At 47.3% G+C, this 288,358-nt stretch overlaps 1 protein-coding gene and 1 long non-coding RNA gene across 2 annotated transcripts; both read right to left on the bottom strand.

Moving 5' to 3' along the window:
• Nucleotides 1-49,826: 49,826 nt before the first annotated feature.
• Nucleotides 49,827-273,873, bottom strand: LOC137423628 (uncharacterized). The gene is made up of 13 exons (XM_078773965.1): nt 273,762-273,873; nt 250,337-250,412; nt 233,362-233,486; nt 215,835-215,960; nt 144,747-144,832; nt 132,466-132,676; nt 88,631-88,773; nt 69,821-69,953; nt 69,115-69,185; nt 68,118-68,196; nt 55,038-55,165; nt 51,993-52,117; nt 49,827-51,288 (listed from the first exon to the last, which is right to left on the bottom strand). The coding sequence occupies exons 2-12, from the start codon at nt 250,390-250,392 to the stop codon at nt 52,019-52,021; spliced, it is 1,257 nt and encodes a 418-aa protein (XP_078630091.1). The 5' UTR covers nt 250,393-250,412; nt 273,762-273,873; the 3' UTR covers nt 49,827-51,288; nt 51,993-52,018.
• Nucleotides 198,538-200,952, bottom strand: LOC144891297 (uncharacterized). The gene is made up of 2 exons (XR_013622812.1): nt 199,528-200,952; nt 198,538-199,432 (listed from the first exon to the last, which is right to left on the bottom strand). It is a non-coding gene; the product is annotated as an uncharacterized LOC144891297 (long non-coding RNA).
• Nucleotides 273,874-288,358: the final 14,485 nt, after the last annotated feature.

Here is a 288,358-nt window from a genome sequence, read left to right as displayed (position 1 = left end):
TTATATTAGGAAACAAAACGATAAACGTATAATGATAGAAGGCTTAATTGTGAGTGCTTTGGGAAGGTAAATAAACAGACAAAACACTTGTTTAAGCAGCTGATTCAACCACACATGAGCCAATGAACCCATACATGACCCACATCACAGGCTACTTCATGGCGAGGCCTGGAAATCAAAGGAAAAGGGTAAATAAAAGTGTGCACGATTCAGTTTTACAAATTCACGATTTATCTCTTCTCGGCTGTTCTAATATGCTCAACCTCCACAAAAATCAAATCGTGTTTAATAATGTCCGCTGGGAGTTCAAATTCAGTGGTAGGCCCATCATTTGTAACAAATTTGACTTCAATAGTCTTATACTCCCAAAGCACCCACACTAAACATTTTAAAATAAATCTGCAAGGACAGGTTGATCTGTGTGTCCATTCATCGATCCCCACCTGCACATCCCTCTTCTCAACAAGCCTTGCATTGCGTACCTGCAATACCTGTTATCTCGACATGAAGCAATAGCACGAACCTGCAATACCTGTTATGTCGACATGAAGCAACAGCACGAACCTGCAATACCTGTTATGTCGACATGAAGCAATAGCACGAACCTGCAATACCTGTTATGTCGACATGAAGCAATAGCACGAACCTGCAATACCTGTTATGTCGACATGAAGCAATAGCACGAACATGCCACACCTGTTATGTCGACATGAAGCAATAGCACGAACCTGCAATAGCACGAACCTGCAATACCTGTTATGTCGACATGAAGCAATAGCACGAACCTGCAATACCTGTTATGTCGACATAAAGCAATAGCACGAACCTGCAATACCTGTTATCTCGACATGAAGCAATAGCACGAACCTGCAATACCTGTTATCTCGACATGAAGCAATAGCACGAACCTGCAATACCTGTTATGTCGACATGAATCAATAGCACGAACATGCCACACCTGTTATGTCGACATGAATCAATAGCACGGTAGCTGTGTTTGTTATTCAGCAGAGTTTGTTATTCAGAGAGTACCGAGTCTCCTGTGGACTCACCATCAATTTGCAGGGAATTATTTATTTATCTGCTCGCATTTATGAAGCCAATACGGTAAATATTTTAGAAACACGTGACGTACGTGCTTCAGACTACATTGTGAATCGAATTAGGGATCTTACAGACTCGATGTTCAAATTTTTGAAATTTAAAATCAAACAGATTATGCATTAACAACAACAAAAAAAAACCATCTGAAAAACCTTCAAATATTGAGAAATGCTATTATTTGATGCCAAGAGTGTATGGAAACCAGGTTAATAACTTCAGGTGAAATAACAGAATCAAATGTAAATCAATCATGGTGTAGGTGACGATCTTCAATGAAGGAGGCTGGCTCTCTGCAGGGAAAAAAGAAAGGTACAAAGAGCAGTGTGTCAAATGGGTCCAACCTTCAAGTGAGTTTGAAGTTATTTATTTAAAAACCATAATAAATTGGTAGAAATGCAAAAGAGTTAAGATGGTCAAACACAGGTGAACCAATTGTTCATGAAACACACCCAACTCTTAAACAAGGTATATAATAAAGCGGAGTTAGTGGTGAGCAGAGGTTCAGCCTCACCCCCCTGACTTCGTCACTCAGTTCAGACCACTCCAAGATTCGATCGATGGCCCTCAGGAGGCGCATGAGATCCTTGCAAGACAGTGGAGTCACCTCACGAATGATAACCTGGAGCATCTCCGGAACCTGTTTGGAGGAGGTAGGTGGGGGAACATGGGGTAAGGAGTGGATGAAAATCTGGGATTTACAAGCAAAGTCTCGATATTCTCTATATTCTAATGATTAATGGCAGAAAAAAATCATTAATTTACAAATTTTGAAATTAGGACAAAAAATTGCGATGTCGAAAAAAGGCGAAATTTTCCACTGAGTCTTGAGGTAAAAATGGACAAATCAAGAAAAACACATGAGAAGTACATTACTGAGGGAGCGTGTGAGCGAAAATGCAATCAAGAAAAAGGTGAAACAAGTACAGATACATTCAAGGTACACCGCCCTTCTGCCAAATAAATAAATAACATCCTCCAGTACGTGGCACAGCCGGGGCACCTCAGGATCCCAGCGATACCGCCATGCAGCATGAGACGGTATTGGGAGGGAGAGATGTACAATAATTGATTGATTAATTGTGCAATTAAAATCAATAAATAATGATCATAAATAATTAAATTATAAATCAATTGGCTACGAGAATACCTAAACGACCACCGTTTCATCCTAATCTGTAACTTTAATTTTTTTAAATGAAGTAATTAAAGAAATAATGAAATAATTACTCGATTATTTGATTAATCAATAAACCAAAAATACCATTTACAGCCAAATCACTTGGTCATTGTCATGTCCAAATATCAGCTTCCTTGCTCAAAAGGTGCCTGAGATATCGCCGGGACAAACAAATAGGAATACGTCATGCATAGCAAGATACTTGCAAAATCTACCCCCCCCCCCCCCCCCAAAAAAGATTGCCAATAATCCAGCAAATTGTCCATTTCATCAATATTAAAATTGACGATCTTGAAAATTGTGACCTGCAGGTGACTGACATACAGACCGACAAACAAACAGACCGATAAACAGACAGAACAAGCATTCTGAGTATTGCGCTGCAATCCATGTCCCCTACCGGCAGTCTGTCGTCCGGAAAACTGTTGGGGAAATTACCAAAGTTCAAAGTGCCATAACTTTGGCAAAAATGATCGAAACGTCGTGAAGTTTGAACTTGATCTGTAACTTATCATGAGGAAACCATGTACCAAGTTTTAAATCATTAGCCTTCAGAGTTTAGAAAAAAAGTCCGGAAAACTGTTCTTTGCGTGACGGACGGACAGACGGACGGAGGGACAGACGGAGGGACGGAGTGCAAATCTATAGTCCCCTCCGGTGTACACCGGTAGGGGACTAATAACGCACAACACCAACCAACCAATATACTTGAAAAATGTTCGATTTTGCAAGTAACAAGAAAGCAAGAAAACAAACAACAGGAGTGAAAACCGAGTACTCCCTTTCAGTGGGTGTCATGCAGCGCCTGGAAATGGAATAGGAAAGGAGCGGTGTATAATATTCGGAGCACGTCACGTGTTTCTAAGGTGGAAGAGAGTCCTCTGGGTTGGTTTATTGTGTTACAAGAGCAACCATGTCTGGACTGATAAAACAGTTTATTTTCCCTGTCAAACATCTTACTCTTTATAAAAACTCTCGTTTTTTGCTGAATCATCCGCATTGTTTGCGTTGAATAATTGCTGATCCTTGAATAATTGCTGATCTAAAACATTCATCGTGTTCCATTTCCATGCATTTTTAACAGGAAGCCATTTCTCTGAAATGAAAATGTTGACGATTTGGCTCTTTCTGCATGCAATGGAATTTATCTACCTTTGGCCTTTAAGCTTGTTAAGCAATGTCACCATCGTAAAAACCAAATTAAACCTTTTAATGATAAGTTACGTAAGTAGGAAATCTGGTGTAAAATCGTATTTTACACCAGTTTACTGAGAGCCCCCATCGAGACCCCTTGAGCTAATACCAGTTCATAAATGTGAAGCAATTTCTGGAAGAGCTTTCCATCAAACTCAGCAAAGTGATGTGCATAGTGTTACGTGCTCCTCCCCAAACCCCGGTCACGGTGTACCTCCGAGCCCCGAAAGGAGTCACGGCAGAAAGATGTGTTATTCTGTGTGTCAAAGACCAATGGTGAAACCACACCAATTGTTACCAACAAACAAGTATTGTATTAAGGTCACACAAGAGAATAACAGCACAAGAACAATATTAATCAATAATTGTACAACAAATGTTATACCATTCCTATGATGGTACCATCAGTTCCTTACAATAGAACTCACTGTGCTCCAAGTGAGCGAAAATAACATTCCCAAAGTCTCTCCCGGCATCAAGCCAAAGTCGATCCACGCTCCAGTGATCGTAAGAACGATGTCGTTTCGAGACCAGAATCCAGTTCAGCTGACAGTCATGCTGCCAAAGAGGCACAAAGGTGCCCTCAAAAGGCAACTGGGAAGTCACACCTTTGGGTATGAACGTTCAACGGCTCCCAAACGGCGAACCGCAAATTCCCACTCGAAATCCACGTTACACACACAAACCAGGTTAACGACTGGGTGCGGTGAAATGGCTGGAGCGAGGTGAAATTGGCGAGAGCGAGGCAAAATGGCCGACGGGCCCGTACTGAAGGCGTACCTGCACTCCAACAACGATTCTCTTCGGAATCAACCGCAAAACCTGTCACACAGGTTTGTATGTCACAGTGATAACCACTCTGTCACAGAAATCCCTTTCCCAGGAAACCCAAAGTTCGCTCGTGACCCCCCATTCGCCAGTGTCTCCTCGAGACCTCAAAGCCGCTCTGACCTCTCTTGCTCCACTTTTTCGCTTCCTCCTCTTCTTCGTCCGGTTCCCGATCCGGTTTCCGGTTTCTTTTAAAACACTAATTTTTTCATCTTTTGAAAACAGTTATCGCCATTTCACTTAAACGATAACAATAATAGTACATGGAACCAAAAATGTTTACAGTGGATGAAAACCACAACGACTGAAGTGACGAATCCGTAACAATAGTAACCCAGACCGTTGCTGTGGAACCAATCTGCGAATTCTGATGGCCCCCACTTCAAGACTCCTGGCAGAGGGAAGAGGAAGATTCACAAGTTGAATACAATCAGTTTATTCCATTTCTCGTCTCCCTATATGCACCGAGTTAATACTTTGTTAAATTTAAAATGTTTGATTCAAAGCACGTTTACAACAAATATTGCAGCACAGAGGAATGATCAAGTAAAATTGAAGTGTGGGTTATAAAGTTATTTCCGCAACCTCTAAAAAATATTGCATTATTGATTTTCGGTTATCTATAGCTCTTGGTTTCAAATGGTTACAAATGTGAAAAACAAAGAAAAAATTACTTTAAAAATTCCCACAGCCTTGCTACCCAACAATATGTGTACTGCAATCATCAAGTTAGATTATTTGAAATTTTAGAAGAGTACATAACAAATGCACATGCTCAAAAAGGGTGTGCTTTCCCAATGGTATTTGTACTTCATGGAAGCGATGTACTAAGGCCGACAGACTTTCATATCATCCGATGCCAATGAGCTCAGCCTTACCACCAAGGCCAACATTCGAGTGTGCACAAGTACCAATCACAAGTATAAATATTCATCGATATTATGTGTAATGCATTTGAATCACATTTTCATGGAAAGATAATTCTCAAAAAGGTCATCCATGAAAATGTTTTTATGCTTTGATGTCCAAACCATCTCAGACCTCAGTAAACAGGCCACCAACAATGTAATAAATTCAGCCTGTCATATACTAAGAGTAGACGTATCACATAAGTTTTATTTTGACCTCTTCCTCAGCTCTTCTAGCTGAAAGCCTGGTGTTGGCTTAGCGGTTAGGGTGCCGGCTTGGTATCGTAGGATCCTGGGTTCGGAATCCTGATTGATCGCTGAATTAACGCCGGGGGGGGGGGGGGGGGGGGGGGTTGATTCAGCCTGTCATTCTTCCGAGGTCGGCAAATTGAGTACCAGTTCACTAGTAATTCCCTGTGTGTCGCAATAGGTGACTAACAGGGTTGGCGGCAGGAAGGGCATCCGGCCATAAAACATTGCTTCAAAAAGGGGACCACTGTGCCCAAAAAAGGCCAACCCCTCCTCTGCGGGGAAAATGGCCCCTAAAGGTGGTTCATCAGCTCCTCTAGATCTGACCATGTCTTCCTGAAAGTATCTGTTTTGCTGGCTGTATTCAGAGCATCACCAAGGTACAACCATGTCTAGCAGTTCAGCCAGGAAGATTGGTCTGACTTGCAATCCGCAATCCTCCGAAGAGATGTTGGTGTTGTTACGTGGTCCCCCCGGTGACTACCTGGTCTCGGTGACCCCCGGACCGTGAGAGGAACTTCGCCAGAAAGATATATTATGTATGCGCTTTCGTAACGCAATCCATATGAATTCCACCCAAGAGAAAAATGATAGTCAATGATATATTTCAATGGTAATGATACCATACAATTTCAATGATACAATCAAGGATATATTCCCCGAGCAATCAACCCTCAACAATTCACCCTCAACAATCAATCCCCTAGATGATTAAGATGGCCATCTTACATACGTGTGTCCCCTTTTGTACTCACGACCCCCTTTGGTCTCTGACCCTCACAATGTCTCTGGGCCCCTCCTGACCAAGATGATGGTCGGCTTCGCCGCACTCGGGCGGTTGAACGAACCCCGGGCGGACGTTTTCCCACCGGGCCTGTATCGTACCGAGAACCACGGTTGCAGCACCCCTCCTGGCCAAGCGAAGCGGGTACTGTAAAGCAGGCAAACGCCACACGCCGCTGGCAACGCGTGTTAGGCCCCAACGTGCGACCCGTACGCGTCTTTGTAGACGGTGCCACGAACGGTACCAGACGCTGGGTCGGTGCACGGCCCCACGGCAGCTTGACGTGTCAACCGGGTAGGTACACGTCCCGGTAACTCCTCTCGCCAGACGGGCTTGGGAACGCAGCTTTTCCACGCAGCTCAATCTCGATCCCACCTCTCGTCGGAGCGCGGCGAGGAAGAAGAATCCTCCTTGCTTCTCTGGACCTCGTGTCTTTTTCCTTCCGTTTCCGGTCTCTTTATCCCAGAAGGGCTCCTGACCCTCCAACCACAACAACCCTTAATCGACTACACGTTGATAAGCAAAGACCTGAATAGTAATTCACCTACATTCACATAAATATGTAACACTCCCCCCCTTCAAGAAAGAAAGTTTGAACCCAGCGAAAACTTTCTTTGCCGGCTAACTTGGATAAACAAACCAGATAACTCACCCCCCCCCTCAACTCATCAGTTCCCCCCGGGCACAGTCATCACTTAAAAATAAAGCAACAAAATTTCACACAATCCCCTCGATTAATTCCCTCTGGACCAAGCGTCAACCACTTCTAGTTCCTCTTGACTGACGGTTAAGAGGTGGTGACCAAAGCCCCCCAAATTTAAACCTCTCTATAGCACTTTTCCTGGAGGCCCAGCGGAGTATTCCCTACATGGACGCCTTAAGGAATGTGGAGTTCACGGTTAGTCCGGGGAGGAAAGTTCAATACATGGACGCCTTTAAGAACGTGGAGTTCACGGTTAGTCCGTGCAGGAAAGTTCACTACCTGGACGCCTTTAAGAACGTGGCATTCACGGTTAGTCCGTGTAGGAGCCTCGGCTCGGCGGCTCCCCGTATATAGTGCTTCAACTTCTCCAGACTCCTAACAGTTACGGTGGGACCCCTTGTCCCAGCCGTTACCTGACTGGCGGTCTCCTTCTCGGCCAGTGCTCTGACCTTCATTCTTTCGGGAGGTGCCGTAACTCTGGGAGCCTCCATAGTAATATCGGCTGCTGCCAACCCCAAAACTCCTGCCAAGTGGTCCTCTTCTGTAGGCCTCTCGACGCCTACGAAATGCCTTCCCTACTGTTATGGTCCGACCCTCCAAATCCTTACCATTCCAATTCTTCTCTGCCTCCCTGGCGTCTCTTGTGCTTGCAAACGTGACAAAGCCGAACCCTCTTGACCGTTGCGTTTCCCTGTCTTTTACCACCCGCACTTCCACCAGCGGCCCATATCTGTTGAAGACAGAGGTCAGAACTTCTTCCTCTGTGTTGAAGTTCAGTCCCCCTACAAATAACTTGGAACTTTTTTCGCCATCCCGAGCTGGTGGGGTGTTATGTTCCCTGCTGTGCTCTTTACCAACCCTCGGGTTACCATAAATTTGCCCCCCGGCCAAATCATTTCCAATAATCACAGATACTCCCTCTACAGGAAGCGTGGCTTGTAAACCGACGGTGACCGGTCCTGACACCAAATCGGATTCCAAATGGATGACATGAAGTGGGGCACTAACACAGCCACCGATCCCTTGTAACCGAACACTATCATCCGTTGCGGTACTCTTTGACAATGGCAAAATGCCTTCCAGCATTAAGGATTGATGGGCTCCTGTGTCCCTCAAAACCCTAACCGGTCTTGGATTAGTCAAGTCTCCCTTGAGTGAGACCAACCCCTCATACATAAATGGTTGGTAACTCTTCTGTGGGCGATTTCTTACGTTTGCCATCGCATTCGGAGTTGTACTAGTCGGACTCCGCTCTGGGTCTTCCCTTTTCATGAAGTAACAACTGGACATCAAGTGTCCAGGTTTCTTGCAAAAAGCGCAAGTAGGCCTGGAGGAAAAACTCGTGGTCTGCCTCGGTCCCCCTGAAAAATAAGTTTGTCTTGGCCCCGCAGCCCTTTGATTTTGAACAGGTGGGGTATCCGCGTTGTCCCCATAATCCTCTCGAGGCTGCCACCATGTACTGTCGTTCTCCGCACCTGCTGTTCCCCACCTCCCCTGCGGAGATCTAGGCGAGGAGTTAGGTTCGTGGACCCCTATCCGGTGGGTTAAGGCATAATCATCTGCCATGGTGGCTGCGTCCCACAACTTTGGTACTTTCTTTTCCTACAGGTACACTTTGATGTCCTCGTGGACACACTGCTGAAATTCCTCCACCAGGATCAAGTCCCGCAATGTTTCGAAGTCTTTCCCGACTCCTTTTGACTCACACCACCGATCAAACATGTTTTCTTTCACTCTGGCAAACTCCACATGGGTCTCACTCTCCCTCTTCCTGGCATTCCTGAATTTTTGCCTGTAAGCTTCCGGAACCAACTCATAGGCTTTGAGGATGTGCTTCTTCAGTACCTTATAATCTGCACATTGGTCCATTGGTAGCGCCGAATAAATCTCTTGAGCTTTTCCCACCAGCACACTTTGCACTAGTATGGTCCAGGCCTCCTCCGGCCAGTTTAATTGTCGAGCCACTTTCTCAAAGTGTGGAAAAAATTTCGCGACTTCCTTTTCACTGAAGGGTGGAACCAGCCTCACATGTCTGCCCACATCCCAGGTGTTCTGGCGAGGTGTCGACCCCGTCAGCAAGGGTGGTACCTCTCCCCGTTCTCTCATTAACTCCAGCTCCTTGAATTTGATTTCCTGCTGAAGCTCCATGTCACGTTCCTTTAATTCCCTTTCTGCTTTTCTCTCCTCTGCTTTTCTCCCTTCTAACCTTTCCTGGAGTTCTCGTTCCACTCTCCTTTCCTCTGCTTGTTTCTCTTCTCTCCTCTCTTCTGCTTTCCTTTCTTCTTCTGCTAACCTTTCCTGGAGTTCTCGTTCCACTCTCCTTTCCTCTGCTTGTTTCCCTTCTCTCCTCTCTTCTGCTTTCCTTTCTTCTTCTGCTCTTTCCTTTTCTGCTTTCCTTTCTTCTTCTTTTAACCTTTCCTGGAGTTCTCGTTCCACTCTCCTTTCCTCTGCTTGTTTCCCTTCTCTCCTCTCTTCTGCTTTCCTTTCTTCTTCTGCTCTTTCCTTTTCTGCTTTCCTTTCTTCTTCTTTTAACCATTCCTGGAGTTCTCGTTCCACTCTCCTTTCCTCTGCTTGTTTCCCTTCTCTCCTCTCTTCTGCTTTCCTTTCTTCTTCTGCTCTTTCCTTTTCTGCTTTCCTTTCTTCTTCTTTTATCCGTTCCTGGCTCCGTAATTGCAACTCCAGTTTCCGGAGCTCAACGTCTTCTGGTTCTTCGGGTAGCCACTCCCAGGCTAACTCGTCCCATGTTCCTAATCCCACCATAGATTGTATCACCGTGGTCTGCAACTCTGCCTTCCTCAAATTAGTTCGGATCTCCAAGTTAAAATGTTTGGCCAATTTCAAGAGGTCCGCCTTTAGTAACGCTCGGAACTGTGCCTCACTCGGTGTTACCGCAAAGTTCTGTGCCACAAACGCCATGGTGACTATCGTTAACACCTGTTAACCTTCACCCAAGACTTTACCCCAATTTCCCCAAAATTTCCCAATTAATAATTAATTAATTAATTTTTATTACTAAAACTATTATTTTATTATGTTATACAATTTTAAATCCCGGACGAGCCCCCAATTCTGTTACGTGGTCCCCCGGTGACTACCTGGTCTCGGTGACCCCCGGACCGTGAGAGGAACTTCGCCAGAAAGATATATTATGAATGCGCTTTCGTAACGCAATCCATATGAATTCCACCCAAGAGAAAAATGATAGTCAATGATATATTTCAATGGTAATGATACCATACAATTTCAATGATACAATCAAGGATATATTCCCCGAGCAATCAACCCTCAACAATTCACCCTCAACAATCAATCCCCTAGATGATTAAGATGGCCATCTTACATACGTGTGTCCCCTTTTGTACTCACGACCCCCTTTGGTCTCTGACCCTCACAATGTCTCTGGGCCCCTCCTGACCAAGATGATGGTCGGCTTCGCCGCACTCGGGCGGTTGAACGAACCCCGGGCGGACGTTTTCCCACCGGGCCTGTATCGTACCGAGAACCACGGTTGCAGCACCCCTCCTGGCCAAGCGAAGCGGGTACTGTAAAGCAGGCAAACGCCACACGCCGCTGGCAACGCGTGTTAGGCCCCAACGTGCGACCCGTATGCGTCTTTGTAGACGGTGCCGCGAACGGTACCAGACGCTGGGTCGGTGCACGGCCCCACGGCAGCTTGACGTGTCAACCGGGTAGGTACACGTCCCGGTAACTCCTCTCGCCAGACGGGCTTGGGAACGCAGCTTTTCCACGCGGCTCAATCTCGATCCCACCTCTCGTCGGAGCGGGGCGAGGAAGAAGAATCCTCCTTGCTTCTCTGGACCTCGTGTCTTTTTCCTTCCGTTTCCGGTCTCTTTTTCCCAGAAGGGCTCCTGACCCTCCAACCACAACAACCCTTAATCGACTACACGTTGATAAGCAAAGACCTGAATAGTAATTCACCTACATTCACATAAATATGTAACAGTGTGTATATCATCTTCTCAGCTTCAAATTCGACAGTGACTGGAAATCCTTCCTCAAACTGCTTTCTCTCATTCAGTACTTCATTTATTGATGCCTCTAGTTGCCCTGTCCTGTTCAATATCCGCAGGTGAGTACCCTAACCCTGGTATATGACTTCCAATGCCAGGAAAGTATCATAATCTCACGCTGTGCCTCCATAAAGTCTGGCTAGTGAATTTATCAGTCTACTTCTGTGGGCAAAAGCTTGAGATAATTGCAGTCTCTCGAGCTCCGAGGCCTCACAATTGACCATAACATGTTGTTTTGGGCAGAGCATATCTCAAAGTTGGCTTACATGGCTGATCAATAACTTGGTATTCTCTTTAGAACCAAGTCCATTATGAAGTGTCCACAACTCATTTCAGTGCACAAAACTTTCATCTGAAGTGCCATTGTGTATGGATCCAACTCTGTACTCGTGCAACTGCTTCCCATCTTGTTGCAACAAGGGCAGTTGAATCAAGAGCTCCGCCTTATTGCCAACTTTCAGCTCAAGGTTGAGTCCCATGGTCTGCTGCCAGCTCTCCACAGGTACTATTGGTGGCCTTTCATTTCTCTACTACTTCTCTTCTGGTCTCGCTTCACCCGCTCTCCCTGTCTTCCATCCCATCATCCCCATGAGCCCACCAATGTCTCAATTAACCTAATTTTCAAGTTCCCACTTTCATCCCCATGATCACATTTTGAGTTCTTCCAGAAGGCCAAACTATTTACTTACTCCAAGTCCAAAAGTTTGATGTTCACCTCCATTCCTTTATCCAACTTTTTTCTCATTGAAGCAACTGAGTCCCTTGCATCTTTTTTCTCATGCTCCACCATCCAGTTCTTCAAGAGCATTGCCACCTCATGATTTCTCGAATAATCACTCGTGAGCCTTCATACACGAGCTAACCCCAATATTTTCTTCCATGGCACTCTCTGTAATGTACTGTGGCGTGTCTGCTTTAAAAAAAATTGGCTCCATATTCCTTCCATCACTCTGTTGGCTTGATAAATGGATGGAATTAACAAAATGTTAGCACATACCTCAATGAACGTTCTGTTGATTTTATCCATTGTTTTACTCGTCAGCTGACACAGATTTGACATAAGCCTTCACCAGCAAGACCAGTTCTTCATTTACTGTCAGTTTGATAACCACGACCTTCTGTTATTTAGCTTTTCAACAAACATTGACTTCTGTAGAGATAAATAGAAAAAAACAAGAACACGTTGTGTAATGAGTAGCACATCCAGAGGAATTTGCATCTCAAGATGCATATGACTGCTGAAGCAGTTTCTTGGCTATTGGACACAATCCTGGACAGGTCACCACTCCGACACAGGATACTTCAATGGCTCATCCATCACAGTAAGCTGGTACTCGTTTCGCCAACGTTGGAAAGTGACAGGCTGAGTCGATCCACCTGGTATTAATTACAATGACATAACAGGGGCTTGAACCCAAGACCTTGTGATCTTAAGCCAGCCACCTTAACCTTTAAGTCAACACCAAGCTCAAAGGTACAGTATTTAATGAGGTACAAATGTGATTTTCACACTTTCTGATATTAAAAATATTATATCAAGTGTCATGTTAACAATGAGAAAATTCAAAGTTGCAATTGTTTCCAAAGACTGTTGCAATGCAACATTTAATATACAAAACCATATGGCATGTTATTGCAAAATGAGTGAAATGTTAAAAAAAAAATTGAACTTGTGTGCACATGCGAAAAATAAACATAATAATAATAATGAGAGCAATAACAGAACAATTATATTGTTGCGGTTTTGAGAACCCTCCACTTTGTAAATATTTGTAATAATCCCTTATAAATAATCCCCTGTAAATATCCCCATTTTTCTAATGTTAAAAGATCGCACCCATAGTTAGGCCATGTACAAACACGTAGGACACCATAGGACCTTCTCTATAGTTATTTCAGCAGTATGTGTTTCAGATAAGGCTGTGTTCCCAATAGTTTGAATCTACGTTGCATTAATCAAATAAGAATAGGCCCCAATCTCTTCGACTTCAGTGGGGGGGGGGGGGGGGGGGGGGTTCTATCCTCAAGACGCCATTACGCATGCGGTCAGAGCGGAGGAAAGGGGGGAGGAGTCGGCCGGGTGCCAGGAACGAGGCGTGGCCCCATCAAACGCTTCATCAAGGGGCGGATCGGAGAGCTCTGACAGCCAACCAGGGCCGAGGCGTTTTCGCAAGCGCCCTATATAAGCGCAAGCGCGGTGCCCTTACACAGTTGCGTGAGTAGTTGCGTGAGCAGGAGGGAGTTGAGAGGTCGTTGGAGAGAGAGAGAGGTGGCAGTTGCACATAATACGTATGCAGCAGTCCCACCCTCGCGTATGTAATGGTCCGGTCATGCGCCAACGCCCCGCGAAGCTGCCGACATTGTTGCCGCGGTGCGAGTCAACACCCGGAGTGTGGACCGGGGCTCGAGTGGACCTGGAGCGGACCTCAACACCTGAACCATCTGCCCTGGACCTTCCTCCCCAACCATCTGCCTGGACCTTCTCCTCCTACCACTACCCTCCCATGTAAGTCTGTTCGTATTGTCCTGGGAGTGTTAAATAAGAGTGTATAAGCTTGCCCTGTGTCTTTTCTTTCCTCTTCTGTACATTCTTAACCCTTTCGTTTCCTCTTTCATTATTGGTTGTAATAAATATTTGTTCTTCCTTCACTTGGTTTCTTCTCTCCATCCGATCGCTTTCGTGTTTTCTCAATTGATATACGTGGCACGATAGGCACCGCTTTGAATCGGGTTAGTCTCGTGCTAACGGCTCGGGTTGCGGATTGCTGAACCGCTCGGCAATTACCATCATATCCGTGGCCCGGGCGGGACTTATCTCTCTGCTTTGCGGAGAGATTGGCAAAGGTATTTGGGAGCCCATCTTGACCAATCACCCTGGCCAATCTCAACCCCACAAAGGAGCGTGATAGTTCCAGGATCGGAGACGGCCAGCTTAACAGGACAAGGGGATTAACCCCCCCTTGGTAACGGGAGTGCCGTACTCCGAATCCGCAACAATTGGTGTCCGGGAGTGGGATTTGAGGCCCGAACCAAATTTTTTTCATCCATCTTTAAAGATTTGGTCAAAATTACGAGCGGCCAAAATCTAGTATTAACATCCAAATTGAGTCGTGCTATGGATGATCAAGGCGGTTGGATGCCGGTGGGGGTAGATGAAGAGGGGTTAGAGGCAACCCAAGACCCCAGGGAACAATTGGGAGAGACGGAGGAGGAAAATAATGAAGGTGCGGTAGAGGGGGTTGCAGGCGCACAAAATGGAGGCACCTTGCATGTGGCGGCGAGAGCCGCGCCCTTGGTACCAACGGTTGTAGACATGCAAGCCTTCATGGCGCAAATGATAGCGGAAATGGAAAAAATGTTTGAGAGAACCACAAGAAAAAGGGAACAAATGATGGAAAAGAACCTTGGGGAATGGAAAAATGATATGGAAAAATTGGGGAGGGACATAGACCGCATGTCGAGCGGGAAAGGCACATGGGTACGCGACGAGATATCGTGACTTGAGGAGCGTGGGTTGAGGGAGGTGGAGCAAGGCAAGGCCGGGTGGACTGGGAAAGAAATCGCGACTCGGGGTATGGGAAAGCCGGCGGCCGCCGAAGTAGAAAAAATTGTAAGCGCTCCAGCGGTCGTCGAGAAAAAAGAATTAATTCAAACCGAATCAATAGAGGAAATAGTGGAAATTGGGGCGGAAGAGACGGACATAGGAATTAAATCGAGGGAGGAAGAAATGGAAACTGCACAAAGTCTAAGCTCACACCTTGATGCCGTGCTTAACCCTAATGAAAGTTTGCAGGTGTTGGAGCAAAGAGGAAGAAGCGCCCAGGTGAGTCGGGCTGTGTTTGGTGCGAAAAGGGTTGGTGCAAAAGTGTTTGCCGTGAAAGGATTTTTCGCGCGCTTGGGATCCCGCAGCACCTGGGCGGTTGTGGTAGGTCCGTGGTGAGAGGTGTGAACAGGAATGGCGCGCGTGTGCGAATGGCGCCGGAGCGCGAGTGTGTTGTCGAGAGTGAGGGAGAACGCACAACAGAGTGTGAAAGTGATATTGAATGCGACACAGAGAGTGAGAGTGATGCAGAGTGTATGTGTGATGAATGTGGTACAGAGAGGGAGTTGGTTGTGGCGAGTGAGAAAGAATGCACACCTGGAATGGATGAGGAGTGGGTGCGAGACTGCACCCCCATGAGTGGTACGGAGTACGTACCGGGTAAGTGTGCGCTGAGCGGGTGTGCGAGAGAGCGCACACCCGTGAGTGGTACGGAGTACGTACTGAGGGAGAGTGCGCAAGACGGTGCGTGAGAGAGGTGTGTTATTTAGTGTGCGAACAGCGAGTGTGTGGTAACAGAGTGTGCAAGGAGGATGAGTGCGCAAGAATGTGCGTGAGCGTGTGTAATAAGGGAGTGTATGGGTTGTATGGAAGGCGCTGGAGCGCCGCGTTTTGTGAATGGAATAAGGAACGAGTGGTGTGAGCATCGACGTGGACCGGGACAGCATTTAGACCAACGTTTAGCCGACGCGAGCTCTCGGTGCGCGGTGCTCTTTGTGTGTTGCGGGGACCGGCCGGGACCGTCGTCGCGTCGCTCCTGCCCAGAGCGTCATGCACGATTCGGGCCGGGCTCCGCCCTATATGGTCGGGGCCGCGTCGTAGCGGCGAGCGGCACGATTTCGGGGGAGAAGGCACAAAACGAACTTGATCGAAATTCAAGCACTTTGGGGAGCTTTAAACCTTAAATGATGACCTATTTATAGGTTGAGGGGGAGGATGCCATGAACAACTTGAGTTCTGCCACACCATGGGTCATTTTAGCCAAATGTAGTTACAATCCCATCAGCAGTTAAAAAAAAGACCAGCAGGGACCCGTGGAACAGAGTTCCAGGGGAAACCTTCCCTTTGTTTGGGCAGTGTATAGGTAATTATTATAGTATTAACAAGTCATTGCTGAACGATTTATTATCTTCAATGATGAATGTCCTTCTTGGTCATGGGAAACAACATTGTGGGTTCTGAAAAAATAGGGCAATACCCCTGATGCTCACCTGGTAGAATAAACAGTATACGACACTTTAAACCAATTTCAGTGGTTGCTAGAAGACAGGGTAGCATGTAGAATCATACCAACATAGTCATAAGACTTTGTTTAAACAAAAAAATACCCATTTTGGGGGGCAACCCAACCCCACTCCCCCACCCCCACCCCGTATACCTCTTCAGACCCCAATTTTTGTAATGCGTTGAACAAACTTTGGTACATCATGGGTGATTAAGGTTGTGGTGAAGATTTATTGAAATCATGTTTATAGTTTCAGAGAAAAGAGCAAATACCTACTATGGGGGGGGGGGCAACATGCCCTCCCCCCCGCAGCCCCCCCCCGCCCCATTGACCACCTTAGATCCTGACTTTTTAAATACCAGCAACAAATACCAGCAACAAACGTTGATGAACGGAACGTTGTGGTCAAGTTTCATAGGAATTGTTTGTGCAGTTTCTTGGAGGGCAACCCCTCCCGCCCCCCCCTCCTCCCCCACCCCGCACCTCCCCTTAGGGCCCGATTTTATTTTTAATGCCGTGAACAAACTTTGATACATCATGGGGTTGTGGTCAAGTTTCATCGAAATTGTGTGTGTATTTTCTGAGAAGAAAGCAAATACCTTTTTGGAGGATGTGGGGGGGAAAACCCCATAGAACCCCTTAGGGCCCGATTTTTTTTAATGCCGTGAACAATCTTTGGTACATCACGGGTGGTGATGGTTGTGGTCAAGTTTCATCGAATTCGTGTGTGTAGTTTCAGAGAAGAAAGCAAATATCTATTTTGGGGGGTTAAACCTGGACCCACTTTGACCCCCCATACACACCCTAGACTTCGATTTTCTTAGTGCAGTGAACAAACTTCGGTACATCACGGGTGATGAAGGTTGTGGTCAAGTTTCATCAAAATAGTGTTTGTAGTTTCAGAGGAAAAAGCAAATTCCTCTTTTGTGGGGTCAAACGTGGATCCAATTTGACCCCCGGTAGACCCCCTTAAACCTCGAATTTTTTTAATGCCGTGAACAAACTTTAGCCACAACACAACAAATATCATTTGTGCCAAGTTTGGTCACAATCCCATCAGCGGTTTCAGGGAAGAAGTTGCAAGTGTTGATGTGGAAGAATTCACCGGAATCTCAAGACAACTGTGTCCCATTTAACAAGCGTCTAGACGTCGGAATTTACGAGATTGTTGACAAAGCTTATTCGACCTTGCGCGGTCTCTCTGCCGACAAAGCAGGAAACAAAGGACATGTTTTTGATTCCATGTGTATTATAAAGGTCTCTTTGTTCTCTGAAAATGTATAAAAGTGAATGAAAATTAAAATTCAGGGTCGTCATTCGTGTTCGGCTGAATGGAGCTGAACCCCGATGCGAACCATGGTACATTGTAGATCGTCTTGTATCTGAATAAATGTCTTGTGTATCTTGGTCCGACTCAAGAAGGGGCTCATTCCGACCCAGGGGAAAATGGGGCAAAAGGGGAGAGCCTCGACAATTGGCGACGAGGATGGGATTTGCCCGGGGGGGGGGGGGGGGGGAGCGAGAGACGGGGTAATTGCTCTCCAATGCTCCATTATGGCGAGTTTGTCTTGGTGCCGACTAGATGAGAGTATTCTCTGTAAATTATAATGTCGCTCGCCACGATCGAGTAAAAGAGTCTGTGTTGACGTTTGCCTCCGGCGCAGATTCAAACGGAACGGACAAGATGCAAGAGGTTTGTTGAGATATAAGATTGTGGATAAGTGACTTTAGGCCTGAAGCACTTGGAAGTGTTTTGCCAGGAGGAGAGCAACCTGGACACTCGGATGCGTTGCGGGAGTGCTCAAAAGTGGTAAACTTGATAGAAAGTTTGGGCACCGGATGCGTTGTGGGAGTGCTTCAAAGCGGTAAACTTCAAAGAAAGTTTGGGCACCAGATGCGTTGCGGGAGTGCTTCAAAGTGGTAAACTTGATAGAAAGTTTGGGCACCGGATGCATTGCAGGAGTGCTTCAAAGTGGTAAACTTCAAAGAAAGTTTAGGCACCGGATGCGTTGTGGGAGTGCTTCAAAGTGGTAAACTTGAAAGAAAGTTTGGCCACCGGATGCGTTGTGGAAGTGCCTCAAAGTGACAAACTTAAAAGAAAGTTTGGGCACTCGGATGCGTTGCGGGAGTGCTTCAAAGTAGCAAACTTGAAAGAAAGATTGGGCACTGGATGCGTTGCGGGAGTGCTTCAAAGTGGTAAACCTCAAAGAAAGTTTGGGCGTTGGTGTCCGGGAGTACATTGCGGGAGTGCTTCAAAGTGGCAAACTTGATAGAAAGTTTGGGCACCGGATGCGTTGCGGGAATGCTTCAAAGTGGTAAACCTGAAAGAAAGTTTGGGCACCGGATGCGTTGCAGGAGTGCTTCAAAGTGGTAAACTTGAAAGAAAGTTTGGGCACCGGATGTGTTGTGGGAGTGCTTCAAAGTGGTAAACCTGATAGAAAGTTTGGGCACCGGATGCATTGCAGGAGTGCTTCAAAGTGGTAAACTTCAAAGAAAGTTTAGGCACCGGATGCGTTGTGGGAGTGCTTCAAAGTGGTAAACTTGAAAGAAAGTTTGGCCACCGGATGCGTTGTGGAAGTGCCTCAAAGTGACAAACTTAAAAGAAAGTTTGGGCACTCGGATGCGTTGCGGGAGTGCTTCAAAGTGGCAAACTTGAAAGAAAGATTGGGCACTGGATGCGTTGCGGGAGTGCTTCAAAGTGGTAAACCTCAAAGAAAGTTTGGGCATTGGTGTCCGGGAGTACATTGCGGGAGTGCTTCAAAGTGGCAAACTTGATAGAAAGTTTGGGCACCGGATGCGTTGCGGGAATGCTTCAAAGTGGTAAACTTGAAAGAAAGTTTGGGCACCGGATGCGTTGCGGGAGTGCTTCAAAGTGGTAAACTTGAAAGAAAGTTTGGGCACCGGATGTGTTGTGGGAGTGCTTCAAAGTGGTAAACCTGATAGAAAGTTTGGGCACCGGATGCGTTGCGGGAGTGCTTCAAAGTGGTAAACTTGATAGAAAGTTTGGGCACCGGATGCGTTGCGGGAGTGCTTCAAAGTGGTAAACTTCAAAGAAAGTTTAGGCACCGGATGCGTTGTGGGAGTGCTTCAAAGTGGTAAACTTGGAAGAAAGTTTGGCAACCGGATGCGTTGTGGAAGTGCTTCAAAGTGACAAACTTGAAAGAAAGTTTGGGCACTCGGATGCGTTGCGGGAGTGCTTCAAAGTGGCAAACTTGAAAGAAAGATTGGGCACCGGATGCGTTGTGGGAGTGCTTCAAAGTGGTAAACCTGATAGAAAGTTTAGGCACTCGGACGCGTTGCCGGAGTGCGTCAAAGTGGTAAACTTGAAAGAAAGTTTGGGCATCGGATGTGTTGTGGAAGTGCTTCAAAGTGGCAAACTTGATAGAAGGTTTGGGCACCGGATGCGTTGCGGGAGTGCTTCAAAGTGGCAAACTTGAAAGAAAGATTGGGCACTGGATGCGTTGCGGGAGTGCTTCAAAGTGGTAAACTTCAAAGAAAGTTTGGGCACCGGATGCATTGCGGGAGTGCTTCAAAGTGGCAAACTTGAAAGAAAGTTTGGGCACCGGATGTGTTGCGGAAGTGCTTCAACGTGGCAAACGCGAAAGAAAGTTTGGGCACCGGATGCGTTGCGGGAGTGCTTCAAAGTGGCAAACTTGATAGAAAGTTTGGGCATCGGATGCGTTGTGGAAGTGCTTCAATGTGGTAGACTTGATAGAAAGTTTGGGCACCGGATGCATTGCGGGAATGCTTCAAAGTGGTAAACCTGAAAGAAAGTTTGGGCACCGGATGCGTTGCGGGAGTGCTTCAAAGTGGTAAACTTGAAAGAAAGTTTGGGCACCGGATGTGTTGTGGGAGTGCTTCAAAGTGGTAAACCTGATAGAAAGTTGGGGTACCGGATGCGTTGCGGGAGTGCTTCAAAGTGGTAAACTTGATATAAAGTTTGGGCACCGGATGCGTTGCGGGAGTGCTTCAAAGTGGTAAACTTCAAAGAAAGTTTAGGCACCGGATGCGTTGTGGGAGTGCTTCAAAGTGGTAAACTTGGAAGAAAGTTTGGCAACCGGATGCGTTGTGGAAGTGCTTCAAAGTGACAAACTTGAAAGAAAGTTTGGGCACTCGGATGCGTTGCGGGAGTGCTTCAAAGTGGCAAACTTGAAAGAAAGATTGGGCACTGGATGCATTGCGGGAGTGCTTCAAAGTGGTAAACTTCAAAGAATGTTTGGGCACCGGATGCATTGCGGGAGTGCTTCAAAGTGGCAAACTTGAAAGAAAGTTTGGGCACCGGATGCGTTGTGGGAGTGCTTCAAAGTGGTAAACCTGATAGAAAGTTTAGGCACTCGGATGCGTTGCCGGAGTGCGTCAAAGTGGTAAACTTGAAAGAAAGTTTGGGCACCGGATGCGTTGTGGGAGTGCTTCAAAGTGGTAAACTTGAAAGAAAGTTTGGACACCGGATGCGTTGTGGGAGTGCTTCAAAAGTGGCAAACTTGAAAGAAAGTTTGGACACCGGATGCGTTGTGGGAGTGCTTCAAAGTGGCAAACCTGATAGAAAGTTTGGGCACCGGATGCGTTGCGGGAGTGCTTCAAAGTGGCAAACTTGATAGAAAGTTTGGGCACCGGATGCGATGCGGGAGTGCTTCAAAGTGGTAAACTTGATAGAACATTTGGGCACCGGATGCATTGCGGAGTGCTTCAAATTGGCAAACCTGAAAGTTTGGGCACCAGATGCGTTGCGGGAGTGCTTCAAAGTGGCCACCTTGATAGAAAGTTTGGGCACCGGCATGCTTGGAGGTCAGGCAGGAGGGGTGTGGTGGAATGCACCATGAGTGTCTCTTACATAGGGACAGGTAAAAGCCTGTGCACCAGGATGCGCTGCACTCGGCCTGACCCGAACGGCGGCAACATTCTAAGAATATTGTCGTGTATCCGTCAGCGGAGGTAGCTGAATGAAGGGGTGTCTCCTGGAGCTAACGGTTGCGGAGAAGGGAAGCAAGATGGAGAACATTGCGGCGTGAATGAATTGGGAATTGCGCGAAGTATTGCGCCGGAAATACAGTGATCATTACCACAGGAGAGAAAATGCTGCCAGCATCACAATGTGTAGTAACAGCAGCGGGGTTCAGTCAGATTGAGCACTCAAATTAAATGAGAGGCAGGTGTTGTGTATTTTGAAAACTTTATGATCTGTGTCCAAAGTTCTAAGATGGTTGGGATCCTGGTGCTTGGTGCCTGGTGCTTGGTGCCTGGTGCTTGCTGTTCCTGAGAGACGAGATTCAGGAAGCAGCGACTGGAGGCGAACAAGCAACATGGACAAAAGCGGGCTGTGCGAAGCAGACAGACCAAAGAAGGGATGGTGAGTACAGAATGTCGGACATGGGATGCCCAAGGATGTACGGTGGTGGCGGAGCGGCTCTGCCGCAGCCGCAGGTGCAGGATGTGCCAGGTGCGGGATGTGCTCCTGTTGTACGATTAAAATCCTGTTCGTACTTGGAGTGTTGGCGAATTCTGTTAATTAGCGTAATTGGCTCCGCCAATTGGCTCCGCCATAATTGGCAGAAGGATAGACATCTTTGACAAGTTTGGTGTGTTTTGGGTATTTGGTGATAAAAGTCTGAGGGGTCACGGCAGTCCAAACGCAAGTTAGAGGTGTTTCAGACGCTCGTATAAAAGGTCACGGAGCCGTTAGTAGTTCAAGCAATCCATGTTTCGCGTCCGGCACTCCCGGCCCGGAGGTAACTCCGGAAGTACATGTGCACAGTACACTGGGCGGTGTTATCAACACAAGCTAACACCTGTAACATCTCCCTTTTTTAACTTTACTAATATCATGTGATGCAATCTATTCTACCAAAATTTTGAAAAGAGATGTAAACTGGTAACACAACATAACAATATTCTCGCTAAATTATAACAGGATTATGCCAGGAGCTGAACATTTCAACCAATCAATGACATCAAATCAATAACTAAATGTCCTTGCTGTTACTTGTCACAGTTCACAGATCAAGTCTGTTTGGGGGTTTTGACAGTCTTCCACTGTGGGAGAAAACAGGGCTCCTGTGTGAGAGAGGCTCTTTGACCATGGCCGGTGTTGAGGGTGTGCTGCAGGTCCTCCCTGCTGGTGTGCTCACTCTCACCAAATTCTTCTTAGCATTGCAGCCCTCAGGCTCAATGGCAGTTTTGTCTTCACTTTGCACATCCGGTCTTGTGATGCTCCGGTTGTGCCTTTCCTCCGCTAGCACATCCGAGGGCTGTCCATAACAGGGAGGTGGTGCTGACTCAGCTACTCTCAGGTCCACGCGATTGCGGCAATATAGGGCACCTTCCACATCCACGAGATAGGAGTGTGGGGCAACCTGTTGCATGCAGGTTCCTATTTTCCAGCGACCAGTTCGGTCTCCAGGCAGTGGTTTCATACGGATGTACTCACCAACAATTTAGTTCAGGTAAGTCTCTGGCTGACCTGTCATAGCTGAGCTTGGATATCTGCTTTTTTTGACGCAGTTTCTCCAAAACACCTGGCACAACACAAGGCTCGAGCAACTTGTTGGTCACAGGTAAAGGTGTTTTCAGCCTTCTTGACATCAAGCGCTGCACTGGGCTGCTATCCATGCCCTCCGTTGGTGTGTTCCTCCACTGGAGTATGGCCTTCCAGGCGTCATTGCCATCACATGTAGCTTTCTTGCACAGGTTCTTTACGATTTTGATGGCAGATTCAGCTTTGCCATTGGCTTTTGGGTGTCGTGGAGAGGATGTGAGATGCTCGATAGAGATCGATAGATCCAAAGTTTTGGAACCAAGCACTGCGAAGATCTCACTACCTCATGCCAACACTTGAAGATGTCTTATACAAATTACCAAAGGCACGGGTATTCACACTCATATATGCACGTGATGCCTTTTTACAATGCAAGCTAGACGAGAAGAGCAGTTACATGACAACATTTTGGACTCCCTGGGGCAGGAAACGGTGGCTCAAACTGCCTTTTGGAGTCTCCGTAGCACCAGAGGTGTACCAACGCAAGCAACATGAGCTATTGGCTGGGCTAGATGGAGTAGAGCCCATTGCAGATGACATCCTCATTGTTGGCTGCGGGGATACAGATGACGAGGCAGATAGTGACCACGATGCGAAGTTACTGGCGCTGATGGACCGCTGCAGGCACGTTAAACTAAGACTTGGCCTGAAGAAGCTGCATTTCAAGGTAGCAAAGGTCCGTTTACATGGACATGTACACTGTCTTCAAATGGCCTGACGGCTGATCCTGAAAAGGTGAGAGCCATTCTGGAAATGTCAAACCCAACTGTTGCAGGTGTTAGCTTGGTAAGAGTCGCGCTTTCGGTGCGAGATTCATCTTGTCTTTACGGCTCATTACGTTGCACGTTGCCCCAGAGTCAAGCTGGCATTGCTGTAACTTGTTATGCAGTTGTAGTGTGATGAACAATTTTTTTCCTCTCGACCTCAGAGCACCGATGCACTCGCTTGTGTAAATGAAATTGCCACTGTTATCATCTTCCTCTTCAGATTCAGTATTTTCCACCTTGTGCAGCTGCCCTGCTGCGGGCCTTCTCGTGCTCTTAAAGCATACTTTGGCAAAGTGATTAGCCGTGCCACATAACCTGCATGCCTTACCATAGGCTGGAGTGTTCTCGTCCTCATCTGTGTGCATTGCCACAGTATTTACAGGTGGCCCGGTCGTCTGTCGACATGCTGGGAGGGTGGTCGTTTTGCCTTGTTGCTTTTGGAGGGCCGGTCCTGCTGCACTGTTGCCTCGCTGTGACATTGACACTGTCGATCAGTGGCTTTTCCTGCTCCATTGTTTTCATCCACATGTCCATGAGCTCCGCTGCCCAGCATGTCTCGATGGCTGTGTTTAGGGTTAAATCCCGTTCCCTCAGGAGGCGACGGCGTGTACTCTCATTAGCGATGCCGAGAACGATTTTGTCTCTATTCAGCTCGTCCTTCAATAAGCCAAATTCACAAGATGCCGCTTTCTCTCTGAGACGCGTAACAAAATTGTCAATCGATTCTCCCTCTTCTTGCTTACAGCTGCCGAACACGTATCGTTCAAAAATCGCGTTTCTTGCCGGCTTGAAGTACGTCTCCAACGCAATTAGTATGGCCGACACGTCTTTCTCCTGCTCGGCTGTGAGATTCAAGTTGTGCTTATAAACATGACGACATTCGCTGCCCATCACCCTTCTCAGAGTTGCCGCTTGCACTTCCTCTAGCTTCTCATTCAGACCGGTTGCGAGTAGATAATCCTCAAATTCAGCTCTCAAATTATCCCAATTACTGGTCCAGTCACTACTCATTTTCATCGTGTCCGGGGGTGGAATGTTGGCAGCCATGTTGATCAAGGCCTGTGCCCGAGGCGTTTCAGCACAGCACGTTGCGGCGGGAGATCACAGTTATTCACTCACTTTTGTACACGCGGTGGTGCTTGAAGGAGTCCGTTATGGGGTAACTTGCATCAAGCCACTTCTGACACCATGTTTCAGACGCTCGTATAAAAGGACAGGGAGCCGTTAGTAGTTCGAGCAATCCATGTTCCACGTCCGGCACTCGCGGCCCGGAGGTAACTCCGGAAGTACATGTGCACAGTACACAGGGCGGTGTTATCAACACAAGCTAACACCTGTAACAAGAGGGTGTGGAATTTATTTGAATAAGAAGAAGAAGAAGACGGTTTGATCGCATTATAAACATACATGACGACCTACGTTCGTACGGCGACGATACACGTCTGCTCTGTTGTAAGAGGATCGGTTGTCTGCATTGACACGGGTACGACGAGATCACGATCCGGGTACGACGAGATCATGACCCGGGTACGACGAGATCACGACCTGGGTACGACGAGATCACGACCCGGGTACGACGAGATCACGACCCGGGTACGACGAGATCACGACCTGGGTACGACGAGATCACGACCCGGGTACGACGAGATCACGACCCGGGTACGACGAGATCACGTCCCGGGTACGACGAGATCACGACCCGGGTACGACGAGATCATGACCCGGGTACGACGAGATCACGACCCGGGTACGACGAGATCACGACCTGGGTACGATGAGATCACGACCTGGGTACGACGAGATCACGACCCGGGTACGACGAGATCACGACCTGGGTACGACGAGATCACGACCCGGATACGACGGGATCACGACCTGGGTACGACGAGATCACGACCTGGGTACGACGAGATCACGACCTGGGTACGACGAGATCACGACCCGGGTACGACGAGATCATGACCCGGGCAGATGCGAGCGGATCTAGCAGGGACCGCAAGGTGAGACCACGTGGGTCTCTTCCAGTAATGAAGTGGAGGAAGAGGTGGAATTTGTAGCAGTTCTGAATTCTGGGAGCGGACACTGGAATTAGGGAATATGGAAATGTTATTTGTCACGTGTTTGCTTACAGATGAGTTTAAAAATGCAACTTCATTCCGTTTAAAAGTTCTAATGATATTCTATCTTGCGGCATCGGATAAATGGAGATAGATTTGAATAGATCCTCGAATCTGGGAAAGAGATCTCGACTTAATTTTACACCAGGAACCCCGTGGGATCTTTAACGTCCATCCGAGGGATGAAACATACATTGTGGTTGAATCATCCTGCGTGAAACATCGGGATAATGGGCAGCTGTGAGACTTTCCTGCTGTGAGACCTTCCTGCTGTGAGACCTTCCTGCTGTGAGACCTTCCTGCTGTGAGACCTTCCTGCTGTGAGACCTTCCTGCTGTGAGACATTCCTGCTGTGAGACCTTTCTGCTGTGAGACCTTTCTGCTGTGAGACCTTCCTGCTGTGAGACCTTCCTGTCAGTACATTGGGGGTTGCCCCTGTCTGTCTGTGTTCGTCTGTCGGGTCACCTGTTGGGACACAGCAGATGGGAGGTGGACGAGCCACCTGTTGTGGTCCCTTGCTGGGAATGGTTGTGGTGTGTTGTGTGAGTATTGCGTTCAGGAACCAGGATGATGGAGGTAACCAGAAGAGGAGGGAAGATGGGACGACGGGATGAGGACGAGTCTGAAAGAAGATCGGGTCGTGAGTATTGGATGGAATTTAACCTTAAATGGTGGAAGTCTCTGTTTGGGGATGCCAGTGGCAGGTCGGGGTGCGTGCCCTGAGGAAGCTGTGGGTTCACCTGTTTCACGCGGGGAGATCCATGCCAGGTGACGTCATTGCTTGGGACACTGCATCGGTCGCTGGGAGGGAGCGGAGTGCAGGTCGTTTTGGGTTGTTTGGTGCAGAATCAGACGGTTGGTTTCAGCTTGCGAGTGATGGAGGATTATTGAGTGGACGTTGTGGGTTCAGCCCTGTCTGCGTGTTTGTTTGTCTGGGTGGGACATCTCAGGAGGTTGTGAATGGAGTCGTATTTGAGGTTGGCAGGTTGGGGGTGTGACAGGGATGGATTCATTTGAATTGTATGATGTGTCTGAACGGTCGGGACGGATTTAGATGGGACTTGGTGGCCTCAAACATTTTAGTTTTCAGTTTCAGTTTCATTCAGTCTGATTCAACACTCCAGGGGTTTAGGCTTGGTTACTGGTTGGCTGCAGTTGTGGAGTTTTAAATTTTTGGAGTCTAAATGGAGTTCTTTAGAAGATTCAGTTTGGAGGATTTATGTTAATCATGGGGCGGCTTCGTGATGGAATGTTTTGTTAACATTCATGTTGAGTTTAAACTTCATGTTGATATTGTTATGAATTTGGTAGAGCAATATCTAGAGCTAGGTAGATCTGAATAGGTAGGTATTCGGCTGTCGTGACAGGGACTCTACATGTAATAAGTACTCGATGTTTAGGCGTTTGTCGGGGTAAGATGTATGATTGTGGAACTACCTGGAGGTCCGAGTGTTAAATAGTGAGGGATTAAAGGTAACGCCCCTGTGAGTCTCACCTGGTAGTCAAACCTTTGTCCATTATGGCACTGCAAACCACATAAACATTAGTTAGGTCCTTAGCGCAACATTAAATAATTCCCTTTCCCTGACATGGACTTCGTAATAAATAGACAGGAAACCAGGCCAAAAACACCGCCACGGTTGGCCGCCGCCGTTCGCACCTCAAAAGGCCTACCAACCTCGCCTGGCACGTGTTGCACAGGACCGGGGGGGTCGCGGACGGGAGATGTTAGGAGTCGCATGCCGTAGAGGGCGTGACCGGCGAGTTGGGACCATATGATTGGCGGAGGGGTGCGCCAATGTGACGTCATCGGCCACCAATATAGGCGACGGTCGGACGCCATTTCGGGGCTTGCTTTTTGAGATACGGAGACAGAAGCAGGAGTTGAGTCTCTCTGAGCAGACGCGGGCAGTACACACGCAGTTGAGTTCCTGGCAGTCGCTCTGGTTACACACGCAAGTTGGGTTGTTGGCACTGAACAGACCAGTTGGACACACACGGCAAGAGAGAGTTGGCACAAGAACCATTGGTGCACGGGCCTGGTGGAGATCGTCCTCGTGTGAAGCTGCTGGCCACGCGTCGGACTCGTGGAGCTTGGAGCGAAGGACCTGGTGGCGGCTGAGCGCGGCCGTGTCACAAAAAGACGACGAAAGACAGATAAGCCGCATCCGCGTACATTTGAACGACGTGACGTATTATTTTCGTATTCATAATCTCCCTCGTATCGTGTTTGCTGTCAGTCGTGTGGGGACGTCCCGATTTAGAGGTATTAGATTTACCGGCGCGGCTTTTTCACTGTCTTTGCTTTGATTTAATAAATCCTTATATTATTTTCTGTATATATATCTGAACGCAGTTTTCCTGGGTGTTTGATTTTAATAGGTAAGGCTGCGGAGCCTTCGCTGTGTCCCGCCATTCCGCGCGTTTGTGTTGAACTTGAGTCCGCCATTGAGTGTTCGCCTCGGGAGTTAAAGTCTCGCAAATCGGCCATCCGTAACTGTGGTGTTAATCACAGTTGCGTAACAATATGTTTTGGGAGAATTGACCAGTTTTTGGCAATATGAACCCAAGGTTCTATGTTATCTGTTTTATGTAAACTGTGTCTGTTTGGTATGTTTTGTTAACATTCATGTTGGGTTTAAACTTCATGTTGATATGTTTTGGGAGAATTGACCAGTTTTTGGCAACATGAACCCAAGGTTCTATGTTATCTGTTTTATGTAAACTGTGTCTGTTTGGTATGTATTGTTAACATTCATGTTGAGATTAAACTTCATGTTGATATGTTTTGGGAGAATTGACCAGTTTTTGGCAACATGAACCCAAGGTTCTCGGTTATCTGTTTTATGTAAACTGTGTCTGTTTGGTATGTTTTGTTAACATTAATGTTGGGTTTAAACTTCATGTTGATATGTTTTGGGAGAATTGACCAGTTTTTGGCAATATGAACCCAATGTTCTATGTTATCTGTTTTATGTAAACTGTGTCTGTTTGGTATGTTTTGTTAACATTCATGTTGAGTTTAAACTTCATTGTTGATATGTTTTGGGAGAATTGACCAGTTTTTGGCAACATGGACCCAAGGTTCTCGGTTATCTGTTTTATGTAAACTGTGTCTGTTTGGTATGTTTTGTTAACATTCATGTTGAGTTTAAACTTCATTGTTGATATGTTTGGGGAGAATTGACCAGTTTTTGGCAATATGAACCCAAGGTTCTATGTTATCTGTTTTATGTAAACTGTGTCTGTTTGGTATGTTTTGTTAACATTCATGTTGGGTTTAAACTTCATGTTGATATGTTTTGGGAGAATTGACCAGTTTTTGGCAACATGAACCCAAGGTTCTATGTTATCTGTTTTATGTAAACTGTGTCTGTTTGGTATGTATTGTTAACATTCATGTTGAGATTAAACTTCATGTTGATATGTTTTGGGAGAATTGACCAGTTTTTGGCAACATGAACCCAAGGTTCTATGTTATCTCTTTTATGTAAACTGTGTCTGTTTGGTATGTTTTGTTAACATTTACAGTCACGTGAAAAAGTAAGTAACTATGTAAAGTTTTGACTTTTTCAACATATTTCAACATACAGCTATTTGATCTTCATTTCAACAATATTGATAGATAAAGGTGATATAATATAACAAATATCATGAAAAATTTACATTTTGTAGTCCATTGCATAATTTAAATAAACATAAATGCAAATTTCGCATGTGGAAAAAGTAAGTACACCGTTACATTTATCACTACTTCAAATACCTAAAATTAGAATCAGGTGCACCAGCTCAGGTGCAAATGATTAGAACATCGTAAGAGAGGATTTTGGAGGAACCTGTCTTATTTAAACCTCAGACATTTAGCTTGGTTTGCTCTTTGTTGTTGAAGTGTGCGGCGTCACCATGCCTAGTTCAAAAGAGCTCACTGAGGCCTTCAGAAAGAAGGTTATAGATGCCTACGAGTCTGGGAAGGGATTTAAAAAGATCTCCAAACAATTTGAAATCAATCATTCGACTGTCCGGAAGATCATCTACAAGTGGAGAAGATTCCAAACAACTGCCAACTTGTTCAGGCCAGGCCGCCCCAGCAAGTTCAGCCTGAGAGCAGACCGCAAGATGCTGAAAGAAGTCTCAAAGAACCCCAGAATGTCATCACGGGACCTCCAGGTAGCTCTTGCCACAGTTGATGTCAAAGTGCACGAGTCTACCATTAGAAAGAGGCTGTACAAATTTGATCTACATGGGAGGTGTGCCAGGAGGAAACCTTTGCTGTCCAGAAAGAACATCAGGGCAAGACTAAAGTTTGCCAATGAACACTTCGGCAAAGACCAGCACTTCTGGAACAATGTGCTCTCAACAGATGGGTCAAATGTAGAGCTATTTGGCCACAGTACCAGAAGACATGTTTGGCGAAAACCAAAGACAGCATTTGACCACAAGAACCTGATACCAACTGTAAAGCATGGTGGTGTAAATATTATGGTTTGGGGCAGCTTTGCTGCATCAGGGCCTGGGCAGCTCACCATCATATAATCCATTTTGAATTCTTCATTGTAACAGAGGGTGCTTGAGGATAATGTGGGGCCATCTGTTGGAGAGTTGAAGCTCAACCGAAGGCGGACCTTGCAACATGACAATGACCCTAACCATACCAGTAAATCCACCAAGGAATGGCTGAAAAGAAAGAAATGGAGGGTTCTGGAATGGCCAAGTCAAAGCCCGGATCTAAATCCCATCGAGATGTTGTGGGGGGATTTGAAACGAGCTGTACATGGAAGAAACCTCTCAAACATCGCACAGCTGAAAGAATTCTGCATGGAGGAGTGGGCAAAAATTTCTCCTCGTCGATGTCAGAGACTGGTAGACAGTCACAAGAAACGCTTACTTAAGGTTGTTTCTGCCAAAGGGGGCAATACCACCTATTTGAACCAAGGGTGTACTTGTTTTTTCCACACGCGAAATTTGCATTGATGTTTATTTAAATTATACAATGGACTACAAAATGTAAATGTTTCATGATATTTTTTATATTATATTACCTTTATCTATCAATATTATTGAAATGAACATCAAATATCTGTATGTTGAAATATGTTGAAAAAGTCAAAACTTTACATGGGGTGTACTTACTTTTTCACGTGACTGTATGTTGGGTTTAAACTTCATGTTGATATGTTTTGGGAGAATTGACCAGTTTTTGGCAATATGAACCCAAGGTTCTATGTTATCTGTTTTATGTAAACTGGTCTGTTTGGTATGTTTTGTTAACATTCATGTTGGGTTTAAACTTCATGTTGATATGTTTGGGGAGAATTGACCAGTTTTTGGCAATATGAACCCAAGGTTCTATGTTATCTGTTTTATGTAAACTGGTCTGTTTTGTTAACATTCATGTTGGGTTTAAACTTCATGTTGATATGTTTGGGGAGAATTGACCAGTTTTTGGCAATATGATCCCAAGGTTCTATGTTATCTGTTTTATGTAAACTGTGTCTGTTTGGTATGTTTTGTTAACATTCATGTTGGGTTTATACTTCATGTTGATATTGTTGCGGATCTCAGATTACGGCGCTCCCCTTACCGAGGGGGGTTTAATCCCCTCGTCTATTAAGCTGGCCGTCCGAGTCCTAGAAGATATCGCGCTCCTTTGCGGGGTTGAGATTGACCAGGGTGACTGGTCAATGGAGTCCCAGATACCTTCACCAACCTCGCCGCAAAGCAGGGCGCTATTTCTGCCCGAGCCACGGACAAGATGGAATTTTGCCGAGCGGTTTAGCAATCCGAAGCTCGAGCCGTTAGCGGCAGTCTAAACCCGATTATAGCGGTTCCTATATCGTGCCACCGATATTCAATTGGGGACAGGACGCAAGCGATCGGATGAGAGGAACCAAAGAATAAGAAGGGTGAAGGAAGAACAAATATGATTTATTAACTACACTAAAAGAGGAAACGAAAGGCAAGAATATACAAAAGAAGGAAATAAAAGGACATAGGGCAACCTTATACACTCTTATATAACACGCCCAGGACAATACAAACACATTTACACGATTGGGGTGATGGTGGTGGGAATGAGGAGAAGGGTCCAAGCAGATGGATCCAGGCTCCGGGTCTGCCGCAAAGAATGGCAGGCAGCTGGTGTCGTTGGCGCGCAACCGGACCTTACATATGCGAGGGGCAGGGATGTGTCGTGAGTATAGCGTGCCGAACGCTCTCAAACCAAACGGCAGTTCGTATCAAACGATGGTTCCAAGCGATCCTCTGCACAGTGTTCTTATCATCCGCCGTCTCTGCGCTGTTCTCTCAATCGCCACGGTCCCCTGCGCAGTTCTTCATCAAAGGGCTTCCCTCGCGCAGTTCTCTTGGTTTGACTCCTTCTCTCTCCCTGGCGCATCTCTCCTGAGGGCTTGGCGCTTGCGCTTTTATAACCGGCTTAGAAATCAAGCCGCGCTTCATCGAGCCATGCCTATTAACGAGCTCACCTCAGCCCTGGTTGGTCAGCGAGGGCTCACTGGCTCCACCCTCGACGGCTCGTGGGCGAGGCCACACCTCCTCCCATGGCTCCGCCCCTTCTTTCCTCGAGCCGACCGCATGTTCAATGGAGTTTGGAGCGAGCGCTAAGGCAGTGTTGGAGAATTATTAACAATTACTGGTGTTATGTTAGTAAAACTTCAAGAGACTCGGTTTAGCAAAATCAATGGTTTATTCACTTTAGAGAATTTGTTGTATACTAAGCCGAGATCTTTAATGAGTCTGTTCCAGAGTTTGTTGAAGCTTGTTTGGTCGGTCTTTTGAAGCTCGTTCAGTAGGTCTTTCTGAAGCTCGTTCAGTTGTTGACAATCTCCAGTTGGTTGATCAGTTCAACTGGTCTTCAGTTTTCACTCCTCTTCAGTTCATTCTCCCAGTCCACTCTTCTCTGCTCTCCTCGCAACTTTCTCCTGGTTTTAAAGCCCCAAACTCCTTTGATGTTGCAGAGCATGCAGGGTGTTCCTTATCCAAAAACCCTTATATGGCTTTCTTGGCCAGCAAATACTTATTTCTGTTCAAGAGGTCAAATACTCTGACCTGTTGGAAGAAGAATTTGCAGCGTGTGCGCAGTGCCCTGAACAGAGGCTATTAATGATCGACAGGTGGCGGTCCAAGAGCGTTACACATTCTTGTCTGAAATTAACTCTCCTGACCACATGTTAATGCTAGCTCTATGCTCTTTTGCTCATTCGTAAAGTAAAACATAATTCCACTTTAAACAAGATTACATTGATATATATTCTAGCAATATTGTCAATATGAATATTTAATCCCCAACAATCCCCAGTTTTTCTTTTATGTTTATATTAACCATTAATCTAAACATTACCACATTAAATATTCAAACCACTAATCTTGTAATTCAATTTCCTAAGGCATACACCGTCATTCTGGAAGAATTTTGATCACAATACATTTCCTTGTTCATTGACTCTTTCTATGTTGATAATTCAATTCAACTCATTTGCATAAAGATCACAAAACATTTCACCTTCACCAAAACGCAATAATTTCAGTTCATCAAAATAATAAAGCATCTGCAACATTTGGCAAAATATTTGCCTTTAATCAAATATTGACTTTCTTTGTTTGAAAAAAGGGGCGGATCACTTGTGTTTGGAATTTCAGCATAAAACATTTTTCTCCTGTTGTCTTCATCACACCTTCACTATTTGCATAGGATTTTCTGCTGTTGTGATAGCTGGGCAGAGTCAAAGACTGACCCTGCTCTCCATGCAGCATCCTTGCCACTCTTGCTGTGAGCCATAGTAGATTTGAACAAGGCCTCCATCCAGTTGTAGTCGACTTGCCTCCTCACTAATTGTGAGCATGGAGCAAGTATTGATGTGATGTTGATTTGTCAACAAGATGTGGAGCAGGGATGCCGGATGCATCCGCAATGATGATGTTGGGACCATGGTACTCAGTTGTCCATGGTCCATACCAGGAGCACACAGCAGAATCGTGCACAGCTGTTGTGAAGGAAAAGGCAGTCGTTCGCTTGCAGCTCCATGCTGGCTCCCCAGAAGTTGGTGAAGTAATGACACACGTCACCGTATCCCGTAAACGTTGCAGATGCTGATGCTGCTGATGATGCTGATGCTGATGCTGATGCTGATGTGATGACTGTTCGAGGTATTTGAACACAAGTAAGTGATCGCCCTTTTCCATATGTTGCAGTGTGACCCAGACAAATGGTCACATAATTTTCCCTTGGTGAAGGTAAACATCCATCTTCCAAAGGAGCATTTCTTCATCATTCTTTGAGAAAGAGGGTGTATGCCAAGATTAACTTCATTTTCACAAATTTTCTTTTTCCAAACTTCTTCCCAGATGTCGTTATCACTCCATTTGGGATGTGGTCTTGTCTTTCCTTTACTTAGCCACATTTATATCTGCTCTCCGCACAGATTGAATCAGATGGGGTACATTGTAACATGAAATCACTATATTTTAGAACAACTTCACACGAATAATATTCAACTCAGACATGTGTTTTACACTACTAAAACTAAGAATAGCATCCACAATTGCTTTCAGGTTCATATAATTCAAAAAATTAAACTCATGCAGGTATTGTGACTCAACTCAAAGAAAATAAATGCATTAATAATGATTATATGATTTAAATCACAAACAGGAATATCTAATTCCCAACAATTCTTGCAAACAAACAAACTATGCCTAATGTGTTATTAGCATAGTCCTCCCCGCTTTTTTTTTTTTCTTTAACAGTGTTACTTGTGGTGATATGAGTTCATCGATCGTGTAAAACGGACATAGTGCACAACAAGTTGTTATGCCCTCATTTATGTCAATGACATTCAACATTATATACCAAACTAACAAACTTCTTAAAATGTGACTAAAGAAAAATCCCTTAATATGTAACATAAATCTGATTATTTGCCTTATCCAGATGCCCCTATCTCCCGGGGTCCATAATTATTTCTATTGTTACCAACTTCCTATGATCTGTGAATTCGTTCCAAGATACCACAACTATAGGTTTTAACAAAGCTCTACCAAACTATTTCCAATGTGAACTCAAAATACTAGTAAAACAATCAATTTCAAAGAATTAACTTCAAAGGGTCAGCAAATTCATTGTATAACCAGATCTAATTTTCCCATCCAATAGTTTGCCTTGACACATGTCATATTATAACATTTTAATAAACCTTCAGAAATGTTGCCCATCGCAACAACTTCCCTTTTACAAATAGCCATGTGTAAATTACGTATTGAACGACAATTTTTTTCTCTCAATGTGTTTGGCCTAAATGGCCGCAAAAGTGGCTGCCAACATGCAGTACCTTTTTTATCTACCAAGTAAGTGCGCGTCGACATAAGACCTCTACCAAATGTTGTTTGTAAAAACAAATCTGGGATTTCTAATTACATGGATGCACACTCTCAGGACATTGCAGGCTGCTGTTATCAATCCATTACGATAAAATAATTTCTTTACCCACAATCAAATAAGTAACACAAATTGAGGATATTATCCCTATCACATTCATTTATAAATTCATTTGGTTCGAATTCTCTCTTCTCCCACTGCTATAAGGAAGAGCAGTAGCTCTTATAAGTCTTTGTAATATCTCATTAAATTTACCCAGCATTGAAGAATTTATTTACTATCCATTTCCCTTCTGTTTACCAGTAACTTTGTTTAAACTGCATAACTTAATTTGATAAATCCCATGTGTACAGCTACCACTCATTGAAACCCCTACTTTTGTAGAAAATATCCAAATACGTGGTTGTATACTCCCTTAAAAGTTGTGCCTCCATTTTTTCTATGCAACTTAGTAAAGACTACTGACACCAGTATGCCAATATAGGTGTGGCAGATTAACAAAATATGTTGCAGGTACACGTAACATCGTGTTCTGAGTGTAAAAAAACATAACAAACAAAAAACATCTGAGTGTAAAAAACATAACAGCGCGTTCACGTCTGCCCCTTGGTTTTAAGATTCACAATGCATTTCGTTGTAAAACTCACAATAGTTCAATTCAACAAATTGTCTTTACTATCTGCCCATATCATCTATGCCTAAGAAACATCCATACATACAGCACAATTTATATGCTGATAAAAGTCAAGTTTATATTTGTCAAAAATCTGTGAGCAGAGTACTCTGGGAAGTCAGTGTATGACCTCTTCCAAATTTGACTAATTTTGTACTCCCTCATTTTTTATGAAGCTCATATCCATAAATAGCTGTTATTTTCATATGAATTCTATCAAAAATGGAATCCCAAGATTACTCACAATTTTACTATTAATTAATGGCTCCTCATAACCCAGCACATCAAATCCGTATATTCCATCGCCCTTGACAAAAGAGATAATGTTCATAATCAAATTATATTCCTATTTTATTTTACGAATTTTCTGACTATTCTTATAAGATTGACACACAAAACAAAAAACATTGACACACAAACATACACAAACCCAAGCATTATGTATATTTGCTTGCATTTGAACCATCATTAACAGATCAAGATGGGTGTCAATTGCATTTCAATTTTGTAAAATTTATCCTTTAATTTTAGAAACGCTAATACACAAATAGACAAAAAGTTTATTTTTTTTTAGAAAACCCCTATAATGTCACATTGAAAGTACCCTTTTCGGTCCCACAATAATTTATCCAAATTTTACAACACCAACAAATTACCAACAAATTTTTTGTTTTACCAACAAATTGTACAACACCTCTATTGACATGGCAGTCGACCACTGACCTATCAGCATGCAAAAAAATAGTCCAAAATGCCCACTTGCTGATCATGTGATGCTCGTCACTTGGTTTCCAAAAAATTTTGCAAAGCAATGTTCCACACTTTGGTAATTGTTTTGTTGTAAAAAATTGTTTTGCCCAAAATACTCCCTAAAACCACATTTATAATTGGCAAATATGAGGCTCCCAGAATGAACTCTAATTCTGGATCTTTTAATTCGTGTTCCAAAAAAATCCAATTTTGGCATTTAATCAATTAATTATTAATCCGCTAATAAGCAAAAGTAAAATTCATTCTTGCTCCGAAAAAAATTTTGAGACAAGAAGCAGGAACAATTATTCATGTTGGGACTATTCAGCACTATTCATGTTTTAATTTGGCTGCCTGAAGATGTCAAAAAACCTCTCTGTTTCCAGAGAGCACCATAATCATGAACAACCCCATGTGCGTACCTGGAGTCTGTATAAATGATGACTCTCTGGCTTTCTGCTAAACAACAGGCTCTAGTTAATGCATAAAGTTCTGCCTGTTGAGCTGAGTAGGTGTTTGGTAATTTTCCGCTCTCCCATGTCTCAACATCCGTGCATACTGCATATCCCGTCAATAGTGAACCATCCAATGCTCTTGATGATGATCCATCAACATACAGTACCAGATCTGCATCTGGGATGGGAATGTCCTTCAAATCAATGCGAGGCACTAGTGCATGTGCCAATACCTCCGCACAATCATGGGGCTCACCATCATCCTCTGTTGGTAACATAGATGCTGGGTTCAGCGTTGGACAACGCTGAATGGTAAGGTTTGATGGCGTTAATAACCCTAGTTCATATGTTGTAGCCCTTGATGCTGAAAGGTGCTGTGTTCCTGCCTTCAGCAAAACCATCGCCACCGCATGCTCAACAAGAAGAATTAAGGGGCACCCCAGGACTATTGTAGCTGTGGCTTCTACTGCATATGACGCTGCTGCCACTGCTCGCAAGCACAGTGGAAACCCTCGTGCTACTGAATCCAATCTAGTGCTGTGATATGCTACGGGGCGCAGTTTTCCCCCATGTTTTTTGAGCCAACACCGATTGGGCATATCCTCCTTTCTCATGTGAATAGAGAAAGAAATTTTTGTCATAATCTGGCAGTCCTAAAGCAGGAGCCGATGCTAAGGCATCTTTCAATGTCGTAAAGGCTTGTTCAGCTTCCGGGGTCCATTTCAAAGGATTTGGACTGTTTGGTAAGCTGATGTCCAACAGGGGGCGAGTCAGTACTGCGTAATCAGCAATCCATTGATGGCAAAACCCCGTTGTCCCCAGAAAAGATTTCATCTGCTTGACAGTTTTAGGTTTTGGAAGTGTCCTGATCACTTTTACACGTTCAGGGCACAATCGTCTCGTGTCGCCTTACAAAATATGTCCTAAATATTTCACCTCTTCCTTACAGAACTGCAACTTATCTCTCGAGGCCTTGTGGCCTTTGTCTGCCAACGCTGTCAGTAACACAACAGTGTCCTGCTCACATGCTTCCTTTGAAGTCGAGCATATGAGAAGGTCATCAACATATTGTACCATCACTGAACCCCCAGGAAATTCAACATCGCTGAGGTCTTCATGTAGAGCACGTGAAAACAAAGTTGGGCTCTCCGTGTACCCTTGTGGTAACACAGTCCAGGTAAACTGTAAATTTTCGTACGTGAATGCGAAAAGATAACGCGAATCCTCATGAATGGGTACACTAAAGAACGCTGAACATAAGTCCACCACAGAATAAAACTTCGTGTTGCATGGAATACTTGACAGTACAGTGATCGGGTTAGGGACCACTGGATAGGCTGGGATGACACAATCATTAATTGCTCGAAGATCTTGAACAAATCTCCAAGTAGTCTTGCCTGGCTTCTTCACAGGTAAAATAGGAGTGTTGCACATGCTCACAGTGCGAACTATAACTCCCTGTTCCACCAATGATCGAATCACTGGTGCAATACCAGCTTTTGCCTCTGGTCTCAATGGATATTGACGCTTTCTAGGCAATGGCTTAGAATCATCTACTGTGATCCTTACAGGTGCAATACTCTTGATTCGTCCCACATCATTTGGATGCGTTGTCCACAAGCATATTGGTATTTGATCGAGTGGGTCCTGGTCACCGTCAGCGTCAGAGCTGAGTAGGTATACCCCAATATCGTCAGTATCATTCGATTCAACAATCATGTTGAAGGTTGTAGAAAGCACCTGCTGTCCGAGCTGCCAACAAAATCCATCTCCATCTAAGTCATAGAGTGGGGCGCTTTGAATTTCTCCCATGTATCCCCTGTTGTTACACTCTTTCAGAGTTGCAATCATTATTCCAACATCTTTTGCTTCGTACCCTTGTGCCACCGCTAAGGTGACGTGTGGGGTTGTTGTTTCGGGTTGATTCCACAGGAGTTGTTGGTCTGGCGTCAAAGACACTGACATCCCAACTCCCTGTCGTCCCACCCACAATGACGTCAGATGTATATCATACTTGGTGTGCAGGTATTTAAAAACCCGCTCTGCATAGGACCCCTCTTCTCCTGTAGCATCATAACATGTTGTACAGTGAAGATCAGTTTGCCATGTCAGAAAGTCCATCAAAAAATTATCTAACCATTCCTGTACTTCGGGCATTTCATCCTTCAGTGTCATAAAACTAACACACAAAAGTTCCGCCATGATTGTATCATCGATATCCCATCGATGTGTTGTTGGTCTTGTCAGGCCATCTAGTACCTTAGAAATAAAGTCGTGGGAGTGTTCTGGCATTTCTAGATACACTCCGTTTTCATTACAGATGACGGTGCAATTCAATTTACACAATAAATCTCTTCCCATCAAATTTACTGGAACGCCAGATGCCACAAGAAAGGCATGTTGTGCAGTCAATGGACCAAATTGGACACGCAATTCTTCCGTGACTGGCGTGTGTATGGGAACTCCTGACACTCCAACCACCTTCGTATAGTATTTTGACAATGGTATATCGGGAAAATCTGCTTGTCGTAACGTGGAACGCGTAGCTCCCGTATCGACGAGAAAGGGTGCCTTGCGTCCACCTACTGTCAAATTAACACTTGGTTCCTGTGCAGCCGACCCTGAGATTAAAGGAAGCGCTGCCACTTGGTCATTTTGGTCTAGTCAACAGGGTGTGGCAGACCATTTAGTCTGCTGAGGTCCTCCCTGAATTGGGGCATTCCTCAATAGAACCCTATTTGTTGATGGAGGCGGTGGTAACTGGTAGTATCCCTGTTCTTGGTTGTTCTTCCGAAATTGTCTTTGATATGGGCATCGCCTTATCCAATGTCCCATTTCTCCACAATTGAAACATCGGCGTCTATCATTGGCTGGTCTGTCCACCTGTGCACTTGTATTTCTGGGCTGCATCTCCAGATCCCTGAGTTGCCACTGCAATCTCTGGTTCTCTCCTGAAACACGAAAAAATTCTCTGTACCGTCCTTTTTGGGGAGACAAATGGGAATCAGATGGGACAACTGTCACTTTTATTCCTATGTTCGAGGGCAGTTGTGCATTTATGTCCTCCAATGTATCCTGCATCGTTTTTATTTTAAGTTCTAGGTCCAATATACGTCCTTGCTGTGCCCTATTCCTGGATTCCATATCCCAATAATGGAATGCAAGCCAGTCTACTGTTAAATTATGTCGCTTCCTGGCTTTCAATTCTTGTCCTAATCTCTCCAATCGACTTCGCTCAAATGTACCATCTCTTGGAAACTCCTTATCATGTCTCTTTGTCCACAAATACCAATTTTCAACCTCACTAATAGCCTCTTCACCATATCGGTCGTACATATAATATGCACAAGTACCTTTTTTTGGAATATCTGGTTGTCCTTGTGTATTCTTACAAGCTGCATTCCCCATTCTGCCTGTATATGAATAACACTCAGTATTTACTCAATGTAACAGATAACTACCAAGACTACACCTCGGACTACACCTGTACCCACTAACAACTGTGTGTACTGCAAAAATCTCAGAAGTTTGTTCCACCTTATACAAAGTAGCGTTGAATGCGTTGTTGTCTAGCTTATTCCTATAAGCTCCACTCTGTGGTTTTCCAGGAAGTATCTCTCCACCTGTCCACTTGATGACTGCAGGTGATTTCCAGAGAGTCCCCCTGCCCTGTGGCTTTTCCCACACCCCAATCTCACCGATCAGTGTTGCAGATGAGTCTGGATCAGTAAGTCCTGTTAAGGGGGGGTCAAACAAAATAACCACATAATATAACAAATAACCACTAGACTCACCACCTCGCTCATCATTCCAGGTTGTCTGCACATTGATGTTTTGCAAATGTCTCAAAGCTTCTTTCCTGAGACCGCACTTTTTATTCATCCATCAATTGACTTGTTTAAATTAAATTTAAATAAAATCAGATCAGATTAAATTAATCAGATCAATCGGATCAGAATCAGAATCAATTCAAATATGCAATTTCAATCAATTCACCAACATTAATCAATAAAATCCTAATAATAATACATAATAAAATATCATAAATGATAATATCAAAATTCAAATATCAAATCATCATTGAACTTATCATTGAAAATATCAAAATATCAAATATCAAACTAGCAAAATTCACATTTATCAGTCTGATAACTCTATATCTATGCCTGTTCCCAACGTAGGCAAAACAGTTCCGTCCGCTGGCGGAGGTATTTGATCATGGACGTCACTTTCGACCCATACCTTCCGTCAATTGACAAATAACCGTTCTGCCTCTGGATCATATCTGACATATTTGTTCAATCCTGTGTGGTCATTATATCACAAATTAAAGCTGAACAACCACTGAAGGCAACTCAACCCTTCATTTGTGAGACAATCAGCGAAAATTGATCCAACAGATATGAGCCAGTCCATTGGGCAATGTCGCACATGTCACGTGCCACATGTCACACGTGTCACATGTGATGTGTCACCCACCATGTCGCACTTTGAAAGAGACTCAAAGTTCTTGACAATTAAAATGGTGTAATATTCCTGAAATGTGTACCAATGAATGGCAATCAATTTATAATATTTATCAATGGAATCCAATCATACCGAAATTTCGACACTCCAATAAACTTTGTAACTTGTAATACATCATTAATCCTGCAGGGCTATAAAGCTATCCTTAAAGTCCATGCAATCGATTTACATCAAAACCCAATGATGACATGCCTGATAATCATAGCAATTTTCATGATTGTAAAATCATGACCATTGTAAATCATTGTAATTATAAATTGTAAATATAAATTTACCATAATTGTACAAAATTTGAGAATGAACATCAATAATACTCAACAATATGACAATCATGATGACAATGATGAATCTCATCAACAATGAGAGAAAACAATGAGAATGAGAAACAATGAGAGAAATGAGAAAACAATGAGAACTATGAAAGGTGAAAACAGGTAAAAGAAGAAGCAAAAGAGGAGGAAAGGAGAAGGAAAGGGGGGAGGAAAAGGGTGGGGAAGGGAGGAGGAGAAGTGGCAGAATGCCAAGGGAGGAATGAGGAATTAATACTATGCGAAATACGACACTCATTGTATTTTAACCTAAAGATAGCTGTGTATCATTGGCCGCACTCATGGCTCCCTTACAAGGCTGTGAGATTATATGGTAAATACTGTCTCCCTCTCGAACTTCTGTGCGAGCCATTACACTCATCTGTGTATTATTTAACCATTTAAACTGTGTCGTACCATTTCACAAATTATTGTAGCAGTATTGGGGCCATGGTTGGAGGAGGGGGGGGGGGAGAGAGGGGTGCAAAAACACATGCATACCCACACATACATACCCACACCCATACACACAAAAACACAGCAAGCCACATAATGAGGTGATATGCTAAAATCAACATGGGATCCAATGGGATATGGGATCAACAATCCTATAGAATGAAGTTAGGGTTAAGATTGGGTTGGGGTCAACAAATTCATGTACATGTAAATTCATTCATGTATAAACAGATCACAATATATTTCATCATTGGTTTCCCTCCATTTAATTGCCTTGGCAAATGTCATAGGATCTTATATCAATAAATTCCCTTTTTAAAATCTTAAAAGACAGATGAAATATAAAGTGATCAAAGGTACATTGGATGGTTCTATTTTTTAGAGATTACGGATCACAGCAGCATGGGATTGGCTCTCATTAAATTTCATCTTGATTGAAGGATTTTTAGCTGTGGTCCAAGATGGCCGCCGCCATAAAAAATCCTAAAAATATATATATTTTTTTTCTAATCAGGATGTAAATATACAGATAAAAGTAAGTTTGGAGAGAAAAACAGGAAGGGGGAAAAGGTAAAAGGGTAAAGGTAAAAGGTAAATGGGGGGGGTTTAGAGATGGGGTAAGGGTAAGGAGTTAGGATGGAGGGGGGGGGGAACGGAAGGAGGGAGGGGGAAAGGGCGAGGGAAGGTTGGGGGGTGTAGGGCAAGAAAAGTGAAAAAGGTTACATTTAAAAAATCGCTTCTCATCCTATATGTAGAAGTTTGGGCTAGGGCCAACAACACCAAACGGTTGCCATGGGCAACCTGCCTGCACGCATTCCACTGGCAGGATACAATTACCGGCATCAGTGTGTGCCAATCTTACTTGGAGATGACACGGAAAACTTCTTTTTTTTTTTAAATTACATTGCATTGCAAACAGTACATTACATTACATTACAGTAGAAATTAAAAATTACATTACTGTCCTACATGGGAAAAATGAATTGATGGTGCACTTCATCAAGTCATCCCTGTCAGAACATCATAATTCATAAGATTACAATTTCTTGTGTTCGTAAGAGCACATTTGGCCAATCACACACATAAATGTGCATAAAATGCAGACGTGCGTCCAAACCGCTTCGAATTAACTCTTATGAAGGTACAAAAACCCATATTTGTGCCACAATGAAATTTTTTTTTTATGACTTAAAATCGAGCCAGTCGATTTTACCATTATTTGGCTTACTGTACAGACGCTGTATAAAATCGCTTTTTACAAAACCCGCTAATATGATTATAAATCAAATAGTGTCCATTCTGCAATCTGCTCGTGTGTGTGGTCACAACCAAGCAGGATCTCAACCATTATTTTAACGGGAAAATCGACACACTTATAAGTCGTTTGATCACGAAAACGAGCAGATATTTAATGCAGACTATTAAACTGGAAATCATTTTGAAGATATTTACAAAATTGACGTTCTATTTCATGAATTCATGACGTTCCTGAAATGAACAAGAAATATACAAAATCCATATTTCAGTTGTACATGACAAGACGAATGCAGCACCTGTTGGCTAACGCCCGGGGTTCGTTAGTGGTTCTTTGCAATCGTCTCATTAAACTCGTAAAATGTACCGAAAAAAAATTCAAATTACAGAAAAAACAAAAAAATAATTGATTATTAATTTTTAAAAAAAATTTTTATCGTCATGACTTCTGAAATTTTAAAACAAATCCTTCATGAAAGCACAGCACCTTTTCTAAAGACACCAAGCTTTAGTGGATATTTGTGACAGTTCATGGCACCATCCCTCAAAAATGCGTATACATAAATTTTGGAAGAAAAAAAATTGGCATGATTTCTGAAACCTGTTAAAGGCCTCGTGTTTTTTCCTTCCACACATCAACAAACGTACACAAAACTCAAACACTGAACTATTTTCACAGATTAACATCAGACTACACAGATAACAAACAAAAGCTTACCTGGGCAGTTGAGTCCCTACGGGCCACCACTTGTTGGAGAATTATTAACAATTACTGGTGTTATGTTAGTAAAACTTCAAGAGACTCGGTTTAGCAAAATCAATGGTTTATTCACTTTAGAGAATTTGTTGTATACTAAGCCGAGATCTTTAATGAGTCTGTTCCAGAGTTTGTTGAAGCTTGTTTGGTCGGTCTTTTGAAGCTCGTTCAGTAGGTCTTTCTGAAGCTCGTTCAGTTGTTGACAATCTCCAGTTGGTTGATCAGTTCAACTGGTCTTCAGTTTTCACTCCTCTTCAGTTCATTCTCCCAGTCCACTCTTCTCTGCTCTCCTCGCAACTTTCTCCTGGTTTTAAAGCCCCAAACTCCTTTGATGTTGCAGAGCATGCAGGGTGTTCCTTATCCAAAAACCCTTATATGGCTTTCTTGGCCAGCAAATACTTATTTCTGTTCAAGAGGTCAAATACTCTGACCTGTTGGAAGAAGAATTTGCAGCGTGTGCGCAGTGCCCTGAACAGAGGCTATTAATGATCGACAGGTGGCGGTCCAAGAGCGTTACACATTCTTGTCTGAAATTAACTCTCCTGACCACATGTTAATGCTAGCTCTATGCTCTTTTGCTCATTCGTAAAGTAAAACATAATTCCACTTTAAACAAGATTACATTGATATATATTCTAGCAATATTGTCAATATGAATATTTAATCCCCAACAGCAGCGACGACGGCAATAAGATTATGTGGCAGCATTGGGAAGGACAAGCCCCGCTTGTAGGTGCTACTGGCACTAGAGAGAGAGAGAGAGAGAGAGAGAAAGAGAGAGAGAGAGAAAGAGAGAAAGAGAGAAAGAGAGAGAGAGAGAAAGAGAGAAAGAGAGAAAGAGAGAAAGAGAGAAAGAGAGAGAGATTGAGGATAATTGAAGGGGCCTAGGTTATTTGATTAATACAACGCAGATTCAACTATTGGAAACAGATCCTTACCTGAAACACATACTAATGAAATACCTAAAGAAGAAGCCTATGGTGTGCTACGTGTTGCTCGTGGCCTAACTAGGGTGCGACCTTTGACCTTTACACCACAAATGGGAATATTTACAGGGGATTATTTATAAGGGAATATTACAGATATTTACAAAGTGGAGGGTTCTAAAAACCACAACAATATGTTTGGGGAGAATTGACAAGTTTTTGGCAATATGAACCCAAGGTTCTATGTTATCTGTTTTATGTAAACTGTGTCTGTTTGGTATGTTTTGTTAACATTCATGTTGGGTTTAAACTTCATGTTGATATGTTTGGGGAGAATTGACCAGTTTTTGGCAATATGAACCCAAGGTTTTATGTTATCTGTTTCACGTAAACTGTGTCTGTTTGTTTTGACCAAAGAACGAGTTATATTAAAGTTGGGTCGGGAAAGTGTAAAGATTGGCAGAGTAAGTGCAAAGATGAGAGGAGAAATTCGAATATGAATGAAGCATTTTGCAGTAGCGAGTGAGGGGCAAGATTTGCCTTCAAGAATGAGGATGCGAGGGTTTGAAGTGGATGGAAGAGGGATGGTAACAAGGAAAAGGGATTATAGTTTGTGGTTTTGAAATAATGAGAGTGGTCAGTGACACGTTGCCCCAAAAGGGGGTTTGCCGTAACTTGCATGTTTGGGTTTACGGGCAAACGGGGTAGACAGTTCTTCAGACATCGTATGCGCCGGGCATGGGGAGGAATGACCCGTTTATTTCGAGATCCTGGGATATAAACAAATTATTCACGCCACATTATGGAGTCTGAAATAAGAACTCTAATTCTAAATCAGATGTCAGAGAACTCTGAACCAAGTAGATTGAGGCTGGGAGGTAATATTTCAAAAGGATGGACCAATTACAAAATTGAGTGGGGAGGGGGGAGGGGGGGGAGGTGGACACTGTCTATCGGGATTCAAGGAGGAACTTTGCAAGTTTCAAAGGAGCGAACAGGCATTTTAAGGCCATTTTTTTTTTTGTATACTGAATCGAGGCTCGTGAAAGAGCTAACATTTATTTCACAAACAAATCAACCAGACAAACAAAACACACAAAAAGAGGGAGCGGAAGACAAGATGGGGAGAGAAGGGGAAGCACACAACCACAACATTTGAGAGCAGGGAGAAGTGTGGGAGGGAGAGGGCTTGGGAGCAGGAGGCGTGGGAGGGGGAGGGCGGGGGGGAGAGGTATAAAACACAAGGGGACCAAAATTAGCGGGGGTAGAAAATATCAAGGTTTTGGATGGGGGAGGATTAGAGATGGTGGTGAACAGCTGTTTTAAAGACCTGGAGGGTGCAGTGGGATTGAAGAGAGTGAGGGAGTTTGTTCCAGAGGCGGGAGAAAAGAGGAATGAAGGAGTGAAGGTGAGCAGAAAGTCTTGATTTTGGCAGTTTAACCATAAGAGGGTTGCAGGCAGATCTTGTGCGACCTGTAGGAATATTTGGGGGACAGAGCCCAGAGAGGGCTGGGGGGGCAAGGCCAGAGAGGAGTCGGTAGAAGACGGAAAGACCACCAACCTGCCTGCGGTGAGTGAGTGAAAGGCCCTTGGAGTTAGCTTCATCGCGGGAGATTCCAATGATTCTGAACGCTTTGGTTTCAACAGCGTGAAGACGAGCTAGGTGTGAGGCAGGAGCACCAGACCAGAGGGGAGAGCAGTATTCCATAGAGCTGCAGATGAAAGCCTTGCATGTGGTGAGGAGCTCAGGTGTGCCAAGGAAGGACTTCGCACGACGGAGGATGCCCAGTCGGCGACTGGCTTTGGAGGCCAGATTTGAAATGTGGTTTTCCCAGGAAAGATCATGGCAAATAGTGAGACCCAAAAGCTTGAGTGACAGAACTTCTTGGAGAGGATTATTGAGAAAGTGGATGGGAGGGTTTTCCAGTCGGTCTTTTCGGAGAGACATCGTAAGAGTGTGAGATTTATCAGGATTGAAAGACAAGTTCCATTTGTTTGCCCAGTCTGTGATTTTGTCCAGGTCTGCAGAGAGTGAGGAGGCTGCAGACTGCCGAACTGAGGGATGAGGAATGGAGCGACAGAGTCGTCAGCAAAGAGATAGAGAGGATTTTCAAGAGAGTCAGAGAGATCATTGATGAAGACCAGAAAAAGCACAGGGCCCAGAACACTACCTTGGGGAACTCCAGCCTGAACAGGAAGAGGAGATGAGAGAAACCCATTCAGGGCCACACGTTGACTACGACCAGAGAGGAAGTCCGCCAGACATGCGTGGAGATTTCCATGGATACCAAAGGAGGAGAGTTTGGTGAGCAGAGCAGGGTGCCAGACCGTATCGAAGGCACGTGAAATGTCAAGGGAGACAGCTCTAATTTCCTGTTTGGTGTTGAGGACCTCCATCCATTGTTGAGAAAGCAGAAGCAGCATGTCCAGAGTAGAGTGACCAGGTCTGAAACCAAATTGATGATCAGAGATCAAGCCATTGGAGAAGAGGAAAGATTTCATATCTGAAGCAATGATGGATTCCATGACTTTGCTGATAATTGGGAGAAGGCTGATTGGTCTGTAGTTGCTGGGATCTGTTTTTGCACCTTTTTTGTGCAAAGCGGTGATGTTGGTTGATTTCCAAGCAGATGGCAGATGACCTTGAGCAAAAGAGAGGGTGAAGAGAACAGAAAGAGGGAGTGAAAGAGCAGAAGAACATGATTTTAGGACCCGTGGGCTGATGCCGTCAGGACCAGTTGCAGAATCAGAGTCGAGGGTTGACAGAAACTTTTCCACCTTGTCAGGAGGAAAGGACACAGAGTCCAGGAGCAGCTGGGTATGACTGGGTACGGTGGGTACAGAGAGGGATGGGTTTGGGACACAAGATTTAGAGGCAAACACAGAGTTGAGGCATTCAGCTTTTTCACGTGCGGAGTCAGCCGTTAAGCCGTTGAGGTGAGGGAGGGGATGGAGGGGGAACAAACACCAGAAACAGATTTGAACAGACGCCACCAGGATTTGGAAGAGGGAGACAGATAAGAGAGTTCGGTCTTGAGAACGGTGAGATATTGTTTCCTGGCTCTCCTGAGGGTGGACACACACTTGTTTCGGGCTTTGTGAAAGGAAATGAGATTTCCTTCCGTTGGATTTGCTTTCCAGGAGACGAAAGCAAGTTGTTTCAGGGCAACAGCCTCACCACAAGATTCCGTATACCATGGACGGGAGGAAGGGTATGACAACTGAAGACGAGATGGGATAAATCTGTGCATGAGAGAGAGCAATTTACTTTGAAAGAATTCCCAGGATGAGTTGATGTCAGAGGCGGTAGAGATGGGAGACCAGTCCAGATGATTGATGGCTGCTTGAAGACCGTGCCAGTTGGCCTGAGTGAAATGCCAGACTCGTCGACGCTGAGGAGGCTCTCTGAGAATGGTCAGAGAGATGTCCACTTTGACAAGCACATGATCAGATGAGCCGATTGGAGCAGAAGAAGAGCAGCAGACATTTTCAGGGAAGTTTGTCATAACCAAATCCAGAAGAGAAGATGCTCCGTTGACTGAGATCCGGGTCGGGAAATTGACAGATTGTGTCAGTCCCAGTGAGTCGCAGAAGTCCTTTGCTGAAGAGCCATGGCTGGTGAGAGAGGTACCCACACCCAGCCAACTGGCATGGTGACAATTGAAATCACCACATATGAGGAAGAGAGAGTTGGGATGGGTAGATAGAAGTTGGTCCATATTATCAGACAGTGAGATGTAGATGGAGTCATCGCTGTTTGGTGGACGGTACAACACACATATGAACAAAAGGTGGGAGCGAAGGGGAAGCCGTAGCCAAAGGTATTCCTGGGGGTGAGGTGGAGAGAGGGCAGTGGAGGGCGAGTGAGGAAGAGAGTTTTTTATAAAGATAGCAACCCCACCTCCAGGATGAGGCTCAGGTCTATCATACCGGAAGAGGGAGTAACCTGGGAGAGATACCAAGGCATCAGAGACATCATGAAGGAGGAAAGTTTCTGTTAAGCAGATCACATCTGGTTTGTCAGAAGCAACCTGTATGGAGAGGTCAGTCAAGTTTGAGCGAAGGCCCCGGATGTTTGAGGTCCATACCGTTAATGAAGAGGAAGGGGGAGCATCGGGTCCAGAACAGGGGGGGGGGAGGGTAGGGTAAGATGTGGAAGAGGAGGAAGAGGTAGGGAGAGCTGTTGAAGGTGTGTCAGAGATTACAGAGATTTCAGAATAGCTTGGACAAAGGGAAGAATGGGGTGGACAAAAGGTTTGATGGAGATTGGGTGAGGCACAGTGAGGTGTTATTTGAGAAGGGGGAAGAGTGAGGCAGAAGGTTGGGGGAGATGAAGGTGAAAGTTGGAAGGGGGAAGAAGCAGGGAGGATGCTTTGAGGAGGAGGGGTGAGAGGGGAGAGAGGGGAGTCTAGGAGGGGAGGAGCGAGGGAGAGTCTCGGAGGGGAGGGGTGTGGGGGGAGTTTAGGAGGGAGGGGAGGGAAGGGGCAAGGGGGGAGATTTGAAAGGGATTTGGAGTTTGCAGGACAGGAAGCCTCAAGCTAACAGCTTTTTGGGTGAATTCAGAACGTTTTCTAACTTTTCCTTGTGCCGAGACACGCTCTTTTTTCAGCTGGAATGTTTCCAACTTTGCTCACTTGTAGTTTTCCAAGTATTTTCAGCTTATTTTAGGAGCTTTGCGAACCATTTTAGCGAACAATCCTCATCTCGCCACGTGATATACATTCAGCTGCCCTGATGACCCCCGTTGCTTAGGGTTTCTGCTCATGTGTGCTGAGCATTCTGGGGCTGATTACGCTGAGCATTCTGGGGCTGATTACGTCATTTCAAAAGTTGCGTATTGACTTCATCACACCCATCATTCTCATTCAAAGACACTCAAATTCAGCAATATTCAGATTTTAATCTTTATTGAATAATTGAAAAAAGTAATAATAAAACCATGTTTACTTAAGCAAATAATCATTGGAATTATGGGTTAAATTGAAGTAAAATGTCTTTTATTATTTCAGGAAAGATAAGAAAGCATTGCCGGCTCTAACAGGAAGCACATGCAAGAATAATAAGTGCAAACGACTATTCTACGTTATAAACGAGTCCGTGTTTTGAGGCAGAACCAAAACACCGACATGAAGTGTGTGTTTAAGCAACAGCTCTAACAACACATCACTCAAGGAGTCACACATCACATGACCCACATCACAGGTTGGTTCATGGCAAGGCACGTGGACCAAACGGAAGGGAGATTGTGTAAAAGATCTCACCTGGTTCAGTTAAAATAATTATTTAATCTCATTCTAGGTTGTTCTGCTGATTGTGCTGAATCTTCACTGAAACCAAACCTCGTAACGAATCCTCCTGGACGAGTTCAAATTCAACAACAAACACAGAAAAATAACTGTTTTCAACATCTTCTTCTCCCCCATGTGAACAAGGACCAAGGACAAAAAAGTTTTCCTGCATTTTCAATTTTACTCGTTTCCATCTGTCCCTTCAACTGTGTACACACATCAACCTTCCTAAAGCTGTGCCCTCCCACACCTGCATTTTTACTCCAATAGATCATCCTAATCATCAAAAGTTATGTATTTGTGAGAATGACAAACTGAGCCGTGGAAATCTTCCCACAAATATGATCTGAATGTGTGAACAGTGGGGTTTGTACCCTGAGAAACACATCCAGAGATGGGATTTCACTGTGGATGGGAATTTGGGATTTTACAACCTGGATGTCATGGAGAGTTCAAAGGTGATGTGTGATCAATCATTTTCCTTAAAAATTAAACTCAATGCAAAATAAACCACCGTAAAAGCCTCGCAATATTGATACCTGTGATTATGTAATCAAATAATGAATAAAAATCAATGAATATGTTGAACAATTTTTAAAACTGAATTAAATGTAATCAATCAATTATTGTTTTTGTGATTATAGTAAATCCCACTCCAAGTACATGTTGTTCTCCCAGCTTGTGTATTGTGCGTGAACGTGGGTGGAGTCATAAATGTGGGCGTGAAAAATGTAATGGGGGTGTGGTCAGAACAATGTGGGTGGAGTGTAAATAATGGGCGTGGCATTGTGTGTGAATGACGAGACGTGGGCGTGGCATTGTGTGTGAATGCCGAGCACGTGGGCGTGGCATTGTGTGTGAATGATGAGGATGTGGGTGTGGCATTGTGTAGGAATGACGAGGACGTGGGCGTGGCATTGTGTGTGAATGACGAAAACGTGGGCGTGGCATTGTGTGTGAATGACGAGGACAGCAGTGCATGCAGCTCGAACGGAAGGATGAGATGCAGGGAGGGTTTCAATGAGGATGAGGTTGGTTCAAGAGATGAGAGAGAGTCTGGTTTTCTGCAAGATACAAAGAGAAAGGAGAAAAGTAAATTAAAATGGGTACAAACTGAAAACGAGTGTGAATAGTAATAAAAGAGTAAACAAATAAATATTAATAAAGAACAGCTTTACGAAGGTGTTACGTCACCTTCAAGAGTATGCAAATCAAACAGAAAAACATGGCTGGTCAATCACCTCCAATTTTTGCATCTCACTTTCAAGTCAATCGGATGAAAATTGAGGATTTTTAGAAATCTGGCCTATGTTGAGCTCAAAAATAGTTGTGGGTTGAATTCAGTGACCAGATATGCAAATCCTCTTAAAATTTCAAGTCAATCAAATGAAAATTGAGGATTTTAGAAATTTGACAAAGTTGGTGACCTTTGGCCTCTGTTGACCTGTTGACCTTTTGACCCCAAAACAATAGGCTTCTTGCTTATGACCAACTTTACCATTTGGTGAAGTTTTGTGAAGATTGGTTGAAAATTGTGACCTGTAGGCAACTGACATACAGACAAATAGACAGAATAACGCACAAGACGAACCAATATACTTGAAAAATCTTCGATTTTCGCAAGTAACAAACAAACAGAAAGACAGACGTGAAAAAAATAACCTCCATCCACCTTCGGTGGCGGAGGTAACAACATCCGATTATAAAGGAATTTAAGTGAAATAAACAGAAGATAGAGAACCCATGGGAGGCAGAGGCCAAGCCTCACTTCATATCTTCCTCACCAGGTTCAGCTCATTCCAGGAGACGATCAACGGCCCTCAAGAGACGCATGAGATCCTGACAAGTCAGTGGAGCCACTTCTCTGATCACCACTTGGAACATTTCTGGAGCCTGTTTGGGAAATGAAGAAGAAAGGAGGAGAGGAGTGAGGAGGTGGATGAGATTCTGAGACTAAGAGGGATGAAGTGAAAAGCAAAGCCAGGACCCCAATCCAAAACCATGATCTTTTCTGCCTATGGTAACCCCCGCCCCAGGGCCTACGACTTCCAAATTTCTAGCTTTTCCTTCCTGAAAGTTGCCTTCTGTAACCATCCTGTCCACACCAGGCATCTTCTCCTGCACCTCCCCCGTTCTGCCCCACACCTATTGTTTGGCCAAATCTCCCTCTATTTTATCCTTCAACTCTGCTGTTGGTGCTTCCCCCATCTATTTGCTGTTCATTTTGCATCCTGTTAGGTTCAGATCCGTTTGGTGTTCTAACTCTTCCACAAACCTCGACTCTGTATACAAACTAAAATGGCACTCCACAACGTCGCGACATCACCCAATATGCCTCCGCTCACATTATTACATCATGATAATACTCGTACCAAGTTTCATTTAAATCTCTTCAGCTGTTCTCAAGTATCACATTTTTACTTGACATGACCTCTGACCTATGACCTTGATGACAAAATCTAATCACTTCATATTTTCATCATAATATATACTTATACCAAATTTGGTCAAAATCCCATCACTGGTTAACAAGTTAGCGCAGTAACATAATTTTTGACGAATGAGACCTCTGACCTTTGACCCCATAATTTAATCCTTTTATCTTTACATTATTATACACTAGGGCATGCCCGTACTATATATATGCCCGTACTATATATCTATCTAAAATTATATCCCCCCCCCCTCTATTTACATGAAATGGTTTGGTTCATTCGCAACGCCAAAGCGAACGGCGAACGGCTTGCGAGTACAGTGACAATCCCCCCCCTCTATTTACATGAATGGTTTGGTCCATTCGCAACGACCACAGAACCCCCCCCTCATGCAATGGTTTGGTCCAAAGCGAACGGCTTCCGGAGTTTGGTAAAGCAATCGCCATCGCGTGCACAAACGCGCAGGAAAGCGAATGAATCGCAAATTCGTTTTTATTAGTGATACGAATTGAATTGGGAGAAATTGGGAGATGAATGAATTGGGAGAAATAATGCGCATAAGAAATCGAATTACGTACCGTAATGGCGGTCAGCTCGTAACGCGCTCAGCTCCGCTCGTCTCACATCGGCCACGCCTACGCAACAAAGCGTTCTGTGATTGGATGCCGGAAAGCGTGCTGCCGGACAGTCGTCACTGTCCGGAAGTTCGCAAATCGCAGTTAGGATGAATCGTTTTAATTTAATCGCAGTTTGAATTCGTTTTAAAACATAGTTTAGCGGCAACATAGTTTTCCAACGTGAAATAAATGAATACGCTGTCAAATGTGCCGTCCGAGGCAGAGTCTGATCGCCACGTTCGGCACACGTGATAGCTCGCTGCTCTCTGATTGGTTGAAGCGTTTTTTGGACATATCTCGGTAAGTAATTGTCCGATTAATATGAAACCTTGAAAAGGCACATCCTCGGGTCCCCAGCAATATACCTGGCAAGTTTCAAGTATATCGGACCCGTGGTTGTCGAGAAACAGCGGTCACAGACACACAGACACACAGACACACAGACACACAGACACACAGACACACAGACACACAGACACACAGACAGACACACAGAGATTGCTGGAATTATAGATAGATACTTGTGCCAAGTTTGACGTAGTTCCCTTCATCTGTCATGAAGTTATCGTGGGAAAAAACATTTTACAGACTCTGACCTTTGACCTCTTTATGCCGAAATCTAATCTGTTCATCTTTGCATCATACAACACAACACAACATGCATTTTAAGGCCATTTTCCCTGCTAGAGCGGGGGTTAGCCTTGCGGTCCCCACGACAATCCCCTCCATCCTGCCCCACCCTCTTGGCCCCCCCCACCAACCCCCCCACATTCACCTCCATCACGCCCCCCAACCAGCCATCCCCATCCCTCCCCAACACACGACCAAACCACCTCAACCTGCCCCTCCCCACAACACCAATCACAGGCTCCATTCCCATCATTCCTTGCAACTCACCATCCGTCTTCCTCCCTCCCAACGACACTCTGCACATCCATCCTTTGCATCATGATATATACTTATGCCAAGTTTGGTCAAAATTCCATCACTGGTTCACAAGTTATTGCAGTAACTTCCAATTTTAAAAAATCTTTAAAATCATTGTTTTATTTAAATTGAATTATATACCTGAACACTGTGTGGGGTGTTGTATTCTATGAATTCTCTAGTTGCCCTCGCCTGAGAGGGTATTGCATTTGAGTCTGTTTGTCTGTCTGCACAGAATAAATATGATTTTCTCTGCAACCGTTGGTCCGATTGACAGAAATTTTCACCATCAGTGCAACTCCACCTGTATATATTTTTTAATGATAAGTATGACGTCATAGGTCACGTGGTTCGGCCGCATCTTGGAAAAACCGAAAAACTTTGCATGTCCATATCTCCGAAAGCACTGAATAGAAAAAATTTAGACATGGCTCATTGTAAATAACTCTCCATGTGGAATAACATCTGTTAATGATGATGTCAAAGGTGCCTCCATCATGACATCATAATTTGACAAGTACAAAACTTCATCGATCAAGATGAAATTTCTTCAGCATAATCTCGGAATAAATTGGTGGACAAAAATAAATAAATGATGACGTCATCGGTCACGTGGTTCGGCCGCCATATTTGTTTTGACACAAGATCCTTAAAAACCACTGAAGGCACATCGTGGCAAGGGTTTGCAATCTATGATTGCTTTTTCTTGTTTGTTTTGTTGAACATCGCATTCCCTATAAAATCCCGTTTTGGGCTTCATATTCAGCATCAGGTTCTTCAATAAGTTTGATGTGTTTTACTTATGGATACTGAGAGCCCCCATCAAGCCAATACCAGTTCATAGATGTGAAGAAGTTTCTGGAACAGTTTTCCATCAAACTCAGCAAAATGACGTGCATACTGATCCAGACGGTTGTTCTGGAGCCACTCGGCCACTTCTGGCGGCCCCCACTTCCGAACTCCTGGGGGGGAAATAAAAAATAAAGTGGGAGGGTTCGTGGAGGGGGTGGGTTGGGGTTAGAAATTAAGGTTTATGGAAGCACCTGCTATTTTATTTCATTTTCTGTCAACTCAGGTGAGAGCAAAACATTTTGAGAAACAATTAATGAAATTACAAATTGAAAACTCGTCTTAATTGTGAAGGCTAGTTTCATTCTCTGTACGTGTTCAGGTTGATCACAGGAATGAATTTACAAAATGTTGATTTAAATGTTTTACTAATATAATATAATGTTGTGATCAAGGAGATTGGACGTGCCACCACTGTCCATTGCAAACCTCCAGATTCACACAGACACTTCCAATCTCCCATTATCCCACCCTCCCATGTCAATGATGCTGACGAGGAACTGGAAGATATTGAACCGTTAAAATAGCGGAGGATCTCAGGTTCAGTAAAGTTCAAATTAAGAACATCTTGAAGAGAAAAAGTGAAATTTTGAGTGACGTCTGAAAAAATGTCTCCGGTGACTGGAGCAGAGCAGACAGATTCAGGACAAGTGCTTTCAAGACGTACTGACCAGACAATTAAATGTTATAGGAGAACTGCTGAGGGATAAGACATTGATGTGCTGCCGATTTAAACTTCACAATGTTCAAGGTTTTGAATGGATGGTTTAGTCTAGTAGGAAGACTAGGTCCCCCTGCACCCCCCGGAGATATACTTCTAATCAGTGTTTCTAGATTGGAAAAAATGTGTAGAAAATGACTAGCTATGGCCCCAAGCTGAAAAAATGTCCCACATACCATTTTTATGCAAATTACTGCTGCCATTATCAAAAAAAGACTAGGTCCCCCTGCACCCCCCCCGGAGATATACTTCTAATCAGTGTTTCTAGATTGGAAAAAATGTGTAGAAAATGACTAGCTATGGCCCCAAGCTGAAAAAATGTCCCACATACCATTTTTATGCAAATTACTGCTGCCATTATCAAAAAAACGATTTTTGACATATCTCAGCCAATATTGCAGATAATTGAAAAATGAAGGTGTCTAGACCCATGTTTTGAAGGGCATAGATCATGATAGAACTATTCATAACATGATTACATGTGTCTATGGTATACTAGTATGCTAATTAGTGCTTTATTTACAAAATAATCACAGTTTTACGAAATAATAGACTCATATTAAGGTCCGTCTACACAGACGTTAACACAAAGTTTTATTTTTCTAAATACCCTGTGAAATTCACCGAATGCCCTGTGAAACCTGGGATTCTTCTCCAGCTTTTTCAAGGGCCCGACTTTTCCCTTCCCTTTGAAGGCACTGGTGCAGTCTTCTCCGCTGAACACATAGTACCCCAGGAGAGTGGCACAGTAGTCCTCTCCCAGGGATTCTGCCAGCTCAGAGACGTTGACAAGTTGGCGATGCTTCCCTGACCCTGTATCCAGGTACACCGTCAGCTTGATGTTGTGGGCATGGTGGAGCAGGATCAGGAGGATGTCTGTGTCCGGTGTTCTGACTACAGCGTTCTTGTATCCGATGGTAGCAGCATGATGGAGGTACAGAACCACCCTGGTATCAGTCTCTTCCTGGTTGCTGTAGATCGTGGGGAGTTCACGTACCTCGACCTGAAACACAAAAAGGCACCGCATTTCAATCACCAGTCACTGCCAGTTTCAGTATATCTCCGGGGGGTGCAGGGGGACCTAGTCTTTTTTTGATAATGGCAGCAGTAATTTGCATAAAAATGGTATGTGGGACATTTTTTCAGCTTGGGGCCATAGCTAGTCATTTTCTACACATTTTTTCCAATCTAGAAACACTGATTAGAAGTATATCTCCGGGGGGTGCAGGGGGACCTAGTCTTTTTTTGATAATGGCAGCAGTAATTTGCATAAAAATGGTATGTGGGACATTTTTTCAGCTTGGGGCCATAGCTAGTCATTTTCTACACATTTTTTCCAATCTAGAAACACTGATTAGAAGTATATCTCCGGGGGGTGCAGGGGGACCTAGTCTTTTTTTGATAATGGCAGCAGTAATTTGCATAAAAATGGTATGTGGGACATTTTTTCAGCTTGGGGCCATAGCTAGTCATTTTCTACACATTTTTTCCAATCTAGAAACACTGATTAGAAGTATATCTCCGGGGGGTGCAGGGGGACCTAGTCTTTTTTTGATAATGGCAGCAGTAATTTGCATAAAAATGGTATGTGGGACATTTTTTCAGCTTGGGGCCATAGCTAGTCATTTTCTACACATTTTTTCCAATCTAGAAACACTGATTAGAAGTATATCTCCGGGGGGTGCAGGGGGACCTAGTCTTCCTACTAGACTAGTTGGAGTCATGTTTGAGAAAGCACAACATAGTATTCAGAAAAAGGAGTGATGAGAGAGGGGAACGTCAAGGACAAACACGGCTTGGGATACTTTGTATTTTGTCTCGAGTGGAGAAGTCTCAGCTTGCTTGGAATAAGAGTTCCTCCATCTCTTGGCAGGATTAAGAGAACACCTCTCTTCAAACACCCCATTTTGTGGGGTACGTTCCCGTCTTGGCAGGATTAAGAGACCACCTCTGTTCAAAGACCCCATTTTGTGGGGTACGTTCCCAGCTTGGCAGGATTAAGAGAACACCTCTCTTCAAACACCCCATTTTGTGGGGTACGTTCCCGGCTTGGCAGGATGAAGAGACCACCTCTGTTCAAAGACCCCATTTTGTGGGGTACGTTCCCGGCTTGGCAGGATTAGGAGACCACCTCCGTTCAAAGACCCCATTTTGTGGAGTATGTTCCCAGCTTGGCAGGATTAAGAGACCACCTCTGTTCAAAGACCCCATTTTGTGGGGTACGTTCCCGGATTGGCAGGATTAAGAGAAACTGCTCTACTGGATTAGTTTTGCACCATCTCTCTGGCTCCGACCTCACCCTCTCTGACCACTTAGCCATCACTATGACCATCAACATCCCCACCCCAGCACCAAGGCATTATCGCACTATCAACTTCCGTAAGCTAAACGCTCTTTCACCTACCTCATTCTCATCCACCCTCTCTGAAAAAATGTCCACTTCTCCCTTTGTTGACCTCCACACACCTTCTGACCTCACTGACTACTACAACCACACTCTCTCCTCCTGCCTTGACCAGCTTGCGCCTATAAAAACCAAAACAGTTTCTTTCACCCATTCTGCTCCCTGGTTTAACCCTGAACTCCGCCTGATGAAAACTCGTGCTCGCCAACTTGAAAGACTCCGCAATAAAACAGGTCTCACAATTCACTCCCAAGCCTACAAGGACCACCTACAACACTACAAAGATGCCCTCTCCCGCACCCGCTCAGCCTACTACTCTCAAATTATCCACTCTGGCTCTGGAAACCCAAAAGCACTCTTCTCTACAATAAACAAACTCCTCAGCCCCCTGAACACCACCACCCAGTCATTCACAGTAGACAACTGCATCTCCTTCCTTTCATTCTTCCAATGCAAAATTGACAACATCTACAACAGCTTAACCACCACCGCACCCACTCCCCCTCAAACCACCTGCCCCCCCTTATCCTGTCAACCCGTCTCAGTTCTCCCCAGTCTCCCCTACTGACCTCTCTGAACTCCTCATAGGAATGAAAACTGCCACCTGCACTCTTGACCCCATCCCCTCCAGCTTTGTCAAGGCCTCCCTTCCTGCTCTCTCTCCACTTATCACTGCAACAATAAACTCCTCCCTGTCTACAGGCATCGTCCCACCATCCCTCAAAATTGCTGCTGTTACCCCCATTCTGAAAAAACCTGGACTCAACCCTGACACCCTAAATAACTTCAGACCCATCTCCAACCTACCCTTTCTGTCAAAAGTTTTGGAACGCGCTGTAGCCACTCAACTCAAACATCACCTCTCTGCCAATAACCTGTATGAAACATTCCAATCCGGATTCCGCTCCAACCATAGTACTGAAACTGCTCTCCTCAAAATCACCAACAACCTTCTCCTCTCCTCTGACGCCGGCAACCTCAACATTCTCATCCTCCTCGACCTCAGCGCCGCCTTTGACACCATCAATCACACCATCCTCCTCACCCGACTTGAAACCACCTTTAGCATTACCGGCACTGCCCTCTCTTGGATCAAATCATACCTCTCTGACAGACGCCAGTTCATCTCCATCAATAACTGCAAATCCCCCACTGCTCCGCTCCCCCAAGGTGTTCCCCAAGGTTCAGTTCTTGGCCCTCTCCTCTTCATCCTGTACCTGTCCCCCCTTGGTCACTTAATCTGCCGTCATGGTCTCCAATTCCACTGCTTCGCCGATGACATCCAGCTTTTCATCTCCACCAAATCCATCTCCACCGCCACCCACTCTATCCTGACAAACTGCATCACTGAAATAAAATCCTGGCTTCATATCAACTTCCTCAAACTTAACTGATAAATCTGAAATAATCATCATTGGCCCAAAAACGCTCACCAAATCCACCCATAACTTTGCCCTCAACATTGACGGTTTCCCAGTATCCACCTCCCCTCACATCCGGAATCTTGGCATCATCTTTGACGAAACCCTCTCCTTCGACAAATACACTAAACAGATCACAAACACACCCTTCTTTCACCTGAAAAACATCGCCCGTCTCCGTCCATCCCTCTCCTCCACGCCTTCATCACCTCCCGTCTGGACTACTGCAACAGCCTCCTCTATGGTTCACCCTCAATAATCACCAATAAACTCCAATACATTCAGAACTCCACTGCCCATCTACTCACCCATTCCCGGACCCGTGACCACATCACCCCCGTCCTTTACAAGCTTCACTGGCTCCCCATCCCCCAGAGAATCCAGTACAAAATCCTCCTCTTGACCTACAAAGCCCTCCATAACCTGGCCCCATCCTACCTGACTGACCTCTCCAGACACACACCCACCCACAACCTCCGCTCTGCTGGTACCAACCTCCTGACCCCCCCATCCGGACCAAATTCAGATCCTGGGAGGACAGGGCCTGCTCCATCGCTGCTCCCACCCTCTGGAACTCACTACCTCACACCATCAGAGACTCCTCCTCACTCACCACATTCAAAACATCACTCAAGACCCACCTGTTCAACACTGCATTCAACATTTAACCCTCAGCATGTAACCCCTGACTATCTCTTCTCCTTCTCCTTCCTTTTGCTTTGATTATTTACCTCTTGATTTTTGTCTTTTTGCACTTGTTTTTTGTACTCTGTCAAAGCGCCTTTGGGCTTCTTGAAAAGCACTATCTAAAATAAATGTATTATTATTATAAACCTCTGTTCAAAGACCCCATTTGTGGGGTACGTTCCCGGCTTGGCAGGATTAAGAGACCACCTCTGTTCAAAGACCCCATTTTGTGGGGCACGTTCCTGGCTTGGCAGGATTAAGAGACCACCTCTGTTCAAAGACCCCATTTTGTGGGGTACGTTCCCGGCTTGGCAGGATTAATAGACGACGTCTCTTCAAAGACCCCATTTTGTGGGGTACGTTCCCGGCTTGGCAGGATTAAGAGACCATCTCTGTTCAAAGACCCCATTTTGTGCGGTTCCCTTGACTGGTCGATTAAACCAGGTTTGACAGTAACATTCCTTCAAATATTGCATCATATTCACATTTTAAATATTTAATGAACATCTGTGAATGGTTGATTTAATGTTTAATGTATCTGTGAAATGGTTGATGATCGCAAAACTCACAGGGATGACAATGGTATCAGTGATCAAAAACACTTTTAGTTTTAATAATTGAATCATCATTTTACGATATAAAACTAGAAAGCATGTCAAAATGTAAATGCCATCCGCATCTGCTGTATACTGAAACGAAAGAACAACGGGAGTTTTGACACACACACACACACACACACACACACACACACACACACACACACACACACACACACACACACACACACTAACGTACATCGACACACATGCACACACATACACACACACACATATATATATACACATACACAGACATATATATACACATACACACACACACAGACATATATATATATTGTTACGGACACGGTTTTTGGATGGTATGGTGGGCCGAGCGGGATGGCCGCCGTATCCGTACAAGTTACCCCGATTGTACCCGGGGTTGACTAATCGCGCTATGCTAGACCAATGAAGGAAAAGACACACGGCTGGGATTAATATGACACGACACCAGGGATACGGTTCTCAAAGTTTGTTATTATAATAATGCGGAAGGTTTAGCTTACAGGGACAAGAGGGAAACATAGGAAGGTGGGCACTTAAACACTCTTATATTAATAGCCCCAACAGACGACAGATAAACGGGACAAGGCTGACTCACACGGGGTTTGATGGCAAGGAAAGCGGGTAGCGATCGCTCCAGGTGCACCTGGGCTCAGGGCAGGATCACGTACGGTCCAGTTCAAGAGATGCGGTGGAGGTATTGCAGCGCTCGAGGGGTGGCAACTTCTCTCTCCAGGCTGGGGGCGCATCTCACGTCACATCCGGCGCGGGGCCGCGTATATCCGGCGGGGAGTGACACGCCCTCGGCTCGTTAGCGCCGCCCCATATGGCATCGGCCCATGGCTTCTCATTGGGTGCGGGAGGGGGGTTACCGGGCTCCGCCCACTGACGAGGGACTGACGGCCAGCCCCTCCGTGGTAACCCCGTGGAGCGCGTGGTCAATGGCGCTAATCGAGCCGGTGTGAGGATGCATCCTCCCCCGCGCCGCCGCCATCTCCTCTGTTGTTGTTGTAATTGTTGGGGAAGAAGATGGAAGGAGGTATGGGAAAGGTCCTAAACTCACTACTGATGCCATATAATCACATTCTGGTGCAACGAAGAGTCATAATTAATGGAAACGAGGCCTTAACTGACATAGATTAAGAATAACTAGCAAGATGTCCTATAGTTGTCTACGTGTGGTGCGGTGGACCTGGGCACGACATTTAATGGGGGGATGAAGGGGAAGATCGGCTCTAATGGGTGTTGTTTACAGACAATGGGACTAAGGAATGGGGTAAGGGAGAGTTGGGGAGTATTGGAGAAAATAGGGGAATATTTACAAGCGGATATGGAGGCCAAATTCCATATCCGCAACAATATACACATACACACAGACATATATATATATATATATACACATACACACACACACACACAGGCACGCACACACACACACACATACACACACACACACAGGCACACACACACAGGCACACACACACACACGCACACACACACACACAGAGGCACACACGCACACGCACACACACAGAGGCACACACACACACACACACACACACACACACACACACACACACACACGGCAATTCTCTGCATGTAAGTATGCAAATCAAACAGAAAAACATGTCAATCACCTCCACTTTTTGCATATGTGCTCCCCTCTCTTCCGTCCCTCCCTCTACCACCTCCGTCTCCCCCCCCCCCCCCCACCCACTTCGAGGGGTTGATACCCTCTGTGAGCAGGTCCCCATGGTGAGAAGCAGCAGGTGTTTCCAGGTTTATTAAAATAAAGGAATTCTCTGAACGTTTGATTCGTATTCAATCGAAAACGGCTGGGCCGATCTGGGGAGATGATTATCAAATAGTCTGAACACGTGGAAAGGTGCAGGTGATTGAACCTCTGATACCTGCCTGAGGGAGAGGGTATCGACACCATACTTCACTCCCGGAGGGAGCAGGTATGACTCGTCATAGAAAACACATCATTACATGTCAACCAATGTCTGTCCATAATTACAGAACCTCAATCAAAATAAGATATAATTGGTTGTTTTTTAATATACAAAGTCGAGGCTCATGGAGGAGGAGGATTAATCTTTTCAAGTGAAGACAACTTGTGCAGCAATATCCATCATTCACAATCAGTCATTGATTACTGCGTCACAATGATAAACGAGATGAATGTGAACACAAAACATCAGAAGAGACAAATAGACACAAAACAGGTACAAACTTCCGTTTGGACTTCCGTTTCCGGTCTTGCTGGCGAGGGTTCGTTTATTCTCAGCTCTCCACGCTATCCATCGAAATCGAAGTTAAGTAATTGTTCCCATTTGTATTTTCGTTACAAATATTTATTTTATGGTGTATATATTGTCTCCCGACGAAGATTTTCGGTGCAAATCTTTCATACCTGTATTGAAAATCGTGTTAATTCGGGTCGTGTTTTGAGGCCTTGTAGTTGTACAGTGAACACTGTACAACCTTGAGGCTTTGTTTTTTCTCTCAGCGGTCCGTGCTTTTGTGATCCAATAACTTTCGTTCTCTGTTTTCCCAATCTTTTCACCCCATAGCCCTCTTCCTTGTGTAAATCACAACTCAAAAAAATCCAAAAAAAAAAACATTTCCTTCTCTGTTCACATTCGTTTATTCATTCTTATTCGTTCGTTCGTTCGTTCTTCGACCTCGTGTTTCTCCCCCATTTCCCCAGATAGTGTCAAATTTCAACTCGTTATTTTATTGTCCATGCGTTATTGTTTTGATTATAGTTACTTTTGGTTTGAATTTCCTGTAACTTGTAATTATTTAATCATGTTCTGCTCCTCGTGTGCGGCCTTGTAGTTGTACCCCCGTCGGTGTTTGTTATCTTGATCGTGTTTTGCTTGGCTCTTAGTTTTTTTTCCCTTCTACCCCGAACATAATACTCTGTCTAACGTTCTAAATCCCCACCTCCCCCCCCCCCCCACCCCCAAAAACCAAACAAACAAAAAAAAAACCAAAAACATATATTTTCCTTTCTCCACGTGTACTGTCGACTCGTCCTGTATTTTCTGTCCAGGTGTGCTGTTCGCCCCGCCCCCATTAACTCCTTGCCATCCACCGTTTGCCCTTCACGTGACTCGTGGTGGTCCCTCTCGGCTCTCCCCCCGTTGGTATTTTTGTGCACATAAGATTGTTCACGGTTCTGTTTAAATATTATTTAATTATGTATAACCTTTCCCCTTCAGTGTTTTACTCAGTGGTATTTTACAACACGCTGTTTTTCTTCCTATTTAAAAGGCTTTTCTCAATTTCCTCTCCAACTCATTCCACCTCAAAAAAAAGAAATTCAATATCTTATACGTCTCCCTCACTACATGGTCTAAATTCACATTCATTCCATCCCTCCTCCATCATTCTGAACCGGATTGCTAACTTGAAAATCACAACAAACCCAATTTGTTTTCAATGTTCGTCTTTCATTAATCATCCACTTTCTAAACTCCCCTCTTGCCCCTCCCATCCAAATCCCTCCCCTTGCACCTACACTCCTAAACTCCCCCCTTGCCCCGCCACTCTTAAACTCCCCCCCTGCCCCTCCACTCCAGAACTCCCCCCTTGCCCTTCCACTCCTGAACTCCCCCCTTGCCCTTGCCTTCCTAAACTCCCCCCTCACTCCTCCCCTTCAAAACTCCCCCCCAACCCCTCCCATTCAAATCTCCCCCCATACCATTCCTCTCCAATTCTCCCTCCTCCCCCCTCCTCCTCAAAGCTGCCTCCTCCCCACTTCGTCTCCCTTCTTTCTCATACCTCCACCCCCCCCAACCTTCTTCTTTCCTCTGCCCCCTCTCAAACAACCCCTCACTGTGCCTCATCCCTTCACCTTCAAACCTTTCATCCTCCTCATCCTTCCCTTTCTTGGAACTCTAATGCAATCGCTGACACACTAACAACTGCTCTCCCTACCTCCCCCTCTCATCCTTCATCTTACCCTACTCCTCCCCTCCCCTGTCCTGTACCCGATGCTCCCCCTCTCTCTTCATTAACGGTATGGACCTCAAACATCCGGGGCCTTCGCTCAAACCTGACTGATCTCTCCATACAGGTTGCTTCTGACAATCCAGACTTGATCTGCTTAACAGAGACTTTCCTCCTTCAAGATGTCTCTGATTCCTTAATATCTCTTCCTGGTTACTCCCTCCTCCGGTATGATAGACCTGAGCCTCGGCCTGGTGGTGGGGTGGCTATCCTTATCAAAAACTCTCTTCCTCACTCTCCTTGCACTGCCCTCTCTCCTCCTCACCCCCAGGAGTACCTCTGGCTACGGCTTCCTCTCCGCTCCCACCTTTTGTTCATATGTGTTCTGTACCGTCCCCCAAACAGTGATGACTCCATCTACATTTCACTGTCTGACAACATGGACCAACTTCTATCCACTCATCCCAACTCTCTCTTCCTCATATGTGGTGACTTCAATTGTCATCATGCCACCTGGTTGGGTGTGGGTTCCTCTCTCACCAGTCATGGCACCTCAGCAAAGGACTTCTGTGACTCACTGGGCTTGACACAATCTGTCAATTTCCCGACCCGGATCTCAGCCAATGGAGTATCTTCACTTCTAGACTTGGTTATGACTAACTTCCCTGCTAATGTCTGCTGCTCTTCTTCTGCTCCAATCGGTTCTTCTGATCATGTGCTTGTCAAAGTGGACATCTCTCTGGCCATTCTCAGAGAGCCTCCTCAGCGTCGACGAGTCTGGCATTTCACTCAGGCCGACTGGGACGGTCTTCAAGCAGCCATCAATCGTCTGGATTGGTCTCCCATCTCCACTGCCTCTGACATCAATTCTTCCTGGGAATTCTTCCAAAGCAAACTGATCTCTCTCATGCACAGATTTATCCCATCTCGCCTTCAGTTGTCTTACCCTTCCTCCCGTCCATGGTACACTGAATCTTGTGGTGAGGCAGTTGCCCTGAAACAACTTGCCTTTGCCTCTTGGAAGGCTAATCCAACTGAAGGAAATCTCAGTTCCTTCCACCAAGCTCGGAACAAGTGTGTGTCTACCCTCAGGAGTGCCAGGAAGCACTATCTCTCCTCTCTCAAGAATGAACTCTCAAACCTGTCTCCTTCCTCCAAATCCTGGTGGCGTCTGGTCAAATCCGTTTCTGGTGTTTGTTCCCCCTCCATCCCCTCCCTTACCTCAAATGGCCACACAGTTGACATCACACGAGACAAAGCCGAATGCCTCAACTCTGTGTTTGCCTCAAAATCCTTAGTCCCAAACCCATCTCTCTCTGTTCCCACCTTTCCCAGTCGAACCAAACTGCTCCTGGACTCTGTGACCTTCTCTCCTGACAAGGTAGAGGAGTTTTTGTCAAACCTCGACTCTGATTCTGCAACTGGACCAGATGGCATCAGCCCACGGGTCCTAAAATCCTGCTCTGCCGCTCTATCTCACCCTCTCTCTGTTCTTTTCACCCTATCTTTTGCTCAAAGTCATCTGCCAGCATCCTGGAAATCAGCAAACATTACCGCTTTACACAAAAAAGGTGCAAAAACAGATCCTTGTAACTACAGACCAATCAGCCTGCTCCCAATTATCAGCAAAGTCATGGAATCCATCATTGCTTCGGATATGAAATCTTTCCTCTTCTCCAATGGCTTGATCTCTGACCATCAATTTGGTTTCAGACCAGGTCACTCTACTCTGGACATGCTGCTTCTGCTGTCTCAACAATGGATGGAGGTCCTCAATGCCAAACAGGAAATCAGAGCGGTCTCCCTTGACATATCACGGGCCTTTGATACGGTCTGGCACCAAGCTCTGCTCACCAAACTCTCCTCCTATGGTATCCATGGAAATCTCCATGCATGGCTTGCGGACTTCCTCTCTGGTCGTAGTCAACATGTGGCCCTGAATGGATTTCTCTCATCTCCCCTTCCTGTTCAGGCAGGAGTTCCCCAAGGAAGTGTGCTGGGCCCTGTGCTTTTTCTGGTCTTTATCAATGATCTCTCCGACTCTCTGGAAAATCCTCTCTATCTCTTTGCTGATGACTCCACTCTCTGCCGCTCCATTCCTCTTCCCTCAGATCGGCAGTCTGCAGCCTCCTCACTCTCTGAAGACCTGGACAAAATCACAGACTGGTCAAACAAGTGGAACATGTCTTTCAATCCTGACAAATCTCACTCTCTTACTATGTCTCTCCGAAAAGATCGACTGGACAACCCTCCCATCTACTTTCTCAACAATCCTCTCCAAGAAGTTCTGTCGCTCAAGCTTTTGGGTCTCACTATCTGCCATGATCTTTTTTGGGAAAACCACATTTCCAAGCTGGCCTCCAAAGCCAGTCGCCGACTGGGCATCCTCCGTCGTGCGAAGTCCTTCCTCGGCACACCTGAGCTCCTCACCACATACAAGGCTTTCATCCGCAGCTCAATGGAATACTGTTCTCCCCTCTGGGCTGGTGCTCCTGCCTCACACCTGGCTCGGCTTCACGCTGTTGAATCCAAAGCTTTCAAAATCATTGGAATCTCCCGCGATGAAGCTATCTCTGAGGGCCTTTCACTCACTCACCGCAGGCAGGTAGGGGGTCTTTCTGTCTTCTACCGACTCCTCTCCGGCCTTGCTCCCCCAGCTCTCTCTGTGCTCTGTCCCCCAAATATTCCTACAGGTCGCACAAGATCTGCCAGCAACCCTCTGATGGTTAAACTGCCGAAATCTCGGCTCTCTGCTCACCTTCACTCTTTCATTCCTCTTTTCTCTCGCCTCTGGAACAAACTCCCACACTCCCTTCAATCCCTCTCCTCCCTCCAGGTCTTTAAAACAGCTGTTCACCACCATCTCTTATCTTCCCCCATCCAAAACCTTGATCTTTTCTACCCCCACTAATTCACCCCAGATCCACCTTGTTTGAAATTCCAACTTCTTTCCTGGAAATCCTGGCAGTGTCCATATGTTTATACCTCTCCCACCCCCCCCCCCCCTTCACATGCCTCCCCCCCAAAGCCCTCTCCCTCCCACAGATCTCTCGATGTCTCCATGTCTCTCGGTCCCTGCTCTCAAATGTTGTGTTTGTGTCCTTCCCCCTCTCTCCCCATCTTGTCTACCGCTCCCGATGTTATTTGTTTTATGTGTCTGTTTGTCTTTCTGTGTGATTCATGTTCGCTCTTTCACGAGCCTCGATCTTGTATACAAAAAAAAACAAAAAAAAACACTTGCAGTCAATGGTATTGTGGGTAATTTCATACCTGGATCATTGGAAGGAACCTCCTTGCCCTGGCTTGAGCCACAGGCCCCGAACAGGCCCCACACGGCCTTCACAAAAGTCTGCCCCAAAAGGAAGACATGTGGAGGTGCCAGGGTTAAAGTGTGGAATGTGTCCAAACACCGAACCTTGTCTGCACACAAGTGATTTGTACTCTGAGTATCTCTCGTCTTTGTTTGGGTGTTCTGATCATAACTGGTTGTCTCTCTCCGCAGGGTGCTGTATATATTTAACCAACCAAGTACCTTTAGACCTAGACAGGTAGATGTCATCACAAACTTCACAGCAGAATTGTGTCGAGGTTGATGCAGCACCCTGACAGTAACTTTGCTCGTCTGTTTGTGAGTTTGTGTAAAGGTGAGTCGTTTTATACCTGTCCCTTTCCCTCACAATCTCCACATGGCCTTGCTGCTGCTACTCATCACGCGACTGTCACATGTTCTAGTCTTCCTCATGAAAATAGCTTTACAACCATCTGGGTACTTAAAGTGTGCATTACATTTCGACATTAGAAACACGATTTAAAGAGAGAATCATCATAATATTTCAGACTAGTGACTTCAACAGGTATTACAGGTGTGGTGCAATGATTGTCGAAACAGCTTTCCTGGATCTTCAATGCTGAACTACATTACATATTGGGTTCTTTAACCATCAGAAGATTATATAATTATGTTGATTCATCATTGTTACAATACCTTTTTTACCTTAACTTTATACCTGAAGCAGTTACCTGGCAGGTGATCTCATTGAAACGTTTCAGAGCGATGTCCAAGATCTCTGAGCATCAACAGAGCAATGTTGACCGTTTGATTTCACGATTCATCATTATGGACAAAACGAAGTTGATCTACAATAACTCAGGTCGAATAACAAACAAATCCTTTTTCAAATCACTCTCAGGTGAGTGAATCACTCTCAGGTGAGTGAATCACTCTCAGGTGAGTGAATCCTCAATCCTGAGTGAACCCCAGACTGACCTTGAAACCACACTGGGTGGTTTGGGACGACCTCTCCTTTTCATAGTTAAAAGCTCCATATTTCAGGCCCACTGGGAAAAGGGTAAAAGTGCAAAGAGAGGAATAAATTGATGAAGCTTCAAATTGTATTATTATTGATTTAAAATGATAATTTGATATCTCTGCTGAACCATCACGACACTCATTCTATCACACGGCCTACATTCCTGGATTTAAACTTGTTTATTTATTGGAACCCAAAGTATGTCGGAATCATAGAGCATGACCGAGCAGTAAAAAATGGAGAATAAGAGATTTAAATAAAGAACCCAAATGTTGGTGATTTGAGAATCTGAATTAAAGTGTAAAAATTGATTATGGGATTTGTGTTGATGAAACGAAAATAAATCACCAGGGTTGCACTAATTGGTTATGATAGTGGTTTGGTAGGAGGAAGAAACACATTTTAGCACACGTGACTTCCCGTCATGATAAAAAATGTGGAAAAGAAAGAAAGAGGAAGAGAAGGAGCAGAAAGGTTCAGCAGGGAAATTAATCTGAAATAAAGGGACAAAGATTAATTCACAAGAATAGAAAACAACAATATATCTAAAAGATAGAAACTCTGATTTGTAGCCAAGAGAATGTGATGGAGGAGGTGTTGGGAATCTGATGTAGGAAACTCAGGATGACTGCTCGGGTTCTGTTCCTGCTCTTCACCACTTACTCTCTCTAAGCTGGGGACGGATCTCGGGATCCTGGACGAGGCGGTGTAGAGTGTTCACTGCGTGATGTTTCTCTGCATAACGTCCATCTTTTACAGCCTGGATCAGGATCGGTACCGAACCGGCTTCTACAATCTTGGGGGGAGGAAATGGAGAGAACTTGAGTATGTATTACAGATACTTATCAACTCTCCCAAACGTTTGTATGTATTACAGATATTTATCAACTCTCAGAAACGTGAATATGTATTCCAGATACTTATCAACTCTCCCAATCGTGAGTATGTATTACAGATACTTATCAACTCTCCCAATCGTGAGTATGTATTACAGATATTTATCAACTCTCAGAAACGTGAATATGTATTCCAGATAATTATCAACTCTCCCAAACGTGAGTATGTATTCCAGATACTTATCAACTCTCCGAAACGTGAATATGTACTACAGATACTTATCAACTCTCCCAAACGTGAGTATGTATTCCAGATACTTATCAACTCTCCCAAACGTGAACATGTATAACAGATATTTATCAACTCTCCCAAACGTGAGTATGTATTACAGATACTTATCAACTCTCCCAAACGTGAGTATGTATAACAGATACTTATCAACTCTCCCAAACGTGAGTATGTATTACAGATACTTATCAACTCTCCCAAACGTGAGTATGTATTGCAGATACTTATCAACTCTCCCACACGTGAGTATGTATTGCAGATACTTATCAACTCTCCCAAACGTGAGTATGTATTCCAGATACTTGTCAACTCTCCCAAACGTGAGTATGTATTACAGATACTTATCAACTCTCCCAAACGTGAGTATGTATTACAGATACTGTTACGTGCTCCTCTCCAAACCCCGGTCACGGTGTACCTCCGAGCCCCGAAAGGAGTCACGGCAGAAGGATGTGTTATTCTGTGTGTCAAAGATCAATGGTGAAAGCACACCAATTGTTACCAACAAACAAGTATTGTATTGAGGTCACAGAAGAATAACAGCACAAGAACAATATTAATCAATCGTACAACCAATATATCATTCCTATGATGGTACCATCAGTTTCGTACAATATAACTCACTGTGCTCCAAGTGAGCGAAAATAACATTCCCCACGTCTCTGTCCCGGCATCAAGCCAAAGTCGATCCACGCTCCGGTAATCGTAAGAACGATGTCGAATCGAGACCAGAATCCCATTCGCCTGATATTCACACTGCCAAAGATGGGCAAAGGTGCCCTCAAGAGGCGACTGGGAAATCACACCTTCGGGTATGAATGTTCAACGGCTCCCAAACGGCGAACCACAAATTCCCACTCAAAATCCACGTGTCACACGCAAACCAGGCGAACGGCTGGATGCGATGGGAGCGTGGTGAAAAGACAGGTGCGATGCGAAATCGGGCGCAAGGCAAAATGGCCGACGGGCCTGTACTGAATGCATACCTGCACCTCAACAACGATTCTCTTCGGGAATCAACCGCAAAACCTGTCACACAGGTTTATCTGTCACAGCGATAACCACTCTGTCCCAGCGATAACCTCTCTGTCACAGGAATCCCTTTCCCAGGAAACCCAAAGTTCGCTCGTGACCCCCGTTCGCCAGCGTTTGCTCAAGACCTCAAAGCAGCTCGGCTTTTTCTCGACCTCACTTGCTCCGCCTCTTTTTCCGCTTCTTCTTTGTCCGGATCCCGATCCGGTTTCCGGTTTCTTTCAAAACACTAACTTTTTCACCTTTTGAAAACAGTTATCTCCATTTCACTTAAACGATAACAATAATAGTACCTGGAACCAAAAATGTTTACAGTGGATGAAAACCACAACAACGGAAGTGACGAATCCGTAACACTTCACATCCTCAAGAAAGAAAGTTTCAACATAGTGAAAACTTTCTTTTCATGCAAAAACCCTTTTAACAAACAAAAGTAAAACTCACACCCAAATGATCAATTCACGTGAGCAACAACAATTAATATTTCCCAGAATAAAGCAACAAAACTTCCAAACAACCTGCAGGAATTTTCAAAGTTAGGTCACTCGAGATAAAGCATCAGCAACGACATTGTCCCTGCCCTTTTCATGCTCAATTTCCAAGTTGAACTCCTGCAAAGCCAAACTCCATCTCATCAACATCTGATTTTTATTTTTCATTTTTTGAATGAAGGTTAAGGGGTTGTGATCAGTGAAGACTTTTATAGGAAAGGTAGTAGTTCCCAGATACACCTCATAATGCTGAAGCGCTAGCAGGAGAGCAAGGGTCTCTTTTTCCACAGTGGCATAATTTGCCTGATGTTTGTTAAACTTTTTGGAATAGTAGCACACCGGGTGATCCACGCCATCACCATCTTCCTGAAATAGAACTGCCCCACCCCCCACATCACTTTCATCAATGGCCAACTTGAATGGTTCTTGAAAATACCGGGCTGCTAGGACAGGAGAGCTCATTAATATCGCTTTGACGTGGGCAAAGGCAGCTTGACATTTGTCATCCCAAACAAACTTGGTCTCTTTCCTCAGCAAATTCGTTAAAGGGGCTACCACATCAGAAAAATTCCTGCAGAACTGCCGGTACCAACCAGCCATACCCAAGAATCTCATAAGCTCCTTCTTCCCTTTTTGAACTTGGAAGCGATCAATGGCTTCTATCTTGGCTGTCACCGGTTGCACTTGACCCTGACCTACTACATGGCCTAGGAACACCACCTGTGCTTTTACAAACTCACTCTTAGATAAGTTGATGGTCAACCCTGCCTCGGTCAATTTCTTGAAAAATGCATGAATTTGTTTAAGATGATCTTCCATGGTCATGGTGTGGATGATGACATCATCCAGATAAGCCTCCACCCCCTCAGGAAGAACCTTGTACTGATACAACCCATTTTATGTGACTAAAGCCGAGATTTCATTGGCTCTATCAGTAAGAGGCATCTGCCAATACCCTTTCAGCAAGTCAAATTTAGTTTCAAATTTAGCTGGGCTTATTCTATCAATACAGTCATCAATCCTCGGGATGGGATATGAGTCAGTCTTGGTCACTGCATTAACCCGTTTTAAATCCGTACAACAGGGAAAACTGCCATCGGGTTTTGGAACCAACACACATGGTGAGCTCCATTCACTGCCGCTTGGTTCGATGATGTTATTCTCCAACATATACTGAACCTCCTTCCGAAGATACTCCATCTTCACAGGGTTCATCCGATAGGGGTGTTGCTTCACAGGAGTGGCTTCCCCCACCTCAATATCATGATATACCAGGTCAGTACGTCCAGGTACATCTGTGAACAAATAAATGTGCAAACTCAAAAATTAGGATGGATAGTTGTCCTTGTTGTTCCCTCGTCAAATGACCTAATTTCTCATCTAAATGACTCAACACTTCCGTGTTCGTCAATCTGGGACAAGCCTGGTCATCAATGTTATCAAACTTCACACCGGCCTCAACCTCTGGATTATCTTGCACCCCGACTACAGGCACGACAGGTGAGACAGGAACCATTTTTTCCACAGGCATCCTCTCATAATATTTCTTCAGTCGGTTGACATGACACCGCTGCCGCTTTTTCTGTTGGTCGGGAGTTGTCACCACATAATCTGTTTCATTAACCCTCCTTTCGATTGCATAGGGACCAAAATACCGAGCCTGTAGTGGCTGACCTAAACAGGAAGCAACACTAACACACGGTCCTCAGGACTGAAATTTCGTATCTGAGATTTCTTGTCATGTCTCACTTTCATTTTATCCTGTGTCACTTTCAAGTTTCTTCTCGCAACTTCACAAGCCTTTGCCAATCTGTGCCTAACCGTTGACACATACTCTACCACTGTTGACTGTGACTCCTCCTGTAGCCACTGTTCTTTCACCGATTTCAATGGTCCTCGAACTGCGTGTCCAAACACAAGTTCAAAAGGACTGAATCCCAATGACTCCTGAACAGATTCCCTCGTAGCAAACAACAATAAGGGTATTCCTTCATCCCAATCCTTGTCACATTCAAAACAATACGTTCTGATCATCTTCTTCAATGTCTGGTGAAACCTTTCCAAGGCCCCTTGGCTCTCGGGATGGTAAGTACTTGATCTTACTTGCTCCACTCCCAACAGGTGTACCACTTGCTGAAAAAGTGATGACATGAAATTGGAACCCTGATCAGACTGGATGACCTTAGGTAGGCCAACCAAATGAAAAATTTAATCAAGGCCTTCGCAATAACTGCCGCAGTAATTTTTCTAAGAGGCACTGCCCCTGGGAACCTCGTGGAAGCACACATGATGGTCAGCAAGTACTGATGTCCAGCCTTAGTTTTAGGTAAAGGACCTACACAGCCAATAATGACTCGGCTGAATGGCTCTTCAAAAGCTGGAATTGGTTTTAAAGGTGCGGATGGGACTTTCTGATTGGGTTTTCTCACCAGCTGGCAAGAATGGCAAGATTTACAGAACTACGCCACATCACGTCGCAATCCTGACCAGAAAAAATGTACCAAAATTCAGTCACATGTCTTGTTCACTCCAAGGTGCCCAGCCAAAGGTGTCTCACGTGCCAAACTCAATATCTCCTTCCGATACGGCGGTGGCACCACAATTTGTTAATGAACTTTCCACTCATCATTTGCTGGCACCTCCGGTGGTCTCCATTTTCTCCTGAGTATTTCCCCTTTCATGAAGTAACCAACAGGTATCTTCATAGCCTCTTCCTCTGTAACGGCTTTATCAATCAATCTCCGGAGCTCCGAATCTCTGTGTTGTTCTTCAACAAGTCTCTTTCGGACAAGCACAGTTTGTTCAACCTCGTTCCCAGAAGTCTCAGACGGACACTCCATTTCCTCCTTTGGTCCAGATGCCACCTTTTCCTTCGGTTCCTTGACGTCCCTCCCTTTCCTATTATCTCTTCCAGACTTTTCCTCCAATACCTCTAAGGAACCCAAATCCACATCACCTTCCTTCTCCTTCTCTTCAGAGCGCTTCCTACCCACAGCACGATTCACTGCACAGGATGGAAGGATACCCAGAATCTCCTGCTCTAACTGTGCTGTGTTATTTTCCATACTGGGCTTTTCAACCAACATCGGATTACCAGAAACTCGACCACCGGCCAAATCATTCCCGATAATAAAAGAGATTCCCTCGACAGGAAGGGTGGCTTGTAACCCCACAGTGACCGGTCCTGACACCAAATCAGACTTTAAATGGATGACATGAAGAGGAGCTTTAACATAGCCACCAACCCCGTGTAAAAGAACACTAACACCAGTTGCCGTCTTCTCTGACAATGGCAAAATGCCCTCAAGCATCAAAGATTGATGTGCTCCTGTGTCCCTCAATACCCTAACAGGTCTCTGGTTCGTTAAGTCCCCATCCAGTGACACAAACCCCTCGGAAATAAAAGGTTTGTAACCCTTTTGGACAAGGTCGTTCTGTGATGCCGTAACTTTGGCACGGGAACCTTCACAAGGCACTGTCCTCCAAGGACGATTTCTCACATTGGCCAAAGCATTCGGAGTTGCATTAGTTTGACTCTGCTCCTGATTTTTCCTTTTCAGGGCGTAACATTGGGACATCAAATGTCCAGGTTTCTTGCAAAAAGCGCAAGTAGGCCCGGAAGAAAAACTCGTGGTGTGCCTCGGGTCCCCCGGAAGATAGGTATGTCTTGGAACTGCAGTCTTCTGATCCCTAAAAGTCGCGGTATCAGATTTGTCCCCATAGTCATCTCTTGGCCACCTCCATGAAAATTTGTTCTCCGAACCTGATTTGCCGTAACTCCCCTGGCTAACTCTAGGCGGGAAGTTAGGTTTGTGTAACCCCTTCCTGTGTGTCAAGGCATAGTCATCTGCCACTGTTGCTGCCTCATACAACTCCGGTACTTTTTTTCATCCAGATGTACTTTAATGTCCACGTGGACACACTGTGTGAATTCCTCCACCAAGATCAATTGTCGTAACAGGTTGAAGTCTTTCCCAATCTCCTTCTAGTCACACCACCTATCAAACATAGTTTCCTTCATTCTGGCAAACTCCACATGGGTCTCACTCTCCCTCTTCCTGGCATTCCTGATTTTTTGTCGGTAAGCTTCAGGGACCAATTCATAGGCTTTGAGAATGGCTTTCTTCACTATCTCATAATCTGCACATTGGTCAATCGGTAAAGCCGAATAGATATCTTGAGCTTTACCCACCAGAACACTTTGCACTAACATAGTCCAGGACCCCACAGGCCATTTTAGCATTTGAGCCACCTTCTCAAAATGTAAAAAGAACTTGGCTACCTCCTTTTCATTGAAGGGTGGATCCAGCCTCACATGCCTACCAACATCCCAAGAGTTCTGACTAGTTGTCGAACTAGCCGGCATGGATACTACTTCTCTCCGTTCTCCCAGTAATTCCAGCTCCTTCGGTTTAAGTTCCTTCTGATACTCCATGTCCCGTTCCTTTAACTCCCTTTCGGCTCTCCTTTCCTCTGCTCTTCTTTCTTCTTCAGCTCTCCTTTCCTCTGCCCTTCTCTCCCAGTAATTCCAGCTCCTTCGGTTTAAGTTCCTTCTGATACTCCATGTCCCGTTCCTTTAACTCCCTTTCGGCTCTCCTTTCCTCTGCTCTTCTTTCTTCTTCAGCTCTCCTTTCCTCTGCTCTTCTCTCCTCGAGTTCCTTTTCAGCTCTCCTTTCCTCTGCTCTTTCCTCTGCTCTTCTTTCTTCTTCAGCTCTCCTTTCCTCGGCTCTTCTCTGCTCGAGTTCTCGTTCCCGTTCTGCTCTTTTCTTTTCCGCTTTCCATTCCAACTCTTTTAAACTTTCCTGGTTCTGCAGTGGCATATCCATTTTCCAGAGCTCCACATTTCCTTTTTCCTCTGGTAACCAATCCAAGGCTACCTCTTCCCATGTTCCTTGTCCCACTAGAAATTCTACCACCAAGGTCTGAATCTCTGCTTTCTTCATCCTAACTCGGACCTCCAAGTTACAATATTTGGCCAATATCATGAGTTCCGATCTATTTAACGCTTGGAACTGTGCCTCATTAGGGGACGCCGTAAACTTTTCTGCGTCAACCACCATGGTGACTATCAGTTAGCACCTGTTAACCTTCACACAAAAAAATTTTTATGAAAAATTTGGGAATGTTAGAAAATTCCAAATTTGGGAATTTTGGGAATGTTAGGGAATTCTATCCCGGCCGAGGCCCCCAATTTCTGTTACGTGCTCCTCCCCAGACCCCGGTCACGGTGTACCTCTTTACAGATACTTATCAACTCTCCCAAACGTGAGTATGTATTACAGATACTTATCAACTCTCCCAAACGTGAGTATGTATTGTTACGGATTTGTCACTTCCGTTGTGGTTTTCACCCACTAGACATATTTCTGATATTATGTACTATTATTATCTTCAAAAGGTTTAGTATTCATGAACATTTTTCAAAAGTTAAAAAGGTTAACTTTAAATGATACAGGAAACCTAACCAGAAGACGATGGTGGTGAAGAAGAGGAAGGCGTGACGAGAAAAGTGGGACATGACGCGTGTCTTGAAGCTCCGTAGCGAGCGTGATCGAACGAAAGTCGCCAGTAACCTTTGAGTCTCCTTGAAAGGAATTTCCTGCGATAGGTGTTATCGTTGGAGGACTGAGAAACCTGCCTAGTCAGGTATAGGCGTTGAGGTTCCGGAGAATCCTCGCCGGGTCACTTTGACTCAAGTAAGAGCCATCGGCCATTTCGAACCTCGCGCTTCGTTCACCGAAAAAGGTTTTGCTACGCGTCAGCTTTTCTCACCATCCGGTCGTCTGCCGGGGATGTGTGTGCGCAAAAGCGGCGTTTGAAGATTACGCTGCGGTTCGCTCATTGAACTGTGAACGTGCATGTCTGGTTCGCGCCTTTGGGATTTCACTTTTCGCCGCCAGTTTGCTGTGGGTTTGGACCACATGACTGTCCACGCTTTGCATACGCCTCATTACTCGCCTCATCGCCTCTTTGCCTCATCGCCTCATCACTACTCGCAGGAGGGGATTATCTTTGAGTGATAGAGACATTGAGGAGTGTTCTTTTTCATTCACTGGGAGCGCAGTGAGTTATCTTACTTTAGCTGATGGTACCATCTTAAGATAGAATGAGTGCACTTTGATTGCTATTGGTTGTACCGTTATTCTTGTGTGTGAATTTTTATTACAACATTTATTCGTTTATAATCATTGGTGTGGTTTCACTATTGATTACTGACACAGAATAACATATTTTTCTGCCGTGGCTCCTCTCGGGGTTCGGAGGTATACCGAGACCAGGAGGTCGGGGAGGAACACGTAACAGAAATTGGGGGCTCGTCCAATTGACTCGTGGGCTCGAAATTGGGTCTTCGTCCGGGATAAAAATTCCCTAATAACATTCGTTCGGGATTGACCCAGATTGAAATTGGGGGCTCGTACTGTGGAGAAATTGGGGGCTCGGCTTTGCTGATTAAATTCCCTAAATCTCGTACTGTGGATTAAATTCCCTAAATTTCGTCCGGGAAAGAATTCCCTAACATTCCCAGAATTCCCTAACATTCCCAGAATTCCCAAATTTGGAATTTTTCCAACATTCCCAAATTTTTCACAATAATTGTAAAGAAAATTTGTGTGAAGGTTAACAGGTGTTAACGGATAGTCACCATGGTATTTGACGCAGGAGAGTTTGCAGCGTCCCGTAGTGAGGCACAGTTCCAAGCATTAAAAAAAATCGGAACTTTTGGTATTGGGCAGACATTTTAGCTTGGAGGTCCGAGCGAATATGAAGAAAGCAGAGATGCAGAGATTGGTGATAGAATCTCTGGTGGGACAAGGAACATGGGAAGAGGTAGCCTTGGATTGGTTACCTGAGGAACAAGAAAATGTGGAGCTCCGGAAAATGGAGATGCAAACTGCAGAGCCAGGAAAGGTTAAAAGAGTTGGAATGGAAAGCGGAAAAGGAAAGAGCAGAATGAGAACGAGAACTCGAGGAGAGAAGAGCCGATGAAAGAGCAGAGGAAAGGAAAGCAGAAGAGAGAAGAGAAGAGAAACAAGCAGAGGAAAGGAGAGTGGAACGAGAACTCCAGGAAAGATTAAAAGCAGAGGAAAGGAAAGCAGAAGAGAGAAGGGAAGAGAAACAAGCAGAAGAAAGGAGAGTGGAACGAGAACTCCAGGAAAGATTAAAAGCAGAGGAAAGGAAAGCAGAAGAGAGAAGAGAAGAGAAACAAGCAGAGGAAAGGAGAGTTGAAAGAGAACTCCAGGAAAGGTTAGAGGAGAAAAAAACAGAGGAGAGAAAAGCCGAAAGGGAGTTTAGGGATCGTGAAATGGCGCTTCAACAGGAAATTCGACTCAAGGAGCTGGATGTAATGAGAGAATGGGGAGAGGTACCATCCATGCCGACTGGTTTGACACCTAGTCAAAACACCTGGGATGTTGGCAGACATGTGAGGCTGGTTCCACCCTTCAATGAAAAGGAGGTAGCCAAGTTTTTCCCACACTTTGAGAAAGTGGCTCGACTGTTAAACTGGCCTGAGGAGTACTGGCCCATACTAGTGCAAAGTGTTCTGGTGGGTAAAGCTCAAGATATTTATTCGGCTTTGCCGATAGACCAATGTGCAGATTATGAGGTATTGAAGAAACACATTCTCAAAGCCTATGAATTGGTCCCGGAAGCTTACCGACAAAAATTCCGGAATGTCAGGAGGAGGGAGAGTGAGACCCATGTGGAGTTTGCCAGATTGAAAGAAACCATGTTTGATAGGTGGTGTGATTCAAAAGGAGTTGGGAAAGACTTCGAACTATTGTGACAATTGATCCTGGTGGAGGAATTCCAACAGTGTGTCCACGAGGACATTAAAGTTCATCTGGAGGGAAAGAAAGTACCAAAGCTGTATGAGGCAGCAACCATGGCAGATGACTATGCCTTAACACACAGGATGGGGTTCCACAAACCGAACTTCTCGCCCAGACCTAGCCAGGGGAGCTATGGTACATCAGATTGCCTCAAAAAAGATTCCGCTTCCGGTCCGCTCGAGCGACGGGGCTTGCTTCGATCTCTCCACGGCATCAAAGTTTGAGTGTTTTCCCGTTCGTTTCTTTGTCAAATTTCCGCTGCGTATTTTGTTGTGTATGTGTTATTGTGTGTTTCTATTTGGTTTTGGTTTTGTAGTTGTTGAAAATTTGTGTGTAATTAGTCGTTTCTTTGTTCACGTCTCGTGCGGCCTGGTGTCTCGTGCGGCCTCCTCGTCTCGACTTGTGCCCCGCCCCCTATATCTCGTTTGTTCTTCCACCTCTGCTCCTGCTTTCTCAAATCCACGTTCTCACTTAGAGACTTTTCCCAGATTGTTTTGCATGGCTTTGTTTAAATATTTATTTAAATATGTTTAAACTGCAGCCGTGATGCTGACGCCGCCCCCCCCCCCCCCCCACACCCCAGAATTTCCATGTTTTAAACGTTTCCCAGTGTGTACCCTGGATAAGAATAGGTACGCCATATCCCTGCGTGTCGTAAGAGGCGACTAAGAGGTTTGGCGTCAGGAAGGGCATCCGGCCATAAAACATTGCCTCAAAAAAGAGAACCATGACAATTACAACTACATGTGGGCAGGGTACAGCCCGAAGTGGAGATCGGTTTCTGAGGTTTGGGACATGGAATGTAGGGACAATGACAGGGAGATCAGGAGAAGTGGTGGAAGTATTGGTCAGAAGAAGAGTGGACATATGTTGTGTGCAAGAGACGAGATGGAAGGGAAGTGGTGAGAGAATGGTGAAGGGTAGGCAGGGACAGAAATACAGGTTTGTGTGGCAAGGGTGCCCGGAGGGCGTGAATGGTGTTGGTGTCCTGTTTTCTGAGGAGTTTGTAGACAGTGTGGTGAGTGTGACTAGAGTGAGTGATAGGTTGATGATGGTGAAAATGATGATTGGAAAGCTCTTGGTGAACGTCATCTCGGGATATGCTCCGCAGGTTGGTCGAAGCGATGAAGAGAAGGACAAGTTCTGGTGTGCGATAGAGAAGCTGATGGAAAACGTGAAGGATGAGGAAGTTGTTGTGGTAGGAGGAGACCTAAATGGACATGTGGGAAGGAGTATGGATGGTTTTGACGGAGTTCATGGGGGTTACGGATATGGTGTGAGAAATGGAGAAGGTGAAAGGATTTTGGAGTTTGCTGATGGAGCTGATTTGTTGATTTGTAATACTCAGTTCCAGAAAGAGGATAATAAGCTTGTTACATACACGTCAGGTGGGTCGACGACAACCGTTGACTACCTGATGGTGCGTAGGCGAGATAGGGGGCACCTCCGGGACACAAAGGTGATCCCGGGGGAGGAGGCTGTTTCACAGCACCACTTGGTTGTCTGCGACATAAGGGTGAAAGGTGCGAGGAGAGCTCGGTGGGTAAAGTACCAACCGAGAATGAAGGTGTGGAGGTTGAAAGAGGTGACAGTAAGGGAGGCATTAAAAGAGAGGCTGAGTAGGGTCGAGGATGATGTGGTTGAGCTTGAAAGTGGTTGGATGTCAATGAAAGCTAGTCTGTTGGGAGCCGTTGGTGAGGTATGTGGATGGATAAAAGGACCACCGAGGCACTCGGAAACATGGTGGTGGGATGATGAAGTTGGAAAGAGGATTAACGAGAAGAGGAAGAAGTTCAAGGAGTGGCAGAAGGCGAAGGGTACGGGAGCAGAAACAGCAGAGCATGAAAGTTATAAGGCAGCCAGGAAGGCTGCAAAGAAAGAGGTAGCAAAGGCGCAGGAGGCATGTCGGAAAATGTTCGGAGAACGCTTGGATTTGGAAGAGGGTCAGAAAGCAGTATTCAGGATTGCAAAGCAGATAGCGAAAGAGAGGTGTGATGTGATGGGGGTGAGTTGCTTGAAGGATGAAGTGGGACAAATCGTTGTCGACCCAGATGGATTTAAAGGAAGATGGAAAAGATATATGGAAATGCTGTTGAATACAGAGAATAAATGGGATGGCAACATAGAGAGTAACCCAGTTTTAGGACCGGCAGAGAAGATAACTGAGAAGGAAGTTGAGGAAGCGATAAAAGCAATGAAGAGTAGAAAAGCGGGAGGGCCGACGGGAGTTGTGGGAGATATGTTGAAGGCAGCAGGAAGTTGGGGTGTGAAGAGAATGACAGAGATCTGTAATCTGGTGGTGAAAGAAGGCCGCATTCCAGTGGATTGGGAACTGAGAACCCTCGTCCCTCTATACAAGGGGAAAGGTGACCCTCTGGAGTGTGGCTCGTACCGAGCGATAAAGTTGTTGGAGCATGGAATGAAGGTATTGGAAAGGGTGTTGGAGAGGAGGATAAGGAAGAAAGTGAAGATCGACGAAATGCAGTTTGGATTCATGCCAGGAAGAGGAACGACAGACGCGCTTTTCATTGTGAGGCAGTTGCAGGAGAAGTACATGGAGAAGAGGAAGAAGTTGTTTCTTGGGTTTGTTGATCTGGAGAAAGCATTCGATCGGGTTCCACGCAAAGTATTGACATGGGCATTGAGGAAGTTAGGAGTGGAGGAATGGTTGATCAGAGTAGTGATGGCAATGTACAAAAGAGCGCGCACAGCTGTAAGGACGAAGGACGGGAACAGTGGTGAGTTTGAGGTGAAGGTGGGAGTGCATCAGGGGTCGGTACTAAGTCCACTACTATTTGTAGCTATGATGGAGGTGCTGGCTCAGAACGTAAAGGAGGGTTTACCTTGGGAGTTGTTGTATGCAGATGATCTGGTGTTGATTGCGGAAAGTATGGATGGACTGAAGGAAAAGATGAACACGTGGAAGGAATGTATGGAGACAAAAGGTCTGAAGGTGAATATCGGAAAGACGAAGGTGATGGCAAGTGGTAAAGCATGTGGTGAGGTGGAAAGAACTGGGAAGTGGCCCTGTGCTGTGTGTAGAAAGGGTGTCGGAGTGAACTCCATTCAGTGTACAATGTGCGCTGAGTGGGTTCATCAAAAATGTAGTGGTCTGAGAGGGTCATTAACCAGTGTGGCAGCTACATTCAAATGTAAGGTGTGCACAGAGGGAGCTGCAGATGGAGGAAATGTTGAGTTGGATCTTGGAGACGGCGTGAAGCTGGAAGGTGTGAAAACATTTTGCTACCTCGGAGACATGCTGAATGGAGAAGGTGGACCAGACTCGGCAACGGTTGCTCGTGTGAGATGTGCATGGAAGAAGTTTCGGGAACTGAGTGGCATGCTGATGAGGGGGGGAGTGTCGTTGAAGCTGAAGGGAAAGGTGTATGCTGCATGTGTGAGAAGTGTTATGATTTATGGGAGCGAGACATGGGTAATGAACGTAGAGCAGCAACGAAGGTTGGAAAGGGTGGAAATGCGAATGGTTCGACGGATGTGCGGAGTATCGTTGAGAGAGAGGAAGACAAATGATGAATTGCGAAAGATGATGGGAATAGAGCCTGTGATTGATGCTGTGAAGAGGAACAGGTTGAGATGGTTTGGTCATGGGTTGAGGAAGGATGAAAGTGACTGGTTGAGAAGAGTGATGGAAATGAATGTAGAAGGAAGTAGAAGACGGGGAAGACCGAGAAAGACTTGGCTAAAGATGGTGGAAGAAGAAATGCGGGCAAGGGGGTCAACAAGGAGAGATGCAGAAAATAGGGCAAAATGGAGAAGATTGTCATGGGGACCGCAAGGCTAACCCCCGCTCTAGCAGGGAAAATGGCCTTTTAAAATGCATGTTGTACATCAGGGGCGGAGAATGAAAATCCATGGGGGCGGCCTCGAGATGAAAATGAGGACCACTCTGACACCACGACTTCTAGAAATCAGAAGACTGCGGTTCCAAAACAGACCTATCGTCCGGGGGGCTCGAGGCAGACCGCCGCCCCCATGCCTTGGCAGACCACGAGGTTCTCCTCCGGGCCTACTTGCACTTTTTTCCATAAACCTGGAAACTTGATATCCAGCTTTTATGCTCTGGGAAAGGAAAATCAGGAGCAGAGTTCGACTAGTACGACTCCAAATGCGATGGCCATTGTGAGAAATCGTCCTCAAAAGGGTTACCAACAATTTATTTCAGAGGGGTTTGTGTCACTGGATGGAGCCTGGACTAACCGGAGACCGGTTAGGATATTGAGGGACACAGGTGCACATCAATCTTTAATGCTTGAAGGCATCTTGCCATGGTCCGAGGAGACGGCAACTGGGGATAGTGTTCGTTTACATGGGATTGGTGGCTGTGTTAGTGCTCCACTTCATGTCATCCATTTGGAGTCCGATTTGGTGCCAGGACCGGTCATCGTCGGTTTACAAGACCATGCTTCCTGTAGAGGGAGTATTTGTTGTTATCGGGAATGATTTGGCCGGGATCAAGTTTATGGTAACCCGATGGTTGTTAAAAAGCCCAGTAGGGAAAATAACACCACACCAGTTAGGGATGGCGACAAATTTAGCAAGTTATTTGTAGGTGGACTGAACTTAAAAACAAAGGAAGATGTTCTGGAGTCTGCCTTCAGCAAATATGGACCGCTTTTGGAAGTGCTGCTGATAAAAGACAGGGAGACACGAAAGTCAAGAGGGTTTGGCTTTGTCACGTTTAAAAACTCAAAGGACATCAGAGAGGCAGAAAAGGATCTGAATAGCAAGGAGTTGGAGGGCCGGACCATCACAGTAGGGAAGGCATTTCCTAGGGGTCGAGGGGGCTACAGAGGAGGACCACGGAGTAGTAGTGGTGGTGGCCGCAATCGATATTATTATGGAGGCTTCCCGAGTTATGACAGCTCCCGAAGGAAGGATTATCAGAGCAGTGACCGAGAAGGAGACCGCCATTCAGGTGACTACTGTGACAAGTGGTCCAACCGTGATTGTTAGGACAGTTACAAAGAGTTGAAGCACTGAATACTGCGGAGCAGCCGAGCCAAGATTCCTACACGGATTAACCGTGAACGCCACGTTCCTAAAGGCGTCCATGTAGTGAACCTTCCTACATGGACTAACCGTGAACTCCATGTTCCTAAAGGCGTCCATGTAGTGAATATGTCCAGGCCTCACCACCCAACCAACATGGAACCTGGCCCTCAGCTCGGCCTCCCAGAAAAAGTGCTATAGATTTGCTTGACTTTGGATTTTTGATCAACCCCTGAACCTTCATTCAAAATAAACTAAAAGTAAAAATCAGAGGTTGATGAGATGGAGTTTGGCTTTGCAGGGGTAACTTGGAAATTGAACATGTAAAGGGCAGGGACAATGTCGTTGCTGATGCTTTGTCCAGAGTGAATTAACTTTGGAAATCTCTAAGTTTTTCGAAGTTTTGTTGCTTTATTTTTGGGGAAACATTGACTACTTGTGTTGGTTTCAAGAATTTGCCTACAAAGAAAGTTTTCGCTGTGTTCAAACTTTCTTTCTTGAGGGGGGGAAGTGTTCTGGATTCGGCCCTAATTATTGTTGGTATTATTATTATTGTTGGTTCTCAGTAAGGGTTATTGTGGTTAAAAGGTTTAAAAGCGCTCTTGGTAAAATGTGGCCGGAAATCCGGATCGTGAGCCGGAAGAGAAAGGGAGCGAGGAAGAAGAGGCGTGCCAAAAGAAGAAAAAGACGATCTTGGTTGAAGCTCCGTACCGAGTGGTCGAGCGGGCAGTGCGAGTGAACTTTGAGTCCTTGAAAGGACGTTCGTGCGATAGGTGACATCACCGGAGTGCTGTGGAGCCTGTGTAGTCGGGTATCTGCATTGAGGGTCCGGAGTGTCCTTGCCTGGAAGCCCGGCTCGAGTGAAAGCCGTCCGCCATTTCGCCACATGCGCTACCTTCAGTGAAAAGGTTTTTGTTGCGTCGGCCGGGCATTATTCCCCGGTGGGTTGCCGCGGACGGCTGTGCAAGAAAGTGGCTTTTGAGGATTATAAGGAGACTCGCTGATTGAACTGCAAACGTGTACGTCGGAGCGCGTCTTTGGGAGGTTTCCCATTCCACCGCTATTGTGCTGGGTGTTGGACCACGTGACCTATGGGTTGCTTCGATCGTCCACGCCTCAATTGATTGTGATCGGACATTGATCCAACGATCGCTGGAGTGAATCGACTTCGCCTTGGAGGGGTACAGAGACATTGGGGGAGTGCTGTGAGTTTGGGTTAAAGGACTAGATAAGGTGGTACCATCTTAAAATAGTGATTGTAGGGCGAATTGCTATTATTATTTGTGTCGTGATTCCGGTGTGATTTATAATATATTACTGTTTGTTCATAACCCTTGGTGTGGTTTCATTATTTTGATTTGATTGATTTCAACCAAGGATAACATATCTTTCTGCCGGGGACCTTCTCAGGGTTTGGAGGTTTACCGAGACCAGGGGATAGGGGAGGACCCCGTAACAGAGATAAATGTTAGCTCTTTCACGAGCCTCGATCCTGTACACAAAAACAAACAAAAACAAACAAAACCAAAAAAACATATGTTTGGGGTGATTTTTGGAGCACTCTACATGAGTTATTTTGGCCTAAACTTGGTAAAAATATTTTTAAAACGGTTAAATTTCAGAGGGGGATTGATGATGGTTTTGTATGCAGCCCGTGGCTGCTTGGCTGCATCATTTTCTGAGGGCATGGCTGTGCTGCTGATGCAGTTCCTCCTATTACCAGTAAGCTGGTCCTCATTTTGCCAACCTCGAAAGGATGACAGACTGAATCAACCTCGCTGGTGTTATTTCAACACCACGACATGGGCTCTAACTCAGGACCCAAAGTTTAAAGCCAGCTATTTTAAATGTTAAGCCAACACCAGGCTCCAGATGGGGGTTGATGACCAGTGGTGAGACTTGAAATCAAAAGTGTTTCACAAAATTTGGAAGGCTGATCCCAAGGTCTCTTTCGGCAATACAAACATTTTAAGACCCACATCCCCTACAATCCTACATGGTAAATGTTTGGGCTGAAATTCAAATAAAGCTCGCCACTTACTCCTTGTCTGGCAACTTTCCAAAAGTGAGTTAGATGCTCCTAATATTTGTTTACTAGAAAGTTCTATTCATCTTGAGTCGAACAAGATGTCAAGCATGATTGTAGCATGTAAGTTGAGCCCAGGGTGATTTTTCTGGTCAAGGCAAATTTTTCATTTAGTTTGACTTTTCCCAGGTCAAAGGTCAAAGGGTGGGGGGTGGGGGGGGGGGAAGTGGGGGAGGTTGAGGGAAGAATGAATAGCATTTTTTTTTAAAGTCAGCAGATCCAAAACACCCCAGGTGATCATTCTAGCAAAATCTGAGTGGATTAGGCAACAGCTCTGGTTGAGTTGGTGTGGAATTACCTGTAGCTCACCTGCTATGTTTGCCTGGTGTTGGCTTAGTGGTTAGGGTGCCGGCTCGGGATCCTAGGATCCTGGGTTCGAATCCCGGTCGATCGCTGAATTTACACCAAGGGGGTTGACTCAGCCTGTCATCCTTCCGAGGTTGGCAAATTGAGCACCAGTTCACTGGTAATTCCCTGTGTGTCGCAAGAGTCGACTAACAGGGTTGGTGGCAGGAAGGGCATCCGGCCGTAAAACATTGCTTCAAAAAGGGGACCACGGTGTCCGAAAAAGGCCAACCCCTGCTCTGCAGGGAAAAATGGCCTCTAAAGGTGGTTCTTTTTTTTTGTTCACCTGCTATGTGCAAACATTACAGAATCATACATTATAACCAGTAAGTTTTGGGTCAAGCAGTAGATGTACCAGCATTAACCTCCGATTGTACCCATACACCACCCATTGGACATGAAAGTTGGTGTGGAATTACCTGTAGCTAACCTGCTATGTGCAAACATTACAGAATCATATGTTATAACCAGTAAGTTTTGAGCCAAGCAGTAGATGTACCAGCATTAACCTGTGATTGTACCCATATTGTGAAGTGATTAATGTTCGCTCTTTCACGAGCCTCGATCTTGTATACAGAAAAAAAAACAAAAAAAACAAAAAAACAATACACCACCCATAAGACATGAATATGTGCCAAACTAACTTTCAAAACAAAGCAGCTGTACCTGATGTGGATATTCACAATCCCCCTTTCCCCATAAAGGAGGGTGATACGCACATTAAATCCACTGTAATGCCATTGGTCACATGGAAGCTCAAATGTTCCTGCTACAGATAAATCGATAAATTACTATAAACAGTGGCAGATGAGACTGTTCATGTAGGTAAAACTGAAATCCCAATTAATTATCGATTATCCATATAATAACCTGCAGATGGTGGACAAACACAAGCCTTGAATATCAATTATCCTTTAACTCCATCAGGTCGCAGCAGAGAGTGACAACATGTCCTCCCACCAAAAATATTTTGCCATTCACTCTTTCATGACGGCACATTGAATGAGAAATGGAGCGAACCACTGATAATTTCTTTTCAACAACAAGGAAGTCATTCATAAAAAACAAATGTTGGACCTCGAATTGATAAAGCTGCAAACAGTGACAAATCAGAGACGATGGCTTGTGCTGGGATATGGCTGCTCACAAATGTGGCCAACCATCTCCCCTTCCAATCTGCTCAATTGGTACTGCAATAAACAGCAGCTTCTGGCTTGCCAACCTCTTCTACACCTTCATTACAGGTACTATGTCGACAAACTGCTTCCGCTTTATCACTCACATACCATGTTAACCTGCTGTTGCCTCTCTTCCTCTCCCTCATAAATCTTAATTGGCTCCTTGCTCCCTGTTCTTTTCATTTTTCCTGAACATTATAAACATCTTCCTCCCACAAACATTGCATCTCCAAGTAAAAATGGTCATCATTAAAGTTTCTGCTTTAAATACAGTACTCTCAAAGTGGAGTACTCTTATAATTCACTTCTTCCCTTTCACTCATTTACTACGACCCCTCCCTCACCCCCTCTCCCAACCCCACACACAAACAGACCTTCTTCCTCTCACTTCCACAGTTTGACAGCAAAAACAATGTCTCCATCAGCTGCTCGTTCAGGAATAACATGACTCCCAAGGACTTGTATCGCCCATACACGTTGTTTTTCTTCAGTGTGCGGAGTAACAAGTTTATGGCATCTGGAAAGCATGAGAAAAATGGGGAGCGAAAGCCTGAAATAACACATCCAGCACGTTGTACTCATAATCACTGTATAACTGTAATCACAGAACCTAAATAATGTACTCATAATCACTATATAACTGTAATCACAGAACCTAAATAATGTACTCATAATCACTATATAACTGTAATCACAGAACCTAAATAATGTACTCATAATCACTATATAACTGTAATCACAGAACCTAAATAATGTACTCATAATCACTATATAACTGTAATCACAGAACCTAAATAATGTACTCATAATCACTATATAACTGTAATCACAGAACCTAAATAATGTACTCATAATCACTATATAACTGTAATCACAGAACCTAAATAATGTACTCATAATCACTATATAACTGTAATCACAGAACCTAAATAATGTACTCATAATCACTACATAACTGTAATCACAGAACCTAAATAATGTACTCATAATCACTACATAACTGTAATCACAGAACCTAAATAATGTACTCATAATCACTATATAACTGTAATCACAGAACCTAAATAATGTACTCATAATCACTACATAACTGTAATCACAGAACCTAAATAATGTACTCATAATCACTATATAACTGTAATCACAGAACCTAAATAATGTACTCATAATCACTATATAACTGTAATCACAGAACCTAAATAATGTACTCATAATCACTATATAACTGTAATCACAGAACCTAAATAATGTACTCATAATCACTATATAACTGTAATCACAGAACCTAAATAATGTACTCATAATCACTATATAACTGTAATCACAGAACCTAAATAATGTACTCATAATCACTACATAACTGTAATCACAGAACCTAAATAATGTACTCATAATCACTATATAACTGTAATCACAGAACCTAAATAATGTACTCATAATCACTACATAACTGTAATCACATAACCTAAATAATGTACTCATAATCACTACATAACTGTAATCACAGAACCTAAATAATTATGATCGTCTTTGTTTTATCATTTTATAAAGGGAATATAGTGCTGTGCTTCTAATTTCTGATTGTCTACATTAATATAACAAATAAAACATTGAATGTGTTGTTCACTTCAAAACTTATCAAATCAAAAACCAAAGATCCTTCACATTAAAGTTATTCTTACAACGATGTTAAGCAACACTTGCTTTAATACCTGCATGTTATTACTGAATATTCCCAGTTGATTCACTTGATCTTGATCATTCACTTGATCTTAAACACTTGATCCGCTTTCACCACCTTCGTTGTTGTTGTTCGCATGCAGTCTGTGGCTGCTGGTTGCATCATTTCTCTGGAAGCACGTTTGTGCCGCTGATGCAGTGCCCCAATTACCAGCGAGCTGGTACTCGATTTGCCGACCACAGAGGGATGACTAAATCAACCCCCCTGGCATTAATTCAACAATCGACCAGGATTCGAACTCAGGATCCTCGGATCATAAGCCAGCACCCGAACCACTAAGACAACACCAGGCTCAAGATTGGGTTACAGATTCAGTGCATGATGGAGCTTCACGGTTAATATGATAGTGAACTTAAAATTACATTTATTCAATAAAGATTCTGTAATTTTACAATACGAGAAAAACCCGCTCCATTCGGGAGCATTGACAAGTTATTTCCCCTCTCACCCGTCACAGGGAGAAGGGGAGATTTTTCTTTGTGCTTATGACATGACCCTGCTTACAACGAACATGCTTGCAAAATTTGGCGGAGGCCGGGCCAGCCCTATTTTTTCGATGATGTTCAGATTTACATACATACATACATACAGACATAGATATATACATACAGAGATAGATATATAAATACATACATAGATATATACATACATAGATATATACATACATACATAGATATATACATACATACATAGATACATACATACATACACACATACAGACATACAGTAGATATATACATACATACATACATACATACATACACACATACATACATGTGTGTATGTGTTAGTGTTATAGTGTTAGTGTGTTATAGTGTTATAGTGTTAGTGTTATAGTGTGTTAGTGTGCCATATGTATACACACATACATACATAGATATATACATACATACATACATACATACATATATACACACATACATACATACAGACATAGATATATACATACATACATACATACATACATACATACACACATACAGACATAGATATATACATACATACATACATACATATATACACACACACATACATACATACATATATTATATATACATACATACATACATACACACATACAGACATAGATATATACATACATACATACATACATATTGTTACGGTTTTGTGAATAAAGAATGCCCCCCCCCCCCCCCCCCCTCGTAGGTAGTTGCACCACAACATGTAGCCTCGCTTTAGTTCAGTTATTTGTTATTTCTTATTAAATGTAAGTGTAGTCTCCTTTCCTGTGTTAGTTTGCGTTGAGCAGGCCAGTGAGTTAGGTGTTCTTTGGCCTGGAATGCCACGTGCTAGGCCTAGAACAAGTCTGGCAAGGCCAAAGGGAGGAGTTGCAGGAAGTGGTCGGTAAGCAGCGAGCAGCCAATCGGAGCTCAAGGGGAGTGGCTCACAACGGCAGCGAAAGGAGGGGCTTGGAACATTCGGGTAGGACCTGGGAGGGGCTATATAAAACCCTGCCCGAGCCCCCTGAGTCAGTCGCCCCGAGAGAGGGTCAGTCGCCCCGGGAGAGAGTTGGTTCATGGTTGGTTCATGGTGATTGAGCAGTGAGAAGGAGACAGTCCCGAGTGAAGTCCCTTGCTTGTTATAAGCCTCCCCTCTGTACACAAACTCTCCCTGTGCCCTGCGCTCTGCGGCTGTGTTAATCACGTTTGTGGAGACCATCCATTCCGGGCCACAGACGCGCGATCTCCCTGCCTGCTTTCCCAGCATACGTGCCGTGAACACCCGAGGGCCACGCCCGGCGAGCTGTCCGGGAGCGACCGGCGTCAAGGTGCATTTGGCGAGTGAACTTGTTCTTCCTCCTTTTCCCTGCGTGAGTGAGTGGGCCCCTGTCTGGACGATGAGTTAAGACTGATTAAGCCTGCTCTGTGTCTCTTCGTCTGGTATAGTTGGAAAATAAACTTGTTCTTCCTTCCATTTGATCGTTCCCGTCATTACACTATTGGCTTAGCATCGCACGAATAAAACCGCTCGAATCGGGTTCAATAAAAGTAACGGCACGAGTCACGTGATATGCAAACCGCTCGGCGTATTCGATTAGCGTGGCTTGTGCGAAGTCCAGTCCCCGTTTTCGTGGCAGCGTGGGTACCGAAGGTACGTGTGGAATCGACCCAATACCCTTTCCCATGCTCGCCACGGGAGTGGCGAATCGGCCTCGTGGACGCGAAGACCCGAGGGGGAAAAGGGGTTTAACCCCACCTCTGTACATCGACGGGCTTCGAGAGATCTGCAACAATATATACATACATACATAGATATATACATACATTCTGTTACGTGGTCCCCCCGGTGACTACCTGGTCTCGGTGACCCCCGGACCGTGAGAGGAACTTCGCCAGAAAGATATATTATGTATGCGCTTTCGTAACGCAATCCATATGAATTCCACCCAAGAGAAAAATGATTTTCAAGGATATATTTCAATGGTAATGATACCCTACAATTTCAATGATACAATCAAGGATATATTCCCCGAGCAATCAACCCTCAACAATTCACACTCAACAATCAATCCCCTAGATGATTAAGATGGCCATCTTACATACGTGTGTCCCCTTTTGTACTCACGACCCCCTTTGGTTTCTGTCCCTCACAATGTCTCTGGGCCCCTCCTGACCAAGATGATGGTCGGCTTCGCCGCACTCGGGCGGTTGAACGACCCCGGGCGGACGTTTTTCCACCGGGCATGTATCGTACCGAGAACCACGGTTGCAGCACCCCTCCTGGCCTAGCGAAGCGGGTACTGTAAAGCAGGCAAAAGCCACACGCCGCTGGCAACGCGTGTTAGACCCCAACGTGCGACCCGTACGCGTCTTTGTAGACGGTGCCGCGAACGGTACCAGACGCTGGGTCGGTGCACGGCCCCACAGCAGCTTGACGTGTCAACCGGGTAGGTACACGTCCCGGTAACTCCTCTCGCCAGACGGGCTTGGGAACGCAGCTTTTCCACGCGGCTCAATCTCGATCCCACCTCTCGTCGGAGCGGGGCGAGGAAGAAGAATCCTCCTTGCTTCTCCGGACCTCGTGTCTTTCCTCTTCCGTTTCCGGTCTCTTTTTTCCAGAAGGGCTCCTGACCCTCCAACCACAACAACCCTTAATCGACTACACGTTGATAAGCAAAGACCTGAATAGTAATTCACATACATTCACATAAATATGTAACACATACATACACACATACAGACATACACACATAGGTATATACACACATACATACATACATATATACATACATACATACATATATACACACATACATACATACATACAGACATAGATACATACATACATACAAACATACACACATATATACACATATATATACACACACACACACACATACATACATACATAGATATATACATATATACATACATATATACACACATACATACACACATATATACACACATATATACACACATACATACACACATATATATATATATACATATATATATATATATATATATATATATATATATATATATATATATATATATATATATATATAGTAACGAATTTGAGAAGTGTAACGAATTTGAGAAAGTGTAAAGAATGTGAGAATTATGGTTTTGTTGTGTGTAACTGACCCTCGTAATGTAAAGAAAGGTCGAAGCTCGTCCTCTTAGTTAATTCCATAAACCTACACACAGGACACCATATATCCTTTTAAATAGTTAGTCCCTTATTCTATGTAGGCTAAGGATGTGTTTCCCAATAGTTTGACTCTTCATTGCACCGAATTAAATAAGAGTAGGCCCCTCCGACGCCCCATGGCAGCTTCCAATTGCCAGGTTTGCTGCAATTGACTCTTTAGGCACTTTGCTGCATTTTCATCTCCCGTCCACTTTGCTGCATTTGACTCCATTACGCACGAGGTAACGACGAAGAAGAAAGGCGGGTCTCCACCTCGTCATAGAGGGGAGTAAGTCGGCCCCGCTCATCCAACCCAGAACGAGGGGTTTGGCTTGAGAGGGCGGAGAGAGAACACTTGGGGGAGGTTCGCAAAGGTTGAAGGGCGGGGCCTATATAACCCGCAGCGCGACGCTCCCCAGAAAGAGATGAGTTTCTTTGGAGAAGGTTGAGGTCCGAAGAAGATTGAGAGAGAGGTGCGGCAGATGCGCGATCCAGCTAAAGCAGCCAAGAGAGAACGAGACGTGAGGGGGTGCTGATACTGAGCAATACGCCGAGACCCTCTAGGCCCTATTGCCGGCTGTGGAGACGCGGAGCTGCCAGCTGCTGTTCGCTTCGAGCACGGAACGTGGACCTCGACGGTGTGGAATTGCCCGGACCTTCCTGCCCTGCCATCGGCTTGGACCTTCTCCTCCCTCCAGTGATTCCTGCCATCATTTCCCCCGTGTAAGTGTGCCCGTTTGTCCGTCTTTCATGTTGTCTTGGGGTATTAATTAAGACTGCCATAATATAAGCTAATCATTGCCCTATGTCTCCTGCTCCTTCAATTGCCTTATAAATCATCTGTCTTTGCCTTTCTGCTTAGTGTGTATAAATAGTAATAAATCTTGTTATTCCCTACTTCGTCTTTACTCCTTCATGCTCTTTCGGTCGCTTTAGAGGTTTCCATATTGAGTGCACGTGGCGCGATTCGGCCAACGTTTGAGAATCGGGTTAGTCTTTGGTAATGGCTCGAACGTCGGGTTGCTAAAAACCGCTCGGCAACTAACTAGCCCATCCAAACCGGGGTTCGAGCGGTACTTGTCTCCCTAGACTGCGGAGGGACGGATAAAGGTATTTGGGATAAACACTGGGCCCATAACCCTGATCTGTTCCATCCCGCGGGATAGCGTTACAAGTACCAGGAACGGGGAGACGGCCAGCTTAACAGGACAAGGGGCTAATCACCCCTTGCTAACGGGAGAGCCGTCCCCCGTATCCGTAACAATTGGTGTCTGGGAGTGAGATTCGAGGCCCGAACCAAATTTGTTATAACATCAAAAAAAAAAATTTGGTCGAAATTACGAGCGGCCGAAATTTTGTTTAACATCCCAAATTGAGTCGTGCCATGGACAATCAAGGCGATCGGATGCAGGTGGGTGAAATAGAAGAGGGGTTAGGGGTAACCCAGGACCACAGGGAAGAAATGGAGGAGAGAAATAAGGAGGTGGTTGAGGAGGTGTCAGGTGCACAAAATGGCGCCCTCGCGCACGTGGTTGAAGGGACACAAAATGGCGGCTCGCACGTGGTTGAGGGGGCCACGGCCGCGGAACCAATGGGCGTGGTCCAAATGCAAGCCTTCATGGACCAATTCATGGTGGAAATGCAGAAAAAAACGACAGTATGGAACGAATGGAAAACAGAATGAGGGCTGATAGTGAGCAATTGGGAGCAATGAGGGACGAAGCGAGGGGTACCAGGCCCCAAATTGGGAAGATAGACAGCAAATTTGAGAGGCTAGGAAGCAAAATGGAGCGAATCGGCAAAATTGGGGACAGGATGAGTGACCGCATGCAAAAATGTGGGGAGACCATGGATCGCATGGTGGGCGAGAGGGTCCCAGGGGTGCATGAAGAGGTAACGCGGGTCGAGAAGCACTGGTTGGGCGAAGTGGAGGAAAGCGCGGGTACAATGACGGGTATAGAAATCACGACCCGGGGTATGGGGCAGCCGGCGACCGCTGAGGTAGAAGAGAAAATTTTATTAAAGCCAGCGGTCGTCATGGTGAATAAAGAAAAAGTGCTGGGAATTGAAATTGAAGAGACATCACGAATACACATCACGATGCTGTGCTTAATAACCCAAATGAAGATTTGCAGGTGTTGGTGCAGGGAGGAAGAAGAACCCCGAAGGTGAGACGTGCTGTGTATTGTGCCGGGAGATTTTGTAGAAAAGTGTTCAGCGCGAAGAGAATTGTCGCGCGATTGGGGTCCATATGGCACCCGGGCGTTGGTGAAGGGTCCCGTGTGAGTGGAAATGGTGCGCGTGTGAAACAAAAGTGTGCATCAAGGGGTGAGCGTGTTACGAAGCGCGAGTGTGATACCGAGTGCGAGCGAGAATGCACGTCGGGGTGTACGGAGTGTGACACAGGGAGTGAAAGCAATACGGAGTGTACGTGCGAGGGTGAGTGTGACACGGAGAGTAAGGTGGTGGTGGAACGTGTGCGAGGAAGCACACCTGAGTTGGTCGTGGCGCGGGTGTGGGAGAGCCCATCTGAGCGCGTTAGTGGGTGGATGCAAGAGTGCACGCCCATGGTGAGTGGTACGGAGTACGTACCGGGGGAGAGTGCGCAAGATGGTGCGCGAGGCGTGTTAAGGGAGTGTGCGAACGGCGAGTGTGCGCAAGAGGTGTGGTGTGTAACAGGGAGTGCGTCGGTGGAATGGACGGAGTGTGGGGGATGCACTGGAGGCGTTGGAACGCCGGGCTTTGTGAGTGTGAAACGGGTCGCGTGGTGTGAGCCTGCAAGTAAAGCATCGACGTTGACCGGGTTAGCGTTTAGGGAGACGGATAGCTGATGCGAGCACTCGGGGCGCGGTGCGCTTTGTTGGATGCCAGGCCCGGCGCGGATCGATGCTGCGTCGCTTCTCTTCGAAGCGTTGTTGCCGATTCGGGCTTGGCCCCGCCCTGCACGGTCGAGTCCGGGCCTTGTCGGGCGAGGCGACCGGTCCGGTTCAGGGGCGAGGAGGAGGAAGCGGCACGGTGCCCACTGGTGGCGGGGGCGGGGTTCCGACCGGGCGAGATTGAGCCATCGGACCCGGGACCGCAAGGTTCCAAGCCGCGATGATGCGTGGAACCTCGGCCCGAGCATGCCTCCTCCCCAGAGTCGTGAATGCCGGACGGATCCAACTACAGGCGACCAAACAACCCGCGTTCATTGCTCGGCTGTGCGAAGCCGGGCTTTGAGAATGTAACGACGCACCGAGGCTCAGATAAAGCGGACTGTGACGATGAGGATAGTGTTTTTGACCCGAAATTTAGAAAAGTGAATAGAATTGGCAGTAATTGGAAAATTTTTGATTGGCTGGAATTTGGTGTGCAAAATTGGTAGTGAGAGATACCCGATGTGGTGGGATGGCAACTCTGCCATCCCTCACAGCGGGGGCAAAGGAGCACTAGTCTTATGGGGTTTGGCAGTGAAAACTAGCCCGGGAGGGTTAGGATATAGTGTGTAGGGGCCTAGAGATGACCTTAGGTAACGTTAAGGTTAGGTAGTGACAATGATACCTGTAGTGGGGACGCAGGTAGATTAGTGTGGATGATAATGCCGTGGTATGTGCTTAGTTTAAAGGGAAGACGGGGGAGCACTAAGTTAGCAGGGCAACAGGTAGTTCAGATGATGCCGTGTGAGTGTTGGAGGTGTATTCAGAATTGTATTGAGATTGCACAGGTGTGCAACTGGACAGGTGTGTGGAGCAGGGTATGAGTGAGTGATAGTGATGTGAGTTGTGCTGACCAAATGGTCCAGGAAGGAAGGAGGGTGCAGGTGGCACCAGGTGTGATTGCACAGGTGTGCAACAACAGGTGAATGGAGAACAGGTGTATGGAATAAATGGTCTGGAGTATTGGAATGGATGGTCGTGGAGTGAGTATGGTGGAAACTGTGGAGTGGAGTGGATGGTGCGAAGGTGTGAATGGGGGGAAGAATGGACCCCCATCACGAATACCCAGGGAGGGTAGTGTAAGTGTTAGGTAGAGGGTATAGGTAAATTGTGGTTGGATATTGGCATCTGTGGTGCGTGGTGGAAGAATGGTACTTGGATGGGTGCATTAGTATTGTGGAAATGGCTGGGCGTGTAGCCTGTTAGTATGTGTAGTTGGTTGACACTCCGCCACTGTTAGGATGTCGGCCAGGTGAGGCCGCAGGTGGGCTCTGGGAGCCGGTAGTTGTTGTGGATGTGGCCCGAGGATCCGGAGGACGGACCCGGGTAGCCCAGTGCCAGAGAGCACCGAGGGGTGACAGAGCCAGGAGGGGCCTTCCCCAGTTAGATAGGTTAGGTGAGGAGCAGGTAAGCTCGGGGGCAACTACAGTGGTGGAGGTGTGTAGGTGGGTAGACCTGCTGGGAGAGCTACACATCTCAGCCCAGAAATTGTGCAAGGGCACCGGGAGATGAATCGGGGGAGTGAGACCCCAAATTGAGAAGCACCACAGTTTGGTCAATGGGAATTGGTTTTTAGAACCCATAGTGTAAGTTGGCCAATGGATTGGCAGGGAAAGACCCCGGGTAGTGTAAAGAGTGTTAATGTCATTTAGAAGATAGTTAGGATTAAGAATCTCCTTGCACCATCTGCATCCACTCACCTGAGGTGACGCTACTCCACACCATGCCATGGATGTTTTGTTATTTTGATGCAAATGTTTGGATTGTGAGACGCATCATGACGTGGGTGTGACATTGTGCTGATGTTCCATCTCTTCCTCCTTATGAGGATTGATGATGAATTGGGTGATGGCAAATTTTGGTTAGAGGGATTGTGGTGACGAATTTGGTATAGGAGAGATATGGGGAGACGTGACAGTAGTGACGAATTTGTAAATGTGTAGATTGTTGTAAATATGGGGTAAGGTCAAGGGTAGATTAGGTGACAGGCGGGGTGACGTACGGTAGGGACGAGCTTTTCTCACTTCGCTCTCCGTACGCACTTCGCCTTGCATTGCCTTGTTTGATGTGTACCCTTGTGACCTTACCCCTCGCTCACCTGTCTTTTCCCCCCTTTGTCTCCCAACCGAGGACTGTGCGCCACTGGGCGTTGAGGGGAGCGTGCGGAGGTCGTCTTGTGTGCCAGGACCCTCGCAACCAGCATGCATTGCATTGATGTACCACTTTATGGACCGCTGTTCTGCGGCCAAGCACCACTTGATGGACCCCAGGTTCTGGGGCAGGGCACCTCTGTTGGAGACCGGCCATAGTGGCCAGGGAATCTTGCTTGCGGACCTCGGTAAGGTGGCACCTATGCCAAACAGGTGGACCATCCTTAGTTGGCCCCTGTGGCCCTAAATAATAAAAAAAATGGACACTTTGTGCTTTTTATATTTCCAAGTAGGCCGCATGAAGCAAGAAGACATCGGGAAGAACATCGGCCCAGCAGAGAAGGAGAAGACCACCACCAGTTGTTTTTTTGTGTTTATTACAAACAGTAATGACTGTGCACTGGTTGGTGCTTTTGGGTGCTTTGGTGTTATTGGTACTGGTGCATCGATGCAATGCGTGCTGTCTCCTCCCTCCCAACAGGAATTTCCTTCTCTTTGTTTCCCTAAAAAAAAAAAAAAAAACACAGGTCCTGGGTTGCGTTGTAAATAAGGAATCACATCACTGTAAATAATGCTCCCCACCGTAAATGTACAGCTTGAATACAATTCCGTAATTCGGTTATCCTGTGGGGGCAAATCTGTGAGGCAGGGTGCAATGCAGCAGGGGGACATATTTATTTGGGTTTTAAAATTGTCGCACTCAGGGTCAGGTTAATTGTAGAGGGAATTACACCTACGTGTCACACTAAAAGTAAAGTTTTATAGGCCCGAGCACGGGCCTGAAGGAAGGAGGGTGCAGTGTAACGAATTTGAGAAGTGTAACGAATTTGAGAAGTGTAACGAATTTGAGAAAGTGTAAAGAATGTGAGAATTATGGTTTTGTTGTGTGTAACTGACCCTCGTAATGGAAAGAAAGGTCGAAGCTCGTCCTCTTAGTTAATTAATGTTAATGTTAATGTTAATTAACATTAACCTTAGTTAATGGGAACCTACACACAGGACACCATATATCCTTTTAAATAGTTAGTCCCTTATTCTATGTAGGCTAAGGATGTGTTTCCCAATAGTTTGACTCTTCATTGCACCAAATTAAATAAGAGTAGGCCCCTCCGACGCCCCATGGCAGCTTCCAATTGCCAGGTTTGCTGCAATTGACTCTTTAGGCACTTTGCTGCATTTTCATCTCCCGCCCACTTTGCTGCATTTGACTCCATTACGCACGAGGTAACGACGAAGAAGAAAGGCGGGTCTCCACCTCGTCATAGAGGGGAGGAGTAAGTCGGCCCCGCAAATCCAACCCAGAACGAGGGGTTTGGCTTGAGAGGGCGGAGAGAGAACACTTGGGGGAGATTCGCAAAGGTTGAAGGGCGGGGCCTATATAACCAGCAGCGCGACGCTCCCCAGAAAGAGATGAGTTTCTTTGGAGAAGGTTGAGGTCCGATGAAGATTGAGAGAGAGGTGCGGCAGATGCGCGATCCAGCTAAAGCAGCCAAGAGAGAACGAGACGTGAGGGGGTGCTGATACTGAGCAATACGCCGAGACCCTCTAGGCCCTATTGCCGGCTGTGGAGACGCGGAGCTGCCAGCTGCTGTTCGCTTCGAGCACGGAACATGGACCTCGACGGTGTGGAATTGCCCGGACCTTCCTGCCCTGCCATCGGCTTGGACCTTCTCCTCCCTCCAGTGATTCCTGCCATAATTTCCCCCGTGTAAAGCCCGTTTGTCCGTCTTTCATGTTGTCTTGGGGTATTAATTAAGACTGCCATAATATAAGCTAATCATTGCCCTATGTCTCCTGCTCCTTCAATTGCCTTATAAATCATCTGTCTTTGCCTTTCTGCTTAGTGTGTATAAAAGTAATAAATCTTGTTATTCCCTACTTCGTCTTTACTCCTTCATGCTCTTTCGGTCGCTTTAGAGGTTTCCATATTGAGTGCACGTGGCGCGATTCGGCCAACGTTTGAGAATCGGGTTAGTCTTTGGTAATGGCTCGAACGTCGGGTTGCTAAAAACCGCTCGGCAACTAACTAGACCATCCAAACCGGGGTTCGAGCGGTACTTGTCTCCCTAGTCTGCGGAGGGATGGATAAAGGTATTCGGGATAAACACTGGGCCCATAACCCTGATCCGTTCCATCCCGCGGGATAGCATTACAAGTACCAGGAACGGGGAGACGGCCAGCTTAACAGGACAAGGGGCTAATCACCCCTTGCTAACGGGAGAGCCGTCCCCCGTATCTGTAACAATATATATATATATATATATATATATATATATATATATATATATATATATATATATATATATATATATATATACACACACACACATACATACATACATACATACACACATACAGGCATAGATACATACATACATACATACATATACTGTATACACATACATATATACACACAAATGGCAGTAGGTTTAGACAGGTATTGAAAAAGGTCCGTGCAATGTCATTTTGGGGGGTAACCACACTCCATGTGGAGGAGCAGCCGGGATACAAATGGGGATCACCCAATTTGAGGATACGGACGCGCACAAACCTGGAACAAGGCATGGTCATGAAGCTTAGGTGTAAAGGTTGGTTGAAAAGGGGAATGATAGATGGCCCATTGAAAGCAAACTTCGAAATCATACTCAAACCATACCCCCGGGATAAAGCTCAAGTGAGAAACGTGGACAACACATATTGGAAATTAGCAAGAGAGGTGGCGACAATTCAGAATAGGACTCAGTGATGGTCATGCATGAAATTTCCCCAGACTGGCATCGCTGGGATACAAATGAAAGTTTTACCCCTGTCCCTTCATGATCTTTGCTCACAACCTATCGATTCCCCATGTTTAGTCACCACTTTGGAAAGAGAGGGGGTTAGTATGGAAAGAGGGGGGGCGGGGGGGTTAATAACGACAAGAGTTGTAAGCGGCGGTTAAATTATCGCCCTTCAATGATTGCCCATGTGGCCGAGAGCCCCGCCCCGGTCTGGGTCAGACCACAGAAAGGGATGGTCTGCCTCCAGGGCTCCAGCCACTTGCTTATGAGGGAATCAGAATGTGCCTACACTCTCCCCGGGAAGATAGTTGGGGAGGTTAATGGTGGTTTGTTGGATTGTTGAAGTAATTCTTCTTGTTCTAGTAGTAATTCTAGTTGAAATTCTAGTTGAAAGATGCTATTTGTCAGAGGGCATTTTCTCAGAATTTAATTGTAGATATTGGGATATTGAGACCTTGAGACCTTGAGATCTTGCGAGATCTTGGAGACGGCGGCAGCGATTCTCGAAGCTCCACACGGTCTCCACGTTTTTCGAAGTTAAGTCTGTTCACAATTGTATTTTGTCGAAACTGTATTTATCCTTCGTTGTGTGAAGTTATTGTGTGCAACTTTGGTTGTTTCTCGGTGTTTATCTTTCATAAATTGATCGTCTGTTTGCCGTGTCGCGAGCAAGGCCTTTGCCGCGTCGCGAACGATTTGAAATCGAAGTTAAGTGATTGTTCCCATTTGTATTTTCGTTAAAACTGTATTTATTTATGGTGTTGTACGTATATTGTGTCCCGACGAAGATTTTTCGGTGCAAATCTTTCATACCTGTATTGAAAATCGTGTTAATTCGTGTCGTGGCTTGAGGCCTTGTACAGTGTGCACTGTACAACCTTGAGGCTTTGTTTTTCTCTCAGTGGTCCATCGTTTGTGATCCAATAACTTTCGTTCTCTGTATTCCCAGTCTTTTCACCCATAGCCTACTTCCTTGTGTAAATTTCAACTCAAAAAAACAAAAAAAAAACATTTCCTTCTCTGTTCTCATTCGTTTATTTCTTCTTATTCGTTCGTTCGTTCTTCGACCACGTGTTTCTCCCCCATTTCCCCAGATAGTTTTCACTCATTAACCTTCAATGTTTACACTTTCCCCTCAAGTTATGTATTCCGTCATATTTTATAACACCTTTTTCTTCTTCTTCTTTAAAAGGCTGCTTTCGACTTGCTCACCAAATCAATTCATCCCAACAAAAATATCCATCTCCTATAGTGCCTTTTTTCTACATTCCCTAAACTCTCCTGCACTCCATCCTCCATCCAGCGTCCTTAAACGTATTTTTAACTCCAAGGTCACAAGAAACTCATTTTGCAATAAATGTTCGTTTCCCATAAATCGTACACTTTCAAAAATCCAATCTCACCCCTCCCCTCCAAATCTTCCCCATAACCCCTCCCCTCCAAATCTTCCCCATCCCCCCTCCCCTCCAAATCTTCCCCATCACCCATCCCTTTCAAATCTCCCCCCTTGCCCCCTCCCTCCTAAACTACCCCCTCACCCCTCCCCGCCAAGACGCCCCCTCGCCCCTCCCCTCCTAGACTCCTGCCTCACCCCTCCCCTCCAAATCTCCCCCATATCCCATCCCTTTCAAATCCCTCCCCTTGTCCCTTCCCTCCCAAACTCCCCCCTCACCCCTCCCCTTCAAATCTCCCCACCCTCATTGCTTCTCAATTTCCCCCATTCTCACTCCCCCTCCTCAAAGCGTCCTCCCCGCTTCTTCCCCCTTCAAACTCTCACCTCCATCTCCCCCAACCTTCTGCCTCGCTCTTCCCCCTCCTCAAATAACACCTCATTGTGGCTCACCCAATCACCATCAAACCTTTTGTCCGCCCCATCCTTCCCTTTCTCCGAGCGATTCTGAAATCTCTGACACACCTTCAACAGCTCTCCCTACCTCTTCCACCTCTTCCACATCTTACCCTACCCCTCCTCCCCCCTGTTCTGTATCTGATGCTCCCCCTTCCTCTTCATTAACGGTATGGACCTCAAACATCCGGGGCCTTCGTTCAAACTTAACTGATCTCTCCATAAAGGTTGCTTCTGTCAAACCAGACGTGATCTGCTTAACAGAAACTTTCCTCCTTTATGATGTCTCTGATTCCATAGTATCTCTCCCGGGCTACTCCCTTCTCCGGTATGATAGACCTGAGCCTCGTCCTGGAGGCGGGGTTGCTATCTTTATCAAAAACTCTCTTCCTCACTCGCCCTGCACTGCACTCTCTCCACCTCACCCCCAGGAATACCTCTGGCTACGGCTTCCCCTTCGCTCCCACCTCTTGTTCATATGTGTGTTGTACCGTCCACCAAACAGTGATGACTCCATCTACATCTCGCTGTCTGATGATATGGACCAACTTCTATCTACTCATCCCAACTCTCTCTTCCTCATATGTGGTGATTTCAACTGTCATCATGCCAGTTGGCTGGGTGTGGGTACCTCTCTCACCAGCCATGGCTCCTCAGCAAAGGACTTCTGCGACTCACTGGGACTGACACAATCTGTCAATTTCCCGACCCGGATCTCAGTCAACGGAACATCTTCTCTTCTGGACTTGGTTATGACTAACTTCCCTGAAAATGTCTGCTGCTCTTCTTCTGCTCCGATCGGATCATCTGATCATGTCCTTGTTAAAGTGGACATCTCTCTGACCATCCTCAGGGAGCCTGCTCAGCGTCGACGAGTCTGGCATTTCACTCAGGCCAACTGGCACGGTCTTCAAGCAGCCATCAATCATCTGGACTGGTCTCCCATCTCTACCACCTCTGACATCAACTCATCCTGGGAATTCTTCCAAAGTAAATTGCTCTCTCTCATGCACAGATTTATCCCATCTCGTCTTCAGTTGTCATACCCTTCCTCCCGTCCATGGTACACGGAATCTTGTGGTGAGGCTGTTGCCCAGAAACAACTTGCCTTCGTCTCCTGGAAAGCAAATCCAACGGAAGGAAATCTCATTTCCTTTCACAAAGCCCGAAACAAGTGTGTGTCCACCCTCAGGAGAGCCAGGAAACAATATCTCTCCGTTCTCAAGACCGAACTCTCTTATCTGTCTCCCTCTTCCAAATCCTGGTGGCGTCTGGTCAAATCCGTTTCTGGTGTTTGTTCCCCCTCCATCCCCTCCCTTACCTCAAACGGCTACACAGCTGACTCCGCACGTGAAAAAGCTGAATGCCTCAACTCTGTGTTTGCCTCTAAATCTTGTGTCCCAAACCCATCCCTCTCTGTACCCACCATACCCAGTCGTACCCTGCTGCTCCTGGACTCCGTGTCCTTTCCTCCTGACAAGGTGGAAAAGTTTCTGTCAACCCTCGACTCTGATTCTGCAACTGGACCCGACGGCATCAGCCCACGGGTCCTAAAATCCTGCTCTGCTGCTCTATCTCACCCTCTCTCTGTTCTCTTCACCCTCTCTTTTGCTCAAGGTCAACTGCCATCTGCTTGGAAATCAGCCAACATCACCGCTTTGCACAAAAAAGGTGCAAAAACAGATCCTAGCAACTACAGACCAATCAGCCTTCTCCCAATTATCAGCAAAGTCATGGAATCCATCATTGCTTCGGATATGAAATCTTTCCTCTTCTCCAATGGCTTGATCTCTGATCATCAATTTGGTTTCAGACCAGGTCACTCTACTCTGGACATGCTGCTTCTGCTGTCTCAACAATGGATGGAGGTCCTCAATGCCAAACAGGAAATTAGAGCTGTCTCCCTCGACATATCACGTGCCTTCGACACGGTCTGGCACCCCGCTCTGCTCACCAAACTCTCCTCCTTTGGTATCCATGGAAATCTCCACGCATGGCTGGCGGACTTCCTCTCTAGTCGTCGTCAACGTGTGGCCCTGAATGGGTTTCTCTCATCTCCTCTTCCTGTTCAGGCTGGAGTTCCCCAAGGCAGTGTTCTGGGCCCCGTGCTTTTTCTGGTCTTCATCAATGATCTCTCTGACTCTCTCGAAAATCCTCTCTATCTCTTTGCTGATGACTCCACTCTCTGCCGCTCCATTCCTCTTCCCTCAGATCGGCAGTCTGCTGCCTCCTCACTCTCTGAAGACCTGGACAAAATCACAGACTGGTCAAACAAGTGGAACATGTCTTTCAATCCTGACAAATCTCACACTCTTACTATGTCTCTCCGAAAAGATCGACTGGACAACCCTCCCATCTACTTTCTCAACAATCCTCTCCAAGAAGTTCTGTCGCTCAAGATTTTGGGTCTCACTATCTGCCATGATCTTTCTTGGGAAAACCACATTTCCAAGCTGGCCTCCAAAGCCAGTCGCCGACTGGGCATCCTCCGTCGTGCGAAGTCCTTCCTCGGCACACCTGAGCTCCTCACCACATACAAGGATTTCATCCGCAGCTCAATGGAATACTGTTCTCCCCTATGGGCCGGTGCTCCTGCCTCACACCTAGCTCGGCTTCACGCTGTTGAAACCAAAGCTTTCAGAATTATTGGAATCTCCCGCGATGAAGCTATCTCTGAGGGCCTTTCACTCACTCACCGCAGGCAGGTAGGTGGTCTTTCTGTCTTCTACCGACTCCTCTCCGGCCTTGCACCCCCAGCTCTCTCTGTGCTCTGTCCCCCAAATATTCCTACAGGTCGCACAAGATCTGCCAGCAACCCTCTGATGGTTAAACTGCCGAAATCTCGGCTCTCTGCTCACCTTCACTCTTTCATTCCTCTTTTCTCCCGCCTCTGGAACAAACTCCCTCACTCCCTTCAATCCCACTCCTCCCTCCAGGTCTTTAAAACAGCTGTTCACCACCATCTCTTATCTTCCCCCATCCAAAACCTTGATCTTTTCTACCCCCGCTAATTCACCCCAGATCCACCTTGTTTGAAATTCCAACTTCTTTCCTGGAAGTCCTGGCAGTGTCCATATGTTTTATACCTCTCCCACCGCCCCCTTCCCATGCCCCCCCCCCCAAAGCCCTCACCCTCTCTCAGATCTCTCGATGTCTCCATGTCTCTCGGTCCCTGCTCTCAAATGTTGTGTTTGTGTCCTTCCCCCTCTCTCCCCATCTTGTCTACCGCTCCCGATGTTATATGTTTTATGTGTCGGTTTGTCTTTCTGTGTGATTAATGTTCGCTCTTTCACGAGCCTCGATATTGTATACAAAAAAAAAAAAAAAAAAAAAAAAAAAAAAATTTGGGATATTGGGATTCATAGTAGATATTGGGTAACTATTGGGCCAGGAATATTGGGCCAGAGGCTGAAACAGGTGCAGGGAACAGGTGTATGGAACAGGTGCATGAGATGCTGAGAGAGGGATTAGAGAAAATTGGATTGAATTGAAATTGAAATGAAAATTGAAAAAGTGGATTAGGAAAATTGGTTTGTTGAAAATAATCATTGGAATAATGGTTTCTGTTGGATGCAACAATTTTGTGCAATTGATTGATCCAAGAGATTATGCCCGAACCAATAGAAGCATGGCCATCCACACCTTCCAAGCCGGAGACCAGGTGCTCGTGGAGCACTTCACCCGCAAGGACGCCCTGGAACCAAGGTGGACGGGACCATTCCAGGTATTGCTGACTGCACCAACCGCTGTCTTTTGCGAGGGTAAGCCCTCCTGGATCCACGCCACACCCTGTAAGTTGGCTATCCAAGCACCAGACACTACACCACAGTAATGATGTTTTTGGCCACAGGCATAATGCTCCTGATAACCACAGAAACATGCACCAGCGGCGACGGATCATTCATTAGTACCGTAGGAAAAGGTGGAGCCTGGGAAAAATGATTGCCATCACAACTCAGCGTAGCGCTGCACCAGGAAATATCACTACCATGTTTCCGTGAAAAATCCAACTGGGGCCATAATAGTGATGTGGAGAACCGTCATTTGGGAAGCGTCATTAAATGGCAGTAGGTTTAGACAGGTATTGAAAAAGGTCCGTGCAATGTCATTTTGGCGGGTAACCACACTCCAGGTGGAGGAGCAGCTGGGATACAAATGGAGATCACCCAATTTGAGGATACGGACGCGCACACACCTGGAACAAGGCATGGTCATGAAGCTTAGGTGTAAAGGTTGGTTGAAAAGGGGAATGATAGATGGCCCATTGAAAGCAAAATTCGAAATCATACCCAAACCATACCCCCGGGATAAAGCTCAAGTGAGAAACGTGGAGAACACATATTGGAAATTACCAAGAGAGGTGGCAACAATTCAGAATAGGACTCAGTGATGGTCATGCATGAAATTTCCCCAGACTGGCAACGCTGGGAAACAAATGAAAGTTTTTCCACCTGTCCCTTAATGATCTTTGCTCACAACCTATCGATTCCCCATGTTTAGTCACCACTTTGGAAAGAGAGGGGGTTAGTATGGAAAGAGGGGGTGGGGGAGGTTAATAACGACAAGAGTTGTAAGCGGCGGTTAAATTATCGCCCTTCAATGATTGCCCATGTGGCCGAGCGGCCCGCCCCCGTCTGGGTCAAACCACATAACGGGATGGTCTGCCTCCAGGGCTCCGACCACTTGCTTATGGGGGAATCAGAATGTGCCTACCCTCTCCCCGGGAAGTTGGAAAAGGGGAGCACCGGGATTACACTACGAATAGTACTGCAAGATAGACACAATCACAATATAACGGCTATATCATTTTCTAGGGGGGTTAGTAGGATCAATGGGGTGACAACGGGAATCCAGTGTTTATCCACCCACATGGTCCCACCCCATGGGACAATGTTTATATGCGACGATAAGGCATACCCCTATTTACCAAATAATTGGGGTGGCACATGTTATCTTGGCTCGGTCCTTCCCGACGTCGAGATACTGGATAATCTAGATTCAAAGTCCCTGAATAGGCCACATAGGAGAGCAGTGTGGAACGAAGACGGAACCACAAAACTACACGGAGCAGGATGGGAAAAGGTGATGGGTTTCTTCTTCCCAGGAGCAGGCACAGTTATGAATAGCTTCCGGATAGATAAGTTAGCCTTGGCTTTAGAAAATGTGGCTAACGACACTGCCACAGCCCATGATGAATTATTGGACACAGTAGTTCATATGCGCACAATGGTAATGCAGAACCGGGTGGCTTTGGATATGCTTTTGGCAGAGAAAGGAGGGGTATGCGGGGTAGTAGAAGGAAAATGTTGCACATACATACCAGATCCATCCGAAGGGGTGTCAGCCGCGATAGTAAGATTGAGAAAGACTAGCCACGCATTGACTGTTGATCGAATAGCGCGAGAAAACTCTTTGAACGTTGATTGGCTTACCAATTGGTTTTCAGGATGGACAGGCACGATAGTAAAGTGGTTGTTGACCGCACTGGTGGTGATAATCGGGGTAGTGATTTGGGGGGCACTAATGAAGGCTTTCGTGTTCTTGTGTGTTAGAAAATGACTTTTCAGGATGGACGATGAAGAAAGCGCCGGTGAAGACCATGGTATTGGCCGCCGATCTGAAAGGGTCCTGGGCCGTTGACCTGAACGAGCCCCTGGGCGATGCTGATGTGTTCATCGCTTCTGAAGATTTTGTTGTAGATCCCCTGCGGGAATTGGCTAATGCTTCTTATGTATTAAAAGCTCACAGCTGCACAACCCCGGTCGATCCGACTCTGGATCTGACTGCGACGCTGGGTCTGGCTGCCGAAGGATCTGATACTCTGGATCCCGACGCTCAGTACGCGTCCATGGATGACTTTGACACAAAGGAAGTTTCTCTCTTTTCTTTGAATTGTAATGCTCTGTACTCTGATCAGGAGCAGATGACACAAAATATTGATGATGTTATGTATTCCCCAGAACAACAGCATGTACGGGCTCTCATGAACATGGACCTCAATTAACTTCAAAGATCTGCAAGGACTGCGTTTGTGCGAGGGTGGGGGGAGCCAGTTCTGCAGGGGAGGTTGTGGGCCTTCTGTGGAGCACATCCTCATTCGGACCAGACGTCTTTGTTGCGGATCTGAAACGTTAATGGACTTCCATGTTCTACTACACGCGCGATCGCGACATACCTTTCAAGCGTGCATGCTTGGCGCTATGGGCGCGTGGCATGCCCTTGGAAGGACACACATACAACACTATTCTCATTTGCTTATGAATAAAGCCCGATGTGGCAATTGTCTCTTGAAATACGTCGTCTCTGTAGAGCCAAAATTGGGGTGATGTCGGAAACATGCTTTTAATTATGACTTTTTACTTATCTAATTAATGTTTACATTTAATTAGTGTTTGCTTTATAAAAGAAAATATAGAATTAAGCTTCCTATGTTCCTTTTGGCTTCAAATGTGCTTTACAGCCAAACTCACTTGCTTCATGTTTGAAAAATGCTGCTGATTACACTTTCCAAACTGCTCACTGTGAAAGCCTCCCCAAAAGGATATATCTTTTGCAACTCTTACCCATGTCCAAACTCAAGGTCTGGTTAACATCTGCATGGGAAGATAAGGACTTAAGGGAATGTCTCAATGCCTTACTCCTATATTTTCCCTCAAACTCAGCACTCCTCCAGGATGGGCCCACAGTGGGGGCTGTTAGCCCACTCTCGTCCCTTTGTGCTGTATGTGCAGTTTTAGCGGAGATCTTTATCTGTCTTTGAGCATATATAAAGGATGTCTTTTGTCGAGCTACTTCGGAGTGTCTTGGGTTTATGCTGTTCATTGAATTGTATATTCCTATCATTCCCCGCAGCTGTGTAATGGTTTTTAATAAACGCTTGTTATTCCTTGAACTCTAGTTGTGAATCCTGGTTCGATTCCCGACATCCTGGTGTCAGAAGTGGGATACAGCTCGAGGCGAGATTGGAGGAGCGGACCCTGCAAGACCAGAGAGGAGAGGATGGCCAGCACTTGATTTGTTTTGTTTAAAGGTGAGCTCTTTATGCTGAGGGGTTGCTCCAAATTGAGCTCCGCTCTCTCTCCCAGGTTTTGTCCGTTCCCCCCTCATCGGTCGTGCTTGTATCACAAACAAATTGTAAGTACAGGCCGTTTGGCCTCGGAGTAACGAGCTGTTTATTGATCTACCAAGGATAGGGGTCAGTTAGCAGAAAGGGGGAAAGTGAGGCTAGGCAGCCGCAGGGCAATGCCAGTAAACCAATAACTTCCTAGGAAAGGGCAGTATAGAGACAAGATGGAGTATGCCATTGCATACCAGGGAAAGTATAGGCTGTGAGCTAAGGAAGAAGACCCGAGGGACATGGCCAGGAAAAAGGAAGAGTGCAGGTACCAGGTAGGCTTGGCAGGGGTAGTGGCAACTACAAGGTCAAGCCAGGAAGCTTTAGACAAAGACCGGTATTTATTGGGGAAGGCTTGTCGGGGCCAGAAATGATTTGTGGTGATGATGGGGATGATGGAAATGATGTGATTCAGCGGCTGGGGACCTGGGACAGTCCCATGGAGGACAAGGTTGACCAGGCCCAAAGGAGTTTGGGGAATGAGGTGAGTCGGTCCGAGGAGGAGGTTGTGGTGACTGAGGGGACCTTCGCTGTACACTACGATTTGGCAACGGAGGCTCCGAAATTGAATGACCAGTTGGGGGAGTGTGTTGGCTCCGGGCTGGATTTGGATATTGGAGGATCGGGAGATTGAGCCTCAGGAGATTTGGTCCCTGTAGGGAATGTGGAACAGCTGCAGGGAGGGACAGAACAACCTGTGGTAGAGGTTGTTACCTGCAGCTGCGGTGATTGGACACCTGGGGCCAAATTTTTTTAAAGGAAATCTAAAATAAAATTAAAATGGGAATTTGTTGTGGAGCAGCCTTGGTGGGAGTTGGTCCCCGGGCTGTGGGATTTGGACCAGGGGAGGTCATTGGTGATGGCCTCGGGCAAAATTTGCCCCTTTCAAAATTTGGGTATGCCAGCCAGCTGGGGGGCTGTGCTGGCGAGATTTGGACGTGGGGTCCAGCCTTGGGTATCGAGGTACGACCTGGGCCCCACGGGGCGTCTGGTGGAGTGTGGCGTCCCTTGTCCATCGGGGCGCTGCCCGAGCTGCAGGCTCGGGCCGGCAGGGTCACCAGACCTTGGTGGGGGTTAAGACCTCTAGGGGGTCCGAGGTGGTTTCTCAAGCCTGGGATGGCATATATTGAGGATCACTAGGGGGAGGTGTTGTGGGTCGCTCTTTGGTGGTGGCACTGTGGACGGCCAACTTGGGTCTGATGTGGTGACCACCCGGGCATGCGGCCTGACACCCTCTCCCTGAGACTCTGGGACAGCCGGCATGTGGTGACCTGCCATGCCGTGCTGGTCTATGGACGCGGGTCAATCTGCATGGACAGGGATAGACATAGCCTTCCGGCCAACCATTGGGGCATCTGTGGAACGTGATGGTGTGAGAGTGACCTTCCACAGATGTTCCGTTATGATTTACGGACTCTCGGTTTGGGAAGAGAGCCATGGGGTTGATGAATCGGGAATGTGTAACGTGCCAAGTATATGGGCCATGCTCGGCTGGCATGTGTATGGCAAAGCATCTTTCTTTGGTGAGTTTAGTATAAAATGTGAAAAATGTTTGGCATGGGTAATCTGAGGGTAGATGCAAATTTAAGGGTGAATTTTGTGCAGAGAAATGGTGGCCACTGCACAGTGGCACCATTATTGATCCAGGTGTGTTTAGACCAAAGTGTTGGAGGCTGTGAGAAAAATTGATAGGGTAGCAGGGCACAGCTTTCAACTGGTTGCGGGGGCGACTGTGCCAATATTTGGGACGCTGAGTCATGGGGATGGAGTTGGGGGGTCAATGTGGTGCTATGGGTGTCCGAGGGGTGTGGACCATGTCTTTTGGCTGAGTCTCCTGGTGGAGCATGGCTGTCGACTGGACCATGGTGTGGTCAAGTGTGGGTGGGCACTGAGGGGCTGCAGTTCTGTGGACTGGGGGATGAGGGTGGCGTAGGTGACGTGAGGGGAGTGCCACGCACTGTGACCGTCTCCCCCAGGGCTGAGGTTGTGCGTGCGGTAGTGTTTGTGGCAGCAGGTGCTCAGCACATTGGCCAGCTGGGGCTAGTGCAGCTGTGTTCCTCACAGGGTGGCCGAAGGATGGATGGTGGGTCGCACCCTTATGGACACTCATGGGTCATGTTGGCGTTTGGCTGCTCACATTGTCCCGATGACCCTTGCACGGTAGAGGTGCGGAGCTGTCGTAGCCACATGTAGTTGTGTAGTGATAATCACCGTTGGATGCAGAACCACATACCTGCCAGTATAGTGGGGACAAAAGAGAAATTTGGTGAAATTTGATTGGCCCAATGATACATTTTGGGATTTTGTGGGTGGATAGCACTTTGGGCTTGACCAACCGGAAGTTACCTGTACATCAAGGTAGAGGTAAGGCCTTGATGGTTACTGTCTCAGGCTTCAGGACTTGCTATGGGAAAAATGGGGGACATGTAATTTGGAGTTGGGAGCCTGGTGAGTGTGATGACATGGTCGGTGAGGGGGATGGAATGTGTGCCACAGAGTCTTGTGGGTGGCGTGTGTTTATGTGTAGAGGTTTGGTGTTTTCATGTGGTCGTGAGAGTGGAGATAATGGAGAGTGAGTGGTGATTATGGTGTTGGAAATGGAGGTGTAATGATTCAACTGTGAACTGGGGATTTCACATGAGGCAGGCCATGGCAACTCTTGTAACATCTTTTTGGTACCATCATCTGCTCGGAATTGTGCTGGAAAATTGAATGGCAGCGGGGGAGGAAATGTGTTTTGGGATCTTGTGGGTGGGGAAGGTGTGTGTCCGCAGGTACGGATCAAGCTCTGAGGAGCGATGCCTGCGGCCTCCCTCTGCGGCAATTACCCCTGGCAGCCATTGGTATCTGGAAATTGGAGCTCGTCGGTGGAGGGTCTGGTTGGGCGCCCTGGGGTAAAAGAGACCCCCGGCGAACCGTGGAGCTGCGCGGCAGCAGGAGGCAACGGAGCCTGTTGTGTGGAGACCCTCACCGGTGGGGTAACGGCAGAAAGGGCTGTTGGGCTGTCACGGAGCCAAGAGGTAAAGGGGGGGGGGGGGCAATGAACTTGTAAGTCAGTAGACTTGTTTTGGGACTGCGGGCACCACGGCCTGAAGCGCCCTCACCATCTTGTTGTGTGGTACCCCCCCGCCCGCTGCCTCGTTGAGACATGCACACACGAATGACTTCAATGCCATAGTCCTGCAGGGGGGTGAAGTAAGTGCTTTGTTGACTTTTGAAATGCCTTGATGAGTATTGGAATGAGAACGAGTGGTTAAGGGGTTTGTGTTGCGTGAATGTGGGCGAAATCCACCAAGCCATGTCATTCACCTGTAACATCTGAACAGGGCTGCAGAAATTTAGGGGTGCATTGGGATGTTGGGCTCTGGTGTTGGGCTAGCGGCTAGGGTGCCGGCTTAGGATCCTAGGATCCTGGGTTCGAATCTCGGTCGATCGCCGAATTAATGCCAGGGGGGTTGACTCAGCCTGTCATCCTTCCGTGGTCGGCTAATTGAGTACCAGTTCACTGGTAATTCCCTGGTTGTCGTTGAAGGCGGCAAAAAGGGTTGGCATCAGGAAGGGCATCCGGCCGTAAAACATTGCTTCAAAAAGGGGACCAAAAATCAACAACTACCACGGTCCCCGAAAAGGCCAACCCCCGCTTTGCGGGGAAAAATGGCCTCTAAACGGTGGTTTTATTGGGATGGCCCCACAGGTAAGGTTGTGTCTTGTGGCATCCACCGGGGGACACGGTCTGTAGACCGGGGTATGTAGAAATGTTTAATAGAGTTTTGAATTTTTGCAAGATAAGGATAAGTTTGTGGTGAAGTTAGTTTTTGAGTGTTGTTTGTTTCCTCCCACCATAGGAGCGACGAACGGAGATCATTGTACATATTTGCATGACTGTTAAGGGGATTAGCATGTTAAGGAGTATACAGTCACGTGAAAAAGTAAGTACACCCCATGTAAAGTTTTGACTTTTTCAACATATTTCAACATACAGCTATTTGATCTTCATTTCAACAATATTGATAGATAAAGGTGATATAATATAACAAAATCATTTAACATTTACATTTTGTAGTCCATTGTATAATTTAAATAAACATAAATGCAAATTTCGCATGTGGAAAAAGTAAGTACACCCCTACATTTATCACTACTTCAAACACCTAAAATTAGAATCAGGTGCACCAGCTCAGGTGCAAATGATAAGAACATCGTAAGAGAGGATCTTGGAGGAACCTGTCTTATTTAAACCTCAGACATTTAGTTTGGTTTGCTCTTTGTTGTTGAAGTGTGCGGCGTCACCATACCTAGATCAAAAGAGCTCTCTGAGGCCTTCAGAAAGAAGGTTATAGATGCCTATGAGTCTGGGAAGGGGTTTAAAAAGATCTCCAAACAATTTGAAATCAATCATTTGACTGTCCGGAAGATCATCTACAAGTGGAGAAGATTCCAAACAACTGCCAACTTGTTCAGGCCAGGCGGCTCCAGCAAGTTCAGCCTGAGAGCAGACCGCAAGATGCTGAAAGAAGTCTCTAAGAACCCCCAGAATGTCATCACGGGACCTACAGGTAGCTCTTGCCACTGTTGATGTGAAAGTGCACATGTCTACCATTAGAAAGAGGCTGCACAAATTTGGTCTACATGGGAGGTGTGCCAGGAGGAAACCTTTGCTGTCCAGAAAGAACATCAGGGCAAGACTAAAGTTTGCCATTGAACACCTAGGCAAAGACCAGCACTTCTGGAACAATGTGCTCTGGACAGATGAGTCAAAGGTAGTTATTTGGCCACAGTACCAGAAGACATGTTTGGCAAAACCCAAAGACAGCATTTGACCACAAGAACCTGATACCAACTGTAAAGCATGGTGGTGGAAATATTATGGTTTGGGGCAGCTTTCCTGCATCAGGGCCTGGGCAGCTAACCATCATAGAATCCACCATGAATTCTTCATTGTACCAGAGGGTGCTTGAGGATAATGTGAGGCCATCTGTCGGAGAGTTGAAGCTCAACCGAAGGTCGACCTTGCAACATGACAATGACCCTAAACATACCAGTAAATCCACCAAGGAATGGCTGAAAAGAAAGAAATGGAGGGTTCTGGAATGGCCAAGTCAAAGCCCGGATCTAAATCCCATCGAGATGTTGTGGGGGGATTTGAAACGAGCTGTGCATGCAAGAAACCCCTCAAACATTGCACACCTGAAAGAATTCTGCATGGAGGAGTGGCCAAAAATTTCTCCCAGTCGATGTCAGAGACTGGTAGACAGTTATAAGAAACGCCTAGTTGAGGTTGTTTCTGCCAAAGGGGGCAATACCACCTATTAGAGCCAAGGGTGTACTTACTTTTTCCACATGTGAAATTTGCATTTATGTTTATTTAAATTATACAATGGACTACAAAATGTAAATGTTTCATAATATTTGTTATATTATATCACCTTTATCTCTCAATATTGTTGAAATGAAGATCAAATAGCTGTATGTTGAAATATGTTGAAAAAGTCAAAACTTTACATAGGGTGTACTTACTTTTTCACGTGACTGTATATATATATATATATATGGCCCCGCAGGTAAGGTATAAGGTCTTATACTTAAGTATAATCAATACTTAAGTATAAGATATATATATATATATATATATACACACACTGGAACCCCGCTATAACGAACACCAGTATTACGAACTTCCGGATATAACGAACGAACTTCCTGTCCCCCGCATATTTAATGAGATTCTATTGTTTAACGTAAGGCAAATCAATATGACTACACCGTCCCGTAAACGCAAGATCTTGTCAGTTGAAGACAAGCTCCGTATCATTGATCGTCTCAGTCTTGGTGAGAAAGCAGCAAACCTTTCCAGAGAATACGGCATTCCTAAGAGCAGCATATCATCGTTCAAAGGAAAGGAAAAGGAGTTATGGGAATTTGTCCACAAATGCAGTCAACAAGATGGTTTGAAGCTGCCAAATTTCTTTGTACAAGAAATACAAAGATCGTGTGACAATTTTAGTTGGTACGAACGCCTCCGGTGAGCATAAACTGCGTCCGTTATGTATGACATAAACAATGACACAACAGCAATGCTTTTTAAAGTTTTTTATTCGTACAATCGAACAATAAAATGTACATGAATGAACAATACAAAGAGTTTGTTGTTTTGCATATGAATAGGTGTGATAGTATGGTGATTCGTACGTTATTCAGTATTACGAACACTTCAAAATAACGAACTTTTTTTATGTCTCCCGAGCAGTTCGTTAAATCGGGGTTCCAGTGTGTATATATATATATATATATATCTATATATATATCTATATATATATCTATATATATATATATATATCTATATATATATATATATATATATATATATATATATATGTACAAACAAATATACCTACATACATTAGGGTGGTCCAAAAAACATCGATCTCTCCGATTTTGATGCTCTACTGGATTATTGTTAGAAATGGTATAAAACATTCACCCACCAAATATTGCCGCTCAATTCCATCTCGAAACTCATACACACTTCAATTGAAATATGGCGTTTTTCACCAAATTTGGCTAAATGAGAACAATCCAATAGCAACCTCGGTGGAAAAGGTACATGCACTATTGTACGAAGCCATTTTGTGGTTCATGACTTTTTGCATGCGCTTGCGCCTGTGAGTGTGAAATCATCATGGTCGAAACATGTTTGACAATGCTTGAAACATGTTTGAAACATGTTCATACGTGTCTGACTCATGTTTCGACCATGAGGACTTCACAGGGGTATGTACCATCAATGACATTATTTCGGAAAAAAATATTTCTAAAGTCTTTGTAAGTCATTAAAATTGACCAAAATGACAAATTTATATGTTGAGTGTGTATGAGTTTATAGATGACTCGGATGCAAAATATTTTTTGGGTGAATGATTTAGACCATTTCTAACAATAATCCAATAGAGCATCAAAATCCAGATAAAAAAGTGGTTTTTTTGCATTTTTGGACCACCCTAACATACATAGATACACACGCATATGTATATATATATATTGTTGCGGTTTTGTGGTTTTATAATAAAGGTTAATTTCCCCTCCTAGTTAGTTACATTACAACATGTAGCCTCGCAATAGTTCAGTTATTTCTTCATAAATTTAAGCGTAGTCCTTTTCCTGTGTTAGTTTTGCGTTGAGTAGGCCAGTGAAAATTAGGTGCCCTTATGATGCTTCGATGCTTTTGGTTTTGGCGCGAAATACTACGAGGCAGGCCTGAACAAGTCGACCAAGGCCGAAGGAAGGCGGAGGAGGAGCCATCGCTAAGCACGAGCCGCCAATCAGGGCTCGAGGGGAGTGACTTACCACTGTGGCAAAAGGTGGGGTTTGGAACATTCGAGTCGGGCTAGGACGGGGCCATATAACCCTGTGCCCAGAGCCCCCCACCTCAGATGAGTTGCGCAGCCCATGGAAGGAGTTGAGAACGCGCGTGAGATTGCGTCGTATTGAGTCATATCGGATGAACTGAATAATCCCGTTGTACACGAACTTGCCCTGCTCCCCGCGCTATGCACAGTATTAATCGCGCTGTAAAAGGCGACCCGCGCCGGGCCACATATGCGCGATATTTCCTCCTGCCTGCCTTTGCCTGTTACGCGCCGTGAGGATTTTCCCTCCTGCTTGCCTTCGCCGGGATACGTGTTGTGACCGCCAGAGGGCCACGACTGGGTGAGCTGTTCCTGGAGCAACCGAAGCAGGCGCGTTTGCACGCGAACATCCTTCCTTCATCTCCCTGTGTGTGTAAGTGGGCCCATTGTCTGGGCCTTAAGTATAAGACTGTTTAATTTCTGCCCTGTGTCCCTGCCCTTCTACCAATCATTGTACCTAGTGTAAATAAACCTGTTATTTCTTCTGATTCGACCGCTTTTGTCTCTTCCATCATTGGCTTAGCATGTACGAATTAGATCGCTCTGATCGAGTTCTATAGAAAGGCAACAGCACGAGTCACGTGGTACTCCATCCGCTCGGGCGTACGCAATCACGCGTGGTTCGTGCGAGACTCGATCCCCGCTTCGGCTGCGGCGTGGGTACTCAAGGTAATAATAATAATAATTCATTTATTTTGTATAGCGCTTTCCAAGAAGCCCAAAGGCGCTTTGACAGAGTGGAAAATATAATGCATAACAATACATGAAAACAACAATTGCAAAAAGACAAGAATCAATAGGGAAATATTTAAAGCAAAAGGAGGGAGAAGGAGAAGAGATAGTCAGGGGTTAAATGCTGTGGGTTGAATGTTGAATGCAGTGTTGAACAGGTGGGTCTTTAGTGATGTTTTGAATGTGGTGAGTGAGGAGGAGTCTCTGATGGTGTGAGGTAGTGAGTTCCAGAGGGTGGGAGCAGCGATGGAGAAGGCCCTGTCCGGGCGACAATCCCGTTGTCCGTGTGAAGGTACGTGTGAAATTATCCCGAAACCCTTTTCCACATCTGCCCGGAAGTGGCGACTCAGTCTCTCGGTTTCGAAGACCCAGAGAGAAAAAGGGGCTTAATCTCCCCTTTGTAACGGGAACGGGCTTCGAAAAACCATCACAATTTGGTGTTAGTGGAGTGGGATTTGAACCCTGAAAAAAAGTTTTGGACACCAAATTGTACATATTGGCCACAACAATTTGGTGTCAGTGGAGTGGGATTTGAACCATAAATTTTTTTTTGGACGAATTGGCTCCAAATTACGAGCGAACGAAATTTAGTTCTTTTAAAATCCAAATTGTATTCGTACCATGGCTGGCCAAGGCGGTCGAATGCCGGTAGGGGTAGAAAAAAAGTAGAATTGATGACCCAGGACCTGCAGAGACAGTTGGTAGTGGAAGCTGATAAGGGTGCGGCAGTAGGGAAAGGAAATGGCGGCGCCTCGCACGTGGCGGCGAGAGCCGAGCCCAGGGGACTGGGGTCTTTTTATGATTCAACTCGCGGCGAGCTTCGAGAAAGTGAATGATAGCATAAATAAAATGGGTGGCCAAATGAAAGAACAGGGAGACAAATACACCAGGGAAATTTAAAAAATGGGGGAGGACATTGGGTGCAAGTTGAGCGACAAGGTAGCGGTGGTACACGACGAGGCGACACGGTGTGAGGAACGCGTGGGGAGCGAGGTAGAGCAAAGGACAGCCAGGTTGAGCGGGGATATGGAAATCACGACGCGGGGTGTAGAAGAGCCGACTGTCGCCGAATTGGACAAAGAAATTTCATTGCCAGCGGTCGTCGAGGAAAAAGAAACAATTGGGGGAGGAGAGACAGAAGAACCAGAAAATAAATCACGGGAGAAAGTAATGGAATCCCCACAAAGTCTGCATTTGCACCGTGATGCCGGGCTTGCTAACTCAATAAAAAGTTTGCAGGTGCTGCCGGGGAAGGAGGACCCCGAGGTGAGTGGAAAAAATGGCGCGAATGTGTTTGGCGCGAACGGGTTTTTGGCGCGCTTGAGAGAGAGATGAGACCCGGGCGTTCGCGGAAGGTCCATTGTGCGGTGTACGAGGGCGACTGGCATGGAGTATGAGAGGGCGTGCGTGGAGCGCGAGTGTGTGAGAGAAGAATGTGTTACGGAGTGTGTAACAGGAGAGTGTGTAACAGGAGAGTGCGCACCTGGGGGTGTGGAAAGAGAGTGTGCGATGGCCGAGGAGAGCGAGCGAGAATGCACAACGAAGTGTGTGGAAGGTGCGAGTGCGCCTGGGTGGTGTGCACCAGAGAGTACGAGTACAGAGTATGAGGGAGAATGCACACCAGAGAATGTGGAAGGAGAGTGTGCAGTAACGGAGTGTATGGGAGGTGCGGGGGCACCTGGGTGTGCGAGTGCGGAGTGGGTCGCGAGTGGTGAGGATGCGGCTCAAGCATCGACACCGACCGGGGTGGCGTTTAGCAGGACGGATAGCAGACGTGAGTTGTGTGCAGCAGGGACTGGAGGGAATCCATGCCGCGTCGGTCTCACAAGGGCCGGCATGCACGATTTGTGCCGGCCGCCGCACTGTATGGTTGGTGCCGTGCTGTAGCGGCAAAGGCAATCGGCAAGGTTCAAGGGGAGGTCGGAGATTTCGGAGCCGCGCACCCTACCGGGTGCGATGCTCTGAGGGTGGCCGGTTGGGTCACCGTGCGTGGGACCACGAGACCCCGCACAGGGATGGAGCTCTGCACCTCGGCCAATCCATACCTCCCCCTTTGGATCGAAAATGCCGGACGGACATCCCATACAGGCGACCAACCACCCGAATGGATCGCTCGGCCCCTCAAAGCCGAGCTGTGACAATATACGTCCACTTCGAGAGGCTCAGAGTGCAGCGGACTGTGGAGAGTAGTGTACCTCACATAGGGGAATGGTGTTGTCACCATTCCTCACACGACAGGGCCCATGAGCATTAGTTTAGGGGGATGGCAGTGACAGGCACATGGAGGGGTCAGCAATGGTTACCTCCATGGGGCACCGAAGCTAGCCGAGGGAGGGCTAGGATAATGTTGGGGATCTAGAAGACCTTAGGGACCAGATTTAAGTTGTGACACCTGCACTGTAGAAGGGAAGTAGGTAGCTTAGGTGGATGTTAAAGGAAAGGCAGTGCATAGTGTAAAGGGACGACAGGGAAGCACGAGTTGTAGGGGAAATCAGTTAGCTAGATGATGCTGTGTGTGTTTGAGGAATTGTGTGTGACAATAAATGGAATTGTGTTTGAGGTGGGTGAGCACAAAAGGTGTGCGAGATATTTGGTGTGTGAAAGTAGTGGTGAGTGGAAATAAGTGGTGTGTGGAATAGAAGGTGTGGAATGCATGGTGCGAAGGAGTGAATGGGGGGAGATGGAACCCATTCACGGATGCCCGCCGCCCGGGGTGGGTAGTGTAAAGCCAGGTAGCGGGCATAGGCAAAATTTTTATTGATATTGACACCTGTGGTGCGGGTAGTGGAAACGAAGTGTTTTGTTGGGTGCATGAGTACGTGGAATGGCTGGGCGTGTGGCTTAATTGGTGTGTATGGTTATTGGGGCACTCCGCCACTGATAGTTTGTCGGCCAGGTGAGGCCACAGGTAGGCTCTGGGAGCCGGTTATTTGTAGTGTGAGTGGGGGCCCGAGGATCCCAGGAGAGGACCCGGGTTGCCCGAGGCCAAGGTGGGCACAGAGGGGGTAAGCGCCAGGAAGGGCCTTCCCCAGTTAGGGTAGTTGTGAGTTGTTGAGTGGGGCCCAAGGATCCCAGGAGAGGACCCGGGTTGCCCAATGCCAAGGTGGGCATCAGGGGGTAAGTGCCAGGGAGGGCCTTCCCCAGTTAGGTAGTCACAGGAGCAGGTAAGCTCGGGTGGCGACTTCAGTGGCGGAGGTGCGCAGGTAGGTAGACCTGCTGGTAGGGCCACACGACCCAGCCCCGAAATTGTGCAAGGGCACAGTGTGAAAATTCGTTGGGAGTGAGACCCAAATTCCAAAGGGCACCGCAGAGTGGGCAATGGGAATTAGGGTTCTTAGAACCACATAGTTTAAAGAGGCCGATTGGCAGCGTATGACCCCGGGTAGTTTAAATGAGTTAACGTTAGTAGTGTAGTGAGGATGAGAAATCCGTTCACACCATCCACAGCCAGTCTCCAAGGAGGACAAACCTCCACACCAAGGCTCTGTGAACCGTTTGAGTGCAAAAGACGCATCACGACGTAGTGTGACATTGTGTTTGTTCCATCCCTTCCTTCCTGGGAGGGATTGGGAGACGAATTTGGAATAGAGGGGGATATGGGAGACAAGACGTAGAGACGGATTGTAACTACAAGGAGGGCTAGGGTAGTATAGCCGATGGTGGGGGGTACGGACGGATAGGGACGAGCCTGCTCTGCTCGCTCTTCTGCTTCCCTCGCACTGCATTACCTTGTTTTCTATATGCCACTGTGTGCTTTCCACTTTGCTTGTTGTGCCTTGTCTCTCCCCCCACCCCAGGACCATTTTGGAGCCCGAACTGTGCAGCACCATCGACCTGTGCAGCATCCCTTCTGCACCTTGCTACATCTGTGCAGCCGAACTACGCAGCACTTTGCTGCCATATCCTTTTGCTGCAACCCTTGTTGCACTTGTGCAGCACTTTGCTGCCAACCCCTTTGCTGCACCTTGTTACACTCATGGACCACAAGCCTTGTGGCCTTGCACCTCTGCTGTGCAGCATTTTGCTGCAAAACCATCTTGCACTTCGGACCACTTGTTTGAGTGGCATTAATGCCACGCAGTCGGACCACATGGGAGTGGCCCTGCCTGGCAAAGAAAAAAGAAAGAAATGAAATAAAAGCATTTTTGTGCATTTTATTACGGTGTGCTCGGCATAAGAAGATGTGCAAGTTTAGATAGCCCTGAAGATTAAAATGGCCTGTATGCTGGTCCGGGGGCTAGCCGGTTTGATATATGCACACAGAAGAAGCAAGAAGCAAGATGCAAGAAGCAAGCAGCAAGTGTCACGATTTTGAGTGCGTTTTTGCTGTGCTTTCTCTCCCCTCCAATCTTCTCTTCCAAAAAGCACAGGTCCTGGGTCATAGAATTGTAAATAAAGTTAAGTTTTGTGCTTGTAAATATAAGAATGCTGCCCACAGGCTATGTGTTCAGTTTGAAAATTCCGGAAATACTCGGTTAGTTGTGGGCGTGAATCTGTTAGATAGCTGCTTAACGCAATAGGAGGGACATATCTAGTGTTTTAAAACTGTCGCACACACGGGTCAGAGTAAATGTTAGGGGGAACCACACCTATGTGTCACATGTAAGAGTAAGGTTAATTTTGCATGTCATTCTCGACTGGTCGTTCCATTGGTGGTTTCGACTCGGGGACGAGTCTGACGAGGGAGGGGTGTAGTGTTGCGGTTTTGTAGTTTTATAATAAAGGTTAATTTCCCCTCCGAGTTAGTTACACTACAACATGTAGCCTCGCAATAGTTCAGTTATTTCTTAGTAAATGTAAGCGTATTCCTTTTCCTGTGTTAGTTTTGCGTTGCGTAGGCCAGTGAAAATTAGGTGCCCTTATGATGCTTCGATGCTTTTGGTTTTGGGGCGAAATACCACGAGGCAGGCCTGAACAAGTCGACCAAGGCTGAAGGAAGGCGGAGGAGGAGCCATCGGTAAGCACGAGCCACCAATCAGGGCTCGAGGGGAGTGACTTACCACTGCGGCAAAAGGCGGGGTTTGGAACATTTGAGTAGGGCTAGGGCGGGGCCATATAACCCTGTGCCCAGAGCCCCCCACCTCAGATGAGTTGCACAGCCCATGGAAGGAGTTGAGAATGCGCGTGAGATTGCGTCGTATTGAGTCATATCGGATGAACTGAATAATCCCGTTGAACACGAACTAGCCCTGCTCCCCACGCTCTGCGCAGTATTAATCGCGCTGTAAAAGGCGACCCGCGCCAGGCCACAGACGCGCGAAATTTCCTCCTGCCTGCCTTCGCCGGGATATGTGTTGTGAACGCCAGAGGGCCACGACCGGGTGAGCTGTTCCTGGAGCGACCGAAGCAGGCGCGTTTGGGCGCGAACATCCTTCCTTCATCTCCCCGTGTGTGTAAGTGGGCCCATTGTCTGGAATTTAGCATAAGACTGTTTAAGTTCTGCCCTGTGTCCCTGCCCTTCTACCAATCATTGTAACTAGTGTAAATAAACCCGTTATTTCTTCTGATTCGACCGCTTTTGTCTCTTCCATCATTGGCTGAGCATGTTACGAATTAGATCGCTCTGATCGGGTTATATCGAAAGGTAACAGCACGAGTCACGTGGTACGCCATCCGCTCGGGCGTACGCAATTACGCGTGGTTTGTGCGAGACTCGATCCCCGCTTCCGCTGTGGTGTGGGTACTCAAGGTACGTGTGAAATTGTCCCGAAACCCTTTTCCACGTCTGCCTGGAAGTGGCGACTCAGTCTCGCGGTTTCGAAGACCCAGAGAGAAAAAGGGGCTTAATCTCCCCTTTGTAACGGGAATGGGCTTCGAAAAAGCGCAACTATATATATATATATATATATATATATATATATATATATATATATATATATATATATATATACACAAAGAATTAAGTTAAGCACCCCTACACAACGAATTAAGGTAAGCACCCCCTAATATATATTCTTTGTGTATATGTATACATTGGCATATATTCTAAGGTATGTGAGATCAAATAATGATTGGTATGACATTAGCAATTATCCATTGATGAAATTGAGTGATCAAAGTGAAAAAAGTGATTGGTTGAGTCAGTGATCCGATCACGTGGGTCCTACACACGTTATTGACGCAAAGATCGCTAGAGGTCTTCTCAGAACAATGACTGTACGTTAGAAAACATAAACGTCATCCACACTGTCCGTGATGGACCTATAGCTCCATACTTAAATTGAGGTGAAAATATGCCTAAAATTCCCAAAATATTTCACCTTAAATTATTCAGAATAAAATATTGAAAACGGCATGATTGTTATGTTTTTATGTGACCATAATATCACTTCTCCAGAAAATATAGCAATATCATGGGTATATTACACTGTTTTGACGACAACAAACTTGTAATGTGCGAGGTTGTAAAAAAACGGGGGGGGTGCTTAACTTAATTCTTTGTGTATATATATATATATATTGAAGCAGATGTCAATTTCCTGCGGTATCTCGTTATTGGCGACGAAGCTACTTTCGCCATGGACGGCAAGGTCACTACCCATAATGTTCTTGAATATGCACTGACAGGACAACCCCCGGAATTTAATTTTGACACCAACATGAATTGACAAAAGTGGACTCTTTGGTTGGAACTTTGTGGAAGTGGTCAGGTGATCGGACGATTTTTCATTCAAAGGAATGTCAATGGTAACAGGTATCTGCAGATGATCAATGATGAAGTTTTACCGCAGCTGGAGGAGAACTTTGAGCGACAGGTTCGTGGTGTCTTCAGATATCTCTGGTGGGCCCAAGACGGCGCCCCAGCCCATCGTCTTATCGCTGTTCGAGATCGACTGAGGGAACTCTTTGGAGACCGAGTCATCGCCCTCAACCATGCAGTGGAATGGCCGCCAAGATCACCTGACCTCACACCATGTGATTATTTCCTTTGGGGACATTTAAAGAACAAGGTGTTCGTAACTCCTCCCCGTGATCTTGACGAATTGCAGGGCCGTATTCGACATGAAGTGGATACTTTGCGCAATGACCCGGCTATGGTGAGACGAGCAGTTCAGGGCATGCTCCGCCGCTGTGAGCCGCTGTGAGCCGCTGTGAGCTTTGTGTTGAAAGGGGAGGTGGACATGTTGAAGGTGTGGGTGCATAAAGGCCAATCATTCCTGAGAAATGTTCACATCTGACGTTCATTTTGCACCAATTATCCTGACTTGCATCGATTAGCCAAACTTGTAAAAATGCGATTTGAACTTGTCATTTTCAATGAACATGTACTCGGTCATGTGTGACAGCAATGATGCATGGAAGGTATCAATGGAAAGCTGAGGATCTCTTCTTAATTAGTAAACCACATGTAAATTGTCAAAATAAATAACCTTTGCATATTAACCCCTTGAATTCGGATTACCTTTTTTTGATACTCACTGTATAAGTGCTGGGAGATAATCGTGATTGGGCGAGACAATTGTGCTTTAGTTTTACTATCGCGATAACGATATAAATGCATATTTGTTTTCACTGCACATGATGATAGGTGCTGCGCATGCGCAGTTGGTACAACACACCTGGAACCCACATATTGACTGTTTTGAGCGGTTGGTGTTTTTAGTTTCTCTCAAAAGATATTCCCATATTAAGGTGCGCAGTGGGGGTAAAAAAAAAACAAAAAAAACAACTTGTTTTTCATGTCAAAGTGTTCTTTGAAGTATATATTTTCAGAATCAAACTGTTTTGATTGGTACTTATTTCCAAAGAAATAAGTTGAAATAACTTGAAAACTAATCATCCAAATTGAATGAAATTTGGCATTAATAATCATCTTAACATGTTGGATGAATTAATGATGGCTTTTGAAGATACCCCTACTACAAATTGAGTTATGAAAAAAATCCTTGTATTTTTCTTTAAAAACAAAGAAAAAATATTTTGTGTAATTATCATTACAATTTACTGAAAAGCCATCACTGGTCTCTTTGGATCTACCCATACTAACTACCCAAAGGGGTAAATAACAGATTAACTGAGGCTGTTAGCAGTAGTTCCAGTTTCAATTATGTCAACCAAAAAAACATATTTTTGTATGTGTCTAGAAAATTAAAGCTCACATGTTTATTTGTATCCGAAATTCACTTGTGTCTGTATTTTTGGATTCCTCACACTCCAAGCTTTCTAGCAGTATATGGTTTGTGCGGGGTAGCTTCACTGGAAAGACTGATAATTTCAATTTATTGATGGCACGTGAAACGTGCTATTTTACCCTTTATAGAGCTGCACCTTAAATACAGCTCTATAAAAGAAAGCGTATGATATAATATGGAATGTATATTCTCAAAGATGTAATTTAAATGGTACATCGTTAAACAGTAAAGATTAAAACAAACAACCAATTAATCAAGGCTGCGCTGCTGATGTCGAAATCGACGATCCCTTTGAGTTTGCTTTGTCTGTGCGCGAAGTTGAGCACTAAAGGTGACATTGTGGTGCTGCGCACACACGACTCGATTGCCAGAGAGGTAGGCCACAACGCGTTGGTATAAAAGTCTTTATTCGAAAGCTCGAACTGCAGCACTGGGCGGGCCCGAGCTCAGAGCCCGCATATATATCCCGAGGCCACGCCTAGTCCCCGGGCGTGGCCGATCGGTCGATAGGCGGGGCATGCATTCCAGTTCCCCGCCTGGACGTTCGCGCCACCTGCTGGTGCGCTGAATTCGTGTCCCTTGTGTCCGCCACAACATCTTGTTAAAGATCGACAAGGTGAGCGTACTCGGTGTGTGGAGTTTTTGCTTTGAGGGTAAGGATAAGCAGGTAATCTCGTTCTTGTCCTTTCAGTCCTCACCGTTCACGATGGACCAAACGAGCGGCAAACATGGCGACGTTGTTTCATTTTGCATATTAGCGAAGTTCAGTTCAACATCAAAGTTGACAGTTGTTGTTCTTCAACAGCCACTATTATCCCACCTTGTGGGGTCGGCCAGGGGAAGCTTGGCCCAAGTCATTCACGAATCGGCTGGCCAGGCCCGACATTTGCTTAGTTAGTACAGGAATTTTGCCATGGTGTCGCCATACTCACTTACTCTTTGCGAAGGACACCTTGGGATATTTAACGTCCACAAACCCATTCTGGCAGACGGGGGACTCCTAGTTTGACGTCCATCCGAGGGATGGCACACATATTGATGAATCACCCTGCCTGGGAAACACCAGGATGACAGAGTGTGCATACCTCGAGGTCTAGGCCATCATGTCAGCCTGCAAAGTTGAACAACAAAGGCGTAATTTTAAATGCCCAAAGAGTGAAGATAGTCACATATGACTGTCTTCACAAATGGTGTGTTCCGTTAGCAAGCACCTTGCTCTGTGTGTTCCGTTAGCAAGCTGCTTGCTCTGTGTGTTCCGTTAGCAAGCTGCTTGCTCTGTGTGTTCCGTCAGCAAGCTGCTTGCTCTGTGTGTTCCGTTAACAAGCTGCTTGCTCTGTGTGTTCCGTTAGCAAGCTGCTTGCTCTGTGTGATCCATTAGCAAGCAGCTTGCTCTGTATGTTCCGTTAACAAGCTGCTTGCTCTGTGTGTTCCGTTAGCAAGCTGCTTGCTCTGTGTGTTCCGTCAGCAAGCTGCTTGCTCTGTGTGATCCGTTAGCAAGCTGCTTGCTCTGTGTGTTCCGTTAACAAGCTGCTTGTTCTGTGTGTTCCGTTAGCAAGCTGCTTGCTCTGTGTGATCCGTTAGCAAGCTCCTTGCTCTGTGTGTTCCGTTAGCAAGCAGCTTGCTCTGTGTATTCCGTTAGCAAGCAGCTTGCTTGGTGTGTTCCGTTAGCAAGCAGCTTGCTTGGTGTGTTCCAGACGCGAGCAGCTTGCTTGGTGTGTTTCGTTAGCGAGCAGCTTGCTTGGTGTGTTCCGCTAACAAGCAGCTTGCTATTGCTTGCCAAGCCAGACATTCTGCATCACCCGCTTTGCAAACTGCTCTTCCATTCACTCCGCAAAGGAGCAAAGCGATGTCATCCTGGTAAAATAAGGTTCGACTCCAAATTGCAACAGAATTATGAAATAAAGTACAAACACAGGTAAGTATGGCTATTCAGTTTGTTCTTATTATATTAGTGGGGCGGATATGTGACATTTTTTTACTTGAGGTGTGCAACTGGATGATCGTCACTGCCTGGATGCCATCAGAGAAGCATGAAAATTTGCACATGGGGGTTTTTGAGTTTGCCGATTTGAAAAATTGCTGGAATCACGATGTCACTTCAACGTTTCCCGCCAAAAAATGCAAAATTCAAAAAGGCCGCAACAAAACACATTTTTGCCCATAAATCAGCTGTAAGTGCCCCGATTACCATGATCTTGGTGTCTATACCTATGTTCTTGAGGTCGAGAAATGCAATAAAACACAAGTGAACCATCATAAGTTGCATATTCCCGCCAAAAAGTTGAAAATTCAAAATGGCCGCCACAAAAATGTTTTTTTTTGCCATAAAACGGATGTAATATAACAATCTTCATGGTGAATTTATATTTAAAAAATGCTCATAACATTCATTTGTCACATCAATGTATATATTTGCATTTGCCACTTTGCTAAACCAATATGTCTCATGTTATCTTCATGCTCAATTCCAATAGAGCCTAATTACAGTCTAAAGCTGATATAAACATACATTTCAGGTCATTCACCAGGTTTACATATATGCACATAATTATGTTTCTCGTCAGCAGGGTCATAACCAGAATTTAACTACAGAAATGATACGAGATAAGTTTTACATGTACCATATATCAATGATGTACATTCAACAACTTATCTTTTCTGTTTTTCCTGTTTTTTTTCAGAAACTGATGGCATCCAGGCAGTGACGGCCATCTAGTGGTTCACCATGTCAAGAAATCTTAGAATGGCTCATCAGGCATGTCCAGCACCATTTCAGCCGACAAACTGGGACATTTATGTTCTGTGTCCAAAACGTGGTGGAACTCTCATAAATCCATCGGCAACAGGATTTGCATCATTGGCCACAAATTTATCTTCCCTTCGTGAACTAAACAATGTGCCATTGAACATTGATGTATCAAGACTCAATGATGGTGATGGCATGGAGGAAACGCTCGTTACCCACAGAGCTGAGTGGCATAAAGCTCGCTACGTTCTGTGTAATGCAACAAAAGTGGAAAGCGCCAGGAAGCGACAAGCAAAAGCTTGTGAGCAATTAGCTCAATCACCACTTAAACAGCACCTTCGCAGTGCAAGTGCTCCAGCATATTCCATGGAAACAGAAAAGGGAAATCACCCAGCTTGTTTTTTCCTGTGATGACACCACAGGAGACTTTCACAAAGCCGAGACAATCGCCCCTGATACCCGTGTCGGACAAATCGCTACAGAATTCGGAGATACCAAGCTGTTGGCCAAATTATCAGTTGGAGATATGATCGCTATTGATGCTGTATATCAATTGAAGTGCTTGACATCATTCTATAACAAACATAGATCTCAACAAAGACAGTTAAATGGGAAGTGTCGCCAAATTTATCCACAGTCACTTGCACTTGCTGAGGTGGTGTCTTATATTGAGGAATATGGCCAATTGGGTGGAGACCTGAATCATGTTTTCAAACTCTCTGATCTCAAGGAATTGTATTGTGAGCGCCTACAAAGATTAGGTGGTGACACAACTGGACACATCCATTCCACCAGACTTGCACAGAAACTCCAACAACATATTCCAGCTCTCGAAGCTCACAACAGCAAGTCCGGCACAGTATTGTCAATCAAGGAAGATGTTGGTGATGCCTTGCGAGATGCATGCAACCTTGCTCCAGATGATGAAGCTGTCATGCTGATGAGAGTGGCAAAGTTGGTTCGCAAAGAAGTGTTTGAGAAAAAATACCACTTCAATAGTTCCTTATGTGATGAACAATATGACAATCTACCAACTTCTCTATCTGCTCTAGTCGGGATGATTTTAGGGGGCTCAAATGCGAGAGAACGTGTTTATGACAATGATGTAAGCACAGCTGCCTCGTCCATCACACAGTTACTTGTCTTCAATGCTGTCAAACGAGGGAGGAGAGATTCTGTAGCAGTACGGCACAACTCGGACCGTGAGACTGTTCTCCCGTTGTATCTTGGCCTACTCATTCACAACAGAACACGTGAATGTGATCTCATTGACAATCTCTTTCAGAAAGGTCTGTCGGTGTCGTATGACAGAGTTTTGCAACTGTCCACAGAGGAAGCCAATAGAGTAATCGACATATATGAGAATGAGGGCAGTGTCTGTCCTTCAACCCTCAGAGACCAACTGTTCACGACTGGAAACCTTGATAACATAGATCACAACCCGTGAGCCACCTCAAATCGTGATTCTTTCCATGGCACAGCATTATCAATCACACAGCATATCACATATGACAATCCTGGTGTTGTTCGGGTCCTTCAGGAGATTCCTGAAAACAGAGCCCAACCAAAGTCGAAATCTATCAGGTCATTACCAAAGTCATATACTGATGTGCCACCGGTCTCGCTCCCTAATAATGTCATTCCAACAATAACTAATGACCAAGTAATTCCAATACCTGCTGACATGGATGATGATCAAATGCAAATGTTTTGGTTTGAAAAAGTGAGGTCAGCTTTGGCTAATGAAAACCAAACTGATCTGGTGAACGTGAACTGAAAATACAAATCTGAAAATATGAGATATTGACAGAGATAAATTACTGTTTCAACAGAATGTATGACACACCATTGGATTGCTTGACCTGAAAAACAGGTATAGATACCATGATCAATTGTAATCAGAGCACTTACGTTGATGTGACAAATTAATGTTATTAGCATTATTTTTAAGTTTTCACAATGATATTTCACAAATGTTCTACCGGGTTCCTTGACCTAAAAGCATACGCATAGACACCAAGATCATGGTATTCGGGGCACTTATAGCTGATTTATGGGGAAAATGTGTTTTGTGGCGGCCATTTTGAATTTTTTGGCGGGAAACGTTTGAGTGACATCGTGGTTCCCACAATTTTTGAAATCGGCAAACTCAAAAACCCCATGTGCAAATTTTCATGCTTCTTTCCAGAAGTGCACACCTCAGTCACATACCCGCCCCACTATATATACTTCATGCATACAATTGCCATATAAATATAGTCGGATGAATTCCAAAAACGTAGACATTCGGTCCTATTTATGAAACATTAATAAAATGAACAGTGGGCATCCAAAAATGTTTTTCTGTCGCTCCACCTCCCACTACCCAGGTTATTGTATGGCCATCCCAACTTAGCTCTCTCCCACACCCCTCCCCTGAATACAAAATATATCCTGAAGTAACATCGGTGACATCATCATCTGCATGACATCATCATTATTGGGGAGGATTGGAAAGCTGAGAGAGGGGCCCGCCAAAAACACTTCTCCCCTTCCCCCACAAACGGAGGAGTCTGTTAAAACCCACCTCCCCCCACCCCTCCCATCCCCAAAAGGATAAACACACAGCATATCCCCCTCTCCTATCTCCTATTTCCCCTCTCCTAACCCCTTCTCACTCCCTTCCCCCTCATTCCTACCCTCCATCCTCTCCTCCCTTCTTTCTCCCCTCCCCCTTCCTATCTCCCATTTCCCCCTTGCTCTGTCCCCCAGCCTCCCCTCCCATCCCCCTTTCCACCTCCCCTCCCCTCCACCTTCCTCTACCATTTGCCCTCCCCTCTCCCTACCCTCCCCCTCCCTCCCATGGGCAGCGTTGGGTGCTTCAGCTTGTGATCGATATTCCAGTTTCATCCAACTATTTTGTTGACTTCGTTTATTAAATAATGAACGCAAAGGCAGTAAAAGTTTGTGAATAAAGAAGATAGTATGGGGACTGGAAGATAAGTCCTTACTTTGAGAGTCCCCAAGAGGATCACACTCCGTAACATCAACAACGCAAGCTGTGACCTGCAAGGCAGTGAGCTTCATCACATCATCATCCAAGTGAGCGTAGATCTTCGTCACGTCCAGCACGTTGGCCTGGCGGAGGCATTCGCGGTTCTCTGGTACTCGGGCGATGTTGGCGAGAACGTTGATGGTGCATGTCAAGAATTCCTGTATCATCTGCAGGGAGGGAAGATCAGGGTTTGAGTGATTACGGGAAACCATATCCTGCGTTAGAGAAGATAATGGAGTGTGAGGGTAGTAACAGGTGATAAAAAATGGAGAAGGTTTGAGTTGGAAGTTGGCGAGAGGGAGAAGTGGAAGGAAAGGAAGGAGTTGATGTTCCATGTAAAATATTATTCCACTTTCTTCTCTATTTCAGTCTGCTGCTTCTTTTCTAGTTTTTGCAATTTGGGATCATTGTACTCCAGTGAATTTTAGATTTCTCAACCTCATTTCCATCTTATCTTCGGTGCTCTGATTCATCCAAATCATTCTCTCTAAGTTGTCATTTTGTAATGATTGTCCCTGTGGGCACAGACTGGCACTTCTTGCTACATGTCCAGCACAGATCCATTGTGGAGCTAGGATAGCCTACAGGTACACACCTCTGAACATAGCCGACAGATACACACCTCTGAACATAGCCTACAGGTACACACCTCTGAACATAGCCTACAGATACTCACCTCTGAACATAGCCTACAGGTACACACCTCTGAACATAGCCGACAGGTACACACCTCTGAACATAGCCTACAGGTACACACCTCTGAACATAGCCTACAGCTACACACCTCTGAACATAGCCTACAGATACTCACCTCTGAACATAGCCTACAGGTACACACCTCTGAACATAGCCGACAGATACACACCTCTGAACATAGCCTACAGGTACACACCTCTGAACATAGCCTACAGGTACACACCTCTGAACATAGCCGACAGATACACACCTCTGAACATAGCCTACAGATACTCACCTCTGAACATAGCCTACAGGTACACACCTCTGAACATAGCCGACAGGTACACACCTCTGAACATAGCCTGCAGGTACACACCTCTGAACATAGCCGACAGGTACACACCTCTGAACATAGCCGACAGGTACACACCTCTGAACATAGCCTGCAGGTACACACCTCTGAACATAGCCGATAGGTACACACCTCTGAACATAGCCTGCAGGTACACACCTCTGAACATAGCCTGCAGGTACACACCTCTGAACATAGCCTGCAGGTACACACCTCTGAACATAGCCTACAGGTACACACCTCTGAACTGTCCAGCCCGGGAATGAAACACATCCAGTGTACAAACTGTCGTCCTGGTGTTTCACGTGCAGGGCAATTCATCAATGTGTGTGTCGTCCCTCGGGATGGCATCAAACGTTCCATCTGCTGGCATGAGCTGGTGAACGCTAAAGATCCCTGTGTCCTTCACAAAGTGTACACGAGTTCTTGCGGCGCTGAACAAATAACAAATTACTGCTCTAACCTACAGGGGGCACTGCATCAGTCAAGTTTTTCATGTTAACGACATGTCCACCTCCCTCCCACCTTCCACCTCCGCCTCCCTCCCTCCACAGCTAGCTGCAGTCACGTGCTGAATTCAAAAGAAGGACACAACACTCCATTACAGGTTTTAATTATGACCAATATATGGTTGAACTTTGTTCTTTTTTCTTTTTTAAAATCTCTTGGCTTCTCTTCCTGTTATGGTGACACAGCATATTTCCATTACTTTTTGCCTGGTGATGGATTGTTGCTCCATCTTTTTAAGAAACCATGTTTCACGGCCATTTTAACTGCTACGTCATTGTTGACATCACACATTCATTGTAAAATTAATTTACCAACCAAAAGGCAGTTTGGTTTTCGTTAATAGTTTCTTTTTTTAAAATAGTGCTCATCTTCACTGGTACATCTCTTCATTTCTTCAAAGTGATCCATATCCATTTGTATTCATGAGCCCAATAAATGTCTGCACGTGCAGAAATGCCCAAAACATGCTGAGAGGTCACGTGTTTTAACGTCACTGCATTGGACAAACATGGTTTAAACCGGACCCCCTTAACTACAGACCTATTAGCTTGACCCCCTTAACTACAGACCTATTAGCTTGACCCCCTTAACTACAGACCTATTAGCTTGACCCCCTTAACTACAGACCTATTAGCTTGACCCCCTTAACTACAGACCTATTAGCTTGACCCCCTTAACTACAGACCTATTAGCTTGACCCCCTTAACTACAGACCTATTAGCTTGACCCCCTTAACTACACACCTATTAGCTTGCCTCCGTTCATCAGCAAGGTTATGGAATCCATCAGCACAGTTGACATCAAATCCTTCCTTTTTGGATTGTCGAATATCAGTTTGGATTTAGCCCAGGTCACTCTTCCTTGGACATGCGACTCATACTCTCCCAACAATGGATGGAGGAACTCATCATCAGACATGAGGCCAAGGCCATCCCACCAGACATATCTTGAGTACTCGATACAGTCTTGCATCCCGCCTTGCTCTCGAAACTCCGCCTATGGAATCCAAGGCCAACTCCATCTTGGATTACTGACTTCGTCCACTCATAGACATAGGGAACACGTGGCTCTCAATGGAAACTTTTCTTATCTTCTCCCTGTCAAGGCTGTAGTACCCCAAGGTAGCGTTCCCGGTCCCATCTTATTCCTAATCTTCATCAATGATCTTTATCTCTCCGACTCTCTGGAAAGTCCTCCTCATCTATTTGCTGAGTTAAATTACTCTGAAAGTGCCATCACGAAGAGAGAGGAGAAGGATGTTCTTCCTGTTATATCCAGCGTGGAGTCCCCCCCCCCCCCCCTTCCCACGCCTCCTCCCCCCAAGCCCTCTCCCTCCCATACATCTCCCTGCTCTCAAATGTTGTGTTTGTGTGCTTCCCCTTCTCTCCTCATCTTGTCTTCTGCTCCCTCTTTTTATATATTTTGTTTGTCTGGTTGATTTGTTTGTGAAATAAATGTTAGCTCTTTCACGAGCCTCGATTCAGTATTGAAAAAAAAAAAAAAAAAAAAAAGTCCATGATATATCACATCTGTTACGTGGTCCTCCCGGTGACTACCTGGTCTCGGTGACCCCCGGACCGTGAGAGGAACTCCGCCAGAAAGATCTATGATTTATACGCTTTCGTAACGCAATCAATATGAATTCCAGTCAATAAGAAACCCCACACCAAGGATCCGGAGTAATCAATAATATATTCCCCGAGCAATCAACAACCATCAACAATCCACAATCAATATTACGAAGATGGCCATCTTACATATGTGTCCCCCCCTGTCCCCACTCACGACCACTTGGGTCACTGTCCCTCACAATGTCTCTCTTCTCCGCACACGGGCGGTTGAACGAACCCCGGGCGGACGTGCTCCAAACGTGCACGTCTCGTACCGGGGACAGCTGCTGCAGCGCACACCTCCTTGCCAAGCAACGGGGCAAAACCAAGCGCGGCTTGCAACGCGCGCGAGGCCCAAGGTGCGACCCGTACGTGTCCTTGTAGACGGTGAGGCGAACTGTGCCGGACGCTTGGTTCCGTGCACGAACCCACGGCGACTTGATGTGTAAATGGGTAATTACCCCGCCCAGGTAACTCCTCTCGCCAGACGGGCTTTCAAACGCAGCGTTCCCCACGCTGCTCAATATCGATACCGCTCTTCTCGGCACTGGGTGAGGAAGAAGAAGAGAATTGCCGCTTCTCCCGGACCTCGTGTCTTTTCTTCCTCCATTTCCGGTCTCCTTTTCCCCAGAAGGGCTCCTGACCCTTTAATCACAACAACCTTTAATCGACTACACATTAATAAGCAATGACCTGAATAGTAATTCACATAAATTCACATAAATCCATAACACTCCCCCCCTTCAAGAAAGAAAGTTTGAACGCAGCGAAAACTTTCTTTGCCGGCCAACTTTGATAAACAAACCAGATAACTCCCACCCCCAAATCATCAGTTCCCCCCGGGCACAATTATCACTTAAAAATAAAGCAACAAAATTTCACAAAAACCCTAGATTAATTCCCTCTGGACCAAGCGTCAACCACTTCTAGTTTCTCTTGAATGACGGTTAAGAGGTGGTGACCAAAGCCCCAAAGTTACACCTCTCGATAGCACTTTTTCGGGAGGCCCAGCTGAGTATTCCCTACATGGACGCCTTAAGGAATGTGGAGTTCACGGTTAGTCCGGGGAGGAAAGTTCATTACATGGACGCCTTTAAGAACGTGGAGTTCACGGTTAGTCCGTGCAGGAAAGTTCACTACCTGGACGCCTTTAAGAACGTGGCGTTCACGGTTAGTCCGTGTAGGAGCCCCGGCTCGGCGGCTCCACCGTATATAGTGCTTCAACTTCTCCAGACTCCTAACAGTTACGGTGGGACCCCTTGTCCCAGCCGTTACCTGACTGGCGGTCTCCTTCTCGGCCAGTGCTCTGACATTCATTCTTTCGGGAGGTGCCGTAACTCTGGGAGCCTCCATAGTAATATCGGCTGCTGCCAACCCCAAAACTACCGCCAAGTTGTCCTCTTCTGTAGACCTCTCGGCGCCTACGAAATGCCTTCCCTACTGTTATGGTCCGACCCTCCAAATCCTTACCATTCCAATTCTTCTCTGCCTCTCTGTCGTCTTTTGTGCTTGCAAACGTGACAAAGCCGAACCCTCTTGACCGTTGCGTTTCCCTGTCTTTTCCAACCCGCACTTCCACCAGCGGCCCATATCTGTTGAAGACAGAGGTCAGAACTTCTTCCTCTGTGTTGAAGTTCAGTCCCCCTACAAATAACTTGGAACTTTTGTCGCCATCCCGAGCGGGGGTGGTGTTATTTCCCCTGCGGGGCTCTTTACCCACCCTCGGGTTACCATAAATTTGCCCCCCGGCCAAATCATTCCCGATAATCACAGATACTCCCTCTACAGGAAGCGTGGCTTGTAAACCGACGGTGACCGGTCCTGACACCAAATCGGATTCCAAATGGATTACATGAAGTGGGGCACTAACACAGCCACCGATCCCTTGTAACCGAACACTATCACCAGTTGCGGTACTCTTTGACAATGGCAAAATGCCTTCAAGCATTAAGGATTGATGGGCTCCTGTGTCCCTCAATACCCTAACAGGTCTTGGGTTAGTCAAGTCTCCCTTGAGTGAGACCAACCCCTCATAAATAAATGGTTGGTAACTCTTCTGTGGGCGATTTCTTACGCTTGCCATCGCATTCGGAGTGGTAATAATCGGACTCCGCTCTGGGTTTTCCCTTTTCATGAGGTAACAACTGGACATCACGTGTCCAGGTTTCTTGCAAAAAGCGCAAGTAGGCCCGGAGGAAAAACTCGTGGTCTGCCTCGGGCCCCCCGAAAAATAAGTTTGTCTTGGGCCCGTAGCCCCCTGATTTCGAACAGTTCGGGTATCAGCGTTGTCCCCATAATCATCTCGAGGCCGCCGCCATGTATTGTCGTTCTCCGCACCTGCTGTTCCACACCTCCCCTGCGGAGATCTAGGCGAGGAGTTAGGTTCGTGGACCCCTATCCGGTGTGTTAAGGCATAATCATCTGCCATGGTGGCTGCATCCCACAACTTTGGTACTTTCTTTTCCTGCAGGTACACTTTGATGTCCTCGTGGACACACTGTTGAAATTCCTCCACCAGCATCAGGTCACGCAATGCTTCGAAGTCGTTCCCGACTCCTTTCGACTCACACCACCGATCAAACATGTTTTCTTTCACTCTGGCAAACTCCACATGGGTTTCACTCTCCCTCTTCCTGGCATTCCTGAATTTTTGCCGGTAAGCTTCTGGAACCAACTCATAGGCTTTGAGGATGTGTTTCTTCAATACCTCATAATCTGCACATTGGTCCATTGGTAGCGCCGAATAAATCTCTTGAGCTTTACCCACCAGCACACTTTGCACTAGTATGGTCCAGGCCTCCTCCGGCCAGTTTAACTGTCGAGCCACTTTCTCAAAGTGTGGAAAAAATTGAGTGACTTCCTTTTCACTGAAGGGTGGAACCAGCCTCACATGTCTGCCCACATCCCAGGTGTTCTGGCTAGGTGTCGACCCCGTCAGCAAGGGTGGTACCTCTCCCCGTTCTCTCATTAAATCCAGCTCCTTGAATTTAATCTCTTGCTGAAGCGCCAGATCACGTTCCTTCAACTCCCTTTCGGCTTTTCGCTCCTCTGCTTCGAGTTCCCTGGCAGCTCTCCTCTCCTCTGCTTTTCTCCCTTCTAACCTTTCCTGGAGTTCTCGTTCCACTCTCCTTTCCTCTGCTTGTTTCTCTTCTCTCCTCTCTTCTGCTTTCCTTTCTTCTTCTGCTCTTTCCTTTTCTGCTTTCCTTTCTTCTTCTGCTAACCTTTCCTGGAGTTCTCGTTCCACTCTCCTTTCCTCTGCTTGTTTCTCTTCTCTCCTCTCTTCTGCTTTCCTTTCTTCTTCTTTTAACCTTTCCTGGAGTTCTCGTTCCACTCTCCTTTCCTCTGTTTGTTTCTCTTCTCTCCTCTCTTCTGCTTTCCTTTCCTCTTCTTTGATCCGTTCCTGGCTCCGTAATTGCAACTCCAGTTTCCGGAGCTCAACGTCTTCTGGTTCTTCAGGTAGCCACTGCCAGGCTAACTCGTCCCATGTTCCTAATCCCACCATAGACTGTATCACCGTGGTCTGCAACTCTGCCTTCCTCAAATTAGTTCGGACCTCCAAGTTAAAATGTTTGGTCAATTTCAAGAGGTCCGCTTTTAGTAACGCTCGGAACTGTGCCTCACTAGGGGTTATCGCAAAGTTCTGTGCCACAAACGCCATGGTGAGTACTGGTAACACCTGTTAACCTTCACCCCAGAAATTTCCAACAAAGAAAAGCAACAGTATTACTATTATTGCTATTGTTTTTTTTTTGTTGTTGTTGTTGTTGTTGTTTTGTCGACAGAGCAAAACAATTTTAGGACCGTTGGAAAAGTTCCCACTCTTGGGAATTCTTTCCCGGACTAAAATTTAGAAAATTTTATAGATCCCGGACGTAGACCCAATTGCGAATCCGCAAATTATAATTTGGACGAGCCCCCAATTCTGTTACGTGGTCCTCCCGGTGACTACCTGGTCTCGGTGACCCCCGGACCGTGAGAGGAACTCCGCCAGAAAGATCAATGATTTATACGCTTTCGTAACGCAATCAATATGAATTCCAGTCAATAAGAAACCCCACACCAAGGATCCGGAGTAATCAATAATATATTCCCCGAGCAATCAACAACCATCAACAATCCACAATCAATATTACGAAGATGGCCATCTTACATATGTGTCCCCCCCTGTCCCCACTCACGACCACTTGGGTCACTGTCCCTCACAATGTCTCTCTTCTCCGCACACGGGCGGTTGAACGAACCCCGGGCGGACGTGCTCCAAACGTGCACGTCTCGTACCGGGGACAGCTGCTGCAGCGCACACCTCCTTGCCAAGCAACGGGGCAAAACCAAGCGCGGCTTGCAACGCGCGCGAGGCCCAAGGTGCGACCCGTACGCGTCCTTGTAGACGGTGAGGCGAACTGTGCCGGACGCTTGGTTCCGTGCACGAACCCACGGCGACTTGACGTGTAAATGGGTAATTACCCCGCCCAGGTAACTCCTCTCGCCAGACGGGCTTTCAAACGCAGCGTTCCCCACGCTGCTCAATATCGATACCGCTCTTCTCGGCGCTGGGCGAGGAAGAAGAAGAGAATCGCCGCCTCTCCCGGACCTCGTGTCTTTTCTTCTTCCATTTCCGGTCTCCTTTTCCCCAGAAGGGCTCCTGACCCTTTAATCACAACAACCTTTAATCGACTACACATTAATAAGCAATGACCTGAATAGTAATTCACATAAATTCACATAAATCCGTAACACATCGAGAAACAAATGAGCTTCTTCTTCTCCTCCAGAGTTGTGGTTAATGAACACCTTCAGAGTTGTGGTTAATAAACACCTTCAGAGTTGTGGTTAATGAATACCTCGAGAGTTGGTGGTTTATGAACACCTCTAGGGTTGTGGTTATTGAATACCGCTAGAGTTGTGGTTTCAAAGAAAGTAACATCAGACCGTCTTGAAGCTCGAGTTAAGGGAGAAGCAACTGCGACTCAAACGGGAATGAGCGAGATCTCGCGAGAGCACGCAATACCGCTATTGCTTGACAAATAAAGCAGTTATCTTACATGGTGCATGAAGAACTACACTTTTACATGAGTAATGAGTAGTGAGGAACGGTGTTGAATGCATTGCCTTTTACAAAACTACTAACTGGTATCCTCTTCTTCATCTCCAATACACTTCACTGGAGGATCCAGAGGCGGATCCAGGGGGGGGGGGGGTGCAGAGGGTGCGCACCCCCCCTTCGATCAGGAAGGAGGGTGCAGCCCCCCCCCCCTCTTCAACGTAACGGCATGGATGTAATGCCGAGAGTTGTAAAACGACAAATCCACACTGCCGCCAATACAATACTCCCTTGCTCTTCCACCTCAGAAACATGTGCATTCCATTTCTCGACCACCTCAGCCAGGAAATGGACACCTGATTCTGTGCTGAAAATCGCGAAGGTAGTGATCTGTTTCTGCTGATGCCATCTGCAATAATCCCAGATACCTGCGACATTCCAGCCCTACATCAGAAGCTGTTGCGTTGGAAAAACGACATGGAACATCCAGCAGGACTGATAAATGAGCTTAGAGACTGGCAGATGTTTTGGAGAAGGAAGCCCAACAACACGCTTCCAAGCACATTCATGGATTGTTTCTGCGCAGTAGATGGAGACGAATTTCCATCCATCAAAGTCCTACTCCATATTTGATGCACCCTCCCTGTCGGCTCCTCTGAGGACGAACGCTCATTTTCTTACCTGCGTCGTCTGAAGACCTACCTAAGATATTCCATGGGAGAAAGTCGGATGGCATCTCTGGCCCTCATGAACATACACCATGACTTCACCATATCCGCACATGATGCGTGTGACATTTTCATTCGAAAACACAAGCGCCGTCTATTCCAAAATAGTATAATTTACGATTAATAAAATAATTCACATTCCGCTGTCCTATCTGATCTCTTTTGTGGGGAGAACCCCCTGCCCTGAGCTTCACAACCTGGGCGCATGGTGGTGCCGGGCTTTGTGGGCAGAACCCCCTGCCCTGAGCTTCACAACCTGGGCGCATGGTGGTGCCGGGCTTTGTGGGGAGAACCCCCTGCCCTGAGCTTCACAACCTGGGCGCATGGTGGTGCCGGGCTTTGTGGGCAGAACCCCCTGCCCTGAGCTTCACAACCTGGGCGCATGGTGGTGCCGGGCTTTGTGGGCAGAACCCCCTGCCCTGAGCTTCACAAACCTGGGCGCATGGTGGTGCCGGGCTTTGTGGGGAGAACCCCCTGCCCTGAGCTTCACAACCTGGGCGCATGGTGGTGCCGGGCTTTGTGGGCAGAACCCCCTGCCCTGAGCTTCACAACCTGGGCGCATGGTGGTGCCGGGCTTTGTGGGCAGAACCCCCTGCCCTGAGCTTCACAACCTGGGCGCATGGTGGTGCCGGGCTTTGTGGGCAGAACCCCCTGCCCTGAGCTTCACAACCTGGGCGCATGGTGGTGCCGGGCTTTGTGGGGAGAACCCCCTGCTTTGAGCTTCACAACCTGGGCGCATGGTGGTGCCGGGCTTTGTGGGCAGAACCCCCTGCCCTGAGCTTCACAACCTCGGCGCATGGCAGTGCCGGGCTTTGTGGGGAGAACCCCCTGCCCTGAGCTTCACAACCTGGGCGCATGGTGGTGCCGGGCTTTGTGGGCAGAACCCCCTGCTCTGAGCTTCACAACCTGGGCGCATGGTGGTGCCGGGCTTTGTGGGCAGAACCCCCTGCCCTGAGCTTCACAACCTGGGCGCATGGTGGTGCCGGGCTTTGTGGGGAGAACCCCCTGCTTTGAGCTTCACAACCTGGGCGCATGGTGGTGCCGGGCTTTGTGGGCAGAACCCCCTGCCTGAGCTTCACAACCTCGGCGCATGGCGGTGCCGGGCTTTGTGGGGAGAACCCCCTGCCCTGAGCTTCACAACCTGGGCGCATGGTGGTGCCGGGCTTTGTGGGCAGAACCCCCTGCTCTGAGCTTCACAACCTGGGCGCATGGTGGTGCCGGGCTTTGTGGGCAGAACCCCCTGCCCTGAGCTTCACAACCTGGGCGCATGGTGGTGCCGGGCTTTGTGGGGAGAACCCCCTGCTTTGAGCTTCACAACCTGGGCGCATGGTGGTGCCGGGCTTTGTGGGCAGAACCCCCTGCCTGAGCTTCACAACCTCGGCGCATGGCGGTGCCGGGCTTTGTGGGGAGAACCCCCTGCCCTGAGCTTCACAACCTGGGCGCATGGTGGTGCCGGGCTTTGTGGGCAGAACCCCCTGCTCTGAGCTTCACAACCTGGGCGCATGGTGGTGCCGGGCTTTGTGGGCAGAACCCCCTGCCTTGAGCTTCACAACCTGGGCGCATGGTGGTGCCGGGCTTTGTGGGGAGAACCCCCTGCTTTGAGTTTCACAACCTGGGTGCATGGTGGTGCCGGGCTTTGTGGGCAGAACCCCCTGCCCTGAGCTTCACAACCTCGGCGCATGGTGGTGCCAGGCTTTGTCCAGCACCTATTAAACGACTCCATACACCTTAACATGGCGTGCGTTTAGAACCACCTTTAGAGGTCATTTTTCCCCGCAGAGCAGAGGTTGACCTTTTTTCGGGCATCTTGGTCCCCTTTTTGAAGCAATGTTTTATGGCCGGATGCCCTTCCTGCCGCCAACACTGTTAGTCGCCTCTTGCGACACACAGGGAATTACCAGTGAACTGGTACTCAATTTGCCGACCTCGGAAGGATGACAGGCTGAGTCAACCACCTTGGTGTTACTTCAGTGATCCACCGGGATTCGAACCCAGGATCCTAGGATCCCAAGCCGCACCCTGACCGCAAAGCCAACACCAGGCTCTATGGCGTGCGTTTAGAAACATGGGAATCCTTCTTGATTCTTTGTAGTTAATTAGCCTAATTACCTCAGAAGATCATAGCAATCATTTCGCGAGAACTACACAAATCAGAAATTCCATATCAGAAAGCGCCAGTAGAACTTCACACACACACACACACACACACACACACACACACACACACACACACACACACACACACACACACACACACACACACACACACACACACACACACACACACACACACACACACACATACACAATTCATCAACTTATAGCAGAAGGAACAGCTGGGCAAGTCGTTTCACCAGTTCCTCTATCTGACCATTAGTCATCGCGAATCTGTTGAACTGTTGGACCAGGGAAGAACGCAAGGAACTGCAGAAACTTCCAAGAACGTGCGGAATGCTGTTTCTGACGATCAATTTTTAAAAATTTCCTGGAGGAGGACACCCACACCCCCCTTAGCCCCCTCCCCGTAGGGCTTTTGTCACATGCACCACTCCCCCCCCCCCCCCCCATCTTGATATTCCTGGATCCGCCCCTGGGATCCTTGCTGCATTACCCGATGTGCAGGAGTTAGTCACCCTCATGATAAGCACAGAGTGTTTTGCACAATAGTTACCCTGCGCCCTCGAAGCGAAAATGAGGGTTAGGTCTTCGGGTGCGTACATGTGATTTCATTTGGCGTTGCGTACATGCGTGTCTGCATTTTTAAAATTCATTTTCTTGGCAACCCTTGGTCCGATTGACAATACATTTTACCAAAGGAGCGTCTCCGCCTGTATATTTTTTTATTCAGAATTATGATGTCATCGGTCACGTGGTATGGGCAACAACTTGGAAAAACTCTACCCCTATATATCTCTGAAACCACCATGCAAAAAATTGAAACATGGCTCATTGTCAAGTACTCCCCATGGGGAATAAGATATTTTAATGATGACGTCATTGGTGCCTTCGTAATGACGTCATAATTCCACAGGGACAACGCTTCGTCTGATCAGTTTGAAATTTCTTTGACGTGATCTTAGCAACAATTATATTAGAGAATATAAATTTATGATGTCATCGCTCACGTGGTCAAGCAGGCATATTGAATCAAAGACAAAAACCCTTCAAAAACAGAAGAGTTGGCTGACACCAAGTAGACTGCGCATTGAAAGTATTATATGAATACCATCTCGTTTGTTTTTGTAACTAATTGTAGTTCATTGTATAAACGTTATATAATTACATAATAAGGCTCAATCCAAGAGACGATTTTCTTACCGGCTCATCGAGTCTCTCCTGCAGTGGTTTGAAGTTGAGGATGTTCACCAGATGTTTCACGAGGCCACACGAACCCACGGCTTTGGCTGCAGCACACACGGTGCGGAACAGTTCGGTGTCAGACAGAAAATATCAGAACAGCACCAACGAGAGAACAACACAACCACATTACCCATAATGGAGAGGGCTTGTGTGGTGATTCCAACTAAAAACTCACCTCATGATCCTGCGATCCCAAGTTTAAATTTCATATGGGGGATGGTCAAAAAGTTTTTGCTTGGGAAAATTTTCCAAATCAAAAACCTTAATGTTACTGGAAAGGAACATGTGATAGAGAATATGCGATACCGAGATCTATATAGACAGATGATACACCTGTGAGGAATTGTGATTCACGATAAGAGGGGAAACGTTGGAGTAAAACATTTTTTTTACTCCCCCTCATCTCCAAACACACACACCTTTCATCTCCAAACACACACACCTTTCATCTCTAAACACAACTTCCCTTGTCATCTCCAAACACACACACCTTTCATCTCTAAACACAACTTCCCTTGTCATCTCCAAACACAACTACCCTTGTCATCTCTAAACACAACTACCCTTGTCATCTCTAAACACAACTACCCTTGTCATCTCCAAACACACACACCTTTCATCTCTAAACACAACTTCCCTTGTCATCTATAAACACAACTTCCCTTGTCATCTCTAAACACAACTACCCTTGTCATCTCTAAACACACACACCTTTCATCTCTAAACACAACTACCCTTGTCATCTCTAAACACAACTACCCTTGTCATCTCTAAACACAACTACCCTTGTCATCTCTAAACACAACTACCCTTGTCATCTCCAAACACACACACCTTTCATCTCTAAACACAACTTCCCTTGTCATCTATAAACACAACTTCCCTTGTCATCTCTAAAAGCAACTACCCTTGTCATCTCTAAACACAACTACCCTTGTCATCTCCAAACACGACTCCCCCCTGACATCTCCAAACACGACTCCCCCCTGACATCTCCAAACACGACTCCCCCCTGACATCTCCAAACACAGCTCCCCCCTGACATCTCTAAACACGACTCCCCTTGTCATCTCCAAACACGACTACCCTTGTCATCTCCAAACAGGACTACCCTTGTCATCTCTAAACACAACTACCCTTGTCATCTCTAAACACAACTCCCCTTGTCATCTCTAAACACAACTCCCCTTGTCATCTCTAAACACAACTACCCTTGTCATCTCAAAACACAACTCCCCTTGTCATCTCTAAACACAACTACCCTTGTCATCTCTAAACACAACTACCCTTGTCATCTCCAAACACACACACCTTTCATCTCTAAACACAACTTCCCTTGTCATCTCTAAACACAACTACCCTTGTCATCTCTAAACACACACACCTTTCATCTCTAAACACAACTACCCTTGTCATCTCTAAACACAACTACCCTTGTCATCTCCAAACACACACACCTTTCATCTCTAAACACAACTTCCCTTGTCATCTCTAAACACAACTTCCCTTGTCATCTCTAAAAACAACTACCCTTGTCATCTCTAAAAACAACTTCCCTTGTCATCTCTAAACACAACTACCCTTGTCATCTCCAAACACGACTCCCCCCTGACATCTCCAAACACGACTCCCCCCTGACATCTCCAAACACGACTCCCCCCCTGACATCTCCAAACACGACTCCCCCCTGACATCACTAAACACGACTCCCCTTGTCATCTCCAAACACGACTACCCTTGTCATCTCCAAACACGACTACCCTTGTCATCTCTAAACACGACTCCCCTTCTCATCTCCAAACATGACTACCCTTGTCATCTCCAAACACACACACCTTTCATCTCTAAACACGACTACCCTTGTCATCGCTAAACACAACTACCCTTGTCATCTCTAAACACAACTACCCTTGTCATCTCTAAACACAACTACCCTTGTCATCTCCAAACACACACACCTTTCATCTCTAAACACAACTTCCCTTGTCATCTCTAAACACAACTCCCCTTGTCATCTCCAAACACAACTACCCTTGTCATCTCTAAACACAACTCCCCTTGTCATCTCTAAACACAACTCCCCTTGTCATCTCTAAACACAACTACCCTTGTCATTTCCAAACACAACTCCCCTTGTCATCTCTAAACACAACTTCCCTTGTCATCTCTCAACACAACTCCCCTTGTCATCTCTAAACACAACTCCCCTTGTCATCTCCAAACACAACTACCCTTGTCATCTCTAAACACAACTCCCCTTGTCATCTCTAAACATAACTCCCCTTGTCATCTCTAAACACAACTACCCTTGTCATCTCCAAACACAACTACCCTTGTCATCTCTAAACACAACTACCCTTGTCATCTCTAAACACAACTACCCTTGTCATCTCCAAACACAACTACCCTTGTCATCTCGAAACACAACTCCCCTTGTCATCTCTAAACACAACTCCCCTTGTCATCTCCAAACACGACTACCCTTGTCATCTCCAAACACAACTACCCTTGTCATCTCCAAACACGACTCCCCCCTGACATCTCGAAACACGACTACCCTTGTCATCTCTAAACACAACTCCCCTTGTCATCTCCAAACACAACTCCCCCCTGACATCTCCAAACACGACTCCCCCCTGACATCTCTAAACACAACTACCCTTGTCATCTCTAAACATAACTCCCCTTGTCATCTCTAAACACAACCACCCTTGTCATCTCTAAACACAACTCCCCTTGTCATCTCTAAACACAACTTCCCTTGTCATCTCTAAACACAACTACCCTTGTCATCTCTAAACTCAACTACCCTTGTCATCTCTAAACACAACTACCCTTTTCATCTCCAAACACAACTACCCTTGTCATCTCTAAACACAACTACCCTTGTCATCTCTAAACACAACTTCGCTTGTCATCTCTAAACACAACTCCCCTTGTCATCTCTAAACACAACTACCCCTTGTCATCTCTAAACACAACTACCCTTGTCATCTCTAAACACAACTTCCCTTGTCATCTCTAAACACAACTCCCCTTGTCATCTCTAAACACAACTCCCCTTGTCATCTCTAAACACAACTTCGCTTGTCATCTCCAAACACAACTTCGCTTGTCATCTCCAAACACAACTACCTTTGTCATCTCTAAACACAACTACCCTTGTCATCTCTAACCACAACTCCCCTTGTCATCTCTAAACACAACTCCCCTTGTCATCTCTAAACACAACTCCCCTTGTCATCTCTAAACACAACTTCGCTTGTCATCTCCAAACACAACTTCGCTTGTCATCTCCAAACACAACTACCCTTGTCATCTCCAAACACAACTTCCCTTGTCATCTCTAAACACAACTCCCCTTGTCATCTCTAAACACAACTACCCTTGTAATCTCCAAACACAACTCCCCTTGTCATCTCTAAACACAACTCCCCTTGTCATCTGTAAACACAACTACCCTTGTAATCTCCAAACACAACTCCCCTTGTCATCTCTAAACACAACTCCCCTTGTCATCTCTAAACACAACTCCCCTTGTCATCTCTAAACACAACTCCCCTTGTCATCTCCAAACACAACTACCCTTGTCATCTCTAAACACAACTCCCATGGTCATCTCTAAACACAACACCCCTTGTCATCTCTAAACACAACTACCCTAGTCATCTCCAAACACAACTCCCCTTGTCATCTCGAAACAACTCCCCTTGTCATCTCTAAACACAACTGCGCTTGTCATCTCCAAACACAACTTCGCTTGTCATCTCTAAACACAACTACCCTTGTCATCTCTAAACACAACTACCCTTGTCATCTCTAAACACAACTCCCCTTGTCATCTCTAAACACAACTTCCCTTGTTATCTCTAAACACAACTTCGCTTGTCATCTCCAAACACAACTACCCTTGTCATCTCTAAACACAACTCCCCTTGTCATCTCTAAACACAACTTCGCTTGTCATCTCAAAACACAACTCCCCTTGTCAGCTCTAAACATAACTACTCTTGTCATCTCTAAACACAACTACCCCTTGTCATCTCCAAACACAACTACCCTTGTCATCTCTAAACACAACTCCCCTTGTCATCTCTAAACAGTACTTCGCTTGTCATCTCAAAACACAACTCCCCGTGTCAGCTCTAAACACAACTCCCCTTGTCATCTCTAAACACAACTACCCCTTGTCATCTCTAAACACAACTTCCCTTGTCACACAACTACCCTTGTCATCTCCAAACACAACTCCCCTTGTCATCTCTAAACACAACTTCCCTTGTCATCTCTAAACACAACTACATCCTGTCAGTCTTCCCACCCGCTCCTGTCATTCTGCCCACCAGCTCCTGTCATTCTTCCCACCAGCGCCTGTCATTCTTCCCACCAGCTCCAGTCATTCTTCCCACCAGCTCCTGTCATTCTTCCCACCAGCTCCTGTCATTCTTCCCACCAGCTCCTGTCATTCTTCCGACCAGCTCCTGTCATTCTTCCCACCAGCTCCTGTCGTTCTTCCCACCAGCTCCTGTCGTTCTTCCCACCAGCTCCTGTCGTTCTTCCCACCAGCTCCTGTCGTTCTTCCCACCAGCTCCTGTCGTTCTTCCCACCAGCTCCTGTCGTTCTTCCCACCAGCTCCTGTCGTTCTTCCCACCAGATCCTGTCGTTCTTCCCACCAGCCCCTGTCGTTCTTCCCACCAGCCCCTGTCGTTCTTCCCACCAGCCCCTGTCGTTCTTCCCACCAGCTCCTGTCGTTCTTCCCACCAGCTCCTGTCGTTCTTCCCACCAGCTCCTGTCGTTCTTCCCACCAGCTCGTCGTTCTTCCCACCAGCTCCTGTCGTTCTTCCCACCAGCTCCTGTCGTTCTTCCCACCAGCTCCTGTCGTTCTTCCCACCAGCTCCTGTCGTTCTTCCCACCAGCTCCTGTCGTTCTTCCCACCAGCTCCTGTCGTTCTTCCCACCAGCTCCTGTCGTTCTTCCCACCAGCTCCTGTCGTTCTTCCCACCAGCTCCTGTCGTTCTTCCCACCAGCTCCTGTCGTTCTTCCCACCAGCTCCTGTCGTTCTTCCCACCAGCTCCTGTCGTTCTTCCCACCAGCTCCTGTCGTTCTTCCCACCAGCTCCTGTCGTTCTTCCCACCAGCTCCTGTCGTTCTTCCCACCAGCTCCTGTCGTTCTTCCCACCAGCTCCTGTCGTTCTTCCCACCAGCTCCTGTCGTTCTTCCCACCAGCTCCTGTCAGTCTTCCCACCAGCTCCTGTCATTCTTCCCACCAGCTCCTGTCAGTCTTCCCACCAGCTCCTGTCAGTCTTCCCACCAGCTCCTGTCAGTCTTCCCACCACCTCCTGTCATTCTTCCCACCAGCTCCTGTCAGTCTTCCCACCAGCTCCTGTCAGTCTTCCCACCACCTCCTGTCAGTCTTCCCACCACCTCCTGTCAGTCTTCCCACCACCTCCTGTCAGTCTTCCCACCAGCTCCTGTCATTCTTCCCACCAGCTCCTGTCATTCTTCCCACCAGCTCCTGTCAGTCTTCCCCCCAGCTCCTGTCAGTCCTCCCACCAGCTCCTGTCATTCTTCCCACCAGCTCCTGTCATTCTTCCCACCAGCTCCTGTCATTCTTCCCACCAGCTCCTGTCAGTCTTCCCACCAGCTCCTGTCAGTCTTCCCACCAGCTCCTGTCATTCTTCCCACCAGCTCCTGTCATTCTTCCCACCAGCTCCTGTCATTCTTCCCACCAGCTCCTGTCATTCTTCCCACCAGCTCCTGTCATTCTTCCCACCAGCTCCTGTCATTCTTCCCACCAGCTCCTGTCAGTCTTCCCCCCAGCTCCTGTCAGTCCTCCCACCAGCTCCTGTCATTCTTCCCACCAGCTCCTGTCATTCTTCCCACCAGCTCCTGTCATTCTTCCCACCAGCTCCTGTCAGTCTTCCCACCAGCTCCTGTCAGTCTTCCCACCAGCTCCTGTCATTCTTCCCAACAGCTCCTGTCATTCTTCCCACCAGCTCCTGTCATTCTTCCCACCAGCTCCTGTCATTCTTCCCACCAGCTCCTGTCAGTGTTCCCCCCAGCTCCTGTCAGTCCTCCCACCAGCTCCTGTCAGTCTTCCCACCAGCTCCTGTCAGTCTTCCCACAACCTCCTGTCAGTCTTCCCACAACCTCCTGTCAGTCTTCCCACCACCTCCTGTCAGTCTTCCCACCAGCTCCTGTCAGTCTTCCCACCAGCTCCTGTCAGTCTTCCCACCAGCTCCTGTCAGTCCTCCCACCAGGTCCTGCCAGTCTTCCCACCAGCTCCTGTCATTCTTCCCACCAGCTCCTGTCATTCTTCCCACCAGCTCCTGTCATTCTTCCCACCAGCTCCTGTCATTCTTCCCACCAGCTCCTGTCATTCTTCCCACCAGCTCCTGTCATTCTTCCCACCAGCTCCTGTCATTCTTCCCACCAGCTCCTGTCATTCTTCCCACAAGCTCATGTCATTCTTCCCACAAGCTCCTGTCATTCTTCCCACCAGCTCCTGTCATTCTTCCCACCAGCTCCTGTCATTCTTCCCACCAGCTCCTGTCATTCTTCCCACCAGCTCCTGTCAGTCTTCCCACCAGCTCCTGTCAGTCTTCCCACCAGCTCCTGTCAGTCTTCCCACCAGCTCCTGTCAGTCTTCCCACCAGCTCCTGTCAGTCTTCCCACCAGCTCCTGTCAGTCTTCCCACCAGCTCCTGTCAGTCTTCCCACCAGCTCCTGTCAGTCTTCCCACCAGCTCCTGTCAGTCTTCCCACAACCTCCTGTCAGTCTTCCCACAACCTCCTGTCAGTCTTCCCACCACCTCCTGTCAGTCTTCCCACCAGCTCCTGTCAGTCTTCCCACCAGCTCCTGTCAGTCTTCCCACCAGCTCCTGTCATTCTTCCCACCAGCTCCTGTCATTCTTCCCACCAGCTCCTGCCATTCTTCCCACCAGCTCCTGCCATTCTTCCCACCAGCTCCTGCCATTCTTCCCACCAGCTCCTGCCATTCTTCCCACCAGCTCCTTCCATTCTTCCCACCAGCTCCTGCCATTCTTCCCACCAGCTCCTGTCATTCTTCCCACCAGCTCCTGTCATTCTTCCCACCAGCTCCTGTCATTCTTCCCACCAGCTCCTGTCATTCTTCCCACCAGCTCCTGCCAGTCTTCCCACCAGCTCCTGCCAGTCTTCCCACCAGCTCCTGTCATTCTTCCCACAACCTCCTGTCAGTCTTCCCACAACCTCCTGTCAGTCTTCCCACAACCTCCTGTCAGTCTTCCCACCACCTCCTGTCAGTCTTCCCACCAGCTCCTGTCATTCTTCCCACCAGCTCCTGTCATTCTTCCCACCAGCTCCTGTCATTCTTCCCACCAGCTCCTGTCATTCTTCCCACCAGCTCCTGTCATTCTTCCCACCAGCTCCTGCCAGTCTTCCCACCAGCTCCTGCCAGTCTTCCCACCAGCTCCTGTCATTCTTCCCACCAGCTCCTGTCATTCTTCCCACCAGCTCCTGTCATTCTTCCCACCAGCTCCTGTCATTCTTCCCACCAGCTCCTGTCATTCTTCCCACCAGCTCCTGTCATTCTTCCCACCAGCACCTGTCATTCTTCCCACCAGCGCCTGTCAGTCTTCCCACAACCTCCTGTCAGTCTTCCCACAACCTCCTGTCAGTCTTCCCACAACCTCCTGTCAGTCTTCCCACAACCTCCTGTCAGTCTTCCCACCACCTCCTGTCAGTCTTCCCACCAGCTCCTGTCAGTCTTCCCACCAGCTCCTGTCAGTCTTCCCACCAGCTCCTGTCAGTCTTCCCACCAGCCCCTGTCAGTCTTCCCACCAGCTCCTGTCATTCTTCCCACCAGCTCCTGTCATTCTTCCCACCAGCTCCTGCCATTCTTCCCACCAGCTCCTGCCATTCTTCCCACCAGCTCCTGCCATTCTTCCCACCAGCTCCTGCCATTCTTCCCACCAGCTCCTGCCATTCTTCACACCAGCTCCTGTCATTCTTCCCACCAGCTCCTGTCATTCTTCCCACCAGCTCCTGTCATTCTTCCCACCAGCTCCTGCCAGTCTTCCCACCAGCTCCTGCCAGTCTTCCCACCAGCTCCTGCCAGTCTTCCCACCAGCTCCTGCCAGTCTTCCCACCAGCTCCTGTCATTCTTCCCACCAGCTCCTGTCATTCTTCCCACCAGCTCCTGTCATTCTTCCCACCAGCTCGTCATTCTTCCCACCAGCTCCTGTCATTCTTCCCACCAGCTCCTGTCATTCTTCCCACCAGCTCCTGTCATTCTTCCCACCAGCGCCTGTCATTCTTCCCACCAGCTCCTGTCATTCTTCCCACCAGCCCCTGTCATTCTTCCCACAAGCTCATGTCATTCTTCCCACAAGCTCCTGTCATTCTTCCCACCAGCTCCTGTCATTCTTCCCACCAGCTCCTGTCATTCTTCCCACCAGCTCCTGTCATTCTTCCCACCAGCTCCTGTCATTCTTCCCACCAGCTCCTGTCATTCTTCCCACCTGCTCCTGTCATTCTTCCCACCAGCTCCTGCCAGTCTTCCCACCAGCTCCTGCCAGTCTTCCCACCAGCTCCTGTCATTCTTCCCACCAGCTCCTGTCATTCTTCCCACCAGCTCCTGTCATTCTTCCCACCAGCTCCTGTCATTCTTCCCACCAGCTCCTGTCATTCTTCCCACCAGCTCCTGTCATTCTTCCCACCAGCGCCTGTCATTCTTCCCACCAGCTCCTGTCATTCTTCCCACCAGCTCCTGTCATTCTTCCCACAAGCTCATGTCATTCTTCCCACAAGCTCCTGTCATTCTTCCCACCAGCTCCTGTCATTCTTCCCACCAGCTCCTGTCATTCTTCCCACCAGCTCCTGTCATTCTTCCCACCAGCTCCTGTCATTCTTCCCACCAGCTCCTGTCATTCGTCCCACCAGCTCCTGTCATTCTTCCCACCAGCTCCTGTCATTCTTCCCACCAGCTCCTGTCATTCTTCCCACCAGCTCCTGTCATTCTTCCCACCAGCTCCTGTCATTCTTCCCACCAGCTCCTGTCATTCTTCCCACCAGCTCCTGTCAGTTTCCCACCAGCTCCTGTCATTCTTCCCACCAGCTCCTGTCATTCTTCCCACCAGCTCCTGTCATTCTTCCCACCAGCTCCTGTCATTCTTCCCACCAGCTCCTGTCATTCTTCCCACCAGCTCCTGTCATTCTTCCCACCAGCTCCTGTCAGTCTTCCCACCAGCTCCTGTCAGTCTTCCCACCAGCTCCTGTCAGTCTTCCCACCAGCTCCTGTCATCCTTCCCACCAGCTCCTGTCATCCTTCCCACCAGCTCCTGTCATCCTTCCCACCAGCTCCTGTCAGTTTCCCACCAGCTCCTGTCATTCTTCCCACCAGCTCCTGTCATTCTTCCCACCAGCTCCTGTCATTCTTCCCACCAGCTCCTGTCATTCTTCCCACCAGCTCCTGTCATTCTTCCCACCAGCTCCTGTCATTCTTCCCACCAGCTCCTGTCAGTCTTCCCACCAGCTCCTGTCAGTCTTCCCACCAGCTCCTGTCAGTCTTCCCACCAGCTCCTGTCAGTCTTCCCACCAGCTCCTGTCAGTCTTCCCACCAGCTCCTGTCAGTCTTCCCACCAGCTCCTGTCAGTCTTCCCACCAGCTCCTGTCAGTCTTCCCACAACCTCCTGTCAGTCTTCCCACAACCTCCTGTCAGTCTTCCCACCACCTCCTGTCAGTCTTCCCACCAGCTCCTGTCAGTCTTCCCACCAGCTCCTGTCAGTCTTCCCACCAGCTCCTGTCATTCTTCCCACCAGCTCCTGTCATTCTTCCCACCAGCTCCTGCCATTCTTCCCACCAGCTCCTGCCATTCTTCCCACCAGCTCCTGCCATTCTTCCCACCAGCTCCTGCCATTCTTCCCACCAGCTCCTGCCATTCTTCCCACCAGCTCCTGCCATTCTTCCCACCAGCTCCTGCCATTCTTCCCACCAGCTCCTGCCATTCTTCCCACCAGCTCCTGTCATTCTTCCCACCAGCTCCTGTCATTCTTCCCACCAGCTCCTGTCATTCTTCCCACCAGCTCCTGTCATTCTTCCCACCAGCTCCTGTCATTCTTCCCACCAGCTCCTGCCAGTCTTCCCACCAGCTCCTGTCATTCTTCCCACCAGCTCCTGTCATTCTTCCCACCAGCTCCTGTCATTCTTCCCACCAGCTCCTGTCATTCTTCCCACCAGCTCCTGTCATTCTTCCCACCAGCTCCTGTCATTCTTCCCACCAGCTCCTGTCATTCTTCCCACCAGCGCCTGTCATTCTTCCCACCAGCTCCTGTCAGTCTTCCCACAACCTCCTGTCAGTCTTCCCACAACCTCCTGTCAGCCTTCCCACAACCTCCTGTCAGTCTTCCCACCACCTCCTGTCAGTCTTCCCACCAGCTCCTGTCAGTCTTCCCACCAGCTCCTGTCAGTCTTCCCACCAGCTCCTGTCAGTCTTCCCACCAGCCCCTGTCAGTCTTCCCACCAGCTCCTGTCATTCTTCCCACCAGCTCCTGTCATTCTTCCCACCAGCTCCTGCCATTCTTCCCACCAGCTCCTGCCATTCTTCCCACCAGCTCCTGCCATTCTTCCCACCAGCTCCTGCCATTCTTCCCACCAGCTCCTGCCATTCTTCCCACCAGCTCCTGTCATTCTTCCCACCAGCTCCTGTCATTCTTCCCACCAGCTCCTGTCATTCTTCCCACCAGCTCCTGTCATTCTTCCCACCAGCTCCTGTCATTCTTCCCACCAGCTCCTGCCAGTCTTCCCACCAGCTCCTGCCAGTCTTCCCACCAGCTCCTGCCAGTCTTCCCACCAGCTCCTGCCATTCTTCCCACCAGCTCCTGTCATTCTTCCCACCAGCTCGTCATTCTTCCCACCAGCTCCTGTCATTCTTCCCACCAGCTCCTGTCATTCTTCCCACCAGCTCCTGTCATTCTTCCCACCAGCGCCTGTCATTCTTCCCACCAGCTCCTGTCATTCTTCCCACCAGCCCCTGTCATTCTTCCCACAAGCTCATGTCATTCTTCCCACAAGCTCCTGTCATTCTTCCCACCAGCTCCTGTCATTCTTCCCACCAGCTCCTGTCATTCTTCCCACCAGCTCCTGTCATTCTTCCCACCAGCTCCTGTCATTCTTCCCACCAGCTCCTGTCATTCTTCCCACCAGCTCCTGTCATTCTTCCCACCAGCTCCTGTCATTCTTCCCACCAGCTCCTGCCAGTCTTCCCACCAGCTCCTGTCATTCTTCCCACCAGCTCCTGTCATTCTTCCCACCAGCTCCTGTCATTCTTCCCACCAGCTCCTGTCATTCTTCCCACCAGCTCCTGTCATTCTTCCCACCAGCTCCTGTCATTCTTCCCACCAGCGCCTGTCATTCTTCCCACCAGCTCCTGTCATTCTTCCCACCAGCCCCTGTCATTCTTCCCACAAGCCCATGTCATTCTTCCCACCAGCTCCTGTCATTCTTCCCACCAGCTCCTGTCATTCTTCCCACCAGCTCCTGTCATTCTTCCCACCAGCTCCTGTCATTCTTCCCACCAGCTCCTGTCATTCGTCCCACCAGCTCCTGTCATTCTTCCCACCAGCTCCTGTCATTCTTCCCACCAGCTCCTGTCATTCTTCCCCCCAGCTCCTGTCATTCTTCCCACCAGCTCCTGTCATTCTTCCCACCAGCTCCTGTCATTCTTCCCACCAGCTCCTGTCAGTTTCCCACCAGCTCCTGTCATTCTTCCCACCAGCTCCTGTCATTCTTCCCACCAGCTCCTGTCATTCTTCCCACCAGCTCCTGTCATTCTTCCCACCAGCTCCTGTCATTCTTCCCACCAGCTCCTGTCATTCTTCCCACCAGCTCCTGTCAGTCTTCCCACCAGCTCCTGTCAGTCTTCCCACCAGCTCCTGTCAGTCTTCCCACCAGCTCCTGTCATCCTTCCCACCAGCTCCTGTCATCCTTCCCACCAGCTCCTGTCATCCTTCCCACCAGCTCCTGTCAGTTTCCCACCAGCTCCTGTCATTCTTCCCACCAGCTCCTGTCATTCTTCCCACCAGCTCCTGTCATTCTTCCCACCAGCTCCTGTCATTCTTCCCACCAGCTCCTGTCATTCTTCCCACCAGCTCCTGTCAGTCTTCCCACCAGCTCCTGTCAGTCTTCCCACCAGCTCCTGTCAGTCTTCCCACCAGCTCCTGTCAGTCTTCCCACCAGCTCCTGTCAGTCTTCCCACCAGCTCCTGTCAGTCTTCCCACCAGCTCCTGTCAGTCTTCCCACCAGCTCCTGTCAGTCTTCCCACCACCTCCTATCATTCTTCCCACCAGCTCCTGTCAGTCTTCCCACCAGCTCCTGTCAGTCTTCCCACCAGCTCCTGTCAGTCTTCCCACCACCTCCTGTCAGTCTTCCCACCACCTCCTGTCAGTCTTCCCACCAGCTCCTGTCAGTCTTCCCACCAGCTCCTGTCAGTCTTCCCACCAGCTCCTGTCATTCTTCCCACCAGCTCCTGTCATTCTTCCCACCAGCTCCTGTCATTCTTCCCACCAGCTCCTGTCAGTCTTCCCCCCAGCTCCTGTCAGTCCTCCCACCAGCTCCTGTCATTCTTCCCACCAGCTCCTGTCAGTCTTCCCACCAGCTCCTGTCAGTCTTCCCACCACCTCCTGTCAGTCTTCCCACCACCTCCTGTCAGTCTTCCCACCACCTCCTGTCAGTCTTCCCACCAGCTCCTGTCAGTCTTCCCACCAGCTCCTGTCAGTCTTCCCACCAGCTCCTGTCAGTCTTCCCACCAGCTCCTGTCAGTCTTCCCACCAGCTCCTGTCAGTCTTCCCACCAGCTCCTGTCATTCTTCCCACCAGCTCCTGTCATTCTTCCCACCAGCTCCTGCCATTCTACCCACCAGCTCCTGCCATTCTTCCCACCAGCTCCTGCCATTCTTCCCACCAGCTCCTGTCATTCTTCCCACCAGCTCCTGTCATTCTTCCCACCAGCTCCTGTCATTCTTCCCACCAGCTCCTGTCATTCTTCCCACCAGCTCCTGTCATTCTTCCCACCAGCTCCTGCCAGTCTTCCCACCAGGTCCTGCCAGTCTTCCCACCAGCTCCTGTCATTCTTCCCACCAGCTCCTGTCATTCTTCCCACCAGCTCCTGTCATTCTTCCCACCAGCTCCTGTCATTCTTCCCACCAGCTCCTGTCATTCTTCCCACCAGCTCCTGTCATTCTTCCCACCAGCTCCTGTCATTCTTCCCACCAGCTCCTGTCATTCTTCCCACCAGCTCCTGTCATTCTTCCCACCAGCTCCTGTCATTCTTCCCACCAGCTCCTGTCATTCTTCCCACCAGCTCCTGTCAGTCTTCCCACCAGCTCCTGTCAGTCTTCCCACAACCTCCTGTCAGTCTTCCCACAACCTCCTGTCAGTCTTCCCACCACCTCCTGTCAGTCTTCCCACCAGCTCCTGTCAGTCTTCCCACCAGCTCCTGTCAGTCTTCCCACCAGCTCCTGTCATTCTTCCCACCAGCTCCTGTCATTCTTCCCACCAGCTCCTGCCATTCTTCCCACCAGCTCCTGCCATTCTTCCCACCAGCTCCTGCCATTCTTCCCACCAGCTCCTGCCATTCTTCCCACCAGCTCCTGCCATTCTTCCCACCAGCTCCTGCCATTCTTCCCACAAGCTCCTGCCATTCTTCCCACCAGCTCCTGCCATTCTTCCCACCAGCTCCTGCCATTCTTCCCACCAGCTCCTGTCATTCTTCCCACCAGCTCCTGTCATTCTTCCCACCAGCTCCTGTCATTCTTCCCACCAGCTCCTGTCATTCTTCCCACCAGCTCCTGTCATTCTTCCCACCAGCTCCTGCCAGTCTTCCCACCAGCTCCTGTCATTCTTCCCACCAGCTCCTGTCATTCTTCCCACCAGCTCCTGTCATTCTTCCCACCAGCTCCTGTCATTCTTCCCACCAGCTCCTGTCATTCTTCCCACCAGCTCCTGTCATTCTTCCCACCAGCTCCTGTCATTCTTCCCACCAGCGCCTGTCATTCTTCCCACCAGCTCCTGTCAGTCTTCCCACAACCTCCTGTCAGTCTTCCCACAACCTCCTGTCAGCCTTCCCACAACCTCCTGTCAGTCTTCCCACCACCTCCTGTCAGTCTTCCCACCAGCTCCTGTCAGTCTTCCCACCAGCTCCTGTCAGTCTTCCCACCAGCTCCTGTCAGTCTTCCCACCAGCCCCTGTCAGTCTTCCCACCAGCTCCTGTCATTCTTCCCACCAGCTCCTGTCATTCTTCCCACCAGCTCCTGCCATTCTTCCCACCAGCTCCTGCCATTCTTCCCACCAGCTCCTGCCATTCTTCCCACCAGCTCCTGCCATTCTTCCCACCAGCTCCTGCCATTCTTCCCACCAGCTCCTGTCATTCTTCCCACCAGCTCCTGTCATTCTTCCCACCAGCTCCTGTCATTCTTCCCACCAGCTCCTGTCATTCTTCCCACCAGCTCCTGTCATTCTTCCCACCAGCTCCTGCCAGTCTTCCCACCAGCTCCTGCCAGTCTTCCCACCAGCTCCTGCCAGTCTTCCCACCAGCTCCTGCCATTCTTCCCACCAGCTCCTGTCATTCTTCCCACCAGCTCGTCATTCTTCCCACCAGCTCCTGTCATTCTTCCCACCAGCTCCTGTCATTCTTCCCACCAGCTCCTGTCATTCTTCCCACCAGCGCCTGTCATTCTTCCCACCAGCTCCTGTCATTCTTCCCACCAGCCCCTGTCATTCTTCCCACAAGCTCATGTCATTCTTCCCACAAGCTCCTGTCATTCTTCCCACCAGCTCCTGTCATTCTTCCCACCAGCTCCTGTCATTCTTCCCACCAGCTCCTGTCATTCTTCCCACCAGCTCCTGTCATTCTTCCCACCAGCTCCTGTCATTCTTCCCACCAGCTCCTGTCATTCTTCCCACCAGCTCCTGTCATTCTTCCCACCAGCTCCTGCCAGTCTTCCCACCAGCTCCTGTCATTCTTCCCACCAGCTCCTGTCATTCTTCCCACCAGCTCCTGTCATTCTTCCCACCAGCTCCTGTCATTCTTCCCACCAGCTCCTGTCATTCTTCCCACCAGCTCCTGTCATTCTTCCCACCAGCTCCTGTCATTCTTCCCACCAGCGCCTGTCATTCTTCCCACCAGCTCCTGTCATTCTTCCCACCAGCCCCTGTCATTCTTCCCACAAGCCCATGTCATTCTTCCCACCAGCTCCTGTCATTCTTCCCACCAGCTCCTGTCATTCTTCCCACCAGCTCCTGTCATTCTTCCCACCAGCTCCTGTCATTCTTCCCACCAGCTCCTGTCATTCGTCCCACCAGCTCCTGTCATTCTTCCCACCAGCTCCTGTCATTCTTCCCACCAGCTCCTGTCATTCTTCCCCCCAGCTCCTGTCATTCTTCCCACCAGCTCCTGTCATTCTTCCCACCAGCTCCTGTCATTCTTCCCACCAGCTCCTGTCAGTTTCCCACCAGCTCCTGTCATTCTTCCCACCAGCTCCTGTCATTCTTCCCACCAGCTCCTGTCATTCTTCCCACCAGCTCCTGTCATTCTTCCCACCAGCTCCTGTCATTCTTCCCACCAGCTCCTGTCATTCTTCCCACCAGCTCCTGTCAGTCTTCCCACCAGCTCCTGTCAGTCTTCCCACCAGCTCCTGTCAGTCTTCCCACCAGCTCCTGTCATCCTTCCCACCAGCTCCTGTCATCCTTCCCACCAGCTCCTGTCATCCTTCCCACCAGCTCCTGTCAGTTTCCCACCAGCTCCTGTCATTCTTCCCACCAGCTCCTGTCATTCTTCCCACCAGCTCCTGTCATTCTTCCCACCAGCTCCTGTCATTCTTCCCACCAGCTCCTGTCATTCTTCCCACCAGCTCCTGTCAGTCTTCCCACCAGCTCCTGTCAGTCTTCCCACCAGCTCCTGTCAGTCTTCCCACCAGCTCCTGTCAGTCTTCCCACCAGCTCCTGTCAGTCTTCCCACCAGCTCCTGTCAGTCTTCCCACCAGCTCCTGTCAGTCTTCCCACCAGCTCCTGTCAGTCTTCCCACCACCTCCTGTCATTCTTCCCACCAGCTCCTGTCAGTCTTCCCACCAGCTCCTGTCAGTCTTCCCACCAGCTCCTGTCAGTCTTCCCACCACCTCCTGTCAGTCTTCCCACCACCTCCTGTCAGTCTTCCCACCAGCTCCTGTCAGTCTTCCCACCAGCTCCTGTCAGTCTTCCCACCAGCTCCTGTCAGTCTTCCCACCAGCTCCTGTCAGTCTTCCCACCAGCTCCTGTCAGTCTTCCCACCACCTCCTGTCAGTCTTCCCACCACCTCCTGTCAGTCTTCCCACCCGCTCCTGTCATTCTTCCCACCAGCTCCTGTCAGTCTTCCCACCAGGTCCTGTCATTCTTCCCACCAGCTCCTGTCAGTCTTCCCACCAGCTCCTGTCATTCTTCCCACCAGCTCCTGTCATTCTTCCCACCAGCTCCTGTCATTCTTCCCACCAGCTCCTGTCATTCTTCCCACCAGCTCCTGTCAGTCTTCCCCCCAGCTCCTGTCAGTCCTCCCACCAGCTCCTGTCATTCTTCCCACCAGCTCCTGTCATTCTTCCCACCAGCTCCTGTCATTCTTCCCACCAGCTCCTGTCAGTCTTCCCACCAGCTCCTGTCAGTCTTCCCACCAGCTCCTGTCATTCTTCCCACCAGCTCCTGTCATTCTTCCCACCAGCTCCTGTCATTCTTCCCACCAGCTCCTGTCATTCTTCCCACCAGCTCCTGTCAGTCTTCCCCCCAGCTCCTGTCAGTCCTCCCACCAGCTCCTGTCATTCTTCCCACCAGCTCCTGTCAGTCTTCCCACCAGCTCCTGTCAGTCTTCCCACCACCTCCTGTCAGTCTTCCCACCACCTCCTGTCAGTCTTCCCACCAGCTCCTGTCAGTCTTCCCACCAGCTCCTGTCAGTCTTCCCACCAGCTCCTGTCAGTCTTCCCACCAGCTCCTGTCAGTCTTCCCACCAGCTCCTGTCAGTCTTCCCACCAGCTCCTGTCATTCTTCCCACCAGCTCCTGTCATTCTTCCCACCAGCTCCTGCCATTCTACCCACCAGCTCCTGCCATTCTTCCCACCAGCTCCTGCCATTCTTCCCACCAGCTCCTGTCATTCTTCCCACCAGCTCCTGTCATTCTTCCCACCAGCTCCTGTCATTCTTCCCACCAGCTCCTGTCATTCTTCCCACCAGCTCCTGTCATTCTTCCCACCAGCTCCTGCCAGTCTTCCCACCAGGTCCTGCCAGTCTTCCCACCAGCTCCTGTCATTCTTCCCACCAGCTCCTGTCATTCTTCCCACCAGCTCCTGTCATTCTTCCCACCAGCTCCTGTCATTCTTCCCACCAGCTCCTGTCATTCTTCCCACCAGCTCCTGTCATTCTTCCCACCAGCTCCTGTCATTCTTCCCACCAGCTCCTGTCATTCTTCCCACCAGCTCCTGTCATTCTTCCCACCAGCTCCTGTCATTCTTCCCACCAGCTCCTGTCATTCTTCCCACCAGCTCCTGTCATTCTTCCCACCAGCTCCTGTCATTCTTCCCACCAGCTCCTGTCATTCTTCCCACCAGCTCCTGTCATTCTTCCCACCAGCTCCTGTCATTCTTCCCACCAGCTCCTGTCATTCTTCCCACCAGCTCCTGTCAGTCTTCCCACCAGCTCCTGTCAGTCTTCCCACCAGCTCCTGTCAGTCTTCCCACCAGCTCCTGTCAGTCTTCCCACCAGCTCCTGTCAGTCTTCCCACCAGCTCCTGTCATTCTTCCCACCAGCTCCTGTCATTCTTCCCACCAGCGCCTGTCATTCTTCCCACCAGCTCCTGTCAGTCTTCCCACAACCTCCTGTCAGTCTTCCCACAACCTCCTGTCAGTCTTCCCACAACCTCCTGTCAGTCTTCCCACCACCGCCTGTCAGTCTTCCCACCAGCTCCTGTCAGTCTTCCCACCAGCTCCTGTCAGTCTTCCCACCAGCTCCTGTCAGTCTTCCCACCAGCCCCTGTCAGTCTTCGCACCAGCTCCTGTCATTCTTCCCACCAGCTCCTGTCATTCTTCCCACCAGCTCCTGCCATTCTTCCCACCAGCTCCTGCCATTCTTCCCACCAGCTCCTGCCATTCTTCCCACCAGCTCCTGCCATTCTTCCCACCAGCTCCTGCCATTCTTCCCACCAGCTCCTGCCATTCTTCCCACCAGCTCCTGTCATTCTTCCCACCAGCTCCTGTCATTCTTCCCACCAGCTCCTGTCATTCTTCCCACCAGCTCCTGTCATTCTTCCCACCAGCTCCTGCCAGTCTTCCCACCAGCTCCTGCCAGTCTTCCCACCAGCTCCTGCCAGTCTTCCCACCAGCTCCTGCCAGTCTTCCCACCAGCTCCTGTCATTCTTCCCACCAGCTCCTGTCATTCTTCCCACCAGCTCCTGTCATTCTTCCCACCAGCTCCTGTCATTCTTCCCACCAGCTCCTGTCATTCTTCCCACCAGCTCCTGTCATTCTTCCCACCAGCTCCTGTCATTCTTCCCACCAGCTCCTGTCATTCTTCCCACCAGCTCCTGTCATTCTTCCCACCAGCTCCTGCCAGTCTTCCCACCAGCTCCTGCCAGTCTTCCCACCAGCTCCTGTCATTCTTCCCACCAGCTCCTGTCATTCTTCCCACCAGCTCCTGTCATTCTTCCCACCAGCTCCTGTCAGTCTTCCCACCAGCTCCTGTCAGTCTTCCCACCAGCTCCTGTCAGTCTTCCCACCACCCCCTGTCATTCTTCCCACCAGCTCCTGTCAGTCTTCCCACCAGCTCCTGTCAGTCTTCCCACCAGCTCCTGTCAGTCTTCCCACCAGCTCCTGTCAGTCTTCCCACCAGCTCCTGTCAGTCTTCCCACCAGCTCCTGTCAGTCTTCCCACCAGCTCCTGTCAGTCTTCCCACCAGCTCCTGTCAGTCTTCCCACCAGCTCCTGTCAGTCTTCCCACCAGCTCCTGTCAGTCTTCCCACCACCTCCTGTCATTCTTCCCACCAGCTCCTGTCAGTCTTCCCACCACCTCCTGTCAGTCTTCCCACCACCTCCTGTCAGTCTTCCCACCCGCTCCTGTCATTCTTCCCACCAGCTCCTGTCAGTCTTCCCACCAGCTCCTGTCAGTCTTCCCACCAGGTCCTGTCATTCTTCCCACCAGCTCCTGTCAGTCTTCCCACCAGCTCCTGTCAACCTTCACCCCAGCTCCTGTCAGTCCTCCCACCAGCTCCTGTCAGTCTTCCCACCAGCTCCTGTCAGTCTTCCCACAACCTCCTGTCTGTCTTCCCACCACCTCCTGTCAGTCTTCCCACCACCTCCCGTCAGTCTTCGCACCACCTCCCGTCAGTCTTCCCACCAGCTCCCGTCAGTCTTCCCACCAGCTCCCGTCCGTCTTCCCACCAGCTCCCGTCAGTCTTCCCACCACCTCCCGCCATTCTTCCCACCACCTCCCGTCAGTCTTCCCACCAGCTCCCGTCAGTCTTCCCACCAGCTCCCGTCAGTCTTCCCACCAGCTCCCGTCAGTCTTCCCACCAGCTCCTGTCAGTCTTCCCACCAGCTCCTGTCAGTCTTCCCACCAGCTCCCGTCAGTCTTCCCACCAGCTCCCGTCAGTCTTCCCACCAGCTCCCGTCATTCTTCCCACCAGCTCCTGTCATTCTTCCCACCAGCTCCTGTCATTCTTCCCACCAGCTCCTGTCATTCTTCCCACCAGCTCCTGTCATTCTTCCCACCAGCTCCTGTCATTCTTCCCACCAGCTCCTGTCAGTCTTCCCACAAGCTCCTGTCATTCTTCCCACCAGCTCCTGTCATTCGTCCCACCAGCGCCTGTCATTCTTCCCACCAGCTCCTGTCATTCTTCCCACCAGCTCCTGTCATTCTTCCCACCAGCTCCTGTCATTCTTCCCACCAGCTCCTGTCATTCTTCCCACCAGCTCCTGTCATTCTTCCCACCAGCTCCTGTCAGTCTTCCCACCAGCTCCTGTCATCCTTCCCACCAGCTCCTGTCATCCTTCCCACCAGCTCCTGTAATCCTTCCCACCAGCTCCTGTCATTCTTCCCACCAGCTCCTGTCATTCTTCCCACCAGCTCCTGTCATTCTTCCCACCAGCTCCTGTCAGTCTTCCCACCAGCTCCTGTCAGTCTTCCCACCAGCTCCTGTCAGTCTTCCCACCAGCTCCTGCCATTCTTCCCACCAGCTCCTGCCATTCTTCCCACCAGCTCCTGCCATTCTTCCCACCAGCTCCTGCCATTCTTCCCACCAGCTCCTGCCATTCTTCCCACCAGCTCCTGCCATTCTTCCCACCAGCTCCTGTCATTCTTCCCACCAGCTCCTGTCATTCTTCCCACCAGCTCCTGTCATTCTTCCCACCAGCTCCTGTCATTCTTCCCACCAGCTCCTGCCAGTCTTCCCACCAGCTCCTGCCAGTCTTCCCACCAGCTCCTGCCAGTCTTCCCACCAGCTCCTGCCAGTCTTCCCACCAGCTCCTGTCATTCTTCCCACCAGCTCCTGTCATTCTTCCCACCAGCTCCTGTCATTCTTCCCACCAGCTCCTGTCATTCTTCCCACCAGCTCCTGTCATTCTTCCCACCAGCTCCTGTCATTCTTCCCACCAGCTCCTGTCATTCTTCCCACCAGCTCCTGTCATTCTTCCCACCAGCTCCTGTCATTCTTCCCACCAGCTCCTGCCAGTCTTCCCACCAGCTCCTGCCAGTCTTCCCACCAGCTCCTGTCATTCTTCCCACCAGCTCCTGTCATTCTTCCCACCAGCTCCTGTCATTCTTCCCACCAGCTCCTGTCAGTCTTCCCACCAGCTCCTGTCAGTCTTCCCACCAGCTCCTGTCAGTCTTCCCACCACCCCCTGTCATTCTTCCCACCAGCTCCTGTCAGTCTTCCCACCAGCTCCTGTCAGTCTTCCCACCAGCTCCTGTCAGTCTTCCCACCAGCTCCTGTCAGTCTTCCCACCAGCTCCTGTCAGTCTTCCCACCAGCTCCTGTCAGTCTTCCCACCAGCTCCTGTCAGTCTTCCCACCAGCTCCTGTCAGTCTTCCCACCAGCTCCTGTCAGTCTTCCCACCAGCTCCTGTCAGTCTTCCCACCACCTCCTGTCATTCTTCCCACCAGCTCCTGTCAGTCTTCCCACCACCTCCTGTCAGTCTTCCCACCACCTCCTGTCAGTCTTCCCACCCGCTCCTGTCATTCTTCCCACCAGCTCCTGTCAGTCTTCCCACCAGCTCCTGTCAGTCTTCCCACCAGGTCCTGTCATTCTTCCCACCAGCTCCTGTCAGTCTTCCCACCAGCTCCTGTCAACCTTCACCCCAGCTCCTGTCAGTCCTCCCACCAGCTCCTGTCAGTCTTCCCACCAGCTCCTGTCAGTCTTCCCACAACCTCCTGTCTGTCTTCCCACCACCTCCTGTCAGTCTTCCCACCACCTCCCGTCAGTCTTCGCACCACCTCCCGTCAGTCTTCCCACCAGCTCCCGTCAGTCTTCCCACCAGCTCCCGTCCGTCTTCCCACCAGCTCCCGTCAGTCTTCCCACCACCTCCCGCCATTCTTCCCACCACCTCCCGTCAGTCTTCCCACCAGCTCCCGTCAGTCTTCCCACCAGCTCCCGTCAGTCTTCCCACCAGCTCCCGTCAGTCTTCCCACCAGCTCCTGTCAGTCTTCCCACCAGCTCCTGTCAGTCTTCCCACCAGCTCCCGTCAGTCTTCCCACCAGCTCCCGTCAGTCTTCCCACCAGCTCCCGTCATTCTTCCCACCAGCTCCTGTCATTCTTCCCACCAGCTCCTGTCATTCTTCCCACCAGCTCCTGTCATTCTTCCCACCAGCTCCTGTCATTCTTCCCACCAGCTCCTGTCATTCTTCCCACCAGCTCCTGTCAGTCTTCCCACAAGCTCCTGTCATTCTTCCCACCAGCTCCTGTCATTCGTCCCACCAGCGCCTGTCATTCTTCCCACCAGCTCCTGTCATTCTTCCCACCAGCTCCTGTCATTCTTCCCACCAGCTCCTGTCATTCTTCCCACCAGCTCCTGTCATTCTTCCCACCAGCTCCTGTCATTCTTCCCACCAGCTCCTGTCAGTCTTCCCACCAGCTCCTGTCATCCTTCCCACCAGCTCCTGTCATCCTTCCCACCAGCTCCTGTAATCCTTCCCACCAGCTCCTGTCATTCTTCCCACCAGCTCCTGTCATTCTTCCCACCAGCTCCTGTCATTCTTCCCACCAGCTCCTGTCAGTCTTCCCACCAGCTCCTGTCAGTCTTCCCACCAGCTCCTGTCAGTCTTCCCACCAGCTCCTGTCAGTCTTCCCACCAGCTCCTGTCAGTCTTCCCACCAGCTCCTGTCAGTCTTCCCACCAGCTCCTGTCAGTCTTCCCACCAGCTCCTGTCAGTCTTCCCACCACCTCCTGTCATTCTTCCCACCAGCTCCTGTCAGTCTTCCCACCAGCTCCTGTCAGTCTTCCCACCACCTCCTGTCAGTCTTCCCACCACCTCCTGTCAGTCTTCCCACCAGCTCCTGTCAGTCTTCCCACCAGCTCCTGTCAGTCTTCCCACCAGCTCCTGTCAGTCTTCCCACCAGCTCCTGTCAGTCTTCCCACCAGCTCCTGACAGTCTTCCCACAACCTCCTGTCAGTCTTCCCACAACCTCCTGTCAGTCTTCCCACCACCTCCTGTCAGTCTTCCCACCACCTCCTGTCAGTCTTCCCACCAGCTCCTGTCAGTCTTCCCACCAGCTCCTGTCAGTCTTCCCACCAGCTCCTGTCAGTCTTCCCACCAGCCCCTGTCAGTCTTCGCACCAGCTCCTGTCATTCTTCCCACCAGCTCCTGTCATTCTTCCCACCAGCTCCTGCCATTCTTCCCACCAGCTCCTGCCATTCTTCCCACCAGCTCCTGCCATTCTTCCCACCAGCTCCTGCCATTCTTCCCACCAGCTCCTGCCATTCTTCCCACCAGCTCCTGCCATTCTTCCCACCAGCTCCTGTCATTCTTCCCACCAGCTCCTGTCATTCTTCCCACCAGCTCCTGTCATTCTTCCCACCAGCTCCTGTCATTCTTCCCACCAGCTCCTGCCAGTCTTCCCACCAGCTCCTGCCAGTCTTCCCACCAGCTCCTGCCAGTCTTCCCACCAGCTCCTGCCAGTCTTCCCACCAGCTCCTGTCATTCTTCCCACCAGCTCCTGTCATTCTTCCCACCAGCTCCTGTCATTCTTCCCACCAGCTCCTGTCATTCTTCCCACCAGCTCCTGTCATTCTTCCCACCAGCTCCTGTCATTCTTCCCACCAGCTCCTGTCATTCTTCCCACCAGCTCCTGTCATTCTTCCCACCAGCTCCTGTCATTCTTCCCACCAGCTCCTGCCAGTCTTCCCACCAGCTCCTGCCAGTCTTCCCACCAGCTCCTGTCATTCTTCCCACCAGCTCCTGTCATTCTTCCCACCAGCTCCTGTCATTCTTCCCACCAGCTCCTGTCAGTCTTCCCACCAGCTCCTGTCAGTCTTCCCACCAGCTCCTGTCAGTCTTCCCACCACCCCCTGTCATTCTTCCCACCAGCTCCTGTCAGTCTTCCCACCAGCTCCTGTCAGTCTTCCCACCAGCTCCTGTCAGTCTTCCCACCAGCTCCTGTCAGTCTTCCCACCAGCTCCTGTCAGTCTTCCCACCAGCTCCTGTCAGTCTTCCCACCAGCTCCTGTCAGTCTTCCCACCAGCTCCTGTCATTCTTCCCACCAGCTCCTGTCAGTCTTCCCACCAGCTCCTGTCAGTCTTCCCACCAGCTCCTGTCAGTCTTCCCACCAGCTCCTGTCAGTCTTCCCACCAGCTCCTGTCAGTCTTCCCACCAGCTCCTGTCAGTCTTCCCACCAGCTCCTGTCAGTCTTCCCACCAGCTCCTGTCAGTCTTCCCACCACCTCCTGTCATTCTTCCCACCAGCTCCTGTCAGTCTTCCCACCAGCTCCTGTCAGTCTTCCCACCAGCTCCTGTCAGTCTTCCCACCAGCTCCTGTCAGTCTTCCCACCACCTCCTGTCAGTCTTCCCACCAGCTCCTGTCAGTCTTCCCACCAGCTCCTGTCAGTCTTCCCACCAGCTCCTGTCAGTCTTCCCACCAGCTCCTGTCAGTCTTCCCACCAGCTCCTGTCAGTCTTCCCACCACCTCCTGTCAGTCTTCCCACCACCTCCTGTCAGTCTTCCCACCCGCTCCTGTCATTCTTCCCACCAGCTCCTGTCAGTCTTCCCACCAGCTCCTGTCAGTCTTCCCACCAGGTCCTGTCATTCTTCCCACCAGCTCCTGTCAGTCTTCCCACCAGCTCCTGTCAGCCTTCACCCCAGCTCCTGTCAGTCCTCCCACCAGCTCCTGTCAGTCCTCCCACCAGCTCCTGTCAGTCTTCCCACCAGCTCCTGTCAGTCTTCCCACAACCTCCTGTCTGTCTTCCCACCACCTCCTGTCAGTCTTTCCACCACCTCCTGTCAGTCTTCGCGCCAGCTCCCGTCAGTCTTCCCGCCAGCTCCCGTCAGTCTTCCCACCAGCTCCCGTCCGTCTTCCCACCAGCTCCCGTCCGTCTTCCCACCAGCTCCCGTCAGTCTTCCCACCACCTCCCGCCATTCTTCCCACCAGCTCCCGTCAGTCTTCCCACCAGCTCCCGTCAGTCTTCCCACCAGCTCCCGTCAGTCTTCCCACCAGCTCCCGTCAGTCTTCCCACCAGCTCCCGTCAGTCTTCCCACCAGCTCCTGTCAGTCTTCCCACCAGCTCCTGTCAGTCTTCCCACCAGCTCCTGTCATTCTTCCCACCAGCTCCTGTCATTCTTCCCACCAGCTCCTGTCATTCTTCCCACCAGCTCCTGTCATTCTTCCCACCAGCTCCTGTCATTCTTCCCACCAGCTCCTGTCATTCTTCCCACCAGCTCCTGTCATTCTTCCCACCAGCTCCTGTCAGTCTTCCCACAAGCTCCTGTCATTCTTCCCACCAGCTCCTGTCATTCGTCCCACCAGCGCCTGTCATTCTTCCCACCAGCTCCTGTCATTCTTCCCACCAGCTCCTGTCATTCTTCCCACCAGCTCCTGTCATTCTTCCCACCAGCTCCTGTCATTCTTCCCACCAGCTCCTGTCATTCTTCCCACCAGCTCCTGTCATTCTTCCCACCAGCTCCTGTCATTCTTCCCACCAGCTCCTGTCATTCTTCCCACCAGCTCCTGTCATTCTTCCCACCAGCTCCTGTCATTCTTCCCACCAGCTCCTGCCAGTCTTCCCACCAGCTCCTGCCAGTCTTCCCACCAGCTCCTGCCATTCTTCCCACCAGCTCCTGTCATTCTTCCCACCAGCTCTCGTCATTCTTCCCACCAGCTCCTGTCATTCTTCCCACCAGCTCCTGTCATTCTTCCCACCAGCTCCTGTCATTCTTCCCACCAGCTCCTGTCATTCTTCCCACCAGCTCCTGTCATTCTTCCCACCAGCTCCTGTCATTCTTCCCACCAGCTCCTGCCAGTCTTCCCACCAGCTCCTGCCAGTCTTCCCACCAGCTCCTGTCATTCTTCCCACCAGCTCCTGTCATTCTTCCCACCAGCTCCTGTCATTCTTCCCACCAGCTCCTGTCAGTCTTCCGACCAGCTCCTGTCAGTCTTCCCACCAGCTCCTGTCAGTCTTCCCACCACCTCCTGTCATTCTTCCCACCAGCTCCTGTCAGTCTTCCCACCAGCTCCTGTCAGTCTTCCCACCAGCTCCTGTCAGTCTTCCCACCAGCTCCTGTCAGTCTTCCCACCAGCTCCTGTCAGTCTTCCCACCAGCTCCTGTCAGTCTTCCCACCAGCTCCTGTCAGTCTTCCCACCAGCTCCTGTCAGTCTTCCCACCAGCTCCTGTCAGTCTTCCCACCAGCTCCTGTCAGTCTTCCCACCAGCTCCTGTCAGTCTTCCCACCAGCTCCTGTCAGTCTTCCCACCAGCTCCTGTCAGTCTTCCCACCAGCTCCTGTCAGTCTTCCCACCACCTCCTGTCATTCTTCCCACCAGCTCCTGTCAGTCTTCCCACCAGCTCCTGTCAGTCTTCCCACCAGCTCCTGTCAGTCTTCCCACCACCTCCTGTCAGTCTTCCCACCACCTCCTGTCAGTCTTCCCACCAGCTCCTGTCAGTCTTCCCACCAGCTCCTGTCAGTCTTCCCACCAGCTCCTGTCAGTCTTCCCACCAGCTCCTGTCAGTCTTCCCACCACCTCCTGTCAGTCTTCCCACCACCTCCTGTCAGTCTTCCCACCACCTCCTGTCAGTCTTCCCACCCGCTCCTGTCATTCTTCCCACCAGCTCCTGTCAGTCTTCCCACCAGCTCCTGTCAGTCTTCCCACCAGGTCCTGTCATTGTTCCCACCAGCTCCTGTCATTCTTCCCACCAGCTCCTGTCATTCTTCCCACCAGCTCCTGTCATTCTTCCCACCAGCTCCTGTCATTCTTCCCACCAGCTCCTGTCATTCTTCCCACCAGCTCCTGTCATTCTTCCCACCAGCTCCTGTCATTCTTCCCACCAGCTCCTGTCATTCTGCCCACCAGCTCCTGTCAGTCTTCCCACCAGCTCCTGTCATTCTTCCCACCAGCTCCTGTCATTCTTCCCACCAGCTCCTGTCATTCTTCCCACCAGCTCCTGTCATTCTTCCCACCAGCTCCTGTCATTCTTCCCACCAGCTCCTGTCATTCTTCCCACCAGCTCCTGTCATTCTTCCCACCAGCTCCTGTCATTCTGCCCACCAGCTCCTGTCATTCTTCCCACCAGCTCCTGTCATTCTTCCCACCAGCTCCTGTCATTCTTCCCACCAGCTCCTGTCATTCTTCCCACCAGCTCCTGTCATTCTTCCCACCAGCTCCTGTCATTCTTCCCACCAGCTCCTGTCATTCTTCCCACCAGCTCCTGTCATTCTTCCCACCAGCTCCTGTCATTCTTCCCACCAGCTCCTGTCATTCTGCCCACCAGCTCCTGTCATTCTTCCCACCAGCTCCTGTCAGTCTTCCCGCCAGCTCCTGTCAGTCTTCCCACCAGCACCTGTCAGTCTTCCCACCAGCCCCTGTCAGTCTTCGCACCAGCTCCTGTCATTCTTCCCACCAGCTCCTGTCATTCTTCCCACCAGCTCCTGCCATTCTTCCCACCAGCTCCTGCCATTCTTCCCACCAGCTCCTGCCATTCTTCCCACCAGCTCCTGCCATTCTTCCCACCAGCTCCTGCCATTCTTCCCACCAGCTCCTGTCATTCTTCCCACCAGCTCCTGTCATTCTTCCCACCAGCTCCTGTCATTCTTCCCACCAGCTCCTGTCATTCTTCCCACCAGCTCCTGTCATTCTTCCCACCAGCTCCTGCCAGTCTTCCCACCAGCTCCTGCCAGTCTTCCCACCAGCTCCTGCCAGTCTTCCCACCAGCTCCTGTCATTCTTCCCACCAGCTCCTGTCATTCTTCCCACCAGCTCCTGTCATTCTTCCCACCAGCTCCTGTCATTCTTCCCACCAGCTCCTGTCATTCTTCCCACCAGCTCCTGTCATTCTTCCCACCAGCTCCTGTCATTCTTCCCACCAGCTCCTGTCATTCTTCCCACCAGCTCCTGTCATTCTTCCCACCAGCTCCTGTCATTCTTCCCACCAGCTCCTGTCATTCTTCCCACCAGCTCCTGTCATTCTTCCCACCAGCTCCTGTCAGTCTTCCCACCAGCTCCTGTCAGTCTTCCCACCAGCTCCTGTCAGTCTTCCCACCACCCCCTGTCATTCTTCCCACCAGCTCCTGTCAGTCTTCCCACCAGCTCCTGTCAGTCTTCCCACCAGCTCCTGTCAGTCTTCCCACCAGCTCCTGTCAGTCTTCCCACCAGCTCCTGTCAGTCTTCCCACCAGCTCCTGTCAGTCTTCCCACCAGCTCCTGCCAGTCTTCCCACCAGCTCCTGTCATTCTTCCCACCAGCTCCTGCCAGTCTTCCCACCAGCTCCTGCCAGTCTTCCCACCAGCTCCTGTCATTCTTCCCACCAGCTCCTGTCATTCTTCCCACCAGCTCCTGTCATTCTTCCCACCAGCTCCTGTCAGTCTTCCCACCAGCTCCTGTCAGTCTTCCCACCACCCCCTGTCATTCTTCCCACCAGCTCCTGTCAGTCTTCCCACCAGCTCCTGTCAGTCTTCCCACCAGCTCCTGTCAGTCTTCCCACCAGCTCCTGTCAGTCTTCCCACCAGCTCCTGTCAGTCTTCCCACCAGCTCCTGTCAGTCTTCCCACCAGCTCCTGTCATTCTTCCCACCAGCTCCTGTCAGTCTTCCCACCAGCTCCTGTCAGTCTTCCCACCAGCTCCTGTCAGTCTTCCCACCAGCTCCTGTCAGTCTTCCCACCAGCTCCTGTCAGTCTTCCCACCAGCTCCTGTCAGTCTTCCCACCAGCTCCTGTCAGTCTTCCCACCAGCTCCTGTCAGTCTTCCCACCACCTCCTGTCATTCTTCCCACCAGCTCCTGTCAGTCTTCCCACCAGCTCCTGTCAGTCTTCCCACCAGCTCCTGTCAGTCTTCCCACCAGCTCCTGTCAGTCTTCCCACCACCTCCTGTCAGTCTTCCCACCAGCTCCTGTCAGTCTTCCCACCAGCTCCTGTCAGTCTTCCCACCAGCTCCTGTCAGTCTTCCCACCAGCTCCTGTCAGTCTTCCCACCAGCTCCTGTCAGTCTTCCCACCACCTCCTGTCAGTCTTCCCACCACCTCCTGTCAGTCTTCCCACCCGCTCCTGTCATTCTTCCCACCAGCTCCTGTCAGTCTTCCCACCAGCTCCTGTCAGTCTTCCCACCAGGTCCTGTCATTCTTCCCACCAGCTCCTGTCAGTCTTCCCACCAGCTCCTGTCAGCCTTCACCCCAGCTCCTGTCAGTCCTCCCACCAGCTCCTGTCAGTCCTCCCACCAGCTCCTGTCAGTCTTCCCACCAGCTCCTGTCAGTCTTCCCACAACCTCCTGTCTGTCTTCCCACCACCTCCTGTCAGTCTTCCCACCACCTCCTGTCAGTCTTCGCACCACCTCCCGTCAGTCTTCCCGCCAGCTCCCGTCAGTCTTCCCACCAGCTCCCGTCAGTCTTCCCACCAGCTCCCGTCCGTCTTCCCACCAGCTCCCGTCAGTCTTCCCACCACCTCCCGCCATTCTTCCCACCAGCTCCCGTCAGTCTTCCCACCAGCTCCCGTCAGTCTTCCCACCAGCTCCCGTCAGTCTTCCCACCAGCTCCCGTCAGTCTTCCCACCAGCTCCCGTCAGTCTTCCCACCAGCTCCCGTCAGTCTTCCCACCAGCTCCTGTCAGTCTTCCCACCAGCTCCTGTCATTCTTCCCACCAGCTCCTGTCATTCTTCCCACCAGCTCCTGTCATTCTTCCCACCAGCTCCTGTCATTCTTCCCACCAGCTCCTGTCATTCTTCCCACCAGCTCCTGTCATTCTTCCCACCAGCTCCTGTCATTCTTCCCACCAGCTCCTGTCAGTCTTCCCACAAGCTCCTGTCATTCTTCCCACCAGCTCCTGTCATTCGTCCCACCAGCGCCTGTCATTCTTCCCACCAGCTCCTGTCATTCTTCCCACCAGCTCTTGTCATTCTTCCCACCAGCTCCTGTCATTCTTCCCACCAGCTCCTGTCATTCTTCCCACCAGCTCCTGTCATTCTTCCCACCAGCTCCTGTCATTCTTCCCACCAGCTCCTGTCATTCTTCCCACCAGCTCCTGTCATTCTTCCCACCAGCTCCTGTCATTCTTCCCACCAGCTCCTGTCATTCTTCCCACCAGCTCCTGTCATTCTTCCCACCAGCTTCTGTCATTCTTCCCACCAGCTCGTCATTCTTCCCACCAGCTCCTGTCATTCTTCCCACCAGCTCCTGTCATTCTTCCCACCAGCTCCTGTCATTCTTCCCACCAGCTCCTGTCATTCTTCCCACCAGCTCCTGTCATTCTTCCCACCAGCTCCTGCCAGTCTTCCCACCAGCTCCTGCCAGTCTTCCCACCAGCTCCTGTCATTCTTCCCACCAGCTCCTGTCATTCTTCCCACCAGCTCCTGTCATTCTTCCCACCAGCTCCTGTCAGTCTTCCGACCAGCTCCTGTCAGTCTTCCCACCAGCTCCTGTCAGTCTTCCCACCACCTCCTGTCATTCTTCCCACCAGCTCCTGTCAGTCTTCCCACCAGCTCCTGTCAGTCTTCCCACCAGCTCCTGTCAGTCTTCCCACCAGCTCCTGTCAGTCTTCCCACCAGCTCCTGTCAGTCTTCCCACCAGCTCCTGTCAGTCTTCCCACCAGCTCCTGTCATTCTTCCCACCAGCTCCTGTCAGTCTTCCCACCAGCTCCTGTCAGTCTTCCCACCAGCTCCTGTCAGTCTTCCCACCAGCTCCTGTCAGTCTTCCCACCAGCTCCTGTCAGTCTTCCCACCAGCTCCTGTCAGTCTTCCCACCAGCTCCTGTCAGTCTTCCCACCAGCTCCTGTCAGTCTTCCCACCAGCTCCTGTCAGTCTTCCCACCACCTCCTGTCATTCTTCCCACCAGCTCCTGTCAGTCTTCCCACCAGCTCCTGTCAGTCTTCCCACCAGCTCCTGTCAGTCTTCCCACCACCTCCTGTCAGTCTTCCCACCACCTCCTGTCAGTCTTCCCACCAGCTCCTGTCAGTCTTCCCACCAGCTCCTGTCAGTCTTCCCACCAGCTCCTGTCAGTCTTCCCACCAGCTCCTGTCAGTCTTCCCACCAGCTCCTGTCAGTCTTCCCACCAGCTCCTGTCAGTCTTCCCACCACCTCCTGTCAGTCTTCCCACCACCTCCTGTCATTCTTCCCACCAGCTCCTGTCATTCTTCCCACCAGCTCCTGTCATTCTTCCCACCAGCTCCTGTCAGTCTTCCCACAAGCTCCTGTCATTCTTCCCACCAGCTCCTGTCATTCGTCCCACCAGCGCCTGTCATTCTTCCCACCAGCTCCTGTCATTCTTCCCACCAGCTCCTGTCATTCTTCCCACCAGCTCCTGTCATTCTTCCCACCAGCTCCTGTCATTCTTCCCACCAGCTCCTGTCATTCTTCCCACCAGCTCCTGTCATTCTTCCCACCAGCTCCTGTCATTCTTCCCACCAGCTCCTGTCATTCTTCCCACCAGCTCCTGTCATTCTTCCCACCAGCTCCTGTCATTCTTCCCACCAGCTCCTGCCAGTCTTCCCACCAGCTCCTGCCAGTCTTCCCACCAGCTCCTGCCATTCTTCCCACCAGCTCCTGTCATTCTTCCCACCAGCTCTCGTCATTCTTCCCACCAGCTCCTGTCATTCTTCCCACCAGCTCCTGTCATTCTTCCCACCAGCTCCTGTCATTCTTCCCACCAGCTCCTGTCATTCTTCCCACCAGCTCCTGTCATTCTTCCCACCAGCTCCTGTCATTCTTCCCACCAGCTCCTGCCAGTCTTCCCACCAGCTCCTGCCAGTCTTCCCACCAGCTCCTGTCATTCTTCCCACCAGCTCCTGTCATTCTTCCCACCAGCTCCTGTCATTCTTCCCACCAGCTCCTGTCAGTCTTCCGACCAGCTCCTGTCAGTCTTCCCACCAGCTCCTGTCAGTCTTCCCACCACCTCCTGTCATTCTTCCCACCAGCTCCTGTCAGTCTTCCCACCAGCTCCTGTCAGTCTTCCCACCAGCTCCTGTCAGTCTTCCCACCAGCTCCTGTCAGTCTTCCCACCAGCTCCTGTCAGTCTTCCCACCAGCTCCTGTCAGTCTTCCCACCAGCTCCTGTCAGTCTTCCCACCAGCTCCTGTCAGTCTTCCCACCAGCTCCTGTCAGTCTTCCCACCAGCTCCTGTCAGTCTTCCCACCAGCTCCTGTCAGTCTTCCCACCAGCTCCTGTCAGTCTTCCCACCAGCTCCTGTCAGTCTTCCCACCAGCTCCTGTCAGTCTTCCCACCAGCTCCTGTCAGTCTTCCCACCAGCTCCTGTCAGTCTTCCCACCACCTCCTGTCATTCTTCCCACCAGCTCCTGTCAGTCTTCCCACCAGCTCCTGTCAGTCTTCCCACCAGCTCCTGTCAGTCTTCCCACCACCTCCTGTCAGTCTTCCCACCACCTCCTGTCAGTCTTCCCACCAGCTCCTGTCAGTCTTCCCACCAGCTCCTGTCAGTCTTCCCACCAGCTCCTGTCAGTCTTCCCACCAGCTCCTGTCAGTCTTCCCACCACCTCCTGTCAGTCTTCCCACCACCTCCTGTCAGTCTTCCCACCACCTCCTGTCAGTCTTCCCACCCGCTCCTGTCATTCTTCCCACCAGCTCCTGTCAGTCTTCCCACCAGCTCCTGTCAGTCTTCCCACCAGGTCCTGTCATTGTTCCCACCAGCTCCTGTCATTCTTCCCACCAGCTCCTGTCATTCTTCCCACCAGCTCCTGTCATTCTTCCCACCAGCTCCTGTCATTCTTCCCACCAGCTCCTGTCATTCTTCCCACCAGCTCCTGTCATTCTTCCCACCAGCTCCTGTCATTCTTCCCACCAGCTCCTGTCATTCTGCCCACCAGCTCCTGTCAGTCTTCCCACCAGCTCCTGTCATTCTTCCCACCAGCTCCTGTCATTCTTCCCACCAGCTCCTGTCATTCTTCCCACCAGCTCCTGTCATTCTTCCCACCAGCTCCTGTCATTCTTCCCACCAGCTCCTGTCATTCTTCCCACCAGCTCCTGTCATTCTTCCCACCAGCTCCTGTCATTCTGCCCACCAGCTCCTGTCATTCTTCCCACCAGCTCCTGTCATTCTTCCCACCAGCTCCTGTCATTCTTCCCACCAGCTCCTGTCATTCTTCCCACCAGCTCCTGTCATTCTTCCCACCAGCTCCTGTCATTCTTCCCACCAGCTCCTGTCATTCTTCCCACCAGCTCCTGTCATTCTTCCCACCAGCTCCTGTCATTCTTCCCACCAGCTCCTGTCATTCTGCCCACCAGCTCCTGTCATTCTTCCCACCAGCTCCTGTCAGTCTTCCCGCCAGCTCCTGTCAGTCTTCCCACCAGCACCTGTCAGTCTTCCCACCAGCCCCTGTCAGTCTTCGCACCAGCTCCTGTCATTCTTCCCACCAGCTCCTGTCATTCTTCCCACCAGCTCCTGCCATTCTTCCCACCAGCTCCTGCCATTCTTCCCACCAGCTCCTGCCATTCTTCCCACCAGCTCCTGCCATTCTTCCCACCAGCTCCTGCCATTCTTCCCACCAGCTCCTGTCATTCTTCCCACCAGCTCCTGTCATTCTTCCCACCAGCTCCTGTCATTCTTCCCACCAGCTCCTGTCATTCTTCCCACCAGCTCCTGTCATTCTTCCCACCAGCTCCTGCCAGTCTTCCCACCAGCTCCTGCCAGTCTTCCCACCAGCTCCTGCCAGTCTTCCCACCAGCTCCTGTCATTCTTCCCACCAGCTCCTGTCATTCTTCCCACCAGCTCCTGTCATTCTTCCCACCAGCTCCTGTCATTCTTCCCACCAGCTCCTGTCATTCTTCCCACCAGCTCCTGTCATTCTTCCCACCAGCTCCTGTCATTCTTCCCACCAGCTCCTGTCATTCTTCCCACCAGCTCCTGTCATTCTTCCCACCAGCTCCTGTCATTCTTCCCACCAGCTCCTGTCATTCTTCCCACCAGCTCCTGTCATTCTTCCCACCAGCTCCTGTCATTCTTCCCACCAGCTCCTGTCAGTCTTCCCACCAGCTCCTGTCAGTCTTCCCACCAGCTCCTGTCAGTCTTCCCACCACCCCCTGTCATTCTTCCCACCAGCTCCTGTCAGTCTTCCCACCAGCTCCTGTCAGTCTTCCCACCAGCTCCTGTCAGTCTTCCCACCAGCTCCTGTCAGTCTTCCCACCAGCTCCTGTCAGTCTTCCCACCAGCTCCTGTCAGTCTTCCCACCAGCTCCTGCCAGTCTTCCCACCAGCTCCTGTCATTCTTCCCACCAGCTCCTGCCAGTCTTCCCACCAGCTCCTGCCAGTCTTCCCACCAGCTCCTGTCATTCTTCCCACCAGCTCCTGTCATTCTTCCCACCAGCTCCTGTCATTCTTCCCACCAGCTCCTGTCAGTCTTCCCACCAGCTCCTGTCAGTCTTCCCACCACCCCCTGTCATTCTTCCCACCAGCTCCTGTCAGTCTTCCCACCAGCTCCTGTCAGTCTTCCCACCAGCTCCTGTCAGTCTTCCCACCAGCTCCTGTCAGTCTTCCCACCAGCTCCTGTCAGTCTTCCCACCAGCTCCTGTCAGTCTTCCCACCAGCTCCTGTCATTCTTCCCACCAGCTCCTGTCAGTCTTCCCACCAGCTCCTGTCAGTCTTCCCACCAGCTCCTGTCAGTCTTCCCACCAGCTCCTGTCAGTCTTCCCACCAGCTCCTGTCAGTCTTCCCACCAGCTCCTGTCAGTCTTCCCACCAGCTCCTGTCAGTCTTCCCACCAGCTCCTGTCAGTCTTCCCACCACCTCCTGTCATTCTTCCCACCAGCTCCTGTCAGTCTTCCCACCAGCTCCTGTCAGTCTTCCCACCAGCTCCTGTCAGTCTTCCCACCAGCTCCTGTCAGTCTTCCCACCACCTCCTGTCAGTCTTCCCACCAGCTCCTGTCAGTCTTCCCACCAGCTCCTGTCAGTCTTCCCACCAGCTCCTGTCAGTCTTCCCACCAGCTCCTGTCAGTCTTCCCACCAGCTCCTGTCAGTCTTCCCACCACCTCCTGTCAGTCTTCCCACCACCTCCTGTCAGTCTTCCCACCCGCTCCTGTCATTCTTCCCACCAGCTCCTGTCAGTCTTCCCACCAGCTCCTGTCAGTCTTCCCACCAGGTCCTGTCATTCTTCCCACCAGCTCCTGTCAGTCTTCCCACCAGCTCCTGTCAGCCTTCACCCCAGCTCCTGTCAGTCCTCCCACCAGCTCCTGTCAGTCCTCCCACCAGCTCCTGTCAGTCTTCCCACCAGCTCCTGTCAGTCTTCCCACAACCTCCTGTCTGTCTTCCCACCACCTCCTGTCAGTCTTCCCACCACCTCCTGTCAGTCTTCGCACCACCTCCCGTCAGTCTTCCCGCCAGCTCCCGTCAGTCTTCCCACCAGCTCCCGTCAGTCTTCCCACCAGCTCCCGTCCGTCTTCCCACCAGCTCCCGTCAGTCTTCCCACCACCTCCCGCCATTCTTCCCACCAGCTCCCGTCAGTCTTCCCACCAGCTCCCGTCAGTCTTCCCACCAGCTCCCGTCAGTCTTCCCACCAGCTCCCGTCAGTCTTCCCACCAGCTCCCGTCAGTCTTCCCACCAGCTCCCGTCAGTCTTCCCACCAGCTCCCGTCAGTCTTCCCACCAGCTCCCGTCAGTCTTCCCACCAGCTCCTGTCATTCTTCCCACCAGCTCCTGTCATTCTTCCCACCAGCTCCTGTCATTCTTCCCACCAGCTCCTGTCATTCTTCCCACCAGCTCCTGTCATTCTTCCCACCAGCTCCTGTCATTCTTCCCACCAGCTCCTGTCATTCTTCCCACCAGCTCCTGTCATTCTTCCCACCAGCTCCTGTCATTCTTCCCACCAGCTCCTGTCAGTCTTCCCACCAGCTCCTGTCATTCTTCCCACCAGCTCCTGTCATTCGTCCCACCAGCGCCTGTCATTCTTCCCACCAGCTCCTGTCATTCTTCCCACCAGCTCTTGTCATTCTTCCCACCAGCTCCTGTCATTCTTCCCACCAGCTCCTGTCATTCTTCCCACCAGCTCCTGTCATTCTTCCCACCAGCTCCTGTCATTCTTCCCACCAGCTCCTGTCATTCTTCCCACCAGCTCCTGTCATTCTTCCCACCAGCTCCTGTCATTCTTCCCACCAGCTCCTGTCATTCTTCCCACCAGCTCCTGTCATTCTTCCCACCAGCTTCTGTCATTCTTCCCACCAGCTCGTCATTCTTCCCACCAGCTCCTGTCATTCTTCCCACCAGCTCCTGTCATTCTTCCCACCAGCTCCTGTCATTCTTCCCACCAGCTCCTGTCATTCTTCCCACCAGCTCCTGTCATTCTTCCCACCAGCTCCTGCCAGTCTTCCCACCAGCTCCTGCCAGTCTTCCCACCAGCTCCTGTCATTCTTCCCACCAGCTCCTGTCATTCTTCCCACCAGCTCCTGTCATTCTTCCCACCAGCTCCTGTCAGTCTTCCGACCAGCTCCTGTCAGTCTTCCCACCAGCTCCTGTCAGTCTTCCCACCACCTCCTGTCATTCTTCCCACCAGCTCCTGTCAGTCTTCCCACCAGCTCCTGTCAGTCTTCCCACCAGCTCCTGTCAGTCTTCCCACCAGCTCCTGTCAGTCTTCCCACCAGCTCCTGTCAGTCTTCCCACCAGCTCCTGTCAGTCTTCCCACCAGCTCCTGTCATTCTTCCCACCAGCTCCTGTCAGTCTTCCCACCAGCTCCTGTCAGTCTTCCCACCAGCTCCTGTCAGTCTTCCCACCAGCTCCTGTCAGTCTTCCCACCAGCTCCTGTCAGTCTTCCCACCAGCTCCTGTCAGTCTTCCCACCAGCTCCTGTCAGTCTTCCCACCAGCTCCTGTCAGTCTTCCCACCACCTCCTGTCATTCTTCCCACCAGCTCCTGTCAGTCTTCCCACCAGCTCCTGTCAGTCTTCCCACCAGCTCCTGTCAGTCTTCCCACCACCTCCTGTCAGTCTTCCCACCACCTCCTGTCAGTCTTCCCACCAGCTCCTGTCAGTCTTCCCACCAGCTCCTGTCAGTCTTCCCACCAGCTCCTGTCAGTCTTCCCACCAGCTCCTGTCAGTCTTCCCACCAGCTCCTGTCAGTCTTCCCACCACCTCCTGTCAGTCTTCCCACCACCTCCTGTCAGTCTTCCCACCCGCTCCTGTCATTCTTCCCACCAGCTCCTGTCAGTCTTCCCACCAGCTCCTGTCAGTCTTCCCACCAGGTCCTGTCATTCTTCCCACCAGCTCCTGTCAGTCTTCCCACCAGCTCCTGTCAGCCTTCACCCCAGCTCCTGTCAGTCCTCCCACCAGCTCCTGTCAGTCTTCCCACCAGCTCCTGTCAGTCTTCCCACAACCTCCTGTCTGTCTTCCCACCACCTCCTGTCAGTCTTCCCACCACCTCCCGTCAGTCTTCGCACCACCTCCCGTCAGTCTTCCCACCAGCTCCCGTCAGTCTTCCCACCAGCTCCCGTCCGTCTTCCCACCAGCTCCCGTCAGTCTTCCCACCACCTCCCGCCATTCTTCCCACCACCTCCCGTCAGTCTTCCCACCAGCTCCCGTCAGTCTTCCCACCAGCTCCTGTCAGTCTTCCCACCAGCTCCTGTCAGTCTTCCCACCAGCTCCTGTCAGTCTTCCCACCAGCTCCTGTCAGTCTTCCCACCAGCTCCTGTCAGTCTTCCCACCAGCTCCCGTCAGTCTTCCCACCAGCTCCCGTCATTCTTCCCACCAGCTCCCGTCAGTCTTCCCACCAGCTCCCGTCCGTCTTCCCACCACCTCCTGCCATTCTTCCCACCAGCTCCTGTCAGTCTTCCCACCAGCTCCTGTCAGTCTTCCCACCAGCTCCTGTCCATCTTCCCACCAGCTCCTGTCAGTCTTCCCACCAGCTCCTGTCAGTCTTCCCACCAGCTCCTGTCAGTCTTCCCACCAGCTCCTGTCAGTCTTCCCACCAGCTCCTGTCAGTCTTCCCACCAGCTCCTGTCATTCTTCCCACCAGCTCCTGTCAGTCTTCCCACCAGCTCCTGTCATTCTTCCCACCAGCTCCTGTCATTCTTCCCACCAGCTCCTGTCATTCTTCCCACCAGCTCCTGTCATTCTTCCCACCAGCTCCTGTCATTCTTCCCACCAGCTCCTGTCATTCTTCCCACCAGCTCCTGTCAGTCTTCCCACAAGCTCCTGTCATTCTTCCCACCAGCTCCTGTCATTCGTCCCACCAGCGCCTGTCATTCTTCCCACCAGCTCCTGTCATTCTTCCCACCAGCTCCTGTCATTCTTCCCACCAGCTCCTGTCATTCTTCCCACCAGCTCCTGTCATTCTTCCCACCAGCTCCTGTCATTCTTCCCACCAGCTCCTGTCAGTCTTCCCACCAGCTCCTGTCATCCTTCCCACCAGCTCCTGTCATCCTTCCCACCAGCTCCTGTAATCCTTCCCACCAGCTCCTGTCATTCTTCCCACCAGCTCCTGTCATTCTTCCCACCAGCTCCTGTCATTCTTCCCACCAGCTCCTGTCAGTCTTCCCACCAGCTCCTGTCAGTCTTCCCACCAGCTCCTGTCAGTCTTCCCACCAGCTCCTGTCAGTCTTCCCACCAGCTCCTGTCAGTCTTCCCACCAGCTCCTGTCAGTCTTCCCACCAGCTCCTGTCAGTCTTCCCACCAGCTCCTGTCAGTCTTCCCACCACCTCCTGTCATTCTTCCCACCAGCTCCTGTCAGTCTTCCCACCAGCTCCTGTCAGTCTTCCCACCACCTCCTGTCAGTCTTCCCACCACCTCCTGTCAGTCTTCCCACCAGCTCCTGTCAGTCTTCCCACCAGCTCCTGTCAGTCTTCCCACCAGCTCCTGTCAGTCTTCCCACCAGCTCCTGTCAGTCTTCCCACCAGCTCCTGACAGTCTTCCCACAACCTCCTGTCAGTCTTCCCACAACCTCCTGTCAGTCTTCCCACCACCTCCTGTCAGTCTTCCCACCACCTCCTGTCAGTCTTCCCACCAGCTCCTGTCAGTCTTCCTACCACCTCCTGTCAGTCTTCCCACCACCTCCTGTCAGTCTTCCCACCCGCTCCTGTCATTCTTCCCACCAGCTCCTGTCAGTCTTCCCACCAGCTCCTGTCAGTCTTCCCACCAGGTCCTGTCATTCTTCCCACCAGCTCCTGTCAGCCTTCACCCCAGCTCCTGTCAGTCCTCCCACCAGCTCCTGTCAGTCCTCCCACCAGCTCCTGTCAGTCTTCCCACCAGCTCCTGTCAGTCTTCCCACAACCTCCTGTCTGTCTTCCCACCACCTCCTGTCAGTCTTCCCACCACCTCCCGTCAGTCTTCGCACCACCTCCCGTCAGTCTTCCCACCAGCTCCCGTCAGTCTTCCCACCAGCTCCCGTCCGTCTTCCCACCAGCTCCCGTCAGTCTTCCCACCAGCTCCCGTCATTCTTCCCACCAGCTCCTGTCATTCTTCCCACCAGCTCCTGTCATTCTTCCCACCAGCTCCTGTCATTCTTCCAACCAGCTCCTGTCATTCTTCCCACCAGCTCCTGTCATTCTTCCCACCAGCTCCTGTCATTCTTCCCACCAGCTCCTGTCATTCTTCCCACCAGCTCCTGTCATTCTTCCCACCAGCTCCTGTCATTCTTCCCACCAGCTCCTGTCATTCTTCCCACCAGCTCCTGTCAGTCTTCCCACCAGCTCCTGTCAGTCTTCCCACCAGCTCCTGTCAGTCTTCCCACCAGCTCCTGTCATTCTTCCCACCAGCTCCTGTCAGTCTTCGCACCAGCTCCTGTCAGTTTTCCACCAGCTCCTGTCATTCTTCCCACCAGCTCCTGTCAGTCTTCCCACCAGCTCCTGTCATTCTTCCCACCAGCTCCTGTCATTCTTCCCACCAGCTCCTGTCATTCTTCCCACCAGCTCCTGTCATTCTTCCCACCAGCTCCTGACATTCTTCCCACCAGCTCCTGTCATTCTTCCCACCAGCTCCTGTCATTCTTCCCACCAGCTCCTGTCATTCTTCCCACCAGCTCCTGTCATTCTTCCCACCAGCTCCTGTCATTCTTCCCACCAGCTCCTGTCATTCTTCCCACCAGCTCCTGTCATTCTTCCCACCAGCTCCTGTCATTCTTCCCACCAGCTCCTGTCATTCTTCCCACCAGCTCCTGTCATTCTTCCCACCAGCTCCTGTCATTCTTCCCACCAGCTCCTGTCAGTCTTCGCACCAGCTCCTGTCAGTCTTCCCACCAGCTCCTGTCATTCTTCCCACCAGCTCCTGTCAGTCTTCCCACCAGCTCCTGTCAGTCTTCCCACCAGCTCCTGTCATTCTTCCCACCAGCTCCTGTCATTCTTCCCACCAGCTCCTGTCATTCTTCCCACCAGCTCCTGTCATTCTTCCCACCAGCTCCTGTCATTCTTCCCACCAGCTCCTGTCATTCTTCCCACCAGCTCCTGTCATTCTTCCCACCAGCTCCTGTCATTCTTCCCACCAGCTCCTGTCATTCTTCCCACCAGCTCCTGTCATTCTGCCCACCAGCTCCTGTCATTCTTCCCACCAGCTCCTGTCATTCTTCCCACCAGCTCCTGTCATTCTTCCCACCAGCTCCTGTCATTCTTCCCACCAGCTCCTGTCATTCTTCCCACCAGCTCCTGTCATTCTTCCCACCAGCTCCTGTCATTCTTCCCACCAGCTCCTGTCATTCTTCCCACCAGCTCCTGTCATTCTTCCCACCAGCTCCTGTCATTCTTCCCACCAGCTCCTGTCATTCTGCCCACCAGCTCCTGTCATTCTTCCCACCAGCTCCTATTATTCTGCCCACCAGCTCCTGTCAGTCTTCCCACCAGCTCTTGTCATTCTTCCCACCAGCTCCTGTCATTCTGCCCACCAGCTCCTGTCATTCTGCCCACCAGCTCCTGTCAGTCTTCCCACCAGCTCCTGTCAGTCTTCCCACCAGCTCCTGTCAGTCTTCCCACCAGCTCCTGTCATTCTGCCCACCAGCTCCTGTCATTCTTCCCACCAGCTCCTGTCATTCTGCCCACCAGCTCCTGTCATTCTTCCCACCAGCTCCTGTCATTCTTCCCACCAGCTCCTGTCAGTCTTCCCACCAGCTCCTGTCAGTCTTCCCACCAGCTCCTGTCATTCTTCCCACTAGCTCCTGTCATTCTTCCCACCAGCTCCTGTCATTCTGCCCACCAGCTCCTGTCAGTCTTCCCACCAGCTCCTGTCATTCTTCCCACCAGCTCCTGTCATTCTTCCCACCAGCTCCTGTCATTCTTCCCACCAGCTCCTGTCATTCTTCCCACCAGCTCCTGTCATTCTTCCCACCAGCTCCTGTCATTCTTCCCACCAGCTCCTGTCATTCTTCCCACCAGCTCCTGTCATTCTTCCCACCAGCTCCTGTCATTCTTCCCACCAGCTCCTGTCATTCTTCCCACCAGCTCCTGTCATTCTGCCCACCAGCTCCTGTCATTCTTCCCACCAGCTCCTGTCATTCTTCCCACCAGCTCCTGTCATTCTTCCCACCAGCTCCTGTCATTCTTCCCACCAGCTCCTGTCATTCTTCCCACCAGCTCCTGTCATTCTTCCCACCAGCTCCTGTCATTCTTCCCACCAGCTCCTGTCATTCTTCCCACCAGCTCCTGTCATTCTTCCCACCAGCTCCTGTCATTCTGCCCACCAGCTCCTGTCATTCTTCCCACCAGCTCCTATTATTCTGCCCACCAGCTCCTGTCAGTCTTCCCACCAGCTCTTGTCATTCTTCCCACCAGCTCCTGTCATTCTGCCCACCAGCTCCTGTCATTCTGCCCACCAGCTCCTGTCAGTCTTCCCACCAGCTCCTGTCAGTCTTCCCACCAGCTCCTGTCAGTCTTCCCACCAGCTCCTGTCATTCTGCCCACCAGCTCCTGTCATTCTTCCCACCAGCTCCTGTCATTCTGCCCACCAGCTCCTGTCATTCTTCCCACCAGCTCCTGTCATTCTTCCCACCAGCTCCTGTCAGTCTTCCCACCAGCTCCTGTCATTCTGCCCACCAGCTTCTGTCAGTCTTCCCACCAGCTCCTGTCAGTCTTCCCACCAGCTCCTGTCAGTCTTCCCACCAGCTCCTGTCATTCTGCCCACCAGCTCCTGTCATTCTTCCCACCAGCTCCTGTCATTCTGCCCACCAGCTCCTGTCATTCTTCCCACCAGCTCCTGTCATTCTTCCCACCAGCTCCTGTCATTCCTCCCACCAGCTCCTGTCATTCCTCCCACCAGCTCCTGTCATTCCTCCCACCAGCTCCTGTCATTCCTCCCACCAGCCCCTGTCATTCTTCCCACCAGCTCCTGTCATTCTTCCCACCAGCTCCTGTCATTCCTCCCACCAGCCCCTGTCATTCTTCCCACCAGCTCCTGTCATTCTTCCCACCAGCTCCTGTCATTCTTCCCACCAGCTCCTGTCAGTCCTCCCACCAGCTCCTGTCATTCTTCCCACCAGGTCCTGTCAGTCCTGCCACCAGCTCCTGTCAGTCCTGCCACCAACTCCTGTCATTCTTCCCACCAGCTCCTGTCATTCTTCCCACCAGGTCCTGTTAGTCTTCCCACCAGCTCCTGTCATTCTTCCCACCAGCTCCTGTCATTCTTCCCACCAGCTCCTGTCATTCTTCCCACCAGCTCCTGTCATTCTTCCCACCAGCTCCTGTCATTCTTCCCACCAGCTCCTGTCATTCTTCCCACCAGCTCCTGTCATTCTTCCCAACAGCTCCTGTCATTCTTCCCAACAGCTCCTGCCATTCTTCCCACCAGCTCCTGTCAGTCTTCCCACCAGCTCCTGTCATTCTTCCCACCAGCTCCTGTCATTCTTCCCACCAGCTCCTGTCATTCTTCCCACCAGCTCCTGTCATTCTTCCCACCAGCTCCTGTCATTCTTCCCACCAGCTCCTGTCATTCTTCCCACCAGCTCCTGTCATTCTTCCCACCAGCTCCTGTCATTCTTCCCACCAGCTCCTGTCATTCTTCCCACCAGCTCCTGTCATTCTTCCCACCAGCTCCTGTCATTCTGCCCACCAGCTCCTGTCATTCTTCCCACCAGCTCCTGTCATTCTTCCCACCAGCTCCTGTCATTCTTCCCACCAGCTCCTGTCATTCTTCCCACCAGCTCCTGTCATTCTTCCCACCAGCTCCTGTCATTCTTCCCACCAGCTCCTGTCATTCTTCCCACCAGCTCCTGTCATTCTTCCCACCAGCTCCTGTCATTCTTCCCACCAGCTCCTGTCATTCTTCCCACCAGCTCCTATTATTCTGCCCACCAGCTCCTGTCAGTCTTCCCACCAGCTCTTGTCATTCTTCCCACCAGCTCCTGTCATTCTGCCCACCAGCTCCTGTCATTCTGCCCACCAGCTCCTGTCAGTCTTCCCACCAGCTCCTGTCAGTCTTCCCACCAGCTCCTGTCAGTCTTCCCACCAGCTCCTGTCATTCTGCCCACCAGCTCCTGTCATTCTTCCCACCAGCTCCTGTCATTCTGCCCACCAGCTCCTGTCATTCTTCCCACCAGCTCCTGTCATTCTTCCCACCAGCTCCTGTCAGTCTTCCCACCAGCTCCTGTCATTCTGCCCACCAGCTTCTGTCAGTCTTCCCACCAGCTCCTGTCAGTCTTCCCACCAGCTCCTGTCAGTCTTCCCACCAGCTCCTGTCATTCTGCCCACCAGCTCCTGTCATTCTTCCCACCAGCTCCTGTCATTCTGCCCACCAGCTCCTGTCATTCTTCCCACCAGCTCCTGTCATTCTTCCCACCAGCTCCTGTCATTCCTCCCACCAGCTCCTGTCATTCCTCCCACCAGCTCCTGTCATTCCTCCCACCAGCTCCTGTCATTCCTCCCACCAGCTCCTGTCATTCCTCCCACCAGCCCCTGTCATTCTTCCCACCAGCTCCTGTCATTCTTCCCACCAGCTCCTGTCATTCCTCCCACCAGCCCCTGTCATTCTTCCCACCAGCTCCTGTCATTCTTCCCACCAGCTCCTGTCATTCTTCCCACCAGCTCCTGTCAGTCCTCCCACCAGCTCCTGTCATTCTTCCCACCAGGTCCTGTCAGTCCTGCCACCAGCTCCTGTCAGTCCTGCCACCAACTCCTGTCATTCTTCCCACCAGCTCCTGTCATTCTTCCCACCAGGTCCTGTTAGTCTTCCCACCAGCTCCTGTCATTCTTCCCACCAGCTCCTGTCATTCTTCCCACCAGCTCCTGTCATTCTTCCCACCAGCTCCTGTCATTCTTCCCACCAGCTCCTGTCATTCTTCCCACCAGCTCCTGTCATTCTTCCCAACAGCTCCTGTCATTCTTCCCAACAGCTCCTGTCATTCTTCCCACCAGCTCCTGTTAGTCTTCCCAACAGCTCCTGTCATTCTTCCCACCAGCTCCTGTCATTCTTCCCACCAGCTCCTGTTAGTCTTCCCAACAGCTCCTGTCATTCTTCCCACCAGCTCCTGTCATTCTTCCCAACAGCTCCTGTCATTCTTCCCACCAGCTCCTGTTAGTCTTCCCAACAGCTCCTGTCATTCTTCCCACCAGCTCCTGTTAGTCTTCCCAACAGCTCCTGTCATTCTTCCCACCAGCTCCTGTCATTCTTCCCACCAGCTCCTGTCATTCTGCCCACCAGCTCCTGTCATTCTTCCCACCAGCTCCTATTATTCTGCCCACCAGCTCCTGTCATTCTTCCCACCAGCTCCTGTCATTCTTCCCACCAGCTCCTGTCATTCCTCCCACCAGCCCCTGTCATTCTTCCCACCAGCTCCTGTCATTCTTCCCACCAGCTCCTGTCATTCCTCCCACCAGCCCCTGTCATTCTTCCCACCAGCTCCTGTCATTCTTCCCACCAGCTCCTGTCATTCTTCCCACCAGCTCCTGTCAGTCCTCCCACCAGCTCCTGTCATTCTTCCCACCAGGTCCTGTCAGTCCTGCCACCAGCTCCTGTCAGTCCTGCCACCAACTCCTGTCATTCTTCCCACCAGCTCCTGTCATTCTTCCCACCAGGTCCTGTTAGTCTTCCCACCAGCTCCTGTCATTCTTCCCACCAGCTCCTGTCATTCTTCCCACCAGCTCCTGTCATTCTTCCCACCAGCTCCTGTCATTCTTCCCACCAGCTCCTGTCATTCTTCCCACCAGCTCCTGTCATTCTTCCCACCAGCTCCTGTCATTCTTCCCACCAGCTCCTGTCATTCTTCCCAACAGCTCCTGTCATTCTTCCCAACAGCTCCTGCCATTCTTCCCACCAGCTCCTGTCAGTCTTCCCACCAGCTCCTGTCATTCTTCCCACCAGCTCCTGTCATTCTTCCCACCAGCTCCTGTCATTCTTCCCACCAGCTCCTGTCATTCTTCCCACCAGCTCCTGTCATTCTTCCCACCAGCTCCTGTCATTCTTCCCACCAGCTCCTGTCATTCTTCCCACCAGCTCCTGTCATTCTTCCCACCAGCTCCTGTCATTCTTCCCACCAGCTCCTGTCATTCTTCCCACCAGCTCCTGTCATTCTGCCCACCAGCTCCTGTCATTCTTCCCACCAGCTCCTGTCATTCTTCCCACCAGCTCCTGTCATTCTTCCCACCAGCTCCTGTCATTCTTCCCACCAGCTCCTGTCATTCTTCCCACCAGCTCCTGTCAGTCCTCCCACCAGCTCCTGTCATTCTTCCCACCAGGTCCTGTCAGTCCTGCCACCAGCTCCTGTCAGTCCTGCCACCAACTCCTGTCATTCTTCCCACCAGCTCCTGTCATTCTTCCCACCAGGTCCTGTTAGTCTTCCCACCAGCTCCTGTCATTCTTCCCACCAGCTCCTGTCATTCTTCCCACCAGCTCCTGTCATTCTTCCCACCAGCTCCTGTCATTCTTCCCACCAGCTCCTGTCATTCTTCCCACCAGCTCCTGTCATTCTTCCCACCAGCTCCTGTCATTCTTCCCAACAGCTCCTGTCATTCTTCCCACCAGCTCCTGTTAGTCTTCCCAACAGCTCCTGTCATTCTTCCCACCAGCTCCTGTCATTCTTCCCACCAGCTCCTGTTAGTCTTCCCAACAGCTCCTGTCATTCTTCCCACCAGCTCCTGTCATTCTTCCCAACAGCTCCTGTCATTCTTCCCACCAGCTCCTGTTAGTCTTCCCAACAGCTCCTGTCATTCTTCCCACCAGCTCCTGTTAGTCTTCCCAACAGCTCCTGTCATTCTTCCCACCAGCTCCTGTCATTCTTCCCACCAGCTCCTGTCATTCTGCCCACCAGCTCCTGTCATTCTTCCCACCAGCTCCTATTATTCTGCCCACCAGCTCCTGTCATTCTTCCCACCAGCTCCTGTCATTCTTCCCACCAGCTCCTGTCATTCCTCCCACCAGCCCCTGTCATTCTTCCCACCAGCTCCTGTCATTCTTCCCACCAGCTCCTGTCATTCCTCCCACCAGCCCCTGTCATTCTTCCCACCAGCTCCTGTCATTCTTCCCACCAGCTCCTGTCATTCTTCCCACCAGCTCCTGTCAGTCCTCCCACCAGCTCCTGTCATTCTTCCCACCAGGTCCTGTCAGTCCTGCCACCAGCTCCTGTCAGTCCTGCCACCAACTCCTGTCATTCTTCCCACCAGCTCCTGTCATTCTTCCCACCAGGTCCTGTTAGTCTTCCCACCAGCTCCTGTCATTCTTCCCACCAGCTCCTGTCATTCTTCCCACCAGCTCCTGTCATTCTTCCCACCAGCTCCTGTCATTCTTCCCACCAGCTCCTGTCATTCTTCCCACCAGCTCCTGTCATTCTTCCCACCAGCTCCTGTCATTCTTCCCACCAGCTCCTGTCATTCTTCCCAACAGCTCCTGTCATTCTTCCCAACAGCTCCTGCCATTCTTCCCACCAGCTCCTGTCAGTCTTCCCACCAGCTCCTGTCATTCTTCCCACCAGCTCCTGTCATTCTTCCCACCAGCTCCTGTCATTCTTCCCACCAGCTCCTGTCATTCTTCCCACCAGCTCCTGTCATTCTTCCCACCAGCTCCTGTCATTCTTCCCACCAGCTCCTGTCATTCTTCCCACCAGCTCCTGTCATTCTTCCCACCAGCTCCTGTCATTCTTCCCACCAGCTCCTGTCATTCTTCCCACCAGCTCCTGTCATTCTGCCCACCAGCTCCTGTCATTCTTCCCACCAGCTCCTGTCATTCTTCCCACCAGCTCCTGTCATTCTTCCCACCAGCTCCTGTCATTCTTCCCACCAGCTCCTGTCATTCTTCCCACCAGCTCCTGTCATTCTTCCCACCAGCTCCTGTCATTCTTCCCACCAGCTCCTGTCATTCTTCCCACCAGCTCCTGTCATTCTTCCCACCAGCTCCTGTCATTCTGCCCACCAGCTCCTGTCATTCTTCCCACCAGCTCCTATTATTCTGCCCACCAGCTCCTGTCAGTCTTCCCACCAGCTCTTGTCATTCTTCCCACCAGCTCCTGTCATTCTGCCCACCAGCTCCTGTCATTCTGCCCACCAGCTCCTGTCAGTCTTCCCACCAGCTCCTGTCAGTCTTCCCACCAGCTCCTGTCAGTCTTCCCACCAGCTCCTGTCATTCTGCCCACCAGCTCCTGTCATTCTTCCCACCAGCTCCTGTCATTCTGCCCACCAGCTCCTGTCATTCTTCCCACCAGCTCCTGTCATTCTTCCCACCAGCTCCTGTCAGTCTTCCCACCAGCTCCTGTCATTCTGCCCACCAGCTTCTGTCAGTCTTCCCACCAGCTCCTGTCAGTCTTCCCACCAGCTCCTGTCAGTCTTCCCACCAGCTCCTGTCATTCTGCCCACCAGCTCCTGTCATTCTTCCCACCAGCTCCTGTCATTCTGCCCACCAGCTCCTGTCATTCTTCCCACCAGCTCCTGTCATTCTTCCCACCAGCTCCTGTCATTCCTCCCACCAGCTCCTGTCATTCCTCCCACCAGCTCCTGTCATTCCTCCCACCAGCTCCTGTCATTCCTCCCACCAGCTCCTGTCATTCCTCCCACCAGCCCCTGTCATTCTTCCCACCAGCTCCTGTCATTCTTCCCACCAGCTCCTGTCATTCCTCCCACCAGCCCCTGTCATTCTTCCCACCAGCTCCTGTCATTCTTCCCACCAGCTCCTGTCATTCTTCCCACCAGCTCCTGTCAGTCCTCCCACCAGCTCCTGTCATTCTTCCCACCAGGTCCTGTCAGTCCTGCCACCAGCTCCTGTCAGTCCTGCCACCAACTCCTGTCATTCTTCCCACCAGCTCCTGTCATTCTTCCCACCAGGTCCTGTTAGTCTTCCCACCAGCTCCTGTCATTCTTCCCACCAGCTCCTGTCATTCTTCCCACCAGCTCCTGTCATTCTTCCCACCAGCTCCTGTCATTCTTCCCACCAGCTCCTGTCATTCTTCCCACCAGCTCCTGTCATTCTTCCCACCAGCTCCTGTCATTCTTCCCAACAGCTCCTGTCATTCTTCCCACCAGCTCCTGTTAGTCTTCCCAACAGCTCCTGTCATTCTTCCCACCAGCTCCTGTCATTCTTCCCACCAGCTCCTGTTAGTCTTCCCAACAGCTCCTGTCATTCTTCCCACCAGCTCCTGTCATTCTTCCCACCAGCTCCTGTCATTCTTCCCACCAGCTCCTGTCATTCTTCCCACCAGCTCCTGTCATTCTTCCCACCAGCTCCTGTCATTCCTCCCACCAGCTCCTGTCATTCCTCCCACCAGCTCCTGTCATTCCTCCCACCAGCTCCTGTCATTCCTCCCACCAGCCCCTGTCATTCTTCCCACCAGCTCCTGTCATTCTTCCCACCAGCTCCTGTCATTCCTCCCACCAGCCCCTGTCATTCTTCCCACCAGCTCCTGTCATTCTTCCCACCAGCTCCTGTCATTCTTCCCACCAGCTCCTGTCAGTCCTCCCACCAGCTCCTGTCATTCTTCCCACCAGCTCCTGTCATTCTTCCCACCAGGTCCTGTCAGTCCTGCCACCAGCTCCTGTCAGTCCTGCCACCAACTCCTGTCATTCTTCCCACCAGCTCCTGTCATTCTTCCCACCAGGTCCTGTTAGTCTTCCCACCAGCTCCTGTCATTCTTCCCACCAGCTCCTGTCATTCTTCCCACCAGCTCCTGTCATTCTTCCCACCAGCTCCTGTCATTCTTCCCACCAGCTCCTGTCATTCTTCCCACCAGCTCCTGTCATTCTTCCCACCAGCTCCTGTCATTCTTCCCAACAGCTCCTGTCATTCTTCCCAACAGCTCCTGCCATTCTTCCCACCAGCTCCTGTTAGTCTTCCCAACAGCTCCTGTCATTCTTCCCACCAGCTCCTGTCATTCTTCCCACCAGCTCCTGTTAGTCTTCCCAACAGCTCCTGTCATTCTTCCCACCAGCTCCTGTCATTCTTCCCACCAGCTCCTGTCATTCTTCCCACCAGCTCCTGTCATTCTTCCCACCAGCTCCTGTCATTCTTCCCACCAGCTCCTGTCATTCTTCCCACCAGCTCCTGTCATTCTTCCCACCAGCTCCTGTCATTCTTCCCAACAGCTCCTGTCATTCTTCCCACCAGCTCCTGTCAGTCTTCCCACCAGCCCAGGTTGAGCTACTCAGAGTTTTCCGCTGTAACTGTAAAACTGACTGGTTCATCAAGGTGCAGCTGTAGAAATCACGGCCTGGACTGTCCATGTGGGTGTAGTGAGTGCAGGGAGTAATCTGTACAAAGTCTTAGAGGATCCGCTTCAGCATCAAAGTTGACGGCCAATGATTCTGTGTTTTGTACAAAGACAGAATCTATTGCTGTGACAATAAAATCGATTATAACACAATTACTGTGACGTCAAATGACACGTGAAACGTAACATTTGTGATCGATGTGCCATTAAAATGTAATTAACTTCTGGACAATACCTGATGAAGGTTCTTATGAAGGTATATTTATATACCGACTTGTGTCCTCATCATCTCCACTTTTGATATGTAGTTTGGCAATTATCTCTCTGAGCCACAAGATGATTTTTCCTCATCGCAATAAGTTTTAGATTGGGCCCAATTTGACTTAAATTGACCGGATCGTTATTGAATCTTTGGGGTGACAAGTGGTGAAACCGCATTCTATGTGGTTAGTCGGTCTGTGTGATGTGGAGAGGGGGAATGTGTATCGGGGAATGGGGTGTGGGGTGGACAGGTGTGGGGATGACGATGCAATCATAAAGCCACTTATCATGCCGAAGGTTCTCGTCATGATGAAATGTTTAACTCAAACAACCTGACATGGAGATGTTGATGCATTCAAACTGATTTACATATTTCGAAAGATTCCACGAAAGATCCCAAACAGTTTCCTGCATGGATTTTCTGCTCCACTGGAATCTGAACAAAACATCAGAAACGACAAGGTCACTCTGTGGAGCGCACACCTCCACCAGGCCGAACACTTTGCTTTGTATCCCAATGATAGGCCGGATCTGGATTCGGACCTGAAACAAAATCTAATCGGCTTGTTCTCGTCACCAAACCAACTCATTCACCTAGTTAAGTCATAACTCATCCATAACTTTTTTAATATCATGTTGTACAGTTTGTCGCTTTTCACTCGATCTCCCAAAGGTGAAGAATTACTTAATAATTAAATAATTATTGTATCCGAATCCATATTCAGATCTTCACCAAAATCGAATCGATTAGACCTTGTCAGACACCCAACCTGTCCACCAAGTTTCGTCCAAATCCGTCCACAACGTTTTGAGATATCCTGCTATGTATCGTTTTTAGCCCGATCTCCCAATGGTGAAGATTCACTTTAAAATTCTAGTAGCCGGATCCGATTCCGGATCTTCACCAAAATCGAATCATTTCGTCCTTGTCACATTCGCTACATCTCTGCCAAATTTTGTCCGAATCCATCCACAACTTTTTGAGATATTTTGTTCACGAACGGACAGACAAACGGACAGACAGGAGTGAAAACATAACGTCCATCCACCTCCGGTGGCAAAGGTAATAATTATCTGATGGTGTTGGAGGATTTGCTCCAGAATCTCTGGTACAAATTACTTTATTGTGGTTAAAATGGCAGGTATGCCACGAGGTAAACACCTGGAAAGTTTCCGCAAAATAGGTGTTCGAACAATAAACAAGGACTTTGCAAGTGCATCGGAGGAAGACCGGCATGACCAGTCTTGTCGATCTGTGATCCATCACCAATCAGGAGAGTTTGATCCATCCCACCAGGTACCGATGGATCGGGAGCTATGGTGGATGAAGTCACGTGACCACATCACCAAGTCACATGAACATGTTGCACACGGATCTGCTCATGTTTCCATTTGCAATCCAAATTCCATGTTTGTTTCTTCTGGAGCAGAATTCCATGTTTGGTTCTATTGGAGTATAATTCCATGTTTATTTGTGCCAGAGTGGAATTCCATGTTTTTTCTACTGGAGCGGTCAGGCTTGGAAAATAGTTTCGTAAACATTTTATCATCGTGTTCTAGTCAGGTCTGTGAGATTTACGTGTTAATAAACAAATAAGTCAATTTGAACAACTAATTAATTAAATATGATCTCCATGTTTACTTGTTCAACGCTTTAACCCTTGATAGGTAACACGACGTTTTGAGGACCCCAAGGTAAGCTGGGTTTTTTCTGTTAAAATAAATAAATTTAAGGGCATATTTTTTTTCTAAAGACGTTTCTTCGAAAAAAATAAAAATAGTTACTAATGGTGGATTAATCTCGTTTTGGACTTACAATATTGCAAAGTGTTTCAATTTGATATGTACATAATGTTATTGCAATAAAATGATGAGACCACGTTTTGCCAAAATTATTTTCCTGAGGTGAGTCCGAAAGACCCGAGGTTGTCAATGCTGTGATAACTCCTTCAAATACAGGGAGTAGTGACCCCCGCAGTAGTTTATGGAGAAAAAGGACATCGGAGTAATGGATAACTATTTCATTTAATGAGAATTTTTTAAAAGGATACGGAGAGGGCTGGGAGGGATACCTTTGAGGTGTGCGTGCATCCTTTAAGGGTTTAAGGGTACCTTTAAGGATTTAAGGTTTAAGGGTTTAAGGTTTAAGGGTTTAAGGGTTTAAGGTTTAAGGGTTTAAGGTTTAAGGGTTTAAGGTTTAAGGGTACCTTTAAGGGTTTAAGGTTTAAGGGTACCTTTAAGGGTTTAAGGTTTAAGGGTTTAAGGGTACCTTTAAGGGTTTAAGGTTTAAGGTTTAAGGGTTTAAGGGTACCTTTAAGGGTTTAAGGGTACCTTTAAGGATTTAAGGTTTAAGGGTTTAAGGTTTAAGGGTTTAAGGGTTTAAGGTTTAAGGGTTTAAGGTTTAAGGGTTTAAGGTTTAAGGGTACCTTTAAGGGTTTAAGGTTTAAGGGTACCTTTAAGGGTTTAAGGTTTAAGGGTTTAAGGGTACCTTTAAGGGTTTAAGGTTTAAGGTTTAAGGGTTTAAGGGTACCTTTAAGGGTTTAAGGGTTTAAGGTTTAAGGGTTTAAGGTTTAAGGGTACCTTTAAGCTATCTGGCATGGGTTTGAATCTCGACCTAGATCTAAACTGTCACTCTGGAATCTATGTGTGTCCCGTCCATCACAAGACTATTAAGGTGGGGATTCGCCTGGCAGCATTGGTCGATGGTGGCCTTTAAACATTTCATGGTGCCAGTAAAGTAGGCTCGGGAATCCTACGGGAAGGCTAACTAGCACGGAGGATAACAAAGAACAGCAGCTTCAAGAACATCCCTCAATAAAGTGGCGTGGCCGAGAGAACGAGACACCGGGATCCTTTAATGTCTGACGGTTTATTGAAGAGAAGCTGGAAGATAGCGGTGCAGTTTCGGCATGCACACGTGAGATCCTGAGGAGCAAACACTCCTCTTGGGCAGACACGGAATGAGCAGGAGAGGAGGGGGATCAAGAATTACAAGTTTGCACTACACCAACATGGGTTCAACGGACTGCATAAAAATCATTTATAAACACGACAGTAAAAATGTTCCCTAAGGGTCTCTTTCACGAAGACGAGGTGCTTTGTCACCAGTTCGTGAAAGACTTGGGCTAAAAATGGTCCATGGTCAACCCAGCGAGAAGGATGGCAATATTTGGAGCAGCTAAAGACCATCTCCATAGAGATGGAGAGGCGTCTGGCAAAGTAGCAGAGGATTTTTGTCCATGACCAGAAGTGTACGTATGATTGAAGAAAACGAAACAAATGAGTACAGATTTAGTTTACTTTTTATCCATTTTCAGATATTTAAGTCAAGATACTCTGAACTAGAAAGTAGAAATTGTCACAAATTTGTCAATGGATAATATGCCTCCGCCCACGTTAGATGTCAACCCACTGTTACTTTTGATCTCCTTCCCCCATCAAAAACCTTGATCTTTTCTACCCCCGTTAATTCACCCCAGATCCACTTTTTTGAAATACCAACTTCTTTCCTGGAAGTCCTTGCAGTGTCCATGTGTTTTATACTTCTCCCCCACCCCCCATTCCCACACCTCCTCCCCCCCAAGCCCTCTCCCTACCACAGATCTCCCGATGTCCCTGCTCTCAAATGTTGTGCTGCTAAGGGCACTTGACCGTTGACCCTTTTCAGTTCATCTTTGCATCATGATACACCTTTGTGCCAGGTTTGTTAAAAATCCTTTCAGTGGTTCACAAGTTATCGTGAAAACAAAAATTGAGCACGGACCAACTGGGAACCCCAAAACAATGCTTTGGCTCATTCGACGGCGGAGACATACAAATGTGTTGTTTTGCTGTCCACAAACAGGGTAACAAAATGTAGTTTTCCTAATTCATGTCTCAGCATTGTCCGGTAAATACATTTTTGCTGTGAATAAAAATGGTAATGTCGGTAATACTGAGTTTAGGCCACAGTGTTTTTATGGACAAACTAGTGAAGCAAAACTCCATGAAGTTCCCAAAAGAAAACAAAGGAGTTTGTTTTTCATATTATTTTCATTCATCTGAGGTATTAGTCTTGTATCCATGAGTGGGTTCGAGCAATTCAGGACAAGTCCAGTTACATCTTCATTGGCCATAATCTGGGTCTCAATCTCATCACAAACAAGACCAAAAGTCTAACAGTGGTGTAGCTGGGATTGTTTGATACTTTAGTTGAAGAGGATAGTTAGTATGACCTGGGTGGAGATACCAGTTAGCAAATAATGTAAGTATTAAATTATTTTGAAGTACTGCAAGTCTCTAAACTATCTGTCACCATGGAAGTGAAGAGATTGCATTGAGACAATGGTTTATTCCACATGTTTCGTGTCAACAATGAACCAACCATACACCGCTTCAATCCACTAACCTTGCGATCACGACAAAGGGATTGCAGTGTTAACATTATATTCACTATATTATTATTATTAACGTTATTATTATTATTACGAAGACAATGTTACTGTATTAATAAACCAATGCTAATTCCTTACTCCCAGGATAATTAGTACACCACTACTCACCGAGTCATCCATGAACCATACACCGTTCAATCCAGTAACTTTGCAGTCATGACAAAGGGATTGCAGTGTTACGATTATATTTACCATATTATTATAATTAACGTTATTGTTATTATTATTACGAAAACTATACTACTGTATTTAGAAATCGAGGCTAATTTGTCAGAAGTGGCTGGAAGGTGAGGTATGAAGCATAAGGCCTATATGTACTATGTTGTTGAAGACCGGTAACACCAATGCTTTTGATATTTGATGGTCATTTTAACAATCGGTTTGTTTGTGTTTCACACTGAATGAAAAACGTAAAGGTAGAGAATGGCAATTGTGATATATGACAGGTTCGACGATATGTTCGGCCTGAACGGCATATAAATCAAAATGGCGGAGTGTGAAGTCAGCCGTGGTATGCCGTAATGACATGACAGATGTAATCACATCACCCCTGTCATGTGACCAGATCCTCAGTTCTGATTTGGTGTACGTTTATGAGGGGCATACATGCATACGGACAGACAAACACTGTTCTAGACAACTTTGCCAAAGCTGTAAAATCCAACCACACATCAGCTTTATCAGCTTTTGGGTACAGCATGACGTAACCATTGATATCACAAGTCATGACTGATGTCACAAGTCACCACCAGCCTCACAAGTCACCACTGACCTCACAAGTCACGACTGATATCAAAAGTCACCATTGACCTCACAAGTCACTACTGACCTCACAAGTCACCACTAGCCTCACAAGTCACCACTGACCTCAAGTCACCACTGACCTCACAAGTCACGACTGATATCACAAGTCACCATTGACCTCACAAGTCACTACTGACCTCACAAGTCACCACTGACCTCACAAGTCACGACTGATATCACAAGTCACCACTGACATCAGTGTCATACATCGTGACATTAACAATATCGTCATCACGTACTTTGTGTTTCTCTTGTAATATTTTGCAATTCCTCCTTCTTTGTCATTCACAAAAGGTAAATAAACAACAAGGACAACAGAATGTGATAAACTTCATACAACATGATCGTGTCCAAGAGAAATTCCATGCTACATGGTGTCCTTTTCGTATATTTACAATGGTAATGCTAATTCCACATTGGATGCATGAGGGCGTTTCACATTGCAATATAGTATCAGGTGAAGAAGAAGAGCAGAAGAGATATGGTGGAGATTGAATAAAGCCGGTTGTTTGTACGCCTGGGATCCGGACCTGATTCTTCTCAAGCACAACAAAATTGGCGACGAGGATGAATGTTTCTGTCCTGCTTGGGAAAACCTGCTATTCCGTTCTCTTCTTGGCACAAAATGTTTAAGAACTATTTACTTGTGATTGATGCCGCTGGTGAGGCCTGGGCCTGCAAGCCGAAAACATGCAATTCTGTTGCAGTGCTTGGAGACGGAGGGACAATGAATTTTCTACAACTTACCGGATGCAGGTAGTACTTTCGAATCTGCCGTCACTGTTTTAGAAAAGCACTTCATACCGCAAATCAATTTGGCTATAAATTCCGTCAGAGGGCTCAGAGGCCTGATGAAACTATCGATGAATATGTTGTGGCCTTGCACGAACTATCTGCCTCTTGTAAGTTCGAAGGAATGGAGAAGGAGGAGATGCTATGTGACCAAGTGGTGGAACCTGCTTCAAACACCAGGATTCATGAAAGACTGCTGTTGGAGCCAAACCTTACTCTGACAAAAGCATTTAATATGGCCTGCCAAAGCGAATCTGCACTGCTGAATGTAATCTTGCGGTCCGATTCACCTTCGGTCCAAGCGATCAAAAGCGATTCTGCACTGCTGAATGCAACCTTTCTGTCGAATTCAGCTTCTGTCCAAGCGAGCAACGAAGGAATTACATTCTGCTCCTTCACCTTTAACCCGTGCTGTGGATTCTTCATCTGTGAAAACTCGCCGTTCCTGCTCCAGGTGTGGGTCTGCAAACCACCTTGCAAATACACCTTCTTGCCTTGCTTCAAAGGTGAAATGTAATGCTTGTGGGAAAGTGGGACACTTCTCAAATGTCTGCTGCTCTGCCCAGAAAGAGGTATGTGAGGTTTTACTTCCTGTGAGGTTGTACTTCCTGAACTGACCGTGGTTTACCTGTGTGATGCTTTCCCTGCAAAGGTCAAAATTCTCTGTAATATGCAAATGAAGGCACCAACTGGGCATACCTGCAATGTGAAGTTCATCGTGGATACTGGCTCCTCAGTCACGATTCTGCCAAAACAGCTGTACCAGAGACATTTTGCCGACTGTCCTTTGATCAAGACTTCAATAGTCACGGCAAATTCATCAATTACTCAGGAGACGGGATGTCTTGTACTGGATGTCTACATGTCACCGTTTTTCATGACGGTGTTACGGCTCCAGCCATATTTTACATAGTTAAGTCTGGTTCACTACTGCTACGAATGGACTTAATCAAAGCGTTGCGATGTCATATTGTAGGTGATTCTGTACCTGTACTAACCTCACAACAAAGCATTCCTGTACGAGAAACCCATCCTGAGTCTGTGGCACCTGTGTGATGTGAAAAAGGTCTCGTCCATAAGGTTAAATTCCGAAATGATGCTGCTCCTGTACAACAAAAATAACAACGGCTTCCACTCTCTGTGAGATAAGCTGTCTCAGACGAACTGAAACAACTGCTAGAGATGGGAATAATTGAGAAAGTTGATGCGTCTCCTGTGTTTCTCCAATAGTTGTTCTTCAGAAGAAATCAGGGTGGATTCGGATGTGTGTTGATCTGTGGAAGCCCAACAAAGCAATAATCGTGGAATGTTACCCATTGCCTCACAGGACCTTTTGTTGAACTGAGAGGTGCTACAGTATTTTCAACAATTGACCTTGCTGGAGCTTACCATCAGGTTATCCTGCATGAGGACAGCACGATTTGACAGCTTTTATTATGCTTGAGGGACTTTTCCGATACTGCAGAGTTCCATATGGCTTGGAATCAGCCCCTGCTGCATTTCAAAAACTTATGGTGACGATTCTTCAGGGATTACCAGGTATACAAAACTACCTGGATGACCTAATTATTTATGGTCATTCCAAAGTTGAGCATGATACAAACCTCAGTGCTGTTCTGTACCACATGCATGAGGCTGGACTAAAACTCAACACTCAAAAGTGTTCATTCAATCAGACCACCTGCGTTTTCTGCCATTTCAAAAGATGGTCTCCTTCCTGATCCCGACCACATCGCAGCCATAGCTGAGGCACCTGCTCCTCTCGACATGGTCTTCCTGTGCTCCTTTTTGGGACTTACCTCTTGGTACATTAAATTCTTGCCACACTATGCCACTGTTGTTGAACCAATGAGCGCATTGCTTAGATCTGGGAGTGATGTAAAGTTTACCTGGACTGCTGAAGCCGAGTGGAGTTTCACTGCTTTGAAGACACTGATTGTTGAGAGCCCTGCTCTTGCTCTATTCAATCCAAACCTGCCCACATTCGTTTCAACGGATGCATCTGAATACGAGCTAGGGGAGTGTAAACTCAGCTGCACTCTAACAATACTGAGTGCATGATGGCTTTCACGTCCCAAACATTGACTCCTGCCGAAAGGAAATACTCGACACTTAAGAAGGAAGCTCTAGCCTGCATCTGGGCTGTGGAAAAGTGGAGGACATATCTCTGGGGACGTCACTTCACCCTTCAGACTGACCCCCAAGCCCTGTCCACACGATTGGCTACAAAAGTCTTTTGTTGTGCTGGACTGCGAATTGCCAGATGGTCTGCTCGACTGCTTTGCTTCTTTTACGATGTGACGTATCACCTTGGAAAATGAAATTACACTGAAGACAATCTATCTAGACTGCCTCTACTTTCCAGTTGTGATGCAGAGGATGAACCTGAGCTGATCGCTGCTATTTTGGCTGTCCTGACTGCTCTGTCTGTAACAGAGTTCTCTGCTGCCTGTGAAACCGCAGTGTTGAAACCTTCCAAACAGTGATGACTTCATCTACATCTCGCTGTCCGACAACATGAACCAACTTCTATCCACTCATCCCAACTCTCTGTTCCTCATATGTGGCGACTTCCATTGTCATTATGCCAGCTGGCTGGGTGTGGGTTTCAATTGTCATTATGCCAGCTGCCTGAGTGTGGGTGCTTCACGCACCAGCCATGGCACCTCAGCAAAGGAATTCTGCAACTCATTAGGACTGACACAATCTCTCAATTTCCCGACTCAGATCTCAGTCAACGGTACATCATCTCTTCCTGAATTGGTTATGACTAAATTCCCTGCAAATGTCTGCTGTTCTTTTTCTGCTCCAATCGGTTCATCTAATCATTTGCTTGTTTGTTCAAGTGGACATCTCTCTGGCCGTTCTCATAGAGCCTCTTCAGCACCGATGAGTCTGGCATTTCACTCATGCTGACTGGCATGGTCTTCAAGTGGCCATCAAACTACCAGACTGGTTTCCCATCTCAACTGCACCTGACATCAACTCATCCTGGGAATTGTTCCAACGAAAATTGCTCTCTCTCTCTCATTTACAAATTCATCTTTGAGCCAAGCAGGTGGTTTCGTCTTCAGTTGTGATACCCTACCTCCCATCCATGGTACACTGAATCTTGTGGTGTGGCAGTTGCCTTGAAACAACTTGCCTTTGCCTCATGGATGGCAAATCCAACTGAAGGTAATATCAGTTCCTTTCACAAAGCTCGGAGCAAGTGTGTGTCTACCCTCAGGAGTGCCAGGAAGCACTATCTCTCCACACTCAAGAATGAACTCTCAAACCTGTCTCCTTCCTCCAAATCCTGGTGGCGTTTGGTCAAATCTGTTTCTGGTGTTTGTTCCCCCTCCATCCCCTCCCTTACCTCAAATGGCTACACAGCTGACACTGCACGTGAAAATGCTGAATGCCTCAACTCTGTGTTTGCCTCAAAATATTGTGTCCTGAACCCATCTCTCTCTGTACCCATTCGAACCCAGCTGCTCCTGGACTCTGTGCCCTTATCTCCTGCAAGATGGAGAAATTTCTGTCAAATCTCGAATGGATGGCATCGGCCCACAGGTCCTAAAATCCTGCTCTGCCACTCTTTCACACCCTCTATCTGTTCTCTTCTCCCTCTCTTTTGATCAAGGTCATCTGCCATCTGCTTGTAAATTAGCATATATTACCATTTTACACAAAAAGGTGTAAAAACAGATCCTTGGAACTCCAGAACAATCAGCCTGCTCCCAATCATCTTCTAATATTGAATCTTTCCTCTTCTCCAATGGCTTAATACCTGATCATCAATTTGGGTTCAGACCAGACCACTCTACTCTGGACATGCTGCTTCTGCCGTCTCAACAAAGGATGGAGTTAATACACCCCAAATCCCCCTTTTTCAAATTCCGTTTTTTTTCCTGAAAGTCCTCGTAGTGTCCATTTGTTTTATCCTCTGTACCTTACCCCAGCCCTCACCCTTCCACAGATCTCCCGATGTCCCTGTTCTCTACTGTTGTTGTGCTTTCCTCTCCCCCACCCCCTCTTGTCTCCCGCTCTCTTTATTATATGTTGCATGTGTGTTTATGTTTATGTGTTTATGTGTTTTATGTGTTAGCTGTTACACGAGCCTCGACTTTGTATACAAAAAATAATAAAATAACTTGTCTGCTGCGTGCCCAGGCCGGGAAAGGCTGGCTAAACTCAAAGAAAGCAGTTGCACCTGTACTTGCTTCATCCCTCCCTGTCTGTCATGATCTGACAGTGGACAATGCACATGTGTTGTGAGGGACCTGTTTGATTGTACCATTGTCGTTGTGCACCAAAGTCGTCAACCTGGCGCATGAAAGTCACCAGCGCATCGTGCACACCACACAGCACCTCCGTGACCTACACTGGTGGCCCCAGATGGACAGTCTGTCTTTTGCAATCCATTATATCGTCTTGCATGTCTTGTTAAATGAGCGACAAAACCGCGAAAACCTTCCCTGCTCCGCTGCAGCCGGTCAAACTACCCGAGGGACCAAGGCAGAAAGTGGCAATAGACGTTGTTGGACCGTTCGAACTTGGCACATGGGATTGCCGCTTTGCCATCACCCTGATCGACTATTACAGCAAGTGGCCTGACATGGCATTTACTTCAAGTGTCACCACAGAGATCGTCACTGCTTTCCTGTGCTCCGTTTTCAGTTGAAACAGAAATATCCAATGGGTTGTTGCTGACAATGGACCGTGGACCGCCATTCACCTGTACCGCCATTCACCTGTCCCGCCTTCTCTTCGTTTTTGGAAGAAAGAAATACGGCAAAGTTGCTCCAGCGTCTACTACTCCCAAAGGTGCTGTGGAGAGGTTTAACGTGGTGTTGAAGGAGTGTACACAGAATATGGAATGAGAACGTAAACCATGCGTGGATCCAGGTGGGTAGGGCGAGTGGTGCCATGGCACGCCCCTCTTGGACCACAAGTGCACGTTTTTGCAAATCCGCGCCATATTTTCTGGAACCGAGAGCTTAACAGCATCCATGGCTGCGGAAAATGTGGTTAAAGATTGATTATATTAAAGCGCAATGCTGCGCAAAGAGCAAGCGGACAACGCGGTTCATAAAAGAGTCTTTATTCAATGTACTCAAACTGCAGCACTAAGCTGCTCAGGGCTGCGCGCTCCGCGTATATCGTGAGGCCACGCCTCTCTCCCTGGCGTGGCCCATCCCCACTTGGTGTGAGGGGTGATGTCACCGCGTCAGTGCTTTCGTGTCCGCCACACGCGCCCCCCCAGAATCCCCGCGCACCTGAAGGGTCAGTTTGCGGGGCAAACGGATGACCCGGCCGAAGCGCCCCCTGGCGACTGGCGGCGTCTGGGATGCAGGGATGCCATCTGGAATGCCTCCGGCAGCAGGACCGGGGGGCGGCGTGGCGGCGGGGCTGGGCGGTGCCAGGGGTTCGCCCGCAGGGGGGCGGCCCCGACGCGGGGGTCGGGCAACTGGCGGTGGATGGTCCACGTCGAGGTGGGCCGGCTTGAGGCGGTCTACAGAAACGCGGTCAGGAGTACCGCCGATGTCCAGGGTGAAGTGCTTCGCCCCGGTCTCCAGCACGCGGAAAGGCCCGTCGTACGGGGGCCGCAGTGGTGTCCGGTGGGCATCGTGGCGGACGAAGACGTACTCCGCCGTGCGAAGCTCCGGGGCGACGTGCGTCGGTGGGTGCCCGTGGCATGCCGTTGGCACCGGGGCGAACCTCTGGGCGGTCTCTTGCAGAGCGGAGCGCTGCTGTGCCGTGGACCATGGTGCCGTGGAGTCGGGGAGGAACTCGCCCGGCACCCGCAACGGTTGCCCGAAGACCAACTCCGCCGCGGATGCACGCAGGTCCTCCTTGGGCGCCGTCCGGAGGCCCAGCAGGACCCAGCGGAGCCTGTCGACCCAGCCACCGTCGCGGAGGGTGGCCCGGAGCGCGGCCTTCAATGAGCGGTGAAATTGCTCACACAGGCCGTTAGCCTGGGGGTGGTATGCCGTGGTTCGGTGCAGCCGGACCCCGAGCCCCTGCGCGACCTCCCCCCAGAGCTCCGAGGTGAACTGGGGGCCGCGGTCGGACGAGATGTCTGAGGGGCCGCTGAACCGGGCGACCCAGGTGGCGATGAAAGCCTGCGCGACATCCGCCGCCGTCATCGACGCCAAGGGCACGGCCTCCGGCCACCGGGTGGTGCGGTCCACCATGGTGAGGACATGGGTGAAACCCCGCGAGGGGGGCAGAGGTCCCACCAGGTCCACGTGGACGTGGTCAAACCGGCGTTCCGGCACCGTGAACGGGGCCAACGGGGCCTGGGTGTGCCGGTGCACCTTGGCGCGCTGGCACGCGAGGCACGTCCTGGCCCAGCCGCGGACGGCCTTCCGGAGGCCATGCCAGACGAACTTGTCGGCGATCAACCTTTGGGAGGCCCTCGCGCCCGGGTGGGACAGGCCGTGGATGGCGTCAAACACCTGGCGCTGCCAGCCCGCGGGCAGGATGGGGCGAGGACGCCCGAGGGAGACGTCGCACAAGAGGGCCGCGCCTGCACCGTCGAACGGCACCTCAGTGACACGGAGGCCCGTGACGGCGGTCCGCAAGGCCTGGACATCGGGGTCAGCGGCCTGGTCCGCTGCCATCCGGGCATAGTCGATGCCGAGGTGGACTGCGTGGGCGACGGCCCGGGAAAGGCAATCCGCCACCGGGTTGTCCTTCCCTGCGACGTGCCGGATGTCCGTCGTGTACTCGGACACGGCCAAGAGGTGACGCTGCTGCCGGGCCGACCACGGCTCGGTGACCTTGCCCATCGCGAAGATCAGCGGCTTGTGGTCGACGAAGGCCGTGAACGCACGGCCCTCGAGCAGATGGCGGAAGTGCCTGACCGCCAAGTGAAGCCCGAGCAACTCGCGGTCGAAGGTACTGTAACGGCGTTCGGGCGGGCGAAGCTGCCGGCTAAAGAATGCCAGCGGTTGCCAAGCTCCACGCACCCATTGCTCGTGCACCGCGCCCACCGCGTAGTCCGAGGCGTCGGTGGTGAGGGCGATCGGTGCATTGGGCGCCGGGTGAGCGAGCATGGTGGCGTTAGCCAAGGCGAGCTTCGCGCCCGTGAACGCCGTGTCCATCTGCTCGGTCCAGGTAACGTCGCCTTTGCCCGGCTTACCTCGGAGAGCTTCGTGCAGGGGGCGCAGGAGCTGGGCGATACGGGGCAGGAACCGATGGTAAAAGTTCACCATGCCCAGGAACTCCTGCAGCCCTCTGATCGTGCGGGGGCGCGGAAACCCCTTCACCGCCTCCACCTTGGCCGGCAGGGGGACGGCTCCGTGCCTGGTGACACGGTGCCCCAGAAAATCGATTATGGCGGCGCCGAACCGGCACTTTGCAGGGTTCACAATCAGGCCATGCTGGCCCAGGCGTTCGAAGAGCGTGCGGAGGTGGCGTAGGTGCTCTTCGCGGGACGCGCTGGCGACGAGGATATCGTCCAGGTAGACGTAGACAAAATCCAAGTCGCGCAGGACGCTGTCCATCAGTCGCTGGAATGCCTGAGCCGCATTCTTCAGACCGAAGGGCATCCGCAGGAACTTGAAGAGTCCGAATGGCGTGATGACCGCCGTCTTCGGGACGTCCTCCGGCCTGACGGGGACCTGATGGTAGCCGCGTATGAGGTCCACCTTCGAGAAGAAGGACATGCCCGCCAAACGGGCGGAAAAGTCCTGAATGTGGGGGACGGGGTAGCGGTCGGGGGTGGTGGCGTCATTGAGACGACGATAGTCCCCGCACGGTCGCTTCGGCACGATGTGCAGCGGCGACGCCCAAGCGCTCTCTGAGCGCCGAACGATGCCGAGTCGCTCCAGGGTAGCGAACGCCGCTTTTGCCACCGCCAGCTTCGTCGGCTCGAGGCGGCGTGCCCGGGCGTAGACCGGTGGCCCGACGGTGGGGATGTGATGGGCCACCCCGTGCTTGACGGCCCCCGCTGAGAAGGTGGGCCGCGTGAGGGCCGGGAAGCCGGCGAGGAGGTGGGTGAATGCGTCCGCTGCCGGAAGCGTACAGACCAACGTGGCCGGAACCGAACAGTTCGGCAAACCGCTTGGCAAGCCGCTCGTTGAGCTGCTCGACGAGCTGGGCAGCGCACAAGCGAGCGAGCTGAACGTCTCGGCCTGGACAAGACGTCTGCGCTTTACGTTGACCAGGAGCCCATTAGCGCACAGGAAGTCCGCGCCAAGCAGTGCCATGGGCACGTCGGCGGTGACAAACGTCCATCGGAAAACCTGCCCTCCGAACCGCAGAGAGAGGCAGCGTTTTCCGTACGTACGGATGGGTGTCCCGTTCGCGACAAGCAGCGCGGGGCCCCCGCCCACGGCGTGCTTGTCTGACGTGCCGGCGGGAACGACACTCACCTGCGCTCCCATGTCGCACAGGTAACGGCGCCCGGATAAGGTGTCCGTTATGAACAGCAGGATGCTCGAACGGCCGGCGCTCATCGCCACTATTGAGCGCCGGCCCGGGCGTTTTCCCGACCTGTTGAAGGAGCATGGCGGATGACATTGCCGAGCCTCGTGGCCAAACTTGGCGTGGAACCAGCACCAGGTGGTGGAGCTGGAGGAGCGCGGCTGGCTCCGCCAGGCCGGTGGAGTTGGCGGGTTTCCCCGCGGTGGCGGTTTTCGCCGCGGCGGTGGGCGGGGCGTGGCGGCGGTCACGAGGTGCGTATCAGCATGCTGCGTATGCTGTATAAGCTGATGCTGTGGAACAGCAGCATCAGCAGCATTAGCAGCATCAGCCACGAGGGCCGTGACGGCCACGCCGACTCTCGCCCGCGTGTCCGAAGCGGCGAAGTACTTGTCCGCCTCGGCCGCCAATGCTCGGGGTTCCGTTAGCCCGGTCCCGGCCAACGCGAGGCGTACCTGCGCTGGAAGTTGGCGACGGAAAAGCGCCCGGAATAGAGAACCGGGGGCTTCGTCGCCCAACAGTGACAGCATATGGTCCATTCTGACCGACGGGCGTGTGTCGCCGAGCTCGGGGAGATCCAGGAGGCGGTCGGCCCGTGCGTCGTCCGTGAGGCCGAACGTGGCTAGGAGTAGCCGCTTGAGTGCCTCGTACTTGTGGCCGTCCGGTGGGTGGCGAAGGACGGACACAACTCGAGCGGCCGGGCCCGAGGGAGGCGACGACGTGGCAGTAGCGCATGTCGTCGTTGGTGAGGCGCCGAAGCTGAAATTGGGCTTCGGCTTGAACGAACCAGACTTCGGCCTGGGCCTCCCAAAATTCAGGAAGTTTAATCGCCATTGCCTTGTCGTTGGCCACTGCAATGGCGTCGTGTTCGGAAGGATCGCTATGGCAGATCCAACGTCGAGGTCACCATATAAAGCCCGATGCTGCGCACGCTAATGCTTACGGAAAGAGCAAGCGGACAACGCGGTTCATAAAAGAGTCTTTATTCAAAGTACTCAAACTGCAGCACTAAGCTGCTCAGGGCTGCGCGCTCCGCGTATATCGTGAGGCCACGCCTCTCTCCCTGGCGTGGCCCATCCCCACTTGGTGTGAGGGTTGATGTCACCGCGTCAGTGCTTTCGTGTCCGCCACAATATGTTAAAAATATAGCCATGGGGTTCCGCAGCTCAGACGCCATTTCATTCATTAATTTAGTGTTCAGGCCACCCCAGTAGATCACCGGCTGCAACGAGCGATATGAATGGTCACCTGGCCATGCATCACGTGCTTTCAGCCACGTTCCCACCGATCAATCAAATTCCTCCTTTTTATTGGTGCTCGTTGGAGTTGAACTCATGGAGGTTGATTACAGGTCGGTTACAGTTTCTGTTTTCTGTCAGCAAGACGATTTAATTGCCATTATTGTCCTAAATCACGTCACGACATCAATGGTTGAAGAAGAAGAATGAGTTGAGCTGCAGGCTGAAGCAGCGAAGTGCAGCAAAATATCAGATATGTTGAGGTAAATACGAGGTTTGCTTGCGATTCGCAGATGGATGGATGGATTGATCGACCGAATAGGTTATCCTGATCGATCTATCGTAGAATACGCTGGCTGGGCCGGGACAAGCCGACCAACCGAAGGAGGCATAGGCCTATTTAGGCGCTCACTCGCTGAGCTGGGAACGTTAAAATTGGGCCGAAATCTCCATTTGTGACAAATCGAAAAAAGCTTCCTTAGTTCAAGGAGCTCGGTGTGACTCGACGTGACAGCAGAGATTACGGTGATCGGACACATTCGGCCGTTTCCCTTTTGCTGTGCTGAAGATGTGGATTTGTTTTATTCACAGTGAAGTTATCGGCGCCAATTAACAGAACTCAGTCCCACATGTCTGAGTGGAGGCAAAGCGTACAAGTGCACGGGACGATAACTCGATTCCAAGGACAAGTGGTGATGCAGCAAGCACTGTTAACGACCCAAGTTTGAGTGGTGATGCAGCAAGCACTGTTAACGACCCAAGTTTGAGTGGTGATGCAGCAAGCACTGTTAACGATACAAGTTTGAGTGGTTATGCAGCAAGCACTGTTAACGACCCAAGTTTGAGTGGTGATGCAGCAACCACTGTTAACGACCCAAGTTTGAGTGGTGATGCCGCAAGCACTGTTAACGATACAAGTTTGAGTGGTGATGCAGCAAGCACTGTTAACGATACAAGTTTGAGTGGTGATGCAGCAACCACTGTTAACGACCCAAGTTTGAGTGGTGATGCCGCAAGCACTGTTAACGATCCAAGTTTGAGTGGTGATGCCGCAAGCACTGTTAACGATCCAAGTTTGAGTGGTGATGCAGCAAGCACTGTTAACGACCCAAGTTTGAGTGGTGATGCCGCAAGCACTGTTAACGATCCAAGTTTGAGTGGTGTTGCAGCAAGCACTGTTAACGATACAAGTTTGAGTGGTGATGCAGCAAGCACTGTTAACGACCCAAGTTTGAGTGGTGATGCCGCAAGCACTGTTAACGATCCAAGTTTGAGTGGTGATGCCGCAAGCACTGTTACCGATCCAAGTTTGAGTGGTGATGCAGCAAGCACTGTTAACGATACAAGTTTGAGTGGTGATGCAGCAAGCACTGTTAACGATACAAGTTTGAGTGGTGATGCAGCAACCACTGTTAACGACCCAAGTTTGAGTGGTGATGCAGCAAGCACTGTTAACGATGCAAGTTTGAGTGGTGTTGCAGCAAGCACTGTTAACGACCCAAGTTTGAGTGGTGATGCAGCAAGCACCGTTAGCGACCCAAGTTTGAGTGGTGATGCAACATGCACTGTTAACGACCCAAGTTTGAGTGGTGATGCAGCAAAGCACTGTTAACGAACCAAGTTTGAGTGGTGATGCAGCAAGCACTGTTAACGACCCAAGTTTGAGTGGTGATGCAGCAAGCACTGTTAACGACCCAAGTTTGAGTGGTGATGCAGCAAGCACTGTTAACGACCCAAGTTTGAGTGGTGAGTTGTCCAGCGTTGTAGCTGACCAAAGTCCTCCGACGAGCATTACTGCAGTTGATCCGAGTTCAATTGACGAGTCCCCGAGCATGACCCTCGTCAACACACCTCCAGTGAGTTCTGATGTTCCCGATCACAATTTGATATTATGTCCGAGATCGTTTTATCAGCTCAAACTGATGAGCACTTGAGCGCTGCGTTTACCGGGACCAATAAAAACTGTCGTCACCTTCCAGGTGACATCAAACTCACTCTCCTGAAGCAGCATTTCACTCCAAGCACAAGTTCCAAGCTCCCTGCTCAGGTGTACAGAGAAAAAGATGGCACATCACGATCACGCATATTCCACACAGAATAGTTACCATATACAAGGGATTGGGTTATTCACCTCATTGTTCTGGAGCATTTTGCCTCTACTCCGCTCTATTCGGCATGGAAGAACTTGGTATCCTTGCGTCGTGTCCCCTCACTGATATGGTACACGCTACAAATCGACTCATTGATCATTTTGGGAAAGGAAAAGTTCCTACAAAAAGTAGTCCCCTGAACTCTTGGGAACTCGCTCTGTCCTTCATTAATGTGATGGAACGAAAAACTTTGGATGTTCAGGAGAATGTGAGCGAACCTTTTCGGGTGCAGACTTGAAAAAACAGAACTTTTGAAGTCAGTCCGAAAGTGTGTGTTGTTCTGTGGCCGGGAAAATGTTGCACTCTGAGGGCATCGAGATGATGTCAGTGTACGACAGCTTGGAGGAAATGCAGGTAACTTTGATGTGCTGGTGAAATATCGAGTGGATTCTGGTGATTCTGTACTCTAGAACCACTTCAGTAGTGGACTCAAAAATGCACAATATGTGTCCAAAACCATCCAGAATGATATCATTGATGTTCTATAAACGCACATTATTGATAAGCTCGGAAACCAACTCCATGATGCTGGTATTTACACGCTACCGGCTGATGAGAAAGGGGACGTCTCAAACAACGAACAGCTCGCCATCACCATCCGTTTTGTGGACGATAAGGACAGAATCCGTGAAGTTTTCATGGGATTCATTGATGTTCGTGGAAGCACCAGCGGAGAAGCAATTGCTAACAGCATAAAGAGTGCCATATCAAGCTGTGGGTTGGAATTGGGTTTGTGTGGAGGCCAAACATATGATGGAGCATCAAACATGTCGGGACCCAAGAAAGGAGCAGCTGCTATCATCACAAAGGAAGACAAGCTAGCCCAGTATGTTCACTGCAACAGCCATTGTTTGAATCTTGTCTTGGGAAAGTCAATGGAAAATGTCTTCATCAAAAACGTCATGGATGTGTCAGAGGAGGTGATAATCTTCTGTAAGTATTCACCAAAACGAAACTCTAATCTTGTGCAATGGACGCTAAAACTATATGGCAACAACAATAAACTCGTAGATACGTGCACCACTAGGTTTGTCCAACGACATGATGCCATCGCTAAGTTCACGGACAACTACGAAGCCATTGAGGAATCTCTAGCAGACATATTATCAGATGTCACCTCCAATGGTGACACGTGCAAACAAGCAGGGCCATGACACGCTGCAATAACTCAGTTCAAATTCATCATCGGCATGGTGGTATTGCACAATTGTCATGTCTACACCAAGATTCTGAGCCATAATTTGCAAGCCCGTTATCAAGATGTTATCAGTGCCGACAGTATGGTCAGAACGGTCATAAATACGGTTAGTACTGCCCGAAATGAGATCAATGAGACATTCAACGAATAGTTCATTCAAGCAGAAAATCTGGCAGCCAAGGTGGATGTACAAGCTTCCATGACACGAAACTGTAGTCGGCAAACGTTGAGGGTGAATATTGTGGCCGATTCACCATCAGACTACTACAAAAAAGCTTTGGCCACACCGTTCCTGGATCATCTTCTTGCACAACTGCACGACCGCTTTGAAGGTCCAACCAGCATAGCCGTGAAGGCTCTCATTGTTGTTCCATCATTTCTAGCAGATGCGGCACCCTCGGTCAATATTTGGAAGGACGGCATAAAAGATTTCTACGAAACATACAAAAAGGATCTGGAAGTAAAAGCTGAAGTTCAGGCGAAGGTTGGGATGTGGGTTGTGAGGTGGAGGAGCACCCAAGCGCCAGATTGGCTGAAATCCGCATCTGGAGCAATGAGCAGAGGTGCTGGCTGCGATAACATACACAAGATGCTCAAGATTGTGTGAAATCCGCACCTGGAGCAATGAGTAGAGGTGCTGGCTACGATAACATACACAAGATGCTCAAGATTGGGTAAAATCCGCACCTGGAGCAATGAGTAGAGGTGCTGGCTACGATAACATGCACAAGATGCTCAAGATTGGGTGAAATCCGCACCTGGAGCAATGAGCAGAGGTGCTGGCTACGATAACATGCACAAGATGCTCAAGATTGGGTGAAATCCGCACCTGGAGCAATGAGTAGAGGTGCTGGCAACGATAACATGCACAAGATGCTCAAGATTGGGTGAAATCCGCACCTGGAGCAATGAGCAGAGGTGCTGGCTACGATAACATGCACAAGATGCTCAAGATTGTGTGCTCAATCGGTGTGACATCTTGTGAGGATGAAAGAGCAAACAGCGAGACACGACTGTTGAAGACAACTGTGGGTGAAGACCGCATGAACGGGTTCGCTCTCCAACATGTCCACTATGACATGGAAGTGAACATAGAGGAAATTGAGAATAAGTTTACCGGAAAAACATCCGAGAAGGTGAGCCGAAGTCACGTGTTTCATTGAGCAGGCGGTGTGGGAACAATGTGGAGGCCGAGCACTTCAAGTTGCGGTGACACGAGTATTTAACTTTGTGTCTCAGTGTAATAAACCTGCATCACACTGCACCTGGTTTCATCGAATAAAGAACAAACTCTCGAATTCTCTTCCCCGGATATTTCCCATAGAATATTCTCAATAATAAACCATCGACACCTCAAACCTTTTTCCGGTTCCCTGAATTTAGTTGTATCAAGATTGCTGAACACAGTGAGATGCTGAATTGTCGCATTGGCTCCATAATCACATCGGAGCTGAGGCACGATACAGGTTCCCTTTTTGGAGGAGATTATGAGGGATTGTGGGAAATGTTCTCCAACATAATGATAATTAAACGAAACATTGATTGGAGTTCATGTGTGAAGGTTCCACGTCATGAGACAAGTGCTGCGTGTTCATTCTGTGCGACTTGTTCTTTTCTTTATCATTTCAAAGTTCAAATCTGCATCACCGAAATGTTTTCAAAAAAAGGGAACATGTTGTGACTTTGGACGCATGAGGGCGTGTCACAATGATGTGCGGTACCTGGTGAAGAAGAAGAGGAGTGAGAGAGAGAGATGAACAACACACAACCCACTCAATACAACAACCCCAAAGAACAACACAAACAAACCACCCACAACAAAACACTACACAAACACCACAGCACAACATAACCAACACCAACCCACAACACCACCACCAACCCACAACATAACCACCACCAACCCACAACATAACCACCACCAACCCACAACATAACCACCACCAACCCACAACATAACCACCACCAACCCACAACATAACCACCACCAACCCACAACATAACAACCACCAACCCACAACATAACAACCACCAACCCACAACATAACAACCACCAACCCACAACACCACCACCTGTGGGAACTCATCACAACCTCCCATTGTTTATCACTTCATGAAACGTGTTCATTTCCCGGTAATGACGAACTCATCACAACCACCCATTGTTTATCACTTCATGAAACGTGTTCATTTCCCGGTAATGACGAACTCAGCAATGAGATCTGAATTGTAATAACACGAGGAATTCAATTTGATTATTAACATTTCGTTTATGATCAGCTGTTGTTATTATCATTATTATTATTATTGTTATTATTATTATTATTATTGTTATTATTATTTGATAAAAATCCTTTCAAACTAAAATACGGTAAAGGTGTAAATGAATGATCGTTGTTACCATAACCATGGTACCATTTACACACACAACGTTAATGTTTAAACTTTAATAACGCTTTCACTTAAGAAGACAATATTAACAATAGTTTACACGTTGTATAGTTTAGTGTAATTCACAGTAAGTTTCACAGTGTTATTAGCGGTTTGTGAGACACGAACAGTGCGAGGAGGTGATCTTACCGAACTTGAGGCCGTTTTCTGTGTACTCCAACAGGATCCTCACAGTCCCGCTAATGAGTCTCAGGTTCTCATCCGGTACCGGCGAGTCCTTCCCTGAGAGTTCATTCAGAGCTCGAGCAAAAACCTCTGTGTGAAGGAATCATCATTCATTCACTGGATGGAGAATAACAACGAAATTCACCCATTCCTTATAAACAATCCAGTGATTGAATAAAAATCCTCACAACTTTACAAACAACAAATACAATAGTTTATAATAATTATTTAATCATTGAGAGAGGAACTGTGACTGCCCTGTTCAATGATTACTACATGTTGCCCTGTTCAATGATTACTACATGCTGCCCTGTTCAATGATTACTACATGCTGCCCTGTTCAATGATTACTACATGTTGCCCTGTTCAATGATTACTACACGCTGCCCTGTTCAATGATTACTACATGCTGCCCTGTTCAATGATTACTACATGTTGCCCTGTTCAATGATTACTACACGCTGCCCTGTTCAATGATTACTACATGCTGCCCTGTTCAATGATTACTACACGCTGCCCTGTACAATGATTACTACATGCTGCCCTGTACAATGATTACTACATGCTGCCCTGTACAATGATTACTACATGCTGCCCTGTTCAATGATTACTACATGCTGCCCTGTTCAATGATTACTACATGCTGCCCTGTTCAATGATTACTACATGCTGCCCTGTACAATGATTACTACATGCTGCCCTGTTCAATGATTACTACATGCTGCCCTGTACAATGATTACTACATGCTGCCCTGTTCAATGATTACTACATGCTGCCCTGTACAATGATTACTACATGCTGCCCTGTACAATGATTACAACCTACATGCTGCCCTGTTCAATGATTACTACATGCTGCCCTGTTCAATGATTACTACATGCTGCCCTGTACAATGATTACTACATGCTGCCCTGTACAATGATTACTACATGCTGCCCTGTTCAATGATTACTACATGCTGCCCTGTACAATGATTACTACATGCTGCCCTGTACAATGATTACTACATGCTGCCCTGTACAATGATTACTACATGCTGCCCTGTTCAATGATTACTACATGCTGCCCTGTACAATGATTACTACATGCTGCCCTGTTCAATGATTACTACATGCTGCCCTGTTCAATGATTACTACATGCTGCCCTGTACAATGATTACTACATGCTGCCCTGTTCAATGATTACTACATGCTGCCCTGTTCAATGATTACTATATGCTGCCCTGTTCAATGATTACTACATGCTGCCCTGTTCAATGATTACTATATGCTGCCCTGTTCAATGATTACTACATGCTGCCCTGTTCAATGATTACTACATGCTGCCCTGTTCAATGATTACTACATGCTGCCCTGTTCAATGATTACTACATGCTGCCCTGTACAATGATTACTACATGCTGCCCTGTTCAATGATTACTACATGCTGCCCTGTACAATGATTACTACATGCTGCCCTGTTCAATGATTACTACATGCTGCCCTGTTCAATGATTACTACATGCTGCCCTGTACAATGATTACTATATGCTGCCCTGTTCAATGATTACTACATGCTGCCCTGTTCAATGATTACTACATGCTGCCCTGTTCAATGATTACTACATGCTGCCCTGTTCAATGATTACTACATGCTGCCCTGTTCAATGATTACTACATGCTGCCCTGTACAATGATTACTACATGCTGCCCTGTTCAATGATTACTACATGCTGCCCTGTTCAATGATTACTACATGCTGCCCTGTACAATGATTACTACATGCTGCCCTGTTCAATGATTACTACATGCTGCCCTGTTCAATGATTACTATATGCTGCCCTGTTCAATGATTACTACATGCTGCCCTGTTCAATGATTACTATATGCTGCCCTGTTCAATGATTACTATATGCTGCCCTGTTCAATGATTACTATATGCTGCCCTGTTCAATGATTACTACATGCTGCCCTGTTCAATGATTACTACATGCTGCCCTGTTCAATGATTACTACATGCTGCCCTGTACAATGATTACTACATGCTGCCCTGTTCAATGATTACTACATGCTGCCCTGTTCAATGATTACTATATGCTGCCCTGTTCAATGATTACTACATGCTGCCCTGTTCAATGATTACTATATGCTGCCCTGTTCAATGATTACTATATGCTGCCCTGTTCAATGATTACTACATGCTGCCCTGTTCAATGATTACTATATGCTGCCCTGTTCAATGATTACTACATGCTGCCCTGTTCAATGATTACTATATGCTGCCCTGTTCAATGATTACTACATGCTGCCCTGTACAATGATTACTATATGCTGCCCTGTTCAATGATTACTATATGCTGCCCTGTTCAATGATTACTATATGCTGCCCTGTTCAATGATTACTACATGCTGCCCTGTTCAATGATTACTATATGCTGCCCTGTTCAATGATTACTACATGCTGCCCTGTTCAATGATTACTATATGCTGCCCTGTTCAATGATTACTACATGCTGCCCTGTACAATGATTACTATATGCTGCCCTGTACAATGATTACTACATGCTGCCCTGTTCAATGATTACTACATGCTGCCCTGTTCAATGATTACTACATGCTGCCCTGTTCAATGATTACTACATGCTGCCCTGTTCAATGATTACTACATGTTGCCCTGTTCAATGATTACTACATGTTGCCCTGTTCAATGATTACTACATGCTGCCCAGTTCAATGATTACTACATGCTGCCCTGTATAATGATTACTACATGCTGCCCTGTTCAATGATTACTACATGCTGCCCTGTACAATGATTACTACATGTTGCCCTGTTCAATGATTACTACATGTTTCCCAGTTCAATGATTACTACATGCTGCCCTGTTCAATGATTACTACATGCTGCCCTGTTCAATGATTACTACATGCTGCCCTGTTCAATGATTACTACATGTTTCCCAGTTCAATGATTACTACATGTTTCCCAGTTCAATGATTACTACATGCTGCCCTGTTCAATGATTACTACATGTTTCCCTGTTCAATGATTACTATATGCTGCCCTGTTCAATGATTACTACATGTTTCCCTGTTCAATGATTACTACATGTTTCCTTGTTCAATGATTACTACATGTTGCCCTGTTCAATGATTACTACATGTTTCCCTGTTCAATGATTACTATATGCTGCCCTGTTCAATGATTACTACATGCTGCCCTGTTCAATGATTACTACATGTTGCCCTGTTCAATGATTACTACATGCTGCCCTGTACAATGATTACTACATGCTGCCCTGTTCAATGATTACTACATGCTGCCCTGTACAATGATTACTACATGTTTCCTTGTTCAATGATTACTACATGCTGCCCTGTACAATGATTACTACATGCTGCCCTGTTCAATGATTACTACATGCTGCCCTGTACAATGATTACTACATGCTGCCCTGTTCAATGATTACTACATGCTGCCCTGTACAATGATTACTACATGTTTCCTTGTTCAATGATTACTATATGCTGCCCTGTTCAATGATTACTACATGCTGCCCTGTTCAATGATTACTACATGCTGCCCTGTTCAATGATTACTACATGCTGCCCTGTTCAATGATTACTACATGCTGCCCTGTTCAATGATTACTACATGCTGCCCTGTACAATGATTACTACATGCTGCCCTGTTCAATGATTACTACATGCTGCCCTGTTCAATGATTACTACATGCTGCCCTGTACAATGATTACTACATGCTGCCCTGTTCAATGATTACTACATGCTGCCCTGTTCAATGATTACTATATGCTGCCCTGTTCAATGATTACTACATGCTGCCCTGTTCAATGATTACTATATGCTGCCCTGTTCAATGATTACTATATGCTGCCCTGTTCAATGATTACTATATGCTGCCCTGTTCAATGATTACTACATGCTGCCCTGTTCAATGATTACTACATGCTGCCCTGTTCAATGATTACTACATGCTGCCCTGTACAATGATTACTACATGCTGCCCTGTTCAATGATTACTACATGCTGCCCTGTTCAATGATTACTATATGCTGCCCTGTTCAATGATTACTACATGCTGCCCTGTTCAATGATTACTATATGCTGCCCTGTTCAATGATTACTATATGCTGCCCTGTTCAATGATTACTACATGCTGCCCTGTTCAATGATTACTATATGCTGCCCTGTTCAATGATTACTACATGCTGCCCTGTTCAATGATTACTATATGCTGCCCTGTTCAATGATTACTACATGCTGCCCTGTTCAATGATTACTACATGTTTCCTTGTTCAATGATTACTACATGTTGCCCTGTTCAATGATTACTACATGTTTCCCTGTTCAATGATTACTATATGCTGCCCTGTTCAATGATTACTACATGTTGCCCTGTTCAATGATTACTACATGTTGCCCTGTTCAATGATTACTACATGTTTCCCTGTTCAATGATTACTATATGCTGCCCTGTTCAATGATTACTACATGCTGCCCTGTTCAATGATTACTACATGCTGCCCTGTTCAATGATTACTACATGCTGCCCTGTTCAATGATTACTATATGCTGCCCTGTTCAATGATTACTACATGCTGCCCTGTTCAATGATTACTACATGTTGCCCTGTTCAATGATTACTACATGTTTCCCTGTTCAATGATTACTACATGCTGCCCTGTACAATGATTACGACATGCTGCCCTGTACAATGATTACTACATGCTGCCCTGTTCAATGATTACTACATGCTGCCCTGTACAATGATTACTACATGCTGCCCTGTTCAATGATTACAACCTACATGCTGCCCTGTTCAATGATTACTACATGCTGCCCTGTTCAATGATTACTATATGCTGCCCTGTTCAATGATTACTACATGCTGCCCTGTTCAATGATTACTACATGCTGCCCTGTTCAATGATTACTACATGCTGCCCTGTTCAATGATTACTACATGTTTCCCTGTTCAATGATTACTACATGTTTCCTTGTTCAATGATTACTACATGTTGCCCTGTTCAATGATTACTACATGTTTCCCTGTTCAATGATTACTATATGCTGCCCTGTTCAATGATTACTACATGCTGCCCTGTTCAATGATTACTACATGTTGCCCTGTTCAATGATTACTACATGTTGCCCTGTTCAATGATTACTACATGTTTCCCTGTTCAATGATTACTATATGCTGCCCTGTTCAATGATTACTACATGCTGCCCTGTTCAATGATTACTACATGCTGCCCTGTTCAATGATTACTACATGCTGCCCTGTTCAATGATTACTATATGCTGCCCTGTTCAATGATTACTACATGCTGCCCTGTTCAATGATTACTACATGTTGCCCTGTTCAATGATTACTACATGTTTCCCTGTTCAATGATTACTACATGCTGCCCTGTACAATGATTACGACATGCTGCCCTGTACAATGATTACTACATGCTGCCCTGTTCAATGATTACTACATGCTGCCCTGTACAATGATTACTACATGCTGCCCTGTTCAATGATTACAACCTACATGCTGCCCTGTTCAATGATTACTACATGCTGCCCTGTTCAATGATTACTATATGCTGCCCTGTTCAATGATTACTACATGCTGCCCTGTTCAATGATTACTACATGCTGCCCTGTTCAATGATTACTACATGCTGCCCTGTTCAATGATTACTACATGCTGCCCTGTTCAATGATTACTATATGCTGCCCTGTTCAATGATTACTACATGCTGCCCTGTACAATGATTACTATATGCTGCCCTGTACAATGATTACTACATGCTGCCCTGTTCAATGATTACTACATGCTGCCCTGTTCAATGATTACTACATGCTGCCCTGTTCAATGATTACTACATGCTGCCCTGTTCAATGATTACTACATGCTGCCCTGTTCAATGATTACTACATGTTGCCCTGTTCAATGATTACTACATGTTGCCCTGTTCAATGATTACTACATGCTGCCCAGTTCAATGATTACTACATGCTGCCCTGTATAATGATTACTACATGCTGCCCTGTTCAATGATTACTACATGTTGCCCTGTTCAATGATTACTACATGTTGCCCTGTTCAATGATTACTACATGCTGCCCAGTTCAATGATTACTACATGCTGCCCTGTATAATGATTACTACATGTTGCCCTGTTCAATGATTACTACATGCTGCCCTGTACAATGATTACTACATGTTGCCCTGTTCAATGATTACTACATGTTTCCCAGTTCAATGATTACTACATGCTGCCCTGTACAATGATTACTACATGCTGCCCTGTTCAATGATTACTACATGCTGCCCTGTTCAATGATTACTACATGTTTCCCAGTTCAATGATTACTACATGTTTCCCAGTTCAATGATTACTACATGCTGCCCTGTTCAATGATTACTACATGTTTCCCTGTTCAATGATTACTATATGCTGCCCTGTTCAATGATTACTACATGTTTCCCTGTTCAATGATTACTACATGTTTCCCTGTTCAATGATTACTACATGTTGCCCTGTTCAATGATTACTACATGTTTCCCTGTTCAATGATTACTATATGCTGCCCTGTTCAATGATTACTACATGCTGCCCTGTTCAATGATTACTACATGTTGCCCTGTTCAATGATTACTACATGTTGCCCTGTTCAATGATTACTACATGTTTCCCTGTTCAATGATTACTATATGCTGCCCTGTTCAATGATTACTACATGCTGCCCTGTTCAATGATTACTACATGCTGCCCTGTTCAATGATTACTACATGCTGCCCTGTTCAATGATTACTATATGCTGCCCTGTTCAATGATTACTATATGCTGCCCTGTTCAATGATTACTACATGCTGCCCTGTTCAATGATTACTACATGTTGCCCTGTTCAATGATTACTACATGTTTCCCTGTTCAATGATTACTACATGCTGCCCTGTACAATGATTACTACATGCTGCCCTGTACAATGATTACTACATGCTGCCCTGTTCAATGATTACTACATGCTGCCCTGTACAATGATTACTACATGCTGCCCTGTTCAATGATTACAACCTACATGCTGCCCTGTTCAATGATTACTACATGCTGCCCTGTTCAATGATTACTATATGCTGCCCTGTTCAATGATTACTACATGCTGCCCTGTTCAATGATTACTACATGCTGCCCTGTTCAATGATTACTACATGCTGCCCTGTTCAATGATTACTACATGCTGCCCTGTTCAATGATTACTACATGCTGCCCTGTTCAATGATTACTACATGCTGCCCTGTACAATGATTACTATATGCTGCCCTGTACAATGATTACTACATGCTGCCCTGTTCAATGATTACTACATGCTGCCCTGTTCAATGATTACTACATGCTGCCCTGTTCAATGATTACTACATGCTGCCCTGTTCAATGATTACTACATGTTGCCCTGTTCAATGATTACTACATGTTGCCCTGTTCAATGATTACTACATGCTGCCCAGTTCAATGATTACTACATGCTGCCCTGTATAATGATTACTACATGCTGCCCTGTTCAATAATTACTACATGTTGCCCTGTTCAATGATTACTACATGCTGCCCTGTTCAATGATTACTACATGCTGCCCTGTTCAATGATTACTACATGCTGCCCTGTTCAATGATTACTACATGCTGCCCTGTACAATGATTACTACATGCTGCCCTGTTCAATGATTACTACATGCTGCCCTGTTCAATGATTACTACATGTTTCCCTGTTCAATGATTACTACATGCTGCCCTGTTCAATACTACATGCTGCCCTGTACAATGATTACTACATGTTGCCCTGTTCAATGATTACTACATGCTGCCCTGTTCAATACTACATGCTGCCCTGTACAATGATTACTACATGCTGCCCTGTTCAATGATTACTACATGCTACCCTGTTCAATGATTACTACATGCTGCCCTGTTCAATGATTACTACATGCTGCCCTGTACAATGATTACTACATGCTGCCCTGTTCAATGATTACTACATGCTGCCCTGTTCAATGATTACTACATGCTGCCCTGTACAATGATTACTACATGCTGCCCTGTACAATGATTACTACATGCTGCCCTGTTCAATGATTACTACATGCTGCCCTGTTCAATGATTACTACATGCTGCCCTGTTCAATGATTACTACATGCTGCCCTGTACAATGATTACTACATGCTGCCCTGTTCAATGATTACTACATGCTGCCCTGTACAATGATTACTACATGCTGCCCTGTACAATGATTACTACATGCTGCCCTGTTCAATGATTACTACATGCTGCCCTGTTCAATGATTACTACATGCTGCCCTGTTCAATGATTACTACATGCTGCCCTGTTCAATGATTACTACATGCTGCCCTGTTCAATGATTACTACATGCTGCCCTGTTCAATGATTACTACATGCTGCCCTGTTCAATGATTACTACATGCTGCCCTGTTCAATGATTACTACATGCTGCCCAGTTCAATGAGTACTACACGTTGCCCTGTTCAATGATTACTACATGTTGCCCTCTTCAATGATTACTACATGCTGCCCAGTTCAATGAGTACTACACGTTGCCCTGTACAATGATTACTACATGCTGCCCTGTTCAATGATTACTACATGCTGCCCTGTTCAATGATTACTACATGCTGCCCAGTTCAATGAGTACTACACGTTGCCCTGTACAATGATTACTACACGTTGCCCTGTACAATGATTACTACACGTTGCCCTGTTCAATGATTACTACATGTTTCCCTGTTCAATGATTACTACACGTTGCCCTGTACAATGATTACTACACGTTGCCCTGTACAATGATTACTACACGTTGCCCTGTTCAATGATTACTACATGTTGCCCTGTTCAATGATTACTACATGCTGCCCTGTTCAATGATTACTACATGTTGCCCTGTTCAATGATTACTACATGCTGCCCTGTTCAATGATTACTACACGTTGCCCTGTTCAATGATTACTACATGCTGCCCTGTTCAATGATTACTACATGCTGCCCAGTTCAATGAGTACTACACGTTGCCCTGTACAATGATTACTACATGCTGCCCTGTTCAATGATTACTACATGTTGCCCTCTTCAATGATCACTACATGCTGCCCAGTTCAATGAGTACTACACGTTGCCCTGTTCAATGATTACTACATGCTGCCCTGTTCAATGATTACTACATGTTGCCCTGTTCAATGATTACTACATGCTGCCCTGTTCAATGATTACTACATGCTGCCCTGTTCAATGATTACTACATGCTGCCCTGTACAATGATTACTACATGCTGCCCTGTTCAATGATTACTACATGCTGCCCTGTACAATGATTACTACATGCTGCCCTGTTCAATGATTACTACATGCTGCCCTGTTCAATGATTACTACATGCTGCCCTGTTCAATGATTACTACATGCTGCCCTGTACAATGATTACTACATGCTGCCCTGTTCAATGATTACTACATGCTGCCCTGTACAATGATTACTACATGCTGCCCTGTTCAATGATTACTACATGCTGCCCTGTACAATGATTACTACATGCTGCCCTGTACAATGATTACAACCTACATGCTGCCCTGTTCAATGATTACTACATGCTGCCCTGTTCAATGATTACTACATGCTGCCCTGTACAATGATTACTACATGCTGCCCTGTACAATGATTACTACATGCTGCCCTGTTCAATGATTACTACATGCTGCCCTGTACAATGATTACTACATGCTGCCCTGTACAATGATTACTACATGCTGCCCTGTACAATGATTACTACATGCTGCCCTGTACAATGATTACTACATGCTGCCCTGTTCAATGATTACTACATGCTGCCCTGTACAATGATTACTACATGCTGCCCTGTTCAATGATTACTACATGCTGCCCTGTTCAATGATTACTACATGCTGCCCTGTACAATGATTACTACATGCTGCCCTGTTCAATGATTACAACCTACATGCTGCCCTGTTCAATGATTACTACATGCTGCCCTGTTCAATGATTACTATATGCTGCCCTGTTCAATGATTACTACATGCTGCCCTGTTCAATGATTACTACATGCTGCCCTGTTCAATGATTACTACATGCTGCCCTGTTCAATGATTACTATATGCTGCCCTGTTCAATGATTACTACATGCTGCCCTGTACAATGATTACTATATGCTGCCCTGTACAATGATTACTACATGCTGCCCTGTTCAATGATTACTACATGCTGCCCTGTTCAATGATTACTACATGCTGCCCTGTTCAATGATTACTACATGCTGCCCTGTTCAATGATTACTACATGTTGCCCTGTTCAATGATTACTACATGTTGCCCTGTTCAATGATTACTACATGCTGCCCAGTTCAATGATTACTACATGCTGCCCTGTATAATGATTACTACATGCTGCCCTGTTCAATGATTACTACATGCTGCCCTGTACAATGATTACTACATGTTGCCCTGTTCAATGATTACTACATGTTTCCCAGTTCAATGATTACTACATGCTGCCCTGTTCAATGATTACTACATGCTGCCCTGTTCAATGATTACTACATGCTGCCCTGTTCAATGATTACTACATGTTTCCCAGTTCAATGATTACTACATGTTTCCCAGTTCAATGATTACTACATGCTGCCCTGTTCAATGATTACTACATGTTTCCCTGTTCAATGATTACTATATGCTGCCCTGTTCAATGATTACTACATGTTTCCCTGTTCAATGATTACTACATGTTTCCCTGTTCAATGATTACTACATGTTGCCCTGTTCAATGATTACTACATGTTTCCCTGTTCAATGATTACTATATGCTGCCCTGTTCAATGATTACTACATGCTGCCCTGTTCAATGATTACTACATGTTGCCCTGTTCAATGATTACTACATGTTGCCCTGTTCAATGATTACTACATGTTTCCCTGTTCAATGATTACTATATGCTGCCCTGTTCAATGATTACTACATGCTGCCCTGTTCAATGATTACTACATGCTGCCCTGTTCAATGATTACTACATGCTGCCCTGTTCAATGATTACTATATGCTGCCCTGTTCAATGATTACTACATGCTGCCCTGTTCAATGATTACTACATGTTGCCCTGTTCAATGATTACTACATGTTTCCCTGTTCAATGATTACTACATGCTGCCCTGTACAATGATTACGACATGCTGCCCTGTACAATGATTACTACATGCTGCCCTGTTCAATGATTACTACATGCTGCCCTGTACAATGATTACTACATGCTGCCCTGTTCAATGATTACAACCTACATGCTGCCCTGTTCAATGATTACTACATGCTGCCCTGTTCAATGATTACTATATGCTGCCCTGTTCAATGATTACTACATGCTGCCCTGTTCAATGATTACTACATGCTGCCCTGTTCAATGATTACTACATGCTGCCCTGTTCAATGATTACTACATGCTGCCCTGTTCAATGATTACTACATGCTGCCCTGTACAATGATTACTATATGCTGCCCTGTACAATGATTACTACATGCTGCCCTGTTCAATGATTACTACATGCTGCCCTGTTCAATGATTACTACATGCTGCCCTGTTCAATGATTACTACATGCTGCCCTGTTCAATGATTACTACATGCTGCCCTGTTCAATGATTACTACATGTTGCCCTGTTCAATGATTACTACATGTTGCCCTGTTCAATGATTACTACATGTTGCCCTGTTCAATGATTACTACATGCTGCCCAGTTCAATGATTACTACATGCTGCCCTGTATAATGATTACTACATGCTGCCCTGTTCAATGATTACTACATGTTGCCCTGTTCAATGATTACTACATGTTGCCCTGTTCAATGATTACTACATGCTGCCCAGTTCAATGATTACTACATGCTGCCCTGTATAATGATTACTACATGTTGCCCTGTTCAATGATTACTACATGCTGCCCTGTACAATGATTACTACATGTTGCCCTGTTCAATGATTACTACATGTTTCCCAGTTCAATGATTACTACATGCTGCCCTGTACAATGATTACTACATGCTGCCCTGTTCAATGATTACTACATGCTGCCCTGTTCAATGATTACTACATGTTTCCCAGTTCAATGATTACTACATGTTTCCCAGTTCAATGATTACTACATGCTGCCCTGTTCAATGATTACTACATGTTTCCCTGTTCAATGATTACTATATGCTGCCCTGTTCAATGATTACTACATGTTTCCCTGTTCAATGATTACTACATGTTTCCCTGTTCAATGATTACTACATGTTGCCCTGTTCAATGATTACTACATGTTTCCCTGTTCAATGATTACTATATGCTGCCCTGTTCAATGATTACTACATGCTGCCCTGTTCAATGATTACTACATGTTGCCCTGTTCAATGATTACTACATGTTGCCCTGTTCAATGATTACTACATGTTTCCCTGTTCAATGATTACTATATGCTGCCCTGTTCAATGATTACTACATGCTGCCCTGTTCAATGATTACTACATGCTGCCCTGTTCAATGATTACTACATGCTGCCCTGTTCAATGATTACTATATGCTGCCCTGTTCAATGATTACTACATGCTGCCCTGTTCAATGATTACTACATGTTGCCCTGTTCAATGATTACTACATGTTTCCCTGTTCAATGATTACTACATGCTGCCCTGTACAATGATTACTACATGCTGCCCTGTACAATGATTACTACATGCTGCCCTGTTCAATGATTACTACATGCTGCCCTGTACAATGATTACTACATGCTGCCCTGTTCAATGATTACAACCTACATGCTGCCCTGTTCAATGATTACTACATGCTGCCCTGTTCAATGATTACTATATGCTGCCCTGTTCAATGATTACTACATGCTGCCCTGTTCAATGATTACTACATGCTGCCCTGTTCAATGATTACTACATGCTGCCCTGTTCAATGATTACTACATGCTGCCCTGTTCAATGATTACTATATGCTGCCCTGTTCAATGATTACTACATGCTGCCCTGTACAATGATTACTATATGCTGCCCTGTACAATGATTACTACATGCTGCCCTGTTCAATGATTACTACATGCTGCCCTGTTCAATGATTACTACATGCTGCCCTGTTCAATGATTACTACATGCTGCCCTGTTCAATGATTACTACATGTTGCCCTGTTCAATGATTACTACATGTTGCCCTGTTCAATGATTACTACATGCTGCCCAGTTCAATGATTACTACATGCTGCCCTGTATAATGATTACTACATGCTGCCCTGTTCAATAATTACTACATGTTGCCCTGTTCAATGATTACTACATGCTGCCCTGTTCAATGATTACTACATGCTGCCCTGTTCAATGATTACTACATGCTGCCCTGTACAATGATTACTACATGCTGCCCTGTTCAATGATTACTACATGCTGCCCTGTTCAATGATTACTACATGTTTCCCTGTTCAATGATTACTACATGCTGCCCTGTTCAATACTACATGCTGCCCTGTACAATGATTACTACATGTTGCCCTGTTCAATGATTACTACATGCTGCCCTGTTCAATACTACATGCTGCCCTGTACAATGATTACTACATGCTGCCCTGTTCAATGATTACTACATGCTACCCTGTTCAATGATTACTACATGCTGCCCTGTTCAATGATTACTACATGCTGCCCTGTACAATGATTACTACATGCTGCCCTGTTCAATGATTACTACATGCTGCCCTGTTCAATGATTACTACATGCTGCCCTGTACAATGATTACTACATGCTGCCCTGTACAATGATTACTACATGCTGCCCTGTTCAATGATTACTACATGCTGCCCTGTTCAATGATTACTACATGCTGCCCTGTTCAATGATTACTACATGCTGCCCTGTACAATGATTACTACATGCTGCCCTGTTCAATGATTACTACATGCTGCCCTGTACAATGATTACTACATGCTGCCCTGTACAATGATTACTACATGCTGCCCTGTTCAATGATTACTACATGCTGCCCTGTTCAATGATTACTACATGCTGCCCTGTTCAATGATTACTACATGCTGCCCTGTTCAATGATTACTACATGCTGCCCTGTTCAATGATTACTACATGCTGCCCTGTTCAATGATTACTACATGCTGCCCTGTTCAATGATTACTACATGCTGCCCAGTTCAATGAGTACTACACGTTGCCCTGTTCAATGATTACTACATGTTGCCCTCTTCAATGATTACTACATGCTGCCCAGTTCAATGAGTACTACACGTTGCCCTGTACAATGATTACTACATGCTGCCCTGTTCAATGATTACTACATGCTGCCCTGTTCAATGATTACTACATGCTGCCCAGTTCAATGAGTACTACACGTTGCCCTGTACAATGATTACTACACGTTGCCCTGTACAATGATTACTACACGTTGCCCTGTTCAATGATTACTACATGTTTCCCTGTTCAATGATTACTACACGTTGCCCTGTACAATGATTACTACACGTTGCCCTGTACAATGATTACTACACGTTGCCCTGTTCAATGATTACTACATGTTGCCCTGTTCAATGATTACTACATGCTGCCCTGTTCAATGATTACTACATGTTGCCCTGTTCAATGAATACTACATGCTGCCCTGTTCAATGATTACTACACGTTGCCCTGTTCAATGATTACTACATGCTGCCCTGTTCAATGATTACTACATGCTGCCCAGTTCAATGAGTACTACACGTTGCCCTGTACAATGATTACTACATGCTGCCCTGTTCAATGATTACTACATGTTGCCCTCTTCAATGATCACTACATGCTGCCCAGTTCAATGAGTACTACACGTTGCCCTGTTCAATGATTACTACATGCTGCCCTGTTCAATGATTACTACATGTTGCCCTGTTCAATGAGTACTACATGTTGCCCTGTTCAATGAGTACTACATGCTGCCCTGTTCAATGATTACTACATGTTGCCCTGTTCAATGAGTACTACATGTTGCCCTGTTCAATGATTACTACATGTTGCCCTCTTCAATGATTACTACATGCTGCCCTGTTCAATGATTACTACATGCTGCCCTGTTCAATGATTACTACATGCTGCCCTGTTCAATGATTACTATACGCTGCCCTGTTCAATGATTACTACATGCTGCCCTGTTCAATGATTACTATACGCTGCCCTGTTCAATGATTACTATACGCTGCCCTGTTCAATGATTACTACACGCTGCCCTGTTCAATGATTACTACACGCTGCCCTGTTCAATGATTACTACACGCTGCCCTGTTCAATGATTACTACATGCTGCCCTGTTCAATGATTACTATATGCTGCCCTGTTCAATGATTACTATATGCTGCCCTGTTCAATGATTACTACATGCTGCCCTGTTCAATGATTACTACATGCTGCCCTGTTCAATGATTACTACACGCTGCCCTGTTCAATGATTACTATATGCTGCCCTGTTCAATGATTACTATATGCTGCCCTGTTCAATGATTACTACACGCTGCCCTGTTCAATGATTACTATATGCTGCCCTGTTCAATGATTACTATATGCTGCCCTGTTCAATGATTACTACACGCTGCCCTGTTCAATGATTACTATATGCTGCCCTGTTCAATGATTACTACACGCTGCCCTGTTCAATGATTACTACATGCTGCCCTGTTCAATGATTACTACATGCTGCCCTGTTCAATGATTACTACATGCTGCCCTGTTCAATGATTACTACATGCTGCCCTGTTCAATGATCACTACATGCTGCCCTGTTCAATGATTACTACATGCTGCCCTGTTCAATGATTACTACATGCTGCCCTGTTCAATGATTACTACATGCTGCCCTGTTCAATGATTACTACTCCTATTGAGTAGTATAATAGTATAATACTCCTATTGAGCCTACAGGTTTTACCCCTAATACTCCTATTGAGCCGACATAGCCTGGTGTTGGCTTAGCGGTTAGGGTGCCGGCTTGGGATCCTCGGTTCGAATCCCGGTCGATCGCTGAATTAACACCAGGGGGGTTGCCATAATACTCCATAATACGCCTACAGGTTTCAGCCGTAATACTCCTATTGAGTCTACAGGTTTTAGTCCTGCACAGGTGATGATGGGTCGGAGGTTGAAGACATCGATGCCGACGTTGTCGTAGAATCTCCATCCGAAAGAGTGGTTGGCTTTGTGTGGTTAACGATCGGTTAATGATCCACTCCAAAGTGGTTTTAATCGAAGGTCATAATGGGCTACAATGACATCACACCTACTCACCGACCTCCCACCCCCCCCCCCCCCCCCCCCCGCTCTCACCATTTCTCCATCTGCTCACCGACCTCCCACCCCCAGCCCCCGCTCTCACCGACCTCCCGCATCCTCCCACTTCCTCACTGCTTACCCCCTCCCCTCACTCACCATCTCCTCACTCCTTACCTCCTCCCCTCACTCCTTACCCCCTCCCCTCCCTCACCATCTCCTCACTCCTTACCCCCTCCCCTCACTCCTTACCCCCTCCCCTCACTCCTCACTCCTTACCCCCTCCCCTCACTCCTCACTCCTTACCCCCTCCCCTCACTCCTTACCCCCTCCCCTCCTCGGTGCCATGGCATGGTACCAACATTGTTAAATGTTCGATGATAAAGGTACCATACGTCATTGTACCTGCTTTAACAATTGTAACAAAACCATTATTATCCCAGGAGTGTAATTACCGTTTCTAAAACATTTCATTTAAAGTTATTTACATTTATCTGCACGAGAGGGTGATTGATTGATTGTGTCCAATTGATTGATTGTTTGTTTTTAATCTGAGATTAGAAACTTCGATCAACAGACAAATAAACATTCACAGAGAGTTTATTCAAAGTTCAACTCCATGTGTGTCCATGTTTGTCCATGTGTATCCATGTGTGTCCATGTGTGTCCATGTGTGTTCATGTGTTCATGTGTGTGTGTGTGTGTGTGTGTGTGTTCATGTGTGTTCATGTGTGTTCATGTCTGTGCATGTTTTTGCATGTTTGTCCAATTGGGTCCATGTTTGTGCATGTGTGTCCATGTTTTTCCCAGTGGATCCATGTGTGTCCAGGTTTGTCCAAAAGAGAGTCCAAGTGTGTCCATGTTTGCCCAAATGTGTCATCTTCTGAGTGTAACTACACAGTCCCCTCTGCTGTACATCACCTGTACTCATGCTAGGTGTAGTGAATAGGTTCTCAACAACATGCAGGTAAAGGTTGTAAAAGTAGTGTAAATTATGTTTTTTTTTAAATGGTTGATATTGTACAATATGCGTAGTGAATATTATGTTGTACCACAGTATTGATCATGGTACATTATACAAACCAATCACACAGTGAAGAGAAACGAGAGTGAACACGAGGTGTAAGGAATGAATGAATGAATGATGAGTTCCCACCTGCTGTTCCTTCGTCTGCCATTACATTCCCTGCAGCATCTGCAATGAGCTTGGGTTTTGGATACAGCTCTCCTTTAATATCCAATAATTTCTGCAATGGTGGAACGTAATGCTCCACATCGAACCTACAGGAAGAGTAAATCAGTGTTAATGAACACACGAAACTTACGAAAGTTATAAAGGGATTTGGATGAGAATCAAATAAACCGGATAAACCTAAACAACGGGATAAACTGGACCAACGGGATAAACCTAAACAACGGGATAAACTGGACCAACGGGATAAACTGGAACAACGGAATAAACTGGAACAACGGAATAAACTGGAACAACGGGATAATCTGGAACAACGGAATCAACTGGAACAACGGGATAAACTGGACCAACAGGGTAAACTGGAACAACGGGATAAACTGGACCAACGGGTTAAACTGGAACAACGGATTAACTGGACCAACGGGGTAAACTGGACCAACGGGATAAACTGGAACAACTGGATAAACTGGAACAACGGCATAATCTGGAACAACGGGATAAACTGGACCAACGGGATAAACTGGAACAACGGATTAACTGGACCAACGGCATAATCTGGAACAACGGGATAAACTAGACCAACGGGCTAAACTGGAACAACGGTTTAACTGGACCAACGGGGTAAACTGGACCAACGGGGTAAACTGGACCAACGGTATAAACTGGACCAACGGGATAAACTGGAACAACGGGATAAACTGGACCAACGGAATAAACTGGAACAACGGGATAAACTGGACCAACAGGGTAAACTGGAACAACGGGATAAACTGGACCAACGGGATAAACTGGAACAACGGGATAAACTGGAACAACGGGATAAACTGGAACAACGGGATAAACTGGAACAACGGGATAAACTGGAACAACGATATTAACTGGAACAACGATATTAACTGGAACAACGATATTAACTGGACCAACGGCATGAACTGGAAAAACTGGATAAACTGGAACGGCATAATCTGGAAAAACTGGATAAACTGGAACAACGGTATAAACTGGACCAACGGGATAAACTGGACCAAAAGGGTAAACTGGAACAACGGCATAAACTGGACCAACGGCATAAACTGGACCAACAGGGTAAACTGGAACAACGAGATAAACTGGACCAACGGGATAAACTGGAACAACGGGATAAACTGGAACAATGGGATAAACTGGAACAATGGGATAAACTGGAACAACGGAATAAACTGGAACAACGGGATAAACTGGACCAACGGGATAAACTGGACCAACAGGATAAACTGGACCAACAGGATAAACTGGAACAACGGGATAAACTGGACCAACAGGATAAACTGGAACAACAGGATAAACTGGACCAACAGGATAAACTGGACCAACAGGATAAACTGGACCAACAGGATAAACTGGACCAACAGGATAAACTGGAACAACGGGATAAACTGGAACAACGGGATAATCTCCACATTGTAGCGGTTACTGGAAGCATGACACAATTACCGTGCACTGGCCGATGACGCCACCGGCAAGCGCCAAGCGGTCACGTTTCCGGACTCGCCCGGGCCCGGGCGTGTCCAGACTTGTCTTTCTCGGGCGAATACTTGCCTTGCATACCACGCCCCGTCGAGAAGCGTGACTTACCTATTTTGCATACCACGCCCCGCCTAAGAGGCGTGGCTTTTGTGTGTTCAGTTTGCGATATAAATTGCCGCCCGTTCGAGGGGAGGGTTCAGAGTGCTTTTGAGTTCTTTGGTTTTGAGCTAAATAAATAGCTCGGTGAAACTTCGTTCCTGTGTCGTCCATTTTGTCTGGCTTTATCGTGCGAGCACAGCTCCCACAATTGGTGACCCCTTTTTAAGAACACGGCGATGGAGTCAGCTGCAGCTTTGAAGCTCCCGGGCTTCTGGGAGTCGCACGCGGCCGTTTGGTTTGCTCAAGCGGCTTCTCTTCGCCCTGCGGAAAATTACGGAGGACACGACGCGCTACCATCATGTGGTCTCTGCGCTCACCGCCTCACCCGCTGCCCGGGTTCTGAGCTTCCTCCAGCACCCGCCGAACGCCAACAAATACGGCGCGCTCAAAGGCCTACTCCTCGGTGCGTTTGGACTCACGGAGACCGAACGCGCACGACAACTACGACACCTCCCGGAGCTGGGCGAGGCCCGTCCATCCGAAAGCATGGACCACATGCTTGCTCTTCTCGGTGACCACAGCCCGGACTTCCTCTTCCGCGAGCTGTTCCTCCAGCGGCTACCCGGGAGGTATGGTTAGCTTTGGCTAATTCGCCCATCACGGACCCCCGCGCCCTGGCGAAGGAGGCCGATAAATTGTTCTCAGCCAGGCGACATGTCGGAGCGGCCGCCTGGGACCCTGGGCCGACCGAGGCAACGCCGGCGCCACGACCGGCGCCTCCACTGGCCGAGTCCGCGCCACTGACGGCAACGGCCGCCGCGACGCCCCGTCGACCGAACCCGACGCGACCGCTGGAGCCTCCACCAGAGCGGACCATGTGCTATTACCACGCCAGGTTCAGGCAGAAAGCCAGAAAGTGCCGCCCACCGCACACTTTCGGCAGATCGGGAAACGACCAGGCCGGCGCTCGCTGCCTGCCATGAGCGTCGGCCATTCAGGCAGCCTTCTGTTTATCACGGACATGGAGTCCGGGCGGCGTTTTTTCTGCGACACCGGCGCTCAGCTGAGCGTGATATCCGCCTCGGTGCAGGACAAACAGGCCGCCCTATGTGGCCCCGCCTTGGTCGCCACAAACGGTTCCTCCATCCGCACCTACGGTTTGCGCAGCGTCGCATTCTGCTTCGGGGGCCAGCGCTTCAGGTGGGACTTCATCACGGTGAACGTGCCCATGGGCTTGCTGGGTGCAGATTTTCTTTGTGCGCATGGGCTTTTGGTCGACGTCAAACGGCGTTGGCTCATCAACGCGGAGACCTTCAGCTCGCTCGCTTGCTCATTGAGCGGCTCCGCTCCGACCAAGCTAGCCTGCGCGCTCCCGGCCGTGGATGAGTTCACCCGCCTACTCGCCGAGTTTCCCGCCCTCACGCAGCCGACGTTTTCGGCCGTCGCCGTCAAGCACGGCGTCGAACACCACATCCCGACCACAGGTCCACCGGTCTACGCCAGGGCCCGCCGCCTCGACCCGGCCAAACTCGCCGTGGTGAAGGCGGAATTCGACGCACTGGAGCGATTGGGCATTGTGCGACGCTCGAATAGCGCGTGGGCCTCGCCCCTGCAGGCCTGCACATCGTGCCCAAACCGGGTGGCGGATGGCGACCATGCGGCGATTACCGCCGCCTCAACGACGCCACCACCCCCGACCGGTACCCGATACCACACATACAGGACTTTTCCGCCCATTTGGCGGGGCGGGTGATCTTCTCCAAGGTCGACCTTATTCGGGCCTACCACCAGGTACCTGTCCGGCCGGCCGACGTTCCGAAGACGGCTGTAATTACACCTTTTGGGCTCTTCGAGTTCCTTCGCATGCCGTTCGGCCTTAAGAACACGGCCCAGGCCTTCCAGCGGCTGATGGACAGTGTGCTGCGCAATCTCACCTTTCTGTTCGTCTACCTGGATGACATTCTCATCGCCAGCACTTCCCGGGCGGAGCACCTCGTCCACCTGCGCACGCTTTTCGAGCGCCTCGGCCAGCACGGCCTCATCATCAACCCGGCGAAATGCCAGTTTGGCGTAACGGCCGTGGACTTCCTGGGGCACCGCATCACGAAGCGCGGGGCCGTCCCGCTGCCTACCAAGGTGGAGGCAGTCACAAGTTTCCCGAGCCCCCGCTCCATCAAGGCCCTACAGGAATTTTTGGGGATGGTAAATTTCTACCACCGGTTCCTGCCTCGCGCCGCCTAACACATGCACCCCCTGTACGAAGCCCTCCGGGGCAAGCCGGCCAAGCACGACGTCGCCTGGACCACAGAGATGGACGCGGCATTCACGGGCACTAAGCTGGCCCTCGCCAATGCGACCATGCTGGCGCACCCAGTGCTCGACGCACCCATCGCCCTCACCACGGACGCTTCCGACTACGCGGTGGGCGCCGTGCATGAACAGTGGGTGAACGGGGCTTGGCAACCGCTGGCCTTCTTCAGCCGGCAGCTTCGCCCTAACGAGCGCAAGTATAGCGCTTTCGACCACGAGCTCCTCGGCCTTTACCTGGCTGTTCGACATTTCCGCCATCGTTTGGAGGGCCGCCCGTTCACGGCGTTTGTGGACCACAAACCCCTGGTCTTCGTGATGGCCAAGGTTACGGAGCCGTGGTCAGCCCGCCAGCAGCACCACCTCTCCGCCTTGTCCGAATTTACGACGGACATCCGGCACATCGCGGGCAAGGACAACGCTGTGGCCGATTGCCTCTCCCGGTCCGGCGCGAACGCCGTCCACCTGGGTGTGGACTTCGCCCGCATGGCGGCCGACCAGACCGCCGACCCCGCGGTGCAAGCCCTCCGGACAGCGGACACAGGCCTGCGGTTGGCCGACGTCCCCTTCGAGGACACAGGCACAGTTCTCCTGTGTAACGTTTCCCTGGGCCAACCTCGCCCCATCGTGCCTACCGGATGGCAGCGGCACATTTTTGACGCCCTCCACGGCCTGTCCCACCCGGGCCGGAAAGCATCACAGAAGCTCGTGGCAGCAAAGTTCGTCTGGCATGGGCTCCGTTAGGACGTCCGCGACTGGGCCAATGCCTGTGTCGCCTGCCAGCGCGCGAAGGTCCACCGGCACACCCAGGCCCCGTTGGCACCATTCGACGTGCCCGCGCGGCGCTTCGACCATGTCAATGTGGACCTGGTGGGACCCCTTCCCCCCTCGCGGGGCTTCACCCACCTCCTCACGATGGTGGACAGGACCACCAGGTGGCCGGAGGCCATCCCGCTGGCATCAACAACATCCGCCGACGTGGCGCAGGCCTTCGTTGGCACTTGGATCGCCCGTTTCGGCGCCCCCTCGGACATCTCCTCCGACAGAGGCCCGCAATTCGCCTCCGAGCTTTGGGGCGCAGTCGCCCAGGCCTTGGGGGTCAAGCTGCACCGCACCACGGCCTACCACCCCCAAGCCAACGGCTTGTGCGAGCGGTTCCACCGCTCGATGAAGGCCGCTCTCAGAGCCAGCCACCAGGACGACGGTTGGGCCGACAGGCTCCCGTGGGTCCTATTGGGCCTCCGAACGGCCCCTAAAGAGGACCTCCAGGCTTCCACCGCCGAGCTGGTCTACGGCCAGCCACTGCGCATGCCGGGCGAATTCATCCCTGACGCCACCGGCCCCTGGTCGGCGGCTCGCCAACGCTCGGACCTCCAGGAGGCCGCCAGGAGATTTGCCCCCGTGCCCACGTCCCACCATGGCTGCCCCCAACCCCACGTCCCCACAGCACTTCACACTGCGGAGTACGTTTTTATCCGGCACGACGCACACCGGGGACCGCTCCGGCCGCCGTACGATGGACCTTTCCGGGTCCTGAAGAGGGACGACAAGTCATTCATCGTCGACATCGGCGGCAAGCTGGACCGCATCTCTGTGGACCGCCTCAAGCCGGCCCATTTGGACCTCGACAAACCTCCACGGTTGGCCCTTCCTCCACGACGGGGCCGTCCACCGTCAACCAAGCCCCCCGCCCGACCATCCACCGCCACGCCACCTACCACCCCCACACGGATCGCCAGGGGTCGTTTCGGCCGGGTCATCAGGACCCCCCTCAAACTAACTCTCCCGGTGCAGGTTAATTCTGGGGGGGGCGCATGTAGCGGTTACCAGAAGCATGACAATTACCGTGCACCGGCCGATGACGCAACCGGCGAGCGGTCACGTGTCCGGACTCGCCCGGGCGTGTCCAGACTTGTCTTTCTCGGGCGAACACTTGCCTTGCATACCACGCCCCGTCGAGAGGCGTGACTTACCTATTTTGCATACCACGCCCCGCCTGAGAGGCGTGGCTTTTGTGTGTTCAGTTTGCGATATAAATTGCCGCCCGTTCGAGGGGCGGGTTCAGAGTGCTTTTGAGTTCTTTGGTTTTGAGCTAAATAAATAGCTCGGTGAAACTTCGTTCCTGTGTCGTCCATTTTGTCTGGCTTTATCGTGCGAGCACAGCTCCCACAACATCTACAATCATCAGAGGATTAATTAGAGATTCACTAAATTCACTTTTTAAAACTTTTAAATTCCCAATCTTTTTACATCTTCTTTTTGTGTAATTGTTTGTGTAATTTTATATTTTTACTTTTCTTTGTAAAACGTTTTGAGATTCAATTTAAAATGAAAAAATATAATAAATAAATGGAATGAACTATCACAGGTACCACATTGATATGACCAACATCAGGATATTGAATATTTAGGGCCGAATTTACGAAAGGTGTTGGTGAGAGTCTTGCTAACACGTCTAACCCTTAAACACCGACAAAAACATCTTTGCACACGCACAACTAATTACCCATTTAAATAGCAATTTATGAAGGGAGATTAACATCCATTTAGTTGTGCGTGTGTAAACAGCCGATTAACCCGTGAAACCCCCGATCATATCTCCAACATCCAATTGAAAACATGCACCTGCATGAAAACAAAACCACCAACGGACAATTGTTGGAGGGGAATCAGCACGTTGCTCCTCATCGTAGGTTGATCAAGGTTAACTTGCATTTTTTTTTCCGCTTCCGGTCCCGTCTGGAGACGACGCTGGCGTTACTTGTTCGCCGCTCCTCCGATTGGGTCATTATACTATCTCTTCTCCTTCTCCTTCCTTTTGCTTTGATTATTCACCTATTGATTTTTGTCTTTTTGCACTTGTTTTATGTACTCTGTCAAAGCGCCTTTGGGCTTCTTGAAAAGCGCTATATAAAATAAATGTATTATTATTATTATTAGATTCAGCAGCCAATGAAATTATTCATTCCATTGAGAGATCCATCCATCCCTCCTTCGAGATTACCCATCCTTCCTTCCCCTCATCCATCCATCCCTCTGCTCATCCATCCATCCCCCACTCATCCATCCATCCCCCCCACTCATCCATCCATCCCTCCACTCATCAATCCTCCCACTCATCCATCCATCCCTCCACACATCCATTCATCCCTCCACTCATCCATCCTCCCACTCATCCATCCATCCTTCCACTCATCCATCCATCCCTCCACTCATCTATCCTCCCACTCATCCATCCATCCCTCCACTCATCCATCCTCCCACTCATCCATCCATCCCTCCACACATCCATCCCTCCACACATCCATCCATCCCTCCACTCATACATTCATCCCTCCACTCATCCAGCTTCCCACACATCCATCCATTCTTCCCATTCATCCATCCCTCCTTAAAGATTACCCATCATTCCTTCCCCTCATCAATCCATCCCTCCACACATCCATCCCTCCTTCCACTCATCCATCCCTCCATCGACTCTTCCATCCCTTGTTCCAATCATTCATCCTTCCTTCCCCTCATCCATCTATCCCTCCACTCATCCATCCATCCCTCCAATCATCCATCCATCCCTCCTCATCCATCCATCCCTCCACTCATCCATCCTCCCACTCATCCATCCATCCCTCCTTCCACTCATCCAACCCTCCATCGACTCTTCCATCCCTTCTTCCAATCATTAATCCTTCCTTCCACTCATCCATCCTCCCACTCATCCATCCATCCTTCCACTCATCCATCCTCCCACTCATCCATCCATCCTTCCACTCATCCATCCATCCCTCCACTCATCCATCCACCCCTTCCCTCACCTGAACAATGATGTAAGTGGTTCAGATCCATCTAATTTTGCTCCCTTATGGATGGTTTAAGGTTCAAGGCATGGAATGATTCAAAGTACCATGGGGAGTGAATAAGATCTTAAAAGTCTATAAAATGTTTGGGTTTGAGGATTAAAATAACTTTGTGGATTTGATTAATTACAATCGTGTGGAGAAACTAGGCCATAACCCGCCGAGTGGATGGTTCCTTCAAGCTCGATGCACCTGTCGAGCCTCTACCTGAAATTTAGGTTTTTCTAAGCCACAGGTTATGCTCAGCATGAAAAAGTAGTTTCACATTCGAGATTTCATTTCAGATGCACAATTATCGGCGTCTACCTTCGGCACTCTTTGAAGATCATGCTCGTTTTTGAGCACCATTCTCCGGTGCGCACAACCAATCAGAAGCCTTCAAATCATCCATGGATTATTACCTGAGGATGCTTGTTGGAGGATGGTGACCTCCATGGGAGGCGTGTGTCAGGTGAAATGCCAGGAGACATGATGATGTTTTATCCATTTATGTACCAAACACACCGGTCATTTGGTGCCGTTCAAATAGAATAGTTGGGCACGAGTGAAGAGTTTGATTTGAAGTGTTCCAGACGAGAAGGCGAAGGAATCATCGACAACATTGAGAAACTTCAAGGAAAGGGAAGGAAAATAGCCCGAAGAAGCCAAACTAAAAAGTGGTTGTTTATGTTTGTCATCGCTCTCCCCGTTGATCAATGCAACTTCTGTAGTGGACACTTGGTAGGTAGCAGGGTGTCTACATGTATGTATAAACATCAGATACACACGTCTACATGTATGTATAAACATCAGATACACACGTCTACATCTATCTATCTATAATTCCAGTAATCTCTGTTTGTACGTTTGTCTGTGACCGCTGTTTCTCGACAACCACGGGTCCGATATACTTTAAACTTGCCAGGTATATTGCTGGGGACCCGAGGATGTGCCTTTTCAAGGTTTTAAATTAATCGGAGAAGTACTTACCGAGCTATGTCCAAAAAACGCTTCAACCAATCAGAGAGCAGCGAGCTATCACGTGTGCCGAACGTGGCGATCAGACTCTGCCTCGGACGGCACATTTGACAGCGTATTCATTTATTTCACGTTGGAAAACTATGTTGCCGTTAAACTATGTTTTAAAACGAATTCAAACTGCGATTAAATTAAAACGATTCATCGTAACTGCGATTTGCGAACTTCCGGACAGTGAAGACTTCACTTCCGGCAGCCAATCACAGAACGCTTTGTTGCGTAGGCGTGGCCGATGTGAGACGAGCGGAGCTGAGCGCGTTACGAGCTGACCGCCATTACGGTACGTAATTCGATTTCTTATGCGCATTATTTCTCCCAATTCAGTCAGAGCGAAGGGCGGAAGCGAAGAGCGTTGTTTTTTTTGTTTACGGGCGTACGGGCGGGGTAGAGCGTACGGGTAGCGTTTTTTTTTTTTTTTTGGCAAGGAACGGGCACCCACGTACGGGCAATGCCCTAGTGTATGTATAAATATAAGATACACACGTCTACATGTATGTATAAACATAAGATACACACAAGTCTATTGTGCATACCTACTGTTTATTCATTACCTACTGTTTATTCATTACCTACTGTTTATTCATTACCTACTGTTTATTCATTACCTACTGTTTATTCATTACCTACTGTTTATTCATTACCTACTGTTTATTCATTATAGATAGATAATAATAATAATTCATTTATTTTGTATAGCGCTTTTCCAGAAGCCCAAAGGCGCTTTGACAGAGTGCAAAACATAATGCATAACAAAACATGAAAACAACAATTGCAAAAAGACAAGAATCAATAGGGAAATATTTAAAGCAAAAGGAGGGAGAAGGAGAAGAGATAGTCAGGGGTTAAATGCTGTGGGTTGAATGTTGAATGCAGTGTTGAACAGGTGGGTCTTTAGTGATGTTTTGAATGTGGTGAGTGAGGAGGAGTCTCTGATGGTGTGAGGTAGTGAGTTCCAGAGGGTGGGAGCAGCGATGGAGAAGGCCCTGTCCCCCCAGGATCTGAATTTGGTCTGGATGGGGGGGTGGGTCAGGAGGTTGGTACCAGCAGAGCGGAGGTTGCGGGTGGGAGTGTGTCTGGAGAGGAGGTCAGCCAGGTAGGATGGGGCCAGGTTATGGAGGGCTTTGTATGTCAAGAGGAGGATTTTGTACTGGATTCTCTGGGGGATGGGGAGCCAGTGAAGCTTGTAAAGAAGGGGGTGATGTGGTCACGGTTCCGGGAATGGGTGAGTAGACGGGCAGCGGAGTTCTGGATGTATTGGAGTTTATTGGTGATTTTTTAGGGTGAACCATAGAGGAGGCCATTGCAGTAGTCCAGACGGGAGGTGATGAAGGCGTGGATGAGGGTTTCTGCAGCCGTGGAGGAGAGGGATGAGCGGAGACGGGCGATGTTTTTCAGGTGAAAGAAGGCTGACTTTGTGATCTGTTTAGTGTATTTGTCGAAGGAGAGGGTTTGGTCAAAGATGACGCCAAGATTCCGGATGTGAGGGGAGGTGGATACTGGGATACCGTCGATGTTGAGGGCAAAGTTATGGGTGGATTTTGTGAGCGTTTTTGGGCCAATGATGATTATTTCAGATTTATCACAGTTAAGCTTGAGGCAATTGATTTGAAGCCAGGATTTTATTTCAGTGATGCAGTTTGTCAGGATAGAGTGGGTGTCAGTGGAGACGGACTTGGTGGAGTTGAAAAGCTGGATGTCATCGGCGAAGCAGTGGAATTGGAGACCATGACGGCGGATTAAGTGACCGAGAGGGGACAGGTAAAGGATGAAGAGGAGGGGGCCAAGAACTGAACCTTGGGGGACACCTTGGGGGAGGGGAGCAGTGGGGGATTTGCAGTTATTGATGGAGATGAACTGGCGTCTGTCAGAGAGGTATGATTTAATCCAACAGAGGGCAGTGCCGGTAACGTTAAAGGAGGTTTCAAGTCGGGTGAGGAGGATGGTGTGATCGATGGTGTCAAAGGCAGCGCGGAGGTCGAGGAGGACGAGAATGTTGAGGTTGCCAGCATCAGAGGAGAGAAGGTCGTTGGTGATTTTGAGGAGAGCAGTTTCAGTACTGTGGTTGGAGCGGAATCCGGATTGGAATGTTTCATACAGGTTATTGGCAGAGAGGTGATGTTTGAGTTGAGTGGCTACAGCACGTTCCAAAACTTTTGACAGAAAGGGTAGGTTGGAGATGGGTCTGAAGTTGTTTAGGGTGTCAGGGTTTAGACCAGGTTTTTTTAGAATGGGGGTAACAGCAGCAATTTTGAGGGAAGGTGGGACGATGCCTGTAGACAGGGAGGAGTTTATTGTTGCAATGATAAGTGGAGAGAGAGCAGGGAGGGAGGCCTTGACAAAGCTGGAGGGGATGGGGTCAAGAGTGCAGGTGGCAGTTTTCATTCCTATGAGGAGTTCAGAGAGGTCAGTAGGGGAGATTGGGGAGAACCGAGACAGGAGATGGCAGGACAAGGGGGGGCAGGTGGTTGGAGGGGGAGCGGGTGCGGCGGTGGTCAAGCTGTTGTAGATGTTGTCAATTTTGCGTTGGAAGAAAGAGAGGAAGGAGATGCAGTTGTCTGCTGTGAATGACTGGGTGGTGGTGTTCAGGGGGCGGAGGAGTTTGTTTATTGTCGAGAAAAGTGCTTTTGGGTTTCCGGAGCCAGAGTGGATAATTTGAGAGTAGTCGGCGGAGCGGGCGCGGGAGAGGGCATCTTTATAGTGTTGTAGGTGGTCCTTGTAGGCCTGGGAGTGAACTGTGAGACCTGTTTTATTGCGGAGTCTTTCAAGTTGGTGAGCACGAGTTTTCATCAGGCGGAGTTCAGGGGTAAACCAGGGAGCAGAATGGGTGAAAGAAACTGTTTTGGTTTTTACAGGCGCAAGCTGGTCAAGGCAGGAGGAGAGAGTGTGGTTGTAATAGTCAGTGAGGTCGGAAGGGGTGTGGAGGTCAACGAAGGGAGAAGTGGACATTTTTTCAGAGAGGGTGGATGAGAATTAGGTAGGTGAAAGAGCGTTTAGCTTACGGAAGTTGATAGTGCGATAATGTCTTGGTGTTGGGGTGGGGATGTTCATGGTCATCGTGATAGCTAAGTGATCAGAGAGGGTGAGGTCGGAGCCAGAGAGATGGTGCAAAATTAGTCCAGTAGAGCAGACAAGGTCCAAAATGTGACCACGGATATGGGTAGGAAAGTTGACATGTTGAGTGAGGTTAAAGCAGGTGAGTAAATCAGTGAAGTCAGTGGTTATTGTGGAGTCAGTGGAGTCCATGTGGATATTGAAATCACCAAGGAAGAGGATTGAGGGGGAGAGGGAACATACCTGGGTCAGAAAGTAGGAGAAGTCAGACAGGAATGATGGGTGTGGTTTGGGAGGGCGGTAGACGACAGCCATGAATGACTGCGTGCGACCAGAGAGTTTAAAAGCCAGGTGTTCAAATGATGAGGATGAGGCGATGGGGATGAGGCTGGTCCTGATGTCTTGACGGTGGATAACGGCAATTCCACCACCTCGGCCCTCCGAGCGTGGTTTGTTGACGTAGGAATATCCATTGGGTGTGGTGAGGTTGAGTGTGTAGTAGTCCAGAGGTTGTTGCCAGGTTTCGGTGAGACAGAGAAAGTCCAGTTTGTTATCCAGGATGTATTCGTTCAGGATGAGGCATTTGTTGTTGAGGGACCGGGCGTTGAACAGGGTGAGCTTGATGTTGTTTTGAACAGCAGGGATGAATTCAGGTGATTTAGCCAGGGTTCGTAGGCAGGAGGTGCGATTGTGTGCATTGCTGTGACCAGGTGCGCTGGGACGAAGAGTGAGAGTGCGCTGAGCCGACCAGAGGACAGGGATGGAGTGACCTGATTGCAAATATACAAACTTACGACCGGAGCCACGGTGAATGTACCTGGGTCGTCGGAGGAATCCATTTGATTTGATGGCAGAGATGCATGATGGGGTGGAGCGGGTATTGAGCAGAAGGAGCCTTGCGGCGGAGTACCGCAGAGCCATGCCAGGCAGGAGCGGAGAGACGAGACGGGGCCAAGGTTGAGGAGGTGAAACAATGGTCCCAACGCACGGGAGCGGGCCCGAGGAAACGAAGGAGCCAGGTAGGTGAAGCCAGGAGCAGAGCCGGGACCAAGCAGAGGGCAGGCAGGAGCAAAGAGACGATCACGAGGCCAAGGTTGATCACGGCAAAGCGGCAAATGCAGCGGCAATCGACCGTCGCCGCTACAAATCAAGATCACGGTGGGAAACCGCCACCAAACCGCTGCGATGGTCACAACCCACGAGAGCGTGCCCGAGGAAACAGCGAGCAGGCGAAGGAGCCGGGCAGGCAAAGCAGGGAGCAGAGCCGGGGCTATGCAGAGGGCAGACTCAATGGCCAAAAAATCCGCACGACCACCAAAGAAAAGCAAGCAACTGACAGTGGCCCGGTCGAAGAAGCGGCGAGCATGTGACGCCTGCGTCCTCTTCATACCGGACCGGAAGCGGAAGTCCCTACTGGAGGACGTGATGACGTTTGGTGTGGTTCACAGGTCCCGTGTCCCTGCGTGGGAAAACACGCGTTGGCACGAAGTCGTGTCCACAGCCAGCCGCCGGTGTGAGGCAAACAGGCAAGAGCTCCTCCCTTTGTCCTTCTCGTTCGGCTGCACCGAGCTCTGCCCATCTCTTGGGCACATCCAGCACAAAGAGCAGCATGATCACGTCCTCCTTCGTCGGCCATTACCTACTGTTTATTCATTACCTACTGTTTATTCATTACCTACTGTTTATTCATTACCTACTGTTTATTCATTACCTACTGTTTATTCAATACCTACTGTTTATTCCGTGGGACTAATGGAGTTTCACAATAAAAAGTTACAATGGAGCATCTGAAACAGTTCCCACAACAATGTAGTTACCGGGTTGGCGTTTGGAATCCGTTTTGTGTGACCTGACAATGATTCAGGTGAATTCCCACACGGATCACATGATTGTGGAGAAATCTTTGAAAACAAAAAGTAGATCCGTGTTGAATGGAGAGAAGGTAGGCCTGTGTATCAGGCTCCTGCCAGTAGGTAGATAGGTAGGTAGACCATAGCTTGGGAATTCAAACAGAAGAAACTATGGCAGTAAAAAAGATCCTGGTTCCTGGTACCAAGCGAGGATTACTTGCAGGTGTTTTTATGCCTCCGCCGATGAAGTCGCCAGAGGCATTATATTTTTGGGTTATCCATCCGTTCGTCTATCCATGTGTCCGTCTGTCCGTCTGTGCGTCCGTCTGTCCGTCTGTGCGTCCGTCTGTCCATCTGTGCGTCTGTGCGTCCGTCTGTCCGTCTGTGCGTCCGTCTGTCCGTCTGTGCGTCCGTCTGTCCGTCTGTGCGTCCGTTTGTCCGTGATAGGATTTGCGCGATAACTTAAGAACGGCTGAAGGGAACTAAGTCAAACTTGGTACAAGTATATAAAGATCAACTGGTTGGAAAGATCAACTGATTTGATTCCGGGGTCAAGAGGTTAAGGGTCAGAAGTCATGTCAGGTAAAAATTCTGTTACCACACTAACTTGTGAACCAGTGAGGGGATTTTGACCAAACATGATACAAGTATATATTATGATGCAACGACAAACCGATTCGATTTTGGCATCAATAGGTCAAAGGTCAAAGGTCACGTCAGGTAAAAATGTGATACTTGAGAACTGCTGAAGGGATCTAAATCAAACTTGGTGCAAGTATGTATAATGAGGTCATCATGTGGGCGGAGGCATATCGGTCGAAGTCAAAGAGTGCCGTCCATTCTACTTCTAACATACATGACAAGTGGATCATCAGGCATTGTAATCAAATACTGCAGTATATGGATATCACGGGTATCATTTCACCTGCTACAGGAAATTCACGGATCGCCAGAAGGTCGAGAAGGCCATAGAATGCCGTCAGAAGGTTGAAAAGCAAATTCAAGCAGAAGCATAAACTGGAAAACTCCACAATCCTGGTATTTCATCCCTTGCAAGAGACTCAGGTCATATCCAGCTGCAGCTGCCTTTGGGAAGAAGTCTATTTCAAGGCATCATTGATGTGCTGCCTCATGTTTTCATCATTTGTAAGAGAGAAGTGAAGATGGTTAAATCTGTCCAAATCTTCAGATGGGATAAGCTTGCTCAAGGAGAGACAATTGATGCAGGTAAGCTGGACCTGAAACTTGACTTTAGCAATACTGTCCAAGCAAATGTGATGAAGCCATAGAACCTTTGTTAGATAATTGAGAAAGAAATGTGTTATTTGTATTTGTTATTTGAACCTTGGCCAGAAACAGATTAACACTGCTGCAGCCTTGAAACTAGGTCCTCTAAACGCTCATCTGGGACTTTTTTTTATGTTGAAGGCTCCAGTCATGGACTGTATAGTCCTCATCGAGGCCAGGCCTTAAATAAAAGAACTGCATGAAGAGAAATAAAAGAGAGAGAATGTAAAGGTGAGGAGTGAAAATGAATAAGAAAAGTGTATGATGAAAAGTGTATGAGGTTTGTTTGTAAGAAAGAGAGATTGAAGGTGTGGTAGCTATGGTTTGAGTGAGACAGAAAGTGAGACCAGCAATCCTGACACGGACGGAGAGTGTAAGATGGTTCCGGGCACCACTTTAACGCTCCTAAGTCCGAACGGTAGTACTACCCTGAGTGGTTGCCGTCTCCATCCAACTACCTAAAAAACGGTCCAGTCAGATGGGTGTTTTTTAGGAGACACCATCTCCTTACTGAATGGCCGTTGGCTCCCAAAGTGAGCTCATCCACCCTTTACCAGGTATTGTTTTTCGTCTTACAAGGTGTCACAGCCACCCTCCCCACTGGCGAGCCAGTGTAGGTAGTCAGTTTAGTCGCCGACTACCCGAACATGTGGCAGGTAGCACTGAGTTACATGTTACCAGTGGCAGTCAAGAGACTGACCTGACCTGAACCTGACCAGACCACACTGCTTCATTCCATCACCTTCATTGGATACGCATCCTGCTCTCATAATCTGCGCTCTGAAATCCCTTGCTTTGGTGACAGGTCCTTTTCTCATGCTGCATACCGCGTACCACATCACGACTGCACAGTGCCTTGAACGGTGTTTCCCTCACTGGATTTGAGGCTACATCTGCATCATGATAAATACCAATAAATTGTGTGTTGTACATGTCTAAATCAAGTCTCCTTCGCTTTGCCCTTGGTCCGAGTATTGTCTCAGAATTTCCCAATCGGACTATGACCCTTTGACCCTCCCACAAGCAGCAATGGTCCCGCCATTGGTACCACTGAACAGGAAATCGTTTCCACTTTCCATCGACACCACAGGTGTAGCTTACGGATGTGCGACTCACAAGTTAGCCTCCTGACTGGTGTGACCCTGGAGACCTGTCCCTCCTCGAGTCCGCTTAGACCCCCCACTGGTGAACAGGAAGCTGCCCACCTCACCCAATGATACCATGTGTACATTTCGGGTCGATGGCGAGTAAAACGTCTCCGACTGCTGTGAACCCTCAGAGCCTCGTCAGAAGTTCAAGGCCATGTTTGACTCCCTTTGAAATATCGAGTGTGAAACTGCAGATTCGTCATCAGCATATCGTAAACCCCCGGAAATGTTTACCTTCACTTGGAGACCAGGTGGGGGCAACGAGTCATTTTCTAGCCTTCTGTCAGATTCTGGTTTATGGTCGAAACAGGAAAGAAACTCAAACCTGGGTTTTTATGGAACTATTGGTGGAACCTCGAGATTTAAAAAATACATTAAAAGGTAAAACAAGGTTCGAGATTAAGGAGGTTTTGTGATAAAGCAAGCCCACAGCTGGGGATCGTGAGGGAGGGGTTTATGGTTCATGGTGGTAGATTACCCCCCCCCCCTCCCACCCCCAATCCCTTCCTGCCATAAGTATAACCATGTTTGTTTTGTTATAATTCTCGCATTGTTCCTTTATGTAGCATTAACAGCCCCTTGGAGATAAGGCCAAATAATATCAAAGTTCCTTTTTTGGGGGAAATGACCCAGTCTCCCACTTCGAGGGGGACAACCCCTCCCTGACCATATCTGGTGACAAGCCTCCCCCCCCCCTCCCCTTTAAAATCCCAGTGAGAGACTTGTATAATGGTGATTATTGATTCATTGCCATGGTGATTACAAGTTGTACAGGATGCTTTATCAGCACCTTGTGTATCACAGAACCAGCAGAACTCACTCTTTTAGAGTCTTCAACTCTTGGGCCGCAGCTCGAACTTGATCAACAATTTCCATTATGTCTGTAGATGGAGATTCTGTACAGAGGGTGAGGAGCTGAGTTAGGAGATGATCACCAAGTACAATATAAACTCACCACTCGGTGTTACAAACACAGTAATGAAAGTTCAGATCTCCCTCCTCTCCACTTCAAACAACTTCATCTCACAAACTCATTCCTTGGGTGTTTGTGCCAAAATGAGTTCATTTTTAACTTTTCAAATAAACATTCGATGTTCAAAATAAAAATAAATATTTAAACATTGCAGAAGAAATGCGTTCGTCGTTATGAACCTGAAACATAATCTCACAACAACCAGGTAATTATACCGTCCATGTGTCCCACACCCCTCAGAGGACATCAGAGACCCCATGAGAGGTTGTGGGTATTTCAATGATTGATAATTAACCAATGACAGGACTCTGTCAAAGAGATCTATTGTAATTATAATCAGACTAAACTACACAATTTGGTGTCTGTCGCGATACATTTGGTCGTCATTACTTTTCCAATCTCAACCAAACTTCGCAGGAGGACTAAGGGTCACACAATGAAGGTTGTAGCAAAGGGTTTTTCTTTCTGAGGGGGTTTTCCCCACCACTGGGATTGCGTGTTGAGGTGTACATCAATGTTAAGAGAGCTTTATCATGACGGTTTTCCAAGGACGCTTCTCACAACAAAAGCATAATATTAATGTTGTTGCAAAACCTATGGAGAGTTCTTTACAATGAGCCAAGTCTCAATGTTTTCTATTCAGCGCTTTCTGAGATATGGAGGTGCAACGTTTTTAAGTTTTCGAAGATGATGGCCGAACCACGTGACCTATGACGTCATAATTATCATAAAAAAATTATACAGGTGGAGTTGCACCTATGGTGAAAATTTCCTGTCAATCGGACCGACGTTTGCTGAGAAAATCATATTTATTCTGTGCGGACAAACAGACAGGCAAACAGACAAACAGCCAGACAAACAAACGCACTCAAATGTGATACCCGCTCCTCAGGCGAGGGTAATGACAGCGCCACACCCCGTGATCCAGTGAATCCATGACTCCCCAGGCCCGACCCAGAAGTCGAGATGCGGAGACATGAATATCACTGCCAAGGTAAGTGAATCTCTCTGTGACCTCAACATCCTCACCACAGACAGGTACAGACAGGAGAGCAGCATCCAAGATAAACGTCTTTGAAAGCCTGGATTCTACTATCTTATTCTTGACCATCAATTTCTATGACTAGCAACGGTACCCGCCCTGCGGGCGGGGCTTCGATTGGGAGGCCCAAATGAAAAGGTAAAATATCAGAAATTGAAGGCTTTTTTTAATTTTAAACGATTCATATAAACATCCGTTAAATCATATCACACGCAAATCATCAAAATCTAAACAGTATCTTCTATAATTCAACAAATGTCCCACAGTGATCGATACACTCTGATCGTGATCGATTAATCGTGTTCACAATCGCAATGTCGTATGTCCTCCCAATACGTGTTTCCTTCAGTTGAAATGGGTTGGAATTCTCTCAAGCAGGGATTCAACCCGTGTCCTTATAAAAGGTCTTTGTCCGAGGTCACCGAGTCCGATCGAGTCCGTGCAGCGATCGGTGCAGCCGTTTGTGCGGCACCCGGGAAAGCAACATCGTCACAATCTTACTATAATTCACGAAATGTCCGTCCGTCTGTCTGTCTGTCTGTCTGTTCGAAGGTACCGTAAAAACTGCTCAACCGATCGCAAAGATATTTTGGGTGGGTAATCCTGGGATCTCCAGGAGTAAAATACGCTATTTAGTTTTCCCAATTTCAGCTTTAGTCTCCAGATTGTCAGGTTTGGACTCCCGCATAACATTCGAGTTCGCATAACGTTCATTGTTCTCACTGGCAACGGTACCCGCCCCATGGGCAGGGCTTCAATTGGGAGGCCCAAATGAAAAGGCTAAATATCAGAAATTGAAGGCTTTTTTTCTTTTAAACGATTTATATAAACATCCGTTAAATCTCGATCGGTGCGGCCATTTGTGCAGCACCCGGGAAAATAACGTCATGCGGGAGCAAGTATCAGCAGGATGTGGCAGTGTGGCAGTCCACGTTTCTGATCCTCCTTCATGCCGAAGTAGCCCACCACTTCTCCAAGCATTGCGCTCTTCAGATCCACCATGACATATTTAAGCTTGATACTGAAGACGCGTGCAGTTAGTACTCCCGATGTTGCATCTACTCCCGTGTCCTCATAAAAGGTATTTGTCCGAGGTCACCGAGTTCGATCGGTGCAGCCGTGCAGCGATCGGTGAAGCTGTGCAGCGATCGGTGCAGCCGTTTGTGCGGCACCCAGGAAAACAACATCGTCACAATGAGAACAATTAACGTTATGTGAACACGAATGTTATGCGGAAGTCCAAACCTGAGAATGTTGGAGACCAAAGCTGAAATTGGGAAAACTAAATAGCCTATCTTACTCCTGGAGATCCCAGGATTATCCACCCAAAATATCTTTGCGATCGGTTCAGCAGTTTTTACGGTACCTTCGAACAGACAGACAGACAGACAGACGGATGGACATTTGGTGAATTATAGTAAGATACCACAAGATGGTGGATGGTCACGGAAGACCGACGCCGGCTTCGAGCAAGACCTGGCGGCCATGTTTAGTCAATCCCTAATGTGGATAAATAACTGTGTGACGATTTTTAGTCGATTTCACGAAACTGTGCCACAAAATGGTTTACGGCCCCACGGGTATCTGTACGAACAAGCTGAAAAGGGTCCAGGGATCAGTTTTCACAATATTTATTCCACAAATTAACTTCAACTGCCACAAATGGATTTGGAAATTATCTGTTCGGGAGTGGTTTCTGCAACCTGGAAGTGATTTTACCACTTCAGTCGTTGATTTCATGAGATTACATAAGTAAACAGGCAGAATGTGTGTTTTTCCTTTAATACTGTTATTGGTAATGGCCAACTCGGACATCAGATGAAAACACCCCCCACGTCCCTCCCCGGGGATGCCAGAAGTATGTACACCTGGTGATCGTGCATTGAAGCAAGAACCATGATCGTGCATTGAAGTGAAAACCATGATCGTGCATTGAAGTAAGAACCATGATCGTGCATTTAAGTGAGAACCATGATCGTGCATTGAAGTAGGAACCATGATCGTGCATTGAAGCAAGAACCATGATCGTGCATTGAAGCAAGAACCATGATCGTGCATTGAAGTGAGAACTGTAGAATAATAATTTTAACTACTGTTCTACTTCAGAAACTTCAGAAACTCGTTTTAGCAAAATCAATGGTTTATTCACTTTAGAGAATTTGTTGTATACTAAGCCGAGATCTTTAATGAGTCTGTTCCAGAGTTTGTTGACGCTCGTTTGGTCGGTCTTTTGAAGCTCGTTCAGTAGGTCTTTCTGAAGCTCGTTCAGTTGTTGACAATCTCCAGTTGGTTGATCAATTTCAACTGGTCTTCAGTTTTCACTCCTCTTCAGTTCACTGTCCCAGTCCACTCTTCTCTTCCACTCTCCTCGCAACTTTCTCCTGGTTTTAAAGCCCCAAACTCCTTTGATGTTGCAGAGCATGCAGGGTGTTCCTTATCCAAAAACCCTTATATGGCTTTCTTGGCCAGCAAATACTTATTTCTGTTCAAGAGGTCAAATACTCTGACCTGTTGGAAGAAGAATTTGCAGCGTGTGCGCAGTGCCCTGAACAGAGGCTATTAATGATCGACAGGTGGCGGTCCAAGAGCGTTACACATTCTTGTCTGAAATTAACTCTCCTGACCACATGTTAATGCTAGCTCTATGCTCTTTTGCTGATTCGTAAAGTAAAACATAATTCCACTTTAAACAAGATTACATTGATATATATTCTAGCAATATTGTCAATATGAATATTTAATCCCCAACAATCCCCAGTTTTTCTTTTATGTTTATATTAACCATTAATCTAAACATTACCACATTAAATATTCAAACCACTAATCTTGTAATTCAATTTCCTAAGGCATACACCGTCATTCTGGAAGAATTTTGATCACAATACATTTCCTTGTTCATTGACTCTTTCTATGTTGATAATTCAATTCAACTCATTTGCATAAAGATCACAAAACATTTCACCTTCACCAAAACGCAATAATTTCAGTTCATCAAAATAATAAAGCATCTGCAACATTTGGCAAAATATTTGCCTTTAATCAAATATTGACTTTCTTTGTTTGAAAAAAGGGGCGGATCACTTGTGTTTGGAATTTCAGCATAAAACATTTTCTCCTGTTGTCTTCATCACACCTTCACTATTTGCATAGGATTTTCTGCTGTTGTGATAGCTGGGCAGAGTCAAAGACTGACCCTGCTCTTCATGCAGCATCCTTGCCACTCTTGCTGTGAGCCATAGTAGATTTGAACAAGGCCTCCATCCAGTTGTAGTCGACTTGCCTCCTCACTAATTGTGAGCATGGAGCAAGTATTGATGTGATGTTGATTTGTCAACAAGATGTGGAGCAGGGATGCCGGATGCATCCGCAATGATGATGTTGGGACCATGGTACTCAGTTGTCCATGGTCCATACCAGGAGCACACAGCAGAATCGTGCACAGCTGTTGTGAAGGAAAAGGCAGTCGTTCGCTTGCAGCTCCATGCTGGCTCCCCGGAAGTTGGTGAAGTAATGACACACGTCACCGTATCCCGTAAACGTTGCAGGTAAAATATCGTCGTCCTGCAATTGCTGATGTGATGACTGTTCGAGGTATTTGAACACAAGTAAGTGATCGCCCTTTTTCATATGTTGCAGTGTGACCCAGACAAATGGTCACATAATTTTCCCTTGGTGAAGGTAAACATCCATCTTCCAAAGGAGCATTTCTTCATCATTCTTTGAGAAAGAGGGTGTATGCCAAGATTAACTTCATTTTCACAAATTTTCCTTTTTCAAACTTCTTCCCAGATGTCGTTATCACTCCATTTGGGATGTGGTCTTGTCTTTCCTTTACTTAGCCACATTTATATCTGCTCTCCGCACAGATTGAATCAGATGGGGTGCATTGTAACATGAAATCACTATATTTTATAACAACTTCACACGAATAATATTCAAATCAGACATGTGTTTTACACTACTAAAACTAAGAATAGCATCCACAATTACTTTCAGGTTCATATAATTCAAAAAATTAAACACATGCAGGTGTTGTAACTCAACTCAAAGAAAATAAATGCATTAATAATGATTATATGATTTAAATCACAAACAGGAATATCTAATTCCCAACAATTCTTGCAAACAAGCAAACTATGCCTAATGTGTTATTAGCATAGTCCTCCCCGCTTTTTTTTTTTTTTTAACAGTGTTACTTGTGGTGATATGAGTTCATCGATCGTGTAAAACGGACATAGTGCACAACAAGTTGTTATGCCCTCATTTATGTCAATGACATTCAACATTATATACCAAACTAACAAACTTCTTAAAATGTGACTAAAGAAAAATCCCTTAATATGTAACATAAATCTGATTATTTGCCTTATTCTGATGCCCCTATCTCCCGGGGTCCATATTTATTTCTATTGTTATCAACTTCCTATGATCTGTGAATTCGTTCCAAAATACCACAACCATAGGTTTTAACAAAGCTCTACCATACTATTTCCAAGTTGAACTCAAAATACTAGTAAAACAATCAATTCAAAGAATTAACTTCAAAGGGTCAGCAAATACATTGTATAACCAGATCTAATTTTCCCATCCAATAGTTTGCCTTGACACATGTCATATTATAACATTTTAATAAACCTTCAGAAATGTTGCCCATCGCAACAACTTCCCTTTTACAAATAGCCATGTGTAAATTACGTATTGAACGACAATTTTTTCTCTCAATGTGTTTGGCCTAAATGGCCGCAAAAGTGGCTGCCAACATGCAGTACCTTTTTTATCTACCAAGTAAGTGCGCGTCGACATAAGACCTCTACCAAATGTTGTTTGTAAAAACAAATCTGGGATTTCTAATTACATGGATGCACACTCTCAGGACATTGCAGGCTGCTGTTATCAATCCATTACGATAAAATAATTTCTTTACCCACAATCAAATAAGTAACACAAATTGAGGATATTATCCCTATCACATTCATTTATAAATTCATTTGGTTCGAATTCTCTCTTCTCCCACTGCTATAAGGAAGAGCAGTAGCTCTTATAAGTCTTTGTAATATCTCATTAAATTTACCCAGCATTGAAGAATTTATTTACTATCCATTTCCCTTCTGTTTACCAGTAACTTTGTTTAAACTGCATAACTTAATTTGATAAATCCCATGTGTACAGCTCCCACTTATTGAAACCCCTACTTTTGTAGAAAATATCCAAATACGTGGTTGTATACTCCCTTAAAGGTTGTTCCTCCATTTTCTATGCAACTTAGTGAATACTACTGACACCAGTATGCCAATATAGGTGTGGCAGATTAACAAAATATGTTGCAGGTACACGTAACATCGTGTTCTGAGTGTAAAAACCCATAAAAACCCAAAAAAACATCTGAGTGTAAAAACATAACAGCGCGTTCACGTCTGCCCCTTGGTTTTAAGATTCACAATGCATTTCGTTGTAAAACTCACAATAGTTCAATTCAACAAAATTGTCTTTACTATCTGCCCATATCGTCTATGCCTAAGACACATCCATACATACAGCACAATTTATATGCTGATTAAGGTCAAGTTTATATATGTAAAAATCCATGAGCAGAGTACTCTGGAAAGTCAGTGTAAGACCACTTCCAAATTTGACTAATTTTGTACTCCTTTTGTTTATGAAGCTCCTATCCATAAATAGCTGTTATTCTCATATAAATTCTATCAAAAATGGAATCCTAAAATTACTCACAATTTTACTATTAATTAATGGCTGCTCATAACCCAGCACATCAAATCTGTATCCCTTGACAACAGAGATAATGTTCATAATCAAATTATATTCCTATTTTATTTTACGAATTTTCTGGATATTCTTGTAAGGTTGACACACAAAACAAAAACATTGACACACAAACATACACAAACCCAAGCATTATGTATATTTGTTTGCATTTGAACCATCATTAACAGATCAAGATGGGTGTCAATTTCATTTCAATTTCGTAAAATTTATCCTTTAATTTTAGAAACGCTAATACACAAATAGACAAAAAGTTTATTTGTTTTAGAAAACCCCTAATGTCACCTTGAAATTACCCTTTTTGGTCCTACAATAATTTATCCAAATTTTACAAATTTACAAATTGTACAAATTTTACAACACCTCTATTTACATGTCAGTCGACCACTGACCTATGAGCATGCAAAAAATAGTCCAAAATGCCCACTTGCTGATCATGTGATGCTCGTCACTTGGTTTCCAAAAAATTTTGCAAAGCAATGTTCCACACTTTGGTAATTGTTTTGTTGTAAAAAATTGTTTTGCCCAAAATACTCCCTAAAACCACATTTATAATTGGCAAATATGAGGCTCCCAGAATGAACTCTAATTCTGGATCTTTTAATTCGTGTTCCAAAAAAATCCAATTTTGGCATTTAATCAATTAATTATTAATCCGCTAATAAGCAAAAGTAAAATTCATTCTTGCTCCGAAAAAATTTTTGAGACAAGAAGCAGGAACAATTATTCATGTTGGGACTATTCAGCACTATTCATGTTTTAATTTGGCTGCCTGAAGATGTCAAAAAACCTCTCTGTTTCCAGAGAGCACCATAATCATGAACAACCCCATGTGCGTACCTGGAGTCTGTATAAATGATGACTCTCTGGCTTTCTGCTAAACAACAGGCTCTAGTTAATGCATAAAGTTCTGCCTGTTGAGCTGAGTAGGTGTTTGGTAATTTTCCGCTCTCCCATGTCTCAACATCCGTGCATACTGCATATCCCGTCAATAGTGAACCATCCAATGCTCTTGATGATGATCCATCAACATACAGTACCAGATCTGCATCTGGGATGGGAATGTCCTTCAAATTAATGCGAGGCACTAGTGCATGTGCCAATACCTCCGCACAATCATGGGGCTCACCATCATCCTCTGTTGGTAACATAGATGCTGGGTTCAGCGTTGGACAACGCTGAATGGTAAGGTTTGATGGCGTTAATAACCCTAGTTCATATGTTGTAGCCCTTGATGCTGAAAGGTGCTGTGTTCCTGCCTTCAGCAAAACCATCGCCACCGCATGCTCAACAAGAAGAATTAAGGGGCACCCCAGGACTATTGTAGCTGTGGCTTCTACTGCATATGACGCTGCTGCCACTGCTCGCAAGCACAGTGGAAAACCTCGTGCTACTGAATCCAATCTAGTGCTGTGATATGCTACGGGGCGCAGTTTTCCCCCATGTTTTTTTTTGAGCCAACACCGATTGGGCATATCCTCCTTTCTCATGTGAATAGAGAAAGAAATTTTTGTCATAATCTGGCAGTCCTAAAGCAGGAGCCGATGCTAAGGCATCTTTCAAGGTCGTAAAGGCTTGTTCAGCTTCCGGGGTCCATTTCAAAGGATTTGGACTGTTTGGTAAGCTGATGTCCAACAGGGGGCGAGTCAGTACTGCGTAATCAGCAATCCATTGATGGCAAAACCCCGTTGTCCCCAGAAAAGATTTCATCTGCTTGACAGTTTTAGGTTTTGGAAGTGTCCTGATCACTTTTACACGTTCAGGGCACAATCGTCTCGTGTCGCCTTACAAAATATGTCCTAAATATTTCACCTCTTCCTTACAGAACTGCAACTTATCTCTCGAGGCCTTGTGGCCTTTGTCTGCCAACGCTGTCAGTAACACAACAGTGTCCTGCTCACATGCTTCCTTTGAAGTCGAGCATATGAGAAGGTCATCAACATATTGTACCATCACTGAACCCCCAGGAAATTCAACATCGCTGAGGTCTTCATGTAGAGCACGTGAAAACAAAGTTGGGCTCTCCGTGTACCCTTGTGGTAACACAGTCCAGGTAAACTGTAAATTTTCGTACGTGAATGCGAAAAGATAACGCGAATCCTCATGAATGGGTACACTAAAGAACGCTGAACATAAGTCCACCACAGAATAAAACTTCGTGTTGCATGGAATACTTGACAGTACAGTGATCGGGTTAGGGACCACTGGATAGGCTGGGATGACACAATCATTAATTGCTCGAAGATCTTGAACAAATCTCCAAGTAGTCTTGCCTGGCTTCTTCACAGGTAAAATAGGAGTGTTGCACATGCTCACAGTGCGAACTATAACTCCCTGTTCCACCAATGATCGAATCACTGGTGCAATACCAGCTTTTGCCTCTGGTCTCAATGGATATTGACGCTTTCTAGGCAATGGCTTAGAATCATCTACTGTGATCCTTACAGGTGCAATACTCTTGATTCGTCCCACATCATTTGGATGCGTTGTCCACAAGCATATTGGTATTTGATCGAGTGGGTCCTGGTCACCGTCAGCGTCAGAGCTGAGTAGGTATACCCCAATATCGTCAGTATCATTCGATTCAACAATCATGTTGAAGGTTGTAGAAAGCACCTGCTGTCCGAGCTGCCAACAAAATCCATCTCCATCTAAGTCATAGAGTGGGGCGCTTTGAATTTCGCCCATGTATCCCCTGTTGTTACACTCTTTCAGAGTTGCAATCATTATTCCAACATCTTTTGCTTCGTACCCTTGTGCCACCGCTAAGGTGACGTGTGGGGTTGTTGTTTCGGGTTGATTCCACAGGAGTTGTTGGTCTGGCGTCAAAGACACTGACATCCCAACTCCCTGTCGTCCCACCCACAATGACGTCAGATGTATATCATACTTGGTGTGCAGGTATTTAAAAACCCGCTCTGCATAGGACCCCTCTTCTCCTGTAGCATCATAACATGTTGTACAGTGAAGATCAGTTTGCCATGTCAGAAAGTCCATCAAAAAATTATCTAACCATTCCTGTACTTCGGGCATTTCATCCTTCAGTGTCATAAAACTAACACACAAAAGTTCCGCCATGATTGTATCATCGATATCCCATCGATGTGTTATTGGTCTTGTCAGGCCATCTAGTACCTTAGAAATAAAGTCGTGGGAGTGTTCTGGCATTTCTAGATACACTCCGTTTTCATTACAGATGACGGTGCAATTCAATTTACACAATAAATCTCTTCCCATCAAATTTACTGGAACGCCAGATGCCACAAGAAAGGCATGTTGTGCAGTCAATGGACCAAATTGGACACGCAATTCTTCCGTGACTGGCGTATGTATGGGAACTCCTGACACTCCAACCACCTTCGTATAGTATTTTGACAATGGTATATCGGGAAAATCTGCTTGTCGTAACGTGGAACGCGTAGCTCCCGTATCGACGAGAAAGGGTGCCTTGCGTCCACCTACTGTCAAATTAACACTTGGTTCCTGTGCAGCCGACCCTGAGATTAAAGGAAGCGCTGCCACTTGGTCATTTTGGTCTAGTCAACAGGGTGTGGCAGACCATTTAGTCTGCTGAGGTCCTCCCTGAATTGGGGCATTCCTCAATAGAACCCTATTTGTTGATGGAGGCGGTGGTAACTGGTAGTATCCCTGTTCTTGGTTGTTCTTCCGAAATTGTCTTTGATATGGGCATCGCCTTATCCAATGTCCCATTTCTCCACAATTGAAACATCGGCGTTTATCATTGGCTGGTCTGTCCACCTGTGCACTTGTATTTCTAGGCTGCATCTCCAGATCCCTGAGTTGCCACTGCAATCTCTGGTTCTCTCCTGAAACACGAAAAAATTCTCTGTACCGTCCTTTTTGGGGAGACAAATGGGAATCAGATGGGACAACTGTCACTTTTATTCCTATGTTCGAGGGCAGTTGTGCATTTATGTCCTCCAATGTATCCTGCATCGTTTTTATTTTAAGTTCTAGGTCCAATATACGTCCTTGCTGTGCCCTATTCCTGGATTCCATATCCCAATAATGGAATGCAAGCCAGTCTACTGTTAAATTATGTTGCTTCCTGGCTTTCAATTCTTGTCCTAATCTCTCCAATCAATGTCGCTCAAATGTACCATCTCTTGGAAACTCCTTATCATGTCCCTTTGTCCACAAATACCAATTTTCAACCTCACTAATAGCCTCTTCACCATATCGGTCGTACATATAATATGCACAAGTACCTTTTTTTGGAATATCTGGTTGTCCTTGTGTATTCTTACAAGCTGCATTCCCCATTCTGGCTGTATATGAATAACACTCAGTATTTACTCAATGTACCAGATAACTACCAAGACTACACTTTAAATTACACTTGTACCCCCTGTCAATTTCCTAGCTTATGTCCTATAAGCTCGACTCCGTAATCGTCCAGGAAGTGTCTCTCCACCTTTGCAATTGATGACTTCAAGTGACTGCCAGAGAGTCTCCCTGTTCTGTGGCTTTTCCACACCCCAATCTCACTGATCAGTGTTGCAGATGAGTCTGGATCAGTAAGTCCTGTTAAGGGGGGGTCAAACAAAAATAACCACATAATATAACAAATAACCACTAGACTCACCACCTCGCTCATCGTCCCAGGTTGTCTGCACATTGATGTTTTGCAAATGTCTCAAAGCTTCGTTCTTGAGACCGCACTTTTTATTCATCCATCAATTGACTTGTTTAAATTAAATTTAAATAAAATCAGATCAGATTAAATTAATCAGATCAATTGGATCAGAATCAGAATCAATTCAAATATGCAATTTCAATCAATTCACCAACATTTATCAATAAAATCCGAGTAATAATACATAATAAAATATCATAAATGATAATATCAAAATTCAAATATCAAATCATCATTGAACTTATCATTGAAAATATCAAAATATCAAATATCAAAATAGCAAAATTCACATTTATCAGTCTGATAACTCTATATCTATGCCTGTTCGCAATGTAGGCAAAACAGTTCCGTCCGCTGGCGGAGGTATTTGATCATGGACGTCACTTTCGACCCATACCTTCCGTCAATTGACAAATAACCGTTCTGCCTCTGGATCATATCTGACATATTTGTTCAATCCTGTGTGGTCATTATATCACAAATTAAAGCTGAACAACCACTGAAGGCAACTCAACCCTTCATTTGTGAGACAATCAGCAAAAATTGATCCAACAGATATGAGCCAGTCCATTGGGCAATGTCGCACATGTCACGTGCCACATGTCACACGTGTCACATGTGATGTGTCACCCACCATGTCGCACTTTGAAAGAGACTCAAAGTTCTTGACAATTAAAATGGTGTAATATTCCTGAAATGTGTACCAATGAATGGCAATCAATTTATAATATTTATCAAGGGAATCCAATCATACCGAAATTTCGACACTCCAATAAACTTTGTAACTTGTAATACATCATTAATCCTGCAGGGCTATAAAGCTATCCTTAAAGTCCATGCAATCGATTTACATCAAAACCCAATGATGACATGCCTGATAATCATAGCAATTTTCATGATTATAAAATCATGACCATTGTAAATCATTGTAATTATAAATTGTAAATATAAATTTACCATAATTGTACAAAATTTGAGAATGAACATCAATAATACTCAACAATATGACAATCATGATGACAATGATGAATCTCATCAACAATGAGAGAAAACAATGAGAATGAGAAACAATGAGAGAAATGAGAAAACAATGAGAACTATGAAAGGTGAAAACAGGTAAAAGAAGAAGCAAAAGAGGAGGAAAGGAGAAGGAAAGGGGGGAGGAAAAGGGTGGGGAAGGGAGGAGGAGAAGTGGCAGAATGCCAAGGGAGGAATGAGGAATTAATACTATGCGAAATACGACACTCATTGTATTTTAACCTAAAGATAGCTGTGTATCATTGGCCGCACTCATGGCTCCCTTACAAGGCTGTGAGATTATATGGTAAATACTGTCTCCCTCTCGAACTTGTGTGCGAGCCATTACACTCATCTGTGTATTATTTAACCATTTAAACTGTGTCGTACCATTTCACAAATTATTGTAGCAGTATTGGGGCCATGGTTGGAGGAGGGGGGGGGGGAGAGGGGTGCAAAAACACATGCATACCCACACATACATACCCACACCCATACACACAAAAACACAGCAAGCCACATAATGAGGTGATATGCTAAAATCAACATGGGATCCAATGGGATATGGGATCAACAATCCTATAGAATGAAGTTAGGGTTAAGATTGGGTTGGGGTCAACAAATTCATGTACATGTAAATTCATTCATGTATAAACAGATCACAATATATTTCATCATTGGTTTCCCTCCATTTAATTGCCTTGGCAAATGTCATAGGATCTTATATCAATAAATTCCCTTTTTAAAATCTTAAAAGACAGATGAAATATAAAGTGATCAAAGGTACATTGGATGGTTCTATTTTGTAGAGATTACGGATCACAGTAGCCTGGGATTGGCTCACATTAAATTTCATCTTGATTGAAGGATTTTTAGCTGTGGTCCAAGATGGCCGCCGCCATAAAATCCTAAAAATATATATATATTTTTTTCTAATCAGGATGTAAAGAGGTTACATTTAAAATCGCTTCTGATTCCATAGATAAGTGGACACAACACCAAACGGTTACCATGGGCAACCTGCCTGCACGCATTCCAGTGGCAGGGTCAGTGTGCAAATCTTACGGGACCCAGGACACAACACCAAACGGTTACCATGGGCAACCTGCCTGCACGCATTCCAGTGGCAGGGTCAGTGTGGAAAAGAATGCCTATTTTTGGACTGTCTGTCGACTCGTGCAGACAAATTGGCTAAATGCTAAACAATGCTAAATACTAAACTCACTTTTTGTTACCACACTGGAAATGCATGTTTGAAAATCGAATCCAGCCGATTTTACCATTATTTGGCTTACTGTACAGACGCTGTTATCATCGCTTTAATCGCTTTTAAAAAATCGCTTGAAAAATCGCTTTTTACAAAAACCGCGAATATGATTATAAAGCAAATAGTGTCCATTCTGCAATCTGCTCGTGCCTGTGGTCACAACCAAGCAGGATCTCAACCATTATTTTAACGGGAAAATCGACACACTTATAAGTCATTTAATCACGAAAACGAGCAGAGATTTGAATGCAGACCATTGCTGGAAATCATTTTAAAGATATTTACAAAATTGACGCTCTATTTCCTGAATTCATGACGTTCGTGAAATGAGCAAGAAATATACAAAATCCATATTTCAGTTGTACATGACAAGACGAATGCAGCACCTGTTGGCTAACGCCCGGGGTTCGTTAGTGGTTCTTTGCAATCGTCTCATTAAACTCGTAAAATGTACCGAAAAAAAATTCAAATTACAGAAAAAACAAAAAAATAATTGATTATTAATTTTTAAAAATTTTTTTTTATCGTCATGACTTCTGAAATTTTAAAACAAATCCTTCATGAAAGCACAGCACCTTTTCTAAAGACACCAAGCTTTAGTGGATATTTGTGACAGTTCATGGCACCATCCCTCAAAAATGCGTATACATAAATTTTGGAAGAAAAAAATTGGCATGATTTCTGAAACCTGTTAAAGGCCTCGTGTTTTTTCCTTCCACACATCAACAAACGTACACAAAACTCAAACACTGAACTATTTTCACAGATTAACATCAGACTACACAGATAACAAACAAAAGCTTACCTGGGCAGTTGAGTCCCTACGGGCCACCACTTCTAGAATAATAATTTTAACTACTGTTCTACTTCAGAAACTTCAGAAACTCGTTTTAGCAAAATCAATGGTTTATTCACTTTAGAGAATTTGTTGTATACTAAGCCGAGATCTTTAATGAGTCTGTTCCAGAGTTTGTTGACGCTCGTTTGGTCGGTCTTTTGAAGCTCGTTCAGTAGGTCTTTCTGAAGCTCGTTCAGTTGTTGACAATCTCCAGTTGGTTGATCAATTTCAACTGGTCTTCAGTTTTCACTCCTCTTCAGTTCACTGTCCCAGTCCACTCTTCTCTTCCACTCTCCTCGCAACTTTCTCCTGGTTTTAAAGCCCCAAACTCCTTTGATGTTGCAGAGCATGCAGGGTGTTCCTTATCCAAAAACCCTTATATGGCTTTCTTGGCCAGCAAATACTTATTTCTGTTCAAGAGGTCAAATACTCTGACCTGTTGGAAGAAGAATTTGCAGCGTGTGCGCAGTGCCCTGAACAGAGGCTATTAATGATCGACAGGTGGCGGTCCAAGAGCGTTACACATTCTTGTCTGAAATTAACTCTCCTGACCACATGTTAATGCTAGCTCTATGCTCTTTTGCTGATTCGTAAAGTAAAACATAATTCCACTTTAAACAAGATTACATTGATATATATTCTAGCAATATTGTCAATATGAATATTTAATCCCCAACAGAACCATGATCGTGCATTGAAGCAAGAACCATGATCGTGCATTGAAGTAGGAACCATGATCGTGCATTGAAGTAGGAACCAAGATCGTGCATTGAAGTAGGAACCATGATCGTGCATTGAAGTAGGAACCATGATCGTGCATTGATGTAGGAACCATGATCGTGCATTGATGTAGGAACCATGATCGTGCATTGAAGTGAGAACCATGATCGTGCATTGAAGTGAGAACCATGATCGTGCATTGAAGTGGGAACCATGATCGTGCATTGAAGTAGGAACCATGATCGTGCGTTGATGTAGGAACCATGATCGTGCATTGAAGTAGGAACCATGAACGTGCATTGAAGTAGGAACCATCATCGTGCATTGAAGTAGGAACCATGATCGTGCATTGAAGTAGGAACCAAGATCGTGCATTGAAGTAGGAACCAAGATCGTGCATTGAAGTGAGAACAATGATCGTGCATTGAAGTAGGAACCATGATCGTTCATTGAAGTAGGAACCATGATCGTGCATTGAAGGAGGAACAAAGATCGTGCATTGAAGTGAGAACCAAGATCGTGAATTGAAGTGAGAACCATGATCGTGCATTGAAGTAGGAACCATGATCGTGCATTGAAGTAGGAACCATGATCGTGCATTGAAGTGAGAATCAAGATCGTGCATTGAAGTGAGAACCATGATCGTGCATTGAAGGAGGAACAAAGATCGTGCATTGAAGTGAGAACCAAGATCGTGCATTGAAGTGAGAACCATGATCGTGCATTGAAGTAGGAACCATGATCGTGCATTGAAGTAGGAACCATGATCGTGCATTGAAGTAGGAACCATGATCGTGCATTGAAGTAGGAACCATGATCGTGCATTGAAGTAGGAACCATGATCGTGCATTGAAGTAGGAACCATGATCGTGCATTGAAGTAGGAACCAAGATCGTGCATTGAAGTAGGAACCAAGATCGTGCATTGAAGTAGGAACCATGATCGTGCATTGAAGTAGGAACCAAGATCGTGCATTGAAGTAGGAACCATGATCGTGCATTGAAGGAGGAACCATGATCGTGCATTGAAGTAGGAACCATGATCGTGCATTGAAGGAGGAACAAAGATCGTGCATTGAAGTAGGAACCATGATCGTGCATTGAAGTAGGAACCAAGATCGTGCATTGAAGTAGGAACCATGATCGTGCATTGAAGGAGGAACCATGATCGTGCATTGAAGTAGGAACCATGATCGTGCATTGAAGTAGGAACCATGATCGTGCATTGAAGTGAGAACCAAGATCGTACATTGAAGTAGGAACCATGATCGTGCATTGAAGTGAGAACCAAGATCGTACATTGAAGTAGGAACCATGATCGTGCATTGAAGTGAGAACCATGATCGTGCATTGAAGTAGGAACCAAGATCGTGCATTGAAGTGAGAACCAAGATCGTGCATTGAAGTAGGAACCATGATCGTGCATTGAAGTAGGAACCATGATTGTGCATTGAAGTAGGAACCAAGATCGTGCATTGAAGTAGGAACCATGATCGTGCATTGAAGTAGGAACCATGATCGTGCATTGAAGTGAGAACCAAGATCGTGCATTGAAGTAGGAACCATGATCGTGCATTGAAGTAGGAACCATGATTGTGCATTGAAGTAGGAACCATGATCGTGCATTGAAGTGGGAACCATGATCGTGCATTGAAGGAGGAACCATGATCGTGCATTGAAGGAGGAACCATGATCGTGCATTGAAGGAGGAACCATGATCGTGCATTGAAGTGGGAACCATGATCGTGCATTGAAGGAGGAACCATGATCGTGCATTGAAGGAGGAACCATGATCGTGCATTGAAGGAGGAACCATGATCGTGCATTGAAGGAGGAACCATGATCGTGCATTGAAAGTGTTTTACATGATTGAATGTTGGATATAACAAATTTGGTTGAAACATTTTCTATTTGTGGCCTACTTGTAGTTTTACATGTTTTGGATGGCCTCGACCTTGACTAATTTTGACCAGATTGTATTCACATAAACTACACACATAAAAATAAGCTGTGTAAGTTTCAGTCTGATATATTGAAAAATCCCCGAGGTTTAGCAATAATAAAATCACAAAAAGGCCCGTTTGATTATAATTGGGTGAAATTGTTGTCATGGAAACTGTTGACAAATCAAAAAGCCTAAATTGATCGTTCTGATTTTTGGTGAACCAGGTAACCTTTAACCCCCAAGTATTCTAATCACAATGGGGGTAAACTTTGACCCCCAAGTATTTTAATCACAATGTGGGTAAACTTTAACCCCCAAGTATTTTAATCATAATGTGGGTAAACTTTAACCCCCAAGTATTTTAATCACAATGTGGATAAACTTTAACCCCCAAGTATTTTAATCACAATGTGGATAAACTTTAACCCCCAAGTATTTTAATCACAACGTGGATAAACTTTAACCCCCAAGTATTTTAATCATAATGTGGGTAAACTTTAACCCCCAAGTATTTTAATCAAAATGTGGGTAAACTATAACCCCCGAGTATTTTAATCACAATGTGGGAAAACTTTAACCCCCAAGTATTTTAATCACAATGTGGGTAAACTTTAACCCCCAAGTATTCTAATCACAATGTGGGTAAACTTTAACCCCCAAGTATTTTAATCACAATGTGGGTAAACTTTAACCCCCAAGTATTCTAATCACAATGTGGGTAAACTTTAACCCCCAAGTATTTTAATCACAATGTGGGTAAACTTTAACCCCCAAGTATTTTAATCACAATGTGGGTAAACTTTAACCCCCAAGTATTTTAATCATAATGTGGGAAAACTTTAACTCCCAAGTATTTTAATCACAATGTGGGTAAACTTTAACCCCCAAGTATTTTAATCATAATGTGGAAAACATTAACCCCCAAGTATTTTAATCATAATGTGGGAAAACATTAACCCCCAAGTATTTTAATCACAATGTGGGTAAACTTTAACCCCCAAGTATTTTAATCACAATGTGGGTAAACTTTAACCCCCAAGTATTTTAATCACAATGTGGGTAAACTTTAACCCCCAAGTATTTTAATCATAATGTGGGAAAGCTTTAACCCCCAAGTATTTTAATCATAATGTGGGAAAACATTAACCCCCAAGTATTTTAATCATAATGTGGGAAAACTTTAACCCCCAAGTATTTTAATCATAATGTGGGAAAACATTAACCCCCAAGTATTTTAATCATAATGTGGGAAAACTTTAACCCCCAAGTATTTTAATCATAATGTGGGAAAACATTAACCCCCAAGTATTTTAATCATAATGTGGGAAAGCTTTAACCCCCAAGTATTTTAATCATAATGTGGGAAAACATTAACCCCCAAGTATTTTAATCATAATGTGGGAAAACTTTAACCCCCAAGTATTTTAATCATAATGTGGGAAAACATTAACCCCCAAGTATTTTAATCATAATGTGGGAAAGCTTTAACCCCCAAGTATTTTAATCATAATGTGGGAAAACTTTAACCCCCAAGTATTCTAATCACAATGTGGGTAAACTTTAACCCACAAGTATTTTAATCACAATGTGGGTAAACTTTAACCCCCAAGTATTTTAATCACAATGTGGGTAAACTTTAACCCACAAGTATTCTAATCACAATGTGGGTAAACTTTAACCCCCAAGTATTCTAATCATAATGTGGGAAAACTTCAACCCCCAAGTATTTTAATCACAATGTGGGTAAACTTTAACCCCCAAGTATTCTAACCATAATGTGGGTAAACTTTAACCCCCAAGTATTTTAATCATAATGTGGGAAAACTTTAACCCCCAAGTATTTTAATCACAATGTGGGTAAACTTTAACCCCCAAGTATTTTAATCACAACATGGGAAAACTTTAACCCCCAAGTATTCCAATCATAATGTGGGTAAACTTTAACCCCCAAGTATTTTAATCACAATGTGGGTAAACTTTAACCCCCAAGTATTTTAATCATAATGTGGGTAAACTTTAACCCCCAAGTATTTTAATCATAATGTGGGTAAACTTTAACCCCCAAGTATTTTAATCACAATGTGGGTAAACTATAACCCCCGAATATTTTAATCACAATGTGGGTAAACTTTAACCCCCAAGTATTTTAATCACAATGTGGGTAAACTTTAACCCCCAAGTATTCTAATCACAATGTGGGTAAACTTTAACCCCCAAGTATTTTAATCACAATGTGGGTAAACTTTAACCCCCAAGTATTCTAATCACAATGTGGGAAAACATTAACCCCCAAGTATTTTAATCATAATGTGGGAAAACTTTAACCCCCAAGTATTCTAATCACAATGTGGGTAAACTTTAACCCCCAAGTATTCTAATCACAATGTGGGTAAACTTTAACCCCCAAGTATTTTAATCATAATGTGGGAAAACTTTAACCCCCAAGTATTCTAATCACAATGTGGGTAAACTATAACCCACAAGTATTTTAATCATAATGTGGGAAAACTTTAACCCCCAAGTATTTTAATCATAATGTGGGAAAACTTTAACCCCCAAGTATTTTAATCATAATGTGGGAAAACATTAACCCCCAAGTATTTTAATCATAATGTGGGAAAACATTAACCCCCAAGTATTTTAATCATAATGTGGGAAAACTTTAACCCCCAAGTATTTTAATCATAATGTGGGAAAACTTTAACCCCCAAGTATTCTAATCACAATGTGGGTAAACTTTAACCCACAAGTATTTTAATCAATCATAATGTGGGAAAACTTTAACCCCCAAGTATTTTAATCATAATGTGGGAAAACATTAACCCCCAAGTATTTTAATCATAATGTGGGAAAACTTTAACCCCCAAGTATTCTAATCACAATGTGGGTAAACTTTAACCCACAAGTATTTTAATCACAATGTGGGTAAACTTTAACCCACAAGTATTCTAATCACAATGTGGGTAAACTTTAACCCCCAATTATTTTAATCACAATGTGGGTAAACTTTAACCCCCAAGTATTTTAATCACAATGTGGGTAAACTTTAACCCCCAAGTATTCTAACCATAATGTGGGTAAACTTTAACCCCCAAGTATTTTAATCATAATGTGGGAAAACTTTAACCCCCAAGTATTTTAATCACAATGTGGGTAAATTTTAACCCACAAGTATTCTAATCACAATGTGGGTAAACTTTAACCCCCAAGTATTTTAATCACAATGTGGGTAAACTTTAACCCCCAAGTATTCTAACCATAATGTGGGTAAACTTTAACCCCCAAGTATTTTAATCATAATGTGGGAAAACTTTAACCCCCAAGTATTTTAATCACAATGTGGGTAAATTTTAACCCACAAGTATTCTAATCACAATGTGGGTAAACTTTAACCCCCAAGTATTTTAATCACAATGTGGGTAAACTTTAACCCACAAGTATTCTAATCACAATGTGGGTAAACTTTAACCCCCAAGTATTTTAATCACAATGTGGGTAAACTTTAACCCACAAGTATTCTAATCACAATGTGGGTAAACTTTAACCCCCAAGTATTCTAATCACAATGTGGGTAAACTTTAACCCACAAGTATTTTAATCATAATGTGGGAAAACTTTAACCCCCAAGTATTTTAATCATAATGTGGGAAAACTTTAACCCACAAGTATTTTAATCATAATGTGGGAAAACTTTAACCCCCAAGTATTCTAATCACAATGTGGGTAAACTTTAACCCTCAAGTATTTTAATCATAATGTGGGAAAACTGTTTATGTTTCCAATTGTTTATGCTCCTGACAGAGAAAGTATTTTGTCTAATTATTTCCACCACTGAAGGTGAGCAGAGGTTATGTTCTCGCCCCTGTCTGTTTGTCTGTCTGTGAACAGGATATCCAAAGACATTGTGGACGAAACTTGGTGGTCAGGTTGGGTGTTTGACAAGGACAAATTGATTTTTTTTTTTTTTTTCGTTAACAGTATCAAATTGATAATTAACAAACATTAATTTTTCGATTCCTCATGCTCTGAATATTCCAAAAATGTATCGTTTTGCTAATCTCCAAAAGTTTTGAACGAAAAAACATGGTGAACCTGACATGCTGAGAATGATCTTTTGATAATTCCCAGTTTCATATTTGCGCTCCTCAATACATCTGCAGCCCAATGACAATCTTCTGTGGAACAAAACAACCAAATTTCTTCCTTCATTATGTTTTTTAAATTTCACTTGTGCCTGAATCACTTTCTATGGTGGAGGAAAACTTAAGGTCGCTCCTCCAAAAGTGGACCACCTTGCATCGATTCTCATTGAATGGAAGATGCCATTTTTGGGACCACCCTGCAACTGCATTCACATCTTCTTTCAGGACCTCTACTTCATCCTGGGTATCAACCGTCCTCTACAGTTTTGTGTCGTCTGCAAACGGTTTTAACTCGGGACCAACAACACCTGGGAAGTCATTGATGAAGGTGATAAACAGCAATGGACCCAGACCACTGCCCTATGGAATTCCATTTGTCATTGAGCTGTATTCAGACATCCTTCCACTTATCACAACCATTTGTGTTCGTGGAATCAAGAATGCTTCTGTCCATCTTAGTACGTCTGCTTGAACACCTTATGATTTGAGTTTGTGTCGAAGGTGTTTGAGTGGATTTGCCTTAATCTTGGCGACTAAGACTCTAAGTAAATACAGTCCATGCTGGACATCTTCCATCTCTTGTCCAATGCTCCAGAACTTCCACAAGTTGTGTTATTCATTTAACACACAACGCACTCATGGAATATGTTCAACTAATCTTGCACAAGTGCGTTGTATGTGAGTAAATCATGCTTGTTCATGACATTAAACATAGCTGGGATTATCGTTCATGGGGGTGAAAAGGAAACCCGGGGTTAACGCTTATCTACAGGATAGGAAAGTCCGGGTTGAGGTTTCAGGAGTGAAAAACCCACACAGGAGATAAAAATGATAATTGTGATTTGAACCATTTCTATTTTATCCGCAGAAACACGAATTCGGGAGGGAATGGGTTAATATTTTCTGCAGTGCATGATAACGATGAGGGTGGAACCCAAGAGTTAACGAAGTGAAACCGAAACCGAGGGATGGGGCCACCCGGGAAATCCCCTGTTTTACCACAAACACAGACCCGAAATGTGCACCCCCCCCCCCCCCCCCCCGGACCGCGCATGGACCCAGAACGCGCGTGGAACCGACGAGACCCGGAACGCGCGTGGACCCGACGAGACCCGGAACGCGCGTGGACCCGACGAGACCCGGAACGCGCGTGGACCCGACGAGACCCGGAACGCGCGTGGACCCGACGAGACCCGGAACGCGCGTGGACCCGACGAGACCCGGAACGCGCGTGGACCCGACGAGACCCGGAACGCGCGTGGACCGGACGAGACCCGGAGCGCGCGTGGACCGGACGAGACCCGGGCGTGCACCCGACGAGACCCGGGCGTGGACCCGACGAGACCCGGAGCGCGCGTGGACGGGACGAGACCCGGGCGTGCACCCGAGACCCGGAGCGCGCGTGGACCGGACGAGACCCGGGCGTGCACCCGAGACCCGGAGCGCGCGTGGACCGGACGAGACCCGGGCGTGCACCCGAGACCCGGGGCGCGCGTGGACCCGACGAGACCCGGAGCGCGCGTGGACCGGACGAGACCCGGGCGTGCACCCGAGACCCGGGGCGCACGTGGACCCGACGAGACCCGGAGCGCGCGTGGACCCGACGAGACCCGGAACGCGCGTGGACCCGACGACACCCGGGCCGTGCGCGCACCCGCTGAGGGACCTGGAACGCGCGTGGACCCGACGACACCCGGGCCGTGCGCGCACCCGCTGAGGGACCCGCGGACCGAGCGTACATCCCACAGTGAACCCGATACTGTCATTTACCACATTGTCAGAGTTTTTGACTGCAGTCAGTGATCAGAAATTGTAAGCATAACGAATCGGAATTATAATAATAACAACAACAACAATAACATACCGAGTCCCAGGTTCCGGTGTATAACTCCGATCAAACGCCGCACTCGATGTACGAACTTCCTCCCGAGCAACGACAAACGAACTTTCCGGAAAAGCCTTTTGTACCGCGAAATGACGTCATCACCCCCTGTATCTGATTGGTTTACGGAGCTTGGTCTCACTGTGAGCTCCGCCCCTTCCCAGAAATGACGCGGAGATTGAATTTAGAACAAAATGTGTTATTTTCATTTACGGAGAATTGTTTGAAGAATGTTGATTGGCGGATAGTTTAGAGATATACACCTGGAGTGTCTCGTCTGGGTTCCAATCACCACCGACACCTGTAAACCGTTTCCCTGGTATTACGAACCCAGGCGATGCATCAATGGGTGTTCCGTCCGTGGGAGACACGTGATATGGACCCGTCTCCCAGCACCCACTGGTCATGTGGAGACGGTGAAGATCCCACGGTGTCCCTCACGAAGAGTCGGCAGTTCTCACCGGCATCCTGAACAAAATCCGAGAACAGTCGAACGACAGGCCTGGCCACCCAGTTCGTGAAGGACTTGGGCCAGAACTGTTCACCCCGACCGATCACACGAAGGGTGTGCATAATTGGGCCTGAATAGTTCGATATAAACACGTCATTAAAATATTACGTCATTAAAATATTATGGGGAAACATTTATTTAATTCACCACGAAACGAATACGACATTTTATAAAAGGGCTTCCGGAGAACTCAGAGGTAACAAAATAAGTTTTTATTAATGAGGACTTGATAATGAGGAACTGTTAATGAGGGATTGATCATGAGGTGTTGATAATAAGGACTTGATAAGGAGTCGTTGATAATGAGGAATTAATTATGAGGAATTGATCATGAGGGATTTATCATGAGGGATTGATAATGAGGAATTAATCATGAGGGATTGATCATGAGGTATTGATAATGAGGAATTTATCATGAGGGATTGATCATGAGGGATTGATCATGAGGGATTGATAATGAGGAATTAATCATGAGGGATTGATAATGAGGGATTGATAATGAGGAATTTATCATGAGGGATTGATCATGAGGGATTGATAATGAGGAATTTATCATGAGGGATTGATCATGAGGGATTGATCATGAGGAATTTATCATGAGGGATTTATCATGAGGGATTGATCATGAGGAATTTATCATGAGGGATTCATCATGAGGGATTGATCATGAGGACTTGATAATGAGGAATTTATCATGAGGGATTGATCATGAGGGATTTATCATGAGGGATTGATAATGAGGAATTTATCATGAGGGATTGATCATGAGGAATTTATCATAAGGGATTTATCATGAGGGATTGATCATGAGGAATTTATCATGAGGGATTGATCATGAGGGATTGATCATGAGGGATTGATCATGAGGACTTGATAATGAGGAATTAATTATGAGGAATTTATCATGAGGGATTGATCATGAGGGATTGATCATGAGGACTTGATAATGAGGAATTAATTATGAGGAATTTATCATGAGGCATTGATCATGAAGGATTGATCATGAGGAATTTATCATGAGGGATTGATCATGAGGAATTAATCATGAGGAATTTATCATGAGGGATTGATCATGAGGAATTTATCATGAGGGATTTATCATGAGGGATTGATAATGAGGAATTTATCATGAGGGATTGATCATGAGGGATTGATCATGAGGAATTTATCCTGAGGGATTGATCATGAGGGATTAATAATGAGGAATTAATTATGAGGAATTTATCATGAGGGATTTATCATGAGGGATTGATAATGAGGGATTGATCATGAGGGATTGATCATGAGGGATTGATCATGAGGAATTAATTATGAGGAATGTATCATGAGGGATTGATCATGAGGGATTGATCATGAGGGATTGATCATGAGGAATTGATCATGAGGACTTGATAATGAGGACTTGATAATGAGGGATTGATCATGAGCAATTTATCATGAGGGATTGAGAATGAGGAATTATTTATGAGGAATTTATCATGAGGAATTGATCATGAGAGATTGATCATGAGGACTTGATAATGAGGAATTTATCATGAGGGATTGATCATGAGGAATTTATCATGAGGGATTGATAATAAGGGATTTATCATGAGGGATTGATCATGAGGAATTTATCATGAGGGATTGATCATGAGGGATTGATCATGAGGACTTGATAATGAGGAATTAATTATGAGGAATTTATCATGAGGGATTGATCATGAGGGATTTATCATGAGGGATTGATAATGAGGAATTTATCATGAGGGATTGATCATGAGGAATTTATCATGAGGAATTTATCATGAGGGATTGATCATGAGGGATTTATCATGAGGGATTGATAATGAGGAATTTATCATGAGGGATTGATAATGAGGAATTTATCATGAGGGATTGATCATGAGGGATTTATCATGAGGGATTGATCATGAGGAATTTATCATGAGGGATTGATAATGAGGAATTTATCATGAGGGATTGATCATGAGGAATTTATCATGAGGGATTTATCATGAGGATTGATAATGAAGAATTTATCATGAGGGATTGATCATGAGGGATTGATCATGAGGAATTTATCATGAGGGATTGATCATGTGGGATTGATAATGAGGAATTTATTATGAGGAATTTATCATGAGGGATTTATCATGAGGGATTGATAATGAGGAATTTATCATGAGGGATTCATCATGAGGGATTGATCATGAGGGATTGACAATGAGGAATTTATCATGAGGGATTGATAATGAGGAATTTAACATGAGGGATTGATAATGAGGAATTGATCACGAGTTGATAATGTGGAATTTATCATGAGGGATTGATCATGAGGGATTGATCATGAGAATTTATCATGAGGCATTGATCATGAGGGATTGATAATGAGGAATTTATCATGAGGGATTGATCATGAGGGATTGATCATGAGGACTTGATAATGCGGAATTAATTATGAGGAATTTATCATGAGGGATTGATCATGAGGAATTTATCATGAGGGATTGATCATGAGGGATTGATCATGAGGAATTTATCATGAGGAATTTATCATGAGGGATTGATCATGAGGGATTGATCATGCGGAATTTATCATGAGGGATTGATCATGAGGATTTATCATGAGGGATTGATCATGAGGGATTGATCATGAGGACTTGTTCATGAGGAATTATTTATGAGGAATTTATCATGAGGGATTGATAATGAGGGATTTATCATGAGGGATTGATAATGAGGAATTTATCATGAGGGATTGATAATGCGGAATTAATTATGAGGAATTTATCATGAGGGATTGATCATGAGGAATTTATCATGAGGGATTTATCATGAGGGATTGATCATGAGGACTTGATAATGCGAATTAATTATGAGGAATTTATCATGAGGGATTGATCATGAGGAATTTATCATGAGGGATTGATCATGAGGGATTGATCATGAGGGATTGATAATGAGGAATTTATCATGAGGAATTGATGATGAGGGATTGATCATGAGGACTTGATAATGAGGGATTGATCATAAGGAATTTATCATGAGGGATTGATCATGAGGGATTGATAATGAGGAATTTATCATGAGGGATTGATCATGAGGGATTGATCATGAGGACTTGATAATGCGGAATTAATTATGAGGAATTTATCATGAGGGATTGATCATGAGGGATTGATCATGAGGGATTGATAATGAGGATTTAATTATGAGGAATTAATTATGAGGAATTTATCATGAGGGATTGATCATGAGGGATTGATCATGAGGGATTGATCATGAGGGGTTGATTGTGAAGAATTTATCATGAGGGATTGATCCTGAGGATTGATCATGAGGAATTTATCATGAGGGATTTATCATGAGGGATTGATAATGAGGAATTTATCATGAGGGATTGATCATGAGGGATTGATCATGAGGAATTTATCATGAGGGATTGATCATGAGGATTGATAATGAGGAATTTATCATGAGGGATTGATAATGAGGGATTGATCATGAGGACTTGATAATGAGGAATTAATTATGAGGAATTTATCATGAGGGATTGATCATGAGGGATTGATCATGAGGAATTTATCATGAGGGATTGATCATGAGGGATTGATAATGATAAATTTATCATGAGGGATTGATCATGAGGGATTGATCATGAGGGATTGATAATGAGGATTTAATTATGAGGAACTAGGAGAAGTACCCGGCATTGCCGGGCGGGGGAGGGGATGGGGAGGGGGAAGGGGAGGGGAAGGGAGAAAGGGGAGGGGAGGGGGGAGGAGAGGGAGGGGGAGGAGAGGGAGGAGAGGGAGAGGGAGAGGAGGGGGAGGGGAGGGGAGAGGAGGGGGAGGGGAGGGGGAGGGAGGGGGAGTGGAGGGGTGGGGATAGAGGGAGGGGGAGGGGAGGGGGAGGAGGGGGAGGGGAGGGGGGAAGGGGGAGGGTAAGGGTGGAAGGAGGAGGGTAAGGGTGGAAGGCGGAGGGTAAGGGGGGAAGGGGAGGGGAAAGGGGAGGCGGGTAGGGTGTAGGGGGAAGGGAGGGGGTAGGGTGGAGGGGGAGGGGAGGGAGAGGGGGGGAGGGGAAGGGGGGAAGGGGAGGATGGAGGGGGGAGGGGAGGACGGAGGGGGGAGAGGGGGTGGGGAGGGGGAGGGGAGGGGGGAGAGGGGGTGCAGAGGAAGGGGGAGGAGGGGAGGGGGAGGAGGGGAGGAGAAGGGGGGGAGGGGAGGAGGTCGGGAGGGGGAGGGGGAGGGGAGGGGGAGGGGAGGGGGAGGTGAGGGAGAGGGGGGGAGGGGAAGGGGGGAAGGGGAGGATGGAGGGGAGGGGGAGGAGGGGAGGAGAAGGGGGGGAGGGGAGGAGGTCGGGAGGGGGAGGGGGAGGGGAGGGGGAGGGGAGGGGGAGGTGAGGGAGGGGGAGGGGAGGGGGAGGTGAGGGAGGGGGAGGGGAGGGGGGGAGGGGAGGGGGAGGTGGGGGAGGAGAGGGAGGGGGAGGGGAGGGGGGAGGAGGAGGGGGAGGGGGGAGGGAGAGGGGGAGGGGAAGGGGGGGAAGGGGAGGATGGAGGGGGGAGGGGAGGTAACATTACATTACACACACACAAACTGTGTTTTATGTTCAATGGTCTGGCGGCGGGGATGGAATATCACGTGATCGCTCTGAGCGAATCAGCGCGCGGCTCTGCCACCGGCTCAGATTCCGTGTATAATATTCCTCGCTGAAAAAAAATCTCTGTGAAACATGCTTCTATCTATGCTAAATCATGCTAAATCATACTAAATGCTAATCATGCTAAAATCTATGCTACTTGCTGTGAGTTTATGGCGGCAAGGAACATCACGTGATCGCTCTGAGCAAATCAGCGCACTGCTCTGCCACCGCCTCAGATGCCGTGCATAATATTCCTCGCTGAAATGCGCTGAGGTAAAAATATGGTAAAAAAATATTATGAAATAATTTTTTTTAGGTCGGCCCTGTTCTTCCCAGGCTCAATGGCCATGTCTATGCCAAATATCAAGCACGTGAGCCTCTCCAGTTAGGAGTCTATCGGTAACATTACACACACACACACACACACACACACACACACACACACACACACACACACGCACACACGCACACACACACACACACAAACTGTGTTTTATACATATAGATTTATCATGAGGGATTGATAATGAGGAATTTATCATGAGGGATTGATCATATGGGATTGATAATGAGGAATTTATCATGAGGGATTGATCATGAGGGATTGATCATGAGGGATTGATCATGAGGGGTTGATTGTGAAGAATTTATCATGAGGGATTGATCATGAGGGATTGATCATGAGGGATTGCTAATGAGAAATTGATCATGAGGGATTGATCATGAGGGATTGATCATGAGGGCTTGATAATGATGAATTAATTATGAGGAATTTATCATGAGGGATTGATCATGAGGGGTTGATTGTGAAGAATCTATCATGAGGGATTGATCATGAGGGGTTGATTGTGAAGAATTTATCATGAGGGATTGATCATGAACGATTGATAATGAGGAATTTATCATGAGGGATTGATCATGAGGGATTGATCATGAGGGATTGATCATGAGGAATTGATCATAAGGATTTGATAAGGAGGCGTTGATAATGACGAATTGATCATGAGGGATTGATAATGAGAGATTGATCATGAGGATTTAATCATGAGGGACTGATGAGAGATTGATCATGAGGGACTGATAATGAGGGACTGATAATGAGGGACTGATAATGAGGAATTGATCATGAGGAATTGATGATCATGAGGGATTGATCATGAGGGGCTGATAATGAGAGGTTGATAATGAGGGATTGATCATGAGGGACTGCTAATGAGGAGTTGATAATGAGGCGTTGATAATGACGAATTGATCATGAGGAATTGATAATGAGGAGTGATAAGGAGGCGTTGATAATGAGGTATTGATCATGAGGGATTGATAATGAGGGATTGATGATCATGAGGGATTGTTCATGAGGAATTGATAATGAGGGATTGATGACAGATTGATCATGAGAGATTGATCATGAGGAATTGATCATGAGTTGATAAGGAGGCGTTGATAATGAGGGACTGATAATGAGAGATTGATCATGGGGGATTGATCATGAGTTGATAAGGAGGCGTTGATAATGAGGGACTGATAATGAGACATTTATCATGAGGGATTGATCATGAGGAATTGATCATGAGTTGATAAGGAGGCGTTGATAATGAGGGACTGATAATGAGAGATTGATCATGAGGAATTGATCATGAGTTGAGAAGGAGGCGTTGATAATGAGGGACTGATAATGAGGGACTGATAATGAAGAGTTTATAATGAGCTGTTGATAATGAGGGATTGATAATAATCAGTTGTTGATGTTGATGTGTTGACAACACGGTGTTGATATTGAGTGTTTGCTATTGAGTAGTTTATATTGTGTTGTTGACATTGAAGGGTTGATTTTGAGTGGTTGATTTTGATGTTGATATTGAGTGGTTGATAATGAGGAGTTAATAATGAGGTATTGATAATGAGGGACTGATAATGAAGAGTTTATAATGAGCTGTTGATAATGAGGGATTGATAATAATCAGTTGTTGATGTCGATGTGTTGACAACACGGTGTTGATATTGAGTGTTTGCTATTGAGTAGTTCATATTGTGTTGTTGACATTGAAGGGTTGATATTGAGGGGTTGATTTTGATGTTGATATTGAGTGGTTGATAATGAGGGGTTGATAATGAAGAGTTTATAATGAGCTGTTGATAATGAGGGTTTGATAATGAGTTGTTGATGTTGGTGTTGACAACGAGGTGTTGATATTGAGTTTTTGCTATTGAGTAGTTTATATTGTGTGGTTGACATTGAAGGGTTGATTTTGATGTTGATTTTGAGTGGTTGATTTTGAAGGGTTGATATTGAGGGGTTTATATTGAGGGGTTGATATGAGGGGTTGCTATTGAGGGGTTGCTATTGAGGGGTTGCTATTGAGGGGTTGCTATTGAGGGGTTGCTATTGAGGGGTTGCTATTGAGGGGTTGCTATTGAGAGGTTCATTTTGAGGGTTTGTTATTGAGAGGCTGATAATGAGGGGTTGCTATTGAGTAGTTTATATTGTGTGGTTGACATTGAAGGGTTGATTTTGAGTGGTTGACATTGAAGGGTTGATTTTGAGTGGTTGACATTGAAGGGTTGATTTTGAGTGGTTGACATTGAAGGGTTGATATTGAGAGGCTGATAATGAGGGGTTGCTATTGAGGGGTTCATTTTGAGTGCTTGATATTGAGAGGTTGCTGTTGAGGGGTTGATATTGAGAGGTTGATATTGAGGGGTTGATATTGAGGGGTTGCTATTGAGAGGTTCATTTTGAGGGATTGTTATTGAGAGGCTGATAATGAGGGGTTGCTATTGAGAGGTTCATTTTGAGTGCTTGATATTGAGAGGTTGCTGTTGAGGGGTTGATATTGAGAGGTTGATATTGAGGGGTTGATATTGAGGGGTTGCTATTGAGAGGTTCATTTTGAGTGCTTGATATTGAGAGGTTGCTGTTGAGGGGTTGATATTGAGGGGTTGATATTGCATGGTTGATATTGAGCGGTTGATATTATTTATTATTTCAGATCCGAATTTGCGTGTTGGGTTAATTCTTATTTCTGATCTGAATTTACGTGTTGGGTTAACTGTTCCTTTAGATTCGAATTTCAAGAAGCCTGGTGTTGGCTGAGCGGTTAGGGTGCAGGCTTGGGATCCTCGGATCCTGAGTTTGCATCCCGGTCGATTGCTGAATTAACGCCAGGGGGGTTGGGGGGGTTTACTCAGCCTGTCCTCCTTCCGAGGTCGGCAAATTGAGTACCAGCTTGCTGGGATGAATGATCCCGGTGTGTACCTCGATTTAGAATAGGTACACTATATCCCCGCGTCATAAGTGGTGACCAAGGGTTGGAGTCAGGAAGGTCATATGGCCATAAAACATTGCCTCAAAAAGGGTACCATGAGGTCATGGGGCCTGCAGGGTTAACCGCGCCCTAGTTGGGGAAATGGCCTTAAAATGGATCATTTATTCATTCAGATTCGTATTTCAAATCCTATTTTACGTGTTGGGTTCATTCTTAATCTTATTCTTATTTGAGACCTGAATTTACGTGTTGGGTTCATTCTTATTTCACTTCATTCTTAATCTTATTCTTATTTCAGATCTGAATTTACATGTGGGGTTCATTCTCTTTTGCTCAAGGCCATCTGCCATCATCTTGGAAATCAGCAAACATCACCACTTTACACAAAAAGGTGCAAAAACAGATCCTTGCAACTACAGACCAATCAGCCTTCTCCCAATTATCAGCAAAGTCATGGAATCCATCATTGCTTCGGATATCAAATCCTTCCTCTTCTCCAATGGCTTGATCTCTGATCATCAATTTGGTGCCTCACACCAAGCTCGTCTTCACGCTGTTGAAACCAAAGCTTTCAGAATCATTGGAATCTCCCGCGATGACGCTATCTCCGAGAGCCTTTCACTCACTCACCGCAGGCAGGTTGGTGGTCTTTCCGTCTTCTACCGACTCCTCTCCGGCCTAGCTCCCCCAGCTCTCTCTGGGCTCTGTCCCCCAAATATTCCTACAGGTCGCACAAGATCTGCCTGCAACCCTCTTATGGTTAAACTGCCAAAATCAAGACTCTCTATTCACCTTCACTCCTTCATTCCTCTTTTCTCTCACCTCTGGAACAAACTCCCTCACTCTCTTCAATCCCACTCCTCCCTCCAGGTCTTTAAAACAGCTGTTCACCACCATCTCTTATCTTCGCCCATCCAAAACCTTGATCTTTTCTACCCCCGCTAATTCACCCCAGATCCACTTTTTTAAAATCCCGACTTCTTTCTTTCCTGGAAGTTCCAGCAGTGTCCATGTGTTTTATACCTTTCCCACTCCCCCACCCCGCCTTTCTATGCCTCCTCCCCCCAAGCCCTCTCCCTCCCAAGTCCTCCCGATGTCCCTATTCTCTGCTGTTGTACTTGTGTGCTTCCCTCTCTCTCCCCATCTTGTCTCCCGCTCCCTTTATTGTATGTTTTGTGTGCCCATTTTGTTTTTTGTGATTGATGTTAGCTCTTACACGAGCCTCGATCTTGTATACAAAAATAAAATAAAAAATAAAAAAAGATCATAATTTACGCGTTGGGTTCATTCTTATGTCAGATCCGAATTTATGTGTCGAGTTAATTGTAATTTCAAATCCAATTCAAAATCAGCATACTCTAATTAGTCTAAGACATACTTTTACCTCGGTATTGTTGTTGTGTGTTGTCCAGTGTTCTCAAACACTCATTATCTTCTTCCTCAATGGCCACAATTATTCTCATCTTCTTGTGGGGGGCGTTGGGGAATTCTTGGCCCGAGTGTTCACGAACCGACTGGGCATTCCTGATATTCGACGAAGCTAAGTAGTTAGGGCAGGGATTTGTAATTTGTTCAGGGTGCCGGTGATAGCTCGACTAATCTTCATGAAGAATCTTCAATGTCCATCAAGTAATGTGGGAAGATGGGACAACAGTTTAAGGTCCATCCAATAAACTGCACACACATTGATGATTCACCCAGGCTGTTAAACACCAGGATGACAGTTTATAGATAGGTCTGGATTCCAACCTCGGCGAGACGGCTTAAGGGTGGGTGTTCATCCCTCCAGACTATCCTTCCAACACCAACCTCATTATCAACTCATTATCAAGCAGTCATCATCAACTCATTATATCAATCCCTCTATCAACACGCAATATTATCAACTCCTCACTATCAATCACTTATTATGAACTCCTCATGTTTCACGTCAATGGGTGGAGCGGTTCAAGAGAGAGAATTTTTTAACTGATTTTCGTTCAATCCAATATGGCTGCCACATCATGTGACCTATGAATTATTTGAGAACACCATGGTATCCCGAAGGCATAAGGAACGTGTATGAAGTTTCCACTCAATCTAGCCATTCGGGAGGTGTTGATTTTTGAAGGTTTATTCAGCAAAAGATAAATAGCTGCCAAACCATGTGACCTATGACATAATGGCCGAGGACACATTTATTTCTCATGGATAGGCGATCATGCCTGTGAAGTTTCACCTCAATCTGTTCAGTAATTTCAGAGGAGAAAAGTTTTCGTGGGTTTTTAAGGGTTTTGTGTCAAAAAAAATATGGCTTCCAAACCACGTAATCAATGGTGTCATCAATTTAATTTTCCCATATGATTTTTGCGTAGATCATGTTCAATAAATTTCGTTCTGATCAGATGAATGCATGTCCGATAAATGCAATTTGGACGTCTTCAACATCTCATTTTTTACAACTAAAATGGCCGCCAGTCGGCCATCTTTGATCACATCGCAAAACAAAATGAAGTGCATATTTATACCATCAAGTGCTGTCTTTCTGCCAAGTAAGAAAAAATCGGGCCGTACATCTCCGAGATATGGTTACAGATGCACGCACGGATGGATGGCCGGACGGACGAAACCCAATCCATAAACCCCCGTTTCAGACTTAGTCTAACATGGGTTAATAATCCAAAAGAATGGCCAGTAAGAATGGACCATACTCCAGGAAAATTCAATGTGCCACGAGTACATCCGCAAAGAATGGCCAGCAAGAACCGACTCCAGGAAAATGAAATCTGCCACTAGTGCATTCACAAAGAATGTCCAGCAAGAACGGACCATATTCCAGGAAAATTAAATGTGTCACTAGTACATCCGCAAAGAATGGACAGCAAGAAAAAACCATACTCCAATAAAATTCAATGTGTCACTAGTACATCCACAAAGAATGGCCAGCAAGAACAGACCATATTCCAGGAAAATTTAATGTGTCACGAGTACATCTGCAAAGAATGGACAGCAAGAAAAAACCCAGACTCCAATCTAATTCAATGTGTCTCTTGTGCATCCGCAAAGAATGGACAGCAAGAAAAAACCATACTCCAATAAAATTAAATGTGTCACAAGTGAATCTGCAAAGAATAGCCAGAAATAACAGACCATACTCCAATAAAATTCAATGTGTCACAAGTGAATCCGCAAAGAATGGACAGCAAGAAAAAACCATACTCCAATAAAATTCAATGTGTCACAAGTACATCCGCAAAGAATGGCCAGCAAGAAAAAATTTAATGTGGTGGTTAATCATATTTAAAAAATAAACGAAAGCTGGGTCCATCATCAATAGGCAATTTTAAAAAACAGATTGCAGGTACAGTGGAGGTACCATGCAGGTAAAGTGGATTGCAGGTACCCTATCCCATGGAAGTATTAATTAAGTCAAAAATTATTTTTTAATGAAATTTAGAAAAAACTAACCCTAGAAGGAAAATCACAGCCTTGCTTAAATAAATGCATATATACACTTAGTTATAAAATCGCAAGATATGGTAAATTTTGTCAGATTTCACTCCAGATTTGTACATTATTTAGTCTACAGCTTCCAATACTCACATCCGAATCCAGATTTTGATGATATGCTTCAATTTTGTAATGATAAATCGATCATGTTTCCAAGGCAAGGCACGTTTGAGTCGGCCGAAACAAAATGGCGGCTTAAGAATCCAGTGAGGTGCAGTGGGCTGACCAAGATGGCGGGCCGCCATATTGGTAAGCCTTTTTGGGGTTTTTTCTTATGAACACTTCATTATTCATTTTCAAAAAGGGTGTTATGACACACACCCTAACACCCAGTTTTCATCATTGCAATCTGTTGGAGGTCCAGGTGTATGCATGCAAAGTTTGGGGCTGCTATGTTTCATGGTTTTGGAGTTATGAAGCAGACAGAAGGACGGACGGACGGGCACTGCCTTATATTATTATCGACTAGTGGGGGCACCCTCGGTAATCCCACGGACATGGACGTGTGTGACATTTGGACATCTTCATTAGATGCTGCAGCTGCACCTGCACATTCAGTTTTACAAAATGGTTACTTGCAATTCATCAGATCCACAAATGATATCATCTACACAATTTATTTACTTTATATAATCTTAATATGAATGCACGTCCATGCACATGGGAAATACAGTTTGTTTATAAAAATCCCAAATATCAGATGAAGGTTTTTTAAATTTAGAGTTATTCTCACTCAGAGTTAAACATCACCATAATATTATGTGGTTGTTTAAACTTTTTCGGCGAATTTAAACTACCGAGCCACAAAGCCTCTCGATACTGACCTGCCATGTGAGTGACTGTCTATGATTACATCTCTCATTGTGACTCGTATGAGACCGCCATAGCGGCCCTGAAAGACATCTATCTATAATTCCACTAATCTCTGTCTGTGTGTGTGTGTGTGTGTATGCGACCGCTGTTTCTCGACAACTACCGGTCCGATATACTTGAAACTTGCCAGGTATATTGCTGGGGACCCGAGGATGTGCCTTTTCAAGGTTTCATATTAATCGGACAATTACTTACCGAGCTATGTCCAAAAAACGATTCAACCAATCAGAGAGCAGCGAGCTATCGCGTGTGCCGAACGTGGCGAACACACTCTGCCTCGGACGGCACATTTGAGAGCGTATTCATTTATTTCACGTTGGCAAACTATGTTGCCGCTATGTTGGCGTTAAACTATGTTTTAAAACTAATTAAAACCATTTCATGTAAATAGAGGGGGGGGGGGGGATTGTCACTGTACTCGCAAGCCGTTCGCCGTTCGCTTTGGCGTTGCGAATGGACCAAAACATTTCATGGACCAAACCATTTCATGTAAAGCGTTCGCCGTTCGCTTTGGCGTTGCGAATGGACCAAAACATTTCATGGCCCAAACCATTTCATGTAAATAGAGGGGGGGGGGGGATATAATTTTAGATATATATATAGTACGGGCATGCCCTAGTCTATGTAAAACCAAGAAGCGCCTTGTATGGTCGCCACATGCTTGCGAATCGACGACAGGATCCGTCGGTCTCAAACAATACCTACAGGAGTTGAGACAACTCGGCAAGGATTGCCTGATGGAACCACTAACGGTTGCAATGTTGACTGATGATCTAATGTGTGACGCATTTGTGGTGGGCATCGCTTTGCCGGCCATAAGGCTGAGGTTGCTTGAGAAAATTGCTATGTTGCTTCAGGATGCGTTCGAGCAGACGCGTGTTTTGCAGCTGGCCCATACTCGTAAGGAGGCATACGGCTGCCCCTACATAACCGCGGGGGAGGGGCCGAGGTTTGCATGGAGCCGGCTTTCACAGCCGAGCGAGCTCTCGCCGGCTCCACCGCAGCTCCAGGATTAGCCGCCGCACTGCCGGCTGTGGATGAGGAGAGTTTGGGCGCTGCCTCCGCCACTTCTTCTACTTCTTCTTCTTCTTCTTCCTCTACTTCTTCTTCTTCTTCTTCTTCAGAGAATGCAACATGCTATTTCTGTGGCAATAAACGGCACGTGCGGGCTTTGTGCCCTGTGAAAGATGCCTTGTGTCATAATTGTGGCTGGAAAGGTCACTTTGCGAAGGTCAGCCGTGCGGCCAAGACACGGCGTGCGACCCTCGCAGGAACCAACACCTCACGCTTTTCGTGCTCCAGGGACCCGGGAATATCGCGCAATATGCAAACCGCTGTGCTACTGGTGCTCGTCGAGGGAAAGCCGGCTGATGCGCTGGTGGGTACCGGAAGTAGTACAAGCCTCGTCAGTCAAGCCCTGGTGCAACGCCATGGATGGACCGTGGGACAAGCCACAGGGCAAATCTACCTGGGGTCTTCGGGGCTGGGGGTCCGCATGAAGGGCTTGTGTACACTTAATCTGGTTGTCAACGATGTGTCATATCCCGACGTTAAACCCATGATAATGCCTGATCGATTTGCGGACGTGCTTCTCGGACACGATTTTCTGCATAGACATGGGCGGTTAGAAATGCAATTTGGTCAAGGGGAGAATACTTTTTCGGTGTGCGGTCTGGCCGAAATGGCCATCGAACCACCGGCTCTGTTCCCTAGACTGACAGCCTATTGTAACCCACAAACTCTAAAGTCCCAACGGTATACTTGTGCAGACACCCAGTACATTGCGAATGAGACCAAGCGATTGTTACGGGAGGGTA

Source organism: Myxine glutinosa, chromosome 3 (assembly GCF_964187855.1).
Source record: "Myxine glutinosa chromosome 3, kmMyxGlut1.1, whole genome shotgun sequence".
NCBI classification, from domain to species: Eukaryota; Metazoa; Chordata; class Myxini; order Myxiniformes; family Myxinidae; genus Myxine; species Myxine glutinosa.
This window is presented reverse-complemented; position numbering and strand designations above follow the sequence as displayed.

Bases quoted from the DNA above. Each gene is read 5' to 3' on its own strand.
- LOC137423628 (XM_078773965.1), bottom strand. From the start codon at position 250,392: ATGGAAATTGTTGATCAAGTTCGAGCTGCGGCCCAAGAGTTGAAGACT. The intron at 69,954-88,630 runs GTCTGTTTGTGT...CCTCCCCCCAAG, and splicing joins GTGGAAGTGAGAGGAAGAAG to ATTGTAGAAGCCGGTTCGGT. The intron at 68,197-69,114 runs GTCAGTCTGGGG...CTTTTGGGGCAG, and splicing joins CCACCCAGTGTGGTTTCAAG to ACTTTTGTGAAGGCCGTGTG.